At 47.4% G+C, this 286229-nt stretch overlaps 5 protein-coding genes and 1 non-coding gene across 18 annotated transcripts; 4 read left to right on the top strand and 2 right to left on the bottom strand.

Annotated features, from left to right (window-relative positions):
* Nucleotides 1-107480: 107480 nt before the first annotated feature.
* Nucleotides 107481-112672, bottom strand: DOK2 (docking protein 2). The gene is made up of 5 exons (XM_043870517.1): nt 111924-112672; nt 110672-110953; nt 110339-110426; nt 109073-109257; nt 107481-108612 (listed from the first exon to the last, which is right to left on the bottom strand). Exons 1-5 carry the CDS (start codon nt 111984-111986, stop codon nt 107989-107991), a joined length of 1242 nt encoding a protein of 413 aa, XP_043726452.1. The 5' UTR covers nt 111987-112672; the 3' UTR covers nt 107481-107988.
* A 9019-nt stretch (nt 112673-121691) lies between these two features.
* XPO7 (exportin 7) lies at nt 121692-215145 on the top strand. 2 transcript variants are annotated; one of them, XM_043927197.1, is made up of 28 exons: nt 121692-121841; nt 179565-179711; nt 182304-182397; nt 182932-183098; nt 184080-184145; nt 186540-186644; nt 188278-188443; nt 189037-189110; nt 190425-190544; nt 191933-192079; nt 192892-193064; nt 194986-195179; nt 195620-195725; nt 198012-198147; nt 198688-198761; nt 199918-199998; nt 201223-201286; nt 201680-201788; nt 202744-202850; nt 205121-205209; nt 205927-206034; nt 207871-207953; nt 208173-208387; nt 208580-208718; nt 210462-210622; nt 211762-211860; nt 212391-212518; nt 213527-215145. In XM_043927197.1, exons 1-28 carry the CDS (start codon nt 121824-121826, stop codon nt 213618-213620), a joined length of 3264 nt encoding a protein of 1087 aa, XP_043783132.1. In that variant the 5' UTR covers nt 121692-121823; the 3' UTR covers nt 213621-215145. The 2 variants fall into 2 exon arrangements, with proteins under 2 accessions (XP_043783132.1, XP_043783131.1); XM_043927196.1 differs by having other exon boundaries at nt 184080-184172.
* On the bottom strand, nt 129208-129279 carry TRNAC-GCA. Its single transcript has one exon. It is a non-coding gene; the product is annotated as a tRNA-Cys (tRNA).
* Nucleotides 215146-223066: 7921 nt separating the features above from the next.
* Nucleotides 223067-237916, top strand: NPM2 (nucleophosmin/nucleoplasmin 2). 4 transcript variants are annotated; one of them, XM_043927209.1, is made up of 9 exons: nt 223140-223280; nt 223476-223555; nt 223683-223768; nt 223934-224059; nt 234700-234790; nt 235880-236034; nt 236170-236204; nt 237564-237593; nt 237716-237916. In XM_043927209.1, exons 2-9 carry the CDS (start codon nt 223498-223500, stop codon nt 237735-237737), a joined length of 603 nt encoding a protein of 200 aa, XP_043783144.1. In that variant the 5' UTR covers nt 223140-223280; nt 223476-223497; the 3' UTR covers nt 237738-237916. The 4 variants fall into 4 exon arrangements, with proteins under 4 accessions (XP_043783142.1, XP_043783143.1, XP_043783145.1 ...); XM_043927207.1 differs by lacking the exon at nt 223476-223555 and having other exon boundaries at nt 223067-223280; XM_043927208.1 differs by lacking the exons at nt 223476-223555; nt 236170-236204 and having other exon boundaries at nt 223067-223280.
* A 5553-nt stretch (nt 237917-243469) lies between these two features.
* FGF17 (fibroblast growth factor 17) lies at nt 243470-249103 on the top strand. 2 transcript variants are annotated; one of them, XM_043927212.1, is made up of 5 exons: nt 243470-243556; nt 243732-243768; nt 246725-246869; nt 247039-247145; nt 248195-249103. In XM_043927212.1, exons 1-5 carry the CDS (start codon nt 243522-243524, stop codon nt 248486-248488), a joined length of 618 nt encoding a protein of 205 aa, XP_043783147.1. In that variant the 5' UTR covers nt 243470-243521; the 3' UTR covers nt 248489-249103. The 2 variants fall into 2 exon arrangements, with proteins under 2 accessions (XP_043783147.1, XP_043783146.1); XM_043927211.1 differs by having other exon boundaries at nt 246692-246869.
* A 17512-nt stretch (nt 249104-266615) lies between these two features.
* On the top strand, nt 266616-280250 carry DMTN (dematin actin binding protein). Of its 8 annotated transcripts, XM_043927198.1 has the most exons (15): nt 266616-266757; nt 267005-267079; nt 267817-267972; nt 268920-268964; nt 269303-269402; nt 269799-269855; nt 270096-270248; nt 270719-270843; nt 271742-271847; nt 277979-278043; nt 278201-278249; nt 278427-278434; nt 278619-278684; nt 278959-279039; nt 279165-280250. In XM_043927198.1, exons 1-15 carry the CDS (start codon nt 266740-266742, stop codon nt 279276-279278), a joined length of 1218 nt encoding a protein of 405 aa, XP_043783133.1. In that variant the 5' UTR covers nt 266616-266739; the 3' UTR covers nt 279279-280250. The 8 variants fall into 8 exon arrangements, with proteins under 8 accessions (XP_043783133.1, XP_043783134.1, XP_043783135.1 ...); XM_043927199.1 differs by lacking the exon at nt 268920-268964; XM_043927200.1 differs by lacking the exon at nt 278619-278684.
* Nucleotides 280251-286229: the final 5979 nt, after the last annotated feature.

Raw genomic sequence — 286229 nt, 5'->3', positions numbered from 1 at the left:
TAGAGGGCAGGCGTTGAAGCCTTCCCTCTTGCTTCCTTAGGAGTCACTGACGATTTCTGAGCAGGCCAGTGGCATAAGAACGGCGTTTAAGAAGATTGATCTGACAACTCCGTGAAGGATGGAGACAAGAGACCAGTTAGGAGGTGGTTTTAACAGTTTCGGCCTGAAATAATGGGGGTCCAAAGTAGGAAGTGGTGGTGAGCCTGGATGGAAGGAAGGGGTTGTCAGGGGCCCTAGAAAGATGAATCAGCAAGATGTGGCAGATCCAACAGAGGTGACAAGGAAGAAGGAAATTATCTTCTGGTCAGACAGTGACCAGCCACAGGACAGGCCTGGGAAAAGTGACTAGCCCTGACTTCTCAGACTTTGTCACTGGTTATAATAATTAAGGGAGCCAACTTGATGGCAAGATATGTGTTGATATCCCTTTAATTTTAATAAAACTCTATGGAGTAGTTACTCTTAATAGCCCCAATTTACAAATGAGACAACCAAAATGGAAAAAAAAAAAAGGTAATATAACTTGCTTAAGGTCATATTCTAAGTGGCAGAACCAGGATTTGAACTTCGGTAGTTGGGATCCAGGGCCCCACCGTGGTATCCTCTGTGCCCTGAATAAATAAGCAAAGGGGCAGCTCTCCAGGCTATGAATTTTTATGTCACATTTCAGAACATCTTAAATATTCCCTTTCTCCCTGCCCTGTCCAGCAGTAGAGTGAAGAAATTGTGAGAACTGCAATTTCTTTTTTATCTTTCTTGTGGTCTCTTCTGGTCTCATCCTTGGAGTTCAAGTCTAAAGCCTAGAAAGGATGCTGTCTTACCATGGCACGTGCTACAGTGTCTGGCTCAGTGTCCTGGGCCTGGGTCATGGACGTCCATGAGCTTTCTCAGCCCCATTCCAGACCCATCCGCCTCCTGATGGCAGGCTGACCCATTCACCAACCTTCCCTCTCCACAGGGCCACTCCAGGTCCCTGATGCCCAGCCTGACCAGACTGAAATGGTCTGGGGATGGAGACCAGCAGAGATTTAACTAAAGCTTCCAATTCCTGAAGAGTGAACAGAGCTGCGGGGGCAGGGTGGGTGGGAATGGGCTAGAAGGAGAGAAATACATAGTGCGCTCAGGGGCACTGATTTCTCTAGTTGATTTCAGTGTCCCCATGCTTCATCATTCTCTTTCGAGGTAAGCACCCAACAAGAGGTGAGAATCTGGCTTTACTTTGCCTCTCCCTAGGGTCTCGGAGACCTCTCTGCTGCCCGCCCCCACCCCTCCCTCCACACACACACACACACACACACACACACACACTGCCAGCCCCAGGGTAGCCCTTAGAAGGGGAGGAAGCTGCTGCCACAGCGGGGATGCAGGAATGCAGATGAGGAGTTACTCAGGCAAGAAGCTGGCAATACCAGCTTCTGTGGGTATAGCCTGCCTCACCATTTCACAACTTCTTTCTCCCTGATCCTGAAGTCCTTACACCATCCCCCTCCTCCCTTTGGGAAGAGGACATTGCTGACTCAGCTCCCCTTACACGTGAACAAACTCAGGCTTGAAGATGGCCCATGGAGTGGCCCAGGTTACAACGCAGTCAACAAGTGGAGGAGCCAGGACTGGAAGGAAAGTGGGGCTGTCCACACCCTGGGCTAGTGAGCTTTCACCTTCAAACAGAGAAACGCAGCAGCCAGCGAGCCAGGGCTCTGCTGCTTTCTCCCACCTTAGGAGATGGACTAAAGGGAGAAGGCACTCAGTAATTTTCAGCACTTCGCTTCATCCAGGACAGGCCTGAGGTTTGTTCCTCTAAACCCCTCTTTCCCCCAGAGTCACAGGCATCCTGAAAAATCTGAAACCCAGCACTTCCCCTGCCACCTTCGCAACTCCCCAGCGGCAGCAGGAGCTGAGCTGGTAGATGTCCCTTATGATATGCTTCTGTCAGCTCAGAATATCCAGTGACTGCGGAAGCCTCCCTGCTGCCCGGGCTTCCCTGCACCCAGCCTGTGCTGGCACCGTCCCGGCCACGCCCCAGCGTTGTCCTGGTGCCAGCTCTGCACTTGGCAGACCCCCCTGCCTGGAACAACCCCACAGCCTCTCTCCTGAGCATGCCCACGCCCCCAGCTCTCAGGCGCTGGCTGGCAATCTGCCAGGTTACCCAAGGTCAGAGGCGGAATGCAGGAAGGGGGCAGTGATTGCTTCTACCAAGCTGTGGGGAGCCGGCTCCTGCTGCCTGGAGCGGCCCAGGAGAGCTCTCAGCCCCAGCGGCCCCCCACAGGGACCATCTCTTTATTTAGCTAAGCCTGGCAAGGTGGGTGGAGCCTCAGCTGGGCCTGAGATGGCCTGTCACTTGGAGGGCCGCGGCTCTCAGGGGCTAGGGACAGAAAGTGGGGACCAGGATGTCCCTTTCTGAGCAGACAAGCTGTCTTTGGGCCCAGCCTAGAGTTTACCAGATGAGCACATTTGCCTGGGTGCCCACCTCCCTCACCCTGACCTCTCGTCCTGGGAACTTCTTTTCCCATTATCCAGAAGGTTCTCTCCTTATCCACATTGTCCTCATATATACTAGTGCTTTCTTGCTCTCTTCTCCTTCCTACTGCTCCCAGGGGGAGGGTTACTGTTTACCCAGAAAGAATGAATTCCAATCATTAGGCTTGGAAGGAAACTTCCATGACAATAATAAACAAGTGCCAACAAGTGCATTGTGATCAGCAACGCACAGAGCTTTTCCCTATGAACTCATCTCAGGCCTCCTGCACAGCCTCTGAAGTGGGCGTTTTTCAGATGACAAAACCTAAAGTCAAGGCACCCGGGGACTTGTCAGCGAGGAGCTGACCTACGACTTGAATCCAGTCCTGACGGATTTCAAAGTTTGGGAAGTGTCCCTCCTTGAGGGACAGGGAAGCCTGGCGTGCTGCAGCCCATGGGGTTCCAAAGAGTTAGACATGACTTATCGATGGGACAACAACTTGCTTAAAGCACTTCAGTAAAATAAAATCCGTTTTGATAATAGAAACTAAGACAGTGTCACAGAAACACTTGCCAGGACAGGGCACTCTCCGGGCCCCTGTTCCCTGATTCCAGACAGCTTGGATAGCTGAGTTGTTCCTTCGCCTCCCCATGACTTCACATCCACAAGGATGGGGAGCAGGAGGGAGTTTCCCAGAAGTGCCTCAGGCCACACACACTCCTGGACAGCCAGATGCCTACCATTCTCCCTGGCAGCTGGCCTGCCTGGATGCTGTCCGCCCTCAGCAGAGGAGGGCAGGGCCACTCCCATCAAAGCCATCAAGTGCAGTCCCCACCTCCTAATTCACAGGGAAGCCATCACACCGGCAAAGCTGGCTCCATCCAGAATGGGCCGTTTCCAGAGGTCCGGTTACCCACCGCCTCCCCTGCTCCAAGATGGGTGAGTCCCTGCCCCTTGGAGGGTGTGGAACTGGTTACACCAGAGGATCTGCACTGCCAATAGTGGAGACAGCTCCGGGATTCTGTCATTTCCCCAGCCCTGGCGCGGTCCCACTTCTTCCTGTTCTTGCCACCTGGCTCCTGAAGCAACACCCCAACTGGCACGTGTAGCATTTTGGAATGAAGGTCTGACTAGGGCTCAAGTTCCAGCTTTGACCTGGGTTTGCTGGCAGCCTCGGAAGAAGTTCAGTACTGTAGCACCGTGAGTTGGCACTCAGGAAGAGCTGGAAGAAAGAACAAAAGGAAGAGGAAGGAAAACTGGACTGCAGGCTATTGGAACCTCTGTCCTCGCCTCCATCTCCTTGCCAGCTCCCCAGTCTTCCACCAGGGCACCCCATGGAGTGAGAAAAGTGTCCTCGGGTTCCAGCCAACAGCTTTGTCCCCAGCTACACGAGTGACCTTAGGTCCTCTGGAGCGATGCTCCCCCACCCCACCAGCCTCACAAGGGAGAAAGAAGATCAAACCAGATGCTGAACAAGGCAATGCTTGGAAATGTATGAGGTGTTTTGCAGAGGCAGACACCAGTCTCTCTGTTTGGGGGCAGTCCACCACCCCCCGGGGCGGTATCTGGGGCTCCCCTCCCTTCTCCCCACCCCCACTTCGGGGAGGAGCAGCCCACACCTCCGGCACTGCTGGGGGCAGCTCTTGCTGCTCTAGTGGCTTGACGGCGAGAGAGAGAGGAACAGCCCCATTTTAACGATGGAAACACTGAGGCTTCCAGGGCTCAGTGCTCACCACATTCTGTCAAAAATGCCCATTTTCGATGGACAGGTCCATTTTAAATGGTACATTTTATTTTTTAATTTTTTAAATTATTAAAGTATGATAACACATTTAATAGCAAATTAGAAAATACAGAACAAAGTTACATATACTTCCACTATATATTAAAGTTATAAAACTGTACCTCTTTAAATGACATGTTTAAGATGGAAAACCAACAGGGACCTATTCCATAGTGCGGGGAGCTCCGGCCGATGCTATATGCAGAGGGATTCGGGAAGAATGGGCACGTGGATACGTATGGCTGAGTCTCCTCACTGTCCACCTGAAAATGTGAAAAGCTTGCTGCTTGGCTACACCCCAGTACAATGTAAAAAGGTTTTTTTAACGCCCATTTTCATTGTGTATACTCCTCATCGACTCCAAGCTCTCTGAACACAGGACCTATGTCTTCTTCACCACAGATCAGAGGCTGGAACAGTAAGTGCTTGTTGGATGAATGAATGAATGAGCCAACGATTCCTTTTACCTGACATAACCTTAGCACAAAGACGTGGGCCAGGATCGCTGACTTGTTCCAAACACTTATCTCCTGTCACTGGACTGATTGCGGTAAATGACTCATATATAAATGCTCCTCTTTCCTCCTATTCTGTTCTTACGAAAAATTGATAAATCTGACTGGAGGATTTTTTTTTTTTTTTTTTTTTGCCATTTAAGTTCTTTTCATCAAACTAGATTGGCTTATGCATGCTAAGTTGCTTCAGTAGTATCCAACTCTTCATGACCCTATGGATTATAACCTGCCAGATTCCTCTGTCCATGGGATTCTCCATGCAAGAATACAGCAGTGGATTCCAATGCCCTCCTCTTGGGGATCTTCCCAACCCAGGGATCAAACCTGCATCTCTTACACTCTTTGCTTTAAAGTCTAAATCTGCAAAGACTTAGTACATTGATGGAAGTCGGGCAGGTTAGAATTTCCAGTCTACACAGCAAACTGTCTAGTCTTCTTTGATAGTGTGTGGACTCCCCCCACCCACTCCCACTCCTGGCCCAGTTACCCTAGTAATTGTTCAGTCTTAAGACTAAACATTGTTTCTCCCCCAGCCCCATTCCCCTGAAGTGGGTGACAGAAGCACAGCCCACAGAGAATAGACCACAGTGCTGGGAACACAGGGCTTCCAGATAAAAGAGGTCCCCCACTGCCTTGGCCAAGCCACCACACAGCATGTGGGATCTTAGTTCCCCAGCCAGGGATCAAACCCACACCCCTTGCACTGGAAGCTCAGAGTCTTAACCACTGGACTGCCAGGAACATTTCTGAGCAAAATTCCTGCCCTCCCAAAGATGGTCAGCACCCCTGGTCAGCTCTGACCCCCTGATGTCCCTATTGCAAGGTGACCCCTGATGAGGGACCCCCATTGTCTGGGTTTGCCTTCCACCAAATCCAACTGGTTTCCCATTTCCTCTCAGCCGGCTGCCACGTTGCAAGGCAGTCTGATAACCCATCCTAAGCCAAGAGAAAACCTATGTATTTGAAGAGTTGCCACTGTGTCATTGCAGTTTCCAGCACTCGCAAAACTGATAATGATCTGTTTTTTGGTAATCAATCCCGAACAATCAGTCATTGAATTCTTCAATGCCTTCTTGGTTCTCCTCCCTGACACATATGCATTTTAAAGAAATAAGAACAGAGAGACAGGCCTTAATGCGAGGTAATGGCTCTCTAATAGTAGAAATAAGGCACCAGAAGAAAGGAGATTCAAATGAGAATCCGAGAAGGCAAATCTGCCTCTGCAGCTTCTCAGCCGCTCCCCTGTCCTCACCGGAGCACATGCTGTTAATTGATCGAAGCTAAGACTTTTCAATGCAGCACTCCAGGCAGCCACAACCACAACCAGTCATTTGAGTTGACTCATGAGTTCCTTTAATCCCCTTATAAGTGCGGCTCTGTGAATTCTGAATACCCTCTACTCTCAGATCCAGGGTTCCATGAGGTACCTGGGAAGCTGCTGTTCAAATCACACTCTGGGCTGCCCCCCATATACACCCAGACACACCAGCAGTGCCCCAAGGGGGTGTCCCAAAGGCTTTTCCAAAGACAGAAACCATCCCACTCCACTAAGGAGGACAGGGAAGGGGTGTGTTGGAGCAGATCTATTGTGCCAAGAAAAACAATCAGCTCCAGTTGGAACCTGATGACTGATTCAAACCAATCCCCATACAGAAGTGCTTCCAACTCCTATGAGTCCTGCAGGAGGGGCATTTCTCCTCGAGGTGCTGCTCACAGCCTCTGTGGGATCGATCGCGCTCCTTGCTCCTACGGTCCGACTCAGGTCGCCAGAGGATGAGAAAGGGCCTCCCTTCCGGCCTCTCCCACAGGAGGAGCCTCGTTGGGGAGGCCATGAAGCACAGCTGATGTTGTATCTGTTGATGAGCGATTGAGGGCGATAAAATGAGCTGCACAAACCATACCACCCCGGCCAGAGCAGCCACAGGGCAGGCAGCCAGCGGGCCCACGTTCCCCACCCCAGACCCCTGCCTCCAGGGTTACAGTGAGAGCTTCCATTGCTGCCTCCCTGCACCCTCTTCCTCCTTCCCGTTTGTCCAAGGAGACACGGAATTGAGACCTGCTAAGCTCCAGGGTCTTCCCTGGTGGCTCAGCGGGTAAAGAATCTGCCTGCAATACAAGAGACACAAGAGACGTGGGTTCGATTCCTGGGTTGGGAAGATCCCCTAAAGGAGGACATGGCAACCCACTCCAGTACGCTTGCCCGGAGAATCCCACGGACTGAGGCGCCGGGGCAGGCTACAGTCCAAAGGGTCACACAGAATAGGACACAACTGAGCGACTAAGCATGCGAGCAAGCAAGCTCCTGGTGCCATCCTACTGTTGAGGGCGCTTCAGACCAGGCCTTTCCAGGGAACCCTTCCCAGTCCTCTCCTGGACACACTCCTTGGTCCACCCTTTCCAGTTAGGAAACCACCACGTGGGCCTCCTGATTGGCCTTTGGAAATAGGAAATGTAGAAGTAGCAGAATGCCTTAAAGGCAGCATGGCCCATACCATCTCATCTGACCCTCAAAAAAAAGAAAAAAAAACAGCTTGTGCAAACAGGTAAGGCTCTGCCCTCAGAAGGAGGCTGCCTGGCTCCGCCTCTTACCATCTGCGTGTCCTTAGGAAAGCCCTTTAACTGTGCCTCCCAGTGGGGACAGCAGTCTCCCCTGGCTCCCTCACACAGTTCATCAGCCATCATGAAAGCACCTACTGTAATAGACACAGACACCAAATCGACAAGGCGCTGCCTCTGTCTTAGATAAGACGGTATCTAAAAGCGTCCAACCTGGTTGGGGGAAGCAGATGGACAAACAGATAAGTACAACAGTTTGGAAACTATGGTGTAGAATCAGGGTATAGTGGGGGGAGTGGTTGATTGAAAACTGGATATGTATAGAAATGGGGATATTAGAGCAGACATTGCTTAAAGAAATAACACTAAGGTCTTACCAGGGAGCATTCCCATAGATGTAATTGTGCCAAGGATCAAAAAAGGTAATAGGTGTGAGCCTGCTCTGTGAAAAACTGTAAAAAGATGTCCAATGCAAGGTGTTAGTTATGCTATTGATGTAAAATGTCAGACCTCAGCCAGACAAGGTTGTGTGTGTGTGTGTGTTAAGTCACTTCAGTTGTGTCTGACTCTTTGCGACTCCATGGACTGTAGCCCACCAGGCTTCTCTGTCCATGGGATTCTCTGGGCAACCATACAGAGTGGGTTGCCATGTCCTCCTCCAGGGCATCTTCCTGACCCAGGGATGGAACCCAAGTCACACAAGGCTATGCTATAGCAAAAAAAAAAAAAAAAATCTCCGTCTCCAACATTTACACCAACAAAGTTTATTTCGGCCTCACACAACATGCTCTGTGGGCAGGGGCTCTGCTCCACACAGTCACTCAAGGGTCCAGGCTGGCTGATGGGCTGTCATCTTCCATCTCCTAAAGTACAAGGCATCCTCAGTCACTAGAGCCGGAGCGCAGAGAGCCAGCCAGAGAGATAGGTGTTGCTTTCACCTACAACCCATAGGCCAGAACCAATTATGGGGCCCTGTCTAACAGCACGGGGACTGATCAATGTGGGGAAGTGACGGGATGTCTTGTGGGCATCAGTGTCTTTATCACATGAGCCACAGAAAACCTCTCTGCAACCTGCAAAACTTGGGTGTTTGGCTAATCAGAGAGTCCTTTAAGAAACTCTGTGTCTGATACCCTGCGGGCCAAACAGTCTCAGGAGGATGGAACTGAACCTAAATTCTTCCTAATTCCAGAGTGACTAGCCATGGCAGAGAACTAAGGGACACCACAAGATTTGAGTTATGTCTGTGACTCAAATAAACCCAAAGTTAAAAATAATCATAGCTAACTTGTAATGAGCACTTCCTAGGTGCTAAGTCCATAACATCTGTGTTGATTCATTTAAGCCTCACAATAACCCAGGGAGGTAAATAGTCCCCGTTGATATATGAAAATAACAGAGAAGTCCAAGTTCGTCACACTCTTCAATGAGTAAAATAGCAGAGTAGGAAGTTGAATGCAGAACTAGCCCATCTCCAAAAACCATTCACTTTACCACCAAGCTATTCCACTGCAGACCCAAGATCCAGATTTTCTCTGGGTATATGATCTTGGTTGGAAAAGGAAATGGCAGCCCACTCCAATATTCTTGCCTGGAGAATCCCGTGGACAGGGGAGCCTGGTGGGCTGCTGTCCGTGGGTTCGCACAGAGTCGGACACGACTGAAGCGACTTAGCAGCAGCAGCATGATCTTGGGTAAGTCAGTTCACCTCTCTGAACCTCAACTTTCTCACCTGTGAAATGGGATTAATAGCAATACCTGTCTCATAGAGGGTCTTCCCTCTATGGTGGTGTCAGTACCTAGCAGGCTACAGTCCAAATGGTCGCAAAGTCAGACATGACTGAGCGACTTAGCACGCACACACGCTTCTCAGGATTTTTAAGAGAATCCAAGGATCATCTCCAGGGCCTCCTTGGCGGTCCAGTGGTTAAGACTGTGTGTTCCAATGAAGGGGGTAGGAGTTTGATCCCTCGTCGGGGAGTTAAGATCCCACATGCCTCATGATAAAAAAAAAACAAAAACAAAAAAAAAAAACCCCATAAAAAAGAAGCAGTATTGTAACAAATTCAATAAAGGCTTTTTAAATGGTTCATTTTAAAAAATCTTTTTTAAAAAAGATTCTCTCTTAATTACCTTAGAGAAAAGAGTTTTTGTCAACTATACACTTCTCTACTGGTACATGACCAAAAAAATAACTGTGGGTTAGACATCCCCTAGGGACTAAGCAAGAGTCTGAAGAGAGATCACACCTGCTGGATGAGGGCAAAGCAGGACAGGTCCCTTATTCCCCCAAGGAGTCTTGCTGATATACTGGAAACAGCCCCAGCCAACTGGCCAACTACGACTAGGTGGAGTCCTTCCTTGGCTCTGCCACTGGCCCCAGGCTCCCTTTGGCAACTCGGCCACAGCTTCATATTTGTTTATTTTTCCTGCAGAAGTTTTTGCAGTATTTCTCCCAAGTGGGACAGCTACATCAATAAGCTCCATCGCATCGTGCATGTGATGAAGAACAGTGTCTGGCTTGTTGGCTGAGGCTTCCGGTCCAGTGCACAGGGCACTCTCTCACACACGTGCTCCCCACCCCTCAACAGTCTGGCCCCTTGTGCCCTCACCAGCCCTTTCCCTCCTCTGATTCCATTCTGGGCTTCCAAGATAGCTCAGTGGTAAAGAATCCAAGAAATGGGTTCTATCCCTGGGTTGGAAAGATCCCCTGGGGAAGGAAATGGCAACCCACTCCAGCCTTCTTGCCTGGAAAATCCCATGGACAGAGGAGCCTGGTAGGCTACAGTCCACGGGGTCACGAGAGTCAGACACGACTGAACAACAACCACCACATGTCCATTCTGCCCCGGGACCTCACTCTAGCCTGCTTGGTCCGCACTTCCATCTCCCAAAGCACCGACCACAGATCCTATTCTTCCCCATCCCAGAACTTTCAGTCCTCCACCACCTCAACACAATCCTTCCACCATCCCGCCTGTCAGATCCTTCCCAGATACAAAACTGTCAATAGCGGTTATCTCTGGCTGATGAGATTCCAAGTTATCTTTTTCTTTCCGAGATTTGGAGCAATGAGCCCATGCTATTCTTACGGTCAGAAAAGCACAATGAAGTCATGCTTCAAGACCCTGCCCTCCTGCAAGGCGCCCCTTTACCCTAACACCCGGTTACCTGTCTCCTCTGAAATTCTACAGCTCTCAGCCCTATCACAAATGTCTTTGTACTCGACTTAGTTGACTGTGTGTAAATGTCTGATCACGTCCTTGAGTGCTCAGTCATGTCCGACTCTGTGCAACCCCATGGACTATAGCCCACTAGGCTCCTCTGTCCATGGGATTTCCCAGGCAAGGAGACTGGAGTGGGTTGCCATTTCCTCCTTCAGGGGATCCTCCTGACCCAGGGATCAAACCCATGCCGCCTGTGTCCCCTGCATTGGCAGGGGGTTTTTTTACAACTAGCTCCACCTGGGAATGTCTGATACCCACAACCAAATCGTAAATGCCGTGAAAGCAGGGACCCTTCACACACATCTGCATAGCCCTTTGCATATAGCAGGGTTCCATGCACATACTGAATTGTGAATGGGACTTGGCGATTACAAGAATTTCAGGGATGGCCGCGATACTTTGGTTTGGGGGCTGGAAGGTGCAAGGGTGGTGGTATTGGAATCATTGCAAGTTAGAATGCAGGGGTCTTAGCGTTTGTATAAACCAAATGGCCTGAATTTATACAGACTCTCTGACATTGAATTTGCCCAGCAATAGATTTTCTTACTCCCACCACATGAGCATCCAAAAGAAGGCCTGGAGAGGTAAAGCAATTTGGCCCACAAGTCCAGAACCCACATCTGCTGTCACCCAGCCCACGCCTTAACCACTAAACCACAGCTGCCACCCCAAGACCTTATTAATAGCCATTTCTCCCCAAGTCAGCGGTTGGACATGGCTTGCCAGGTTAATAATTTGTTCATTAGGTGCCTAATGAATTACTTGCTAATTGCTAACTTGATGAACAGCCAGCAGTCCCCATCTGCCTGGAGAAATGGAAGCAAATAACCACAGAAGAGCTGGCCAAGCTCCGGTCTCTGGAGAGCAGGAATTTTCAGCCTGGGAGGGTGGTGGCCGTGGCTCCCCGGGAAGAAGACTGTGTTGGCCAGTCGCCTGGAAGGCTGACACGTTCCCAGGGAGTCGTACCTTCCAGGTAAGCCAGCACCGATGAGCAGCTCTTGCTGGACCTATAAGTTCCCTACAAAAGTTTGGGGCTGCCCAGATCATCTTCCAAGCCCTCTCTCCACAAAACTTCCCCTAATGACTTTCTTTTTTTTTTTTAATATTTATTTATTTGGCTGCACTGGGTCTTAGTTGCAGCATTTGCACTTTTAGTTGCAGCATATAGAATCTAGTTCCCTGACCAGGTGTTGAACCTGGGTCCCTTGCATGGGGAGCACAGAGTCTAATCACTGGACCACCAGAGAAGTCCCATTAATGATTTTCTTATATTTTCATTTTCTCTGAACTTCTGCCACTTGAAGTCGGTACCATTCAATTTAAATGTTATCTTGTGTTTTCTCTGAGTGTCGGTCTGGTCTCCCCATCTTGAAGGCAGACACAAGATCGCTGTTGAACTCCAAGCCTCCTGAGAACATAAGCCACATCTTTCTTGTTCATCCTTTCATCTCCCATACCAACAGTGCCCAAATTCATAAGTATTTATTAAAAGAATGAATAATTCATACTTTCCTGGATACATCTATACTGGCTTGCTAAGGCTGCCGTAACAAAATGCCACAGACTGGGTGGCTTCAACAACAGAAAGACATTCTCTCACAATTCTGGAGGCTGGACGTCCAGGATTAAGGTGTTAGCAGGTTGGGGTTCTCCTGGGACCTCTCTCCTTGGCTTGTACACGGCCGCCTTCTCGCTGTGTCCTTGTGTGGCCTTTCCTCTGTGTGTGAGCATCCCTGGTGTCTTCATGCTCCCAAATTTCTTCCTATAGGACACCCTTACAGGATTTGATTAAGGCCCATTCTAACCTCATTTTAACTTTATTACCTCTTTGGAGACCTTAACTCCAGACACAATCACATTCGGAGAGAGTGGAGGGTCAGGATTTCAACATAGAAATTGGGGATGGGCACAATTCTCCACATAACAATTTCCCACCCTGCAATGCATACCTCAGTACTCCACATGGATTAAAGCATGGGTCCCCACCCACCCCCCAATCCGGCCGCACAGCAGGAAGTGAGCGATGAGGGGCAGGTGAGCAACAAAGCCTTACCTGTATTTACAGCCACTCCCCATGGCTTGCCTTACTGCCTGAACCATGCCCCACATCCCCGCCGTTCATGGAAAAGTTGTCTTCCACGAAACCAGCCCCTGGTGCCCAAAAGGTTGGGGACCACCGTATTAAAGAGTCATGCATGCTAAGTCACTTCAGTCGTGTCTGATTCTTTGCGACCCTATGGACTGTATCCCACCAGGCTCCTCTGTCCATGGGGTTTCTCCAGGCAAGGACACTGGAGTGGGTTGCCATGCCCTCCTCCAGGGAATCTTCCCAACCCAGGGATAGAACCAAAGGCTCCGAAGCTGGAGAAGCTTTCCATTTTCTCTGGGGGAAGGGCTCGTCTTTGTGACCTGGTTCGCAGTCCTGCTCAGATCCCAGAAAAACTCCAGGGTGGAATATTTAAGGCAAACCTCTTGGTCATGTTGGTTCCCAAATCCTTATAGTCCTGTTATTTTTGAAATCACTTTCGAGCAGTACTGAATAGAGATGATGATTTTTCACATTTGCATAGCAATTTTTCTTATCAGAGCACGTTCTCGTTTTATCCCTCCAGCATGGCTGTGAGGGAGGAAGTAGAGGGTTACGATGTCCGTCTTACAAAGAATTGAAACAAGAAGGAATTAATCAGCTTTCCCAAGTCGTGACTTTCACTCCCAGGTCCCTTCCTAGGAACCCTGTAGGACAGACCTTGGTCATTTCCAGCTCTGTGTCTGAAGACCCAGCAAGGACCAGGCACAAAGGGGACACTCAGGGATGTCTGGCATTAATGACAATGAGCTGCCGTTAGAACCCTGACCCAGCGTGGAAAGAGGCTGACAAATCAGTGTTGACCACCACCACCCACCCCCTCCCAAACACCCTCGAGGGCCGAGTAGGCAGCCAACTTCAATGCCTGAGGCTCCCATGCCAGCCTGCTTTTCTGCCAAGACCCCAAAGCCCAAGGTTAAATTGAACATGATTCTGGGAGATAATATATCTATTATCTTCTTCACACTGCTCCCAGGGACAATAATGAAAATGTGTTTATGATACAATCATAAAAGCATTTCACATATTATTTATTTTTATCCTTTTATGTCACAAGTATTTTTAGAATCTCCCTCTGATATATTGTGGAGTGAAGCAGGGTATATATTTTCCCAAATGCATTATCTCATTTCATCCTCAGAACAAAGCTTAAATGTGGATGAGAAGGACATTATACCCATTTGGCAGAGAAGTAAAGCAAGACAGAGAGGTCAAGTATTTGCCCAAGTTGAACAAGAAGCAGCGGGCCTGACTCACACTGCCTGTCCTTTCCTCAGCATCTCTAGATTGGTGTGGGAGGAAGTCTGAGGGAGCTAACCAGAAGGGGCTCCTTCTTAGGACAGGTTTGTTGTTGTTTAGCTAAGTTGTGTCTGACTTTTCTGCAACTTCACAGACTGTAGCCTGCCAGGCTCCTCTGTCCATGAGATTTCCCAGGCTAGAATACCGGAGTGGGTTACCATTTCCTTCTCCGTGGGATGTTCCCAACCCAGGGACCAAACCCGAGTCTCTGGCCCTGCAGGTGGATTCTTCACTGCTGAGTCACCTAGGAAGCCCTCTTAGGGCAGCAGGAAAAGAGAAAACCCTGCACCAGCAGATGCCAGATTCTATCGCAGATGTATCATCTTTGGCACAGAGCTTTTGAACACTTTGTACCTGAATGATTTCAACTGAGGCGCAGACTCTCCAGCCCCACACTGGCCCCCTCACATCTTACTGCATCAGTCTCCACTGTGCACAGTTATGTTGCCATCCAGATGCTAATGGATTTTGGTCTGTGAACAGCAGCCTGGCAGTGACCTTCCTTGAAAGGAAAGAAAGTGAAAGTGAAAGTCTCTGAGTCATGTCCGACTCTTTGCAACCTCATGGACTATATAGTCCATGGAGTTCTCCAGGCCAGAATACTGGAGTGGGTAGCCATTCCCTTCTCCAGGGGATTTTCCCAACCCAGGGATTGAACCCAGGTCTCCCACATTGCAGGAGCATTCTTTGCCAGCTGAGCCACTTGGGCAGCCCAATGGATATTTGAGATGGAAGAAATCCCAAATGGGATGATACAAGACAGGGCTCAGGAAGGCGGCATGGGGTAACAGCCAATGCAAACTGCACTCCCCATCCCCCTCACCCAGCAACAGAATTCTGCCAAGGTCAGCAGACCCTGCACCAGGTGATGGAGTCTGGAGATTTAGGCCCCCAGAGGCTGCTCCCCCTACGTTACTGGGCATAACTGGACCACATTTTCTACCCTCTTTGATCATCCTCCAACACATGGTGTAAAATAGGCAGAATAAACCAGACGTGGTCTCTCATCAGCTTAGCCAACCAGAAGAAGGTGTGAGCCTCACAATCTCCATAAAAAACCCATACAAGAGGCACACAGTCGTTGACACAACAGTCCCACTGCTGGCTTCCTGCCGGCCTTCTTCTCTGATGAACACAGGCGGCCCAAACCCAAACAGGTCCCCTGCTGCCAAGTATAAGCCTGGACTCCTGGGTAAATGACCTGAAACATACAGTCCTTGTCCACCCCTCCTCACCAGGCATGTCTGTCTCTAGCCTGGGTGTGCTCAGCCTCTCTGCCTCTCTCCTCCTCCCCTCATTGGTCTGGAGCTTTAGAGTTGCTCTTTTGTCTCAAACTGATGTCCCCCAGCTCTTCAAGCCCTTGCCTTCCTCAAGCAGAGTCCATCCTGGGCCTTTGCTGCCAGCATAGATCAAAATCTGTGACCACGTGGTGCCAGCTTTTTGGCATGCTGAGGATGTAAAAGGAATGAGAGGTGGGAGCGTGGCAACTCCCAGGAGGATGGAGGGAGGAGGCATCAGAGGAGCTGTCACTCAGAGACCCGCTCACAGCGGGACTGCGGCAGTGCTGAGGATCCAGGAGTACGTTACTGCGAGAGTGGGTTACACACGCTCCATGGATCTGATGGTGTTGGTGGGAATGTCAGCTACAGAGGCTGAAATCTTGGGGATCTGTTGCACAAAGAGGAGGCAATGCAGGACGAAGGCCCTGGCTCCTGGGAAGGGGCCCCAGGAAGGAGTTGAGAGACGCACTTACACATGCCGAGTAGTTCTGTGCCCTGCGTATCAGTCTTGGTGAGACTGACAGGGTCTTCCAGCAACCAGGCGATCTCATGGGGGAGAAGGGAAGCCTGGGAAGCAACTTCACTCTCACAGGACATCAGGGGCAAGGGGCTGCCTCTTGATGGCTTTGCAGAAATATTTGACACCTCCACTGTTTCCAGAAAATCCATTTTCAAACCCTACTGTCCTGAGAACAGGATGGTGGCTGGGCTAGCCTCTCTGGGCCCCCAGGAGAGAGCGGGAGCCCTGTGCATGGAGCAGGACAGGCCCAAACCCCCACACTGGGCCAGGACCAAACATGTACTTGCAGTCACCTCTTTGGAAGCCACCAGGGCCCCTGTGGAGTGTCCTCCAGGTGGCACCTCTCTGCCTCTTGCCTGCAGCCCTGGAACAGAAGCCAGAGCTGGCCTCCCTTGAGGCAGGCTCACAAGTGGTCCACACCTCAGGCAGTGCTGCCAGAGGCCCCACCAGAGGCTGGGGGCTGGATCTCTGCAGCTCTGAAACTGAAAATGTTAGTCACTCAGTCGTATCCGACTCTTTTCGACCCCACGGACTGTAGCCCACCAGGTTCCTCTGTCCATGAGATTCTCCAGGCAAGAACACTGGAGTGGGTTGCCATTTCCTTCTCCAATGCATGAAAGTGAAAAGTGAAAGTGAAGTCGCTCAGTCGTGTCCGACTCTTAGCGACCCCATGGACCACAGCCTACCAGGCTCCTCCGTCCATGGAATTTTCCAGGCAAGCGTACTGGAGTGGGGTGCCATTGCCATCTCCGACTGCAGCTCTAACCCCTTCTAAATTCCCAAGCCACTTTTCCACAGCTCCTAGAGAATTTGGGGCTGGTCTCCTCAGGCTGGATCAGCCAGGCAGTTGAGTGCCCCTCCCAGGACTAAATCCCAAAGAATGTCTCCGCTAACCAAACTCTAACCAAGCTCATGGGCAGGGCCCAAGAATGTGGCATGGCCCTTGTCCTCCATCTGCCTGGGGTGCTTGGTGGGCTCGAGGAGCAGCCCTTTATATTCCCAATCCACAGCCCCTCTCCACAGGTTCTTCAAATGCCAGAGATCCTGGGGTCCCCCTGCATACAAAGCCCTCCCCTATGCACACCCCCAAAGGCTGTTCTAAAGAGCTCCGCTCCAGGAATGAAAAGGAGGTCTTCCCCTCCACGCCCAGCCCAGGACACTCACTGCAGAGTCTGCCTTAGCTTCCTTTGGTTTTTTTTTTTTAATTAAAAAATATTAATTATAGATTCACAGGAAGTTATAATTAAAAAAATAGTATGATGGGTCTCATAGACCCTTCATGCAGTTTCCCCTCACAGTTACAATGTACATAACCCTCCTACAGTATCAAAACCAGGAAACTGACAGAGCACAATGCGTGCCTACAGTCCCCCGCCGTCTTCTCACATGCAGCCACCACTGCACCCAGGATGCAGAACCATCTGCTGCCACCAAGGCCCCTCGTCCCCCTCCTCCCCCTCACACGCCCTGGCCCCCATCCTCACCTCCCCAGCCCCACCAAGGCCCCTCCTCCCCCTCACACGCCCCGGCCCCCATCCTCACCTCCCCAGCCCCACCAAGGCCCCTCGTCCCCCTCCTCCCCCTCACACGCCCTGGCCCCCACCCTCACCTCCCCAGCCCCACCAAGGCCCCTCCTCCCCCTCACACGCCCTGGCCCCCATCCTCACCTCCCCAGCCCCACCAAGGCCCCTCCTCCCCCTCACACGCCCCGGCCCCCATCCTCACCTCCCCAGCCCCACCAAGGCCCCTCCTCCCCCTCACACGCCCCGGCCCCCATCCTCTCCTCCCCAGCCCCACCTACGCCCCTCCTCCCCCTCACACGCCCCGGCCCCCATCCTCACCTCCCCAGCCCCACCAAGGCCCCTCCTCCCCCTCACACGCCCTGGCCCCCATCCTCACCTCCCCAGCCCCACCAAGGCCCCTCCTCCCCCTCACAGGCCCCTGCCCCCATCCTCACCTCCCCAGCCCCACCAAGGCCCCTCGTCCCCCTCCTCCCCCTCACACGCCCGGCCCCCATCCTCACCTCCCCAGCCCCAGGCTGTCACTAACGGTTCTCTATCCCTGTTAAGTGCGTCACTTCCGGTCTTTGCCCCACTGAGCTAGTGGCCACTGGACCCCACCTCAGAGACAGGGCAGACCCCGGATGAGAAGACTGGCCAGGGCCGGCGGGCCCAGGACACAAGGGGCCCCAGGAGTCCGGCCTCGCTTGGGTGCCTCCATGCCTCTGGCTGCCCTGGACGGGGGTCCCTCATCTGTCCGGCCCACTCCCCACGAATAAGCACAGGCCAGCAGCTGCTCTCTGCTGCCCTCATCAGGCGGTCTGCGGCTCCAAGTGTCTGGGCCCCAGGATTTTAATTTGAAATTCTCCCAAGTCATGCTTCCCCATACTGTACTGACATAATTCATTTTTATGACCTAAATATAGGGCTTAATATTTTTCCCTGTTAAATTTCATCTTGTTTGTTTCAGGCATCATTTCAGCTTATCAGGATGTGTTCAAAGCCTCAGCCTTCTCTCTCTCTGAACCTCCATTACCCCTTCTGACTGTTGTCTAAAAATTTAATAACCCCGCCGTCTGTGTCTTCACCCACGTCACAGATGGAAGGCTGGCTTGAAGCGAGCTCTGTGGCACATGACTAGGAGCCCCCCTTCTAAACTGAGATTTGAGATTTAATCAATCTCCTTTAGGGAACAGTTCTTCAGCAACTATAGGTCCCCCCAAGTGAATATCAGCTAGACTTCTTTTTTTTCCATTTATTCACAAAGTTGCCACGAATGATTTTACACTGGCCATTCAAGGGTTGGCCAGCCGAGGTAGCTAAGCCTCATCAGTCTCTCAGTATTAAACATGCTCACACTTCCCTCTGTACCCAAGTTATAGCACCTTTGAGTCCCCGCTCACTTCTTCAGGAGCCTGATTCCCAAATATTCCCAAGAATACTCAGGATTGTATATATTTATCTAAAACACAGCCCTTCAAAAGGCTACCTGGCTGTTTTACCTGCAAACAGACCAGAAACTCAGAGGCCAGTTTTGCTCCTCGGCCTTATTTGTGTAGGCAAAGATGGCTTCCTGAGGTCGGATAGAGGACATCAATTCTGCCCAAGACCCAAGTTTTGCACCTATAATTGGAAGCCTGCAGCTTTTCCCCCCTAAACTTTAAGCTTTTTATTTTGTACTGGAGTGTCCCAATTACCAATGCTGTGATAGTTTCCGGTGAGCAGCAAAGGGACTCAGCCACACATGTGCCGGTGTCCCTTCTCCCCAAGGCCCCCTCCCACCCAGGCTGCTGCATAACATTGAGCGGATCTCCCTGTGCTATACAGTAGGTCCTTGTTGGTTATCCATTTTAAATAGAGCAGTGTGCACATGACCATCCCAAACTCCCTGAGTGTCCCTTCCCTCCCCCACCCCACCCTGCAACCATAAATTCATTCTCTAAGTCTGTGAGTCTCTTCCGCTTTTGTAAGTAAGGTCATTTGTATCGTTTCTTTTTAGGTTCCACATATAAGGGATGTCATACAATATTTCTCATTCTTTGTCTGACTTACTTCACTCACTATGATAATCTCGAGGTCCATTCACGTTGCTGCAAATGGCATTATTTCATTCTTTTTAATGGCTGAGTATTATCCCATTGTATATATGTACCACATGGAAGTCTGCAGCTTTTCCCCAGACTCACCAGGGCCCCAGGGCACTAGGGCTCCAGAACTGTCCCCCCCATACCCTGACTGATGGTCCTACAGGCCTGACCCCAGGCCTGACTCCCCCTTTCCTACTGGTGAATTTCTACCCATGGAGCCTTGCAGCCATCCAATACATCCATGTGGGCAAGAGGTCCCATTCCCCATCTCTGTGAGGACCCCTCTGCTGCTGCGTACATTCAGGATAAAAACTGAGACTTAAGAGAGAGGTACCGTCAACAGGGTTGCCCTCCACCCAAATCCCATGTCACACGGACAGTATCCGGAGAAGAGTAACCCCTCACCCAGCACTCTGGGCTGAGCCGAAGCGCCCTGTGCCACCCTGATGCTCAACTTAACAGCTGTCAAAAAGAAGAAAGGAGGTGGGATGATCCGCTTTGTTCTAAGTGCACTCATGCTGGCTTCTAGCAATCACCTTTCTTTTCTAAGAACTCACAAATCATCGATTTCAGGCATCTGTTTCAGAATTTTGCCAAGAATCAACATTGAAATGACTGAATAATCATTTCCAGAATCAGGGAAGGTTTCGGGCTAACTGGGCCTAATGAGTGAGTAGGATCCTTAAGTGGAAACCAAGGCTTCTCCAAGCCCTGTCAGCTGTTCTTCCTGTCTCACTTGCCATCATGATCACATTCACACCCACATGTTCACACACGTACCCAGGAGGCGCCCTCCATTGAACTATACTCAGAGGACCCCACGGCCCCTCTAACAAGGACATGCCACCCAGCAAGAAGACACTCAAAGTCAGCATTCCTGATTCGTCCCCATCTTTTCATCTCATTCAGAATGGCTGTATCCTCTGTCCGTCCCCCCCACCCCGCCCCAGGAGGTAATAGACATCTTCAGACGTGTAATTGTAACTGTGGCTGAGGAGCTGCGTGATGGTGGGGGCAAGGGAGCAGGCACGTGGGAAGGTGCTCAGACGGGCTCTGACCCATGCCACACACACACCTCCGTCTGTCAGCAGCCGCCCTCCCTGTGTGGGGAGTTGATGGAGCGTTGACTGCCAGTTCACCAACGTCCTTGTCTGCAGATGCTGCAAAGACACAGTTTTCCAAAGAGGAATTCTGAGGCCCAGACTCCAGTCTTCTCAAAATGATAATAATTAAAGTGAAGGGCAGCACAGCTGGACCCCTCCTTAGCCTGTCATTTCTGGGCTGACGATGGGGATCCATCTTCAAGGTCACTCTGTTCTCCTCCTAGATGCTCCTAGATGGCCCCCTTCTTTTCTTCCTGCTCCTCTCACCTCTCCAAGCCAGGCCTCAGACAGCCAAGGGCCCAGCTTTCCCCAGTCATCAGTGAGGCCAACCAGGTCCCCTAGAATGAAAGTGTTAGTCACTCAGTCGTGTCTGACTCTTTGTGACCCCATGGACTGTAACCCTCTAGGTTTCTCTGTCCATTGGATTCTCCAGGAAAGAATACTGGAGTGGGTAGCCATGCCCCTGTCCAAGGGACCTTTACAACCCAGGGATCAAATCCGAGTCTCCTGTGTCTCCTGTATTGCAGGCAGATTCTTCACTGTCTCATCCACTAGGGAAGCCCTCCCCTAGAATAGCAGGTGCCTTCAAAACTCAGCTCTTGCGAGTCACTGAGTCTTCTTAGACTGGTCATCTAGGCCTCATGGAGTCTGGGGCTGGGGCAGAGACAGTGTCAGAGCTGGAAATGACCTCAGCACCATCCGGACCTTCTAATTTCACACAGGAGGAAACTGAGGTTCCAAAGAGAGAAGTAACTTGCTTAAGTTCAGTTGAATAGTCACAGAGTGAGAATGAGGGCTCAATTCTCCTGATTTCTGGTTTATTCCACTAACTCAGAGTCATTGACTGAAGGCAGACACTGTGCTGGGTGTTTTACATAAATTATTTCTAATTTTGAGAAAATGGAGTGATCTGTCCAAGGTTACATATGTCAAAAGTGGTAGATGAGGGATACAAGCTCATTATCCCATTCTTTCTCATAAATAGCCATCAAGGGCAGCCAGAAGCCAGTTTGTGTGGGTTTGTGAACATATAAGAGTGTGTCTCATGCTCCAGTAGGAGAAGTCCTGAAATCTATGACCCAGCTATGGGGTTCCACTGATAACATTCCATGTCCTTCACAGTAAGGACCACCTGTGGCCAAATGTCATCAAAGGTGGGGTCAGGAAGGACAGATGCACCTGAATACAAGAGACAAGAAAGGATTCAGAGGAGGAAGTATATCTGGAGGTTGACCAAGGAGTAGGATCTGGAACATAAGATAGAAACAGGAAGGACCTTGGAATTAGGGAAATTTCAAGGCTTAAAATTCAGCATTCAAAAAACCAGGATCATGGCATTTGGTCCCATCACTTCATGGCAAATAGGTAGGGAAAAAACAGAAACAGTAGCAGATTTTATTTTCTTGGGCTTCAAAATCACTGCAAATGGTGGCTGCAGCCATGAAATTAAAAAACGCTTGCTCCTTGGAAGAAAAGCTATGACAAACCTAGACAGCCTATTAAAAACCAGAGACATGACTTTGCCAACAAAGCTATGGTTTTTCCAGTAGTCATGTACAGATGTGAGAGTTGGACCATAAAGAAGGCTGAGTGCCAAAGAATTGATGCTTTTGAACTGTGGTGCTAGAGAAGACTCTTTAGAGTCCCTTGGACTGCAAGGAGAGCAAACCAGTCAATCCCAAAGGAAATCAACCCTGACTGTTCATTGGAAGGACTGATGCTGAAGCTGAAGCTCCAATACTTTGGCCACCTGATGCAAAAAGCCAATTCATTGGAAAACTCTGATGCTGGGAAAGATTGAGGGCAGGAGGAGACGGGGGCGAAAGAGGATGAGATGGTTGGATGGCGTCACCGACTGGATGGACATGAGTTTGAGCAAGCTCTGGGAGATAGCGAAGGACAGGGAAACCTGGTGTGCTGCAGTCCACGGGGTTACAAAGAGTCAGACACGGCTTAGGGACTGAACACAACAAGGCGGACCTAGGAAAACCTTCAGCCTCTCTTGGGTATTGCTTATTCATAGAAGAAACAAGGGATGCACATTCCCAATCTAGAGCCCCGATGACTGCCCACTCCCTCCCCATATTTCATCCCCCACCTCATGGATTTGACAGGAGGATTGATCAGATCTCAGAGGAAGTGATGGGATGATTTTGCTCCTGGGGCAATGGCTCCATACACCACTTGCCTGCCCAAGCTCTTGGGAAGTTAAGAGGTTTTGCAAAGAGAAGTTGGAGGAGAGGCAGTGGAGGGGAGGGAATGGAAAGAGACCAACCCCGTCATGGACTCGGGCACAGCCCCCTGAGGCTTTTGTGGGTGGTGGGCCCTGCTTTCTTAGCTCTCCCCATGAGTTGAAACAATTGCCGTGTCACTGTTAGTTGAGTTATAACAACTTTCATACCGTTTTTCTTTGCAAAATGAGGCTGATAATGGTATGCACCGCCCAGGTTGGTTGTGAGGGTTAAATAAGACGCAAAGTACCTGCTAGAGTGGCTGGCACATAATCAGCCCACAATAAATGTTAGATTTTTATTATTGTTTTTATTTCTAGCTTGATGAAAAATGCATTATTTTTACACTGTTATAAAACTAAGAAAACCATGAGTTAGGTCCCACAAATTTCATTGCCAAGATCATGTACTTTGGACAGTTCTATTACATTTGTGTTATTTAAACAAAAATTTGCCTTCTCGGGCAAGTTCAGAAGAAAGCATTCCCTCTACTGACCCAAGGCAGCGCTTATGCTCATAAAATACAACTTTTTCATTTCAAGGTGATTTCTAACTGCTCCTCATCACAGTATAATTCTGAGGTCAGTGGGGCAGGCATTGTTCCATTTCCTTTATTAGATGCTGAAATTCATGGTAAAGGAAGTTTGTTGCTGAACCTAAATCTTGGTCCCTGATGCCCTGCTTAGTCCGCAATCTGGAAACATTGAACACGATAACTCAGCAGAACGCCTGCCTGTCCTCCCCAGCAGTCACTGTTTGCGACCCTCTGCCCTTTTCTGAGTCCTGCAGCTGTCCCAGGCTTCTTTCTAACCCAACGGGACCCTCACCTGAGAACCAGGACCCTCACCTGAGAACCAGATGCTCGAAGTCTTGAGGAGTCTGGAATCATATGCAAAGATGCTACAACTGATCATTTTAAAGGCGCATAATACAGAGATGCTTTTCCAAACCACAGGGGGTTCCAGTACCCAACCCTGCCATCACCAGCTCCACCGCCACCCCTACCCCTGTTCACAACTAACCCCTTTCCTTGCCCAGCCTGCCTCCAAAAGGATGACAGGCCTCACCTTGGTATTACTGCTTCGACAGGGGTCACAGCTGATATGAGCTCTGACTGGTCAAAGCCCTTATTCCTCCAGGTATCAGAGTTCTTCCAAGTATTAGCTATCTTGAATATCAATGTTTCCCATTACCACTCCCCTGTAGGCTTACTCCCCAACAGCTTGGCTGACCACCATTCACCAAACATCTAGGGCCATCCTCCAAGGTTTGGCTCAGCCTTCTCTCCTAGAAAGGCTTTTCCTTATTGATCCAGCTTCTGCCCATCCTCATGGATCCTGGTCAAAAGTCTTTTCCTGTAGGAAGCCCTCTTAGACTATCCCAGTCCACAGTCTTTACCACTATTTTCTAGCTCCCTGAAGCCATTAAGGCTTCCCAGGTGGTGCCTGTGGTAAAGAATCCACCTGCCAATGCAGAAGACATAAGAGATGCAGGTTCAATCCCCGGGTCAAAAAGATCCTCTGGAGAAGGAAATGGCAACCCACTCCAAATTCTTGCCTGGAAAATTCCCATGAACAGAGGAGCCTAGCAGGGTACGTCTGTGGGGCCGCAAAGAGTCGGACATGAGTGAAATGACTTAGCACGAAGCCATTATTGTTAGGTTGGTCTTTTTTTTTTTTCAAACTGCAAGTTGTATATACTTAAGGGTCATGGAAATCAATTCCATAGGTCACAATGAGTAGTCTTTAATAAAAGTGAGTAGAATATAAAATATCAGAATATATTGCCAGTGATAGGTATTGATCCTGGCATGCCCATGCATGCATACATATATACGTGTTGCATACAGATGCAATGTAAGATCTATTTCTCAATGGAAGGTTCAGATAAGGACTCTGCACTCTGGATGGCCTGGATATCTGTCCCCTACCTGGGCTCACAGACTCCAGGAACCCTGCAGAGACAACAGCTAGGGAAAAAAAATTCCCCACTGTGAGTTGCAGTTAAAACTTTTTAACAAATATTGGGTATGAATGCTTTCCATCCTCAATAGAACCACGAACCTATAATCTGTCCAACTCCTCCACCAGAGATGCCAAGACTGGGGTGGTTAAGAGAGGAGGAGGAGCCCCCGGAAGCCCCTCCCACCTGGGAGAGAAAGCGTGAGCTGGCAAATTGTCCACCATCTGCCATGAGTGACCCCATGACCTGCTCACAAGAGCAGGTCCTTGTCCCCTCCACTTTCCTATCTCCCCAGCACCTAGAACCAAATAGCAGGAGTTCAAAAATGCGTGTTTGGACTTCCCTGGTGGTCCAGTGGTTAAGAATCCACCTGCCAACGCAGGGTAAATGGGTCCAATCTCTAGTCCAGGAACTAAGATCCCGCATGCCACAGAGCAGCAAAGCCCATGGACCACAGCTAGAGAGCCCACGCACCACAACTGCTGAGCGTGTGCTCTAGAGCCCACAAGTTACAACTGCGAAGCCCACGCACCCTGGAACCCCTGCTCGGCAACAAAGAAGCCACTGCGGTGAGAACCCCTCGCACCACAACTAGAGAGCAGCCCTCACTTGCCACAACCAGAGAAAAGCCCACTCACAGCAATGAAGAGCCCATGTGCTGCAACCAAGACCCTGAGTGGCCAAAACTAAACACACGCAATTTTTAAATAAAAAAGTAAGTGTTGGTGAATGGGTGTGCCGCTTAGGTTAGATTACTCTGATAACAAAAGATGAATCTCTGTGGCTTAATGTTGGTGGTCTCCCACTCATGCAAAGCCCCCTCTGAGTCACTGCCTCCAAGTAAGAGCTCAGAAATCTGAGCTGCTTACGTTACAGCACCCTGCCTGCCACATCGAGGCATGGGTTCCAGGTGACCGTGACAGGAAAGAGGGAGCTGGAGGGCTGCTCACCATGACACATCCCTTCCCCGCCCAGCCTTTGGCCAAACGTTGTCACATAGCTCCCACTGAATGGCCAGGAAGATGGGAAGTACAAAGAAGCACATGGATACCCGGTGAGCAGTAAACGTCTCTACCAGGACTCTGGGTGAGCCCTTCGCCTTGCTACTAACTACACTTCACTCTGTGTACAAACCTACCTTCTCCACCTGCCCAGTTATCCATTCCATGGGGCTCTGGGTGTCTGCTCTCAAGTAAACATTGTGCTAAATTCTAGAAACACAGACGACAAAGACAGTACCCCAGTTTGGGTCACCCCAGAAGCAGACCCTGAGCCAGGGATCAAAGTACATGTGACCAACTTGGGGGGTGCAGGAAACACCAACCAGGTAGAAGAAAGGGCCCCAAAAGATGTGTTTTGTTAAGCCACCTACTTCATTGAGTGTCTAAGCGCAATCCCATGGAGAAGCTCTGGAAAATAGTGGAAATCACACCTCAAAATTATCCCCATTGGAGGATTAGGGAGCTCAGCTGTTTCTCAACCTGTTCCCATAAGTGATGAAATTCTCATCCTCTTGCCGAATTCTTGGTTTTCCAGGCTCTCTTGAACCTAGCTATCACATAACTCCATGCTGGCCAGTGGGAAGAAAACAGATATCTGCTGGCAAGGGTTCTGGGGCAGCCTTTGCTCTCTTGAGCCCAAGAACAGACGGATTTACTGCTGGTCCTCCCTCTCCTCTTCCCCTGAATGCAAATGTGATGCCTTAAGTTACTATGTCATCTCTCGACCATCAGGTATTGAGCAGGAGGTCAAGTTAAGCATGGCAGCTTGAAAACGGAGGAGGGACTTGGAACTCTGGCAGCGTCACCGAGCAGCCAAACGATGTCTGGCCACAGGCTGATTTCTCCTCCTGTGAGAAGTGTGAGGTCCTCTAGACTCAAGCCCCATCTGCTCCAGCACCCTCTACTTGCAGCCCAGTGCAGTCCTAACCAGCCCAAGTGGATGACTTCAGGGAAAGGATCCTTCGTGCAAGTCTAAGTCACGCCACGGGCTGGTGAGAGGTTTGTTTTGGCTGGAGAATGGTGTGTGCATTATAGATGGGAGGGGAAGAAGCTGCAGAAGAAGGTTAAGCACAGAATATCAAATGTCTACTTTGCCATTTAAAGGATTTCAAAGGAGAGGTTTACAGAGCCCCACACAAAAACATGTGATAATCATTTGTGTTTCAGAAAGTAACTGCAATCAATCATACAAAGGGGGAAGGAATATTAATAGCTTGGAATTCACATACACACACTATTATAAATAAAACAGATATTCTAAGGACTTCCCTGGTGGTCTTATGGTTAAGAATCTGCCTTGCAATGCAGGGGACATGGGTTCAATCCCTGATCAGGGAACTAAGATCCCACATGCTGTGGAACAACTAAGCCTGCACACCACAATGAAAGATCCCACATGACAATGAAGATACTGAGTGCAGTAACTAAGGCCCAATGCAGACAAATAAATAAATACCTAAAAAATAAAATAGGTAATCTACAAGGGCCTGCTGTGTAGCACAGGGGACTCTACTCAATATTCTGTAGTGACCTATATGGGAAAAGGATCTGAAAAAGAATGAACACATGTATAACTGAATCACTTTGCTATACATCTGAAATGAACACAACATTGTAAACCAACAAAACTAAATTACAAAATGTTGAATCATACAAAGGAAGAAGGCTCGTCCCCTTAAAGATATAGATGATCTCCTGCGGGTAGCACTCTTCTGCATTCTCTGCAGCCTCTGTAAGCTGCCACTTAATACTGAATTGAATTGAAATAAAGTTACGTTAATCATTGTCCTGTGACATACACTGCTTGAGTCAACTGCTAAAGCTACTCAGGTAGGTTTCAGGTGTATTTCTGGCTCTGCCACTAACCCAGTTTATGACACTGGCGGTGTCCCTTCTCTCTCCAGGCCTCAGCATCCTTACCTACACAGGAAAGTAAGGAACTTAGTCACTTTCTCCAATAATCCTGGGTACCTTAACGGACTGCATCTGGCAACCAGGACAGGTATCCCAGGCTCACTCCACTTTATTTCCACAGAACGGGCTAGGGAGGTTGGCGGAACAGCTTTATTAAGACCCTTAGCCACCAAGTGCAGAACAGAGAATATAGGTCAATAGCTATGCCGTTCCAAAACCAGATTTGGGGGGGAAAAAAACTACAGATCAAATATATGTATTTCTATAGGTCTCGGATCCCATCTGGCTCTTTCTATATAACATATATGCAAGTTGGGGGTTGGGGCTTTGTTTTTATTCTTCCAACTATTATTTCAAAACCAAAGATGAGGGCAGCAGGGGAACCAAATGTTTTCTCATGTGGCATTCAAATAGCGATCAATGAATCCCTGATTTAGGCACGTGCCAGGGAGACCCACAAAGATGAGGCGTTAGACTTCATGCTCACATACCTCTCAGCCCTCTAGTCCTAAATTATATTTGACATTTAATTAAAAACCCCAAGGCATTGAAGTCAAGAGCTGAACTACTACATTTCTAGAAAAGGAGCCACTCTTTAGGATGGATTCATTTATCTCCTGTCACCAAAGGCATCAACACCTCCCCACCCCAGCCACCACCCCCAGCCCAGCTCCAACTCACCACAGGGAAGAAATACAATGTTGGGAGGAAGGGGACCACCCCTCTGCCCTCCTCTCCTCCCACAAATAACTCCATCAGACTCTGCACCTGTCAGGACAAAGCTGGTCCCACCCTGCTATCAGGTCACCCAGAGTCGACTTCCCTTCTGGCTGCCCACCCATGCCACGCCCCAAATTCCCCACTCATTGCTTGTCCTAGAGACAGCATTTTTGCCTGTCCAGGGACATGAAGATTTTCAGCATTGAGCACTTTTCCTCTTCCCCTTCCCCCTCTCTCTCTGTCTGTCCTCCTTTCCTGGCTGCAGAACTCACTGAGCACCTCTGCCTCGTAGGCTGTGCTGAATGTGATGGGGCACATAGACCCGTAGGACTCAACTCTTGCTCTTTCGGGGGAAGCAGCCCAGCGTCTGCACTGGACGGAATGAGACAATGTGTATTTTGTGCCGAGGGGGGCTCCAGACAACAGGGACTTTGTGGGGTGTTTGTTTGTTAACTGCTTCTTTTATATTGAGGTATCAATGTTGTGTTGGTTTCAGATGTACAATGGTGATTCAGTTGTATGCATATACATGTATCTATTCTTTTTCAAATTCATTTCCCAAATTCAAATTAGGTTGTTACAGAGTACTGAGCAGAGCTTCCTGTATTATGCAGTAGGTCCATTGCCGACAAAGGTCCATCTTTGACTAGATCTAGTCAAAGTCATGGTGTTTCCAGTAGTCATATACAGATGTGAGAGCTGGACCATAAAGAAGGCTGAGTGCCAAAGATGCCAAAGTGCAAATCAATGCTTTTGAATTGTGGTGCTGGAGAAGATTCTTCAGAGTCCCTTGGACTGCAAGAAGATCAAACCAGTCAATCCTAAAAGAAATCAACTTTGAATATTCACTGGAAGAACTGATGTTGAAGCTGAAGCTCCAATACTTTGGCCACCTGATACGAAGAGCCACGTCACTGGAAAAGACCCTGATGCTGGGAGGATTGAGGACAGGAGGAGAAGGGGACGACAGAGAATGAGATGGTTGGATGGCATCATCAACTGAATAGATCTGAGTTTGAGCAAACTCCAAGAGATAGCGAAGGACAAGGAAGACTGGCATGCTGCCGTCCATGGGGTTGCAAAGCGTCAGACACGACTTAGCGACTGAGCAAAAACAACAGTAGTCCTTGTTGGTTTTCCATTTTAAATATAGCAGTGTGTATGTGTCCACCCCAAACTCCCTGACTATCCCTTCTCCCCATCCTTCCTCCCTAACCACAAGTTCTCTAAGTCCAGACTACAAGGCGACTCAGGCTGGCAGGAAGGGCTTAATGAAGGAGCCAAGACTTGTTCTGCATCTCAAATATGGATACCATCTAGGAAGGCAGGAGGAAGAAGGGAAGCATTCCAAGCAGAGAGAAGAGCACATGCAAAGGTCTGGAAACAAGAAATAGTGAGAAGGCCTTTCTGCCTAAAGAAGTGGGTCAGTAAAGGCCAGCAGAGAAGCTGGGGTGGGAGAAGTCTGTTGATAAGAGGAAGTGCTGGCATGGGGTCCCTGCAGGGATTCGGCATTGGAAGCAGGCTGAGACTGTGCTGCTTTCCAACTTTGCTAGGGACTGGCTGTGTATCCTTGGGCAGGCTGCCTCCTGGGATTTTCTTCCCTCTGTGACATCACCCTCATCCCTGCTTTCTTCCAACCTGCCTTTGGGGACCAGATCAGCACCGCATGGTACCAGGTCCATGTCTCTAGACTCTTCTTCCACAGGTTTGAGGTATCAGACCAAATGATGCTTCCCTAAATCATATCCCAGCTTCCCAGGTAGCACAGTGGTAAAGAACCTGACTGCCAAAGCAGGAGATGCAAAAGATGCAGATTCGATCCCAGGGTCAGGAAGATCCCCTGGAGTAGGAAATGGCAACCCACTCCATGGACAGATGAGCCTGGCAGGCTACAATCCATGGGGTCGCAAAGCGTCAGATATGACTGAACATACACACACACACACAAATCAGCTCACAAACCCAGCAGAGGATCAGGACACATTAGCAATGATTCAAATGCACAGAAATCTCACACTGCTAAAAACAGAGCATTTCATAACCTCTTGAATCACCTCATTCACAATTTCATCCTCAGAAGGTTTAAGAGCTAACAGAGGCAGCAGCCCTCCCAGGCTTAATTCTGATCAACCCAGAAGAAATTACTGAGTAGTGGAAATGATAGAAACCATGGACAGAGACACAGGAGCTTAGAGGAAAGTAAATGTGTCTTCTCGCTGTTCAGAGCAGCCGAGAAAGAGAACAGTGGTGCAGAGAGAGAGACGTGTGTCAAAGACTTTTGGAAGTCTAATTTCCAATCATTCAGAGAAAAGGTGGCTACAATTCTGTGACCGGAAACTCTAAAGGGGGAGACAGCTTAAGTAAGATGGGTAGCAATTTCTGGAGACAAGATTCTCACTATGTGATTGCAAAATATTCCAGTGGGGAAGAAGGGAGAGAGAAATCTAAAGAACATAATAAGAATTTTAGTCGCACTAGCAGCTTTCTGGCTCCAGCAAGAAAGTAGAATTACTCAGCCCCTCCCTTCTTCTACATCAAGGAGGCTGATCTTTGCCCTGAAAATCCAGTTTTAGCCACATCACTCCCAGCCCTACAGAAGTCCATGGCTCCCTCTTTCACTGTGAATGGCTTGCCCAAAGTGGACCTGGCTCCCCCCCACCCCAGCCTCAGCTCTGCCCCCACTCCCACTGCTGCATCCGATGCCCTAGACAGGGGTCAACAAGATGCAGCCCATGAGCCAATCAAAGTTCTTTGTCTGTTTTTGTACAGCCCTCAAGCTAAGAATGCCTTTTCATACCTTTTTAATGATGGGGGAAAAAATCAAAAAATTTTACTTCATGTTGGTGGGAACGTAAATTGGTGCGGCCACTGTGGAGAACAGTATGGAGGTTCCTTAAAGAACTAAAAATAGAATTACCATATGATCCAGAAATCCCATTCCTGGGCACATATCCAGAGAAAACTCTAATTTGAAAAGACACATGCATCCCAATGTTCACATCAGCACTATTTACAATAGCCCATACACGGAAGCAACCTAGTGTCCGTCGTCAGATGAACGGATAAAGAAGACGTGGTACGTGGATACCATGGACTATCGCGTGCTCAGTCACTTCAGCAGTGTCGACTTTGTGACCCCATGGACTGTAGCCCACCAGGCTCCTATGTCCCTGGGATTCTTCACGCAAGAATACTGAGGTGGGCCGCCATGGCCTCCTCCAGGGGGTCTTCCTGACCCAGGGATCGAACCCACGTCTCCTGCATCTCCAAGTAGATTATTTACCCACTGAGTCACCTGGGAACCCCTACAATGGAATATTACTCAGCCATTAAAAAAGAGTGAAATAATGCCATCTGCAGCTACATGGATGGACCTAGAGATTATCATACTAAGTGAAGTCAGAGAAAAACAAATATCATGTGGATATCACTTATATGTTGAATCAAAAAGAATATACAAGTTAACTTATTTACAAAACAGAAATAGAAAATAAAACAGACATAGAAAACAAAGTAACCAGTTACTTACAGTAACCAGAGGGAAAGGGAGAAGGAGGGATAAATTAGGAGTGGAATTAACAGATATAGATACACTACTATATATAAAATAAACAAAAAGGACCTACTGTATAGCACAGGAGGCTATATTCAATATCCTGTAATAACCTATAATGGATAAGAATCTGAAAAAAAAATATTTTGTGGGTACATATAATATATAATTGAATCACTTTACTGCATACCTGAAACTAACACAACATTGTAAATCAATGATATTTCAATTTTTTAAGAAAAGTATTCTACTTTATGACATGTGAAAATAATACATAATTCAAATTTCAGTGTTCATGAATAAAGCTTATTGGCACATGGTCACACTCATGCGGGCACACACTTTCTCCTTTGCTAGGGCTGCCACAACCAAGTACCAGAGATTGGGGGCCTTAACAGAAGACGCTTACTGTCTCGGAGTTCTGGAGGCCGGAGGGCCAAAATCAAGGTGTCAGTGAGGACTGTTTCTCCCGAGGCCTCTCTTCTTGGCTTGTAGGTGTCTGTCTTCTCCCTGTGTCTTCATGGTGCCTCCCTCTGAACATGTCTGTGTCCTAATCTCTTCCTGTAAGGACACCAGTCACACTGGATCAAGGTCCACCTAGGGACCTCATTTTAACTGAATCACCTGTTTAAAGACCCCCATCTCCAAATATATTCACATTCTGAGATCCTGGGTGTTAGGACTTCAATATATAGATCTGGGGGGAACAACTCAGCACATAATTCTGCCTATGACTCTTTTGCACTACAATAGAATTGAATAACTGTGACAGACACCATGAGGTTCCCAGGTGGCGCTAGTAGTAAAGAACTCGGCTGCCAATGCAGGAGACCTAAGAGACGTGAGTTCAATCCCTGGGTCAGGGAGATCCCCTGGAGGAGGGCACAGCAACCCACTCCAATATTCTTGCCTGGAGAATCCCATGGACAGAGGAGCTTGATGGGCTACAGTCCATAGCGTCACATGGACCCGGACAGAACTGAAGCGATTTATCACTCATGTGTGCATCCGTAACAGAGACCTTGTGGTCCCCAAAGACCACTCCAGACAGACTTTTACTATCTGTGGACTATTTACGATTTGGCCTTTGCAAAAAAAGTTTGCCAACCTCCCCTAGACAATCTGTACTTTCTAAAGACCCCTCCAACACCATGCCTCCCTTTCTTACTGCAGATCTGAGCTCCCGGTGAAATGTACACGCCCTGTCATTTTCACTGATAAAGCCTTTCCTATTTTTCAAGACAGGAGCCCCGGCCAGAGCTTTATGTGTGACCACTCCCAGGCGCCTTTGCATTCAAGCCAAAGGAATGAGTTTCTCACGAGACACTCCAGGCAGTCAGACAGTGAACAGAAGAACAGCAGCCCCTCCCACTTTTCACACGTTCCACACAAGGGTAGGTGTGGGGCTGGAGGACGGGCACCAGAGTCTCTGGAAGGAATGGGAGACACAGCTGGGACTTAGATGTGATGGAGTTGTCATCACTCTGGAAATGAGTGGGTCTGAGGAACGAGCCTTAGAGACACAAGTGGAAAGAAAAAGTGGCAGAAGATTCTAGGTCAGAGTGCTCTAAAAGGTTAGGTATCAGAGGAGAGAAGAGGGGCAGCTGAAAGAGGAGTAAAGTCAGGTGACAGGGACTGGGAAGGGAGCTTGAATAGAGCAGGCGAGCATCACAGCATCTCCTGGAGACAGGGTCCCTGCAACACAGTGTCCCAGTGCCCTGAGCGAGATGCTGGCATTGAAGGAAAGTGGCACGGACTTTGAGACAGGGGTCTGGGCTTCTCATGTCACCAGGTTGCATGACAGGTTAGGTCACCTAAGCACCAGTCTATAAAGGAGACAAAAATATCAGTGGGGAGACTTCTCTTGTCGCCCAGTGGCTAAGACACTGCGCTCCCACTGCAGGGGACCCAGGTTCAATCCCTGGTCAGGGAACTAGATCCCACATGTTACAACGAAGATCTAGCACAGTCAAATAAATTTTTAAAAATGTTTTAAATCAGTGGGATAAAGAAGTAAATTAGTACCAAATTACTCAGGTCTCTATACATGGCTTCTTCAATAAGAAGGTCCCCACTCCCACCAAAATGGACAGGCTTGGGTAGGGACCACCGACACCCTTCTCAGGCACCAACTCCAACTCCACTGAAAAAGAGTAGGGTGGGTATTTTACAAAGCCTGTCTGTAGGGTACCATAATGTAAGCTGCTACCCGGATATGTACCAAAGTGGTCCAGACCCAGGCTCCAGTTCTGCTGAGCATCAGTTTGTGACCTAAGACAGCTGCATCCTTCCTTCAGCCTCAGCGTCCTCATCAGAAACACAAAGGGCTGGGTCAGGTCCTTCCAGACTCTTCTAGCAATAATATTCTGGGAGGGGATGCTGAGAGAGATTAGGCATAATGTGTGCCCTGTGGAGGCCTGCCAGGTGTGGGGAGAGTTGGGAGGGGGGCAGGCAAGAGAGAGTACCAGCTGGATGGAACCCAGACAGCTCCACTGTGGCTTATTTGCCTTGAAAGCTTGATAAGAGAATGAATGATGCAGGGGTAGGGGAGGACAGTGACCTTGCAAACAGGGCCACTGGCAGACAGAGGGTACGCTCAGCCTGCTGTGTGCACAGACACACACTCAGAGGGTACACACTTGTCTTGAATGCACCTTCGAGCTGAGGGGGAAGGAAGGGGCTAATCAAGGAGCTACAGAGAAGGAAATGACAGAGAGCAATCAAGAGACCCCGTTCTGTTTCAGTCCTGCCGAAGCCACGTCACTTACCCATTTTATAGAGAGGGAAACTGCAGCAGATGGAGGATGGAAGTCCCAGGCGCTGACAGTTGTCTGGGTGGGTCTCACTTAGACTGACCAGATAGCAGGGAAAGAGGGAGGAAGGGAGGAGACTGTGGTGAACGAAGATGGCTCAGATGGAGGGTGCGATGGAAAACACCTCACTCTTTCTAGAAGAAAAAGCCACAAGCAAACAGAGCTCCCATCAGCAGGGAGGAAAGAGGAACATGTTCTCGGCACTGAGGCCTGTGGTCAAATAAATGGATCTACAGCCTCATCTCCTCACTCCCTCGTATCTGTTTCCATGAGCCCAACCTCCAGAAGGATGCTCCTTCCAGGATAACTCAAGTCCTGATCTCTGTACTGCCACTCTTTGTTTGAGGACACTATTCCCTTGACTCCCGGCCATACCCTAGGCCTCACTCACCAACATCCCACTCCTAAAGACTTCTCAATCCCTGAGACTCATGCCCAACTTGCTAATTCTGCTCTTTCAGCACCACGGTATGGAGTCTAAGGGCCGCTGGGGGGTTTGAGGAGGAGAGACCAGCTTTCCTTCTTGTAGACATGCATGCTGTGTGTTAGTCGCCCAGTCATGTCCAACTCTCTGCAACCCCCTGGACTGTAGCTCACCGGGCTCCACTGTCCATAGGATTCTCCAGGCAAGAATACTGGAATGAGTTGCCATGCCCTCCTCCAGGGGATCTTTCCCACCTGGGGATCTAACTTGCATCCCTTATGTCTCCTGCATTGGCAGACAGGTTCTTTACCACTAGTGCCACCCGGAAAGCCCACCAGCCTCCCTGGGGCCCTCACGCGTGGATTCAGCCTGTCCTCCTGGCCAAAGGCAAGAAGAGAGAGACTGAATTCTCTGGCCAGCCCTGCTGCTGTGAGTTCAGTGTGAAGTCTCCCAGAGGGTGATGGGTCCAAACTGCCTTTGGGGAAGTATCTCCCACCAGCCTCCACTGCCTGTCCTGCTCCTTGCACTAAACAGATGGATTCTTGTCTGTATGAGCATCTTGCAACTGCTGTAATAAATTACCCCAAACTAGGTAGCAAAAACCCCAGAGTAGGAAATAGCAACCCACTCCAGAACTCTTGCCTGGAAAATTCCATGGACAGAGGAACCTGGCAGACTATAGTCCACGGAGTTGCAAAAGATCTGACATGAATGAGCACGCACACACAGGTAGCAGAAAACAAAAGACATTTTCTCAGAAGTCCAAAACTCGAGGTGGCAGCAGGGCTGTGCTCCCTCTGAAGGCTCCCGGAGAGAATCTTTCCTCACCTTGTCCAGTTTCTGGTGGCTCCTGGCATTCCTTGGCTTGTGGTAGCATCTCTGTCATCTATGCCTCTGTCTTCACACTCTCTGTGTCCCTGTCTCAAATCTCTCTGTCCTGTCCCTTATAAGGACACCATCATTGGATTTAGAGCCCATCCTAAATCCAGGTTAACTTTATCTCAAGATTCATAATTGCAGCTGCAAAGACTCTATTTCTAAATAAGGGCACATTCTTGGATATCGAGGGTTAGGACTTGGACCTATCTTTTTGCAAGACATACTTCAACCCACTATACTGATGAAATGGCAACCCACTCCAGTATTCTTGCCTGGGAAATACCATGGACAGAGGAGCCTGACAGTCTACAGTCCATGGGTTGCAAAGAGTCAGACACAGCTTAGCAAGTGAACAAGTACCAAAAAAAAAAAAAAGCATACTGGTTCACTAGTGCTTCTCTTGAAGGTAATCCCCTCTACCCAGCTTTGAGGTCCAGAGTCTTCTATGAGTTATCCGAGGCTTCCCATCAGACTTCCCTGGTGGCACAGTGGATGGGAATCTGCCTGCTAATGCATGAGACATGGGTTTCATTCCCTGGTCCAGGAAGATTCCACATGCTGCAGAGCGGCTAAGCCTGTGTACCCACAACTACTTGCTCACACTCTAGAGCCCATGAGCTGCACCTACCAAAGCCCATGCACCTAGAGACAGTAATCCACAACAACAGAAGCTACCGCAATGAGAGGCTCTGCTCACCGCGGTGAAGAGTAGCCCCCACTCCTCACAGCCAGAGAAAGCCCACACAGAGCAACGAAGACCCAGTGTGGCCAAAAAGAAAGAAAGGATGATCCGTCTTCTTTAAGAAAAAAACAGAAGGTTCCCCATCTAACTTACCCAGCTCCATTTCCTATGCTCCCCACAATATGTGCCCACAGCATCCTCTCCTTTTTCCTGCTCTTATTCATAAACCCCACTCAAGCTGTCCCCCTACCTGAACTGTTCCCCACCCCCTGCCCGCTGGATCCTGCCTCAGAGCCTCTCCCTGCCGCCCCAGCCCCGAGGGATGGTGGGGACGGAAGGACCTGACCCTGAGACCCTGAGCACCGGCTCTGTCAGCAGCTGCTTGAGCTCAGACCGGCCCCTCAGGGTCTCCGGACTTCAGCTTCCCCACTGAAAGTGGAGACGCTCCCTCCCTCATGGACATGCGAGAGATCCTGCCAGCCAGTGAATTCCCAGTAAATGTCTGTCCTCTAGTTATTTGATATTCCCTTCTCTGAGTCCAGCTCCATTTACGGTCAGCCCTGCGCTTAATGGTCTTGTTCTGTGGGCCTCATCTCCCCAGGTTAGACTTCTCGAGGAAAAGGACTGGAAACAGGCCTTTTCCAGGGTCTCTCACGACACCCGGATAGACTTTAGTCAGAAAGATCAGATGCCTGGGATAAACTCCAAGGAAATGCCCACACATTGGTATTTCAGGCTGGAGAGGCAGATCCCAGGCCCTCTGATCACCTCTCTGGTCTACTTACCCCCAGGCCTCTCGTCCCACGGGAGCCACAGGGCCGGCCTGGCTCCTGCAGGCAGCGGCCAGATGGGGGGCAGTAATGGAATGAAAGGCCCTGAGATCAAATTCCGCAGTGATTAAGGTGAGAGGGACAAACTCCAGAGGCCCATTGTTGGTGTAATTAGGGTGAAGAGTGAATCATGGCAGGCCGAGAACTCCGAGGCCAGACAGGCGGGGCCCATCCCGTTCCAGCAGGACCAGTGTGGTCAGCCAGGCCAAAGGAGACGGCTCTCCATTAGGTCCTGGCCGGGAGGGGCAAGCCGGCTGCTGCTCTGCATCATCCGGGGAGAGCAGCTGAGTGGATGTGACATAATTGAATGAGGGCTCCACGTCCTCCACTCGGAGCAGGGGAATTAGCAGTCCGACCCTCGCCTCTGGAGACCGCTACCAGCTTCATCTGCCTGCATTGCTCCACTTGGTGGCCACCTACCCAGGGCGGGTGCCAGGAAAAGGCCCCAACCGGGGCTGTGATGGGGAGGAGGGGTTGGGGAGACAGGCAGGGGGAGCGGGGCCAGTCAGGGGTGTCCCAGAAGAGGGGGCGGTGGGGAGTGGGGAGAGGGATGGGCAGGGGCGGGGAGGCACAGGGTGCTTGCCAGACTGCCAGAGACATGGCGGGATGCTAGCCAGAGCGAGGAGGGAGGAGGGGGATGGAGGGACGGGAGATGGGTGGAGACAGGCAGAGATGGGGAGATGAAAGCAAGATAGGCAGGGAAATAGCATGACAGCGGCAGAGACAGAGATGCTGAGCAATGGAGAGGAAGAAAGGGGTGAGATAAGGAGAAACAGTGAGAACGACCAACTGATGGGGAGCAGGAAGAATACGCAGACAGGAAGACAGGAGCTTTGTGGGACGCGGGGCTAGGCCCGCTCCTGCAGTAAGGACGGCCTTCCTTGTCCCCCTGTGCGCTCTCTGTGGGCCGAGCGCGATTCTAAATGCTCTGCATGAGACTTCCGGGGTGGTCCAGTGGCTTAGACTCGGCACTCATAATACAAGGACCCCCGGTTCAATGCCTGGGCAGGGAATGAGATCCAGCATGCCACAACGAAGATTGAAGGTCCCACGTGCCACGACGAAGATGAAGCATGCCCAAATGAATCAGGTTTAAATGCTCTGCACTACCTCACTTCTATCCTCACAACGCACTGTCTTCCAAAGAATCCAGGGTTGGAGACGACAGGGTAGCTGCCCAGGGAGACCCCGCTAGAAGCCAAGGAACCAGAGGTGAAGCTAGGTCGAGCCTGACATCATTTCCCCTGCCGCTCACCACTGCAGCAGTGGGGGCCCTCCGGGATTCAGCCCCGGGTAAATCTGTTCCAGGCTAGGGCTCCCCAGGCTGGCCCGATTCAGAGGACTTTCTGGGGGCCATGGTGTGGAGTGCAATCCAGGGGATTGCGTCTCTTTCACCTTTTGTGATCTCTGTCCCCTTATCCTGAGACCCCTGTGCTCCCCCGTGCCATCTGCGGATCCCTCGCCAACTCTCAACACTTTGGGGAGTAGGTCTCCCCAGAGTGATATCATTTTGAGGGATGGTCTCTGCCAAGAATGGTTAATTTTAGCAGGGGACTCGGGGAGTAATAGGAGAGACACCTGGGGGACCAGAAAGAGTCCCTGTAACGTCTGTAATCCAGCATGGACTGATTCCTCCTGTAGGGACTCATCAAGTGCATTCTGGCTCTGTGACCTCTGTCCGTGCGTGCATGCTAAGTCGCTTCAGTTGTCTCTGACTCTTTGTGACCCTACAGACAGTAGTCCACCAGGCCCCTCTGCCCATGGGATTCTCCAGGCAAGGAAACTGGAGTGGGTTGCCATGCCATCCTCCAGGAGATCTTCCCGACCCAAGGACTGAACCTGCATCTCTTATGTCTAAGCTGCACTGGCAGGTAAGTTCTTTACCACTAGTACCACCTGGGAAGCCCTGACCTCTGTCTAGGTAGGAAGAAAGGTGTCTGGAGGCCTGTTGTTACCTGTTGCCTTTGTGTTCCATCCCCATCTCCACCCCCATGAAAAACTCCCAGCCACAGGCACCAATTTGGAAATCTCTGCCAGGCAGACAGGCCCAACCTCTCCCCAGCAGCAGAGGCAGCCTTGCTTCTGTCAGGGAGCACAGCTCCCCCTCCCAGAAGGAGCTCAGCTGTCCTCCCTGGCTGCCCACTGTCAGAGTTGAGGCCTCCGTCTCAGGCAGCCCCCACTTGCCTAGATGCTGTGTGCTCTTTGACCCAGCCAGACGTCCCTGAGAGACTGGTGAGGGTGCCCTGCTGCACCCAGCACCTCCCTAGCCCCCTGTGGGGAAGACAAAGGGGGTGCCCATTTCAGCTCACAGACAGCTCTGCCAAGGAGCCCTGGAGGGAGGTGAGAGGCTCTCACCTTCATGGGCAGTAGGCCCCTAACAGCAAAGTTGGGATGCTAGGCTCCCAGGAAGGGGGTGCTGAGCCCTCCTCCCACCTGACTCTGGCCTGCAGGAAGTGGCTGGCAGAGGAGGCAGGGGGAGGGGCGTGGAGGGGAGGAGGGAAAGGGGAAGAGGTAGGCAAGAAAGAGACACTGATGATGGAATTCACAGCTGGAGGAAAGATTTCACCCAAGTCCCTACTTCTACCCAGAAGGACCCAATTAGGAGAAGGGACTCACCCAAGTTCACCCAGCTCAGGCCAACACTGGATGGGGTCACCCCATAGCACGCTCACTGTCATATCCTGACGTATGTATGGCTCCAAGAGGAAGTTTAGTTACTGCGGAGCTGGGAGCCTAACTCTGCCCCAGGAACCAAAGCAACGTCCCCTTTCCTGCTGGAAAAGCCTCCGTGGCCTCCCCAGCCGAGGCTGCCTCCCCATCTTGTCCAACCTACTCTGCATTTTGCTTCCCCCTAGCACTCGCCATGTATCCTTGATCATGCTTACCACTTGCTTTGGGTAACACCCTGTACTTTTCCAAGTAGGCTCACACTGGAATCCCCTTCACTTCACAGCTACCCTCAGGTGTCAGCCACTCTGGGACAAACCTAGACAGCGTATTAAAAAGCAGAGACATCACTTTACCAACAAAGGTCCATCTAGTCAAAGCTATGGATTTTCCAGTAGTCATGTATGGATGTGAGAACTGGACCATAAAGAAGGCTGAGCACTGAAGAATTGATGCTTCTAAATTGTGGTGCTGGGGAAGACTCTTAAGAGTCCCTTGGACTGAAAGGAGATGAAACCACTCAATCCTAAAGGAAACCAACTCTGTATATTCATTGGAAGCATTGATGCCGAAGTTGAAGCTCCAATACTTCTGCCACCTGATGTACAAATCCAACTCATTGGAAAAGACCCTGATGCTGGGAAAGATTGAGGGCAGGAGGAGAAGGGGACAACAGAGAATGAGATGGCTGGGTGGCATCACCAATTCAACGGACGTGAGTTTGAGCAATCTCTGGGAGATAATAAAGGATAGGAAAGCCTGGCGTGCTGCAGTCCATGGGGTTGCAAAGAGTCAGACATGACTGAGCTACTGAACAACTAGGAGGACTTCCCTGAGGCTTCTGGGACTCAGGAACCTCTCCCTGTCCTGTATTTCCATGACACATTCTGGTACCTCTCTTATGGAGAAAGGAAAGTAATATTTATTGAGATTTATCTCTACAAATAAAGAAACAGATTCAGAGAACTTAAATACCTCACCCAAGCTCACACAACTATTAAGTGAATGGTAGAGGCAGAAATAAAATCTAGGGCTAACTCTAAAACCCTGTTGGGCTTTGTATTATGCATGCATGCATGCTAAGTCACTTCAGTCATGTCTGACTCTGTGACCCCATGGACTGTAGCCTGCCAGGCTCCTCTGTTCATGGGATTTTCTAGGCAAGAATACTGGAGTGGGTTGCCATGCCCTCTTCCAGGGGATCTTCTTGACCCAGGGATCAAACCTATGTCTCCTATGTTTCCTGCATTGGCAGGCAGTTTCTTTACCGCTAACTCCACCTGGGAAGCTTGCTTTGTATTATAGTTGTATATTGCCCACTTGCAGCCTCTTGGGCAGTAAGTTCCTTCATGTTGGAGCTATGTCTTCTTATCTCTGTTTGTCTAACACCTAGTAGAGTGTTTGGTTTGTAATTGGCACTCCAAATAACCATTTTTAGTATGGATAGATGAATGGGTAGATAGATGGATGAGTGAATAGGTGGGTGTATGAATGGAAGGATGGATGAATGGATGAGGGATAGGTGGATGGATGGATGGATGGAGGGATGAGTGGATGAATGGATGGATGTCAGAGAAGTATACCATCTCCACCTGAGAAAGCAGAAGTGGCTTGGAAAGTCCATGCTGATCTGCAGAGTGGGGTTTGGGCACTGCCCCAGGGATCATAATCAGCCAGAAGCATTATCTCAAGAGTCTTAAGAAAGAAGTGGTGGTTGGGATTGCCTCGGAATCTAGAGGGTGGAGAGTTGCTACACCATCAGGGCAGGAAAGGACCACTTCAGGAGGTGGCAAGGATTCTTAGGCCTGAAAACACCAGCACTGAACTGGAATATTCTTACAGATAATGATATCCAATTTCCTATCCGCCCTCCTCTCGTGTTTTGCAGATGAATAAATTGAGACTCAAGGAGAGCAAACGACAAGCAATATCACATAACTCAGGTGATTCCAGACTCTCAGTTTCTATAGAAACAAAGAGACTTTATACAAGAGGACAGCATTTGGGTGAATTAAATGACATTCAGTGCCGTGTCCTGATCCCAGGAACCTCCGCTCACAGGCTGTGAAGGGACCGTGGAAAGGTGTGATGCTAGGGAAGTCCCTGGTGACCAGGACAGCTGACCACCAAGCCCCAGGGCACTGAAGGGGGCGCATCTCTCTCTGCTGGCATCCTGGCCCAGCCCAAAGGAGGGGGTGGCAGAGTAGCCCCCTTAGGCTACCGTGAAACCCCAAATCTTGCTCTGTCCCACCTGCTTCTCTTCTCAGAGGCTACTGCAACCCCAGGCTGTGGCTTCTTCAGGTGGCCCTCACTCCAGTCTCTGGGCAACTGCCCGGGGGGCCAAGGAACCCCCCCTCAGGTTGTGGTTATACTCTGCCCTTCGCTCCAGGGGGCACAGTCAGTGTCTAGACACATCTGTGGCACTTTGTTTGGGCCTCCATAACTTGAAACAAATATCCAGTCACCCTCCAATGCCCTGGCGAGCCACAAAGGAGGGTGAGCATGCCATTCTTACTCCAGGTGGGGAAGCAAGGCCCTGAGGGACACCGGGCCGTTTGTTCAGACTCACAAGGAAACAGACACGACCGTGACGTCCAGGCCCCTCAGTCCCAGCCCGCCCAACTCTGCCTACCCTCTGGTTCTCGGCAAACCTCAGAGGCACAGCCAAGCTGACAGAAAATTCTCCCGGAAAGACAATATCTATTCTTTTCCTCCTATATTCCTGATCCACACCCTCCTATCTTCTTGTTTTCATTTCTGGGTGCTCACGGGCTGCCCTGGTGGCACAGATGGTAAAGACTCTGCCTGCAATGCAGGACACACAGGTTCGATCTCTGGGCTGGGATGATCCCCCGAAGAAAGGAATGGCAGCCCACCCCAGTCTTCTTGCCTGGAGAATCCCACGGACAGAGGAGCCTGTGGTCTATAACCCATGAGGTTCCAAAGAGTCGGACACGACTGAGAGACTGACACACACAGGCCTCTTGAAGGAGCTTCAAGGAGCCCCCAAAATCTCAGGAAGATGCGGTGCCTCGGGGGAGGACGCAGGAGGCACAGGGCGGGAGGCAGCGGGGCTCCGCATAAACCATGGGGCTGCAAATGCTAAAGACAGGCCCACCCCACCTCCCGGTCATCCCCTCCAGCCCTGTCACCACCTTCACCCCCACACTCAAAGTGGCAATAGATTCTTCAGAGACACAGGGGCTGGGTTTTAAGCTCCGCACAAATCCTTGATCCCTCTCCCTCCCTCAGTGAGGTGAAGCAGTCGCCCTCTCCCCCACCCCCTCCCCTGGCTCTTCATCCTGAACCAAATGAGACCCAGAGGCTGAGCGCTGGTACCCAGGTCAAAGTCCACCTGGGACAGCTCTCTCTCTTCCTCCCTCCGCTTTACCCACTCTGCCCCTCTGCCTTCTAACCCCTCTGCCTCTCCCACTCCACTGAGGAAAATGTCAACGGAGTCGAGGTTGAAGCCCACATTTCTGAAAGGCCCTGGCTGTCAGGGGAGGGTGGATGGGAAGGGAGATCCACTTGCTTGGCTGACCCAGAACTGATCCAAGGGTCCCCTCAAGAACTCAGGGTCTCGAAGGCAGTGTCCCTCGGGAGAACGTGCGATGAGATTTCTTTCTCTTTTTTTTCTTTTTTTGGCTGTGCTGGGTCTTCACTGACTTGGGCTCCTCACTGTAGCACTCAGGTTTGATTGAGCCGAGGCTGTGAGATCTTAGTTTCCCACCCAGGGTTGAACCCGCCTCCCCTGCATTGGAAGGTGGATTCTTTACCACTGGACCACCAGGGAAGTCCCTGAGACTCAATTTCTAACTCTGCTTCTGCCACTAACTATGCGACTTCCATCGGATCCTGTCCCTCTCTGGGCCTGTTTCTTTATCTATGTAATGAAGGAGCTCAGGGATTGTTGCTAAGGAGATGAGGGGAGGAGTCAGCAAGGGGACGGTGGGCCCCTCTTCTCATCCTGCACCAGGAGCAGCCTGCTCTTGTCTTTTTTATTAGGAAGGCTTCGGGTAGGATTTCACTTGAGAAAAGGTCTGGTGGTTGAAAAAAAAATAAAGCTTCAATCCATTGCCCTAGAAATGACCTCTGTGATGCCTTTCTTCTGTCTCATTCTGTGATTCAATCCATTCTCGTATATTTTTTTACAGGCTACTCCAACCTAGACTTCACATATTCTTGCCTGTGGTCCCTACCAGACAGTCATAGTCATCAGACCACATGCCTTGATTTGAATTCAGAAGATAGGGATCCCCCCCCCCACTTCTGGCTGGATATATAATACATGAACCCCCCACTTAAGGTTCAGGAAACAGGAGCCCCTCCCCCCAAAAAGATAAACAGCTAAGATATCTATAACAAGTGTGGAGTGAGTGCTTTAGCTAAGAAGGTTTGCAGGGCGTCCAGGATACAGAGGTGGGGGTTCCAAGAGGGGTTGACGAGGGGCTCAGCGAATGGGCTAATCAGGCTTCAGGGGTGAGCTGGAAGGTAAAAATGCCAAAAGTCAGAAAATGTGTGCTCAGCCACTCAGTCGTGTCCCACTCTTTGCAACTCCATGGACTGTAGCTCACCAGGCTCTTCTGTCTGTAGGACTGTCCAAGGAAGAATACTGGAGTGGGTTGCCATTTCCTTCTCCAGGGGATCACCCACCGATCGAACCCACGTCTTCTAAACTGGCAGGTGGATTCTTTACCGCTGAGCCCTCTGGCAAGCCCCAGCAAGAGTTGAGATGCCTGGGCTTAACTCTGACTCTGTCACCTACTTGCCTTATGACTAGGACAAGCCCTTTGCATTCTTAGCCTCAACTTCGCCATCAGTTTAAACAGCACCTAGGAGTCTACCTAGCTCCCTGTGATTCCCCCCTGCACCTGCCCCAGGCCCTCCTTCCTAGAGGTAGCCTTAGTCATGGTTTTCATGGGAGAAGAGAAGGACAAGGAGGCATTCGAAGTCAGACTGAAACCTACAAATTGGGGACCAAACACAGAACCTAGGCCTGGCTGCCCTGGTTCTGCCTCTGCCCCACCTTGTAAGTCAGGAGGGGAAGAGGAGGATGGGAGAGAGGAAAGACAGAATGAAGAGGGATCACATGCCGCCCTCTGCCTCGCCAGGTTCATTAGCCAGCCTGGAGGAATCCCCACTGCTCAGAAGGAAGAGCGCCTCATGAATATTCATAGCCACAAGAGGCCTCATTTGCATTGTCCAAATCCCAGATGCCACGAGGATCAGCAGTTTCAGTCCTCCCTGGCTGCCCTCCTTGTGGAAGGGGATAGCCTGCCCATCTAACCACCATCACTCCTGCAGCCAGCCCCCTCCTTCACCTCCTCTGTCCTGGCATTCACTGTGTGACCTGACTCAGGCCCTCCCCAAGTTCCTGGGCATGTGTGAAGACCCTCCACTCCCAAAGGCCCTCCACCCCACAAGCTGAGTAAACAAGGAGATCTGAGCCAGGCAGGTGGGCCGCCAGATCCTGGGAAGGAGGACAAACAATCCCACAGGACAGGCTTAGGTTGTCAAAGCTATAAGATGAAGATATGTGGGTAGGGGCATACAAGGGACCTGTGATGTCACCAGCCCCGGGGGAGGTGCAGGGATGTGGATGGGGGGAGGGATAGGTGGTTTTTGCCATCACGTAAAGGCATCATCAGGAGAGAGGGATGGGAGAAAGAAGGAAACCATCACACCTAAAATCCTGAGAGCACTGTGCCCTGCATCAGCCCTCACCACTCAGGCCTCTATCAGAATGCAATTTCCATTTAGAACAATCCACAGGTCCATCAGTCAAGGATTGGTTAAATAAGCGGTGCCTCATGCATAGCACAGAATATTATATAACCCTTAAAAAGAATACTGTATAGATCTTTTTTTTTAAGAAACCCACAATGGCCATGATACATTCATAGGTGATATAAGGAAATTGCAGAACTACTCTTAGCAGGGTCCTATCTTTGTAACACAAGTAAATAAGTAAATAGATAAATAAATAAATAATCAAGGTTAGTGGATAAACCAGAAAAACATCTATAAGGACACACAAATGCTATTTCACAGGACTCAGGGAGGATTAGAAGGGATATTTTTTTACTTTTCATGTTAAATATGTTCAATAATTCCTTTCCGTTTGAAGCTTGTGTGTCTTACAACAATTGATTTTATAATCAGGACAAAAAAATTAAATTGGGGGAGGAACATAAATTTCCCATGAAAAGGTGATGATCTTGCTGCTACAGGCTGCCTTCTGCAGTGCTGGGGGAACCTGGGCCCTGGGCTGACAGAGGGGCTGCAGAGGAGAGGGCGTCGGTGGGTGTGGCCCCACCCCTCCCCCACCCCCAAAGTGTCCCGCAGTCCCCTGCTCCAATCTGGCCTTGACCTTGAAATCAGGCTCTGTTTACTTCATTGTGTGTTTGCCCAAGCCTTACTCTCTGGAGAAGCATATTAACTAATTCCTGTAAATTCTTGCCAATTTACAAAGCACGTACACATTTTCATTCATTCAGAAATGTTGCTGAGCCTCTCCTGGAAGGCAGGAGCTAGGGGCTAGGCCCTGGGGACACAGAGACCAAATAAGCCACACCCCTGGGAGACCTCAGTCAGTGTGGGTGCATCACCCTCCGGTCCATGTCACAGGTGTGCTCAAGTGGCTCAGAATGCAGAGGCCCCAGTCCTAGCTAAGCTTTATTGTCAAAGCTATGGTTTTTCCAGTAGTCATGTATGCATGTGAGAGCTGGACAGTAAGAAAGGCTGAGCGCTGAAGAATTGATGCTTTTGAACTGTGGTGTTGGAGAAGATGCTTGAGAGTCCCTTGGACTGCAAGGAGATCCAACCAGTCCATCCTAAAGAAAATCAATCCTGAATGTTCATTGGAAGGACTGATGCTGAAGCTGAAATTACAATACTTTGGCCACCCGATGTGAAGAGACAACTCAATGGAAAAGACCCTGATGCTGGCAAAGATTGAGGCAGGAGAAGGGGACGACAGAGGATGAGATAGTTGGATGGCATCACCGACTCAATGGACATGAAATTAAGCAAACTCCAGGAGATGGTGAAGGACAGGGAAGCCTGGCCTGCTGCAGCCCATGGGGTTGCAAAGAGTCGGACACGACTGAACAACAAAGCTTAAGGGATGCTAAGGCATTAGCCAGGTGAGGAACGGAGGCACCCCACAGACAAAAGAGCTCTGTCGCAGGACACCTCTGAGGGCCAGACCTCATCCTGAGAGGTTAGATGCCTCCTCAGTTAATACCCATGATGACCCTCATTACCCCTATTCCATGGAAAAGGAGACGAGCATAGGAAACAGGAGAGGGCCTGGGAAGAGGCACCTTGGGTTCACAGCAACCAGGGGAAACAGGCCCTGCTGGTCCCTCCAGGGCATCCACAGTGCCTGCCCATACCTGCTCCCTCCTCTGGGCTTGACTAGACAATTCAGAACCATCCTCTGGAGCCCAGACTAACCAAAGTGTGGTAGCATTTGAAACCCAGGGTCTCCCCGGCTTCCAATTCTGCCTCCCTTTCCCACCCGCTCTGGCCTCTCTGAGGCCACGCCAAGAGGACTACGGTCTGAGGCAGACAGTCTCCTGCAGGGTCCTCCGAGCAAACAAGGCTTGTTTGAGTCCCACCCCTTTGTTCATGGTGTTCCCTGCCTGAATGCTCTTCCTACTCATTCCCACACACAAAGATGCCAATGCTACTGCCTCTGAAAATCATTCTTCATTTGTTTCAATTGGGCTGGTTACTCCTCAGGAATCCTCAGTTACAACAGTAGAACTCGAGTGATTAATTGTTCTTTAATGACCTCCCTGTCTGTGGAAGAGTGCGGGCACACCTGTGTGTGCTTGTGCACATGTGTGTGTACAAGGAAGTCGCAACCCCCTGAGGGCAGGTACGTGGTCCTCTTCTTCCTGCGTGTGTGTGCTAAGTCGCCTCAGTCGTGTCTGACTTTTTGCAACCCTGTGGACCATAGCCCTCTGTCCATGGGGTTCTCTAGTGAAGAATACTGGAGCAGGCTGCATGCCCTCCTCCAGGGGATCATCCCAGCCCAGGGATGGAGCCCCCGTCTCAGGTCTCCTGCATCGGGAAGGCCGGTTCTTTTTCTACCAGCACCAGCACTGTTCTCCAGTTCATTCCAGTCTAGAAGCAGGAACTTTCCATCTTCTGCCTTAGGAATTACATCAGCTCCCACCCTGCCCCCAAGCCCCAGCTACCCCCGCAGCTGCACAAGCCCCTCATGTCCTCCAAGGCTGGATGGTGAGGGAGGAGTCAATATGGAGATGCTGAATGGGCTTTGGATGGTGCTTCCCTGGCAGGACCCATCACTTCCTTGTCTGTCGTGCCCCTCTCGCCCATGGTCATCTGCCAAACGCACCTTGCCAGTGATGGAGAACTCAGGAGCAGACGTTCCCATTAGCGTCTCAGGAACCCAGCCAGGGCTCCAGACGGAGGAAGTAAGTGGTGGCTCCAGGCGCCCTAAGCCCCTGGGCCCCCCACCCCCACCCCAGAAGATGCTGCGTGTCCCTGCCTCCCAACCACCGTGCGGAGAGTAAGGACAGGCTAGGGAGCCCGTGTTCAGGAAAGTGATTCAGAGGTGACTGCAGTGCCTTTGGGGCCTTAGCTACAAAAGTGGGTCACCGTGGGGAGAAAAAGTGGCTTAAAAAAAGAAGAAATCTGTTTCTGGAAGCTGGTCTCAGTGCTGGCTGGGAGCTGAGTGTCCCCGGAGGAAGTTCCAGAAATCCCCCGGTTTTCTCCCCTGGCATCTCCTAAGCTACCAGGTCTCCAGTCCTTGGGCCCCAGCAGCCAGCATGAGCTCTAGGTAGAAATGAGAGCCACCTCTCCCGACCCACTCACCATCACTGCCACCTCCCCGGGGCTCCTACCCCCAGCTGGAGGGCCAGAGCCAGCGGGGCACCTGGAGCGGGGGCTGTGGGGCTATGTGGGCGGCCGCGCTCTGCTTTCCGGGCTGTTCCTAAACTGTTACTTCCCATTAAGTAGGACACACCGGGGAGTGACGGCTCGGACCTCTAGAGGGCCCAGGAGGATGTTCAGACGTTCCCCAGGCAAAGGAAAGGCCTCTCGGAGTCAACTAGAGGCGAGGCCCCAGAGGGGAGGAGGGCCCGCCCAAGACCACCCCACTGATGAGTGGCAGAGAAGCATTAACAACAGCTGTTCACAGCATTCACTGCATAAGAGAGATGGGTTGGAAGCCAGAACTGCCAGAGCCAGTGCACAGCCATCACAGACAAGTGACCTTGCTGCTCTAGACCTCAGTCTTTCCATCTCTAAAATGGGAATAACAATATCTACTTCATGGGCTACTGTGAAAATTGAATGAAATACTTTATACAAAAGACTTTTGTGTATAGGACTTAATAATATTCTATATAAATGTCAGGCATTCTTCTTCTTCTTAACTATGGTCCCTTCTGTCAAAGCTCCCCCAGACTGGCCGGATGTTGAGAACTGCTGAACCTGGGGTCAGGAGGGCTCCTTATACTAGTCTCTCTCCTTGTGCAGAAGAAACAACGCTGTGTTTCTAAGTTTCCACCTGCACATCCTGCCCTGACCCTGAGATCGTTGTACTCAAAAGTGTGGTTCTGTAGGATTGTCAAGGCATAAGCAGCCTCTGGCCTCCAACTTTCGAGACTGCCTCTTATGAGAAAAGCAAGAAACAGGTCTCTATTGGGTGCCTGCTGTGGGTCAATCACTTTAGAACTTGCGACACCACTGTCCTAACCATTTTCTTATGGTTACTACTAATTAATATATTAATATTATTGCTACTATTATTGATAATACTATTAATATTACTATTAATATTATTATCTGTTATTATTACTCCCATTTTAGATATTTGAGTGACTAGTTTGAGTCAAACTCTGGCCACACACCACATTCTGGCTGCAGGCTCAGCCCCTGGCCCCCCCAATCGGCTTTTTTTCAGCTTTAAGTCATCGACAGGTGGCTTCATTTTCTTTTTTTGTTTTAGGGCAGAAGCACAGACAGTCAGGTTCATCACATTCATCCATCCCTAGCACATTATTAAGACAGCATCCAGATAAAGCAAGGTCCCCCCTGGTCTTCCTTCTGTCCCCTCATCCCCGTCCCCACTCTGAATCCATCTCCTCCACATAGGCACCTGCTCCGATATGTCTGCTGCATGTCCTTAACTATGTATACGTCCCTGTAAATTATGGAGCATTGTTAGCAGTATGTGCTTTGAATTTTCATAAATAGTGTTGTGTTAGGAATTTTTAGTCTGCATTATACATTTTTTGGCCAACACTTTTTTAAGACCTACCTTTGCTGTTGGTGACTTGTTAGAGGGTTGCAACACTGTGGAGGGCACACCCATCACAGTCCACCTGCCCATCCCACACTGATGGATGCAAGGGAGGCCGCCAGCTCCCCTCTGCCGCAAACAGAATATCTATCCTGCTATATCTTCATGACTTTTTTATGTCCCTTTATCCATCGATGGAGACCTTCTCCACAACCCGTTCCTACAAATAGGATCCTTGGGTAATAATTCATGTATATGTTAGTTGCTCAGTTGTGTCGGACTGTTTGCCACTCTATGGACTGTAGCCCTCCAGGCTCCTCTGTCCATGGAATTCTCCAGGCAAGAATACTGGAGTGGGTGGCCATTCCCTTCTCTGGGGGATCTTCCTGATCCAGGGGTTGAACCCAGGTCTCCTGCATTGGCAGGAGGATTCTTTACCCTCTGAGCCACCAGGAACACCCCTCAGGAAACATATGCATAGCCAATTAAGTAACTTAGTAATGACCGGAGTCAGAATTTGTCAACTGCCTAGAAAGTGAGGTGAAAGTGTTAGTCCTCAGTCATGTCTGACTCCTTGCAACCCCGTGAACTGTAGCCCACCAGGTTCCTCTGTCCGTGGGATTTCCCAGGCAAGAATACTGGAGTGGGTTGCTATTCCCTTCTCCAGCGGATCTTCCTGACCCAGGAATCAAGCCTGGGTTTCCTCCATTGCAGGCAGATTCTTTACTGACTAGCCACCAGGAAAGCCCTAAACATTGCCTAGAACAGTGGCTAAAGCACAGTAAATAACTGTGTGAGTTGTATTTAATAAAAATAATAACAGGGACTTCCCTGGTGATCCAGTGGCTAAGACCCTGTACTCCCAATACAGGGGGCCTGGGTTTGATCCCTGGTCAGGGAACAAGATCCCACATGTCACAACTAAGACTCAGTGCAGCCAAATAAATAAATATTTTTAAAATAATAATTACAAAAAATAAATAGCACTAAATTACCAGCTTGCCTTCCCAAAGAAGGGTACAGTCTACACTCCTACCTGCATTTCAGGAGAGAGCTTGCTTTTGCCCGTCCTTACCAACGCCTTTCTTGGTCCAGCTTTCTGACCTGTACCATTGTGGGGCTCAAGGTTACCCCTCAAACTGTTTCAATTTATGTTTCCCTGGTTCCTAGTATTTGAACCTCTCTTTAGATACTTCTGAATCATCTGGCCTCTTTTCAGGGTGGAAGCAGGGTTAGAGACAGGATCCAACATGAGCCAGGGAGTCGGAGAATCTTTAGGACCTCCCGTGGTTGAGGTTGATTTCATGTTTTTGAAAAAAAAAAGAAAAAGAGGGAAAAGAGATGAAGAAGGAAGGGGGAGGACTTCCCTGTTGGTGCAGTGGATAAGAATCCGCCTGCAAATGCAGGGGACACAGGTTTGATCCCTGGTCTGGGAAGATTCCACATTCCGCAAAGCGATTAAGCCCAGGAACCACAACTACTGGGCCCATGTGTGGCCGCTACCGGAGCCTGCAGGCCTAGAACCTATGCTCAGCAACAAGAGAAGCCACTGCAGTGAGAATCGCTCACACTGCAACCAGAGAGTAGCCCCCTCTGTCCGAAACTAGGGGAAAGCCCAAGAGCAGCAAAGAAGACCCAGTACAACCAAAAATAAAAAGAATTTAAAAATAAAATTTTTAAAAATTAAAATATTTTTGAAAGGGAAGATGAAGAAAGAGGGGGAGGTGGCTGAAGAGGAAGTAGAGAAAGAGCACACTGTTTTCTGTGCGGGTGAGTTGTCAGTGTTTCAACCAGGGTCCCTCTCGCCCCTGCCAATCACCCAAGGCAGAGTGGCACTTGCCATCAGCGGCTTCAGCATCCTCCAGAGGGCTTGTTAAAGTGCAGCTTTCTGGCCTCATTGCCAGTTTCTGAGTCAGGGGGCCCGGGGTGGGGCTGAGGATTTGCGTCTCTAGTGAGCTCCCAGGGGATGCTGCCACCGCAGGTCTGGCCCCGACTCTGAGAACCAGGACACTAGAGGAGCTCCCACCCCAGCGAGTGTGGCGTGGTCACCTTGGACAGGGCGCCCCCTGCAAAAACACCAGCAAGTCCGACTCGTCAGGACCCCGTGGACTGTACCCGCCAGGCTCCTCTGTCCATGGGATTTCCCACTTCCTTCTCCAGGGGATCTTCCCAACCCAGAGGTTGAACCCACATCTCCTGCACAGACAGGCAGATTCTCTCCCACTGAGCCACCTGGGGAACCCCAACCAAGCCTTTGAAAGAACCTAAAAATCCAGCGGGCCACCCAGAGTGGCCCCACCTCCTGCACGTACTAATGGCAGCTCTCATCTCCAGGGCCCAGACTGGGAGCAAGTGAGTGAGGCCCAGAGGAGTAAGAACCAAGGAGACACTTACTCTCAAGGCCAAAATCTGCTGGGCGACGGCAGAGGCGGCTGCAGGTGGGGTCACACCAGCTCCGCCCAGTCCAGGCCCAGCCCACTCACTGCTCCCCTGCCGCTGACATTAGAGTAATAACACACTGGATTCTGTCACATTACTCATTTTCATAGGAGCTCATCTGATTCTTGAGACAACTTCCATCCCCATTTGACAGATGGGAACACAGAGGCCGAAAGGGTCCCTGTGGCAAGTCAGAGAAGAAACTCCTTCTCTTGGCCCTCAGCCAGGCCGACCCTTTGCACCACTGCCCCACGTGTTCCAGGGCTAAAGGAAGTGACATCAAGCCCCCAGCGGGCACAGCCACCACCACACTGCTGGCAAGAGCCTCAAAGGGGCCCCACGACCCCCCGTCCCTCAGCTCCTCAACATCGACCATGTCGCCCACCTCCTGCATCTTATCCGCGTCTTCCCTGAAGCTTGCTGGGCGTGGGGCTGCACCCCTGTGCTCTGCTGTGCTGAGTTGCTCAGCAGACTCTTTGAGACCCCATGGACTAGCCCGCCAGGCTCCTCTGTCCATGGGATTGTCCAGGCAAGAATACTGGAGTGGGTTGCCATGCCCTCCTCCAGGGCATCTTCCCAGCCCAAGGATCGAACCCAGGTCTCCCACATTGCCAGCTAATTTACCATCTGAAGTCAGGCACTTGCCCAACCTCAAAGCCTAAGAAAGAGCCTGCGGTCAGCAACAGAGGCATCAATGATTTAATGGGCAGGGGAGCTTACACGTCCGGAGCAAGGTCCTGGAGCAACACGCCACGTGTGTGGCAGATGGTGGGCAGGACGTGGCAGCAGGGGAAGAGGGAGATGACTGGTTATAGGGGAATTGGCTCAGTGGTTGCCAGGGAAACCAGCAGAGGGGGACACCCTTCACCACCCCTTTGATAAACTATCAGAGTGGAGATAGTCCTGATTTAAAGATTAAAACAATCACCAGCTGGGGCCCGGGGCAAATACACAGATACTTACTGATTAAAAGGGAAGGTCATCCAGGTGAGTAGGATGTAGGTGACACAGGTCCTGGTCAAGCAGGGGAGCAACAGGACAGACATCTGTGTGACCTGATCAGACACTGGGACTATGTTCGAATTTCACGGTGGAGGACACTGATGTTCAAAGAAGTCAAGGGCCTTGTCTGAGACCACAGAGCTAGCTTGCAACTGCTCACACTGTAGACTGACCCACTTCCATTAACCCAGACGCAGCCCTCCCGCCCTCCTGGTGCCTGACCTCAGACACACTTCCCTCCTCCTCCTTAGCTGCAGGCCTGTCACAGCCCAGCCTGCCTCCTTCAGGAACCGTTCCATGCCCCCAGTACCTTCCTAGGCACTCCCAGAAGGCTCTGTATTAATCAGAATCCTCCAGAGAAAAAGGAATTGGCTCATGCAGTTGTGGAGGCTGGCAAGTCCAAAATCCAAATGGCTGGCCAGCTGACTGGAGACTCATGGGAGAGTTAGTTAATTGTACAGCTTGAATCTGAAGGCCATCTCCTGGCAGAATTCTCTCTTACTCAGGAAACCTCAGTTTGTTTTCTTATGTGGCCTTTAACTGATTAGATGTGGCCCACCACTCTACATGGGCTTCCCTTGTAGCTCAGCTGGTAAAAAAATCCACCTGCATTGCAGGAGACCCTGCTATGATTCCTGGGTCGGGAAGATCTGCTGGAGAAGGGATAGGCTACCCACTCCAGTATTCTTGGGCTTCCCTGGTGACTCAGCTGGTAAAGAATCTGCCTGCAATGAGGGAGACCTGGGTTTGACCCCTGGGTTGGGGAGACCCCTCCCGGTTCTGTTGCCCCAGGCACAGTGCTATTTAGTGACCACGTCCATGGCCTGCTTCCCCATCGGCAACTCCCCACTCCCTCCCCTCACTCTCCATGCTCCTGATGCTGCTGCTGCTAAGTCGCTTCAGTTGTGTCCGACTCTGTGCGACCCCATAGACGGCAGCCCACCAGGCTCCACCGTCCCTGGGATTCTCCAGGCAAGAACACTGGAGTGGGTTGCCATTTACTCCTCCAGGGGATCTTCTCGACCTAGAGCTCAAACCCGTATTTCCTGTGTCTCCTGCATTGCAGGCGGATTCTTCACCAACTGAGCCATCAGGGAAGCAGAGCCTGGTTCAGCTAATCTGGCAATGACATTGAGCAGAGGGAGTCCAGCCCCCCGTGTGGCCCTGGACGGATCCTGACCACTTTCCATGAAAGCTCTTCTCCTCCCTCCAGCCATCTCTCACACCCCTTTGTCTCTGGATGTGGCAGCCCCTACCACAACTTCCCAGGCTTTCATGGGTAGGACTGAAGGAGAGGCTACAGGGCTGGCTTCCTGGGGAGACTACTGTGCCAGAAAGGGCAGGACTACGCTGGGGGAGCCCAGGCTCCAGTCTGCCCCTGGGGAGCAGGGCTAGGCCATTCAACACAAGACCTGTCCTGACCCCCCGCCTTCCTCCCTGCAACCTTTTACCTGGGTGCCCTCACGTAAAACACATATCAAGCTCTGTTTCATAGCAAAAGAGACGTTGCATAAAGATGACCTAGCGTCGGGGCAAGGGAGCAGAGGGTTCAAGGTGAGTGTGTGTGCTTTTGTGTGTGCGTGTGCATGAGTGTGTATGCGAGTGTCTGTGGGTATGCACACAAATACACCCTGGGTCTTTTATGTTCACATGGGCAGTGAAGCCGTCCCTCCTCCCATGCGAGCCCTGTCCCACTAAATACACGCACACCGGCCCCTTGAGACTCTGCATCTCCCTGGCTGAGCCTTGGAGGCTGCTCTGCAGAAGGAAAGTTGAGAGCCTGGGAAACAGCCTGCAGCCAGGAGAGCAGAGGCAGGTTGGGGCTAAGATCCCCTCTGGGGCCAGGAGAGCAGAAGTAAGGCTCTTAGGGCCAAACAGGAGATAGTGCTGAACTCCTTACACCTGTCTAGGGGGGAGTCACCAAGGATGGACCTGGATAATGAGATGCAAATTTCCAGGGCAGTTTGGATCATCAAAAAAGCAAGAGAGTTCCAGGAAAACAACTACTTCTGCTTTATTGACTACACCAAAGCCTTTCGCTGTATAGATCACAACACACTGTAGAAAATTCTTAAATAGATGGGAATACTGGACCACCTTACCTGCCTCCTGAGGAATCGTATGCAGGTCAAGAAGCAACAGTTAGAATTGGACATGAAACAACAGACTGGTTCCAAATAGGGAAAGGAGTACATTGTCACAAGACGCTTACATGCAAATAAGCAGGCCAGGCCTCTATCTGCATTAAGCACAGTTACATTTTTAACCCCTTGTTTGGCAGAATTAGCTCCCAAATGGAAGGGGGCCAAGGAGCAGCCCACTCCATTCTGCAGAGGGAAAAACTGAGACTCAGCCATGGAGAGTGTCTGAGTGGGAACCAAGAAGGCAACCCAAACGCAAAGGAAGTCCCGAGCCCCATTCCAAAATCCCTCCCCTCCCGGCCCCCAGGAATCTGCTTGCAGCCTAAGCTCCAGGGTACAGATGCATGTGTTTAAACCACCCAGTCCCCACCTAGGGACCAAGCCTGCATCAGGTCACTATTGCCTTCTGAGATGGCCCACACTCTGTCTGTGTAGTGTGTTTAAGAAAAGGGCTTTCCTGGTGGTTCAGATAGTAAAGAATCTGCCTGCCATGCAGGAGACCCAGGTTCAGTCCCTGGGTTGGGAAGATCCCCTGGAGGAGGAAATGGCAACCCACTCCAGTATTCTTGCCTGGAGAATCCCGTGGACAAAACAGCCTGGAGGGCTACAGTCCATGGGGTCACAAACAGTCCGCCACGACTGAGCAAGTAACACTTTCTGAAGGATAAAGGGACCAGGAGAGGTTAGGGGAAGGACTAACATGTTCATGGATACGGAAGGGAAAGAAGCCAGGCACAAGGAGGAGAAGGGCCTAGGGCCGCATCTACCTGGTGTTCCTGGAGGCGGGCAGAGCAGAAGAGGAAAGAGGAGCAGCAGCCAGCCCACTCACTTGCAGGGCATGGCCTGCAGGAATTTTGAACAAGAAGACTGGGCCCTAATCCCCTTCTGCAATAGATGTGACCTTTGCAAATCATTTGGGTTGCACCTTGGTTTCAATCCCTATAAAGTGGGAACTAGTGGTTTCAGCTCTACCTCCTTCACAGGGGAAGCAAGGGTCAAGTAAGATCCTGGATGTGAATGCCGGGTGGATGGGTGCTGTCCGCATCATTCCTGGCCAGGGAGTCAGCCAGGGATCTGGGGTCAGAAGGTAAGTGTCCCTTCCACTGAAAAGCAGAAGGTGTGCTGGAACGCGCTAGGATTCATCCATAAGGCTTTCCACCTCTTGAGTTCCTGAACCCAGTGACTTGGAGTGGGATCGACCCTGAGCAGCTCGGCTTCTGGTCTGGGCTCCAGCACCAGTCACCCGGGAGGCTGTGGGCAAGTCACTCCCCTCACTGGGCCTCAGTTTCACCGTGAGCAGAATGAGGACTTTGAACTGAATGGTCTCTGAGGCACAGCAGGGAACCCTGCTTCTAATCCGGAACAGAGAATCCTGCTGAACCCTAGGTTGGGGCGGGGGTGGGGGGTGAGAACTCAATTGGAGTTTGATTTTAGCTTTTGCTTCTTTAGCAAGAAATTCTTCTCTGCTCCACGTGGAGCAAGGGAAAGCATGTTCACTTCCAGTTCAGAGGAGTGAGTGGCCTCTTTCTGTTCTAAGAATGGCGTCTTTCCTGGCCTGGAGAGCCATCAACAGGTCTCTTCCAGTGACTTAAGTGCAGGGGCCTTTCTGTCTGGCTCTCAAATCCTATCATGGAAGGAAACCTGGAGGATGCAGAATGGGTTTAAAAAGCAGCTAACAGTACAGTGAGGAGGACATGGCAGAAAGGGCCTCGGTCATGGGTTTGGACCATGGGTCCTGTGGGCTGAAAAAAAAAAGCACAGCCTAAAAACTGAGAATCTTGTTTTATTTGGCAGACTTGCTGAGGAGGTAAGCCTGGGAGGCAGCCTCTCAGATAGCTCTGAAGTACTGCTCTGAAGAGGCAAAGGAGAAGCCAGGATATATAGGACTTTGGGGTGGGGGGGGGAACAGGTAGTCAGAACATTCAAAGATTACTGTTAATTAAAGAAAAATGAGACATGTCAAGTTAATGAATTTAGCACTTTTCTATGTATGAATAAAGTGAAAGTCACTCCGTCATGTCCAACTCTTTTCTACCCTATGGACTGTAGCCCGCCAGGCTTCTCTGTCCTTGGGATTCTCCAGGCAAGAATACTGGAGTGGGTTGCCATTCCCTTCTCCAAGGGATCTTCCCAACCCAGGGATTGAACCCGGGTTTTCTGCATTGCTGGCAGACTTTTTACCGTCTAAGCCATCAGGGAAGACCTTTCTATGTATGAGGAGATGCAAGAGTCTGGGTTCAATGAAATCATTCCTTTGATTGATTGGTTGATTGATTTTATTTATTTTTGACTGCAATGGGTCTTTTTTTTTCTTTTTACTATTTATTATTTATTTGGTTGCATCAGGTCTTAGTTGCAGCATTCAGGATCTTTAGTTTCGACACATGGGATCTAGTTTTCTGACCAGGCATCAAACCCCCAGCATTGGGAGTGTAGTCTTAGACACTGGACCAGTAGGGAAGTTCCTGCAATGGGTCTTCATTGCTGCATGTGGGGGGGGCGGGGGGGGGGGCGGGGTTTCTCTAGTTGTGGTAAGCAGGGGGCACAGTCAATCCCTGGTTGGGGAACCAAGATCCTGACTACCACACAGTCAAAAAAATAATAATAATAATAAGTAAAATAAATTTTTTAAAAAAGGAATCAAAGTACCACAAACCGGAACAAAAGGAGATGCCTCTCCATGCAAGTGACTAGGATCCACACTGGCCCCTGGCCTCAAGCAGAGAGGCTCCACCATCACTTTAAGAAGCATTTTTCCACTTTGGCACCATCGGCATTTTGGACATTTGGTATAGGATAAGTCTCTGTCGTGGCAGCTGCCTCGTGCATTGCAGGGTATTTAGCAGCATCCCTGGCCTCTCCACCCACTAGAGGCCAATAAGAAGTCTCTAGCTGTGATACCAAAAATATCTCCAGACATTGCTAAATCTCCCCTAGGAGGCAACATCTCACCCCATTAAGAACCAATGCCTAAAAGGTTTAGAGAAGACAGTGTCCGGAAAAGATACAGGCTATACTTCTGACCACGAGAAAGGCCAGGTTTTCGCTCCCATCACCTCCCCAGCCTTACCTTAGCTAAGAGCAACAGATACAACGAATTTTTTTTCTTTTGACTGCACTGGGTCTTTGTCACGACGCATGTAGACTTCTCTACTTTTGGTGTGCAGGCTTAGTTTCCCCGTGGCATTTGGGATCTTAGTTCCTCGACCCAGGGACCAAATCTGAATCCCTTGCATTGCAAGGTGAATTCTTAACCATTGGATAACCAGGGACGTTCCTATAATGAATTTCAGAAGGTAAAGAATCTGCCTGCAAAGCAGGAGACCCAGGTTCAATCCCTGGGTCGGGAGGATCCCCTGGAGAAGGAAATGACTACCCACTCCAGTATTCTTGCTTAGAGAATCCCATGGACAGAGGAGCTTGGTGGGCTATAGACCAAGGGGTCACAAAGAGTCAGACACGACTCTGCAACTAACACTTCGAAGGATTAACCCCCAAATGATTCTTGGGGCTTCCCGGGTGGCCCCAGTAGTAAAGAACCCACCTGCCAATGCAGGAGATATAAGAGATGCAGGTTCAATCCCTGGGTCGGGAAGATCCCCTGGAGGAGGGCACAGCAACCCACTCCAGTATTCTAGCCTGGAGAATCCCCATGGACAGAGGAGCCTGGCAGGCTGCAGTCCATGGGATCGCAAGAAGTAGGACACAAGTGTGCAACTTGGCACGGTACAGCAAAGTCTGATTAAAAGCATGTTCATCCTTCGAACCAGCACTCACTGCACAGAAGTCTGGAGCTCGTGATGGGATCAACTGGTAGAATCCATGAGCTTCATATGCCAGGTGTGATAGCATCTTATCATTGGGCCAGAAAGGGCAGGAGGGCAATTGAAGGCTTGAGGGAAGGGACTCAGAGGTAGAGTGGGCCCCACCACCATCCCAGGCCCAAATCACAGAATGCAATTTGAGTCCAATCAAGCTCCTATTGATGTCCATGGATCCAGTGAATACACTCGCCCAGCAGGAGTCCTCGCTGATTGCAGAGGTCTGTCTGGGTTTAAGCAGAACCCTAGGCAGTGCTTGGAGGTGCAGAAAACAGTCTTGGCTTCTAGAAGAGGTGACAAAAGTTAGCCAGAGAGACAGTGCTCCAGTCAACAAGACTGGGATTCAGACAGGCTCCATCCCAGGGGCAGACTGCTTGACTAGTCATGATCAGCAGAGCTCGGAGCAAGCCAGAGCTCACGGGCACCTGGGGACACCAGGACTCCCCCAGGATGGTGGAGGAGCCCCCAAAGGCCCCCAAGGCCACTGACTCAGCTGTTAGACCCTGTTGGAAGGAAAGGAGCCTGGCTTAGGGGAGCTTCTCTTATACACCTCAGAGCCACACCATCTTCTCCACACTGCCGTCTTGGGGATCTCCTGGTTGATAAATTGGCCATCCCCCTCAAATGCAGAAATCACCGTAAAGTCCTCCATTGTCACGACATCAAGCTTGACATTTATGGGGTCCAAGGAAAGCCTCCAGCCGGGAAGATCGCAGGATGCTCATGACACAGGGCGGAGGGGGAGAAGGGGTGGCAGAAAGAGCTGGACTTTGGACTCTGCCTACCCTGCGACCCATCCCAGCTCAGCCGTGTACAGGCTGTTTTGCCGACAGTAAGGAACTTATTCTCTCTGAGACTCAAGGTTGTCCTGTCTAAAATGGAAGGAACAGGAGGTGCCGACATCAAAGGACTTTAGGATTAAATGAAATGACATACACAAAGCTTTGGCTCGGTGCCCAACTCACGAAAAGTCCTCCACAAATGTGCCTTCTTCTATGACAGCCCCATGGCGTTCCAGGAGTGGACCCCACTATACAGCCATCACCGTGACACAGGGCATGGGGCTTGGGCTGCAGGACTTAAGACAGGGCCCGCCCCAGGTGTCCGCATCAACGTCCAAAACAGCGCCCCCGGCACTCACCTTATAGCCTCAGGGACTCAGAGAGCAGAGGAAGGGCCACTGTCAGAGCATCCGCTGTTCGTTCGTTCACGTCACTGGCAGTGGAGGCCTGCAGTTTCACTTGTCAGGAGCCACGAGCTGTGCACGTGAGAAGCTTGTGCAACACGTCCAGTCAAACTTAGCAGCAGTGTGGCATCAGCTGGGCTCAGTGTTACACAAGGACCAGTGAACCGGCCCGCCCCAGTTCTGCCCACCACCATTGGGCACAACCATTGAGGGCCAGAGTGCTTAATCCAGACTACCAGGCTGGTGCCCCTGTTACCAGCAGCAAAGTCAGAGACCTGCAGTTAGCCCTCTGAAAGAAGCCACGGGGCACAGCTTGGAAAGGAAACAGGGTCTAGCTTTGCATTAGAACAACCCAACACCACCCTCATGGCAGAAAGTGAAGAGGAACTAAAGAGCCTCTTCATGAAAGTGAAAGAGGAGAGTGAAAAAGCTAGCTTAAAACTCAACACTCAGAAAACTAAGATCATGGCATCCAGTGCCATCACCTCATGGCAAATAGATGGGGAAACAGTGGAAACAGTGACAGACTTTGTTTTCTTGGGCTCCAAAATCACTGCGGATGGTGACTGCAGCCATGAAATTAAAAGACGCTTGCTCTTTGGAAGAAAAGCTATGACCAACCTAGACAGCATATTAAAAAGCAGAGACATTACTTTGCCAACAAAGGTCTGTCTACTCAAAGCTATGGTTTTTCCAGTAGTCCTGTATGGATGTGAGAGTTGGACTATAAAGAAAATTGAGTGCTGAAGAACTGATGCTTTTGAACTGTGGTGTTCAAAAGTGGTCAAAGAGTCCCTTGGACTGCAAGGAGGTCAAACCAGTCCATCCTAAAGGAAATCAGCCCTGAATATTCATTGGAAGGACTGATACTGAAGCTGAAGCTCCAATTCTTTGGCAACCTGATGGGAAGAACTGACTCATTGGAAAAGACTCTGATGCTGGGAAAGATTGAAGGAAGGAGGAGAAGGGGACGACGGAGGATGAGATGGTTGGATGGCATCACCGACTCAATGGACATGAGTTTGAGCAAGCTCTGGGAGTTGGTGATGGACAGGGAGGCCTGGCATGCTGCTTCTGCCATACATCAACATGAATCAGCCATAGGTATACACATGTCCCCTCCATCTTGAGCCTCCCTCCCACCTTCCACCCCATCCCACCCCTCTAGGTTGTCACAGAGCACCAGTTAACTCCCTGCGCCATACAGCGAATTCCCACTGTTTATCTGTTTTACATATGGTAATGTGTACGTTTCCATGTTACTCTCTCCATTCATCCCACCCGCTCCTCCCCCTCTGTGTCCACAAGTCTCTTCTCTCTGTCTGCATCCCCACTGCTGCCTTGCAAATAGGTTCATCTGTACCATCCTTCTAGAGCCCACATATATGTGTTAATATATAATAGTTGTTTTCCTCTGACTTACTTCACTCTGTATAATAGGCTCTAGATTCATCCACCTCATTAGAACTGACTCAAATGCATTTCTTTTTATGACTGAGTAATATTCCATTGTGTGTATGTGTCCATTCTTTATTCATTCATCTGCTGATGGACATCTAGGTTTCTTCCATGTCCTAGGTATTATAAATGGTGCTGCAGTGAATATTGGTTGAATATACATGTGTGTTTTTTGATTATGGTTTTCTCAGGGTATATGCCCAGGAGTGGGATTGTTGCATATGGTAGTTTTATTCCTAGATTTTTAAGGAAACTCCATACTGTGGCTGTATCAATTTACATTTACATGCATCTTTTTGAGGAAAATCAGCGCCAAGGTACTTTGCACTAGGCATCCATTGCTTTCTTTCCTCACCTCCTTCTAGCCAACATCACACTTTGTTGTTGAATATCTGTGTCCACCACTCTGCTCCATGAGAGCAGAGGCCACGGCCAGCTTGTTCTCTGCCATGTCCCTACAACCCACTCCTTGTCTGATGGATGAATAATTAAAAATCTTTAGAATACAGACTGTTAAAGGGTCTTTGAAAAGGCAAAGCTTGGGATCTCATTAAATTGGGTGATTTGGGACTTCCCTGGTGGTCCAGTGGTTAAGAATCTACCTACCAATGAAAGGGACACGGGTTCAAGCCTTGGTCAGGAGAGATCCCACGTGCCGTGTGCCACAAGTCCTGAAGCCCATGCACCTAGAGCCTGTACCCTGCAATGAGAAGCCCGCACCCCGCCGTTAGAGAGTGGCCCTCCACGCCGCAACCAGAGGACGCCATGGGCCACGAGAAAGACCCAGTGCAGCCAAGAATAAGTAAATAATTTTAAAAATCGGGTGATCTGGAAACATTTCATGAACTCACTGGTTATTATTGTCACTGCTAACAGCTAATGGTTTGGTGAGACTGTGAAGTCCGAGGTGCCTTACGACACAGCGGGACCTGCACGCTCCAGCGCAGCAGTGAGTCAGCTCCACCCTCTTGAGGACCTCGTCCGAACCCCTATGGAGAGGGAATCCATAGAAATACTGCCAGGGACCCACAAATTCCCTCATCACTAAGGAACATTTGAGTGGAGCTAAGGGCTTCCCTGGTGGCTCAGAGGTTAAAGCGTCTGCCTGCAATGAGGGAGACCCAGGTTCGATCCCTGGGTCAGGAAGATCCCCTGGAGAAGGAAATGGCAACCCACTCCAGTAGTCTTGCCTGGAGAATCCCATGGACGGAGGATCCTGGTAGGCTACCAGTCCACGAGGTCGCAAAGAGTCGGACACGACTGAGCGACTTCACTTCACTTCAAGGATCCTAAAATGCAAGGCATGCACTGCCCCTAGAACTCCCCAGGCATCAAGAACTCCAGGTGGAGAACCATATTCTGATACTGGCCTGATTTTGAAATCAATAAAAGATAAACCCCCAAAATGTGTTCACGAGATCCCACACCTTCTGTGCACATCAGGTGTCCTAGGCAAAGAGGGGAGGCATGTGACATTGGCCCTCAGAGCCACTTTCTTAGATGACGGCACAGTCTGCAGCAGCCACTGCTTGCCTCTCCCACCACCAGGCAGCAACCTTACTATCCACAGTCTGCTGGTTTTCAAAACTAAAGAATAGCTTCCAGCCTTCCTGAGGCAAACACATCTCTAGGATGTTTTCCTTCCTTAAATAGCAACAATCACAAAACCAGTGTAACTCCTATAACTAAGAAGATGTTCATGGCATTGGACTCACCATCTTGGGGACGCTTCCAGGAATGTCAATTAATTATGGAGCTCTAAGTCCACACGGGATATTATAATAAACAGAATTCACCATTTCTGACCAGCAATGCTCCACCTAACCCCACCCGGGGTTGTGCTCAGCCATGACATGCCAGCACGAACTGATAAGCCAATTGCTTTTGACTGGAGAGCAACATCATCTGGGCACAAATTGATAAAGAAGCCCTAGAGATTATCACAAAAGTCAAGAAGCCTTAAAACTAAATCTATGTCCTTGCAATTATAAACCTTTTCTGCAAATCTTTCCCAAGGACGCGCCTTCCTTCTTAATTATGCCACAATGTACGCGTCCCTGAAATGAGAGGCTCCGCTCAGCATTTATGACTATATGCTTATCTTTCAGCCTGAAGCTGCATTTTCACATGCTGATGTGCTGAACTGTCTACTCGGCCATGTTCCAGAAAACTGCCCCTGAAAACACCCCAGAAAGGGGAGAGACAACCACAGAAATGGAGGTGTAGATGAGACATGGTGAGGAGTGCAGGCAAGGCACAAGCGCTTCAGAGAGAAATGATGAAAAAGAACCCATTCCCCTAAAGGAGGAAAGACCCCTCCCCTAGTCTGATCAGTAGAACAGACTAGGGGGACATTTAGTACAGGAGCAGATTCGAAGAACTGAGACAGAGAAATGTAATACACGCTCGTGTTTTTATGATACTTACAAGCTGATGGGGGAAGGGCCATGCCCAAGGTGCCATGAGTGGTAAAGAACATGCTTGCCAGTGCCAGAGATGGAAGAGGAAGAAGATCCCCTGGAGAAGGAAATGACAACCCACTCCAGTACTCTTGCCAGGAGAATCCCATGGACAGAGGAGCCTGGCAGGCTACAGTCCATAGGGTCACAAAGAGTTAGATACAACTGAAATGTCTTAGCACGCGATGTCCAAGAAATTTACAAGTTAAATATCCAAATAAGCCATGCAGAGCATGTGCTATAGGAACTCAGAAGAGAGTTGACTAGGAGCTTTGGTAGCCAGCAGGGAACCTTACACAGAGTGGAGTTTGGACAGCAGACGACTGGTGTCTCTTAAAGGATTTTTCCAATGGGCTGTGAAGTGGGGTGATATTAAGGCTCAGAGGAGGCTGGAAAATGACCCCCAAAGCCCTCCAGGGCAATGGGGAAAGGACAGACACAGGGCTGGGCAGAGACTGGAAGAAACCAGCGAGGCATACTGAATGAAGGACGATGAATGCAAACTCCACCGGCAGGGTGACTTTACAACCTGGTTTGCCTGGTCAGTCCAAGTTTACTTCCACTGTCCCACTGTGACTATTAATGGTTCTCCCTTACACCCTCGAAAGTCTCCCAATTTAAATGAAAAATTATACGGTCACCCTAGGAGGAAGGATCTTTAGGCAGTAACCTACTACTGATGGCTCAGGCGGTAAAGAACCTGCTAGCGATGCGGGAGACACAAGTTCGGTTCATGGTAGGGAAGATTCCACATGGCGTGGGGCAACTAAGCCCGTGCACCAAGACTTCTGGGCCTGTCCTCTGGAGCCTGGGAGTAGCAACAAGAGAAGCCACCGCAAAGAGAAGCCCGCACATCGCAACTACAGAGGAGAGCCCGCTCGCTGCAACTAGAGAAGAGCCCTCCTAGCTTTGCTCCCATTCTCCCCTCCACTGGGCCTCTAACACACCCTCTAACGGGGACTTTGAGATCATGCAGCAACCACCCCACGCCGAGGGAGCTTTTCCGGCCCAGACACATGCGTCCTTATTCCCACCAGAAGCCTCCCCATCCCGCAGAACCCAGACCCTTTCTTTTGCCAATCGCCATCCCCCAGAAATCCTTGGCTTCCCCCAGCAAAGGAAAGGGTTAATTTAAATTGCAAAGATAAAAAGATGTGATCAGAACAAGAGACTCCAGAAGCAAATGAAAAGATAGCCCACAGACTGGGAGTAGATGTCGGCCACGTGTGCATTCAAGAATGAATTTGTAACCCATGGCTGATTCATGTTGATGTTTGGTAGAAGCCAATGCAATATTGTGCAGTAATTATCCTTTCATTAAAAATAAATAAATTTTTTAAAAAGAAAAAATAATAAGCAGAGTGACAATAATAATAAAGAATGAATTTGTAGTCACAAAATAGAAAAAAATCCCTGGGATTTTCCTGGTGGTCCAGTGTCTAAGATGCCATGCTCCCAACATGGGGAGCCCAAGTTCGGTCCCTAGAAGGGAAACTAGATCCCACATGCCACAACTAAACCCAAGGCAGCTGAATAAATTTTTTTTAATTTTATTTATTTATTTTTGGCTGTGTTGGGTCTTCATTGTTTGCAGGCTTTTCTCTGGTTGTGGTGTGGGGGCTTCTCTCTGTGGTGGCTCTCTTGTTGCAGTCCCCAGGCTCCAGAGGACAGACTCAGAAGTTCTGGCGCACAGGTTCAGTTACCACACGCCATGTGGAATCTTCCCTGACAAGAACTGAACCCATGCCTCCTGCGTTGCAAGCAGATTCCTTACCGCCTGAGCTACCAGGGAAGCCCTATTTGGACAAGTTTCCTCTCCCCTTGATGGTGGCAGAGGAGAAGACAGTTTTCATCCACCAGATTGACAAAGATTAAAAATGTTTGATACAACCCAATATAACAGGTATGACTTTGTTCTGCAACACTCTGGTACCAGAAATGTCACATTACTCATTTGTCTAAATCCAGCTAAACAAGCCCCCACTCTCCAGGATTGGCAAAAAAAAAAAAAAATTTCAATCTTAGTCATGATTTGGAGGCCCCTCTCCCTCGTGAAGATCATACTAACTAAAGGCCTGGGGGATGGGGGTTATACATTCAAACAAGAGGGGCCAGAGGTACTGGACTTCAGCCTGTCATGGGCACCACTAAGACACCCATTGTCCCAGCCAACATATTCCTTCAAAGGCACCAGCTCCACGCCCTTCATGCCAGACTTAGAGCTCCCAAGATCACATCACTTAGCTCTGTCTCCTGGAATCTAGAAGCTACCCTATCAGAGGTCCAGCAGCCTGCCAAGTCCTTGTGTAAGTCCAGCACAGGTCCCTGGGATGCATGGAGACTTGCCACCCCAACCCCACTCCAGGTCACCTCCCCAAACCCTATCAATTCCAAAACAGCTTGAGACTAGGGGTATAAGCACCTTTAGATGACTACCCTGACATACTGTTGAATTTTGAGGAAAACAGCTACCATTGACTGAATTTTCTTCCCCCACAATACATATATTGAAACCCTAAACCTCCAATGGGATTTTTGTGTAAAGAGGGCTTTTAAAGAGGTAATTAGGGTAAATGAGGATACCCAGGTGGTACAGTGGTAAAGAACCTGCCTACCAATGCAGGAGACACAGGAGATGTGGGTTCGATTCCTGGTCAGGAAGATCCCCTAGAGGAGGGCATGGGAACCCACTCCAGTATTCTTGCCTAGAGAATCTCATGGACAGAGGAGCCTCGTGGGCTAACATCCATAGGGTCACAAAGAGTCGGACACGACTTAGCAACTGAGGATACAAGGGTCAGGCCCTGATCCAAAGGGACTGCTGTCCTGACAAGGAGACGAAGAGCCGCCAGAAATGTGCACCACAGAGGAAAGGCCATGTGAGGACGCGGCGAGAAGGCGGCACCTACACGCCGAGGAGAGGGGCCTCGGAGAAGCCAACCTTGCCAGCACCTGGATCTGGGATTTCCAGCCTCCAGAATCATCAAAAATAGATTTCTGTTGTCTAAGCTACCCAGTTTGTGGTATTTATGGCAAATCTAGCAGACTAATACAACAGCTAAGCCCGTGCATGTGTGTGGTGTCTGTGTGTGAAATAAAAGCAGCAGTCCTAGAGTCCAGGCAGGGGACAGTCCTCAGCCTGGGTGGTGGCTTTCATGTCCCGTGGTAGCCTGGCTATCGATCAGGTCGACCCTCTAGTCTGAGTTAAATGCCCCAGGGACCAGATGAGGGTGTGGGGCAGGATGGAGGCACTGGGCTTTTTATCCATACTGCAGGAGGAAGGTTGGTGGGACCATATTTTTAGCCGATCATCTGGGAAATGTTCCCCAATGATTATTTCTGGGAAATGGGATTATAAAGGGATTGTATTTTCTTTGATGTATCCGTGTTTCCTCAATTTTTTTTTGAACACAAGTTGCTTCGGCAATAATTGAAAATAGTAAGTTATGAACTTTGAAAATGTCTACCGTTCTTCCGGGCCCACATCCAAAGCCAAAAGCTCCATGTGCCGCTCCCCCACAGCTGAACGCAGGAGCCTTTTCTGCCCTGAAAGCCCGTGGGAGTCGGACTTTGCTGCTTCCTCCGTCTGGGCTGCAGTTATTTCTGTGCGTGATTTTGCTGACTGCTAGCCACCCACCACCTGCAGCCCCCAAACAGCGCCCGGCCCGCCTCTGTGGTCACTGCAGAGCTTGGCCTGGTCTGGCCATACTAATACTAAGCACTTTTTCTTTTTTCAAAATTGGGACATAGCTGCTTTACAGGGCTTCCCAGGTGGTACTGGGGCAAAGAACCCACCTGCCAATGGTAGGTAAATGTAAGAGACTGGATTTGATTCCTGGGTCGAAAGGATCCCCTGGAGGAGAGCACACTCCAGTATTCTTGCCCTGGAGAATCCCATGGACAGAGGAGCCTGGTGGGCTACAGTCCATGGGGTCACAAAGAGTTGGACACAGCTGAGCAACTAAACAATAACAGCAACAGACTATAAAATACTGGCCTGTCCAATAAGCTGCCCGTTCCCCACCCCAGGCTCCTCCTCACCAAGTTGCCCCCTTGGAACCGGAAGCCTGGCTGTGACAGGAGTCAGCTGGGACCAGGTAGGCCCCAGAGTTCAGAGGGAACGTCAAGATCCAGTTGACTTTACTCCCACACGTAACTTCTGATTCCATTCCGAGCCAGCCGAGGCCGCGGAGTAATCGAATTAGGCAAATATTATGGGGAAGAAAATGGGCCTGTAAGTAGCTTAAAGTGATGGAAATGACCTGAAGGTGGCCATGCAAATGGTCTGTATAATATCCTGTAATAACCCTGTCCAGGCAGCCCGAGGAGGCAGGCTTCCAATAATGAGGTGTCTGATTAGAATAATGTTCAGTGGGAGAACGTGTGAGTGTCCGCATAAATCAGTCCTGGAGAGCCTCCCCAATTAGCCGGCAAGAAGACAGGCAAGGTGGGTGCCGACACCGCACTGGAAAGCAGGCTGCCGGGCAAGCTGCAGAGATGGGGGAGAAAATGAATCAGCCCCAAAACCATCATGACATTTTCTAGCACTCTACAGTTTATAAAGCCTTTTCCTGTGCGGTATTGCACCTGGGCCTCACACACCTGTTCTCAAGACTAAATGAGGTGATGGTGTCTTGTGAGATAATTAATGGCCCATTTGCATCATGGCCTTCACCATGCCATCACCCAGCATGATGCCTGGCACATAGCAGTTGTCCAATAAACAGAAGCTAGGGACTTCCCTGTTGGTCCAGTGGTGAGTACTCCACACTCCCAATGCAGGGGGCCCAGATTTGACCCCTAATCAGGGAACTAGTTCCCACACACCACAACTAAAGGTCTCACATGCCACAGGGAAGATTGAAGACCCCATGTGCTGCAACTAAGACCCGGCACAGCCAAACAAAGATAAATATTTATTTTAAAAAATAAATAAACGGAAGCTATTAAGGATCCCAGAGCACAGAGGTGACAGTTCTCCAATCTGCTTTTCTCCCTATTTGTTCAGGGAAGTCTAGGCTCGCATACACCCTCAGGGAGCTTTCTTTCCCTTTCTCTGCTCCCCAGACTTTGAGGGGTAGATTAGCATTGTCCTCAGCAGATATCCAATGGAGAGATGTTAGTTTTTGCCCTGGCGTTTCCCAGGTGGCGGAGTGGTAAAGACTACGCCAGCTAGCGCGGAAGACACAAGAGACGCGGGCTTGGCGGGTTCCACCCTTGGGTTGGGAAGATCCCCTGGAGGAGGAAATGGCTACCCACTCCAGTACTCTTGCCGGAGAATCCCATGGATAGAGGAGCTTGGCGGGCTAGTCTCTGCAGTCGCAAAGAGTCGGACACGACTGAGCAACGGATAATGCACACACAGCTCCGGTCTTAATCCTCCCATCTCCATCCTGGCTGACAAGAAACAAGGCAGGATGCTTCAACAGGCCCCATGAGACACCTCACTCCATTCAGTAACTGGCATAGTCTACAATGTGGCGTTCGTTCATTTATATATACTCATATATGATTACTGAGGATCCAGTACAGGCCAGGGCCAGGCACCAGGAGGAAGAGAAGGAAATGGAGCAAACCAGCGGCTGTGGGAGCCCAGGCCTGGCAGAGCACGTCCTGCCTGTGGCCACGCCCCATTTCAGGGACACCAGAGCCAAGTGACCACAGGAAGGGACAGTCAGGGAGCAGGACCAAGCCACGTAGACTCAGGGGAGAAGCGCTTCTAGGCCCTCAGACTTGTGGGCAGCTGTGGGCTTACCGGGGTTTCCACGCTCACTCCACTGTTGGCCCCAGCACTCTCTTCTGACAAACAGCTCCTTTCTCCCTGTCCCACAGAGGAAAAAACTGAGGCCCACAGAAAGGACGCCGCCTCCTGCAGATACAGCCGACAAGCAAAAACTTAGCTTTGACCCCAGGTTTCAGACTCTACATCTGATCTTTTCCGGGTGAACAACTGTATGCAGTCACTGAACACAGGGGTGCACCCAGAGCCTCACTTTGTAGGTCTGCATGTGCTCCCTCACACTTAAATGAGGGCTTGGTGTCCCAAACACAAACCCCAGGCGTGGACACAGCTCCACATGGAGGTGCACACCAAGCAACCCCCTAGCATGGACCTGACCTCTTGGGCTCTGACCTTTTGATGTCAAAGTGTAGAAATTTGGGAAAGGTGGTTAAGGGCCGAAACAGGGGTCCAGGAACTACATCCTCTGGGTCCTGAAGTGCTGGGCTGCATACGAGGCTTCTGGGGAAGTCTAGACCAAGATGGGAAAAAACCTGACCTTGTTGTAATCACTCAAAGCTCAAACAGATTTGAAGATTCCTTATAAATAATCCATCATGCGTGAATGTGCTACCTGCTTAAATGGGTGAATGGATGAATGAATGAATGAATGAATGAGTGAGTGTTGCCTCAAGCTTTAGTCAGCTTAGACTACTACAGCAGACCTCGGAGATATTGCAGGTTTAGTCCAGACAATGACGATAACGTGAGTATCACAATGAAGCAAGTTACATGAATTTTTTATTTCCCAATGCATAGAAAAGTTGTGTTTACACTACACTATAGTCTATTAAGTGTGGAATGGCATTTTCTCTAAATACACACACACACACACACACACACATCTTAATTTTTAAAATATTTTAAGGATTTCACTGGTGGTCCAGTGGTTATGACTCTGAGCTTCCACTGCATGGGGGCTGGGTTTGATGCCTGGTCAGGGAATTAAGATCCCACATGACACTGAGCCAAAAAAAATTTTTTTTATTGCTACAAAACACAAACCCATCACATGAGCCTTTAGTATGTCATAATCTTTTTGCTGGTGAAAGGTCTTGCCTTGATATTGATGACAGCTGACTGATCACAGCGGTGGTTGCTGAAGGCTGGGATGGTCATGGCAATTTCTTTAAATAAGACAAAAATAAAGTTTTGTAACATCGATTGACATTTCACTTGTACACTTAGAGGCCATTGTAGGGTTATTAATTGGCCTAATTTTTCAATATTTCTGTGTCCCAGGAAAAAGGGAGGCTTGAGGAAAAGGAGAGAAATGGGGAAGAGCCAGTCAGTGGAGCAGTCAGAACACACACAACATTCATTAGGTTCACAATCTTATATGCATGTGGTTTGATGCCCCAAAATGTTTACAATAGTAACAACAAAGATCACTGATCACAGATCACCATAAAAAATGTAATAATAATGAAAATATTTGAAATATTTTGAGAATTACCAAAATGTAACACAGACATGAAGTAAGCAAATGCTGTGAAAAAAATGGCACCAATGCGGAGTTGCCACAAACCTTCAACTTGTCAAAAAATGCAATATCTGTAATAAGTACAATTAAACAAGATATGCATATATAACAAAATACCTTAGGCGGCTTAAGCAATGGACACTCATTGTCCCATAGTTCTGGAGGCTAGAAGTTTAAGATTGAGGTGTCAGCAGAGCTGGTTTCTGTGAAGTCTTCTTCCCGGCTTGCAGACTGTGTCCTTGTTTGGCCTCTATGTTCTCATGCTGGAGAAGGCAGTGGCACCCCACTCCAGTACGCTTGCCTGGAAAATCCCACGGGAGGAGCCTGGTAGGCTGCAGTCCATGGGGTCGCTTAGAGTCGGACACGACTGAGCAGCTTCAATTTCATTTTTCACTTTCATGCATTGGAGAAGGAAATGGCAAGCCACTCCAGTGTTCTTGCCTACAGAATCCCAGAGACAGGGGAGCCTGGCGGGCTGCCGTCTATGGGATCACACAGAGTCAGACATGACTGAAGTGACTTAGCAGCAGCAGCAGCAGCATGTTCTCATGCGGTTCAGCAAGTAAAGAATCTGCCTACAATACAGGAGACGCAGGTTTAATTGTTGAGTCGGGAAGATCCCTTTGAAAAGGAAATGGCGATCCACTCCAGTATTCTTGCCTGAAAAATCCCAGGGACAGAGGAGCCTGGTGGGTTAAAATCCAAAGTGTGGCAAAGAGTTGGACATGACTGAGCATGCATGAAGAGAGAGAGAAAGAGAAATAGAAGGAGAGGTAGGCAGGGCAATCTGGTGTCTCTTCCTCTTCTTTTTTTATTTTTTAATTTTTCTTACTCTTCTTGTAAGGATACCAGTTATGTTGAATCGGGGCCCCACTCTTAAGATCTCTCTTAATAATTTCCAGGTGGTAAAGCGGTTAAGAATCCACCTGCCAATGCAGGGGATACAAGTTCAATCCCTGAGTCAGGAAGATCCCCTGGAGGAGGAAATGGAGGAACCTTCTCCAGTATTCTTGCCTGGATAATCCGACGCACAGAGGAGCCTGGCAGGCTACAATCATGGGGTTGCAAAAAGTTGGACACAACTGAGCACACACATGCACTCACGTACCTCCTTGAAAGCCTTACCTCTACATAAAATCACATTGATGGTTAGAGTTTCAGTATAAATTTGGGGGGGACACAGTTGGTCCAGAACACCTCCATACAATGAGCCAGAAGCAAGCTCTGGGGTAGAGCACAGAAACGTAGAAAGCGCGCCCCATCACATCCACCCCAGGAGCACCCCTGCAGGGCCTGGGGGTTGCTCTTCCTGGACACAGCTTCCTTCTGCAGGCCTGCGGCATGTGCTCCTGGGGCAGAAAAGCTGTCAGAAAGCAGGAAGGCTAACATGCAGACTCTCCCCTCATATTCAGGAGCCTTCCCCCTTAGCCCTTCCCCAGTTCTGTAGATGGGGCTGAGGGTACTCACAGTCCAGGAGCAGCAGCAAGCAACACAGCCTTCGGAGAAGTGGGTCTGAGAAGGAGGAGAAACGAATATCCACACCTGGGAATCACCTGAACCAAGGCTGAGCTATCAAAGTCTAGCTTGCATAGCTGGAAGGGAGCCTAGAGACTAGCCTACTCAAAGCCCTCATTTTACAGATGGGAAAACTAAGAAAAAGGATTTGCCCAAGCTATAACTGGGCTCCAGATCATGTGCTAATGGCTTTCATGAACCCAAACCCAAACTGTTTCAGAGTGATATTTCTCAAAGCACAGGGAAAGGACCCCCATGGCTGCTTGTTTTAAAGGTAGATTCCTAAACCCCACACTCTGAGAGTCTGTTTCAAAATGTCTGAGATGGACCCAGCGTGTTAATCAGCTCCCCAGGTGGAACTGGTCCCTTCCAAAACTTGAGAATGATGCTCCAGAGGTCTGTGGTAGTAATGCAGAAGCTCCCAGGTGATACAGAGACAGGGAGAGGCAAAATCTAACGGTGACATGGGAAGGGGAGGCAGACCCCACCTGCGACCAACACAGAGCTTACAGACAGTTTCACATGGGACAGTGAGGGTGGAGGTGGACCCCACCCATTCATTCATCAAGGTCAGCCAAGTGCACCCTAGTGTTCGAAAGAGTATGGGTACCACAGCCAAATTGCCCTTAAATCAGAAATACAGGCACATCCTTTTCTCTGGGGAATTTCAGGATTTGGCTCAGAGAATAGTAATAACCAGCCAAGCAGGGAAATCTTGATTCTTAACTTGGAAATTTCATGTATATGTACTTGAAGTATTTCCTGTCTGAACCTGAAGGGAGATGCCACAGCACAGACAAGGGAGGGGACAGAGTGGTGTGAGTGCACTTGTCAACCGTGTCCTGCACGTGGAAACTGCCCAAATTCTTATTAGAATCTGGACTGTTAGAATAGATTTATGTATTTGCATACTGCGTCTTTCAGCCAATCAGAAGTCCCTTCAAATAGCAACCAAGCGGTGCTGGGGTTGCGAGGCCACCTGGTGGTCACAGGAGGAACGGGCTGACTTTTCCTGATGATGCCTGACTCGCCTTCCTTTGCTTTTCTCTCTTTTATTACTTCTGTCGGCTGACCCCCTCTCAGATCATGTCTTTCATGCAAATACACACGCATTCTTTTCAATCCCCTTCCTCTTACTAAAGTACATCACTTGGGGGTTTTCAAACTCAAATGCCTACAGGGTCTAACCAGAAAATACCTTCATTAAGTGAAGACCTGGTGAGTAAGCACCAGCCTACTCTCCCCCTGTGGGAGCGTGACGTTACAAGCCCAGGTTGCTAGGGCTTCCCATTGCCAGAAATCTGGATATCTTTTAATGACATTTTAACATCCTGGCAGGTAATTCTTTGAAGCTCTGAAATGCTATGTGGATACTGTACTGTGTACCTGAAATTTGTTAAGAGGATTTATCTTCATTGTCCTCATCACATACACACACAAAAAAAGGGTGAACTATGCAAGGTAATGAGAATGTTAATTATCTTGATTGTGGTGATTATATTTGTATAATGTACACCATACAAAAACATCAAGCCATACATCTTAAATGTATACAATTTTTCTTTGTCAATTATGTCTCAACAAAGATGGAAAAATGAAATTTTTAAAAATAGAAAAACAATTGCTACGTTGGACAGCATGACACAGGCTCAGCAAAACACAGCTGAGCATCGGCGACTTGTGGCGCTGGGATGATCCTTCTCTCCTGTTTCCCTTGCTTCTCCCTCCCTCTCCACTTGCCAAATCCTACAGGTTGCAATGGCTGTTAGACACGAGAGGATTTAGGCCAATGCTATCTCAAGAAGGTAAAGTGTTGCAGGAGAAAGCCTTGAATTCTTCAATGAAATCAGATACTTAAAGAGCTTGAGTGGGCTTCCCTGGTGGCTCAATGGTAAAGAATCTGCCTGCCAATGCAGGAGACATGGGTTCAATCCCTGGTCCAGGAAGATTCCACATGCCATAGAGCAACTAAGCCTGTGCAACTATTGAGCCTGTGCTCTGTGACAAGAGAAGTCACTCCAGTGAGAAGCCCATGCACTGCAGTAAAGACTAGCCCCAACTTGTTGAAACTAGAGAAAAGCCCGTTCAGCAGTGAAGACCCAGCATGGCCAAAAACAATAAATAAGGAACTTGTGCCATCAGCCTCCGTCCCTCAAGAGAGCCCAGAAGAAGCGTTTGCAGGTTCTTCCCAATGCACGGCCATCGGTCTCCTCCTCTTCTAAATTAACTGGCTTCCCTCAAACACCAGGATTCTAGATAAATTAAAAATGAGCTCTTATTTAATGAAATTGTTTTTCTGTTTTGTTTAATTACTAGCATTGTGGCAGTATTGTTTTTTTACCATTTCCAATGCAAATGCAGTGTTTCTGCTTCACTGTGGATTAGGCTGGGTTTATGCACTAGCCCAGGAAGCCAACCATCACTTAAAAACTACTCCTATAGGAAAATACGTGCCAGTTCCAAAGATCCAACTTTTACACATCGGCTCTGGGAAGTACAGCCTGTTAATACGCTGAGGGCTGCCTGGAAAAATGTTATGTTTTGAGGGGTACATTTTGCTTTTCACACTATTCTTACTCGAATCACAGACTGTGAGGGTGAGAAGATCCTTAGAAATCACTTAGTCCACCCCCTCATCTCGAAGACTGGAAAAATGTTTACATGTGAGAGAACAGTAAGACAGAGTGACATGCCCCAATTCACACAGCTAGACACTGACCTGGGTCCCCAGGCTCCCGGTGCAGACCCTCCGGCCTTTTCAGATGATGGGAAACACCATGGCCACCAGGCAGCCAAGCAAGAAAGGAGAGGAAACAATAGCGGCCCACGTTTATTGAATACTTGGTACATGCCAGACACCATGATAGATGCTCAAGAGCACTTATCTTCCAAAAGCCCTACCGGAAGGTACCAAATATTATTTCCAGTACACAGACGGGACTTCAGAGGTTAAGCTGACACAGTGCATAAGTGTCCAAGTTGGCTGTCACAGTTAATAAGTAACCAGGAATTCAAGAAGCTATGCTCTTAATCAAGGTGCTCCTCCAAGTTGCTCAATTTAATCCACTGCTCCACCCTATCCTAGCCATCGGTGTATTTGCGTTGTTGTTTAGTCGCTCAGTCATATCCGACTCTTTGCAACTCTACAGACTATAGCCTGCTAGGCTCCTCTGTCCTTGGGATTTTCCAGGCAAGAACACTGGAGTGCGTTGCCATCTCCTTCTCCAGGGGATCTTCCCAAGCCAGGGATCGAACCTGCATCTCTCAGGTCTTCTGCATTGGCAAATGGATTTTTTACCACTGAGCTGCCTGGGAAGCCCCATCTGGTATATTTAAGGCTTCACAACCCCAGAACTCTATCCTCCTTTCCATTTGTAAGAAAGGTGTAGGATTTCTCTGTTGAGAAGCAATATTAGGACCTTTTATTTCAGGTAATAGTCTAGATGTCCAAAAAATTCTCTCAGTAAAGAGCACCAAAAATACAATAATGAAATATCAATTAATTTCATAAATCTATAGCTGAACTAAGAGAAAAGAAAAATCCCCAAAGATCAAAAATCATCACAAAGCCCTATCTCAAGAGGTAAGTGCCAATTAAAATCCAGGCTGGGGTGGGGGTGGGGGTTCAGATAATCCCTGTTGACCTGGAGCTTGGGTTTTAATGCATCAACATGAAAGGGAGTGGCTCAAGAGACAAAATGTGGGCTCAAGAAGGGTGGGAGGCAGATGAGAGATGCCCTCATAAGGCCAGCATACTTCTGAAGTGAAGTGAAAGTCGCTCAGTCGTGTCCAACTCTTTGTGACCCCATGGAATATGCAGTCCATGGACTTCTCCAGGCCAGAATACTGGAGTGGGTAGCCTTTCCCTTCTCCAGGGGATCTTCCCAACCCAGGGATTGAACCCAGGTCTCCCTCATTGCGGGCAGATTCTTTACCAGCTGAGCCACAAGGGAAGCCCAAGAATACTGGAGTGGGTAGCCTATCCCTTCTCCAGAGGATCTTCCTGACCCAGGAATCAAACTGGGCTCTCCTGCATTGCAGCCAGATTCTTTACCAACTGAGCTATGAGGGAAACACACCTTTTCATTCTAAATAAATCTACCCCACACCTGACAGTGGTCAGGATACCTGCCTGTCTCCACTCTGGGTGGTCTCCCGTTCTTGTTGTTCAGTTGCTCAGTCCTGTCTGACTCTTTGTGACCCCAGGGACTGCAGCTCACCAGGCTTCCCTGTCCTTCACCATCTCCCAGAGTTTGCTCAAACTCATGCCCATTGAGTTGGTGATGCCATCCAATCATCTCATCCTCTTTCATCCCCTTCTCCTCCTGTCTTCAATCTTTCCCAGCATCAGGGTCTTTTCCAATGAGTTGGCTCTTTGCATCAGGTGGCCAAAGAATTGGAGCTTCAGCTTCAGCATCAATCCTTCCAATGAATATACAGAGTTGATTTCCCTTAGGATTGACTGGTTTGATCTCCTTGCAGTCCAAGGGACTCTCAAGAGTCTTCTCCAGACCACAATTTGAAAGCATCAGTTCTTCAGTGCTCAACCTTCTTTATGGTCCAGTTCTCACATCCATATGTGACTACTGGAAAAACCATAGCTTTGACTATATGGACCTTTGTTGGCAAAGTGATGTGTCTGCTTTTTAATATGCTGTCTGGGTTTGTCATAGATTTTCTTCCAAGGAGCAAGCATCTTTTAATTTCATGACAGCACTCACTGTCTACAGTGATTTTGAAGCCCAAGAAAATAAAGTCTGTCACTATTTACCCTTGTAACTCCTGATCCAAAAATGGCCCTGGTGTGGATTATAAGTGTAAAACTTATAAGTTTATTTAAGTGTAAAACTTATAGCAGCTAGGAAGCATCACAACAAAAAGATTATTTTAAAGTGGTTTTGCTGGAAAAAAGCAATCACATAGACTATCTCTAGAGGAACACCATTCAAGCTGAGACATCAAAGAATTCCTGAAATAAGCACTAAAGAAATGATCTGCACTCTTAAATTCATTGCAGTATTATTTACAGTAGCCAAGATATAGATACAACCTTAGTCTCTACTGACAGATGAATGGATAAAGACACAGTGTGTGTGTATATACACATACATGTATATATGCACAATGGAATATTACTCAGCCTTAAAAAATAAGGTAATCCTGCCATTTTGCAATAATATAGATTAACATAGAGGGTTTTATCCCAAGCAAAATAGACAGAGAAAGACAAATGCTGTATGGTATCACTTACATGTGAGATACAAAAGAAGTGGTTAAAACCTCACCTTCCAGTGCATGAGGTACAAGCTTGATCCCTGGTTTGGGAACCTCATAGCTCAGTCAGCTGGTAAAGAAACCGCTTGGTTTGATTCCTGGGTTGGAAAGATCCACTGGAGAAGGGATAGGCTATCCACTCCAGTATTCTTGCACTTCCCTTGTGACTCAGCTGCTAAAGAATCCGCCTGCAATGTGGGAGACCTGGGTTCAATCCCTGGGTTGGGAAGATCCCCTGGAGAAGGGAAAGGCTACTCACTCCAGTATTCTGGCCTGGAAAATTCCATTGGCTAAGTCCATGGGGTGTCAAAGAGTTGGACACGACTGAGCGACTTTCACTTTCACGGGGAACTAAGATCACATATGCTTTGGGGCCAAGAAACCAAAACAGAAAATGGAAGCAATGTTGTAACAAATTCAATAAAGACTTTAAAAACGGTCCACATCAAAAAATCTTTAAGAAGAAAAAAAATGGAACTCACAGAAGCAAGTAGAAATGGTGGTTGCCAGGGGCAGGGGAGTCAGGAGTTGGGGAAAGGTTGGGGAAAGGGTGAAAGTTTTAAGCAACAAGATGAAGGAGTTCTGAGGAGCTGATGTACAGCTTGGTGGTTATAATTAATAATTCTGTGTTATGTGCTTGAAACTTGCTAAAAGAGTTGATCTTAAGCATTCTCACAAAAAAACAAACAAAAAAAAGGTAACTGTGAGACACTGGATGTGTCAATTCACTTGACTATGGGACTCATTTCACAATGGACACATACATCAGATCATCACATTGTACACTTTAAATATATTACAATTTTACTTGTAAATTACACCTCAGTAAAGCTTGGAGAAATGAATTATCTCAGAATCAAAAATTACACAATACAGGGAAATCCCTGGTGGCCCAATGGTCAAGAATACACCTTCTAAAGCAAGGGGGTGGGACCTAAGACCGCACCTGCCACAAGGCAGCAAAGCCTGCATACCTTCACCCCCGAGCCCGCAGGCGCTGGAGCCTGCCACAGCCAAGATCCCCCACGGCGCAACCAAGACTCGATGCAGCCAAATCAATAAATAAACTTTGTTTCTCAATTATAGGATACAGCAGAAACCAAGAAGTACCTACAGGGAAAAGCCAAAGAGGGAGAAGTGAGCTGGGTTTCAAGGTGCCGATGCCAATCCAGGTGATGAGAGCAACAGTCACAACTTACAGTCAAAAGCCACTTACCATGAGCTGTGCTCATATGTGCCACAAGGACATATCTGTGTAACCCACTGCTACACACTCACCCAGTCAACCAATGACTGGCTTAGAAATAACCTAAAATAGCAAAACCGGAAAGAGCATCATCAGTCACCTACTCTCATGTTTTGCAAACTGCAAGTCTTGCCATTTTTGTCCAGTTAGATAAATGATAGGTAGACAGAAACATAGACAGATAATAGAGAAAGGTGCACACATATATACACAAATGCATATATGTGTGTGGATGTGTGTGTGTGTATATATATATATAAGTCAAGGTTCTCCAGAGAAACAGAACAATAGGAACTATATAGAAATAGATGGACAGAGAGAGAGAAAGAGAGATGACAGATAGATAAATAGATAATAGATAAATCTCTATCCTCATACACACACACAATATGAATACATATACTTGGTCTCAGTGTAAAGCGTATTTTTTTTTTTACCACAGATCAAGGTTATAAAACAAAAAGGCTAGAAGGGAATTCCCTGGAGGTCCAGGGGTTAGGACTCAGCTCTTCCAATGCAGGAGGCGCAGGTTCAGTCCCTGGTCAGGGAACAAAGATCCCACAAGCCATGCTGCATGGCTGAAACAAAAACAAAGAAATAGCAAAAAAAAAAAAAAAAGCTAGGAAACAATGAAACAGCCCTAAGCCACCGTTTACTTTCATGGGAAACTGAAGTCCAGAGAGGGAGCAACCACAGTGGCCAGCCTGGCTAGAGCAGAGTCCACGCAGGGCTCAGACTTCCTGTGGCTCCCAGGGGCAGCAAGGCGACACTGGGGGCCCTCACCACGCCTGGCCCTGGGCTGGGAGGCTTGCTCCTGCACCCCTTGGAGCAGGAAGCACAGAGCAAATCTGGCTTTGCCCAAAACGGGGTATTAGGCAGTCACACTTCTGACCACTGGGTGATGCCTCCTCCCTCCCCACCCATTTTGCAAAAATACCTGTAGCCCTTCTGCTGCCTCTCCCACCATCAACACCTGGTCTCAGGAAGAGTTCGTATCTTCCCTCACTAAAGCTGTAAGTCACTCCCATGCTAACTTCTTCTGATTATTTGCTCTTGTCCTAAAGGATTGGAAGTTTAAGCCAAAGACAAGAATTTCTCATCCTGGAGTTTTTCCTTCTCTACTGGCATCAGCAAGCCAGTAGAGAAGCATTGAGGGCTCCAGTGGGGGAGGGGAGAACACACCCGACCCCTTTGGTACCTGATGACCCGCTCTGTGAGGGAAGGTCGGGCCTGAGAGCAAACTCCAGGAGATGGTGATGGACAGGGAAGCCTGGCTTGCTGCAGCCCATGGGGTCGCAAAGGGTCCGACATGACTGAGTGACTGAACAGGCGATGACCCGGGGGTCAGCATCATTCCTCTCCCCAAGATCTCCTCCAGCTTCTCTTCTCTCTGATACGTAGCCCTCTATCCTCCAACTTGCAAGGCTGATAAAGAAATTAACAGATGAGATTACAGAGTTATGAATCTGCTTTTCCAACAGCAAATTTTATCATTCTTGATAAAGTCTGTCCCTTCAAAGCCATAACATTGGGCATGAATTGCTTATTTCAACAATTCATTTCAGGATCTCTGTTTGGGGACTATTAATAATTACCAATTATGCAATGCCTGTTACAGATCAAAAACCACAGCAGGCGCTTTACACTGTAACTTATTAAATCCTGGGAAAGAAGTATTGTCCCCTTTTAAACAAGATGAAGCTAGTTTTATTCTGTTTCAAACCTCATCGATGGCCACAAAAATTCTAATCCCCAAGTTTAGTCATCACACTTGGTCTAAATGACTTTAAAGAAAGTGAAGTCGCTCAGTCGTGTCCATCTCTTTGCGACCCCATGGACTGTAGCCCACCAGGCTCTTCCATCCATGGGATTTTCCAGGCAAGAGCACTGGAGTGGGTTGCCATTTCCTTCTCCAGGGGATCTTCCTGACCCAGGGATTGAACCCAGATCTCCCACATTGCAGGCAGACGCTTTACCATCTGAGCCACCAGGGAAGTTCAAAACATGACTTTAGGCTGTTTCCAGAAATCCAGTCTACCCTTGAAATGCAAAGAGTGACCCCCACAGAGAACTGCGTGTCACAGGCTCAGTTGGGTTTCTCAAAAAGGAGTTCCAGGAATATGTTGTATCGTGGCAACATCTTTACAAGAAGGTCACAGCCCAAGATGATTACTCTCATGTCTGAACTTTGTGTGTGTGTTTAATTAGTCAAGGTACTTTTATTTTCTGTTGGGAGGCAGCTGATGAGCAATCTTGTGGTAGATTCAGGTGGACAGCAGAGGGTCTCAGCTATTCATACACACGCATGCATTCTCCCCGAAACTCCCCTCCCCGCCAGGCTGCCGCATAACAGTGAGCAGAGTTCGCTGTGCTGGACCCCAGGACCTTGTCGTCATCCGCTGTGAATACAGCTGTGCATACATGGCGATCCTGAACTCCCTAACTATCCCTTCCCCTGTTCTTCTTCTGGCCACCAAAAGTTCCTTCTCTAAGTCTGTGAATCTGCTTCTGTTTTGTAAATAAGTTCATTTGTGTCGTTTCTTTTTAGAGTCCACATATAAGTGATGTCAAATGATATTTCTCCTTCTCTGACTTACTTCCCTCAGGATGATCCTCTCTAGGTCCATCCATATTGCTGCAAATGGCATTATTTTATTCTTTTTATGGCTGAGTGATACTCCATTGTATATATGCCGCACATCTTCTATATCCATTCCTCTGTTGGTAGACATTTAGGTTAGCCAAGGTATTACTTTAGAGATGTAGATCCACAACATAGTAAATCAACTATACTTCAATAAGATACAATTAAAATTAAAAATAAAGATGCAAACTATGCTCTAAGAAGAACCTGCCTAAATGTCTGACCTGGCACTTTGAGAGGGGAGGGAGCAAGCAGAAGGGGTCTCAGGAGTTTCTTGTCCTGACAGATGAGGGGGCGTGGCCACACGTCACCTGGGGCTCACCTGGTGCCCTCTATGTAGTCCCACCCCTTCCTTCTCACCCCACAAGCCTCATTTCTGATGGCTACAAACAGCGAGTGATGAAAGGATGGCTGGTTCTCAGCTGTATGGTTTGGCTGGCCTAAAAGCCTCTTCCTCCCCGTCCCCTACTTATGTAAGACCTACCTGGGGGTTCTGAGAAGTTGGCCTTATTTTTCTCCCCCTCAGCTCCCCTTCCCTCTGACCTGGATGACTGAAGTTTCTCAGCTTTGTGTGGGTGCTTTGCAGGTTCACTGTTAAGCTCCTCTTCTGACCAACTCTTCATCCCCTACCTTCTTTAAAACAGACATTTCTCCAGAGAAGACAGACAGATGTCCTATAAACATGGGAAAAGATGCTCAACATCACTAATTTTTAGAGAAATGCAAATCAAAACTACAGTGCGGTATCACCTCACACCAGTCAGAATGGCCATCATGATAAAATCTACAAACAATAAATGCTGGAGAGGATGTGGAGAAGAGAGAACCCTCCTATGTTGTTGGCGGGAATGTAAACCAATACAGTCATTATGGAGAACAGTATGGAAATTCCTTAAAAAAAAAAACTGGGAATAAATCTGCCATACGATCCAGAAATCCCAGTATTGGGCATATACCCTAAGAAAACCACAGTTCTAAAAGATACATGTATCCCAATGTTCATTACACCACTGTTTACACTAGCCAGGACATGGAAGCAACCTAGATGTCCATCTACAGATGAATGGATAAAGAAGATGTGGTGCATATCCACAATGGAATATTACTCAGCCATATAAAAGAGCAAATTTGAATCAGATCTAGTGAGGTGGATGAACCTAGAGCCTGTTATACAGACTGAAGTAAGTCAGAAAGAGAAAAATAAATATTGTATTTTATCATATATATATATATATATGTATATATATATATATATGGAACCTAGGAAAATGGTATTGAGGAAACTATTTTTAGGGAAGGAATGGAGACACAGATGTAGAGAACGGACTTGTGGACACAGTGGGGGAAGGAGAGAGTGGGACAAATGCAGACTATGGCATCGACACATTCACAATACCAAGTGTAAAATAGACAGCTGGTGAGAAGCTGCTATACAACACAGGGAGTCAAGCCTGGTGTTCTGTGATGGTCTAGAGGGGTGGGATAGGGAGGGGGAGGGAGGCTGAAGGAGGAGGGGAGATATATATATATATATATATATACACACACACACACATATATAATTATGGCTAATTTGCATTGTTGTATGGCAGAAACCAACACAACATTATAAAGCAATTTTCCTCCAATTAAAAAATAAAAATTTTTTTTAAAAAAAGCTTAAAAAAAAAAGAAATTCTGGAGTTGCCACCTGTCAAGGTGACCTTGGCACAAACACTACGTCCCTTCCTGAGTCCACTTTCTTTCCTATCTTCAAACTTCCAACACCACCCCCTCCCACCTCCCCCCTCAACTGTGATTCTTATTTCTCTGAGAAAAGGGAAGTAACCAGGAGAGGGTTCCAGGGGCTCCCACCACTGGATCTGCTGTTCTGCCTCTCCTCCTAAGACCGTGTCCTACCCATCAGCAACACTGCAGTAACCAATGGACCACCCACTTCTCAAAACACTGGCTTCCCAAGGCTTCCAGGACAACCAGTCTCTCTCCTGGTGCTTCTCTCAGCTCCCCAGCTGCCCCCTCTCTGCTATCTTTGCTGATCTATCCTCATAGCCTTTCTGATTGCAGCGCCCCAGAGATCAATCCTTCTCCTTCTTGTCTCTTGTCTTCTTTTATAAACACCCACATTCTAAGTGATCTCGTTGTCTCATGGCTTTAAAATGCCATCTAAATGCTGCTAACATAAATTTCTATCTCCAGCCCAGACTCCTCCCTAAGTTTCCGGCTCATGTTTGCATCTGTCCACTCAGCATCTTCACTTGAAAGTCCCATCCTCACCTTAACCTACCCCAGATCTTCCCTCCAGGCCCACACAGGCTACAGCCTTGTCCATCTCCAAAAACCGCAATCCCATCCTCCCAGCAGCTCAGGCCTCAACACCTTGGAGCCCACCTGGACGCGTCTCTCTCATCACTCATCCAATCAGGATATCTCACTGGATCTACTTTCAAAGAGTATCCAGAATCCAGTCATTTCTCACCACTCACCATCACCTTCCTGCCATCACCATGGTTGACACCAGCATCACCTCATCGGGGTTACTTACTGCTCAAGCTTACTGCTCTGCTTGCCCGAGTCAATTCTCAACACAGCAGTGGAGTGATCTCTTTGAAATTTGTCAGATGACTGACTTCTCCACTCAGAATCCTGCCTTGACACTTAGGATACAATACAACATCTTCACCAGCATGGAATCACCAGCCCCCTCAAGACCTGGTGCAACCCCCCACCCCTGCCAACCTCTTACCTTCCTTTCCTGCTTCTTTCTTCCTGGTCGCTCTGCTCCAGCCCCACTGGCCTCTGCTGTTCCACCTCTATGCCTGTTGCTGTCTGCCACGAACCTTCTTCCCTGGCCTCTTAGCGTGCTATATTTTTCTCCTTAGCACTGTCACCGCCTGGCAGAACAGCTGTCTGTCTCCCCCTCCTCCACACAGTAGAGCTTCGGCTCTTCCTCCACTTCCGCTCATGGTGTGGTACCCAATACAGTTCTGCTACCCGTGTCTCTGGGAAAATCTCTGGGCCTGCAGCTTCCTCTCCATCCTAGAAGCCACAGCATCTAACACCCCTTCCCGCCCCACCCAACTCACCCGCCCATTTTGCCCTTCCCATTTGTCCTGCCCAGTGCTACCCTAGTGGCGGGTCCAGGAGACCAGACACTCCCAGGCCACTTCCGAAACCACGGGGCATTGCACTCAATAGGATTTCAGTAAACTTTGACTGCTTACAAGGAGGTTTCCGTGATGCTAATTTTATATCCCTGGGGCTGGGGGTAGGGGAACGGTTGAGTGTCCTCTATAAAACTCACCCACCCTGACCCTGGGGCAACTACTGGCCCCAGAGTTGACTTATCAAAGGCCATTTAGACCTCAAGAACACCACCTGCTCCTGAAATCTAAGCAGATCCCTTGTTCCTCCACCCAGAAGGAGAAGCAGGGGGCACCTCACAGCCTTCCCACCCACCTTAATGCATTATTTCCCTACTTGTGGGTGAAGTTCCACTGCTGACCCTTGAACAGGCACTCAATGGCATTGACCACATGATGTCAATGGTTGCTTGATGGTCAATCATGTGGTTCTCCTTTTTCGATTCTCTTTCAAAGACCCTGTAATGGAAAGAATTGTGTCTCCCAAAAAGACACATCGATGTCCTAACCCTCAGGACCTCAGAGTGTGGCCTGATTTGGAAGTGGGGTTATTGCTGATATAGTTAGTTAAGACTAGATCATACCGGGACTTCCCTGGTGGTCCAGTGATTAAGTCTCTGCCTTGCAATGTTGGAGACACACATTCAATCCCACTTGCCAGAGAGCAACTAAGTCCATGAGCCTCGAGGAGAAAGTCTGCACCAATGAAAGATCCCATGTGCCCAACTAACACCCGATGCAGCCAAATAAATAAAGAGATGAGCTCATACTGAAGTAGGATGGACCCCGATGCAGCATGCCTATTGTCCTTATAAGATGCCCGTGGAAGACAGAGATACTGAGAGGAGATCAGATGACCTCAAAGGCAGAGACGGCGGTGACGCAGTCACAGACCAAAGAACAGGGGTGGCCAGCCAGCCACCAGCAGCTCTAAGAGGCAAGGGAAGACTCTCCCCTACAATTTCAGAAGAGAACACAGCCCTGCTGATATCTTGATTTTAGACTTCTGGTCTCCAAAACTGTCAGATGACAAATTTCTGTTGCTTTAAGCCACCCACTTTGTGGCAACCTTAGGAAAGTAACACAGATCCTGGTTACCTCAAGAAGGTCTCATCTGGGGCCAGCAGGGTTGTAATGCCTCTCCAACACTTGCTAATTTTCCTCTTTACAAAGAAAAAACAGGCCTCAGGCTAAGGGCTTTTGGCAGGAAAGGCCGTTAACTAAATTTTAATAACCTTGTTTTGATCTCATTATATTTATTTTGATGATTACCATCTATTTCTGGCAAGTGATAACTGGTTTTCCTTGCACAATAGTAAAACAAAGCTTCATTTTTAAATAAATAAAGTTGAAAAGGAGTTCATTTAAAGAAAAATAGTATGGCATATTAATAAAAGTGGACTAAAATTATGGCAAAAATAGCAAAGGTAGTGATGGGGAATGAAGACAGTCTCAAAGAAAGCCAGGCCCAGCTCGCCACTATAGAGCTGCCTGTGGTGTCATGAATCATAAGTTCAAAATGAATAAAATGAAAATGACAACACATACAATTAGAAAGAATATGACATAGCAAAATGGTCATCACGTTGTTCTTGCTTTTCTATACCTTTTCTCCATCACACTCCATCCTGCCTGCCTCCTCGGTCTTCCCTCATTTGGGGGACAGGGCCTACATACAGCCAGCACCCCTCTAGTCACCAAAGAAAACTGATCTGATAAACTACATCCCACTGAGCTTGGGGGCTTCCCCGGTGGCTCAGGGGTAAAGAATCCATCTACCAACTTACGAGATATGGCTTCGATCCCTGGATCAGGAAGATCCCCTGGAGGAGAAAATGGCAACCCACTCCAGTATTCTTGCTGGGAAAATCCCATAGACAGAGAAGCCTGGTGGGCTACAGTCTATGGGGTTTGCAAAGACATGACTGAGCACACACACATACACTGAGCTTGGAGTCAGAGGATGTGGGTGACAAGTGATCTGGGGTAAATCCCTCAGCCTTCCCAGACTTCAGCTTTCTCTCTACAAGAGAAAAGTGTTGAAAGCAAGTGTTAGTCGCTCAGTCGTGTTGACTCTTTGTGACCCAATGGACTGTAGCCCACCAGGCTCCTCCGTCCATGGGATTCTCCAGGCAAGAATACTAGAGTGGGTTGCCATTCCCTTCTGCAGGTGATCTCCCAACCCAGGGGTCGAACCCAGGTCTCCCACACGGAAGGCAGATTCTTTACCATCTGACCACCAGGGAAGCCCCCTCTACAAGAGAAGATAAAACTACCTTCAGGCTCTGAATTCTGTGCTTCTGGGATGTTAGTTATTTAATGCATTTCCTTTGTAGGTACCCCTATTTCACTTTATATTCACAGGAGTAATTCCCCAGTGGAGGAATTCCAGGTTTGGGGGACACATGGAGGAGAAAAATTTTCAGGGCTGTAGGATGGAGCATGTCTAAAGTCCTTTGTCTCTACAGGAGGCTAGCATCACCCCCAAATGATGCCTCCTCCTCTATGGGGCCTGCCCCTCCCCACAGGCCCTCTGCCTTCCACTCTATTAGGAACCAAGAAGCCAAATGTCCAGTAGGTTTGAATGCCACAATTTTTTTTTTCCTAAATGAATGCGAGGCTCATCTGAAGCTTTTGTTCTAAACGTGTGTTTATTTATTCGGCTGTGCCGGGTCTTAGTTGCAGCACGTGGGAGTTTCACTGTGGCACGTGGGAGCTTCATTGTGACCTGCAGGATCTTTGAGTCCTAGGCACAGAGGTACTTTGTTGCAGCATGTGGAATTTTAGTTCCCTGACCAGGGATTGAATCCGTGGCCCCTGCATTGGGACCACAGAGTCCTAACCACTGAACCACCAGGGAAGTCCCTGAATACTACACCTTTAATTTTTAAAAATAGGTATTCAGTTGCATGCGTGTTTGTACAAACACACACACACAGTTGGGGGCAGGAAAGGGCCAAAGAGAAAAATCAGCTTTGACAACCTAATAAATGTCAATTTCTGAGAGGGGCTTGGTTAGAAGATGAATCCTCACAACTTTAATTGGAGACATGATGGTCGCACTTTGCGGGGCAGCCCCGCCTCCCTGCCAGATCCCGCCACAGATAGCAAGGCCCTTGCCTCATTCTAATTGACAAGAGGCCTCTGTCTGCTCAGATTTGTTTCTGGGATGTCAGCGATATTATAAAGGGGCGGGGGATGCTCAATGCCCCTCCGAGAGGAGAGACAGAAGCAACAGAATATGGGACAGAGCAGCCCTGGGACGATGCCCAAGCTGTGCTCCTGAAATGAGATCCAGCAGAAACAAAGAGCCCTCCTGCTGGTGATGTTTATCCCCACCTGGTGGCTAAGCGGTAAAGAATCCGCCTGTCAATGCAGGAGACACAGCAGGTTCGATCCCAATCCCTGGGAAGGAGATGGAAACCCACTCCAGTATTCTTCGCTGAGAAATTCCATGGACAGAGGAGCCTGGTGGGCTAGAGTCCACAGGGTCACAAAAGAGCTGAACATGACCGAGCAGCTGAGCGCAGCAGAACAGAAAGTCAGGGATGCCTTAGCAGATCCAGTGGTGGAGTTCCAATCCAGGGACAGAGGAAGGAGGGGCAAAGAGGGCTGAGGTTAGGGGCAGTACTAGGGAGAAAGCAAGGAAGCCAAGGGTCTTCTCCCAAGAGACCATTTCCCATAGGGGACCAGTCCCGCACCACCAGACTGGAGTCAGAGTCCAGCCCCACCACCACTGTGCCTTGGATACAGTGCTTGACCTTCTGGGGCCTCAGTCTTACCATTTGTAAAATGGAGATAATCACAGTACCCACCTCTGCTTCAAGATGTGAAAGAAGATTGGGGAGAGGATTTTTTTAATATTTATTTATTTGTTGTTAGTCACTTAGTCAAGTCCAGCTCTTTGCAACTCCATGGACTAGAGCCCTCCACGCTCCTTCTCCAGGGGATCTTCTCGAACCAGGAATTTGTTCGGGGTCTCCTGTTCTGCAGGCAGATTCTTTACCATCTGAGCCACAGGGAAGCTTGAAAAAGTGAACGTGTTAGTCACTCAGTCACATTGACTATTTATTTATTTGGCAGTGCTGGGTCTTAGTTGTGGCACCTGGAATCTTAGTTCCCTGACCAGGGATCGAACTCGAGCGCCCTGCATTTCGAACACAGAGTCTTGGCCACTGGACCACCAGGGAAGTCTCTGGGGAGAGGGTTTGAAGGGTTAATGCCGGGGGGCTAAGCAGGTGGTTGACTCAGACCCCTGCCCAGCACTTGGGAAGAGCTCAGCAAGGAAGCTCTTCTCCAGCCCCGCCTGCCCCTCTCAGCCAGAGCTTTGGAGCCCACACTCCTGGGCCGACTGTGGAGCCTTGCACCACCACCCAAGTGAGCTGCACGCAGTGTGCATGAGACAGCTCAGCTGTGACCAACAACCGCCGATCTGATCCATCTGGGTGGGAACCTCAGTCTCATCACCAACTTCCCAACCCACTATGCCACGCCCACCAATAGCTATCCTCTAAAACACAAAGGAACACTTATGACCTCAAGACCCCCCCACTCCAACTCCTTTTATACCACCACCCCACTGCACACTCCAGTCCTAGCTATGTGACTTAGGTCAGTTTTATATCAGTAAAACCCAAGTAATAGTCCAAGTAACTAGCATGAACACAGTGCTTTAAAGTTTACCAAACTATCTTTAATTTCCAGGCATGCACTGTTAACACACTCACATTGTTCAAAAAATTAAAATTATATGTTTAAGAGGCAAACAATGACTCTCCCTGTTATCCATCTCCTGCCCTACCAGAGGCCAGCCTCACCACACCTCCATACACACACACAGGTGACCACTATTCTTAGACCCTCAGAGATCCTTCCAGAGCTTCACAATATGCCTTCACAATACAAAGCATTTTCCTCTTTCCTTTTTACAGTTGTATAATACTCCACCATATAGAACAACCATAGTCTCTTACGGAGACATCTATGTTGTTTCAAATCTTTTCCCACTGCAAACAACACTACAACAAATACCGTAAATGTAGACCTGTTGTACTTACACAAGTATATTTGTAGGCCAAAATTCCCAAAAGTGGAATTGCTAGGTCAGAAGATATGCATATTTACAGTGTTGATAGCTACTGCCAGATTGACCTCCATGGAGATTACACACTTTACCTTCCCATGAGAAATATGAGAGGGCTTCCCATGGGGCACTTGTGGTAAAGAACCCACCTGCCGATGCAGGAGATGGAAGATGTAAGGAAATGGCAACTGACTTAGCACGCACGCACAAGAAATATGAGAGTAGTTTTTCCTTACAACTTCACCATTTAGGGACTTCTCTAGTGGCTCAGACAGTAAAGCATCTGTCTGCAATGCAGGAGACCCGGGTTCGATCCCTGGTCCGGGAAGATCCCCTGGAGAGGGATATGGCAGCCCAGTCCAATATTCTTGCCTGGAAAATGCCATGGACTTTGGAGCCTGGTAAGCTACCGTCCATGGGGTCACAAAGAGTCAGACACGACTGAGCGACTTCACTCACCATTTAGAGCATGTTATCAAATTTTTGGACCCTTGCCAATCTGATAGGAAAACATTATTTACCAGAGTAATTTTAATTTACATTTCTCTTATTTTGAGTGTGATTGAACATCATTATATACATTTAAGAGCCATTTGTATTTCCTTCCCTTAGATGTACTCTGCTACCCATTTATCTCCTTTGGTCTCCACACACCCTTGAAAGCTGCAGAGGGAGAGTATTAATAAGGTCCACATTTTTTAATGATAAAGGTCAGACTCAAAGTGTTTAAGATACTGGCGCAAAGCCACAGGCTGGTGTATGGCAAAGCCAGACTCCATCCTGCGTTCTTCTCTCATCTGCCTTGCATCACCTCTATGGAACCTGGAACAGTGCTGAGATATGTCACAAGGAAGAGTTGGGGAACAGGAGTCCTGAGACCTGGCTATTCTCCATGGCTGCGAGCTACCCGCTCTGAGCCTTCCCATCAGAACCTCCACTCCTGGGCGGACTTTCTGTATCCATAAAACCAAGATTTGAACTAAATCACCAAGGTCCCTTCCTGGAAATGATTATAGTGGGAAGCACTCCATGAATCTTTTATTATTATTTCTTTTAGAGTGGAGGAAATAAAACCGTTTTCAAACCTCCCAAGATGAGAACTTTCAAAGCATACCCGTTTATGTGAATCTAGTCTAATCAGACGCGCTGAGAGGTGGCAGGGGAAAGGAGATGGGGGTGTTGGAGGGGAGTGTGGCTTCAGGCAGTGTCGGGAAGAAGGAGGGCTATTGCACTGAAGAGCTGGAGGTGGCCTGTGTTGAGAGCTGATGGTGAGATTTTCAGGAGTTTTACAAGCCGATTGATGTCAGAGTGATAGCTGGAAGTGGCCAGAGTGGAAATACGCACACCGTGGAAATCAGCAAATGCTACAGATGATAGTATCCCCATATCCTGCCACCAGGGACGATTGTCTCTACCGCCTCACCTCTGCTGGAGGGTCTGCAATCACAGGCAAGGAGGAGACTGGGGACTTGAATAGAGAAGACTCGTCAGGAGGCGACATGGAGGCGAGCATGTGCAGTGCCTGCTCGCTGGCTGCTAGGCAGCAGGTTCACACCCGCCGCTGCACCTCCAGGGCTAAGAGCACGGACCCTAGGGCACACTGTGGGAGGATCAGATGCCTGCTCCCTCGAGCTAGCCGTGTGACCCTGAGTAACAGCTCGGCCTGGGTTTCCTGGTCTGCAATAACCATGGCTTCTACCTCAAGGGCCTCTGTGCAGATGCACGAGTTCATCCATAGGAGGCGCTTAGAACCGCTCCATCAGCGCTGGCTACTGTTGCTTTTCACGCTGGAGGAGCATGGGGGGTGGTGGGGGTGGGGGAAGCCTCCCCGTCTGCAGGTCTGTAGTCGAGGGGCCCTGGGCAGCCTTCTCATCCCTATGTGACATTCCCTCCCCTTCTCGAGAGCCTTCTCTGTCCCTTAGTCCTGTTGGGTCTGCCCGTGAGGAACACGGCTGTCAGAGAATGCCAGCTCTGCGTGCCCTCCTGCCGTGCCCTCCAAGCCCACGATGCCGTCTTCAGGCTTTCCTTAGCTAATCTCACTCTCTGTCTCTTGGCCTGGAGCACCATTTTCTCCTCCCCAGGACAAAGTACTGCTGCTGCATCACCTCTCCCAGGAAGCCTTCCCTGACATCTCCCTCTAGTTGGGTGCCCCGTTCTCCAGGGCTGTAACTGTAGCGAGCACCACCCCCCCCCACCTTCCCATTTCCCAGCACTTCGCCTTGAGTATATGCCCATCTGCCCCACCAAATTCCTTGAGGCAGGAATATGTCATTTTCTTTCCTCTTACCTGGTCATTTACCTAGAAAAGACCCTAGGGGGAGTGATGAAATGAGGGAGGGATACATCCTCCCCTCCCCCCACAACACCATCCCAAGCTTTGACTTTCTATTGCTGAATGACCCCCATTACTCCACAGGGCTACACGGCTCCCTCCAAATCTTGGTGCAAAAAAAAAAAAGAGAGAGAAATTACCCAGATTAGGGCTGGGTAATGAGCCATGCCAGGTGAGCAAGCACCGTATTCCTCACTAATCTTGGTTTGTCCAGAGCTTGCCAACTCCACAGGCTCCCTCCTCCTGCCAACTCAGGGAACACTTCCAGCTGGTGGTCTGCCAGGGGCCTAGCTCCCCAGAGTCTCCTTCAGTGAGACTCGGGAGCTCTGTGACTCTTGAGGCACTGGGTGGAGGAGGAGGCAGGCAAGCTCAGAGGGCAAGCCTCAGGGCACTTGCACGGCCCTGAGAGCAAGATTCTTTACCATCTGAATCACCAGGGAAGCCCATCATGTCTAAAGGCCTCCCTTATAAAATGCTAGGAGCTCTACAAAGTGGTCGTGCATTTAGTGAAAGCTTCAAGGATTATTCCAGCCGGAAATAGATAAGAGCCAGAAATTTGGTCTGGATAGAGGTATTCGTGTGTCTGTGTGTGTGTTTGCATTGAGGGTGGGAGACGTATTTTTCCATTCGCTCAGATATTGATCAAGCACCTGTGAAGAGTCAGTGTTCTTGGTCCTGGGGATACAAAGTGAACCAGAGATGAATATATTTGCCCTTGCAGAGTTTACTTTCTTCTGGGGGGAGGGGAACAATAAACAAAGAACAAAATGTATGGAATGTCAGATGGCAGTCTGTGCTATAGGGGAGAAAAAAGTGGAGGACGAGAAGGATCAAGGTTGGAGGGGGTGCAAGCCTCCTTGTGGGGGGCTTGTATGAGGGAAGAACTAGCCTCTTGGCCTCTGTGGGTGCTAGGGTAGAAGGATACCCTTGCAAATGAGCACATAGGAGAAAGTCAGGCCCCCAAATCACACAGCCTATAGCCACGCCCTCTCCGAAGCCCAGTTCAACGCCCTGATTACTGAGGAAGCGGTATCAGCCACCATGACCTCTCACGTCCCCCACTGAGGCTCATTTTGGCTTTGTCCTGACTGTCAGGGCAACCGAGCAGATGAGCATACACACACACTGCCACAGGGGACCCTTGAAGATGATAATGGCTTACGATTGAATACAAACACACAATTCCCACTCACTTCTCGTGATCTTATTTAAGCTGCCCAACAACCCCATGGAGTCGATGGGTATTACTAACCCTGTTTGGTTGTTTAGTCACTCAGTCATGTCCCACTCTTTTGCAACCCCATGGACTGTAACCCACCAGGCTCCTCCGTTCATGGGACTTTCCAGGCAATGGTCCTAGCGTGGGTTGTCATTTGCTTCTCTGGGAAGCAATTTGCCTAAGGTAGCAAGGTCATCAGGGGCAAGTCTGGGATCTAGTTCTCTTTCCACCCTGCCACACTGTCTCTTGGAAATCTTCAGGTCACAGAGAGATGACTTCCCTGCAGGATCTGCAGTGAGTAGCATTGGAAGGCAGCTGCCTGGCGCCGCCCCACCATGCAGGGAGCTCTGGCAGGCTGCGGAGGGCTTGACTGAGTCCAGCACAGACACGTGGGAGCTTGCTGACCTTGGGCAAGACTCAAATCTGAACTTCAGTTTCCTCATTTGTAGACTAGAAACAACACCCACTTCTTGGAGACCAACACAGAGCATATGGGATGCCCTGGGTTCAAGGACGCCCTGTGCCCCGAGAGGCACCCTGGCCCCAGCACCCACGTGCTTGACACAGTGTGGCCTCCGCAGCTGTGACTTCCTGAAACAAAAGCTGCCGTCTTCCTCCTGGGGACTTTCCTGGTGGTCCCGTGGTGAAGACTTTGCCTTCCAGTGCGGAGGGTGTGGGATCGATCCCAGCTCAGGGAACAAAGGTCCCACATGCCCCAGGGTACAGCCACAACTTTTTAAAACAAATAAACAATAAAATTTATAGTCTTCCTCTCATGATTCCTTTTGTGAAAAGAAATAAGTGGACCAGGCCTACAGCTGAGAGAAGCAGGGAAGACAGACATGCAGAACAGGGATGGTTTAGACTTGGAGAGAGAGGTTCCTAATATCTGAATGAGGTTGAGCCCAACTTGGGACCACGGGAGGGGGAAGAGGTGGCTCTGCCGTCAGCTTCCAAGTAAGGGGAAAGTGAAAGTGAAAGTCGCTCAGTTGTGTCTGACTCTTTGCGACCCCATGGACTATATATGTCCATGGAATTCTCCAGGCCAGAATGCTAGAGTGGGTAGCCTTTGCCTTCTTCAGGGAATCTTACCAACCCAGGAATAGAACTGGGGTCTCCTGCATTGCAGGCAGATTTTTTACCAACTGAGCTCTCAGGGAAACCCAAGTAAGGGGAAGCAGGATTTTACAGCCCCATGCAGGCATCTGCTAATGAAGGACCCCAGTCCATGAAAAGTGCCTTCCAGGTGTTGCTTACAGCCGTCTCAGGAGCTGGCTCTCTGTCTCCCGGCACTGACACCCCCCCTACTGAGACCACCATGCCCATGTCTTCTGCTCCTGCACTTTTTAAATACTGAAATGTAGTTGGTTTACAATATCATGTTAGTTTCAGGTGTGCAACATAGTGATTCAATATCTTTATAGATCACACTCCATTTAAAGTGATTTTAAAATATTGGCTCTATTCCTTGTGCTGTACAATATATCCTTGTAACTAATCTATTTTATCCGCAGCAGCTTGTATGTAACCTTTTAATCCCGTACCCCAATGGTGCCCCGCCCCACTTCCCTCTCCCGACTAATAACCACTCATCTCTTCTCTGCATCTGTAAGTCAGTTTCTGTTTTGTTATATTCACTCATTTGTCTCATTTCTTAGATTCCAAATATAAGTGATAACATAAAGTATTTATCTTTCTCTGTCTGACTTATTTCACTCAGATTAGTACACTCCAGGTCCATCCATAATGTTGTAAATGGCAAAAAAAAAAAAAAACAAAAAACCAACCTTAAGCCACTGAGCCCTTGGATCTGCTGACAGTGCTTGGCAACCTGTAGCAAAACAAGGACGCTCTCCCTCTCCCTTCCCTGTTTCAGCCTCCACTTTAGAAACGCCTAACCATGCAGCCAGTGCTCTAAGTGAAATCAGGGGTGCGGAGAAACAAGCCTTAAAGACAGATGGCCCCACTGTGGTCTCCGTGAATGGGGCTGCCTGACGTGTACAGTGCCCAGCCTGTGCCACTGTACATGATGGCCTGTGGACACTCTACAGTCCTCAGAGCACCCATCTATCTGACAGCCTGTGCTTTATTCCATGGTCAAGCATGTCAGGCTCACCTGAGCCCTCGTTATAAATGGTACCTCCTAAAATGGTTCATTGCCCAACCTACACAAGCATGCACAGAGATTCTGCAATGCCATCGCCTTCTATGAGTAAGTCCTCTCCTAGGAGGCTCCTCTGTCCCTCACAGATTGGGACCCGTTCTCAACCATTCTCACCAGTTCTCCAGACATTTTTGAATCCCAGCAGTAGGTCCCACTACGCATTAAATTTAAGACTCTGAAGCTATATTTTCCACACTCCATCTTGTCAAAGTCATTTCTGCTTCCTTGCTGTCCTGGAGATTTCCCCACAACAGAGGACTGTAGAATTAAGGGGGACACTGAAGTTCTTCTAATCGAGCTCTACCATCTTGCATGTGGAAGAATAAGCCCAGAGAGGGGAAGAGACTTGCCCAGCATCCCACAGCCCACAACCAGCTAGGGCAGAGTTGGGATCAGAGCTCCTGGCTCAGTGCTCAGCCTAGCATCCCTCCTTATAGACAGATGGAGGATAAGGACACAGAGATGCTGAACAAGAAAAGATGCCCCAGGCACCAAGCCCTCTACACCATGGCTAGCCTTGCTGCCTTCACCATCAACAAACCCAAAGGGCCTTTTTTTTTTTAAGGAGGCACCTCTGTCTTGTCTGCTGGAAGAAGGATCCTGTGCTGGGTCAGCCGAAACAGAAGGCGGGACCAGGAGAGCTCAGGTTGGCTGTCAGGGGTCTGACAAAGTCTGAAGGTCCAAACACCCCCCAGAAAGGTGGCCCAAGCTCTGTCTTAGGCTCAGGCTGGGCTGGGCTTGTCAGTTCTGTCTGCACTAGCCCTAGGGGACCCACACTGGATGCCTGGCTCTGAGTGACCTATCTGACGTCCTACAAGATCAACACAAGCCTCCCAGCCTTTGCCCACCAAAGCCTGCTGAATGCTCTATGCCCCTACTCTGCAACTGAGCCCACCCTGCCTGGCCATGCTCCCCTGACCCCCTTGACCCCTCCTCCAGCACCACCTCCCATCCCAGAGCCAGCCAGATTCCCACTCCTCTTCAGCCAACATTCCTGGAGAAAATCGGGGCTTTTCTCTCTGGTTCTCAGGCACAACCCCAGATTTGAAACAACCGACCTCCCAGGGCACTCAGCAGCACAGGAAACGGGCTTCACCAACCACGTTGCTTTTCAAAAGCTGCAGCTCCTTGATGCTTCTCCGTCCCCTGTGACCAGGCAGGGTGGTCTTATCCCAGCTGTTGTTCTGGAAGTCAACCTAAAAAACTCCTCCATCCACTCCTCCCACACCACTGGAACCTCCGCTTCCCCACCCACTCTCCAGCTCAGTTCATTCCTTCTCTTGTCCACATCTTCCCCCCACCCAATCCTACCTGCCTCTCCACCCTCCATCAGCCTCTCCCCTGCCCTAACCTTATCCTCACTCATGGATCAAGTCTTTTCTGTCTATAGATATAACAGGAGCCTGGGCACCAGAAGTTGGCAACTGCACCCCATTCTGGAGTTGTCCAGGCAGGAGAGCTGCCCATGAGGATGAGGGTCGGGATAACATGGGAGAAGGGCTAGCGGGGGGTGGGGTGTAGTTATTGGAGGAAACTGGAAAGGGAACAGGCTCAAAGAGTGGCCCTTTCTATATGGACCAGGGAGGTAACTAGCAGAAAACGAACAAGAACAGCCTCGGTCTAAGCGGTTTGCTGTTGTTGTTCAGTCCATGGACTGCAGCGGGCCAGGCTTCCCTGTCCTTCACTATCTCCCAGAGTTTGCTCAAACTCATGTCCATTGAGTTGGTGATGCCATCCAACCGTCTCATCCTCTGTCGTCCCCTTCTCCTCCTGCCCTCGATCTTTCCCAGCATCAGTCTTTTCCAATGAGTTGGCTCTTCGCATCACGTGGCCAAAGTATTGGAGCTTCAGCTTCAGCATCAATCCTTCCAGTGAATATTGAGTTGATTTCCTTTATGATTGACTGGTTTGATCTCCTTGCTGTCCAAGGGACTCTCAAGAGTCTTCTCCAAGCACCACATTTCAAAAGCAAGTCTAAGCTATACTGCCCTTGATTAACCTGGGCCTCTGGCTCATACCCCTGGGCATTTGCTTGAGGACTTGCCACAGTTGACATTGGAGAAGGAAAGAAAGCCTTGCTCAGAAATAATAGAGTAGGGGACTCAGGAGTCTCCTCCCCCTTGTCCCTTCCCCGTCCACCTAAAAGGCTGATCTCCCTGTGGGTGTCGCCAATGTCAACAGTAATTATTTGTTCCTGTGGCTTAAGCACAACCATAAACAAATTCTAGTAAAATGTAAATACATCTGAGAGGGACTTAAAAATTAACTTGGCCTCAGTTTCTTTAAGTGGAAGATAAGGACTCAGGCAAGAGGAGAGCTAAGGCCCTTTTCTGGCTCAGACATTCTGGTCCTAGCAGTGTCAGCAGACAGGGCTTTCTCAGCTCCACACTCCCCTCACCCCTCGCCCCGGCATCCCAGGGTCCTGGCTTTGGGGGAGCCGGGCTGTGGCGTGGGGAGGGGGCCCAGGAAGACAGAGGCAGAAAGAGGGAGAAACCCGCCAATTCAGGGTTCAAGTCAGAGTCTAGTCTGCCCAGAAGTGATACAGAGAGCAGACTGTAGACACAGTGAGGGGGGGAGAGGGCAGGACGGCTGAGAGTAGCCTGGAAACACACACCTTACCCTATGTAACTCAAGTATTCCGACCTGGAGGATTCCGGAGACAGAGGAGCCTGGTGGGCTACAGTCCACGGGGTCTCAAACACCACCATGTGTAAAACACACCATATGTAAAACAGATAGCCAGTGAGAATTTACCGTATGATGCAAGGAGCTCAAACCTGCTGCTCTGAGACAACCTAGAGGGGTGGCGAGGGGTGAGAGGTGGGAGGGAGGTTCCGGGGGTAGGTGACGTATGTACACCTATGACTGGTTCATGTTGATGGATGGCAGAAACCAACACAATATTGTAGAGCAATGGGCCTCCAATTAAAAACAAATATATTTAAGTAATTAAACAGAAGTGTGTCCCACGCCCAAGGCCTGCCTGTGCCCCCCGCACTCTAGGCCTGGCTGCCGCCTTGCACAGCACCGGCCAGCCCTCGGCTCCAGACTCAGGCCAGGCCGCTCCCCCTCAGCGCTCCTTCCTGCCACCACAGGGACCTCCTGCTCCCTTCCCAGGCCGGCTCCTTCCACGCTCTCTCTCCCAAGAACGGTTAGTGGGTCCTGCGAAGACCTGCCCCCGGGCATTTGCATTTTTTTTTTTTCATTTATTTTTATTAGTTGGAGGCTAATTACTTTACAATATTGTAGTGGGTTTTGTCATACATTGACATGAATCAGCCATGGTTTTACGTGTATTTCCCATCCCGATCCCCCCTCCCACCTCCCTCTCTACCCAAGCCCTCTGGGTCTTCCCAGTGCACCAGGCCCAAGCACTTGTCTCATGCATCCAGCCTGGGCTGGTGATCTGTTTCACCCTAGGTAATATACATGTTTCGATGCTGTTCTCTCAAAACATCCCACCCTCGCCTTCTCCCACAGAGTCCAAAATTCTGTTCTGTACATCTGTGTCTCTTTTTCTGTTTTGCATATAGGGTTATCGTTACCATCTTTCTAAATCCCATATATATGTGTTAGTATGCTGTAATGTTCTTTATCTTTCTGGCTTACTTCACTCTGTATAATGGGCTCCAGTTTCATCCATCTCATTAGAACTGATTCAAATGTATTCTTTTTAATGGCTGAGTAATATTCCATGGTGTATAGGCACCACAGCTTCCTTATCCATTCGTCTGCTGATGGGCATCTAGGTTGCTTCCATGTCCTGGCTATTATAAACAGTGCTGCGATGAACATTGGGGTGCACGTTTCTCTTTCAGATCTGGTTTCCTCAGTGTGTGTGCCCAGGAGTGGGATTGCTGGGTCATATGGCAGTTCTATTTCCAGTTTTTTAAGGAATCTCCACACTGTTCTCCATAGTAGCTGTACTAGTTTGCATTCCCACCAACAGTGTAAGAGGGTTCCCTTTTCTCCACACCCTCTCCAGCATTTATTGCTTTAGAATTTTGGTGCTCAACATCACTCATCATCAGAGAAATGCAAAAGTCTACGGGCATTTGCATTTTAAAAGAGGCCTGCGGAGTTCCCTGGGGGCCAGTTGGTTAGAAATTCGGGCTTTCAGGCTTTCACAGCTATGACCAGGGTTCAATCCTCTGTTCAGGGAACTAACTGAGATCCCGCCAGCCTCACAGCCAAAATAATAAACTAAAAAATAAAATGAAAAACTGAAACATAAAATTTCCATTGTTGCTGCTGTTGTTCAGTCGCTCAGTCATGTCCTACTCTTTGCAGCTCCCATGGACTGCAGCACATAAGGCTTTCCTGTCCTTCACTGTTTCCCAGAGTTTGCTCAAATTATGTCCATCGAGACGGTGACGCCATTCAACCGTCTCGTCCTCTGTTATCCACTTCTCCTCCTGCGTTCAATTGTTCCCAGCATCAGGGTCTCTTCCAATAAAAACAAACAAATAAAAGAGCCCTGCTGGGAGAGGTTTGGGGGAAGAGGAATTGGACCAAAATGCTGATGATAGGCTTCTTGGAGTTCGTGATGGAAACTTTCTGGAGGGGGAGTCCTCTCAGGGCTCCACAGACCGTTTGTGTCCACCCCCATCCCCCAAGTAAAGTGGGCTTCATTTATTCTTTCCATCCTGAAATAGTTAATCTGTGCCTACATCGTGCCCGGAAGTGTGTTAGGTAATGGGAGTACAAGGATGAATTAAGTTAAGAATCAATCCTGGAACTTCCCTGGTGGTCCAGTGACTAAGAATTTGTGTTCCCAATACAGGGGGCCCAGGTTCAACCCCTTGTCAGGGAACTAGATCCCACATGCCAAAACTAAAAGATCCAGCATGCTGCAACTAAGACCCAGAGCAGTCAAATAAACTTAAAAAAAAAAAAAAGAAAAGAAACGAATCCTGCCCTTAGCACATTTTCAGTCCAGTGAGAGAGAGCGCGGCCCTCCTTCCTGCCTCCCCCTGCCAGCCTCCTCCTGCTCCTGCAGGGCAGTGGCCCCGGGGTTGTTTGATCACAACATGCTCGCCCCATGGCACGCTGTGCTGACTGGCCCCCCAGGTGCTTCTACCCAGCTGAAGCCTGCCCCCACACCCAGGTGTGCCAGCTGCCAGCCCACAGCAGGGATGGAGCAACTCAGATGAGGGAAGGCCATCTCCCCTGTGGCTTCTGCCCTCCGCCTTGCCTCAAGCCACAGGCCTTCTAGTCTAGGAAGTAACTTCCTCCCAAGCGCTTCCATTTCTGGGCTTCACAGCGCAGGCCAGCCCCGGTCTGCCCAGGTGGATGGAGCCCGCCGACTAGGAACCACCTAGCCAGGGGCTGTAAGGCTTTTGATGTTGTTCCTTGCCCTCTTCTCGAATGCTCTTCTGGTTTTCTTCCTTCTCATCAGAATCCCAGCCAGGTCCTCCCACGTCCATAAAGCCTGAGTTCACCCCAAAGCTAAACGACTCAGCTTCTCTGGGCCTCCAGCCGCTGGCTTATGAAATGACATCTCTCCCTACGCACCTGTCAGAGCCCCTGGGAGGTAAAAGAAGGTCGTAGAGAACAGAGCTCTGTAGTCCTGGCACCAGTCTAGGAGCTCTGCATCCATCCATTCAGTCTTCACAAGAAGCTTCTGAGAAACATACTCTCTCCACTTTACAGATGTGGAAACAGGTGCACAGAGAAGTCGCCTGAAGACACACAGCCAGCAGGAGCAGAGTCAGAATTTGAATGCGGGTTATCTGCCTGCAATACCGGAGACCTGGGTTTGACCCCTGGGTCGGGAAGATCCCCTGAAGGAGGGCATAGCAACCCACTCCAGTATTCTTGCTGGACAATCCCATGGACAGAGGTGCCTGGTGGGCTACATTCCACGGGGTCACAAAGAGTCAGACACAACTGAGGGGCTAACACTTTCACTTTCACACACACTTTAGAGGCTACAGTATGTGCGCCTAACCAACTACACCTAACCGCCCCCAGAGCACTTTATAAATGAGGGAAAGCTGAACAAACTCAAGAACATTATTATTACCCAAAAGCTGTAGTCCCCTCAGGCACACCTCAGGCACCACCCAGGCCTCTCTGATCAGACACCGAAGCCCAAGGCTGAGCCAGTCCCAGGCTGCAGGTCTCAGAATTACTTACCAGCTATGGGCTCCAGCTCCCCCACAGATCCCTCAGACCCTGCTTCTGCCTCCCTAACCTGCTGGCCGCCTCTGGCCCAGAGATCCAGGGGCTGGTGTCAGGAAGAGGACTCTTTCCACCTGGTGCTCTGTGACAACCTACAGCGGAGACATGGGGTGGGAGATGGAGGGAGGTTCGAGGCAGAGGGGACCTATGTATACCCATGGCTGATTCATGTTGATGTACCCAGAAACCAACACAGCATTGTAAACCAATTATCCTCCAATTAAAAATAAACACATTGTAGAAGAAGAATAATAAATAGAAAAGAAGAGGGCTGGCAGGGAGCACAGAGGAAAAAGGCAGGCCTGGCTGGAGCCTGGAGATAGATGGTCTCGCTCTGCACTGGCTGGCGGAGGATGGGCCTGGGAGCTGAGGAGTGAGGCGGGCCAGCGACACACAGCCCCGCCCAGCAGGGGAGAAGCCAGCCTGACGCCCCTTCCCAGACCCCTCACACCTCTGTCTTCCCCTCCCAGCTCCCTGCTCTCCCTCCCCTCTCTTGCCAAGCCCTCCCTGCCTAAGATCTCCAGCTGCCCCTGCTGATTTTATAAATGGCCCTGGCAGGAGGTGGGCACCTTGGCTAATTGAATCAGCGCCCACGAGGCAGGAGGCTGGTTAGCATCACGGCTGAAAGGTGGTGGCAGCAGCAGCTTGAGCGCAGCCAGCAGGGAGGAGGCTGAGCGAGCAGAGAGGCCTCGACAATCTGGGTCTGAGTTTATTCTGAAGCCCGAAGGTGGGAATTCACCAGAGGACCTGGGAGCAGGCTTATGGGATGGACCAGAAGCCAACAAGTGCATGCGTATACACACACACACACACACACACGGACCTGGGAGCAGGCTTATGGGATGGACCAGAAGCCAACAAGTGCATGCGTACACACACACACACACACACACACACACTCCACATATTGGTCCTATGCTCTGGATAAAAAAAAGGGAGGCAAAGAGGAAAACAAAGAAACAGCAATGATATGGAATATGTGTGTGTGTGCACATAGTTACACCTCTCTATGTATACATCTCTATGTATGCTGGCTCTTTGTCTGACTCTTTGTGACCCCACGGACACGGACTGTAGCCCATCAGGTTCCTCTGTCTATGGGACTTCCAGGCAAGAATCCTGGAGTGGGCTGCCATTTTCTTCTCCAGGGGATCTCCCCAACCCCAGGGATTGAACCTAGGTCTCCTGCATCAAGGTCGGATTCTTTACAGACTGAGCCCCCAGGGAAGCCCACGCTGGGCACCAGTCATGATGCCATTCTTAGCCGCCCTGACGTCACCTCTGCACAGTAATTAGTAGCTAAGAACAGTCTCTAAGTGCCTTGGTCGTGGCAGAGCATCTCGTGGTACTGGCAGCTCTCACGGAGTTGCCTCTTGGTCCGCTTCGAGACCAGGCTGTTTCCTCATTTGCTCCTTGACAACAGGCTGCTAGAGAAATACTTTAAGCAGGGCTTCGCCTCTGTGTTTCTGTCTGCAGAGATTCATCCCTGAGGCTCACGCCTGCATGAAGCCATTCCTGCCACCTGTTCAGGAGCCACACAGGTGCAGAGCGGGGCTGGTCCACGGTGGCAGCTAGGGAACAAGGTCCAAGTCCAAGGTGACGGCGCCACTGGGGATGGGCTGACCCGGCTCTGCGGAGGACCTGCCCCATCTGGTCACATCTGAGAGAGACCCCGTGGGCTTAGTCAGCATTCTCAGGACTCTCCCACTTCCCCAAATGCTCTGCTCCCCTGCCCCCACCAGCTCTCACCCCATCTTTCCCCAGAGCTCCAATCTACCACTTCCCCTTTTGAGCAAAACTAAATTCAGAAGGAAAAACTCCGAAGTCCCAGGATCTCAGCAGACAGGAGAGAGGCCAGGAGAGAAGCAGTTTTCAGCTTGGGGCCCCACACCTCTCGGTGGCTGGGTCCACAGTCCTCCAAGAGGGACTCTTGAGGACCTGAAGGAACCAGCTCTGAAGTGCAGATCCTTCCAATTATCCCCCCATTCTTCTGGGCAGTAAATCTTGAAGTTCCCTTCTGCAGGACCAAACCCCCTCACGGGACTAGGGCTTAAGCCCCCAGTGGCCTTTTCCACAGGCTAACACTGCCCCCTGCTGGGCTGAGCTGGGGTGTCTGCCCCAAGTCCTCATGGAAATTGAAAAAGGAGGGACATCTCCCGTGGCTCAGTCAGTGAAGTATTCGCCTGCCAATGCAGGAGACACGGGTTTAACCGCTGGGTCGGAGAGGAGAAGGAAATGGCAACTCACTCCAGAATTCTTGCCTGGGAAATCCCATGGACAGAGGAGCATGGCGGCTACAGTCCATGGGATCATAAGAGTCAGACACAACTTAGCAACCAAACCCCACCACCATCCTTGCCTGAGAACACCCTAGCTCCCACTCCTCGCCTGGAGAGGGAACTACTGAAACCTTTAGAGCCATTAGGCCTCCTGCATCCTGTGTCTTCTGAGGCTGGGATGTGGTGATGACAGCCGGCTTAGTCCTTTGGTACAGGCAAGAGTCAAGGTTCCTGGGTGGCTTCCCCCTCTGTCTCCAGCCTGCTCACCCATTGCCTCAAATTCCTTTAAAAGGGGGCAAAAGCAGGAGCTGAGGTCAAAAGTGCCCACAACCCACATGGGAAGCTGGGCAGCCCATTGGTCTTTATCTTGCTTCCCTCCCAGCTCTGGAGCCCATTTCCAGCTGCTGCTAGGACCCCTCGAGCTGGATAGAGTAAAACCGTGCGTGGGTGCATGGGTGCTCAGCCACTTCAGTCGTATCCAACCCTTTGTGACCCCATGTTCCTCTGTCCCTGGGATTCTCCAGGCAAGAATACTGGAGTGGGTTGTCATGCCCTTCTCCAGAGAGTCAAGCCATCTTAGCCTAAAACTGTCAGAAACTAAGCTCACCTTCTTCCACAAACCCAAATCTCTCAGCAAAACCCCAATTCTCTGTGTTTCACATCCAATGTGACTCCAAGATCCTCAAGCCCTGGCTCTACCACAGCATGTGGACCCCCAGTCTCTCTGAATTTCCCTTTCCATTCAGCTCACTGTGGCCCCAGTCCATCTTCCAAGTAACCCGACAGCTTACTGACCTAACACAGAGCTCTAAAGGATTCTCTGCTTAAAAGCCTTGTCAATGTGATGGCCGTGTATTGATAATTCTCGAAGCTAATTAATGAATTCATGGGGATTTATTATGCTACTCCTCCCACTTTCGTGTCTGTTTGAAATTTTTTATAATAAAAGTTTTAAAAAATAAAGCCTCGTCATTCCTCCTTCCCCTTTAATTAGGTACAAATTCCTGCACAACAGGGTTAGGATCTGCCTTCTCAACTAGATTGCCCCATGTCCCCTCCATTCTTTTTTATTTATTTTTAATTGGAGGATAATTGCTTCACAATATTGTGTTGGTTACTGCCACACATCAACATGAATCAGCCATAAGTATATATACATCCAGGCTTCCCCGGTGGCTCAGTAGTAAAGAATCTGCCTACAATGCAGGAGACATGGGTTTGATCCCTAGGTTGGGAAGATCCCCTGGAGAAGGGAATGGCAACTCACTCTAGAATTCTTGTCTGGAAAATCTCATGGACAGAGGAACCCAGCAGACTATAGTCCATAGGGTCGAAAAGAGTTGGACACAACTGAGCGACTTAGCAGGCAGACAGGCATACATATGCCTCCACCCTCTTGAACCTCCCTCCTACCTTCCCCTCCATTCTCAATACAGAACTCTTTCCTGGGCACGTACATACCTCCCCCAACGCCTCCACTCACATTCTTCTACCAGGATCCTCTTTTCATACCCCTTCCCACACTTGAAGGGCCACCTTGAGTGCCATCTTTGATACAAAGCCTTTCTTGGTCCCCCAATGAACAGCTATCTCCCCTGACCTCCAGGCCTTGATTCTCCTCTTGTGAAACTTACATCCCCTTTTGTGATAGACATCTGTGTCCTCATCTCAGCCCACCTCTAGACGATAAGCATTATGAGGCGAAGGGAGGCTTTACAAACAGTGCCCCTTAATACTGGCTGGAACCAGTAGCAGAAACATTCTGACAGCCCTTTCCATGAAAGCAGATTTTGATGAAAGGAGAGATTTTGATTTTGATGCGCAGAGCCTTCAGGGAAATACTGGGTTGGAACTTTCGGGCCAACCCAAGAAAAACACAAGGGCCAATGCGGAACTTCAGAACAGGAAGGGCTCTCAGTGCCCAAATGGAGAAACTCCCTCAATTTACTGACAAAGAGAGTAAGTCTTAGAAAGGCAAGTGATGAGTCCCATTTCTACTCTTGCCTGTCTTCCACTCCAGGTTTACACACACGCACAGCTTCCTCACTATTTTTTGGGTGTTGACCCTACTCCAGCAAAGGGTTGAGCATCTTTCCTGGGGTGCCCTGACTTCTGCAGACCTCCACATCTGTGGCCAGACATGGGGACCCAGAGAGGATCCTGCTGCTGGGAGAGGCGGTGTCAGTGGTGACCAGTCGAAGCGTCCACCCCCAGCATGGCCGTGCCTGTCCCATCCCCGCCTCCCACACTCTCGTTACACAGAAATATTTCTGAAATGTTTAATGCCACAGAGAAGTCTAAAACTGGCAGACAGCAGCAGCCATCCTCCTGCATGCCTGGGGCCACGGCTGTCGCCTGAAAAGGTGGCCCACACAGACCGAGGAACCAGGGCGATTTGCTGACATCCTTTTGTCCTCTAAATGCCAGAGGTTCCATTTAGGCCGGGGTGGGGTGGGGGGCAAAAGAAGAGGAAGTGCAGAAGGAGCAGAAGGGCGGTCTCCGCAGGGCACTCTTCCTGCCCGCAGATGGTGACTCATGCCGCATGCCCTGAAGGGGACAATTCCTCGGACCAGACTAAAGCGGTCAAGCCGAGGGTTCAAGAAGGAGCAGAGAAGGGCTCCTGGGATGCGGTGGCCAGGAGTCACCAGCAGAAGCTGGAAGAGGAGGCCTGCCTGCCCCTCCAGCTCCTTCTCACCAGCCTCTAACTTTGGCCCCGCACACACAGGACTCCAGCACTGGCGTCCCATGGGGGTCGCATCTCCTCCGCGCTCCATCACTTTGGGCCTTTCTTAAGTATGACATTGTCATACTCGGTCCCCTGTGGCCAGCCAGAGGCGGTGATGTCCTGTCCCGCTATGTAGCCATGCTTGAGGCCACTGGAGTCTCTGTCGGCTGTGGCCTGCCTCCTCCAGGCATCGCCCCGGGGCTCCTGCGGGCTGTCATACAGGGCCAGGGTGGCCATCCCCTCGGGCTCATCGTATATGTGGTCGGGTCGTGGGTGCGGGTGGTCCTCTATGCTGTCGTACAGAGGGTCGGCCGGGGGCTGGGGAGGGACGGCCAGGATGCCCCTCAAGCTCTTCCCGAGGCTCCGGGCCACGGCATCGAAGGGCACGGCGTACTCCCCCTCTAGTCCGCGCTGCTGCCGGGGAGCGGGCACCGGGACGGTGGGCGACGGTGGTGGCAGCGAGTCGTGGGGTCGGGCGTAGGGGCTCTCCGGCCGGGGCAGCACCGCGGGGACAGGGACTGGCTGGGCCTGGGGCCCAGCAGGGGCGGCATTCTTCTGGGCAGAGATGGCCTCTTCCAGGGCCAGGAAGATCTCATTGCCTTGCCTGGTTTCGAGCTCAAAGTTGCCCTCTCCTGAGACGCAGCGCCGGCCAGCCTCAAAGGAGAAGGTTACCTGGGTGGGGAAGAAAGCCTATTACTGGGAGGCCAGCTGCTCACATACCCAGTTTCCAATCACAAACATGTCACCTCCAACTCCCCTCCGACCAGCGAGCTGCTTGGCCTTCTCCCCAAGCTGCTTCCTCTCCCTCCCTCCGAGTCTTTTCTTACAAACAAACCCCTCTCCTTTTCCCGTCTTCCTTCCATCCATCTGAGTATGACGATTGGCACAGAGTTCAACCTCCACACGGCCCACTACCCCCTACCCAGGTCTTCCTCTTTCCTTCTCCCCCACCTCCGCCTCCAAGTCTCCCTCCCCGGGTTCTCTCCTCCAGCCCCTGGCCAGCCTTTATCTCATCTTTTCTCCCTCCTCCATTCTCTCTTCCTTTGAGGGCCCCTTGGCCCTCTCCCCGACACTCTCTTTTCTCTCCTAGTTCATCCTTCCTCTGCCCTACCCCCCCGCAGCCCCTGCTCACCTTATCCCGCCCAAAGCGCCTCAGGAATCTGTAAGGCCATTCATAGAGCTGGGTGCCCGACTCGGGGCCGCCCCACAGCTCCAGGGCACTCTCCCCAACCCGGAGGGTGTAGGGTCCGCGGAGCCGGCACCTCTCACTGACTTCTGTGGGTCTTATGGTCACAGCAAACTCCTTTCGGGGGGTCCCTGGGGAGGAGACACAGTTCATGGGGAGAACAGCCAACCTCTTTCAATTCTGTGTGCGTGCATGTTCAGTCACTCAGTTGTGTCCGGATCTTTGTGATCCCATGGACTATAACCCGCCATGCTCCTCTGTCCGTGGGATTCTCCAGGCAAGAATACTGGAGTGGGTTGCCATTTCCTTGTCCATGGGATCTTCCTGACCCAGGGATCAAACTTGGGTCTCCGGCGTCTCTAGCGTTAGCAGGTGGATTATTCACCACCGCTCTAAATAAGCGGGCCAGGACTCCAGAAGAAAAGTATCATCAGTGGCCCCATGGCCTTGGTGCCTGCGTTCTGAAGGCTTAGCTGCCCTGTGCCAGGTCAGACTCCCCAAGATGCCAGGAGCCCCCACCCCCTCCCCCAGGAGGCATTGTGCCCTAGCCACGAGCACCCTGACTCCTCTGGCCACATCCTTCCTGCTCCCGTCGCCAGTCACAGCTCCGTCTCCTCCATCTCACTGCTCGCCCCAACCCAGCTGCCTCCGCATCCCTCCTGCCACACCTCCCCAGCTCTCCCTGCCTGCCCACCCTCTGCCGAGGCCACGGGGGTCAGGTGGGGAGGCCTTCCGAGGGGTGGAGCCTGGATGCACCCCTTGCCCTGTGTCTTCCTGCTCCCCACAGGCAGCCCCCAGAGGGCTAGACAAGAGGACAGGAGGGCGACTGCCTTGTCAGCAAAAAACTCCCTTGCTGCAGGACACCTTAGATCCACAGAAGGGAAACCATTCTTTTCACAGACGATTGCTCAGGTCCCATCAGGGGAGAATTCCAGACCAGCATTTTCACCTGGGTCCGTCAGGCAGGCCCTTTGCCACCAACGGGGCCTGGATCAGAGGGAGCGGGCCAAGGGCGAAGGGCTGACATTTAAGTCAGGCCGGCCTCCTCAACCTTGGGCCGGGCCGGAAGCGATGAGGAGCAGCTGATAAGGGGCTGGCTGGGGCCAGGGGCAACCACAAGGCAGGAAGACTGGGCCGGCTGCCGGCCGGCCCTCACCTCCTCCCCACCACGCCCTGGAGAGAGCAGCCTGGGGAGAAGCAGGGGCCCCTCACCTGCGGTCGCGCTGCTGTACAGTTCATTCTCCTCCATGCGGGGCCGGCCACCCTTCCCCTCCAGCCCTGACTGCTCCTTCCGCTGACCCTGGGGAGAAGGCCCAACGTTCACCACCATCGCCATCTCCAGCCCCACCTCTGGCCACCCTAAGCTTTCTTGCAAAATGCACTCAGTCTGCCGCCCCACCCCCCAACCCCCCCATCTTTATTCTGAAATGGGATCCACACCCCACCAAAGAACCACCCTCAGCCTCCTGACCTTGACTCCCACAACACCTGCCCTCGGCAGGCACCCAGTACCCCACATCCTCTCTGCAGCCCTGGCCGACTCACGGGGAAGGCCAGGAGGCAGATGGCCTGTATCCAGTCGCCACGCTCAGTGGTGGGGGCGGCCAGCAGGTACAGGCGTTCCGTGGTCTCCAGGAAGAAGGTGCTGGTGTCCCGGGGGCTGCTGGCCTCCCCGCTGGCTTCGGACACCCGCAGGCAGTCATTGAGGCGGATGACCCTCCGGGGGGCCTCTCCCCGGCGCGACTTCTCCGAGCCCTCCTGGAGCTCCAGCCGGGCCAGTGCACAGCCTGAACCTCCATACAGAGCAGCCCCGAACCGGCGCCATTTCTGCCCCCAGATGGAGAGATGATGACCAGCAGGGAGAGGAGGACCCCAGGGGGAGACAAAGGGGAAGATCACAGGAGACCCAAGGAGGCAGAGGGCCTAACACGGGCCTTAAGAGTTAGCATGCGTTGAAGATGCACCTCAAGTGACCCAGAAAGAGGCCTCCAGTGACAGCAGGGAGGAAGCCGGAGGCAAAAAAAAAAAAAAAAAAGAAAGGCTTGGGGTGAGCCCCATGAAGACAACTGCAGGGAGACTGGGCAAGCTCAATGCAGGGAATCCCAGATGAGAGGCAGAAAGCATGTGAGTCCTGAAGCCCAGAGGAGGCAAGGAGGGCAGCCTGAGAGCCCAGACTGGGGAGCTCCTCTTTCTGCATGAGGCCCCACAGAAGGCCCTCTCCCCAGGAACTTGCTGACTCTCCTGAACCTTCCTGACTCATGCCCCGAGGCCATGAGAGGGACAGAGAGAGAGAGGAACCCTGGGGTGGGTCCCCTGAGGGAAAGAGGACTTCCCTATTCAAAGAGGCCAAAAGAATGAAGAGGAGTTTAGACACAACGGGGCCCTGGCTCCCAGAGACCCCGGCTCAAGTTCAAAAGCAGCCAAACGCACCCCACTGGGCAGAAAAGGAGGAAGGAACCTCCACGGCCATCCCGAATTATCCCCTCTACTGTGCTGTCCAGTCCCTCCCAATGTGTCCCAGTGAGGAGAAGTCGCCACAGAACAAGAAAGAGTCAGGGTCCTCTGGTATCCCCTCCTCCTGGGGTCACGGCTTCAGCAAAGGCCACGATGTGGCGGCTGCTGAGGAAGGAGCCCTCCCAAGCTTGTGTTCTGCGCCCAGTGTGGTAGATGGCAGTCTCCATTAGCCCATAAGGGTTTTGGAACATTCCAGGGCGTCCTCTCCTCTCCGGGGAGTCTCTAGCACCCCCACCCTCCACCACCTCTCAGCCCAGCCCCAGACCAACGATGCTCTTCCTACCTTCCCGAAAGTCTGCTGCTGCTGGAGGTACAGGAAGCCCTGCTTCACCAGCACGTCCTCCATCCTCGCGGCATCCCGGGGCCCCTGAGCGCCCGCTCTCCCCTTCCACACCCACCCTCTCTCGCTCCTCTCTGCCCTATGTTCCCCCTTCTCTCAAGTTCATTTCCTCTCTGCCTAGAGTTTTCTGCACTATTCTCGTCTGCTCGATGACGACAGGCCGATAGGCCCTGTGGTTTCTTGCTCTGTGTGTGTGTGTTTTCTTTTTGACGAGTGGGTTTCACATTCAAGCTTCCTGCATTTTCAGTGAGTAAGAGAGAATTTCCAAAAAGCCCAACTCCAGTGTTTCACTGAACGCAGCTCAGGGACAGAGGCCAGCGGGGGGAAGTCAGCAACACAGGGAGGCTGACCCTCTGGAACAGAGGCCCAGAAACAAAAATTTGACAGTAAAACCAGGAGCTGAAGGCTCCACCATGCTCAGGCTGATGGTTAGCATGATGCAGCTCGGAGAGACCTGAGAAATCAGCCAGCCCAACATCCTCATTCAAAAATGAGGAGACTGAGGCTCAAGGAAGGGCTGAGGGATGGGTTCCAGGCCACCAAACCGGAAGCCAGGCCTCTCAACTCAGCAGGCGCTGAGCCACACAGGCATACTGGAACGCCAGCCTCGGTAGGTTCACACGCTCTGCTGAAATGGTTTCCCTCTGCGGGGACACTCCCTGTCCCCCACGACACACACACACACACACCACCTCCTGAGCTGCTAGAAACATGAATGTCTCCACACTGAAGCGAGCTACACTCCCCAAGCACATCTCAACTGTCGGAATCCACCTTCTTTCCAGCCTTTGTGAGCATTGTAAAGACACTTGAATTCTATCTGGAGGTTATCTTTTAAGTTACAATAGCAAACTCTCATGTTAAAAAAAAAAAGTTTCATAGTTATTAAATGTGCTTCACAGTTACCAAAGGTTCCAGGTCCACAGAGTCTCCAGACACACTTTCTACCCTTGGAAGAAGGAAAGGCAGGTGTGAACCCACCTGTTTGCAAGTCTCCTAAAGTCAAAAGGCCAGAGGAGGAAGTACCAGGGTACCTGATCTTTTAATTTAACAGTCTTTTTACTGCTGACCTCAAGGATGCTGCGAGGACAGGGAAGCCTGGTGGGCTGCAGTCCACGGGGTCAGAGTCAGACACGACTGAGTGACTGAACAACAGCAGATGGCGTTAGTGGTAAAGAACCCGCCTGCCAGTTCAGGAGAAAAAAGAGGCGTGAGTTGGATCCCTGGGTCTGGAAGATCCCCTGGAGGAGGGCATGGCAACCCACTCCAGTATTCTTGCCTAGAAAATTCCATGGACAGGAGAGCCTGGTGAGCTACAGTCCATGGGACCACAAGAGTCAGACACAACTGAAGCAGTTTAGCACGCAAACGAAGTCTAGACTCCATGCAAGAAGATACATGGCTTAGGGGAAATCTAAGTGCCTCAGAGAATATCTAACTGGGCCAGATGGTTTAGAGAGGCAGTCAGACAGAGGCATGGTGCGGAAACACTGGGAAAACCAGAGACTAGACGAGCACTCTTGGGGTAACCCCATAATGGGTGTTTACATAACTGAGCCATGTCCTCTTCCGCAGGGGTTCGGTCGTCTTGGGAAGAAGAGCAGAGCAGTGCGCTGCTCCAGACCTTCTGCTGCACATGCCACGTGCTTCACCAAAACAGCTCAAAACATGAGCATTATGGGCTCTGGGCAGAGAGGACTGAGACACATAAAGCTGGATTTGAACAGGTGGATCCAGAAACCAAAGGGGAACCAAGGATGCTGGTGAGGGGGGAAAACGCCTTGAGACGGGGTTAAGAGTATGGAAGTAGGTGGCTTATTCCATCTCTCTGGGCTTCCCTGGTGGCTCAGTGGTAAAGAATCCACCTACCAATGAAGGAGACATGAGCTGGATCCCTGGAATAGCAAATGGCAACCCGCTCCAGTATTCTTGCCTGGAGAATTCCATGGATAGAGGAGCCTGGAGAGCTACAGTCCATGGGGTTGCAAAAGAGCCGACTTGACTTAGTGACTGAACAACAGCAATTCCATTTCTCCAGCCCCTTAGGGGAAGCAATATTACACAGGGGCTGCATGGACTGTGGGTGACTCAGCATCTCCTTAGGGAGTGAGAAAAGAAGGGCTTCTAAGGCCATCCTGGAGGCTGTCAGAGCAGTGCCTTTCAAACACTAATGTGCAAACCTGGTTAAAACTGCAGATTCAGATACAGTAGGCCTGGCAAAAGACCTGAGATGCTGAAGTCGCTGGTGGGTGGACCGGACCTGACTGAGTAGCCAGACAACAAAGGATCCCCCCCTCCCCTTCTCTGATCACCTTCCCCGAAGGTCAACTGGACGCATTCCACTCAGAACCACAGGGGGGAGCCCGAGCTTGCCAGATTACTTGGAAACTATTTAATCCCTGGTGGTTCAGACCCTAAGGAATCGGTCTGCAATGCAGGAAACCTAGGTTCGATCCCTGGGCTGGGAAGATCCCCTGGAGGAAGGCATGGCAATCCACTCCAGTATTCTTGTCTGGAGAATCCCCATGGACCGAGGAGCCTGAAGGACTACAGGCCATGGGGTCGCAAGGAGTCCGACACGACTGAGCGACTAAACACAGCACACATTTAAACCTGGAGGCCTGAGCCCCAGGAACTTCAGATACCCCGCCCCTCCCCCCATGCCATCCCTTGCCTATGGGAGCAGGAAAAGTTATTTTCCTGTGGCTGTTTTCCGCAGGTGTGAACTCAGAGCAACCCCCACTTTTCCTGGCAGGACTTGTGGGGACCCTGCAGAGAAAGTACTAACCCCAGGATTTTCTGCCTGGCCACAGGCAAACCCTATGAGCAGGGACCCAAATGGACACAGCAAGGGCAAAGAGCCAGAGGCCCTTAGATGACCCAGGCACCAAAGATAGGGAGAGAAAGCAACAAAAAGGCAAGAGTGGAGGGCGGGGTGCCCCTAGGCTCCTCTTTGCTTTTATTGGCAGGAAAGGGACACACCCCCCACCCCACCCCACCCCACCCACCTCATTTGTGCCTCAGTATAAGCCACAGGATCCTTTCCTTTACAATGGTTTCTCTCAGCTGGAGTTAGGAACAGATCTGGAGATCAGGGCTCCAAGAATTTGGCAACTTTTTGTTACTATTGTGACCAGTGTTTAGCAACTAAATCTCTAATACAAAAGGGCTCTGGGCTTGTGGTTGGGAGCTAGAAAGGAAGGAGCAGAAGAGAAGGATTCCTTGGGCAGGTTTAGAGATTAGGCAACCCCCAGAGGATGAACGACTGCCCCAAGGGCAGCTCTGGACAGCAAAGAAGCAACAGCCAAGAAGGTATAGAACGGTGGGCCGGCCGGAGATGATGGAGGACTGAGCTCAGAAATAAGCTGTGGGGGGGGGGGGGGGGGGGTTCAGTCCAGTTCAGTCGCTCAGTTGTGTCCGACTCAGCGACCCCATGAACCACGAACCACAGCACGCCAGGCCTCCCTGTCCATCTCCCGGAGTAGGGGGGGAGGGAGTGTTTATAAAAGCAATCCTGCCTTCTCCCACCCCAGTTGTTCCTGTCAGTGGGGGAGGAAGGATCTGTCTCTTGGGTTTCATTCCTAGTCCTCACTCTCCATTAAGTATATCATTATTAACATAATAATATTACTTAACATTGGCATAACACTCCTTAATGTTCAAACTCCTTCATGTTCTCCTGAGAGCCCCAAATGCACACTAGGATGAGACTGAGATAGGAAGAATTTAGGTTAAAAGTTATTTTTTTGAGCATCTCCTCTGTGCAGAGGTAGGAGGGACAGAGCATAAATAAGACATTTGCTGATGTTCAGTTAGTCTTGTCCGACTCTTTGCAACCCCACGGACTGCAGCACGCCAGGCTTCCCTGGCCTTCACTATTTTCCGGAGCTTGCTCAATCTCATGTCCATCGAGTCGTTGATGCCATCCAACCATCTCGTCCTCTGTTGTCCCCTTCCCTGTTTTCATTGTGGTTCCCTTCTCTTTTTAAAAACATTTCTTTACTTGGCTGCGCCAGGTCTTGCTGCAGCAGGATCTTGGATCTTCATTACAACATACAAGATCTTTAGTTGCAGCATGCAAACTCTTAGCTGTGGCATGTGGGTTCTAGTTACCTGACCAGAGATCAAACGCAGGCCCCCTGGAGTGGGAGGATGGATCAGTCACTGGACTGCTGTTACCGAGTCCAAGCTCACTCTGCTCACCACACGACAGGCCAATGAATCCGAGAGACGAGGTGTTGAGGCAAGGAATACGACTTTATTCGGGGAGCCAGCTGACTGAGGAAAAGGTGCCTCAAAATAACCATCTTGTCCAGGTCTGGATGCCAGGGTCTTTTATAGATCAGAGAGAAAGCAATGAGGAACTAAAGTCAAAAGACAGATTAGAGGGAAAGGCAGAGGGGAAGTAAAGATGTTTGGGTCTTCCGTCTTGCAAAACAACTCCAAGGGAATTGGCCAGCCTTGGGAAGGGTTGCTGCGTGTGCTCATGCTCAGTCGTGTCCGACTCTTTGCAGTCCCATGGACTGGAGCCCGCCAGGCTCCTCTGTCCATGGGATTTTCCATGCAAGAATACTGGAGTGAGTTGCCATTTCCTTCTCCAGGGGATCTTCTTGTCCCAGGATAGAACTCCCAAGTCACCCTCATTGGAGGCTGATGCTTTACCAAAGCACCACCTCTTGAAGATGCTTTGCAAGCCTTGGGAAGGGGTGTGTTCGTCTCTTCTATTCACAGGTGGGCAGGGACAGATTAGCTCTCAAAGAGCTGAAAAAAGGCACTTTAGTTGACAGTCAAGCAGAGGGGCAGGGTCCTCTGAGGCAAGCTATTAAGTATGATTATAATAATAACAAAGTGATTCCCTGGTGGCTCAGATGGTAAAGCGTCTGCCTACAATGCGGGAGACCCCGGTTCGATCCATGGGTCGGGAAGATCCTCTGGAGAAGGAAATGGCAACCCGCTCCAGTACTCTTGCCTGGAAAATCCCATGGATGGAGGAGCGTGGTAGGCTATAGTCCTTGGGGGTCCCAAAAAGGGAGCGACTGAGCAACTTCACTTTCACTTTCCATAATAACAAAAGCAACGAAAAGCAAGTCAAAGAAAGTTTCCAACATGGACTCAGTTGGCTTCTCTGCAACACCACCAGGGAAGTTCTCGCACTTTCTTTCTAGCTAGAGACTCAGATGATGAAAAAATTAAATACATAAATAGTTTCAAAGAGACCATGATCAGTGCTGTAAGTATGACAGTGATGGGGGAGGGGACAATTATCTATAGAACTGGTGAGAAAAGCCTCTCTGAGGAGATAACAATTGAACTAAGAAACCAGTGATAAGAGGAAACCAGCCACTTAAAGATCTAAGGGGAAAACACTGCAGGCAGAAGTTCCTTCAAGGGCAAAGGCCCCTAGGCAGGAACAGCTGGATGTGAAGAACTACAAGAAGGGCAGAATGACCAGAGCATTGCAAGCCAGAGGGGACTGGGGACAGATGGTCCTATCACATGGCCTTTCAGGCTACAGGAAAGATTCCGAATGTATTCCAAATGTGATGGGAGGCCACTTGAGGATTTTAAAGCAGGGATGTGAATGATCTCATTTATGACATTAAAAGGATGTTCTGCAGCTATAGGGAAGATGGGTTGTCAAGGGGCAAGATAAGAAGCAAAGAAAGCAAGGATTCTATTTATCTGAGCCCAGCAGAAAACTGATGGTGGTCTGGATCAGGGTGTTAGTAATGATGAAGATGAGTGGCCAGATTTGGGCGTGTACTGGACTTGCACATGGACTGGCTATGAGGGACTGTTGAAACACTAGACTATCATTTACTGAAAAGGGGAAGATGGAGAGAAACAGGTGTGGGGAGGGTTGTTGGTGGGGCAGGATTTGGGTCTGTCACCACAGGGAGCTGTTATTTCTACTCCATCAGGCAAGTAGGGAATTGGAAGACTACCCCATTGCAATCATCACTCCAAGAAGACATCAAGGAAGCACCTGACCCACCACCCTTGCTCTGTACCCTCAGGGAGCTAAGAACTGGATACTGAAATGTTGGAAAACAAAACCAGAAAAATCCCACACCTCAAAGGCTAGATTTGTCAGAAGCAACAGTCAAAAGCTCTGTCTCCAAAGTTTTCTCTGAGGGAATCTAATCGGCAGTGAAGCTAAAGGCAAAGGAGAAAAGGAAAGATACCCACCTGAATGCAGAATTCCAAAGAATAGCAAGGAGAGATAAGAAAGCCTTCCTCAGTGATCAATGCAAAGAAATAGAGGAAAGCAATAGAACGGGAAAGTCTAGAGATCTCTTCAAGAAAATTAAAGATATCAAGAGAACATTTCATGCAAAGATGGGCACAATAAAGGACAGAAAAGGTATGGACCTAACAGAAGCAGAAGAAATTAAGAAGAGGTGGCAAGAATACACAGAAGAACTATACAATAAAGATCTTCATGACCCAGATAATCACAATGGTGTGATCACTCACCTAGAGTCAGACATCCTGGAATGTGAAGACAAGTGGGCCCTAGGAAGTATCACTATGAACAAAGCTAGTGGAGGTGATGGAATTCCAATTGAGCTACTTCAAATCCAAAAAGATGATGCTGTGAAAGTGCTGCATTTATTATGCCAGCAAAATTGGAAAACTCAGCAGTGGCCACAGGACTGGAAAAGGTCAGTTTTCATTACAATCCCAAAGAAAGGCAATGCCAAAGGAAGTTCAAACTACCATACAATTGCACTCATCTCACACGCTAGCAAAGTAATGCTCAAAATTCTCCAAGTCAGGCTCCAACAGTACATGAACCGTGAACTTCCAGATGTTCAATCTGGATTTAGAAAAGGGAGAGGAACCACAGATCAAATTGCCAACATCTGCTGGATCATTGAAAAAGCAAGAGAGTTCCAGAAAAACATCTACTTTTGCTTTATTGACTACGCCAAACCCTTTGACACTGTGGATCACAACAAACTATGGAAAATTCTTAAAGAGATGGAAATACCAGACCACCTTACCCGCCCCCTGAGAAATCTATATCCAGTTCAGGAAGCAACAGTTAGAACTGGACATGGAATCCATCAGTAGATGAATGGATAAGAAAGCTGTAATATATATACATAATGGAATATTACCCAGCCATTAAAAAGAATACATCTGAATCAGTTCTAATGAGGTGGATGAAACTGGAGCCTATTATACAGAGTGAAGTAAGCCAGAAAGAAAAACACCAATACAGTATACTAACACATATATATGGAATTTAGAAAGATGGTAACGATAACCCTGTATGCAAGACAGCAAAAGAGACACAGATGTATTGAACAGTCTTTTGGACTCTGTGGGAGAGGGCGAGGGCAGGATGATATGGGAGAATGGCACTGAAACATTTAAATTATCATACGAATCGCCAGTCCAGGTTTGATGCATGATACAGGATGCTCGGGGCTGGTGCACTGGGATGACCCAGAGGGATGGGATGAGGAGGGAGGTGGGAGGGCAGTTCAGGATGGGGAACACACGCACACCCATGGCGGATTCATGTCAATGTATGGCAAAACCACTACAATGTTGTAAATTAAAATAAATAAATAAATTATTAAAAATAAATAAAGTTAAATATGTAGAATTAAAAAAAAAGAACTGGACATGGAACACAGACGGGTTCCAAATCAGGAAAGGAGTACAACAAGGCTGTATATTGTCACTCTTCTTATTTAACTTATACGCAGAGTCCATCATGCAAAATGCTGGACTGGATGAAGCACAAACTGGAATCAAGATTGTCAGGAGAAATATCAATAACCTCAGATATGCAGATGACAGCCCCCTTATGGCAGAAAGTGAGGAAGAACTAAAGAGCCTCTTAATGAAAGTTAAAGAGGAGAGTGAAAAAGTTGGCTTAAAACTCGAGTCAAAAAACTAAGATCATGGCATCCAGTCCCATCACTTCATGGTAAATAGATATGGAAACAATGGAAACAGTAACACATTTTATTTTCTTGGGCTCCAAAATCACTGCAGATGGTGACTGAAGCCATGAAATTAAAAGATGCTTGCTCCTTGGAAGAAAAGCTATGACCAACTTAGACAGCATATTAAAAAGCAGAGACATTCCTTTCCTGACAAAGGTCTGTCTAGTCAGTCTGTTTTTCCAGTAGACAGGTATGGATGTGAGAGTTGGACTATAAAGAAAGCTGAGTGCTGAAGAACTGATGCTTCCCTGGTATTGGAGAAGACTCTTGAGAGTCCCTTGGACTGCAAGGAGGTCAAACCAGTCCATCCTAAAAGAAATCAGCCCTGAATATTCACTGGAAGGACTGATGCTGAAGCTGAAACTCCAATACTTTGGCCACCTGATGTGAAGAACTGATTCATTGGAAAAGACCCTGATGCTGGGAAAGATTGAAGGCAGGAGGAGAAGGGGACGACGGAGGATAAAATGGTTGGATGGCATCACTCACTCCATGGACCTGAGTTTGAAAGCAAGCTCCGGAAGTTGGTGATGGACAGGGAAGCCTGGGGTGCTGCAGTCCATGGGGTTGCAAAGAGTCGGACAGGACTGAGCGACTGAGCGACTGAACTTAACTGAACTGAACTTGCATACAGAACCCTGGCTGCAAGGAAGTCTGGGTAATGTAGTTTTTCGGTGTCCTACCTCTGCGAATCAGGAAGACACACTCGGAGGACGACGAAGGTTGAAATGAATGCTGAGCACCAGTCCTCTTGATTCTTAACAGAAAGTGTGTGTGTCATTCACTACTAACATACAACCTATGCTCTCAGAATTCAGATAAAATCTAATCCGGGGACCATGACTGGAAGCCAGAGTGGGATCTAATGGAAAACAGGATCTATCTTTCCTAGTGGGAAAGACTGGAATTGGTAGCAGCGGCAAGGCCTGACCTGACCTCACCCAGAGGGATGGCTTTTCCACTCAAGACTGAGCCCAGGGGTCCTAAAATCCCTTTATCTCTCCCCGCCACCACCTCCCCCAGCTTCTGACCACTCTTAGGAGGCAGCCTAGACAGCTGATTAAGATGACAATTTATTGGGGAAGATCGGAACCGTGCCTTCTGCGTGTATCCATCATTACCATTACTTGGCGGTTATTTCCATGAATGTTTAGCGTGGAGAAAAGGATAGAAATGAAAACAAGGAGATTTGGGTTGCTGGTAAAACCTAGGATCAGAGAGCAATGACCCCTGTCCACTGGAGCAGAAATCCAGAAGGACACAAATTCGTCGGCAGTGGAAAGTAAAGAATAATGCAGGTGACCTAAGTGGGCGGTGGGCGCACCGGAAGAACCCCCGGGGGTGTGGTGTGGTGTGGTGCGGTGTTACAGCGGTGGCGCGGCCGCAGCCGGGTGAGGGGCGTCGCGGGTTCACTTTTGAAGGGAGGAATCCGTCAGGTGCAGGGGTCTGGTAGGGGACAGGTCCTGGTCCCTCCGGGAGCCCTCGCCAAGCCGATGAGCTAAGGCAGCGCAACCTCCCGCTGCCGCTCTCGCCGGCCCGCCGGAGCGAGCGCGGCCCCTTTAAAAATCATGTAAACAAAGCTTTGTTCCCCCGGCCCCCTCCCCTCGCGCCCCCCGGCCTGCTCCCTCCTCCACCCGCCTCCCGCGTCTCCGGGCCGCTGACGTTGCCGCGCCTTTACGCCGTCCCAACGGCGCTGCGCATTCTCCAACCGCGGCCCCAGCCGCCCGGGCCTGCGCAGCCGGGCGGCGCTACGCCGCGAGCGCAGCGCGACGAGTCCCCAGCGCGCAGGCGCAGCGGCGACGGCGGCGGCGGCGGCGGCCCGGCCGAGGTGCGCGTTGGGGGGGAGGGGGGGGCCGCAGAGGAGCATGAATGGAGCAAAATGGCGGATCATGTGCAGGTGAGAGGAGCTGCGGGGGAGGGGGCGGCCGCGGAGAGTGGGGAGTGGGGGCGCGCGCGGCCCGAGGGGCTCGGGCAGGGTCGGGGCTCGCCGGGCCCGCGCCGCCGCCACTCGGGGCTCCGGAGACGCCGCCCCGTCCCGGAGCCCTGGGGCCTTTCCCGCCTCCCGGGCCGGGGGCCTCCTCCATCCCCTCCCACCCGGTCCCACGCCTCTCGCGCGGGGCTGGAGGTTCAGGGATCCGCGCCCCGGCGGGCACAGCCTACATCGCTTATCAGTGACTGTCCTCACGCCGGAGGGAGGCCTCCCGCAAGTCCTCAGTGCCCCCCAAGACGGGGGCGGTAGGGAGACCCCTTGCCGACTCTGTCCTGAGGGGCACTTCCCGGTCACACCCGCCGGCCGTAAACAGATAACAAAAAGAATACCTCGCACTGATCAATCTCGCTCTACCGAGTCTTTCCCGCCGCCTTCCTCTTCTCGCCCCCGAACATAAGAGACCCCCTCCCTCCTGCCTCCTTCCCCGCTCCCACGGGTTCGCCCATCACTCCCCCACTCCTGATCGCACTGCCTGCGGGGCCGAGCTCCCCGATCCTCCAAAATGGGTGCTCAGGCCTGGGCCCGCCCTCCCTCCAGTCCCCCTATCCCCAGTGAAGGAGTTGAGTGCCCACACCTCCTCTGAAACGTGGGGTGGAGGGGGTGTGTCTGAATCGAGAGCTGCAACATTGGGTGCAGACGTTTGCTCTGGAGGGTCCCCATGGGGCTGCAGAGCTGCCCCGGGCGTGCTTTGGGCCCAGGCCACTTTTCTTCAAAGACAGGGCACAGGCCCTGGGAAGGGACAGACCCTTAACCGCTCCTAAAAGTAGCTGGAGGAGTCAGGGTTATTTCTTGCAAACTCGATAAAGTTTTTCCTTTCTGTGCCTTAGATCCGATAATTTTATGACACAGTTATTGTTACAGTTATATTGTCAGAAACCTTTGGATTTTCTAGGTAACCGCACGGGTTTTGTGTTGTGGGAAGTAGAAAGTAGAGAGTATAGCAAGTGTGTCTCCTTATTTTGCATATTGTATAGTTATCATTCCTCAAGTAAAAAGGAGAATCTTCTCACGTTTTGTCTACAAGGAAGTGGGGTGGTGTGGCTTCTGTCAGTTTCTTTGGGAGAGAACGGACTAAATTAATTCTCAGGCCAGGGATCAGTAGAGTAAATCTTTGAAGGGGGAAGCACAAGTTATCAGGACAGAATTATATAGAAAATTGTAACCACAGATGGAAGACCACAGATTTGTATTTGAAACCCAGTATCAGTAGCATAATTCAGAAGTAGCAATAAAACTTGATACAAGGTGATAATAATAATACTGTAGTTCCTTGAGTTTTATAGCAACCATTTCTAAGAAGCATGTAGGATTTTTATGTGATTTTTTTTTTTTCCTTCCATCCTAAAAGAGTAGATAGGCAAGAACTACTTCTGTCATTTTGAGGAAACCGAAGCATAGAACTGATGTTAGATTTATTTAGGAAGTGGATTGGAGGCTTCTGACTTTGGGTCCCATGCTCTTATCTACTGGGGAAACAGAAAAATAGTGTCAGAGAGCATTCCAGAATATGGTTTGAATAGATAGCCTTTCCGATGATGCTTTGGAAGACAGGAAGTTCGTGTACTTTTATGAATATACATGTCTTATTTCTTGCAAAGAAGTCCCTCTTCGTGTGATCTCTCCCACATTTTGAGTCAAAAAGGTTGTCATTCCTCACGAGAGGAATGTCAGGATGAGTTCAAGTGGTCTTCATAGCACTTACGTCTCAAAGGAGGGTCTGCCTTAGTAAGGAGTTGTTTTTTTTTCCCACCCACCCCAACATAAAAATCTACCAAATAAGAACTTACAACTTTTCAAAACAAAGGGGACTAGGCCAGTTCAGTGCTTCATTTTATTTCAGAGAGTTATAGTATGTTACTCTCTAAATTAGTGGTCTTTTCAACAACCAGATAAGTCCATGAAGGAATTTTTTCTCTTTATGCTTTTGTTTGTTAGACCACTAGATTACTTTTAGTTTTGGATACTTGGAGACTTAAACATGTACTTTATTGTAGCAGAAAACCTTCTCAAGAAAAAGATAAATTCTCCCCTGTGTGGAATGAGTAAATAAATGAAAAGATTAAGGACAAATCTGAAGTGCTTTGAGGGGCAGTATTTTTCTGAAAACACTATTGGGATATGAAGTTTAAAAAAGCCTACCACTGATTCAAGACAGTGATAATTTGAAAGCTTCATGTGTAGTTCTAAATAGTTGAGTCATTATGTAGCTAGTGCTTTCCTGAACCACCAGGGTGAGCAGTTTTGTGTTGTTTTTTCTGTTGACACTAAGTAAGTGTCATATGATTCTTAGGCTGGAGTCCTGAGCATCTCTTCTGATAAGTATTTAATGGAAGTCACAAAGCGATAGTAATGGAAAATTACAATATTTTGATTTGTCTTTTAGCTCTGTTGATGTCAGTAGTCAAGTCTCTTCAGAAGAGAGACTTGTAAGAACCTTCTCGTTGTGATAAGTTTCTTACTCTTGGTTTTAGAGGACTTTATCTAACAGCCACCAAGGAGGCAGTGATTGTTAAAAAATCAAACTCATTTGTATTTATCTTCCTAAAATGAATGGTCCTCCTTCCATTTTTTAAAAAAACTTATTAAGTTAGATGAAGATAATGAGGATTTGTTATTTTCACTTGCTGGGTAGTTATTGTAAAGAAATGAAAGTTAGCTTAGTGTACAGTGGTAACAGAAAAACTAAGAAGGATCATCAGACGTTAGTTTTAATAATGCTAGCTGGTATCCAGGCTCTTGAGAGTAAAAGGAAAATGTATATGATATAATTGGTTATTAAGTATATTATTTAACATATAAGTCTATATACATATGGGACTTCCCTATAGCTCAGATGGTAAAGAATCCCTCTGCAATGCAGGAGACCCTGGTTCGAACCCTGGGTCAGGAAGATTCCCTGGAGAAGGAAATGGCAACCTACTCCAGTATTCTTGCCTGGAGAATCCCATGGACAGAGGAGCCTGGCAGGCTACAGTCCATGGGGGTGGCAAAGAGTCAGACACGACTAAGTGACTAACACACATGTAAATATATTAAATGAATGATAATTCTGGGGTTTTGTTGGATTTATTCTATTGTTATCCCAGGTCTTACTCAGACTCTTAGAGTATTATTTACTGGTCTCTGCATTATGACTGAGTAGTAACAGAAAATACAGTTTCCACATAGTCATATTTGTTTAAATATTGACCACCACCGTAACTCTAGGGGTCAAGAAGAATCATTAAAACTGGCAGGTTAAAATTTAACAGAGTGCGAAAGTTTAGCCGGTTTAGAGGAAAAGATAGTTGTCTTTTTAGCTTTTAAAAACATGCAAGGAAACATGAAGGACTATGGGAGATTTATTTTGAGAAGAGAATTCTGTACAACTTTGGAGAATTTTAAAGGGGGAAAAATAGTTACTTTTGTAATTTTCTTTCGGCTAAACTGATACCGTAAGGGCTTAATGTGCCCAAAGCCCTTTGCTGTGCTGGGAATTGCAGAGGACTGGGGGCTGAAAAAGATACTGGAGCCGGACTGCTGCAGTGTCAGATTCTGAGACTGTCTTGGGGAGGCTGCAGAGTGCAGATGGATAGAAGAGCTAATACATTGATTGCAAAACATGCTACACTTGTGTTGGATCATACGAAATAGCTACACATTCCCTCTCTCACCCCAGCTACCTCTCCTGTGGATTTGTACAAATAATATGTCTGTATTTTAGACAGACACCTTTATATGTACTTGATAATTCTGACAGTGTTACTACCTCGTGTGAGAAAAGCCTTCAGAAGAATTAAGGGTTGTCTACGTGCATGTGATACCATTCAAGCACGCAATAAAACAAAATATTTCTGTAATGGAATCTCTAATTTAGATGGAGGTAGGAAAAGGGAGCATTAATAAAATCCCTGTTCTGTATCTTACAGATAAATTAACTTCCATTTGATCCCAAAATTGATGTTCATAACCACCAGCTGTATTTTCTTTCTTCTTGGTTGGGTTTGGAACATGATATTGTACCACAGCCCTTCGTGAGGTGCAAGTTGCCAATTTAAACCGATAAGCTGATGTGTCTATAGGTACAACTTCCAAGGCTACTTTGCTCACTTTTGTATATGTAAGGAAGAGAGTATTTAGATATTGCATCATATATGTATATTTTTTTTTCTTCTTTTAAACATCAAACATATTATCTCACAGATATTCTCAGAGTCAGGAATCCGGGAGTGTCTTGACTAGATGGTTCTAGTTGAGGGTCTGGTTGTCAAGCTGTCAGCTGAGGCTGTGGTTCACCTCCAGGCTTGACTGAGGATGGAGGACCTGTTTGCACGCTCACCCACACGCTCATTGGTAGGGATTAGTTAGTTGCAGGAGGGTGGGTGGGGGCCACAGTGCCTCACTGGCTATTGTCTGGAGGCTTCAACTCTTCACCACGCTGACCCTTCCTAGGATGTAATTTTTAAGGACTTCTTTTTTTACATTATGTAATGATATCTGCTATGTATCAGTGACCCATCTTTGTTAGGTGTTGTGTTTTTTTTTTTAAACCTCTTATTGAAATATTCCTTCAGACAGATACAAAAATAATAATTTTTCAGCCTGATGAATTTTCACAGAGTGTGCACTCTTATAACCAACACCCAAATCCACGATGTTTTTACTGCCTCAGAAGTCCCTCTGATGGCCCCCTCTACAACTACCCACACATCCTTCCTCCTGAGGATAATTACTGTCCTGTCATTTGATTTTTAAGAATGCTTTTAGGAGTCCAGCTGTGGAAGGCCTATCCATGAGAACTTGAACTTCAAAGCCAGGGGAGAAGCAGCATAGAAGACTGGTTCTTCAGTTTGGGGGTGACTTTGTTTGTTTGTTTAAGAATGTAATAGAAGCTGTGTGCTCTAGGGAGGTAAAGTATATATGTAAAAATTTGCCTACAATTTCAAGCTATTTAAGTACTGTAGAATTTGAGTTTAAAGATACATTACTTTTTAGGTGAAACACCTATCATATTTTATTGAGAAACTGATTTATAAGTCTTTCATAAGCTAGTTTAGGGTCTCAGTATATATTCCTGGAGAGTTACATGCAGGTTGAATTTTTAAATTACTGAATTTTTGAGGATGATGAAAAACAGTGAATGGCTGTTAAGCATTTAATGTCCTGTCTTACACATGCAAGGAAGTACAAGATGTGATGTCCTATTTTCAGGGGCCTTGCATGGTAATTAGATACTGAATCTGGGTTGAGTTGTGAATTTGTAGTGAGACATTGTTTTTGTCAACATATCCCTGAATGAAGGAGCTGTTGCTTCCATCACCTTTACCCCATTCCAGTATATCTGAGTTTGCACCTCACACTGAAAGTGAGTGACTCATGGTGGCAGGAAATTTTCAGTGAAATGAGATTGGTACCCAGGAGTCCATATCAGAATCTTGCGGAAAGGAGGGGAAATGTCAAAAAGTGAGTCTTAAGTGTATCTGATATTTGCATCCATGGCTCCTTACCCCTTCATACCTGTTTGTGCACACACACACAAAGACACACATACACACTCGTACTGTCATGAGTGGAAAGGACACATTTGAGAGAGGGCAGCACTGGAAACTTCATGCTAGCATTGGTTGGACTTTTAGCTTCTAACCATTTTACATGATCTCGTTTAATGCTCACAGCAACTCTACACAGTAGGTATTATAGAGATCATAGTGATGTTCCTTGAAATAGGCTGATGAAAGGACCTGGTATCTCTGGAAGACGAGAGCGCTACTGGAAGATTTAGGTTACAGTGTGGTGGTGGTTCTTGCACACCTCGCTGGTTGGGGGTGAGCAAAAGGGTGATACAGCACCGTGCTGAGCCCCTTGATGTGTGTTATGCCATTTAATTGGGCAACTAATTTAGTCTCCTTGAACCTGAATTACAGGTTAAGTCCCTTACAGGCTTCCCTGGTGGCTCAGATGGAAAGAATTTCCCTGCAATGCAGGAGACCCGGGTTCGATCCCTGGGTCAGGAAGAGCCCCTGGAGAAGGGATTGGCAACCCACTCCAGTATTCTTGCCTGGAGAACTCCATGGACAGAGGCGCCTGTTGGGCTACAGTCCACAGGGTGACAGAGCCCGACACAACTGAGCAGCTAGCACTTAAGTCCCTCACAGGCTTCCCAGGTGGCACCAGTGGTAAAGAATTCACCTGCCAACGCAGGAGGGGCAAAAGATGCAGATTCATTCCATCCCTGGGTTTAGAGGATCCCTTGTAGGGGGAACTGGCAACCCACTCCAGTATTCTTACCTGGAAAATCCCATGGACAGAGAAGCCGGGGCGGGGTGGGGAGGGAGGATTGGGGGGCAGTCCGTGGGGTCACAGTCAGACACGGCTGAGCACACACACACTTAAGTCCCTTATACTTTCAGCCTTCTGCTAGGATTTCTAGTTGTCATCCTTACCACTCTCTCCCAAATAAAGCCCCATCTTCTCAATTCATATGTACACTGTCATAAATTTTCCTAAGATATTTATGCACATACTTATATTTCCATTGCATCTATTTTAAATATGACTTCGTCTCCTCCACCTACCAATTTTTGTTGTGGAATGTGAGGGCTAAATCTGTAGCATGTCTCACAAATTGAGCCCTGTTATACCCCAGATAATAAGTAAAGAGCTCTCTTAAGCAGTAAGCAGTGAAGGACATTTTCTGTGGTGCCAAGAAATTAACATTATTAGTCAGATGTTGATGCTTGTAGCCTAAAGAATGATTATCACTTAAAGTCCCTGGGTTTAAGCCTCTCTTAGAGAAAAATTTAAGATGAAAAGCAGTCAAATGCTTTCCTATAAATACTTGGGAAAACAATTAAATTAATGAATATTCCTGTACTACATCAGGAAGTTGTGATCCTGTAGCTGTGGTGGCCTTTTAATTTTTAAGTGCACGAACCTATGTTGGTCACAAAAGCTGATCTCATTTCTAGTTTGTATGATAAATTATGATACTTGAAGTGTGTAGTTTCAGAAAGAATTGAGCATTATGCTAGACATATTCCCTAACATCTGAGTCAAGTATATGGTTAAAAGGGGTGTATTTAAGGTCAGAAATGGGAAAGGCAGAGTTTTCTAAAGGATTTTTTTTAAGCCTATTTAGTAATATTTGCAGAATTTTGAAAAAGTGAAAGTGAAGTCTCTCAGTCGTGTCCAACTCTTTGTGACCCCATGGACTTAGCCTACCAGGCTTCTCCGTCCATGGGATTTTCCAGGCAAGAGTACTGGAGTGGGCTGCCATTCCCTTCTCCAGGGGATCTTCCCAACCCAGGGATTGAACCTGGGTCTCCTGCATTGCAGACAGACGCTTTACCGTCTGAGCCACCAGGGAAGCCTGGTGTTTTGAAAACATGTGTCTTAAGTTTAGCAAATAATTTCAAATCTCAGTTTTTTCAACCAACTCATCTTCATTAACTCCTGAATTTTGGTATTTTACTTCTCTGTTCCAAAGCACATTGTCTAAAGTCAAGTATGACATTTAATTTGACTCTAGAAACCTGTAGCAGTGTTTGCTCTGAGAAGAATCTGGGGAGCCATGTTTGTATCTCACATATCTATACTCAGTTAAAAAATAAAACTATCCTATCTTTGACCAATGTATAGCTATAGACTATTTAAAATATTTTTTATTTTTTGTTAGTAGGTGATGTTTTAATCATTATTTTGCCATTGCTTCATCTGACAAGTCCCTGTAAGTTCTTGTCAAAAACTAGCCTAAATTTAAAAGAATGAATAAAACTTAACCAGAAAATGGGACCTTGTTTTCTTTCCTCTTAATGTTTTGAATTGATAATGTTGTTCCAGAGTTGAGCATATTTCTTCTAGTCTTCATAGACATATATATTTGTCATATAACAAATATTTTCAAACAAATTGAATCTGAGTGACAGGGTTTTTTGTTTTTGTTTTGTGATTTTTCTTAAGTAAGGACAATATTTCAGACATGTTACAAATGAAAACTTGTTTTAACCTAAAGGATTATTTACTAATGCTTGGAATCCTACGTTTTAGTCTTACTTATGATACATGTTCCAAACAGAGAGATCAGAGTGTATGAATAGGAAAGGTTTTCAATTCACAGAATTCCTAAAACTTGTCTGTTTAAAGCCCTTTGATACAAGTAACTACTAATGTGCCTACAGGTCCCTTCTGCAATGATGGTGTGAGACGCCAGGCTAACTTAACCTGTCCCCTGCTTACCCATCTCCTCAAGTTAAACAGCACTTATAAAAGTGAATAGAACAGTTCACAGAGATTGCTGTATATAAATCTAATGCCAGTGGAATCAAAACTTGCTTTAAATCACCTTTATATACAGTAAACAGCATCCATTTAAAGTGTACAAGTTGGCATATACATACCTTTGACTGCTTTACCACAATTAAAATACAGAACATTTCCTCCTAACTGCAGTCTGCCCCTCTCTCAGCCTTTAGTTCTTGACAGCCCTCATCTGCTTTCTGTCACTGTAGATTAGTTTGTATTTCCCGGAATTTTATGTAATGCATGTACTATGTACTCTTTGGGTTTTGATTTGTTTTACTCAACACAATGATTTTGAGTTTCACTCCCGTTTGTCTCATAGTATCAGTAGCTGGTTACTTTTTATTGCTGAGTAGTATTTCATGGTATGAATGTGCCACTTTATGTATCCATTCGCCCCTTGGTGGTATTTGGGTGGTTTTCCAGTTTTCAGTCCCTCTGAATAAAGGGTGTATAAATAGTTATATGGGAGTCTCTGTATAGACATAAATTTTCTCTTACATACTTGGAATAGGGTTACTGAGTCCTGTGATATGTTTAAGCTTTTAAAGAAACTGCTGAAGTGATTGTGGCATTTTACTTTCTCACCAGCAGTGTGTAATAGTTCCCAGGACTCTCTATCTGCTCCAGCCTTTGGTTTTGCCATCTTGTGGGATCATCTTGTGGTTTTAGTTGGCATTTCCTTGATGACTAACGGTGTTGTGTATCTTTTCTTGTGTCACTGGCCTTTCTTGTGTCTCATAGGCGTACAAGCCAGGCTGGTGCTTTGGCTCCACAACCTGTTTTCGAACGGCCTGAAAACTTAAGAATAGTTTTTGCATCCTTAAATTGTTGAAAAAAATCTAAAAGAGAACAATAATAATGATGTTCCATGACACATGATAATTACATGAAATTCTGATTTCTGTGTTCATAAATAAAAGTTATATTGGAACACAGCCACAGGAACTCCTTTCCAAATTGTGTATGGCCTCTTCTGTGTTACAGTGTTAGAGATGGATAGTTGCAACAGAGACCATTTGGCCTCCTGACCCACAAAGTCTAAAATAGTTACTCTCTGGTCTTCTACAGAAGTTTGCAGATTCCTGAGGGTATGTCCCCTCAAATCTATTGCCTGACCCTTCAGTGGGGAGAGGGCTAGCCCAGTATGGGTCTAACCCAAGCCCAGCTTGACAGGAACCAGATCAAACTTGATACATTTTGTTGACACTGGCATTTATGCTGCACTGTCCAGAATGGTAACTACTAGCCACATTTTGCTATTTTAAAGTAAAAATTAAGTTCTTCATTCAGCTGATCACATTTCAAGTGCCCAGTAGTCAGATGGTGGCTGCCATACTCTACAATGCAGTTACAACATCTTTCCATTATCATGGACACTGCTGTTGGACAGCGCTGCTCTGGAATAAGAAAAATCTGCCACAGACCCAAAGAGATGGTCACAGAAGTGGAACATAGGTTATAGAATTGTTTTCCTGTATGCCTACAAATATAAACTAAATCCTCATTCTCCCAAGTGTGTGAATGCAAGTGGACACATTTAATAATTTAACATTATAGTTCATGCTCTGAGCCTGTGATATGTTTTTTCTCTTACTTAGCCAAGGGAATGAGAGGAAGCAGTCAAATCATTAAAGAAATTCAGAATTTTACTGATAGGAAGTAGTGTTTTAGAGACTTTTAAAAAGTACCCTAAATGTATTCTTTGCCAAAGCACTTTGCAGAAACAGACCTTCTAAAATCCCCCTGTATTTGTAACCATTTTACAGATAAAATGAAGGGAGACTATTGAGGAAGGTATTAATTATATCACTTATTCAAGATGCTAAGCCTTACAGAGAACAGACTTATGGACACAGTGGGCAGGAGAGGATGGGACGAGTTGGTAGAGTAGCATTGAAATAGATACATTTCCTTGTGTAAAACAGATAGCCAGGGGAAATCTGGTGTGTGACACAGGGAGGTTAACCCTGTGTCTAGAGGGGCGGGGCGGGGCGGGAGGTGGGAAGGCGGCTCTGGAGGGAAGGGATGTGTGTCCACGTGACTCATTCGCTTTGTTCTATCCTACATCAGAAGCTAACGCAGCACTGCAGAGCAGTTATCCTCAATTGAAAAGTTTTTAAAGATGCTAAGTCTTGATATGCTAGCAGTTCTGGTTCCCTTTGGTTACTAATTTTAAAATATTATTGACCTTAAAGTTTTTCATAATTACAGCATTAGCTTTGAAAATAACCCAGAAATATTAGAAATTAAAATGGTTGAAACAACCTGTTTCATTCCTTTTAAGATTTTCCTTCATATCAGTGATAACTTGTTTTGTGGTTCAGCTCTTGGGGACAGACATAATCAATTTTGAATAATGAAGTGGAGCTCAGTAAATCCATTTTCAAGTAGTCACCCTCTTCTTCAGGAAAAAACATGTAATTATTATAGGCTTGCCAGTGGCTCAGTGGGAAAGACTCCACCTAAGATGCAGGAGACATGGGTTTGACCCATGGATCAGAAGAAGGAGCCCCTGGAGAAGGAAATGGCAACCCTCTCCATTATTCTTGCTTGGGAAATCCAATGGACAGAGGAGGCTGGCGGGCTATGGGGTCCATGGGGTCACAAAAGAGTCCGACACAACTTAGTGACTAAGCAACAAACAGCAGCGATGTAGTTATTATAGTGGATGAATTATCTTGTTCTTAACATAAATAGAAGTATTTATAAATTTTTAGTGACTAGACATCCATGTCAGTGTAATCCACACCAGAAATAAATGCTTTGCTGCACCAGCCAGCAGTGAGAAAGTAGAAAGTGGGCATTCTAGTGATGTTCTTATATGTAGATGTAAGGAGGTGTATAGTGAGGGAGGTACGGCATCAGTGCTCAAGGACCTGAATAACTAGAAATGTGTACCAGTAGGGCTTCCCAGTGGCGCTAGTGGTAAAGAACCTGCCTGCCAATGCAGGAGACGTAAGAGATGTGAGTTTGATTCCTGGGTCGGGAAGGTCCCCTGGAGGAGGGCATGGCAACCCACTCCAGTGTTCTTGCCTGGAGAATCCCTTGGACAGAGGAGCCTGGTGGGATACAGTCCATGGGGTCGCAGAGAGTCGGACATGACTGAGTGACTGAGCGTGCGCAGACACACGGGCTGTAGAGTGAGACGGATGCCAGGCTTCCCTTGGAGGGCCAGGGGAGGCGTCTTAACGTGCTGAGTGCTTAAGCCAGATCCAAAAAGACATGGTCTCTCCCGGTTGGTAAGAGTATACCTGGCAGAGGGAATGCCATAAGAAAAGATATATTTGTACACACACACGCACACACATACATACATATGTATTTATGTGTATATGTGTATATATATATACATATATGTATACATGGAACATTCCAAGAAAGTGAAAGCAGTGAAATGTTGCTGCTGTATAGGGAATAGAGGAGCTAAGTGAGAAATGAGACACTGATGGTGGAAGAGACCAGAAGGTAAAGAGCCTGTTACATCTCGGTAAGGAATTTGTACAGTGGATGTGCAGTTGAAAGCTTTTAAATAGAAGTGACAGAATAGTCAAATCACTGTGGTGATGATATAGAAAACTGATTGGATGTAGACAGTGCAGGAGATCAAGCAGTAGACCATGTAAGAAATAATTGGGACTTGAACTGACGTAAGTTAGCTGTGAGGATGGAGAATAGAAAATTGATGTTAAGGAGGTCACACTGTGGGGTTTGGTTAACAGTTGAATGTGTAAACTGAGAAGGCAGGCTTCTACATTTCTGGGCAGCAAAGTTGATAGTGAATGAATGAACAAGATGTTGAAGAGATAGTAAGGTCAGTCTTAAATATGCAGATTTTGAAGTGCTGGTGGACATTTGAGTGGCGGTGTCCAGTAGGCATTTCTTTACTGTTATCAGCTTGTTTAGAACTCATATTTTCATAGTGAAGGTCATAGCCTTCAGATGTAAATATGTAAAGTGTTAGCTGCTCACGATACACCCCTATCATATTTCTTACCAAGTCTTAACAGCAACTGTAAAACTGGAGTGAAACTCTTGGTATTTTATTCGTTTGTTTCCTGAAACAGCCTCAGATTGTGTTACCAGAGGCAGGAATAAAATGCTTTTGACAATTGGCTGGGAAATTGATGTGTGCACATGCATGTGTACTCAGCTACTTAGTCATGTCTGACTCTCTGTGACCCCAGGGACGATAGCCCCCCAGGCTCCTCTGTCCATGAGATTTCCCAGGCAAGAGTGCTGGGGTGGGCTGCCTTGTCTGCCTCCAGGGGATCTTCCCAACCCAGGGATCGAACCCATGTCTCTTGCTTGTCCTGCATGGGCAGGTGGGTTCCTTACCATTGCCCCCGCCCCACCTAGGAAGCCTGAAATTGACGTGCATGCAGTGTAAACAAGAGGTCATATTTAAAAGTTTGAGTAAAACTTAGTGTTGACAGCTCTAGCCATCAGTATCTCTTAAAGATTCTTTATTGTTAAAGCAGTTAAAACTAAATCCGCTTGATCTTGAACTGAATTTATAACCCTTGGTCTGTTTTGTCTTCCCATCCTATTTATATTTTTTGGAAAACCAGATTAGTTTTTTTACCCTCAAACACTAGTTATCTCCCGTCATAACTAATGTTTGAGGGGTATCCAGAAAAAACTTCTTTTTTAAAAACTCATTATTTCTTCTATGAGAGGATTCTTCTAAATCTGTTTCCCAACTTGCCTGGTCTTCCTTGTTGGCTGACTTGATGAGTTCTTGGATTTTTTGGCAGATCATGTAATAGTGTAGACTTAAGGCAAATTGATATTTTACAAACCTGTTAAGGGAAAAATTATTTAGAATTCCAAAGAATCAGAAAACTGACATGTATGGGGCATGTATGCCAAAACTTAAGAGACATTTACTTAAAACACTTTTTTGCTTTTTCTGTCAGAGGGTAAATAGAGAACTCCAAATTGTAGCTTCTTTGAATCAAAGTTTAGGGTTCTAAAATTAAGTGTTTGTGATTACCTTTATCTTTTTTCCTTTAATAGTCTGTTTTGAGGGCTTCCCTGGTGGCTCAGCTGATAAAGAATCCACCTGCACTATGGGAGACCTAGATTCAATCCCTGGGTTGGGAGGATCCCCTGGAGAAGGGAAAGGCTACCCACTCCAGTATTCTGGCCTGGAGAATTCCATGGACTGTACTCACAAAGCGCTGGACACGAACTGAGCGACTTTCACTTTCACTTTGACCTCCTTACACTTTTTGGTGGAGTCTTCTGAAGGAGTACATACAGTATTTGGGCTTTTCTCATGGGAAAAGAGATAAGGAGAGTTGAGAGGCTTTCTTCTGAATTTTTAGATCAGTAAAAGCTCTGTTCTCTATGCCTTTCTTAAATCTTCTTTCTTTCTTACTTACAAACATTTAAACTTTTTTTAAACAATAGTTAGAATGCTACTCAGTAGGCCGGAGGAGATGCTATCTTAATATCTCAGAATGTTAAATCTCAGCAAGGCTTAGAAATTACAGGCTGTTCATTCTTGATATGGACAGGCTGTTCGTTCTCTATATCTCCAGTCGTGTCCAGCTTTTTGCCACCCCATGGGCCGTAGCCCGCCACGCTCCTCTGTCCATGGAATTCTCCAGGCAAGGATACTGGAGTGGGTTGCCGTTCCCTTCTCTAGGGGATCTTCCTGACCCAGGGATCAAACCTGAGTCTCCTGCATTGCCAGCAGATTTTTTAAAACATACAACTGGGGGAATACAAGGGAAGTTGGCCTATATACATGGTATATGGTTTATTTGATATATGCACTGACTTCTTTTAAAGATCAAAGATGCGTTTCTGTAGGACAAGAAAGTAGTAATTGGCATGTGCTATAGTATTTTACTTTACTGCCACAGTTACAGGGCTACGTGACGTTCCGAGGTTTTCTTACGATGTTACCATTATTGCTGTTGTTTAATAGATGATGTGCTGTTTTGAAAATTCCTATAATTGAAAGATTCAGGGTTATATAAATCATGAGTACCCCAATCACATGTACAGGTTTAAGACTAGAGTACCACCCTGATCCCTGTGTTTAAATAGACAATTATTTTAATGATATACAATAGTAGCTTGCTTCCTCTTTAATATTACATTTTATTTAAGAAAGCATTTTAAAGCCAGTTAAACATGTCTCCACCAAATACTGTTTTTGTTTAGCTACAACTGAGTATTTATGATGTTACATTTATGAATGCAATAATTGTGTTACATACCCATGGTAACGAGAATAATACTGTTACCAGTTCATGAAATGGGATTAGAATCACATAATTTTTAAGCTAAAAAGAATCTTAGAGTGTGATGATAAAATTTTTAAAAATTTACATGCCCTCTTTTTCAAGGATAGCTATATATGTGTATATATATATGTGTGTATATATGAGGATGATAATGCAAGAATTTTAACTATCCCGGCCATTAAAATCTTAATTTTGTTATACAACTAGCAGAATTAAAGAAAAAATACAAGTCAACATGCTTAAGGAAGTTTATTAGACAAGAATAAGTTTAGACAAGAAAATGGTTTTTCAGACTATGTATTTCCTTTCTATGGGTCAGACACAATGCTAAATACTAGAGAAAAAGCAGAAGGGGAAAAAAAAAAAAGGCATGATAACTTGCTCAGAGATAGCTACTTAAAAATTGTACCAGTAGAGCTATATTTACAATTTGTGATAAGTGATATGAAGGGAAAAAGCATGTATTGAAATCTTTGGAGAGTGATTTCTTATTTTTATTATTGGATGGGGATATCAAGGAAAGGAAGGGAACAGTGTACCAGTCAAAAAGAAACGGCGTGTTTAAAGGCCCTGAGGTCAGCAAAACCTCCTCTTGCAGAACTAGAAGAGACCATCCTGTCTGCAGCTTAGTGAACCAGGGGAGATGAAGCTACACAGATTAGCAAGTCCTAGCATATGATGAATCGCTTTGCAGGCATTCAAATCAGATTTTGAGAGATTTAAATGATTTATTAAAATGCTCATTCAAGACAGAAAACAGCAAAATTCTGTAAAGCAATTAACCTTCAATAAAAAAATTAATTTAAAAAATGCTCATTCTATAAATTGAAAGAGCATGGAATGAAACTTTGTGTAGTGTCCAAATTCTCATTTTCAGTTGCAAGGATGCAGGCTGTAATAGCAAGAAGAAGGAAGCACATCACAAAGGAGATGGTGATTATCTCTGATTTTTTTTTTCCTTTCTGTGTTTTCAGTCTGACTATTAGTAGTATGAGAAATGATACGACTAAAATAGGCATATTTGTATTAGTAAATGAGGACTGTCTTTTGACCAAAATACCATTTCCCCCAAGGTAATTTGTTATCTCTAAGGACTATAGTAGTTGTATATATAGTAAACGTTATGTTTTGGTATATTGTATGTGTGTGTGTGTATACCTTATGTGTTACATATATATTACATTTTACCTTTAGTTCCTGCTAGCTGGAACAGTTACTCTGGTATTCCTCGAATATCAACTGTTTCCCTCAAGAATAGTTACTGTCCTTTGGTAAAATGATTCTATTCTGAATATATTGCTATTTACCTAAAAAAGTAAATCTCAGATTTTTTACTCTACATTTTATCTGTTGAAATTCATTTGAGGATAAATATCTAATTTCACTTTTCCCGTGTGGATTTTCTTAACCTTGTTTGTTACATAGTGCACTCAGCTTTTCTCCACAATCTGTATTGCCCTGGCTCTGATTTCTTTTGGGTTTGTTTGTTTGTTTTCTCTGTTTGTTCCATTGGTCTGTTTCTCTGTCTCTCTACCTATACCATGCTGTCTTAATCCATGTAGCTTTATAGTAAATTTGGGTCTCTGGTAAGGTGAGTGCTCCCAAGCTTGTTCTTCAAAGTAGTCTCCATTATTCTTGGCCCTTTTTCTCTTTTGTATGAATTTTACTCTTTAGGAGGGGGAAGGAACTTTCCTATTTTTCTTTCCTCCCCTCTCCTCCCTCCTTTCTTGTCTCTGTTTTGTAGAACAATTTAAATAAGGTTGATATTAGTACTTAAATATTTGGTAGCATTTACCATGAATGTTTCTGGAGGTGAGACAGTAGATCTTTTCAAGTTTTCTTTTCCTTTTTGAGTCACTTTTGGTAAGGTGTAATTTTCGAAGATTTTCCACTTTATCAGAGTTTTCTAATAAATTGACATAATTCCATAGAATTGTTATTTTTTTTAATTTCTGTACTGTCTTTCCAAATGAGTTGCCTTTTTTTCTTACATGTGCATCTTTTAGTAATTGTTTCAGCAATTTGAAAAAAGAAACTCAGTCTGCTTTTGTCTGAAATGTTTTTATTTAGCCCTCACTTTTGAGAGACGCTGTAGCTGGGTATAGAAATACAGCACTGCCCCTCTTCTCACCCACTGAAGAGTCTGTCCCATTGTCTGCCGTCTCCTGTTGCCAGACATTCTGTCAGCCTCCTTATCATTTCTTTAGTAAAATTACTGGATGTTTCGCTGGGACATAACAGTCTGTAACAGTCCCAGTTTTTCACTCCTATTGTCTTGGGGTCCCATCTGGTTTAACATTTGTCTCAGGGAAAAAAGTGCCCCAGTTTGGAAAATAAATTACGTAGTCACTCTTAAGATCTTTTTGTTTTACTACAAAGTGCGGTGGGTTGATATTTATTGATTTGGTTTGGTGTATATTTCTTGAAATTAGAGATTTCTAGTTTTCATCAGTTTTGGAAAATTCTCTGAATATTGCCTTTTGCATTCTGTATCTTCCATTCTGGAAACCGTTTTAGACATATGTTGGATCATCTTGTTCTGTCTCCTGTATGTCTTAACCACTCATATCTCGTCTTTTTTTTTTTTCTAGTCCGTATAATTTCCACAGATTTCTCTTTTAGTTCACTAATTCATTCTTCAGCTGTGATTATTCAGCTGTTTAACTCACCTACTAAAGCTTTTGGTTTAATCAGCTTACATTTTCCAAAGTTTTATTTCCTCTTTATTCAAATCTGCCTCTTTTTTTCATAGTGTCTTATTCTCTTAAGGTTTTGATTATTTCAACATCTGTACTCATTTCTGTCATGTTATCTTATGTGAATTTCTTAGAGGTTTAATTCTGTTGTTTACTGATTCTTGCTCTCTTCATATTGACTTCTTTAGATTATGAGATAAACTAGAATAGAGATTTGTCTGTGGTCTGGATTGGAGGTGCCCTCTAGTGGAGAGGTTTTGCATTTAACTCTACCCAGTTGGAAGTGTCCTTGGCTCAAGGTCAATTTATATTTTAGTTTCTTGACCTGCAATTTCCTGAACCAGAGTTTGACACCTCTGTTTGGTTACAGATTCTCAGCAGATGTTTTTTGCCCCTTTACCCAGAGTCCAGATTAAGATAGACATGCTTCCTTATTGTCTCCCTCTGTGGTGGGCTGATTTTTAATTTACTTTTTTTTTAAGCCCACCTTTCTGAGACATTTTATATATTAGTATGAATCAAGACTCCTTGGGGGCTCATTTCCAGCTCCCACCCAGTGCAGGCCTTGAATGTCTCTTGTCCTGTACAGAAGTCACCGTGTAAACCCCTAGATTACCAAGACTACCTCCCCTATCTGCACTAGGACAGTCACAGGTTATCTTTTATGCTTACTTCTCTGGATTTTACTTTTCTCTTAGTTTTTGGCACACATTGATTCCCCCTACTCTTTAGTTACCACAGCCATGCATTTAAAGTTACTTTTGTCTTGAAATATTTAAATAGCAACTCTAGATGTTTGTGTCAGGAAGGTTTGGAGCTAACTAGCTGACCATATGGTTGCAGCCAGAAGTATGAACCTCATTTATAAAGTATTTTCAGATGAACCATTTCTTTTGATTTTTATGTCAAGGTACGTGCTTCCTCCAGGCAAGCAGAATAATTGGAAATTGTGCTTTTTGCCCAAAGTCAGAATCATTGAGAGCCAGGATTAAAACTCTAATGTTAAGCTTCAAGTATAGACTTCTTTTCCACTAAGTACAAATAGGATCAAGTCACGTATTTATTGGTATGTATATTTTTTACTAAATAACTTGGTCTTTTGCTTCGTTAGGATTTTAAAAGGAATTTATTTTTTTAGGCAGTGTGGTTTAGTGGAAAGAGCATTGGATTTGAAGCAGCACCTAAATTTTAATTCATTTAATGGCAGTGTAACTTTGGGCAGATAATTTTAATCATCGAAGCTTTAGTTTTCTTACTGTTGTCTGGGGTACTGGGAAAGTGAAAGTGTTAAGTTACTCAGTCATGTCTGACTCTTTGCGACCCCATGGCCCTCTGTCCTTGGAATTCTCCAAGCAAGAATACTGGAGTGGGTAGCCGTTTACTTCTCCAGGGGATCTTCCCAAGCCAGAGATCAAACCCAGTTCTCTTGCATCTACTGTCTGAGCCACCACTTCCTTCTGATTAAATCCGGGGCCCCTGCAGTACCCCTACAGTCCTTATGAGGAGTGTGTGTGGACAGGATCTTTCTTTCTCCAAGTTCTGCAAACCCCCAGGACTCAGTCTGCTTTCGTTTTTATTTCGTTTTCATGTCTGTTAGTGGCCCCCATCCTGCCCCATCTGACCCATCCTGACCCCATTCTGTCCATTAGAGCTTTCTTTTCCCAAACATCTTTATGGACTATATCCCCCTGAAACAGTGTCATAGGACCTTTTTTTCCCCCTAACAGCTTTACCCCTAATCACTACCGAAGGCTAACCAGCAATAACTGTTATAACATTATATGAAAGTGAAAATGTTAGTTGCTCGTTTGTATCTGATTCCTTTTGACCCCATGGACTATAGCCCATCAGGCTTCTCTGTCCATGGAATTCTCCAGGCAAGAATACTGGAGTGGGTAGCTGTGCCCTTCTCCAGAGGATCCTCCTGACCCAGGGATCCTATCAGCATCTCTTGTCTTTTATTCATGTAATTCTGTTAAATAGCCAAAGTGAAACACTCATTGCTCTTTAGGTAGAATTTTCAGTTTTTTCATTTGAAAAGAGGGAATAACGTCTGCTTCATATTGGGTGGTTTTGAGGATGAAAAGAGGGTTAAGGGGTCAATGTTGAGTGGTTAATTAGTCTACTTGCTACTGCATCCCAGCCTTAGCAAAATAGAAAACTGACTCTGTCATCAACCTTGATAGAGTCAAGGTCACTCGTGGTAGACTCAGTCTTTGACTGATGATTCTGTGAGTTTTTAGTTATAAAAAGGAATGATATACTGCCATTTGCAGCAACTTGGGTGGACCTAGAGAATATTGTACTTAGGGAAATAAGTAGATAAAGTGAAATGCTATTTGATATCATTCATATGTGGAAACTAAAATATAATACAAGTGAATGTATATGCAAAACAGAAACAGATTTACAGATCCAAAAAATAAACTTGGGTTTACCAGAGGGGAAGGACACTTAGGAGTATGGAATTATCAGATACAAACTATGGTATATAAAACAGATAAGTAACAAGGGTATATTGTATAGCAAGGGAATTATAGCCATTATCTTGTAATAAGCTATAATGAAGTATAACCCACAAAAATAGTGAATCACTGTGCACTACACCTGCAACTGTAACACAATATTGTAAATCAGTTGTACTTAAATTTTTAAAAATCATTAAAGAAGAAAAGGAATTTTTTTTAGGAATAATATTTTAAGAAAAAAAATAAAATTTCCTAATTTCAAGGTAATAAATGTGAAAAACCGGAAAAAATTTTTAGATCATTTGTAGTCCCACAGTCTAGATATAAATGCTTAACATTTTGTTGTATATCATCCAGTTGTAAATTTGTAAAATTGGAATCAATATAGCATTAAAAATGTATTTTCCTACTTTAAAAAAAACTAATCTTTGAGTTTCAAAATTTTACTCTTTTGGTTCAGATGGTAAAGAATCCTCCTGTCATGTGGGAGACCTGAGTTTGATCCCTGGGTTGGAAAGATCTGGAGAAAGGCATGGCAACCCACTCCAATATTCTTTCATGGAGAAGCCCCACGGACAGAGGAGCCTGGCAGGCTACAGTCCATGGGGTCGCAAAGAGAGGACATGACTGAACGACTAAGCACACAGTACAATTGAGCTCAAAAAATTGTAAACTCTCATATTTTCTGAATTTTTCAATATGATGGGAAAAATTTTAGAGTGGTATATATCTGTATATGTAAACTTGTTTGTAGATTATAAATTACCACGATAAAGCATAGACAGATTCGTTTTGGTTGAATAAGTGAATTTTATTTGGGTTTATTAAATGTATTTCCAAAGTACACTTGTTGTTAAACTATTTATTTGCTTTCTAAAACATCTTGATCTGTTGGCAGAAATACTTTTGATCTCTCTATTACCAGAATTAAAATTCTTAGTTCTTGTATAATAGGAAAGACTTGTGTCTGGTATTTTGCTGCCTACTCCACTGGACCTGAGCTTAGTGTACATTTCAAGCTGTGCTTGTCAAATTCCTTAACCTTCAGAAGTTCTTAGCTGTTTCCTTCATATTCCCACCGCTGTGCCTCTTACTGCAGGGTCCCTATGTAAAACAGCCTACTAGTTGTCAGAAAAGATATTCCTTTTGAATTTATTAATTACTAAAAGGCTTTAAAATCACTGAGAGTTTTTGACTAGTAACTCTGGTTAGTTGTAAAGAATCAAGCAGAAACTGAAGTGCCCTGGAGCAACGTGGAAACCTGCATTTCTGTTTCTCAGTGCCTGCTTTTCGGTGTCTCTGTTGCTCTTTCTTAAAGCAGTGTGTATTTGTTGAGCAGCTACTGTGTTCCAACTGGTATTCAGTTTTTGGAAGTAGAAATGTTATATGGATAAATGAGAATCTTATGGATAAATGAAAATCTGGAAAGGTCTTGGGTTAATTTATAAAGAAGATAGAAAATTTGTATTAAGTTCCCATATTTATTAAATGTTTTATTAGTAAGGTTTCAGAAAAATAAGCTATGTTTATGAGTCTTACATATAAGTTTTTCTAAAACTTTTTCCATATATAGCCCTTTTTAAAAGGACAAATGGGGTCTCACTGATCCCCCATATTGATTTAAAATAGGTCAATACATCTATTTTAACTTGTTTTAATGTAACAGATATGAATAAACATAAAACTAGACATAAACTTCACAGGGTTGTCCCTCTTGTGTTAGGTGCTCTGTTGTGTCCAACTCTTTGTGAGCCCAGGGACTGTAGCCTGCCAGACTCCTCTGTCTATGGAATAGAAAAATGCTGGGCAAGAATACTGGAGTGGGTCGCATTCCTTTCTCCAGGGGATACTCCCAAACTAGGGATCGAACCTAAGTCCCCAGCATTGCAGGCAGATTCTTTACTGTCTGAGCCACCAGGGAAACCCTTATGCAACTATAAACACGTTTTATCTTAGGAATTACATAAGATAAAATCCATCATTTTGAAAATAGTTAATTCAGTGGCTTCCAGTTTATCCACAGTGTTGTGTGAGCATCAGCCACTGTCTAACTCTGAAACATTCTCATCACCCCAAACAGAAACTCCAATCCATTAAGAAATTTCTAAGTTCTGAGTTGAGCTTGCCAGTCTGTTGTGTGCCGTGTGATGACCCAATTTGCCCTATATTTTTCTTCAGAGGAAAAATGTACTGTAACTTGGCCTTCAGTTGGTAGAATGCATCATTTACGTATTAAGTCTGCCTGCACCTTTTTTATTGGCCCTAAATTATTCAAGAATAACTGCTTGGCCCAAGTATATCCCTAAGCAGGTATGTGAGCACCAAAATTGTGAAGTCGTACTTGATAGTAAGGTGATCAGCCAGATGATCCAAATTAGGCTTGTATTATTTTAAGAACAATCACACAAGGGAAAACGGATCACTCAAATTCTCATCGAGAATGTATAGTCTCACTGAGACTATACCTGAGGATCCCAAATTGAGGAACACTGTTTATATAATTGTTGAGGTCTTGTGTGTACTTAATGAGAATGAGAAGCATGGGCATTTTAAATCTCTTATACTTGAGAAATTTTAAGATAATTACTCTGCAGTGTGGGAAAAAATGTCTTTTTGGGAAAGTCTTATTCCTATCTCATTTTGGTGAGAAGAAGCTATTTATTTACATAATTTTGTTCGCAGGGAGCATGAGAAGTCTTTCTTCCTTTTAGAGATCAAATTGTGGCATCCCTTATGAACCAAGCTAATGAGATTTAGTTTTATTCTGAAAACCAAGAAGTCATTGAAGAATTTTTAAAAATATAATTAGCAAAACATTTTCTAATCTCTTAAATTTTGTCTGAACTTGGCATTTCTGTTAAGAAAATAGTATTTTTAAATCTACCCTGAATTTTGTTATGTATTTGAGAACTAATTATAGTTATCAGCCTTTTCCACTGTTTTTGCTTATGGAGATGGAACTTTAGGTGTAAAGCTAGTCTTTCACTAAACTAAAATTTAGTCTTGGATGGCCAAGATGTGCTGTTTAGAAATTTGGCACAGAAGTTAACCAGTTCAGTTCAGTTCAGTTGCTCAGTCGTGTCCGACTCTTTGCGACCCCATGAACCACAGCACGCCAGGCCTCCCTGTCCATCACAAACTCCCGGAGTCCACCCAAACCCATGTCCATCGAGTCGGTGATGCCATCCAACCATCTCATCCTCTGTCATCCTCTTCTCCTCCTGCCCTCAATCTTTCCCAGCATCAGGGTCTTTTCCAGTGAGTCAGCTCTTCACATCAGGTGGCCAAAGTATTGGAGTTTCAGCTTCAACATCAGTCCTTCCAGTGAACACCCAGGGCTGATCTCCTTGAGGATGGACTAGTTGGATCTCCTTGCAGTCCAAGGGACTCTCAAGAGTCATCTTCAACACCACAGTTGAAAAGGATCAATTTTTTGGTGCTCAGCTTTCTTCACAGTCCAACTCTGACATCCATACAGGACTACTGGAAAAACCACAGCCTTGACTAGACGGACCTCTGTTGGCAAAGTAATGTCTCTGCTTTTTAATATGCTGTCTAGGATGGTCATAACTTTCCTTCCAAGGAGTAAGTGTCTTTTTATTTCATGGCTGCAGTTGCCATCTGCAGTGATTTGGAGCCCCCCAAAATAAAGTCTGCCACTGTTTCCACTGTTTCTCTATCTATTTGCCATGAAGTGATGGGACTGGATGCCATGATCTTTGTTTTCTGAATGTTGAGCTTTAAGTCGACTTTTTCACTCACCTCCTTCACCCTCATCAAGAGGCTCTTTCGTTCTTCACTTTCTGCCATAAGGATGGTGTCATCTGCATATCTGAGGTTATTGCTATTTCTCCCAGCATTCTTAATTCCAGCTTGTGCTTCTTCCAGCCCAGCGTTTCTTATGATGTACTCTGCATGTAAGTAAAATAAGCAGGGTGACAATATACAGCCTTGATGTACTGCTTTTCCTATTTGAGACCAGTCTGTTGTTCCATGTCCAGTTCTAACTGTTGTGTCCTGACCTGCATACAGATTTCTCAAGAGGCAGGTCAAGTGGTCTAGTATTCCTGTCTCTTTCAGAATTTTCCACAGTTTATTGTGAGCCACACAGTCAAAGACTTTGGTATAGTCAATAAAGCAGAAATAGATGTTTTTCTGAAACTCTCTTGCTTTTTCAGTGATCCAGCGGATGTTGGCAATTTGATCTCTGGTTCCTCTGCCTTTTCTAAAACCAGCTTGGACATCTAGAAGTTCACAGTTCACGTACTGTTGAAGCCTGGCTTAGAGAATTTTGAGTATTACTTTACTAGCGTGTGAGATGAGTGCAATTGTGTGGGAGTTTGAACACTCTTTGGCATTGCCTTTCTTTGGGATTGGAATGAAAACTGACCTTTTCCAGTCCTGTGGCCACTGCTGAGTTTTCCAAATTTGCTGGCATATTGAGTGCAGCACTTTCACAGGATCATCTTTCAGGGTTTGAAATAGCTCAATTGGAATTCCATCACCTCCACTAGCTTTGTTTGTAGTGATGCTTCCTAAGGCCCACTTGACTTCACATTCCAGGATGTCTAGCTCTAGGTGAGAGATCACACCATTGTGATTATCTGGGTCATAAGATCTTGTACGTCGAGTTATTTACAGGCCGAGATGATTGGTTTCCTGACGATCTTTTCATAAGCAGCATGAGCGGAAGAATAATATATTAAGACGAGGTGGCAAGAATACACAGAAGAACTATACAAAAAAGGTCTTCATGACCCAGATAATCATGATGGTGTGATCACTCACCTAGAGCCAGACATCCTGGAATGTGAAGTCAGGTGGGCCTTAGAAAGCATCACTACAAACAAAGCTAGTGGATGTGATGGCATTCCAGTTGAGCTATTTCAAATCCTAAAAGAGATGCTGTGAAAGTGCTGCACTCAATATGCCAGCAAATTTGGAAAACTCAGCAGTGGCCACAGGACTGGAAAAGGTCGGTTTTCATTCCAATCCCAAAGAATGCTCAAACTCCCACACAATTGCACTCATCTCACACGCTAGCAAAGTAATGCTCGAAATTCTCCAAGCCAGGTTTCACCAGTACCTGAACCATGAACTTCCAGATGTTCAAGCTGGTTTTAGAGGAGTCAGAGGAACCAGAGATCAAATTGCCAACATCCATTGGATCATTGAAAAAGCGAGAGAGTTCCAGAAAAACATCTATTTCTGCTTTATTGACTATACCAAAGCCTTTGACTATGTGGATCACAACAAACTGTCGAAAATTCTTCAAGAGATGGGAATACCAGACCACCTGACCTGCCTCCTGAGAAATCTGTATGCAGGTCAAGAAACAACAGTTAGAACTAGACATGGAACAAGAGACTGGTTCCAGATCGGGAAAGGAGTATGTCAAGGCTGTATATTGTCAGCCTGCTTATTTGACTTGTATGCAGAGTAAGTACATCATGCGAAGTGCAGGGCTGGATGAAGCATAAACTGGAATCATGATTGCAGGAAGAAATATCAGTAACCTCATATATGCATATGATACCACCCTTATTGCAGAAAGCGAAGAACTAAAGAGTTTCTTGATGAAAGTGAAACAGGAGAGTGAAAAAGTTGGCTTAAAACTCAACGTTCAGAAAACTAAGATCATGGCATCTGGTCCCATAGATTCATGGCAAAAAGATGGGGAAACAGTGGAAGCAGTGACAGACTTTATTTTTGGGGGCTCCAAAATCACTGCAGATGGTGACTGCAACCATGAAATTGAAAGATGCTTGCTCCTTGGAAGAAAAGTTATGACCAACCTAGACAGCATATTAAAAAGCAGAGACATTACTTTGCCAACAGAGGTCTGTCTAGTGAAGGCTATGGTTTTTCCAGTAGTCTTATGTGGATGTGAAAGTTAGACTATGAAGAAAGTTGAGCACTGAAGAATTGATGCTTTTGAACTGTGGTGTTGGAGAAGACTCTTGAGAGTTCCTTGGACAGCAAGGAGATCCAACCAGTCCATCCTAAAGGAAATCGGTCCTGAATATTCATTGGAAGGACTGATGCTGAAGCTGAAACTCCAATATTTTGGCCACCTGATGTGAAGTAACCGACTGGTTTGAAAAGCCCCTGATGCTGAAAGCCGGAGGAGAAGGGGATGACAGAGGATGAGATAGTTGGATAACATCACCGACTCGATGGACATGGGTTTGGGTGGACTCGGGGAGTTGGTGATGGACAGGGAGGCCTGGCGTGCTGCAGTCCATGAGGTCACAAAGAGTCGGACATGGCTGAGCAAGTGAACTGAAAATCACTTTATAAATGTATTGCAACTAATAAATAAAAGAGAAATTATAGAATTAAAAGTATCACCATTTTATAATCCCCACTGACAGTGGCAGTAAGCATCAGTGGCTCCTAACATCCCAAAAGAGAGAACGAGGCATTGTGTACTTCCTATAGTCTTGCCAAAGGGGGACAGAACCTGAGTCTAACCCAGTCCCAGGATCCATCTGTCAGTTTTTCGGAAATACCAAGGAACCGGAACATGCTGAACTGTACCCTGAATATGCAGTTGTCAAAACCCGGGAACTCTATACGTTCCTGATCTATAGTACAACTGGGTTCTTCAATAGATAACATTATATGTAAATGAAAGGGAAGCTGGAGAACCCTATCAATTACCAAAGACCTAAAAGACACTTGCTTTTTTTTCTAAATGGGCAAAATTAACCTTTAGTGTCTAGGGAAGCACATGGTGGAAGGCAAATGGCAAAGGAATGATTAATATAAAAGCAGGATAATGGTTACATACAGCAGGAGAAGGGAGGTGTGGTTGGGATGGGACTTCCGGGGTGGTTGACAAAGTTCTATTTCTGGACTTGACTGGTGTTCACCTTAGAATACTTTATGAGGTCATCGTTGCAGTGTTGGAGAAAATGGACAAGTAGCAAATAGTAGCCCTAAGTATTTCTTGATAAATAAGATAAATGAGGTAGTTTGTAAGTCCCACTGTATGTAACGTGGAGCAGGACTTCCCAAAGTGATGCTTCTATCACCTGCAGAAGCAGTTGTCAGATATTTTGGTCTGGGGACCCCTTTATCCTAAGATTGTTGGGGTCTACAAAGAGCTTTCATTTATGTGATTTGTATTTACCAGAAATTAAAGCAAGATTAGAAATTTTTAAAAAATTAGAAATTAAATTTTTTTTAAATTAGAAATTAAAGCAAAATTTTTAGATTTTGTATTTATTCATTTAATGTAATAATTATAACCATTATAAACATTTAGGATTGTAAGTATAATTGACATACATTCTATTGGTTTCAAGGGTACAGCATAGTAAAACGTGGTATATTCTGTGACATCATCGCCACGATGAAGCCCAGTGGCGTCTCCCACCGTTTGCAAACTAGAAGTCTGTGCCCTCTGACTCCCTTCACCATTTCACCCACACCAGCCTCTGGCAGCCACTGATGGGTTCTCTGTATCTGTGAGCTTGGCATTTTGTTTTGTTTTTTTTTTTAGATTCCACATAAAAGTGAGATGATACGGTACTTGTCTTTCTGTGACCTATTTCACACAACTTAATACCCTCGAGGCCTATTCATGTTGTCGAAAATCCATGCTTCCTTTTTTATAGCTGAGTAGTATTCCATTGTGTGTGTGTATCACATTTTGTAAATAATGCTGCAGAGAACATGAGGGTACATATATTCTTTCATGTTAGTGTTTTCATTTTCTTTGGGTAAATATCCAGAAGTGGAATTTCTAGATCATATGGTAGTTTATTTTTAATTTTTTAAAGAGCCTCTGTACTGTTTTCCATAGTGATTGTACCAGTTTACATTCTATCAACAGTGCAAAAGGTTTCCCCTTTCTTGTCATCCTCTCCACAACCCCAGTTACTATTTCTTGGGGGTTTTTTTTGATAATACCTATTCTAATAGGTGTGAGGTAATATGTCATTGTGGTTTTGATTTGCGTTTTCCTGCTGATTAGTGATGTTGAGCATCTTTTCACATGTTTGTTGGTTACCTGAATATCTTCTTTGGAAAAATGTGTGTTCAGATCTTCTGTGTATTTTTAAATCAGACTTTTTTTTTTTTTTTTTTTCTGTTGCATTGTAGGAGTTACAGACATTTTTATGAAAAAAATGTCCCGAAATGCAAAAATTTAGTAAAGTAGCATTGTTCTGTATTTCTAAGCCTGTTTGACACCTTGCTTAATAGAGTATAGCCAGATTTTCATATTTTGGCATTCAGTCTCTTACCATACATTTTTTTTTTTTTGGTTGAAAGTATTAAAAAAAAAAAAATCCAGCCTCACACAGATAAGTAGTTGGAAGAGGAATATTTTAATAACCTTTTCAGATAATTCTGGATATTCTTCTTGGATGGTTTTTTAACAAGTAGAAGTTTCATGAAGATGAGTTGTAGTGTGCAGTCTGAAACCACATCTGAACTTCCCTTGCTCTGTTCAATGAAAACCCATTGGTATGCAGCAGAAAGATTTTAGGCATACTCCCATTTGTCACCTGCGACATTTTTTAAAGTGCCCTCAAGGTTAAGATTTCATAAAAAATAATAATTTTTTCTGCTTCCCTCATCAAGGATGTTCTTAAGTGAAACTGTCTTTTTTTTCCCTCAATAAGTGTGTGGCAGTGAAGAGCACAATGACCGCTAGTACACTCTGATGCCACTGCCTTGTGGCATCTAACTTGTTTGCACTAAGTTAGAGCAATTTTATTCACCATTGCCTTTGTGCACCATTTGTGCAGATGTCAATACAGTGAAAAAGGTAAATGGTGGGTGTCTTAGTGTTCCTGTGAAAATAGCTTGGATTTTATAGACCTCCTGAAGGAGTCTCCAGTAACCACGGAAGAGTGAAAGTGAAGTTGCTCAGTCATATCCAACTCTTTGTGACCCCATGGACTGTAGCCTATCAGGCTCCTCCATCCATGGGATTTTCCAGGCAAGAATACTGGAGTGGATTGCCATTTCCTTCACCAAGTAACCACAGAGGTCCATGAATGATAATGTAAGGAACACTGAACTAGAAAACTTTGTGGATGCTCGCTGGCTATTATATTCAGCACTTGTGTTTCTTATTTTTTGAGAAAGACATGAAAATATAACTCCTTGTGTTTTCCAGAATTGGCACACAGTTGTGGCTTTCCCAGTCTTGTCAATAATTAAGTTCTTCATAATTTATGGAAGTTCCTTTTTGGGTGTCATCAATTGAGTAAAATATTTAGGATGTAAGTGTTAGTATGCTGGCTTTCCAGGTGGCACAGTGGTAAAAAAAAAACCCACCTGCCAGTGCAGGGGACCCAGGTTCAATCCCTGAGAAGGAAATAACAACCCCTTCCAGCATTCTTGCCTGGAGAATGCCATGGACAGACGAGCCTGGTAGGCTACAGTTCGTGGGGCCTCAAAGAGTCGGATATGACTGAGCACACCCCCATATACACATGCATGTTAATATGCTACAGTGATTAACTGAGTGTTTCAAAATATTCTATTCACATCTTCCTGCAAAATGTATAGGCCCTCTCATTCTTTGGGTTACTGTAACTGAATGCGTTTCTTTCACATGTGTTTATTGCTCTACTGTTTGAAGAAACAAGATTTTTAAGGATATAAAAGCAGATTTTAGGGAACTCCTGCTGGTCCAGTGGTCTTTATTTCCTTCCTTTGAGAGTAACTAAATACAAAAATCCGGTTTCTTTCCTCCTCTAATGAGGGTAGGACTAGAGATGAGAGTTCTCCTTTTCTTCCTAAATTTCACACATTTAAAAGGCATTCTTCTATAATAAAGCAGTTATTTATTTGCAATTTGCTGTATGTTCAACACTGTTAAATTTCATGGGAAGATGAGTTACAAATACATTAAACAATTAATAGGCAGTATGTAATTAAAGTGTAAAAATGTGTGTTGCTGAATTCAAAGTGATACTAACGAGATCCGTATGATCTGAATGTTCAGAATGACTTCATGAAGGATTTAAGATGCGTCAGGAAGGCTTAGTAGAAAAGGGAGATGCTGTGGACAGAATATATCTGGATTTCAGCTAAGCACTGGATAAAATCTTTGAGATATCCTCATAGACACAGATAACTGACTGAAATGTAAATTTAATGCAGTGCCAAATATTTGTCAAATAATTAAATAACTAGTTGAATGGTTGTACCCAGGCATGCTAATCAATACATCATTGACAGCTAGGAGGAAGAATCTCATGGCTCAGGGCTCTGATCGTGGGCTTATCCTGTTCAGTATTTTTATCAGCAACTTAGGTAAGGACATCCATTCAGTATGCATTTAATGACTGTCACCTGTGAGTTGTATAGTCCAACATGCTCTCAAAAATCAAAAAATAAATAACATATAGTGAGCTTCCATGTTGGTCCCCCATCCACTGCAGGGGCACAGGTTTGAACTTCCCCTGGTCAGGTAAATTCTGCATGCCACAAGGTTTGGCAAAAAAAAACCTGACATATGCCTTATCTTTTCCTCTCAATGGGGAGTGAAAGAAATGATCATATAAACAAAGAGCTGTGCTTAGTCACTCAGTCGTGTCTGACTCTTTTCGACCCCATGGACTGTAGCCCATCAGGCTTCTGGGTTCACACGGATTCTCCAGGCAAGAATACTGGAGTGAGCTGCCATGCCCTCTTCCAAGGGATCTTCCCAGCCTAGGGATCGAACCCAGGTCTCCCGCATTGCAGGCAGATTCGTTACCATCTGAGCCATCAGGGAAGTCCAAAGAGCAGCTTGAACAAAATTTTAATGGGCTGCTCATATAATAGAGTGAAGGGGTGGATTGTTTGATCATAAGCGCTCAAAAGATCTCAGCAGACTAGAAAAATTCTCCAAACCTGACAAAATAAGTTTATATAGATAAACCCATGATCCTACATGTAGGTATAGAAAAACTGCATAGTATAAAACAGGAGAGATCAAGTTTAAACACGTTTGAAAAAGACTCCTGAAATTTCTAGCAGTGTGGCAGAGTACATTACTTGAAAATTCTTCTGTATAACACTCAGAAATGCTTGGTAAAGTATTAAAGTAACTCCTATTAAGCACATAGTTGACCTTACCCCCCAAAAGTAAGGAAAAGCCCTTGGGAGCAAAAATAGGAAGATAAGAGTTTCAGAAGTGGATCCTGTTGAATTTGAATAAGCATTCACAAGTTTGCAAGAAAAAAAGGAACTCTCCCAAGTCCTCCACCCCATCAGTTAATTTAAATGAACCCATTCTAACTGGAGCCTGAGAAGCGAAGCAAGTGGCTCTAGGGTCAAATGCCAAAGCTGAAAACTTGTGCCTGCTGTGAAGTAAGGAATCTAAGGCTGAAACTTCCCCATTAATCCAGTTCCCTAGAAGGCAGTTGGAGTTGTTAGCACTCCCTGGCCACTAGCAGAAACAGGAAATCACAGGTATTCAGGATTTCCGCAGGTTCACATCAGCCAATTATGAATTTATATTATACTCCCACATGGGGAAGACCCCCATAAATGAGCATTTATTTATTTAGTTTTGGCTGTGCTGGATCTTCATTGCTGCATGGACTTTTCTCTGTGCGAGCGGGGCCTACTCTCTAGTTGCGATGGGTGGGCTCTAGGGTCTGCAGGCTTCAGTAGTTGCAATTCCCGGTCTTTAGAGCATAGCCTAAATAGCTGTGGCACACAGGCTTAGTTGCCTCACGGCATGTGGGATCTTCCCGGACCAGGGTCAAACCCGTGTCCCCTGCATTGGTACGTGAATTCTTTACTACAGAGTCACCAGCAAGCCCCAGTGATGATCTTTCTTTTTTTTAAGTGACTATCTAAAATGATGAGGCACATTTGAAAACTCCAGTTGAATATAAGCTAAAAATATAATTGTTGAAATTTTAAACCCAATGACTAGGTTAGCATGTTAGACAGTGAAGAGGAGAGATAAAGAACAAGGATATCTGAAAATGTGGTTCAGAGTACAGCACAGAGGACAGGAAATGTTTAAAATATGAAAGGTCAAAAGACATAAGGGGTAGAATATTTAACATACCTGGAAAGAGAATGGAGGAGAGACAAGTATTTGAAGGATGTTGACTGAGAAATTTATGGAACAGAAGTTATAGGTGCTCTGCATATAAAACAAGATACATTTTTAGAAAATCACACCTGAACATGTAGAAAAGCTACAAATTCCCAGAAAGAGAGCATGACCTACAAAGAAAACTCATGCCGACAGAGACATCTCAACAGGGATCTAGAAGCCAGAAGATAGTACAGAGAGAAATCAATGTCAACTTAGAATTGTGTACACTACAAAATAATTTCTTAAGAATAAAAACATTCTTAATCCTTTTTAGATAAAGAAAAACTATTTCTATCAGCAGATCTTTACTTAAGGAATGTCTGTAAAGGATACATTTAAAGAAGAAGGAAAATACCTTAGAATAAGGGTAGTGAAAAGTAAAAGGGAACCAAGAAATTGGCAAACATAAGTAAATCTAAACAAACTGTATGAAGTTAAGACTAAAAATACACAACCAGAAAATCAGTTGTGCTCCAATAAAATTAAAAACTAAGAAGAAGAAAAAGTAAAAATATAAAACCAAGTAGTAGACAATAACAGACTAATCAGGAGAGAACTGATCATGTTCTAAGGTCATTGTTTTTTCAGGATAGGGGATAAAATATTGCTAACTTTGGACTTATATTAAGAATGGTTACTAGTTTGGGGAGTGGAAGGTGATGGAAATCAAGCTAGCAAACAAAAAAAATTGATTAAATCCAAAAATATCAAGGAAAGGAAAAGAAGCAGAAGAGGAGGGCAAACACAGCAAAGGAAGAATCCATGATACATTAGTAATAACAGATATGAAGTAACTGTTAGTCTCTCAGTCGTGTCTGACTTTTTGTCATCCTTTGGACTGTAACCCCCCAGACTCCTCTGTCCGTGGGATTCTCCAGGCAAGAATACTGGAGCGGGTTGCCATGCCCTTCTCCAGGGGATCTTCCCGACCCAGGGATCGAACCTGGGTCCCTGGCACTACAGGCAAATTCTTCACTGTCTGAGCCACCAGGGACGCCCAGTATGAAGTAACCTCAAAAGCGAGTCTGCCCAAGCGTGTTAAAAATAATCATACAGAAGAGATAAAGCTTGACCAGCAAATACGTCATGTAAGATAAATACTTCAAGCTGGTTTTCAGATCTAAAGTTAAAAGAAACCAACATTTAAAAGATAACTAGAAGAAAATGTTTGTGAACTTAGGATAGGGAAAAAAATCTTTTTAAGGACAAGCAAAACACATAAAGGAAAATAGCAATAAATTGCACTGTATTAGAATTAAGAACTTTTCTTCATCAGAAGACAGCATTAAGAGTAAAACAAAAAAAAAGAGTGGGAAGAGCTATTTATACACATAACTGGCAAGTCTTCAGAGGTCAAAATAGTCACTAAATAACAAAAAACAGCTCTTAAACTTGTTTGCTTTTCATGAAATAGCTTCAGAATATATAAAGTAAAAACTGAAAAGCATAGGACTGATCCACTATTATAGTTAAAAATCACTCAGCATTGATTGGGCAAGGAGCCAAAAAGAATAAAACTACAGAAGATTTGAACACAAATAACAGGTTGGATTTGATGGACAGCACATTCTCTTAGCATGCACGAACACACACTCTCTTCTAGCACACATGGGACATCTACAGAAATGAAGAAGAGCTAAAGTGGTAAGAAGGTGCTGGAAGTGCAGAAGAAGAATGAGTGATAGATCGGAAAGTCAGAGCCTGGAAGGTTTGCATTGAGGGGTAATGAAAATGGGATGGGGTGGATCGGAAGTCAGATGGTTTACCAACTTTGTCTCACCCCACGTTGTTGATATAAAAGGAAAGTCTGACCCTTAGTTTGGAGAAGGCAGTGGCACCCCACTCCAGTACTCTTGCCTGGAGAATCCCATGGACAGAGGAGCCTGGTGGGCTGCAGTCCATGGGGTCACTAAGGGTCGGACATGACTGAGCGACTTCACTTTCACTTTTCACTTTCATGCATTGGAGAAGGAAATGGCAACCCACTCCAGTGTTCTTGCCTGGAGAATCCCAGGGACGGGGGAGACTGGTGGGCTGCCGTCTTCGGGGTCGCACAGAGTCAGACACGACTGAAGCAACTTAGCAGCAGCAGCAGCAGCAGACCCTTAGTTAGAAGCGGAACACAAACTTTCAAGTGTTTTGAAGGCATTTTTAAAGTGTTACTTCTATGTACTGGATTGAACCACATAAAACTGCCATTTTTTTGTAGAATGAGGATTGGCTATTGGCATTTTCATATGGCCCAACAAAACACAAAGTGAGAATTGAGCTTTTCTGTTTTGTTTTTTTGTTTTTTAATTCACCTTCTTCAAAAAGACAAGTGTTAGTAGACCAGAATTCAACATTCTATCAAAAACATCTGTGCCAAAGTCTTCCTACATTTATTTAATATCTTACATACTAGAGGTTGTCTCAGGCTTTGTTAATGACACATTCTCAGGCAAGAAGTAGATGTTGGATTATTTCAAAGACACCATTTGGCTCCTTGAAGCATCCTTTAAAAAGGCAGTTTAGTGTCCTAAAGCATGTGGGTACTGAACGTGTGGTCTCATCTGTAGTGAGAGTCATCACCAGGAAATACTTTCCTGGGTTTGGGTGCTTTCTATAGCAAATTAGGTGTCCTGAGATCAAAATAATTTTCTAAAGGTTTGTTCACCTCTCTGTTCAAAACTCTATAATGCCCTCTGTTTCTGGTTTCTGTTTCACTGTTGAATTACACTTTTTCAGGAAATCTCTTAAACTGACACAGTAGTTCCAGAAATTAACATTATAGAAAAAATTAGTTTATTCTCACTGCAAAGTTTAATTTCCACATTTATAATTGACTAGTTCCTTCTGTAACACAGATCCTCCTGGCTTAACCAACTTTACGCTTTGTGATTGGTTGTTGGTCCAGCAGCCAACAAAGGCTCACCCTGGTGTCATCTTTAGCCCCTTGCATGCCCAGAGACAATTGCTATGTAGCTACCTTCTCCCAAACCTGCGTTATTGACTAACGTGAAATTGACAAGTCACTTAGACTTGTTCTGTGTGGATACCTCTCCCACCACTCAGATGAGAGTTATTTTTATGCACTAAATGCAGTCAGTGTGCAGCAGATTTGGAAAACTCAGCAGTGGCCACAGGACTGGAAAAGGTCAGTTTTCATTCCAATCCCAAAGAAAGTCAATCCCAAAGAATGCTCAAACTACCACCCAATTGCACTCATCTCACACGCTAGTAAAGTAATGCTCAAAATTCTCCAAGCCAGGCTTCAGCAATACATGAACCATGAACTTCAGATGTTCAAGCTGGTTTTAGAACCAGAGAGAAAATTACCAACATCTGCTGGATCACTGAAAAAGTGAGAGAGTTCCAGAAAAGCATCTATTTCTCCTTCATTGACTATGCCAAAGCCTTTGACTGTGTGGATCACAATAAACTGTGGAAAATTCTGAAAGACATGGAAATACCAGATCACTTGACCTGCCTCTTGAGAAACCTGTATGCAGGGCAGGAAGCAACAGTTAGGACCGGACATGGAACAACAGACTGGTTCCAAATAGGAAAAGGGGTACATCAGGGCTGTATATTGTCACCCTGCTTATTTAACTTCTATGCAGAGTACATCATGAGAAACGCTGGGCTGGAAGAAGCACACGGTGGAATCAGGATTGCTGGGAGAAATATCAATAACCTCAGATAGGCAGATGGCACCACCCTTATGGCAGAAAGTGAAGAAGAACCAAAGAGACTCTTGATGAAAGGGAAAGAGGAGAGTGAAAAACTTGGCTTAAAGCTCAACATTCAGAAAACCAAGATCATGGCATCTGGTCCCATCACTTCATGGCAGATAGATAGGGAAACAGTGGAAACAGTGTCAGACTTTGTTTTTTGGGGGCTCCAAAATCACTGCAGATGGTGACTGCAGCCATGAAATTAAAAGACGCTTACTCCTTGGAAGGAAAGTTATGACCAACCTAGATAGCATATTAAAAAGCAGAGACATTACTTTGCCAACAAAGGTCCGTCTAGTCAAAGCTGTGGTTTTCCCAGTAGTCATGTGTGGATGTGAGAGTTGGACTGTAAAGAAAGCTGAGCGCCGAAAAATTGATGCTTTTGAACTGTGGTGTTGGCGAAGACTCTTGAGAGTCCCTTGGACTGCAAGGAGATCCAACCAGTCCATCCTCAAGGAGATCAGTCCTGGGTGTTCACTGGAAGGACTGATGCTGAAGCTGAAACTCCAATACTTTGGCCACCTGATGTGAAGAGCTGACCTATTGGAAAAGACCCTGATGCTGGGAAAGATTGAGGGCAGGAGGCAAAGGGAACGAAAGAGGATGAGATGGTTGGATGGCATCACCGACACAATGGACGTGAGTTTTAGTAAACTCCAGGAGTTTGTGATAGACAGGGAGGCCTGGCGTTCATGGGGTCGCAAGGAATAGGACATGACCGAGCACCTGAACTGAACTGAATTGTACCATAATTGGTTAAAAGCAATGTGATGGGGTGATGGGAACAAGGTAGCACAAAGGTAGTGTTCATGGAAGCTTTAAAGGCTAAAGGCTCCCTGACGTTCCTTTCAGTCTTGTGACAGCCAAGCCGTTGCAGCCGCTGCTGTGATGCCGTGGGTCAGGGAAGCTTCCTTTTGCCAGGGGTGGCCTTTTCCAATACCGTTCTACCTCAGTGTTTTCAAGTGTCACTCTGATTTGTTGTTCAGTTCTAAACTTTACTGAGCACTGTTGATTATTTTTGATAGGGAATACAGATAGCACTTGTAGTTTCTGGCAGTTTGGGAAGTCTTAGAGCTTCTCAGGAATAGAGGTATCAGTACTTTCTTTTTAACCTAATTACCAAAGTAGGAACAGATGTAAGTTCTGGAATAAATTTGTAAGATCATTTTTACTGGGATCTAGGTTTAGCTTGGAGTTTTCTTAAAAAAGCAGTCATATTAGGTAGGTAGGTTTGTTTTTTACTTAATTCACAGCCATACCCTGTAATATTTCAGAATCCAGGGCTGAGTGGGTCTAAATTTATTTCATTTCCTTAGAAGCGGTTTCTTTAATCTTATTTGTGCATAGGCTTTTAAAGGACATTTTCAAAGAAACACTTGCCAAAAAATTTAATTAGCATTAGTACCATTCATCGAGGACTTCCCAGGTGTCTCATGGTAAAGAATTCGCCTGCCAGTGCAGAATCAGACATAACTGAGCGACTGAGCACGCACACACACACACACACGCGCACACAGACACACGAATTAACACATAACCAGTCACACACACACACACACACACGAGTTAACACATAACCAGTCACACACACACACACACACAAATTAACACATAACCAGTCCCCAGAGAAATGGTAGTGTTTCCCTTTGAAGACTTCATGTGTATCCTCTTACTCATAGTGAATCCTTGATAGGAGTCATAAGTAGATGTGCTTACCTCTTCAGTCAAATGTCTCACTTTGTAAACATGTTATTTCATTTTTTTCTCCTCTCTGTGCATCCTCAGTTGCTCAGTCATGCCTGACTCTTTGCAACCCCATGGACTGTAGCCCACCAGCCTCCTCTGTCCATGAAATTTTGCAGGCAAAAATACTGGAGTGGGTTGCCATTTCCTCCTCCAGAAGATTTTCCCAACCCGGGGATCGAACCCAAGTCTCTTGTGTCTCCTGCATGGGCAGCCGGATTCTTTACCAATGAGCTACCTGGGCAGCCTTGGCAAATAACAGGCCCTCGGATACTTGTAAAACGAGTGCTGTTTCCTATATGATAGAATAGAGATGTTCAGGAGTTAGGGAAGTTCCAGAGTCACATAAATAGTCTAAAGCAAAGCTGTTAATGTAGATACAGTGACCAGTTAAATGTGGATACAGTTGCCAAAGTAGCGGTTACCAGAAAGGAGGTAGGGGTGGCGAGGGAAAATGAAAAAATTGAATCAACCGTGTAGTGACTGGTGGAGACTAAACTGGTAATGAGCACGCTGTAGGGTTTGCAGAGCGTAGAAATACAGTGGACACGCGAAACTTAAATTATGAACCAGTGTACCTCGGTAACAAATCTAAAAAAGAACGATTATGTGTGTCTTTGTATACTACATCACACACACGCATGCACACACATACCACCAGTTAAAACCTTCCTTTCATTAGCCTGCCGTCCTGTCCGTTTAGTTAAAATATTGATGCAGCCTGTATTTGGTCGCACTTGGAGAACCCCATAGCCGTATAGGTATGTTATCAGCTGTTTTGTTATTGGGGGTCTCCAGCTACTGCTAATGTTTTTTTTCCAGAGCTTCATGTTGTCAGCCCAGTATTTTTGGAAAATTACTTTAAAAGAGTATTATATTTATGGTACTAAAACTTACAGTAAGGTCATATGTTAACTCTGATTATATTTGAGTTTATTGAGTTTATTTGAGTATATTGAGTTTGACGCAGGTTTGATCCATGGGTTGGGAAGATCCCCTGGAGAAGGGCATGGCGATCCACTCCAGTATTCTTACCTGGAGAATCCCATGGACAGAGGAGGCTGGTGGGCTACGGTCCATAGGGTTGCAGGGAGTCGAACATGACTGAAGAGACTTGGCACACGTATCTCTGTTTATGTGTCTGTGATAGAGAGGATCCTGTGCTGTTTAAACAACGGGACTCCCTAGGAATGATGGAGAAATAACAGTTCCAGATAGGAGTGATTATTAATAACCTAACCCAAGTCTCAACAAATTTAAACGAAGCACATCAGTACCATCCCCACATTGTTAGAAGCTTCCTCCTTGGTGTTAGCAACCTGTGTAGCAAATGTCACTTCTCTTCTGGAATATCAAGGGCATTTGGCCTGTTTCTTTTGTAAGAATTTAGCTCAGAAACCACACCAGTTTCTGCTGTGAGAAATGGTGAGATACCTGTAGTCATTCCTACAGCAAGCTTGTGAATGAAGACTTTAGGGCTGTTCAAAAATAACTTTATTGGTATGTTGCACACACTAGTTTTTTGTTATTGTACACTTTGTTATTTTCATATATAGTAACAAATCTGCCAAAATTTACTGTAAACTTTATTCTTCAGATATTCTTGTGCTTTTTTTTTTTAAATTTTTAAATGACAAATGCATGGTGAAGCTGCAGAAACTTAGAGAAGACTTTTTCAATTGTCAACAGGTGCCAGAATTGTATTTGTGTTTTTGAAAGGAGGGCAGAACACCAGAGATATTATATAAAATAGAGGAGCCACAAGGCAAACCAAATTAGATTTTGCTGACCTTTTGCATATAGACATGTATTTGAGTGGTAAGAGATAATTTAGAAGAGTAACAACAAGTTATTTAAGCATGAACATTATTTTGAAATGACCTGATAAATCCAGCTCTTGAAAATTTTTCCTGTATTCATCCTCCAGCAAAAGAATGTTTTATACCAGGTGGATGCACTATGGGCTCCATTAATAATTCACATCTGCAGAGAACCACTGTCAGTTACATCATCTTTGAATGACAGTGTTACAATGCCTGTGTATTAAACTAGGGAATTTTAACCATTTTATTGCCCTCTCAAGTGGGCCAGCAGAGTGGAAGCTAGGATATGAAATGGTATATTTTATTATAAAACATTGATTAGTCAACTAGACAATATTAAGATAAAATTTGGAGAAGATTGGGACTTTTTTTTAATTGACATTAGATTTGTTTTTAATAGACATTTTCTAATATACTTAAGTTTGCAGAAAAATCAAGTAGAAGGTACAAAGTTTCCATATAACTCCTTATCCTCAACAATTTGCTGTTACTAACGTCTTCATTACTGTGCTATATTAAAGCTCATTAGCCAATACTGATACTTTAACTGAAATACACTCTCTGTTGTCTGTTCTCTGGGTTTTGACAGATGTATGAGGTCATGTATTGATCATTATGCTATCATACAGAATAGATTCACTGCCGTAAACATCCTCGGGCTCTGCCTGTTCTTCATCCCTTCCTCCTCTTCAAACTCTTGGCAACCACTGTTCTTTTTACTGTTTCTCTAGTTTTGTCTTTGAAATTTGGAATCACAGAGTATGTAGCCTTTTCACAGTGGCTTCTTTCACTTAATAATAATGTATTTCAGGTCCCTTCATGCCTTTTTGTGGCTTGATAGCTTATTTCTTTTTAGCAATGATTTAATATCCCATTTTCTGGATATACCACAGTTGGTTTTTCCATGCACTATTGAAGGGCATCACGATTGCTTCCCAGTGTTGGCAGTTTTGAATAAACTTGCTGTGAACAGTCAGGAGCAGGTTTTTGTGTAGAAACAAGTTTCCAACTCATTGGGTAAATACTAAGCAGCTCAGTTGCTGGATAGTGTGGTGAGACTATGTTTAGTTTTGTAAGAAACTGCCAAACCGTCATCCACAGTGGCTGTATCGTTTTGCATTCTCATCAGCAATGAATTGAGAGTTCTGTTGCTCCACATCCTCGCCAGCAATTAGTCTATGTTCAGTGTTTATTTTTTAGCCGTTCTGATAGGTGTGCAGTAGTATCTCACTGTCGTTTTAATTTGCATTTCCCTGATATCATACAGAGTTAAGCATCTTTTCATAGGCTTATTCGCCATCTGTGTATCTTCTTTGGTGAGGTGTCTGTTCAACTCTTTTGCCAGATTTTTAATTGGGTTGTTACTGTAGAGTTTTAAGAGTTCTTTGTATATTTTGGATACTAGCCTCTTCTCAGATACATGTTTTGCAAAGATTTGTCTCCCAGTCTGGCTGATCTTTTTCATTCTCTTGAGCAAATTATATTTTCTTTATGACTGCAGTTCCTATCAGCCATGGAAATGGAAAGAACTAGTAACATTAAAAGAAGGGGGAAACACTATTCCTAAGTTGCTTGAATAGTCTTCAAGCCAGTTGCAATTATTTAGCTGACCTATTAATAAAACAAATATAGTGCTTGAACCTGAAATTCTTTTTATTTAGTCATCATAAAACATAGTAGCGAAGCTTGGTGATTGGGGGTGTCAGATAACTGATGATTGTGTGTCTGATCACTTTCTTTGCTCTCTTATATGGATTTAGTGGACTTGTAATATTTTAATATGATGCTGCATAAAATATCCCCAGTACTCTGAAGTTTGGACCTTATACCGTATTGATATTGAGAACATAAAATTAAAACAATAAATGCACACTGGCCCAACAGTCTCTATCTGTAGTGTATTTTAAATAATAAAGAACTCAAAAACATACAGTTCTTGGAAACCAGGGCTAAATGAAATGTGAAAGGCTCTCCCATTTTGGCTCCTTTAACACTTAACCAATAAGCTATTACTTTCTGACCTTTAGAAATCATTTGATTGACCATAACTGCTATGTGGTATGTGTATATATATACGTAAACACACACACACACACACGCATGCACGCACGCGCGCGCTCAGTCACCTCAGTCCTGTCTGAGTCTTTGCGACCCCATGGACTGTAGCCTGCCAGCCTCCTCTATCCATGGGATTTTCCTGGCAAGAATACTGGAGTCGGTTGCCATGCCCTCCTCTAGGGGATCTTCCCCATCTAGGGATCAAACCTGTGTCTCCTGCATTGGAGGTAGATTCTTTACTACTGATCCACTGGGGAAGCCATATTTATACACACATACACATATTAAATTTATTTATTTATTTGTTTATTTATTTTTGATAGTGGAGTGCAGTTTATTACACCGGCGGGCCCAAGGCAGAGTCTCCTCTTAGCCAAGGGCCCCGACCAGCATTTGTGAAAATCTTTTATACCCCATGTGTACGTGTCCAAACCCACCACCCCAAATCCCTTGAGGCTTACAAAGGAAGGGTAAATACAATCACAGTAACCCCATCATTGACGTGTTATGTGTTCAAACAGTCAATAATCAATAAGCCCACAGTTACATTCCAAATAGTTAATAACTGATAAGCCTGTGCTTACATTCTGATAGATAGTGTCCGGAGGCAGGGGTGATTAGTGTCTGTTCTTCAAGATTCCCCTGCCCAGAGCGGGGTCTTATCCTTCCATTGTCATTCCCACAGGCGCTAAGCACAGAGTTCAGAGTCCACTGGAGAGGTGGCCACGCACGATCAGCACAGACAGGCCTGAGATGGAGTCCAGGCCCTATGAATTCCTTCTTCATTCCCCCCTCTTGATGCTCTTAGTTTCCATAACGAGCATCATTTATTGAGATATATTGTACCTTAGCCCTCCTGCCACCCACATGAGAGAATGCTATCAACCTCTGAGTTACAAAATTCACAAGGCATTGTAGGAAGCAGGGCCCACAAAGCAGTATGATCAAGATTACTATAACAACAGTTCATTAGACATGGCTTTCACTTGATTTTGCATATCCTCCAAGGCAGTAGATACATTTCCAGACAGGTCAGGGATGTACACACAACATTCAACTTTAATTATGGTGCAAGTCCCTCCTTGGGCTGCTGTGAGTATGTCTAATGCCATCCTATTTTGAATTATTGCCTTCCTCATCTGAATCTGTTCTTCGTTCAAAGCTTGAATGGCTTTACTACTGTCTAAGAGGGCCTGTTTAGTGAAATTAGTTAAGGCCTCTACCTTAACCATGATATCCGTTGTCCCTACAGAGGGTACAAACAAGGCAGCAAGATAGTCATACCATTGGAACACGGATCGTGTCCATTCTTGCATGCAGATAAGGCAGGTTTACTGGAGGCTGGTGTAGGCTAGGCTTAATTCTGCCATGGGCGAAAGCAAATCCTAATGTGCAACGCCCCACCCAGCCAACTGGTAACCATGGCCATAAGTTAAGCCCACAGAGCCACTGGGTCCCATTGGGGGCTACCCAGCGGATTCCAGGATTATATTTCCAGTCGGAACCGGGCCACTGAGCAGACTGATTGGGGTGATAGGTAACTTCCAAGATTTGTTTACATTGTTCAGGGCACAAATAACAATTCTTTTGGGTCTAGGGGACGGTCTCCAAATCCAACTTTCTGTTCTTTTTGTTCCCAGCAAATAGTAGCAGGGGCAATCAACTGTCCTTTCTCAGGAGTCATCCAGAAATATTCATCCCAGAACTGATATTATTGCTCAAGGTACCGGGAGGCCTGTCCCCCTTTTGTAAGGGAGCCCTTTTCCTCTTTAAGTTTCATATATGAGGTATAAGCCTTTGTTATCTCCATAAGGCTGGTGTTCATGTTAAATGTAACCCTATGTCCCTGGCCCATTGATGGCTTCTTCTTACACCAGGAGAGCAAAGAAAGGTTATGGTTGGTAAGAGAGAGGAAAGTTCCTTTCTGTTGTTAAAGTCCCCATAATGAAGTGGCGATAGCCACCGGGGAGTCTGTCCATTACTGACAGGGGCATAGCCCCAGATACCCAAGTTCAGAATTGCATTGGTGAGGCCGAGCAGCAGGAGTCATTTACCCAGTTCCATCCTGTAGAGGGCTCGTCCGGGACCTCGTTTTCTTCTTCCTCCTCAGAATGATCTTGGTTTCCTGTGGGTTGGTGGGGTCTTTCTGAGTGGTCCACTCGGCGTCCTCCGGGTCAGCGTGGTATGCCTTCTTCGCTCTGGTGTGATGGATCAAGGGACAATACTTGCAACTTTAACTGCAGTAGGGGTAGTTAGAATAACATAAAGGCCCTTTCACCAAAGGGCTAGCAAATCATGTTCCCAATCTTTGACCCATACTTGGTCACCAAGTGTAAACTCATGAATCTGTTCCCCAAGGGGGAACGGCACCCTTCCTTGTACAAACTTAGTTACCTGATTTATTACCTTACCAAATTCCATCTGCTGTGAAATCCTATCCCCCCTTAACCTGAGGCAAATTTGTTGACACCTGTTTTATTATGGGAGGAGGCCTCCCATACACAATTTCGTGTGGAGAATAGCCTTGGGACTGTGGGGTCATCCTGAGTCTGAGCAGAGCCAGTGGGAGCAAGTCCACTCAGGAGCAGTCAGTCTCTCTGATCCACTTGGAGAGTCTCTTTAATTGTCCGGTTGGTTCATTCCACCATCTCAGAACTCTGGGCCTATATGCAGTGTGCAGTTTAAAGTTTTGCTTACTTGTTATACTAAATCAGCTACAAAAGCTGGGCCATTGCCTGATCCAATGTTGGTAGGAAATCCAAATCTAGGAACCATTTCCCTAATCAGGCACCGGGATACTTCTGATTCTCTTTCAGTCCAGGTAGGAAAAGCTTTTACCCATCTCAAGAATGCACATACCATGACCAGCAGGTAACGGTAGTGTCGGTGAGGTTTCATTTCAGTGAAGTCCACTCCCAGGTGTTCAAGGGGCAGTGTGCCTTTCAGTTGAATACCCGGGGGTTTTTGTCTGAATACCCGAGAGGCAGCATTAACCTGAGAGCAGGCAGCATGGCCTAGGTGGGTCGCTTCAACCATCAGTTAGGGTTAGGGTTAGTCTGGCTTACCAGAGTGTGTGCCAGCTCCTCCGGTACCAATAATTTGCCACTTGGCAATTCCCACCCTCTCTTTTCAGTCTTGATGGCCCCTTCCGCTTTGGAATACCCCAGAGCTGTTGTCCCTGTTTTATCAGGTGAGTGCCATCAGTATATAGGACCCAATTAGGGTCTGGAACCTTGAGCCCTTCTTTAAAACAAACCCCAGATACCTTACCTCCTCTTTGTAGATCTGTGCCTTCTTCTTCGACACCCGGTAACCTGCTTCCATCAACAGCTGGAGCAGTGCATTTGTCCCTTTCCAGCATTTTTCCTTGGTCTCAGGCAGCCAGCAGCAGGTCATCCCCCTATTGTAGGAGCTGACATCCATACTCTTCCGGATGGAATGAGGAAAAATATAATATCAGTAGACAGTATCATTCCAATGTAAGAGATACGGTTTAACATTCTTAACATGAGTATTGAACTTACAGGATTTTTCCCCTACATAGACCTGCTTTTAAAAATGAAGTTTTAGGGAAATGATAATATAGTAGAAAACTATTTACATGTATGATTGTTTCAAACTGCAAACTTGGATTCCCACATGGCTGGGTGTTGGCTTCCTTTCCTAAGGTGATCAGCTAGGCCTTCATAATCTACTCTTGTTACTCAGCCATTTTCATAGCAGAATACTTTGTTTTGGTCTTTTAATAATGTCAGCGTGGTAGAATCAAGTTCCATAAAAGGCATTTGAGAAACAAACAACCTTTTTTGTAAAGGAAGTGAATGTCGCAAAAGCCAGGTGTATTCTCTTTTTTGCTTAGTAGAACTCCATTTATAAATCATAGGGTACAAAATTTTTATGCCTAGAGTCTATTACCATTTTTAAATGCTGTCAGTAAGCACACTGTGCCGATTCATTTCAGAGCTCTTTTATGTTGCACAACTGCTTTTTTTTTTTTCATTTATTTTTATTAGTTGGAGGCTAATTACTTTACAATATTGTAGTGGTTTTTGTCATACATTGACATGAATCAGCCATGGATTTACATGTATTCCCCATCCCAATCCCCCTTCCCACCTCCCTCTCCACCCGATTCCTCTGGGTCTTCCCAGTGCACCAGACCCGAGCACTTGTCTCATGCATCCAGCCTGGGCTGGTGATCTGTTTCCCCCTTGATAATATACATGTTTCAATGCTGTTCTCTCGAAACATCCCACCCTCGCCTTCTACCACAGAGTCCAAAATTCTGTTCTGTACATCTGTTTGGAACGTTAGTTTAAAATGATGTCACAGCTCTATAGAACAATTTTCCAGAGTTTAATGGAGAGTGGTTACTTTGTCAGTTAAGGTCATTTCTGTGAACTAAACTTCAACATGGATTTAGGTGAAATCTTAACATGAGAACTCTGTCCTTGATGGCAGCAGCCTTCTTGGTGATGACTTTGTCTGCATAACTTGTCCCCTGAGCCTCTTAGCTTGACTAAGGCCTCCTTGCTCTCCAAGGCCAACTCTCAGCTATCATCCCAGGACCTCCCTTCATCATCCTCCCAGAATTCCTTTGATATCACTCTTTGTGTTAAAAGAGTTCCCATCTGCTGCACTCCATGCTTAATGTTTTTTATGGTGTGGTGTGATGCACATTCTTTTAATAGTAAATAGCATAGGTCAAATAAACTGTGGAAAATTCTGAAAGAGATGGGAATACCAGACCACCTGACCTGCCTCTTGAGAAACCTGTATGCAGGGCAGGAAGCAACAGTTAGGACTGGACATGGACCAACAGACTGGTTCCAAATAGGAAAAGGAGTACGTCAAGGCTGTATATTGTCACCCTGCTTATTTAACTTCTATGCAGAGTACATCATGAGAAACACTGGGCTGGAAGAAGCACAAGCTGGAATCAAGATTGCCGGGAGAAATATAAATAACCTCAGATAGGCAGATGGCACCACCCTTATGGCAGAAAGTGAAGAGGAACTAAAAAGCCTCTTGATGAAAGTGAAAGAGGAGAGTGAAAAACTTGGCTTAAAGCTCAACATTCAGACAACTAAGATCATGGCATCTGGTCCCATCACTTCATGGAAAATAGGTGGGGAAACAGTGTCAGACTTTATTGTTTTGGGCTCCAGAGTCACTGCAGATGGTGATTGCAGCCATGACATTAAAAGACGCTTATTCCTTGGAAGGAATGTTATGACCAACCTAGACAGCATATTAAAAAGCAGAGACATTACTTTGCCAACAAAGGTCCGTCTAGTCAAGGCTAGGGTTTTTCCAGTAGTCATGTGTGCATGTGAGAGTTGGACTGTGAAGAAAGCTGAGTGCTAAAAAATTGATGCTTTTGAACTGTGGTGTTGGCGAAGACTCTTGAGAGTCCCTTGGACTGCAAGGAGATCCAACCAGTCCATCCTCAAGGAGATCAGTCCTGGGTGTTCATTGGAAGGACTGATGCTGAAGCTGAAACTCCAATACTTTGGCCACCTGATGTGAAGAGCTGACTCATTGGAAAAGACCCTGATGCTGGGAGGGATTGGGGGCAGGAGGAGAAGGGGACGACAGAGGATAAGATGGCTGGATGGCATCACCGACTCGATGGACATGAGTTTGAGTAAACTCTAGGAGTTGGTGATGGACAGGGAGGCCTGGCGTGCTGCGATTCATGGGGTCCCAAAGAGTCGGACACGACTGAGTGACGGAACTGAACTGAACTGATCGTAGGTGATAAATTCTTGTGGCCTTAGGTGCCAGAAATAGCTTTGTTCTGCCCTCCCAACTTGATTGCTTGTGTACCTGGGTAAACATTCTGTGTTGATCATTGTCCTTCAGAGTCTTGCAGGGACTGCTTGTCTTGTTGCCAAGTGTTGCTTCTGTGCTGCCCACAGCCATCTGATTCCTGATCATTTATGTGTTTACCTGACTTGTATTTTGTTTGTATTTTTGTTCCCATCGACCATCTCCTTGCCTCCTGGTCAGCTTACAGAATCTTCTTTTTGTCAGGCTTCTCAGGTTTCATAGCGGTATGCCTTGGGTATGGCCTGATCTTCACTTATGCTGGACTTTGGTAGAACTTTCCTTCTGACATCTGATGTTCTTCGGCTCTAGGAGGTTTTCTTGGATTATTTTGTTGATGTTTTCCTCTCCTTCTCTGTTCTCTGTGCCCTCTGGAACTCTTGTTAATTAGATGTTTGACCTCTGGAATCAGGCCTCTGATTTTATCTTTGCTCTCTTATTTTTCACCTTTTGCTCTACTTTCCAGGAGGCTTTAACTTGATTTTCCAACCCTCTGATGGAGTATTTTGTCTCTGCTATCATTTTTAATCTCTAAGATCTCTTTTTATGTTCTTTGAATGTTTCTTTTTTAGAGCACCCTGTTCTTACTCCCAGTTGCAAAATATTTTCTTATCTCTTTTTGGAGCTTAGTAATACTTTTATCTTTATGTTTTTTCTTTTTTCAAGTTTCCTTTTTCCTGCGCAGTTTCTGTTTGTTACAGGATTTTTTTTATATGTATTTGTTTTGTTTGTTGTTGTTACAAGAGAAACCAAGGCATGTTAAAAATTTTCAAGAGTATATTTGAGCAAAAATCAGTTTCAGTGGAGCAGCATCCAGTCTGGCATATAGAAAGGAGCTCCAAGGGGCTGTATAAAATAAAAAGACTTTAGGTGAGAAGGGAGCAGGAACAAGGGAGTCATACTAAGCAAAAAAAACAGATGAGTTGTTGCAAAGTTGCTTTCCTTGAGGGGATGGCAGGGGTCTATCCAGCAGGTTACCTAACTAGTAGTAACCAGGCAGGTCCTGACTGACTGGTTTAAGACTCCATTTTTGGGAGAACCGAAACTATAATTAAGTCTCTGTTTTTCATCCAACCAAAAGCAGCTTCACTTGAGGCCTGTTTTGTATTTTAACACTGTCTTCCATCTTAAAGTGCTTCCCTGGTGGCTCAGACTGGGAAGAATCTGCCTGCCATGCGGGAGACCCCGATTAGATCCCTGGGTTGGGAAGATCCCCTGGAGAAGGGAAAGGTTGCCCACTCCATGGACAGAGGAGCCTGGCAGGCTGCAGTTCATGGGGTTGCAGAGTCGGACACAACTGGACAACTATCACTATACATACTTCTTTAAAGGCTTTTATACACACACTGTTAAAGGCTTTCTTCAGATTTGCGGTAATCGTTATTTCCTCATAATCAAGATGGAAAGACTACCAAGCTGATTAGAAAGGCAAAGTGTGGGCATGAGGCTTGTCCGCTTGAGGCATCACAGTGGGGTAATCCAATTATGCCATTTGTTGGGTAACCCCTATATCAGTGTATCTTTAGGTATTTCCTTTGTGACTAATGGGATTCTCAGGGGAAGATTTTCCAAACTCCTGTCAAGGGAGTCCAGTCTGGACACTGGCATTTCTGGGTACAAGGAGCCCGGGAAGGGGGCATTTGATGTGTATGTGGCCACTTAATCGACTATCTGGTGCCCACGTCCTCAAAGGTGCTTTCGACTGGCTTGGTGTCCCTAGTCAGAGGCACTGAGTAAAGAAACCTGGAAATCTCACTTCTCAAAGATACTTTTACCCTGTTCTCTCTTGCCCTGGCCACTTCACCGTAACATCTGAGCAGGGAGTGTAAAACAGCTTGGTTTCCAGTTCTTTTCACCACTTGCAAGATATTTGGCCTTCTTGTGTCAGTTAAGTCAGTTACTGCTGATTTTTCTGTATTCCAAAATTTTGTCCTGTCTCCTGTCATATTTCTTGTGAGATTATGTTTGTGTTTGTTTTTTTTTAATCCCTTTAGTGTTGTTTTTGTTGGGTTTGGGAAAGGAACAAGATTAGATATGGGATCACTCTGCCATTTTAACCCAAACCCCCAGGAGGCTTTTTAAGAGTTAGACAGCCATTTATTTTTATTTAGTTGGCTGCATCTGGTCTTAATTGTGACATTCGAGATCTTTCATTGTTTCATGGAGGATCCTTCATTGAGGTGCTTGGACTTTCTAGTTGCGGTGTGCAAGCTTATTTGCTCTGTGACCTGTGGGATCATAGTTCCCTGACCAGGGATCAAACCCACACCCCCTGCGTTGCAAGGCCAATTCTTAACCACTGGGCCACCAGGGAAGTTCCGACATGCACTTACGGATGACATTTTTATGAAACTTCTGTGTGCTGGACACTGAGGTACGCTTTTGTCCTTTTCATGCACTGTGCACCTTAGTACTCATTTACTAAAATCACAATAAATAAATAATCAGTATAAATGGCCATGTAAACAAACATTTGAGTCAATTGTACTAGAATTTGAGTGTTACACAGTTATGTAAGTTAATAAATACCTCTCTTTGAACAAATGCTTATAACAATGGCAATATAATTCTGTATCTGTGGGGAAATATGTACTGAATACTACCCAGTCTGGAAATGGGTGGAAATACAGTTGGTCTTCATTATTTATCGTAGTTTGTTCTGTAAAGTCGCTGAGAACACTGAGTTAACAAATCGTGAACCATTTGTCTTGCAGGACATTTAGGGTTAAGTTCCTGCCAACCTCTGGTCACATTTTCCTCAACCAACCTTTATTTGTATTTCTCTTTACAGACACCTTTTAAAAACACCTTTATCTAACATTTTTTCACACAACCTTCTTGAGCTTAGGAATACTAAATAACACTTCAGCACTATGCATGGAGCTATTTTAAACAGCATAATTGGCAACAAAAAGCCCTAAATTGCAAAAAACATGGCATTAAGTAAACTATAAGAAGGACACCTTTTTAAGTTGTGAGAACTGAAGCAAAAACACAAAACATCACCTTGTTTGACTTCAGATGAGAAACATGTGTCGGACCACTCAACATTTTCACCATTCTGTTCATGTCCACAAATGACCCAGTTGCTGACAGTTTTGACTTGGGGATTACAAATAAATTTACCAAGTAGGTAAATTTGCAAGTAGGGGACCCATGAACAGTGAGGAGCAATTATACAGGACTGGCCAAAAAGTTCGTTCAGATTTGTCCATAGGAAAACCGGAACAAACTTTTTGGCCAGCCAGTATACCCTGTACCGTAACCCTGCAAGGCAAGGCATCTAGAACCCCTCTAGGGTTCTAGTGGTAAAGAATCTGCCTGCCAGTGCAGGAGACACAGGTTTGATCCCTGGTCCAGGGAGATTCCACATGCTGGGGAGTCACTCAGCCTGTGTGCCACGACCATTGAGCCTGTGTTCTAGAACCCAGGAGCCGCAACTGCTGAAGCCCACGTGCCCTAGAGCCCGTGCCCAGCAGCAAAAGAGGCCACCGCAGTGAGACCCACGTGCTGCAACTCGAGAAACCTGCGCGCCAGCGAAGACCCAGCACAGCCAAAATGGGCTAATGTGATCAAATCTATATACATCTATATGATAAGTTATATACACATACACACGAATGAGGAGGCCATGGCAGCCCACTCCAGTATTCTTGCCGGGAGAATCCCATGGACAAAGGAGCCTGATGGGCTACAGTCTGGGGTCACAAAGAGTCAGACACGAGTGAGCGACCAAGCTCACAGCACACATGTATATATACATGATACCTCTGTAGAGGAAACTGTAGATTTTAGTGCATGTGCTTTAAAAAGCTGCTGTTCTTCACTTTTTAGTAGACAATATATTCCGAAATAGCAAGTAATAAACTCAGTAATGAAGAATGTACATACATTACAACATTGACTTTTATAGCATTGTTAGATAAATATTATTTCTACTTAGATGAAAACTAGATTGAAAGATTTGAGTAACTTATTCACACTCCCACAGCTTGTAGACAGGGGAGTGGGGATTTACCTGATATCTGAGGTCTTAACTCAGGTTATACTGAACCTTCATTCTAAAAGGATCCTTGTTCTTGCTGCTGGGTCACCGGCGTTTGTGTTAGAGAGATGTATGGGAGTGTTAACCTGATTTATTTTTTGTTAAATTCCCTGTTTTAAAAAGTTTGGCCAGTTGTTTTCATGATCTTTTTAATTTTAATATTTGCTTCCTTTAAATCTGATTTACTTATATAATTAGAAGCATAGAATTTAGAACTGGCAATATCTTTGTCAAATAATATAATAAAATCCACCTATTTTACACATGAGGAAGCTGAAGCTCCAGGAAATAAACTTGCCCAAAGTCACGCTGTTACTAAGTGAAGTGAAAGTGAAAGTCACTTAGTCGTGTCTGACTCTTTGCAACCCCATGGACTATACAGTCCATGGAATTCTCCAGGCCAGAATACTGGAGTGGGTAGCCTTTCCCTTCTCCAGCAGATCTTCCCGACCCAGGATTTGAACCAGGGTCTCCTGCATTGCAGGTGGATTCTTTACCAACTGAGCTATCAGGGAAGCCCTCCAAACTGCAAGTTGGCAAGGAGTTAGTACCCCCAAATTAAGTCAGAATCTCTTGTAGTACCATATGCTCATTACTTTTTAACTTTGACGTCTGGAAGTGAACCACTGATGGGAGGCAGAGTTGCATTACGGCTGGTGGAAGAGACTCCAGTGTCTACCGGGGCCAGGGCCTGTGACCTGCAGTCAGCTAGCGAGAGCCTACCCTGAGGGAAGCACTGTGCCTTTACTGTCGTTTGATTAGTGACACTTGAAAATGCAGGTCCCGGGTAATCAGATCTGCTAATTCTTTATGGGAAACTAGAAGACCAAATGCTATCGTGAAACTTTGGCAACCATGCTGAACACTGTAAGGTGAACAACCAAAATGTGCATGGGCCAGTTTGAGGCTGCCAGTGTGAAACCCGCACTTCAGGGGCTTCGCTTACGCTGCAGCTTTCCTTCCTCTGCACTCCTAATGACCATGAGAAGGAGCCGAGACCCGTTTCTCGCGACATGTTAATGAAGCTCTTAGTTAGATGTGTGAGTCAGCAAGCCAGGCACAGTCAGTCTGGCTGTTTACCTCATGAAATGACTTGTTTGCCTGTGTTCATGTGTCACCCACAGTGCAAACATCATATGTGTTTGTTACAAGTGAGGACTGATTCATATTTTGAAGCTAAGTGTAGAATTTTGCAGTCTCATATGTTAGGAGACGTGCTATCCTTATCTAATGCACGCAAGGCCCTGGCACTGTGTTATCGCCTACTGAAAGTACGTATTTTATCTTGCTTTACGGCAGAAGACATTACACAGCAACTGCAACCAGAAAGCTTTACTTACCCTCTTAGTCCTCTCAGAAATAGAATGTCCCTCATGCATCCAGAAATCTTACTTTATTTATTTCCTGAACAAATAATGGGAGTTACACTTCTAAAAGCAGAAATTGGTATAAAACTAAAGTATTCTAAATCTAATGTGTGGTTGTCAGTTACAGATGGACTTCTTTTTCATTAGTATAAGAAAGAAAGATGAGAGTAAATATGTGAAGAATCTGGGGAGAACTGTATCGCTCTTCCATCTTACAACGTGTACAGAAAAATTCACAGATTATAAATGTACAATTCAATGGATTTTCTCAAAATGAGCATGCCTCTGTAATCAGGACCCACATTAAGGAATGAAACATTTATCCATACTACTATTGATGGACATTTGGCTTTCACATTTGGAAACTATTAGTGCTGGCATGAACATTCCTATTCAAGTGTTTTGGTGAACTTAGCATGTATCTCTGTTGGGTATATACGTAGTAGTGGAGTAGCTGGGTCATGCGATATTCAAACTATCAGCATTTATTATTGGTAAAAACAAAATAAAAGTATTGATAACAATAAGCACTGACATACTTTTTCAAATTTCAGCTTTTAGAATGTATTGCCTATTGCCTTCTTGATTTTCTAAATTTGTCTTATGAATTCTGATTGGAAGCAGGATCAGCTGTTAATTAATAGTAGTATGTTCCTATTGAGAGGAGTTAATTTAAAAAAGATTATCTGTACAATTGTTGGGGGGGTTTCCCTGCTTATAAGTAATATCTACTTGTGGTCAAAAATGTAAAACTTAGGGAAATACAGAAAAGAAATTACGAGTCTCCCATAATCTCGTCTCCCAAAGATAATTGTCAGTATGTTTTCATACAGATTTTCCTTTATGAATTTGCTAACATGTATCACAGATGATACACTCTGCATACAGTTATTCCACTTGCTTTTTTAAAATAAATTTTTATTGGAATGTAGTTGATTTGCTTTGCGTTAGCTTCTGCTGTATGGCAAAGTGAATAAGTTTCTTTATATACATGTATCTCCACTCTTTTTAGATTCTTTTTCCATTTAGGTCATTACAGTGTCTTGAGTAGCTTTCCCTGTGTTATATATAGTAGCTTCTGTTGTGTGTGTGTGTGCTCACACAGTGGTGTTTGACTCTTTGTAACCCCACGGACTGTAGCCCACCAGGTTCCTCTGTCCGTGGAATTTTCCAGGCAAGAATACTGGAATGGGTTGCCATTTCCTCCTTCAGGGAATCTTCTTGACCCAGGGATTGAAACCATGTCTCTTGCGTCTCCTGCATTGGCAGATGAATTTTTAGCACTGCACCACCTGGGAAGCCCAGGTTCTCATTAGTTATCCCAATCTTCCAGTTTATCCACCTTCCGCTTTCCAGTCTCATGACCAGAAGTTTTTTACATCTGTGACTCTATTTCTATTATGTAAATAAGTTCATTTGTATCATTTTTTTATGGATTCCACTTATAAGTCATATCAGACAAATTTTGTCTTTCTCTGCCGCTTGCTTTTTTAAGCTAAGAATAATTGTTATTACTGGATTTTTAGGAGTTTTTAAAAACATTATCTATGCTGATTGAATATTCATTATTGACAATAGGAATGCCTTATCGAATAGATAAAAAATAAAATGTAATTAGTATATCAAATCAATTTTATTAGCCTTACACTTTTTAAATCGTTTCTTTTCTGGCAGGTTAAGTATGCATGTTTTGATTTACCTAACAGAATTTTTTCCTAATACACAGAAAAATTCCAACTAAAGAAGATCTAAATTAATGGAGTTTATGAACAGGTTGAAAGTGGCTTGATTTTTTTCATATTTCAGACATCCTGATCATGGAAATTCAGCTACCAGATTGGTAATTCTGACTCTGTATCCTTCATGAGAACTCCTCTGGATCGAGGGTGTGCGTCACCCTTTGTGCTAGAGTGGTGCTTCTGACCATTTCAGGTGGTTTGGGCGGCAGTCAGACCAAGGGTGTACTTTGCAGAGAACCTAGTCATCCAAGGCTTGTGCCTGTTTTCTAGTCACTATTCAGACTATTGGGAGTGTCGTCAAATCCTTCCTAAAAACGAGTATCCTGGTCTCTGATTAGAAATCTCCAAGTGGATTTTTTTTTTTTTCCCAAACAGACTAATTTAAAAATATATACTGTCAGGCTTTTTTTTTTTAAAGCAGTATGTGACAAAATAAGTTTCAGGATATGCTTTTTGGAGTTAGTATAACATCTGATGCAGAAACAGAAATCTTCATTTTCCCAAAAGGTACAGGCAACTCCTCAGATAAATCATTAATTTCAGAGGCCTGAAGTCTCAACTGATTGCACCTTATATTGAAATGAGAAGAATTGAGCTGTGTTTTTCTCTATCCTAGTTTTAAAAACTGTGTAAAATAGCATTATTGCTAAATAATGGGATACATTCTTTTTAATACTTTTTAATACCTTCATTGTAACTGAATTGTTGGTGAAATCCAAGTGCTTTAGGTTTGGAGGTTTGATTGTCTTGAGTGTCTTGTACTAAAGTAGTGCTTTTCTAGTTGAAGATTGCTTTCCAGTTTTGTGAAGATTTCACCCAAACATGCTTTTATATTCCAGTGGGACCAGATGGAGGTTTCTCTGAGAATTATCAGTTTGGCAGCCTCAGGAATAGAAAATAGACTTGCTTCTCTGGAGTCTCTTCTGTGACTGAACCGGCATTGTGTAATAGATGTCCTTAATAAGAACTGGTTGAATGGGAGAAGGAACTGCGCCAGGGGGCAAGATGCAGTGATGCTAAATGTGAAATAACTAGTTTTAATGGCTCATCAAACAGTTGTAGGATAAATGGTTTTATTCTGGGTCCCCCAGAGAGGTGATTCAAAATGATCTAACTATTAGATTTGCTTGCAAAACATTAGGATCCCAGAGAACATAAATGTAAATGTTTGATTCCCCTTTCCTTCGATGGGCAACCCAAATAAAATGACTATTCACCCTGTGGTTTTTAGACGTTTCCACTAATTGTTTGGAAAAACAAGATTGTTTCCCATTTGTTCTTCTGGAAACAAAGAAATAAAGCTTTTGTTCTTCTAAATGTTTGTGTAAATGGTCAAATTACTCTTTTGGTGGTTTGTTTTTTTGTTTTTTAATGGTCTTGTTTCCTGAGCTGAGAACTTATTACCAGACTTACCCTGCAGTGTGTTTTTGTGTACTACATTAAAACAAATCAAAACAAAGCAACAACCAAAAAGCCCACCATAACCTGCATGTAGGTTTTTAGCAGTAAGGAACTTAACTACCAGTGAAGGTTGTTAGCCATCGTCATGTGAACAACTTTGTTGTAATAAATGTAAATAAGAGTAGCACGGGGGTGGGGGTTGCTCTTGGGACTGACTGATCAGACTTCAAGGAAAGTCATGATCCCTTAAGCAGCCTGACCGTTTAGGGAGTTCTGTTCAGGATATTGGGAAGCTTGTAGTGAGTGGAGGTTATGAGGCTGCTGCTGCTTACTGAAACCTCATACCACCCTTTTATGTCTTCTATGTTACTTATTTTTTAAATAATTTGTTCCCTGTTAGTTAATCATTTCACAGGCAGGGTAGGGGGTGGAGGTGGAACCCAGTCTGCTGGGTTGAAACAAAAACCTCCTGAAAAGGAGATTTAATCTCTTGCTTAGGAATGTGAGGATTTATAATTAAACTGATTCATTGGGAGTTTGGCCATTAGTAGGAGACAGAACACTGACTTGCACACATGTCTTGTGGAGTATATGTGATTAATTGGCCTTACCCTCTATTCCTTGTGTTTTGTTTATAAGCTATATGAAAAAATCAGATTTCGCTCAATAGGTCTTTCATCACTTGAGATCTGGCTTTGTGAGTACAGTTTTCTCTGTGCTTTCAAATTGCGGAAGATATTAAGTGGGACCCCTGCAAGTCAGAGAGGAACAGATTAAACATGAGCCTAATCAGAGTCCCAAGATGTTTTGAAGAGTGGTTTGTTTATTTTGTTCTGCAGTGGAGGTGGTTGTTTTTATTCTTCTGAGGGCTTTCTGAAGTGAGACTGATAATCCAAGTGTCAGCATGTGTCTTTCTTGTTTCCTTTAGGTTAATATTTGAAATTTATTAATCAGATTGAATAAAATAGGTATCCTGCCCCCAGGGCTTTCCTGCTTAGTAGAAAAGCTGTGATTTATAAAGTCCTAGCTTAATGAAATAAACTGATGATGAAAAGCCTTGGGCAACCTGGCTGTGTGATATATTTTAGGCTATTTACACAGGTTGGTTTGCCTAATTATTATTTTGGTTCTTGTCAGAATTGTCATTTCTAATAGTAGTAGGATCCCTCAAACTATTTAAATCAGATCTTGCTTGCTGCTGTAGAAGATAGGTTCAGAATTTCTTCTTAAAGTCCAAACTGGCCCTTTGAAAACTAACAGATGTTTGCCCTCCTCTCCAGTCAGCAAAAGGTGATAGTTACATGAACTCTTACTCACTCCTTTCCTCTTTGCTTTTAGACACCACACTAAGTGGAAGTGGATTTGTATCCCTTTGGGGTTTTGACCAAAGCACACACCCATCCCCTTCCTGTCTCCCTGGAACTGGTTCAAGATTTGGAAAGTAGGGTTTGTTTGGGGGCGTGTCCCGTGTCTTATCTCTGCCTGAGCACATGCTCAGGTTGAATTTATTTTGACCCTGCTCTTTAAATTTGGAACCAAAGCAAGAGTTTAAAGGGCAACAGAAGAGAGTCTGCTGAACTTTAGACATGAGGGACCCGGGGAGGAAGGTGCGTACTTGTATTCTGAAACTTAGAGGTTGGCCATCTTTGCATGTACACATAATTGTAAGCTGATAGCTACAGGCAAAAGGAGAATATTTCAACCTATGTAAAGATCTGTGTGATGCTTACATTGTGTGTTTATGTGCTTAATTTTACAGTGATGACTTTAGTAATCATAATCTTGAAATTGATGGCTAAGCAAGTAAATTCTGCATTTTTCTTTGAAAACATTTTGGAAAAGCTTAGGATAAGTAGTGAAAGGGAAAAATGTATCATTTGTGTCTGAACTTTAAGCAAATGACTGAAAAAGTGTATCAATTTTAGGCATTCTATCATTTTGTCTTTTAAAGCATCAAAGGAAGAGGGCTACAAGTGGTTATTTTTAGATAAAGGTCCCCCAGATTCTCCTCCACATTGAGAAGCAAGTCTCTCTTCATTGATTATCATTTATCTTCATCTAGTAATTTCAAGCACAGTATGTATGTAGTCGACTTATGTATGTAGTAGACTGGACTGATTTCTTTGTTGACTGATCTGTTCCAGAGCCTGGCCCAACTAGAGAATCTGTGCAAACAGCTGTATGAGACGACAGATACGGCCACTCGACTTCAGGCAGAGAAAGCCTTGGTTGAGTTTACCAACAGCCCTGACTGCCTGAGCAAGTGCCAGCTACTCCTTGAAAGAGGAAGTGTACGTAAGCTTTGAAAAACCCTAAAGGGGACAGGTTAGGAAGATACGTTCTGGTTTAGGGGTGGATTAGGGTCACCTCTGTCCCTTGATTCTTCTAGGTACCTCTGCCTTCTTAATTTTCACTTTTTTTTTTTTTTAACATTTATTTTTATTTATTTTGGCTGCATAGAGTCTTAGTTGTGGCATGTGGGATCTAGTTCCCTAACCAGGGATCGAACCCAGCCCCCCTGTATCAGGAACACAGAGTCTTAGCCACTGGACCACAAGGGAATTCGCAATTTTCACTTTTAAAACAAACCAGACCTGCCACACTAGCAAAAAAGGCCTTCAGAGTCATCAGGAAAATCTCACTGAGCGTATGTTTTTGTCCTATGATTTTTATTCTTGAATCAAATTTCTGGGCCTCCTTTTCTGTTTTTTACAGTTATGTATCACTTCACACGTTTTACAGAGAAGACAAGGCTATATATAAATGGCCTTTCTTATCCACAGAATTCATGTCACCTGCTAAGATCCCTCGTCTGCTCTTTTTCCTCTGCTGTACCACAACCGCTGCTTTTTGTCTTAGATGTGCAGGGGAAAAATTTTCCTTCACAATGGAAATGACAGGAAGTTAGAATGTTTAAAATGAAATTAGAACCTCTTCCGGCTTAAAAATGGCATACAGTGATCAAAATAATGCTTTCATGAGACTTGATTTGATTAAGTTAATATTTTTGGCAGGACGGAGGTCTTAGGAAGGACAAGCCTCCATCCAGGGTATCATGAAAGGGCATCAAGAGAGTTTAGAATCCCAGCTAGACCAGCAGCCAGCACTCTGCCAGAGACGGGAAGGAAGTGTGAAAAGGAGGAAAGCCATTAATTTGTTGAGAGTATAGAATTCTCGATGGCTTCATTTTTGAATTTGCATTAATAGTGTTAGAGAATTTATGCAGTAAATAGAACAGACTGCAGTTGGCTAAGTGATATCCTTAGTAGCTAAAGAAGTTGACTCTTTTCCCAAGTGTCTGGAGGTTAAAGCAGCATGGTCAAAGATTGGGTTGTGCTGTTCTGTTTTCGCATATAGTATTTTTGTATTTCTTTTCCATCACTTGGTTCTCGTATTGATCAGTTTAGATTCGTACTGTAGGAGATTCACAGCTAACTCTCCTCTGCCTGCCCCTGACGCCCCATGGTGTCATCTGTGACACTGTTCACTCCAGTTCTTCACACTTAGAGTCAGCAGGCTGGAATGAAGCAGGGCTGGTGCAATGCTGAAGGACTCAGTTATAGTGGATTCTCACTCTTAAGTCTCTATCGACTTCTTAATGGTTTAGCAGGTTTGTTGGAGTCATATTCAGAAGCCATTTTCACATTGCATCGTCTACAGCTATGCACTGTGTTCTGCAATTATAGTAGCCTCTTGCATTGTTGGTGATCTGACACACCTGCTTTAATCTGTTTAAGCAGTGTGTGAGTGTTGAATGAAAAATCACATGTCAGAGTCACTTTTTCTTTTTTTTGGTGTGGAAGCCATTAGCATGCATTTTATTTTTTTTCAGTGGAATCTAATTGCTTTACAGTGCTGTGTTAGTTTCTGCTATACAACATGAATCAGCTATATGTATACATATATCCCCTCCCTCTTGAACCTCCCTCCCATGCCCTCCAAAGTCACTCTTACAGATTTTTTTCATAAACTTATTTTAATAATTGATGGTATGGTGTAATGCCTGTGGATAGCCTCTGTGTATACCCTACTGCCCTAAGAACTTAACAGTTTCGTGGAAAATTATGTTCGACCCTTGATTAAATTATTTTGGTGATTCTGAGTCTGTCCCTGTTACGTGATGTTATATGTAACACAGCTGCCAGAGGAATTCGAATCTGCACATGGCGGCTGCTTCTACATTATGATCAGATTGAATACGCTGATTTTCCATAAAGTTAAAATTCATTAAAATCTACACTTGAGAATATGGTAATGCTATTCCTTTGCTTAGGGCATAGTTTTTTCTTTCTCATAAATAATTGTTATGAATTTACTACTAAAACTAGCATATACATTCCCCAAAGCAGTAGCTGATTGATAGTTGCACTGATGGAAAGATACAGTTTGGGGATTAACTACACAGAATAAGGTGGTGGTTCCTTCTAATACTACTTCTACTTTTTTTTTTTCTTTCTAATGCTATACTATAGGAATATTATGAGGTGAAACTTTTATGAACATTGTTATAGCAAGGCTATTGGAGGAGATTTCTTGATCTAAATGAAAGAAGAGATTTGTCTTCTAAAGAGCTTAATATCTTTCTGTAAAGATCTCCTCTAACTTCTGTCCCCTCAAAATGATACAGATGCTTGGATTAGATTCAGTTTGATCAGGCATTCACTTTATCCTGCCCTTTATTCATGGCTGAAGTGAGCTTAATGAGCACAGATGATGAATGGGCTCATTTTTCCACAGTATGAGACCCTTAAAAATCCAGAGGATCAAATGTAGCAAAGCTGATTAATTTTCTTAAATGTGAACTCAGATCTCCAAGTTAAAAACTTTGACTGACTAACTTAATAAAATTGAATCCTAAGCCCTTTCCCCCTCTCTTTTCACAGTCATCTTACTCCCAGTTACTGGCAGCTACATGCCTTACAAAGCTTGTATCGCGCACAAATAACCCTCTCCCATTGGAACAGCGGATAGATATTCGTGAGTAGAAAGTTGTCTTTTCTCTCTTAAATTAGTTTAGTGATGTTCTAGTAATAGTTACATTTATGTTGCTTGTTTGATACTGTTCTGAAATTGCTAGGCATACAGAATATCTAGAACATAGTTTCTTTCCAGAATTGGGCTTAAAAGTAAGGAGGGCCCAATATAATTGCTCCTAGATAAAGCCCAAGTTAACTGTTTTGTTTTCAGAAAGTTTCTTTTACCTGGTCTTCACCATCACTAGTAACTAAGAAAAACATTGCTGAAGATTTTGAATCCTGTGCCAACCATGCTATTTAATCATCAAGAGGTAGATGCAAGGCTCCCTTACTTCAGGTTCTTCATTGTGACTCGTACACAATTCTGAGTTGGAAAGTTTAGTGAATCTTAAATTTAAAGTCCTGTTTCTCAGTAGTGTGAATAATTAAGGAAGTTTAGGGTAAAGAGTCTAGATTTACCACTTCTTAGACATTTAACGACGCACACCCTTCCCTGGCGGAGCCATCTCTGATGTAGATTATTTCTGTTTTATAGGGAACTATGTGCTCAACTACCTTGCCACTCGGCCAAAGCTGGCCACTTTTGTGACGCAAGCACTTATCCAGTTATATGCCAGGATCACAAAGTTGGGCTGGTTTGACTGTCAGAAGGATGATTACGTCTTCAGAAATGCAATCACAGATGTCACAAGGTTTTTACAGGTATGATGTATGTATTCGATGAAATAGAAAGAAGTGAAGCGATATATGCTTACTTAGATATTGATCTGCAAATGGAATTGTTTGGTACATTTTCTTCCGTATCTTTTTAATTCTTAATGTGTTGGTTTTACATGTTTACATGTCAGCACAAACCCTACTTCATTCTTTCTATTGCTTACATACTATTCCAGTTTAAAACATTATAATTCATTTAACCCTTCTAGGTAAGTATTTAGTTAGTATCTATATCTAGACTGGTAGATAAATACTTTGGTGAATATTCCTTGTGTGTGTGTGTGTTTGTGTATTTGTGTGTGCTTATACTTTGAGCCAAGTGTGTTTATAGTGTGAATTCCTAGCCTTTGAATTATTCAGTGAGAAGACTGTGTGTATTTTGGGTTTACATGGATATTTCCAGATTACCCTCAAAAAAAGTTATTCCCTCCAACAGTTAATATGTCTGTTTCCCTGTACCTCCACCCTGTGAGCTCAGCTTTCTTACTTTTCCAGTTTCATAGGTAGAAAGAATTGGTAGCTCAGCATGTGAGTTATGAATGAGACAAACAAATTTTCATATGCTCATTTACTACTTATTTTTTGCTTTTTGTGAACTTCCTATTTATATCTTACGTACATTTTTTTTAATCAATTCTTTGCCCTTTTTTGTATACAGCCTTCCATATAAATTATCTTACACATTCATTTGTCTTTTATCTTCGATGTGATTTGCTAATTTCTCTTCCTACAATATGTATAGTATAAAGCTTGTAGATATTTTTAACGTACAAACGGTTTCAATTTTGATGCAGTCAGATTTAATCCTCTTGTATATCAGTTAGATTTTGTGTCCTGCAAAGCAGCAGTTTTAAAATACCAATTTCTCATACCTTGTCTAGGCAGTTTAAGTATGACTGCATTCCAGATGCTGAAATCAAGCTGCACAGGCCAACTCTTTCTGCCTTACCTTTTTTTTTAAACCAGGATAGTGTTGAATACTGCATCATTGGTGTCACGATTTTATCGCAGCTAACCAATGAAATTAATCAAGTAAGTGCTACAGCCTTCCTCATTGAAGTAAGTGCCATATTTTCACTTAGTATTGGTGTTTTCTGCCTGTGTGTGGGATGATCTTTTTTGGCAGTTGTGTGCTTTGGCGGTAAGTGATTAATGCCCTTTTGAAACAAAACAGTTCCATGGGGTTTTCCTCTGTGAGTGCAGTCCGGATCCCCTTCCATCTCCAGAATATCTTCTCTCTCATCTCAGCTCTCCTCAGTGGTGTTAATGTTCAATGTTAGAGAAGAGCGCAATGATCCTAAGTCAGAACTTAGGAAACCAGCATCGTTGGTGTGCTCTTTCTGCTGTATAAGTTAATGTGTTTATAATCATTCAGAAATCACTTCTCATGTGCCTTTATTACAGATTTTTCTGGTCATCTTTTCAGAATGCACAAAACATTCCGCTAAATACCAAATAATTTTTTTAAATAGTCATCGATGTCACAGATACTACAGAGGAAACACCAGTGGCTTTCTTTTGCTCTGGCTATAATATTTTTTAGTCATTTACTTTTGTATCCAGCTAAAATGTTATAATTATTGAACAGGCCTGAATTAATTGTAACAGCTCACCCTTCAGCTGTCAGCTATTAATTATATTGGCATCACTGTTGCTATTGCGCATACTTATGCAGACATTTTAATTAACCCTGAGAAATTTAACTGTGAGTTGGTATTTTAAATACACTAGCTTAGAGCCTATTAAAATCTGGAGTCCATATTGTGTTCTCTGTCACATGTAATCCCCACTATGATTGGTAATTATTAAAATAATAATTTATACTTTTGAGTGATTTCTATGTGGCAGGCACTGTTCTAAGCACTTATATTAATTTTATTACACAGTAATAAAATTACAGTGGTTATATGAGATAGAGACTCTGGTTATGCTATTTTCTAAATAAAAAACTAAGGCGCATAAAGATTAAATAATTTGCCTATGGTATCGCAGTTACCAGGCAACAAACAGTATATGAATTCAGACCCACATAGGCTTATTGCAGAGCCTATGCTCTTAACTTGCTTATTATTTAACCACTCCTATCCTTATAGTAACTGGAGTAGGAAATGGCAACCCACTACAGTATTCTTGCCTGGAAAACTCCACGGACAGAGGGGCCTGGCAGGCTCCAGTCCATGGAGTCACAAAGAGTCAGACACGATTGAACACACACACCCTTGTAATAAGAGAGCGTGCATTAATTATGTACAGATTGTGGAGTTAATGCTCTTCCTTTGGAAGCTTGGCTCCACAAAATCCATCAGTGTTGGTATTTTAGAATCTTTTCAAATTTTTGTATTTATCTTTCTCAGGAAAGCAATAGAAATGTGTGTGATGTACTTAAGACGTAATTATTCTCTGGATTATGATCTGTGTAACAGATTGTATACGGCATCTGATATATAATGTAGTGATACCTTTTTATCTAAGACATTTGTAACACAGTGACACTGAGGCTAAAATCAGAATATTTTGAACTCTGTGCAACTGAATTTTCTATTGGCTTTTTTTTTTTTTTTTTTTTTGCTTTAGATTTAAATTAGAAAACATATTTCTGTTATCATTCCAATCTGAACTTAGAAATAAAATTGGGGGGTGGGGGTTCCATAATGTGCCAAAAGGCAAATGAGCTCCCTCCTGCATGAGTTGATCAGGATATAGAAGTGATTTAAGCTTACAGTAAGTGGCTGGACTAAATATTGTTGGCAACCTTGAAATTCCTTTATCACTTTTATTGAGTATGTACTATGTGTCAGCTATAGAGGACTTACTAAAGAAGTAAGAGATGTAATCCCTGACCGCAAAAACCTTTAAAATATGACTGAAAAGACAAGGACAGAGGAGTGAGAGACCAGTACAGCCCCTTAATTGAAGTCCTCACTCCCGTGGAATAGACTGCATGTTGAAATAGGTGAGAAAAGAAAGAGAGTATTATAGGCTATTGCCATTTATCTTAAGTTCATGGCTGTAGTAACTCTTGACTGGATTATTTAGCAAAATCCAAGCCTTGCGACTGTCTGTTTTTGAGACTCAGCCTCAAAAGAGCATGATAATAATTATTAACAAAGTCTTCCAACAGTTTGTTAAATATTACCTCCCTAAGTGCAGAGGAAATGGAAACCTTGCAGTGGAGACACTGTACTTTCTTCCTATCTTCCCTCTGTAAACGGTAGAGACATGATATCCTGCATAGCTATTAGCCGCTTATCGTCATCCTCGTTCTCTCACTAAATAGAGTTTAACAGTAACTTGAATGTTTAAAATGTATTTTGTTATTTTTGTTGGTCTTATTGAAAAATCCTTCTACTTCATTTGAAGTCTACTTGAAAATTTTTTTCTTTGTAGTTAATTCTAAAACTTGCGTTGGTTTGTTTTTCTGCACAGGCAGACACCACCCATCCTTTAACCAAGCACAGAAAAATAGCCTCTTCTTTCCGAGATTCATCGTTATTCGATATCTTCACGCTTTCGTGCAATTTACTAAAACAGGTAAGATTGTATATTGGTACCTGCTTCCTGGTTCCTTCTGAAAGAATCAGAGTAGTTGGGGACTTGTGAGATGTCAGCGCTTCACTGGCCCGTGAGAGTTTATGCGTCTCTTTAATTATCATCTCTCACGTAATATACATGTCCAAGCTGTTGATGACCTTCCAGTCTGAGAGAAAGAATTATTTCCTGATTTCACATCTGTTCCCCTAGGTAAGGAGCCGTAAGTGAACACTTATCCCATGCTCCTATGTTAAAGAAACTGGTTTGCCACGAAGCTTGAGGTTTTTGTTGTTTGGTCTTTTTAATATTCATATAAGATCTTCCTGTATGGAGTTAAAGCATCTTCCTTTTAGGGTGTTTGATTCTCAGTGCTCTGAACACAGGCTCAGACTACATTGTTAGCACATTAAAACTAGGCTCGCTCCCCTGTCCCTTGCTGAGTTACAGGCAGCAAATAGACAAGCAACATCTGTAAGGAAAAGCATATTTTGAATTTTTAACGTCGATTTAGATTTCATAACCTGAAGGGGTAGACAGTATCACCGAAGGAAATTAACTGTTTTAAAATAGAAAGTTGGTATTTCTGGAGAAGGAAATGGCTACCCACTCCAGTATTCTTGCCTGGAAAAGTCCATGGACAGAGGAGCCTGGCAGGCTACAGTCCATGGGGTCACATGACTGAGCATGTGTGCACAAGGATGGAGGGAGATGGGTTGGTAGCAATAAAATGATAGAACTAAAAAAAAAAAAAGAAAGTTGGTATTTCAATTCATTTATTGATAGACTTGAACTAAGGAGGAAATGATAACCTATAAATTGTACATGTTCATTGCTGTGTTTTGATGTTTTGTCCATATAGAAAGCCAAATGGAATTAACCTCTGACTGTGTTCATCTGGGGTTTTTTTTTGTTTGTTTTATTGTTCTTGTTCTCATTTTCCAGTGTGTCTCAATTATAATATGAGAAGCAAGTTTGGATTTTTCTTTTGTCCCAATTAATGATGTCCATCTTTTCCTTTGGCTGCCTAGTTTTACTTCAGAATTCCCCAAAAGTCCTCATTTTGGGCAAGCTGCCTGTAAAAACTGTTGTACCCTCTAGAGGGGGAAAAAGCTTGTGAGAAAACAGGATTGAATCCTCTTCTGATACTGATGCTATCAGAAACGAATCAGCCAGTCCCTGGGGTCACAACTGGTAGAAACTTGAATCTCATAGTCACCATAGCTCTGGGCCATTATTGAGCTGTAGGCAGGTACACTGCTGATGAAAAAATAAAAAAGGATCTAACACGCAAATGAAATAACCATTCATCCCATATTGCTTCAGAATTATCTGCAGCCACAATGTCTGCAGCATGTAAAGAGTAAATGTCAAAGAGGGAGTTTCTATAAATACTAGCTTCATGTTTTTATGAACATGAAACATGTTTTAATAGTAAATAAGGAGCTAGGAGTTTCATGGTGATGGAAGGACTTTAAAGGTAATAGAAGTGCTGCATCTCCTGGCAGAGAACCGCCACACGACTGTGCTGAATCTCGCCCTCCTTTTCTGGCTCAGCAGCCTCCTTGTAAGTCTGGTAGCAAACTTGGAAGAGAGGAATGACTGTTCGGGGCTCATTACGTGGTCATCTTTACAGGCTTCTGGAAAGAATCTGAACTTGAATGATGAAAGTCAGCATGGCTTGCTGATGCAACTGCTCAAGCTCACTCATAACTGCCTGAACTTTGATTTCATCGGCACTTCCACCGACGAGTCTTCAGATGACCTGTGCACGGTACAGATCCCCACCAGCTGGAGATCAGGTAACACGGCCACACCCTCACACCGGGCTGCTGCTCCCCTCTGCCTGGAGCCAGCAGTGTGGGCTCAGGATCCCCTGGCAGGTCCCCTGCTTGCTCTCAGAGACAACTTGGGAGGTTGATGTGGGTCTTTATTAAGTGAGGGAGCTGCACTTGGGAGGATTCCCCAGCTGGGGCAAACTCTTGGTTACCCGGTTTCTGATGGATGTGAGTTTGACCTTACATTTCTCACCTAGAGACTTCTGCTCTCTTATTCATTTGAGAGAATTTCTAGCTTTAAAAACAAAGAACCTGTACATGTGCTTGGTATTGTGTTCCTAAAAGATAAAAATTCTTGCTATGAAGAGTCCTGCTTGTCTTAAGTTGTTTGAGAATCAGAAAAAATGAATCCATTTCTTAGAGAAACTAAAAACTAATGCTTTTTAAAAAAAAAAAAAAGGAAAACAAAAAGCCCCCATTAGTTTGTCACTTTCAAAGGAAGTAAACATTCTGGAAGATGATAAAGCAGGAAGATAAGGCCCCCTGTAACTGTGGAGCGCTGGGGAACGCAGCGCCAGCGTGCGGATGGCTCAGTGATGTGTTTTTCTCTCTTGCAGCGTTCTTGGATTCTTCAACTCTGCAGCTGTTCTTTGACCTCTATCATTCCATCCCTCCTTCATTTTCACCTCTGGTGAGTCAGGACTACAGTTTCTGTTTCTGGAATGGAGCAGTGGTGAATGAGCCTTATGTTCATTGTGTTGTACAAAATCATAGAAATAAAGTTTCTTCCTAGAAATACTAGGGTTAGTTATCTAGCCTGTTGAGATAAAGCTTGTCAGTTAAAGGTTCTCACCGTGAACTCTTGATTCCTTTTAAACTGTTCCTGTCTAATGACAAATTGCTGCAGGTATCAGGTTCTTTTGGTCCCCTTTGTGTCTGACTTTGTACTGTACCTCGAATTGCCACAGGCTAGAGTGTGGGGAATTCACCTTATATGGTCTAGTAGAAGATTGTCAAGACTGAGATTTCTGAAAATCTCTCAGGCCTATGTTACGTAAGTGATCAATGGAAGCTGTATTGGAAAGGCAGATTTGCATACTTGTCCTTAATAAAATTTGAAAGCTCTTGGGAATGCTGTATTTCTCCTTTAAAGCAATAATTAACCTCAAATCCCAAAATTCATTTGGGTCCTAAAAAGTCAGTGGTCTGATACTTCAGATTGTTGGTGTAAAATGTTGTTGTACAAAATGTACAAAGAAAGTAAAGTTAATAAATGTCAGTGGGTGTTTTGCACAGTGTCTCTGTGTAGACTGCTTTCCTGGTCACTATGTCACGTTTCCAAATTAATGCGGACTTTCGCTTTAGCAGAAACATGAATTTTTGTTGCTTGTATCATTAGTATCATTACATTTACTTCTGCTGTTAGTCAGCAGAGGTCTGCCTCCCGGAGTAGAAAGTAGGGAGGAAAAGGGCAGAAAGTAGATCAAGAGGGGCGAACAGAATGTAAATTTCTAGCGCAATGGGGAAAGGGAAAAATGTTTTCATTGTAAAACCTGTTTTCTTCCAAGCATAGATCTGACTTGGTTATTTCATGGTAGCACTATGTAGCAAAGCCTGATTAGCCAGAAGGCCTTGATAAGACAGGAAAAACCCTACATCTGAAGCACTGTTTACTGTCAGTTGCTTGCTATTTTCGAGTTTAAATATGTATCTTCAACATAAAGAGGCCGTAGGGGTGGTCGAAAAATAATACCTATATGAATTTCCAAACTGGATTTAACTAGTTGTTATGCTCACTGTGAGTCTAATGCCCTTTATTTTTCTTTTAGTAAAACTGTTTCAGATACCCTCGACTACACCCTCCTTGATCTTTTTTTCTATCATTATAATGATAGCAGAGAGTGACAGAAGAGGGAAGAAGAATATTTATAGCAAGGAAAAGAGTAATGAAAAGAGCTATACCGTCTGTTCTGCTCATTTGTGTTTTGGTTGTGCCCTCCTCTAGGTGTTATCCTGCTTAGTACAGATTGCCTCAGTTAGAAGGTCCCTATTCAACAATGCAGAGAGGGCCAAGTTTCTCTCTCACCTTGTTGATGGTGTTAAACGAATACTGGAAAACCCACAGGTACGATTTTTGAGAATTTACTTTTATTTTATGTGTATGCATGTATAAGCATGTATGATTAGTATATACCTCTCTGTTATAAGGCAAAAGCTCAATCTAGAGGTCACACGTAGCAAAAACCCTAGAAGACAGTTCAATCTGTTATCCTTCAGAAGATTTAAGTGAATGTCTGTACATAGATTTTTAACATTTACCCAGAAAAGGAGCTTGTAGCCCCTAGATTCAAGAATGTCAAAATTACTGGAAGGGATCACTTTGAAGGAAAATAAGGAGAGAGCTAGTCATTTTGTGTGTTTTTTGTTTTTGTTTTCATGATTTTGAATGTAAATTATTTACCTAAGTGAATAGAACTACTTTTAGTTAGGAAGGGAGATATTTCTCATTCAAATATTATTCATTCCATAACTCAGTTGTCCTTTTTATCTTTTTCAGTCCAAAAGATTCAGCTCACACCTCCTTTTTTTAAGTATCACTTCTCCGCACTAGGAAATATCATAAATAAGACCCGTTCACTTTTAAATATACTCAGTTCTGGGACTCCCGTGGTGGTCCAGTGGTTAAGACTGCATGCCTTCACTGCAGAGGGCATAAGTTCGATCCAGGGTCAGGGAACTAAGATCCCTCGTGCCACGTGGCATGGCCAAAGAAAAGAAAAAGAAATAACTGTACTCAATTCTTTCCTTTTTAAAAATTCATTTTTTTATCAGCAATTTGTATGGAGTCACCTACCACGGGCCAGAGATGTCGTGACAAGCAGAACAAAACCTGTGCCCTTTCTCTAATGTAGGAGAACATGTGTAAGGAAACAAGCATACTGGTGTAGTGTGCAGACAGAGGTGTCTGATATAAGTAGTTAACAAGATACATAAACATACTAATACAGTGCGTTTGTTGTCATGATAGCAGTATAATAAAATACATGAAATATTTGTGTAACTTTGCCGTTCTCGTTGTGCTTAATGATAAATTAGACAGCTGCGAAAATGAAAATGTCATTACTTTTCATTCGATCAGCGGGAAGCAAACAGGCCTGTTAAATCTGAGATTGTGCCCGTTTCTGCCATTAATCAGCATTACAACCCTGGCAAGTAGTCTGGTCCTTCTGGGCTTCTGTTTCAGACTCTGCCAATTGAGGCCAATAACCGTATCTCCCAACATGATTATTGTGAACAGATGAGATGATAGATGTAACAGTCCCCTTTAAAAGTGACTTTTTTAAAAATTGTTTTTAATCACACAAATGCGTTGTTCAGAATGGTGGCCAGCATCTCAGAAGTTAAAGCACATCTCGTGCCGCCTCCCCACCCCCTGTGCCATCCCAGATGCCTTTGGAAGCAGTTTAATGAGTCGTGTTTTACACTTTCTTTTCCCCTCTGTGCTGTCACCAGAGTTTGTCAGACCCAAACAATTACCATGAGTTTTGCAGACTACTGGCCCGCTTGAAGAGTAACTATCAACTGGGAGAATTAGTGAAGGTGGAAAACTACCCCGAGGTCATCCGATTGATAGCTAACTTCACGGTGACCAGCCTGCAGGTTTGTTGTGGATTGCTTGACTCTTTCTTCCTAAACAGTGGGAACCTCTTCTCTTGCTCGTTGGTTTTATTTGACCTTGTGGCATTACAAAGAGTGTGGTTAGGAGAACATGAGGGAATTGTAAGGATAATACTTAGATTCAAGGCTGGGAGAATTCCTTCATAGCCGCCCCTTAAAAAACAGGCAGAAGACTCAGCACCCTCTCTTTCTTAGCCATGTGTAGGCAGTGGTTCTCTAAAGTGATGGATTGCATCAGAATCATCCAGAGAGCTTGATGAGAAATGCAGGTGCTTGGGTCCTATTCCCATCATTTCTGGTTCACTCGGTCTAGGGAGGAGCCTTGGCACTTCTGTTTCTAACAAGCTTCCTACGAGACTATCTTGCCTACTAATGTCTGAGAGCCGCTTACTCAGCCAGCTCAGAACAGCTCTTCTCACTGGATGATTAGTCTCTGAAATACCAGTAAACACATTAGACCGGTTGCCGTACATAAAACAAAACCCATCAAAGTTTATCTTTTTTTTTTTTTTAAAGAAAAGCCTTTATCCTTTATGTCAAGTGGCTTGAGACTAACGTACTATGTACACAGCTGACAGCTAACATCTGATTCTACTGGATCCCTTTCATAGACCTTGCTGTGTCCATCCAGCCACGATTCTTTCTCCTCTTCCTTCCTTTTAGAGCATCTGTAGTTTGATGCTTCTGGGACCTCTAGGAGGTCACATCAGAGCATCTTAAGAGATACTAAATTTAAGATTGGACCTCTAGGAGATACGGTGGTAACAGAGGCCTACTCTCTTGGTGTTCTTCAGCATTGGGAATTTGCCCCAAATAGCGTGCACTATCTCCTGAGCCTATGGCAGCGGCTGGCAGCCTCCGTGCCGTATGTGAAAGCCACCGAGCCCCACATGCTGGAGACATATACTCCTGAGGTCACCAAAGCCTACATCACATCCCGTCTGGAATCTGTGCACATCATACTCAGGTAAGGAAATGGGCAGCCTCCCTTTTTCCCTACACAGGCCTGGTGTCAGACTTGCTAGGGACCTGACATCCAGTTGGTGGATGCATCCTTGATATGAATCTTATTGGAGCTAACACCGAAATGGGTATTTTTTCCTGTCAGCACAGCAGCTGATGAGAGCATAATGTCTGAAAGAGGAGTCTTTTTCTCTTTAATATCCTATTCATGTCCCTTCTTCACCCACCATAGCAGCATCTTGGAATACAAAGCATATCAGTATAACATTTGTCCTTGCCACTGATTTTCGTTAAACATGAGAGAAGCATTTCTAAGCTGTAGATGACAACAGTTACAACGTTTAACATATAGGTGCTTAATGTGAACTTATCAAGACATAAGTGGATAAATAAACCATGCTATCCAGAGCTTACTAGAAGATCTAAGAATCCCTGGCAGCTGGCCACCGATTGCATTACCCTGACACATGGGTTCTGTCTTCTTGACTGCCAGCTGGACCAGAACTCTATAGTAAAGAAATGTCAGACCCTTTCAGAAATGACCTATATAAAATACAGTTATTCTTGGTGTAGAGACCTTTCTTATATATTTTTTCATTGGCTGTTTCTCAGGAGAATTTACCTGAACTCTGCAGGTCTGGTTGGTTGTTTTTTCATTCTTAAGTTGCATTCATAATTTGCTCAAATCAAGTAAATTTGTCATAATAGTTATAGTCTCAATTGTGTATGGCTGGAATCATTTCAGAATCTTGGTATTGGTGAAGCCTACTGGAAAGCGTTGTTCTGTTAGTGATGTAAAGGACTCGGCAGGTTTCAGGCAGGCCATGTTGGGAAGTGGGGACATGTATGGGCTCTGGGCCCAGTTACTCAGCTAATAGCTATGTGCTTTTGGGCCAGATTATAATGGGAATTAAATTACTGTGTCCTGGCCTAGTGTATGGACCATGGTTAACACACAGCTCTGAGCTGCCCGTTGTAGTGGCAGTGATGCTGCTGGATTGTCATATAACCATGTAACAGTAGACAGCTTGTAAGATTTTTAAGTCTAGGAAACCAGTGGATATGACAAGACATGGTATAGATCCACAGTGCCTTGTCTGCAGTTCTGAAACTTAACATGTGAATGTTTAATTTTCTCATAAGTTTGACACAAAACTCATTTGGTGGCAAAACTTGACATGTGCTGATATGAGACCACTTAATCTCAGGTGGCGCTAGTGGTAAAGAATCCGCAGTTCAATCCCTGGGTCAGGAAGATCCCCTGGAAGAGAGTATAGCAACCTACTCTAGTGTTCTTGCTGGGAAAATCCCATGGAAAGAGGAGCCTGGCAGCCTACGGCCCATGGGGTTGCACAAGAGTCAGACACAATTGAAGCGACGTAGCACACACACATAGTAGTGTTTTTAAAAAATTTTACTTAGTGTGACTGTTCGTAATATTTATATATTTTGCTACAGGAATATTGTACGTGACATGCCACAGCCCATGGAGGGTTCATGTTACGTGTAGAAGCATACAGTACCTCCCTAAAATCTGAAGATTTCTGAATTCCAAAGCCCATCTGATCACAGAACGAGTGGCCTCACAGCAGGGATAGGCTACTTGTAGTCTCAGAGATTACTATCGTCAGGAACAAACGAGAGGCTGCGAGCTGGGAGCTTTCAGGGTTGAGAAGCATAGGACTGGGAAAATCCCTGCAGACAGATGTTACGGGACTAGGGATTGAAAGATACCTCAGGAGACTGATGCTTGGTGAGACCCCTGCCTTCAGCCCGTTCTTACCTTCCTTCCTTGGTAAAAGGCTGTGTTGGGATGTGGGCCTCTACGACGGCATGTGGTGGCAGAATGGAGGAGGAGAGCTGCTGTGACAGGGAAGTCAGCAACACATTTTAAGGGGGCTCCTTCCTTCTTCTGTTGGGAGTAGAGATGGACTGGAAGACCCCCTGGAGGACACAGGTCTGGTCCAGCAGCAGCTGGACCAGCTGTCTACCATCGGGCGCTGTGAATACGAGAAGACGTGTGCGCTGCTCGTGCAGTTGTTTGACCAGTCTGCCCAGTCCTACCAGGAGCTGCTCCAGAGTGCCAGCGCCAGCCCCATGGACATCGCAGTGCAGGAAGGTCAGTGGACAGCCGACTGCTCTCAGCACCGTTTCACTCACTATCACCTGCCTTTCACCTCCCCCGCTTCAGAAGACTTCTTCCATCCTCAGCTAGCTTCATATACACAAGAACATTTGATAATAAATGCCCTGGGGAACTAGGGAAGAGCAACTGAAGTCATATCTGTAGTGGATGTGTTCAAGGAAGTACTGAATTCTAAAACTAACGCCCCTGTCTGATAGGGGAGCCTTGGTCATCTGATGAGTTTCGCCCTTGGTATCAATCACCCTTACCAGAGCAGAGGAGTAGCTGTTCTCTGGAGGAGCAGTCTGACTGCAGGGCCTCTTCCGTCTCTCGAGGTTAAGGGAGTTCACAGTAGGAAGTGAACCTCACAGGGAGGGATCTCTCCTTGCAGTGACGACTGGAGGTGGCACTAATGGGTCTTCTTCCTGTCGCAGGAAGGCTGACCTGGCTGGTTTACATCATTGGCGCAGTGATTGGCGGCCGGGTCTCTTTTGCCAGCACTGATGAGCAGGACGCTATGGACGGCGAGCTTGTCTGTCGGTAAGTGCTCCCACAGAGGCCCCGTTTCACTGCTCTGACGCTCCCACCCCCTTTCGGGTCCTGAGGCCATGGGAATTTGACCTGCTTCTGTTAGTGCTTTCCTTCCCATTTACAAAGTATGATTTTATGAAGCTGATTGCCCATGAACATGAAAAACTGTTACAGGTCCAAATTCCAGAGTTTTTATAAATACAGCAACAGCCATGCCCACAGTCTTTCCTAAAAACCTGTCTGCAGTAATTCAGCAAGGAAATAAATTGTGGACCTAGAATTAAGAGTATAAGTAGGATACAGAGTGGAGAGTAGCTTTTAATTCTGTTTAAGTGCAATATCTCAGAGTTAATGAAATGTGGACTGCTTTTGCCTTGCCTAATAGTCAAATAGGAAGTCTAATAGGAAACTGGGGGTCTTCACATATCCCTAAAGATGAATTACAGAATTTCTATAGCCTTTCAGATGCCTTGACATACCCTTTTCTATCTACAGGATTTCAAGTTATTTTGTGTCTGTGATTCTCATCTTACTAAAAACCTGTAAATGAGCATTTAGTGATTTCTGAAAGTCTACTTACTATTGAAATAAAAAGGCAGGATTTTTTAAAAATCTTTTTAAACCACTGCAGCAGAGATTCTCAGACCTTTTTCTTCAAGACTCTTTACCATCTTAAAAAGTATAGAGGTCCTCAAAGAACTTGTTCATATGGGCTATATCTATCAATATTTATCATATTAGGAAGTAGAACTGAGACGTTTTACGTTTTTAAAATATTTACAAATTAATTTAAAAAATAATAAGCCAATTTCATGTTGATATATATAATATTGTTTTTAATAACTTTTTTTCAGAAGAAATGAATGAGAAGAGTAGCTTTGTTTTAATGTCTGGCACAGTAAAAGTCAGCTGGATTCTCCTCTCTGCTTCTGCATTCAGACTGTAGTGATATCACACAGCTTATAGCCTCTGGAAAAACCCCACTGCACCCTCCTGTGAGAATGCGGGTGAAAGGGCAAATAATGTTTTAGTGTTTTTATGAAGGGCTTTCCAGGTGACCGAGTAGTAGAGAATCCACCTCCCAAGCAGGAGACTTGGGTTTGATCCTTGGGTGGAAAGGATACCCTGGAGGAGAAAATGGCAAGCCACTCCAGTATTCTTTGGGAAATCCCATGGACAGGGGATCCTGGCAGGCCACAGTCCCTGGGGCTGATAAAGAGTTGGACACGACTGAGCAACTAAATAACAATTTTCATGAATGTGGTTTGTGACCTTGCAAGGAACTGCTACCTTGAAGGGTTCTAAAGTTTGAGGTGCTCTCCTTAGACATTTTAACATAACTCCTTAGAATTTGTCCCTAGACATTTCAGTACATTTTTATTCTTATTCTGAAAATCCCCATTTTTCTCTTTCCACCCCCACCTTATTTATCAGATGCTCATCTGCCCTAATTGAACAAAGATTTAATAAGGATGAAATCCAATACCTTTCTGATTCTGTAGCCTTGTGTAATACTGTGTGTGTGTGATAATATAAATTGAGTTTAGACAATTTCTTGTATATTAGCTCTCAACTTGAGTGTTCCAGAACAGTGACTGAGTCCAGTGCACTCATGATGTCACAAAATGTTCAATAGTTTGTTACCTGTTTTCACATTATCAAAATGTCAGATGACTCACTCGTAATAACATCATTCTTACTCATCCAGCATCCACTCACTTGCATTCCAATATGCTTTCTTTTGGGGGAATGGGTGCAGGTGAAAGGGATGATGTCACAGGTAGCATATCGGCTCTTGGTCCCTGGAAGTGTTTCCTGCCTGTGGGCATTGTCCTTCATGTGTCTCCTTTCCTTTTATGGCTTTATGAGAAAAAAGATTGAGAGCCACTGGCTTAGTCCTGTCTCCCTCATTTTATAGCTGTGGAACTGGGGCTAAGAAAATAAAATTGCTGTACTTGAGTTCTCACAGAAGTTTCAGGGATGACCATTACCCTAGTACTAGTATTTTTTCCCACTGTTTTTAAGCAGTTATGAGTTCTGCCTCCAGCTATAGAATCTCAGGGGACTGGAAGTTTTAAATATCTAATTGGGCATTCATATTCCTCGGCTGTGGTTCCTGAGGCATAGAAGGGGAGAATTTTGTTCCCTAGTGGAGCTTAGAGCCTGCAGAGAATGCCTTTCCAATAGGATGATGGGTGAGGGGAGGGGGTGTGTGCCTGTTTTCGGGGGAGGTTGGTTTTCTCTGGTGACCAGGATACCCTGCTGTTGAGAGAATCATTGCTTTTCCTCCTCCAGGGTGCTCCAGCTGATGAACCTAACAGACTCTCGCTTGGCTCAGGCGGGTAACGAGAAACTAGAATTGGCCATGCTGAGCTTTTTTGAACAGTTTCGTAAAATCTACATTGGGGACCAGGTGCAGAAATCCTCTAAGGTAACAGATTCTGAGTTGGCTACATTTAGTGCTCACTTCTGCTTGTGGAGTTTCTGAGTAAAAGAAATGGCTGTTAACAGTTTAGTTACAGTCTCCAGTATCAGAATAATCCAAATAGTTCCTCTTGGTCTGTAGAATTTCAGGAGACTCCTCAAAGAGTAGAAGTCAGCTAGATTCTCCTCTCTGCTTTGCATTCAGTCTTCATATACTTCATGTGCTTAATAAATGACTAGTCACAACATCCATTGGTCTCCCCTAAATTGGTAGTTCTTAGTCCCTATGTACATGAATGGATGTTCAAAACGACAGAAGGTTTTGACAGTTTTTTTTTTATCATTTTAGGGTTGAAGATAACATCTACCCAGTATTTAGTAGTGCTCAGAAACTAGCTCATCCCGTCAGTAAAGACTTCCCCAGCACTGTTGTTCATATTCTTCGTATAGTTTGTAACCTCCTTCATGAGGACAGAATCAGTACTGGGATATGGTTTTTCTTATCTGTATTTTCTGGTTGCTTTCTCTTCCCCAAACACACCACCAGTTGTACCGCCGGCTCTCGGAGGTGCTGGGCCTGAATGACGAGACCATGGTCCTCAGCGTCTTCATAGGGAAAATGTAAGTGTCCTGGCTCGCCCTCGGCAGGAGCCCCCGCAGTCCTGTTGCGGCTGTACAGTGTGGTCTTGGCGTTGCGCCGCCAGTGCCTTGGCATTCCAGCAGTGATCGTTTGCGTCAGAAACTTGTGCATTTGAGTGTGTGACAAGCTGTGCTTAGAGATACGGCCCGGCCCCAGAGCATTCCAGGCTTGAACAGGCAAGGATTTCATTTTGTCCATGCAGAATCTCATCGGCAGCCTCTGGAATCACGGGGAACCTGTCGGGGGGAGCCTGTTGTGACATTAGCAAAACAGACCTTCCTCCACAGCCTCTCACCAGGTCACCCTCCTGCCCAGAGGCCCCAGCCGGCTTCCGTTTTCCGAGGCTGATCGCCACTAGGTGTGCCCCCAGGAGGGGAGCCCCACTCTAACTCAAATGGGCTTGCTCCTCTCGAGAACCATCACACCCTTTCAGAGTCTTGAATCGCAAAAATCAAGCGCTGTTATTTGAATTGTCTTCAAAGTTGGAGCTCCTGATTGGCCCTTTTTGGTTCTTTTTTTTTTTTTTTTAAAGTTATGCCGCTTTGTTTACATTTCCCCCTTTTTTAGGAGCTCAATTTATCAACGCACACAGTAGTAGCCAAATAAATATATCACCCAGGGCTGTGTGCAGTGCGCCATTTTGCCTCCTTTCAACCATCCTGGACCTAAACATTCATACCCATGAGCTGGTTAATCACTTAAGATGAAAAAAGGCAAAGGGGGTCTAAAGGACTCTGCCAGCCAAGAATCCAGAAGCAAGGGCTACTAGAATTCTGCAGCTGACAGCGGATGGTGCAGGTGCAGAATTGCATACGTCTGCATGTTATCACTGCCGCAGAAATCTCTTGCCCTTGCTGCAGAAATCAGCCCTGGAGTGCCCCAGAATTCCAAGGGCCTGGGTATGGGCCAGTGTAGCTTTGGAACCAAGTAGTGAAGATTATCTGAAGGATAATTTTTCTAGTCAACCAAATGTAAGTACGGAGATTTTATACCCATTTTTTTGTGGTTGTGATGTCTGTGAACTGGTGATGCAGGTGTGTGGTGACTCGTGATGGATGCTTTTCTTCTTCTCCCAACTCTCCAGAACACCAGGCATATCAAAAGTCTCCTGCTTTTTCTTTTCTTTTTGTCCTCCAGCATCACCAACCTGAAGTACTGGGGCCGTTGTGAACCTATCACCTCCAAGACACTACAGCTTCTCAATGACCTCTCCATTGGATATCCTTTTCTAAGCTGGCTTCTGGGCAAAACAGGGACCGTGGTGTTACACAGTCTGAGACATCAGGGCCTCTTTCATTTCTTACCTTAATTTAGCTTTATGTATACCTAAGTATGGGCTTCCCAGGTGGTACTAGTGGTAAAGAACCCACCTACTGATAGAGGAGACGCAAGAGATGCAGGTTTGATCCCTGGGTTGGAAAGATCACCTGGAGGAGGGCATGGCAACCCACTCCAGTATTCTTGCCTGGAGAATCCCATGAACAGAGAAGCCTGGCAGACTACAGTCTATAGGGTTGAAAAGAGTAACTGAAGCAACTTAGCACACACACATACTTAAGTATTTTCCATTCTCCTCAGAACCAAAGGCAATACCCACATACAATCCAGGGCTAATTCCAGACCTTAAAAATGAGCCAGCTGACAAACTAATCGTCTGTTGTTGTTAAGTCGCTTGGTTGTGTCATACTCTTTCGTGACTTCATGGACTGTAGCCCACCAGGCTCTTCTGAAATAGTCTCCCAAAGATTTATTCTTGGCTATCTCTAAGATCCAGAAAGCCCCAACAGATCTTTCTGATAGGTACACACTCTTTGAAGCCAAGGTTTTAGCATAGGTGGCAGTAAAGTCCATCTGGATTTTTCTATCAGCTTATAGGTAGAAGTAGCCTGATCATAAACTTTGCAATAAAAGTAGTGGCTACACACCCTCTTGACTTGGATTCAGTGTGCTGTGAAGGTTGAATTGTTCCAAAACAGCTTATCACACGTCTACAAGAGAAGTAAACACTAAAAGAAATTATTTGGGTGTCTTTTTTTCATACAGAGCTAGTCTCATTCTAAATGCATAGGAGAGGTTTATTCACACCTACAGTGGGCGCCATACACAGGCTTTAGGGCTTAATTCTCTTTCAGAAGCCCCATTGAGAAAAGCTACTCTAGGATATCATGATTCTTGAAGGAAACTGCTGGGTTTTAGCTGTTTTCTTACACATAGACTTTGAGATGGGTATTTTTCTCATCTATCAGTTAAAATGCTGTTTAGAAGAGAATACCTTTTCCCCCCATTTGGCAGTGTCATATTCAAATGGTTAAGACAAACGGGCTGCCCAGGCGTGGGATTCATAGTCAAGGAAGAAACTGCTCTCACCCAGAAAGTGCCCATTCTGCAGCAGAGAGTCTTACCTTGCATCACCCTTCCTTGACCCTCTTCCTTTGTCCTTACGTACAGTAGTGTAAGGAAGCTAGTGAAGCTGAGCGCGGTACAGTTCATGCTGAACAATCACACGGTGAGTGGTCGAGCCCCTTCCCTGGTCCTGCCCTCCAGCCCCTTCCCCACCCAGGAGCTCTCAGCAGCGGACGTGTTCACACTGAGCTCCTTGGCGCTCAGTCCCCCACACACCTTCACACTGCCAGATGACGCTTACTGTCGTCAGAGCTGCTCTTTGGGATCCAGATAGTCTGAGTTATGGTGAAGTCACCGACTATTACTCTTATTAAAATAACTTAGTTGTAGATAACAATAACAGTTTAAATTTTTTTTTAATACTCCTCATTTACCATTAAGGAATGATAATATGGCCATTAGCTTGAAAGGGCTCAGTAATTCTAAAATGACTGGCTTGCATTCTGCCTCTAATCCTGTGTTTTTATCTTCGTAACTTGTTTTCTTTTTTCAATAGAGCGAGCACTTTTCATTTTTGGGTATTAACAATCAGTCCAACCTGACAGACATGCGGTGTCGAACTACCTTCTACACAGCACTTGGGCGTCTCCTCATGGTGGATTTAGGTACTGCAATAAATCCTAGTGGCTAGTGAAGTAATTTGGCATTGTTCTCAATTTTTACGTGAGGATAGAAAACTAAATGTTGGGAGAAGTCTTTTCTGTTGTTTCAAAAATATCTGAAGTTACAGTTTGATTTCACCAAGAACAGATCGTGCTATCATGATCCTTGTAACTGGAAGAGATTTACAGTATGTGTCTGAAGTTTTCATCTGATAGGTTTTAAAATTCTATTCATAATTCTCATCTGTACGATACGGGAATTGAGAGTTGAGATTCCTAAGTGCATCTCATTGGCCAGGTAACCCCTCCTGCCACATCGAGGTGCAGCCACCGGAGACGGCCAGCGTCCTCAGCACCCACTTCCCTGGCATGGACGAACCAGGCGAGCTTATGTGTCTTTCTCGCTCTGGTTGTGGTATTAGCAGTTTGGGCTTAACTTACAACCTGAAGCTTAATAGTATCATAATTTTTAGCTATTTAGGTTTAATCCTGCTAAACTTACAAGGTAAAACCTTCTCTGTTTATGAAGGATTACTTAAAAAGGGGAGGGGGGTAATAAGAAACTCCTCCACGTGCGCCTAATTCAGGTTCAGGTCTCATCTAGTTCTCATACACCAGACTCGGTCATTTCTCGACTGACTGTAGTTCTCATTTAAGGAAAAATAAGTAATGTAGTACCTTGTACACATCAGAATCTTTGATACTGAACCTCAGGATGGAAAAAATTGGGGCATTCCTGGGTTAGATGATTTCTGCTCTGATGATTTTTCTAGTTTAAAAAAGTATCTCTGTACATAATTTTATTCTGAAATTACTACTAGTACCTACTGGGATAATCAAGAGACTGCTCTAAATTATCCCTGGGTCTGTACTTCTTTTACACCAACTTACTTTTCACGTATACCACAGCCTTGCACGTTTTGTACTGGGGTCACAGCCCGGGTTATTTTCCTTGCAGGAGAGGATGAAGACCAATATGAGCAGTTCATGCTGCCGCTCACAGCAGCGTTTGAAGCTGTGGCCCAGATGTTTAGCACTAATAGTTTCAACGAACAAGAGGCAAAGGTGAGTCCTTCACCCATTGATCTGCTTCTGGCTGAGGGCTAGCCCCTGAGAGAGACTGGATTAGATAGCACTGCAGAAAATAATGTTTTATCTATAGATTTTCTACTGATACAGCTTTTTATTCAGTCTCTTGGATTCCTGAGATTTTTAAATAGAAGAACCAACATAAGTTTATAAACTGTTTATGTTAAAGTGTTTTATGTCTTAAGCAGTTCTTAGGATTTTTTATCTTTACGTTTTCACATGTATTGGCATAATGTAAACATGTTTTCTCATCGCCTTTTAATCTCTGAGGTATATTTGGTCATGTCTCCTTTTCATTTTCAATACTGCTTATTAGTGCTTTCTTTGGTTTTTCTAGATGTGTTACGAGAGGTTTGTCAGTTTATTAGTTTGCCTCACGGCACACAAAAGAATTCTTTTTTCTTTTTCTTTGTTTTATTTCTGTTTTATCTGTGTTTTCTATTTCCTTCATTTCTGCTTAATCTTTATCTTCATACCTTTTACTTGAATCTATGCAGTGGTTGCCACTTCACTTTTCAAGCTCTTCTTTCCTAATACAGTCATTTAAAACTATAAATGTCTCTCTAGGTGTATTATTTCATAAGTGTTGGGTTTTTTTTTTAATTAGTGTTAAAAAAAAACACATAAAACTTACCATCTCAGCCATTTTTAAGTGGTTTAGTAGCACTAAGTTTTCACATTGTTTTGAAACAGGTTTCTGGAATCTACAAGCTATGATATATAGCATCTTTCATTATCATTCAGCTTTTTGCATTTTATTTCCATTAAGATTTCGTCTTTGACCCATGAGTCATTTAGAAGGGTTTGTGAATTTCCATATAAATGGAATTTTAAAGTTACCTTCAGTTATTGATTTCTAGCTGTCAGAATAGCCTTTTTTTTTTTTTTTTTTTTGCTTTCCTCCTCTTTTTGTTTCTTGAACACCTGCTCTCTTTACCTATAGATCTCTGTACCAAAACCAGAAACAGTGGACTATTAATATTTGTAGGACTTTTCTGTAGTGTTCATGACACTAATACTGAATTTTAGAGCCACCAGATAGCCCAGAGGTATTGCCCCCTAAAATGCCATACTTCACCTGACATTATAAAATTCTCCTTTTTCATCTCTAGATAGCCTCTTGGTGTTCTCTCTCCAAATTAACAAGGAAGTCAGAGAGCAGCACCAGTTACCAGACTCCTCTTTACTCTGGTGTACTGGGGTCTGAGATGGGCACTGCTGTCAAGGATAACTGAGGGAGAGCAGCCCTTTCCCCATCACATTAGTTCTGTACGAAACAAGTGAAATTAATGAAAGAACCACCTTGGCCATGAACTACAACCATCACTATATCTTTGTCATGTCTCATATAACAAGCCCATGTCTTAGACTTAAAGTTGAGTTTATGGTATCAGTTTAGGAATAGAGCTGTAAGCAGACCATTAGCAAAAATGCAGACATTTTTTACAAATGAGTCAGGATACCCAGTGTGCCTACTGGTGGGTGTTAGCTTTTGGAAAGTGGTTTCATTGCTCTTCAGGGCCCACTAGTCAATGTTCTGTTGAGAAAGAGAGCTTTGAATTTGGAATCTTGGTGTCCTAACCCTGGCCCTCTTGCTGCCTACTAGCAGGACTGTGGACAAATTATTGACCTCATTGGGTCACAGGCTTTTATTCTTTAAAAGCATAGTATTAGTACTTTATAGGTCCAAGATCTGATACATCAGTCTTCTTTCTAGATAGCCCAACCAAAAGGCAAATAGTATTGCAGACTTCTGTCTTGCTCCTGGCGGGGCCTGCATTTGCATTCCTGTGGCACTGACGCCTTTGTAACTAGATGTGGTGCCAGACCTTTAGGGATGTGACTCTTCTCCATCTTTTTGTATGTGCCTTTTTGCCTTTTTCTCCCCCACCTCTGCTTGAATAAGCTTTCTTTTACATACAGTTTATCACATCAATGTCTTAAAATCTGCCAATTTTAGTATATGTGCTGCCGAAGCAAGCACATAATGTCTTAAAATCTTATCAGCCTCTGCGTTTGCTATGATGGGCCAGGAAACCATCCCTTTCTCTGGATATAAAAAGCATCCAAGACTAGTTTTCCAAGAGAAGAGATTGCACTTCTCTCTCTTGTACAGGAGGGATCGAGTCAGAATACTTGGGAAGGAGTATTTGTTGAATGATGGGAGGAGGAAGATGAAATTCCCATCGGGTGGTGATAGGTTTGGTGTTTCTTCTGTCTTAACATATTTTTGCTTTCTGCCACAGCGAACTCTAGTTGGCCTCGTAAGAGACCTGAGAGGGATAGCTTTCGCCTTCAATGCCAAGACCAGCTTCATGATGCTGTTCGAATGGATGTATCCTAACCCAAGCTAGGAGTGCACCTCCGCAAGCTTTACCTGGAGGGTGAAGGGGTGATGGAGTCATTGGGGAAGGTGGGAGGAAGGAATTGTGAGGCTGAGAAGGTAAAGAGTTACCCAAAAGGCAGCCATATCTTTCGAGTTCTCATTCCTCAGTGATCCAATGACGTGAAGCTGCCTGGTCATTGAGATTGAGAAGTGAGTGAGGTGGGGCTCCTCGGTTTCTATTTGGGGTCCCAGGTATAAATCCCTTTGGAATTATTGCATGTGAATTTTGGTACACTTAGAAAAGAGACTTTTCAATCTACTAATAAATAAGACAGCTGTCCTAGGAGTTAGAAAGGCAAACCTTACTAACTTCATAACCTGTAACAAATCATTCAACATCTAAGTCCCTCTGTTTCCTCAAACAGTTATGTACAGTTATGCTTCCCTGTCACCTCACAGAAGTGGTAAGAGGACAAATAACTAGATGAAATGCATTGTGCTTCTCAGAAGAAAGGCATTATGTAAGTTAAAGTGTGTCTTTAGATGCCCGTTACGAGGTAAAGGACACACAGTCACTCTAGAACCTTCTGTTTAGAAAGACTCTAAAATTAGCAAGCAGGAGACAGGAAATCAGAGAACTATAACTTGGCAGTTTGTGCCTGACCAGTGCTGAGCAATTCTGTACCTTTCTGAATTCAGAATTCTTCCTTAGCTTTTCGTTTACAGCTACCCCTCCTACATGCCCATCCTGCAGCGGGCCATTGAGCTGTGGTACCATGACCCAGCCTGTACTACACCTGTGCTCAAGCTGATGGCTGAACTGGTCCACAACAGGTAAGCAGGGCCCCACTGCCCTTCATCTCAGCGGACCCTACAATGATTTGTTTTATCTAGTGTTTTCAGCAGATTGTAGAGGGTACTAAGATTCACTGCTGTCAGACTTTGAAAACTTCTGAAAGACTGTGCTCTGATTTTGTTTGTTTGAAAGAAGGATGTCCCCACCCACACAAGGCCATAGCTGCTTGCAGGAAGTAAGTCACTTTTTAAAAAGTGTCTCAAATACCCACTCTTGAGTGAATCTGGCGACCAAGAGTCTCATTTATAAATTTCTTTTTTATTAATTTATTTTTAATCAAGGATAATTACAACAGGGATCAGCCATAAGTATACATATGTCCCATTATGTATTCATTGTTAGGCAGAAGACAGCTGAATTAGTAAAGGTTATCTTAAATTAAGAAAGATTTCCAAAATACTACATTTTAGATTTGCCCAGCAGTTTAAGGGCGTAAAGAAAAGACAACTTCAGCACCTTGACTTCACTAGAACTTCAGCTCTGTATCTGCCTTGCATCTGTACCAGCACAGCTGAGAGAATTGGTCATTTTTACAACTATCTTAGTGAAGAAGTAGGTGATAGTCACAGAGGCTGGAGCCATCTGTGAGGCTTATAGTTAAGACTTGTTTATAAAATAAACATTTAAGAACTTCTGCTCTTTGCCACTTAGGCACTTTGATACTGATTGTGCCAGACAAAACCTCTGCCCACATTCTGGAGGGACGATAGGCAGTAAAAGAAATGTGGAAGATCATTTGAAAAAAGTAAGATAATAAAACAAGGGAGTTGAAGAAGAGAAGGATTCTCAGAGACAGTAATACAGATGACCAGAAGCACTCTGGTGTTCCCTGCAAGGAGAGGGAAAGAGCAGTCAAAATGGGGAAAACAACTGCAGTGGTCCTAAGACAGAATGAGCTTGCTGGGACTTGAGACAGCAGAACACTGCTGGCTGAAGCCTCGGGAAGGAGAGGGGACCCTGGTGGGCGACCAGTCGGACACATCATGCGGCAGCTCAGTACAGCAGTGGTGAAGCGTGGTGTGTACTCTCAGTGTGTGGGAATCTGCTGGAGTATGTTAAGCGGGGATTAAAATGATCTCCTTGACATTATTTAAAGGTGTCCTTCTAGCTTCACGTGGAGAATGAGACCCTAGGGGCAGGAGTGGAAGCAGGACCTCCCAGCTGGCGGGCGGGTTCAGGACATGTGGGGCATCGGGGTGGATTCTCTGTGGGGAGGGGAGAGAAGAATCAAGAGGACTCGTGTTGGTCTGAGGCCCACCGGCCATCAGGTCACCGACCTCATTAAGCAGTAGAGGAGAACTCCAGCCCAGGGGACGGTCAGGAATGCAGAACTCCGGCTGTTGACGCTGTTTGCCCTCCCGGCTTGACTCCCCGGGTAGCGCTCTCAGTCCCGTCACAGCTTTTCTCCTTCAGAAGTAGGGGCGATGCTTGTAGCCCTCGCGCAGTTGCCACTGAAGCTAGAGAGGTAACATATAGTAGATTAAAGTCTGCAGGGCTGTGAGTGCAACCAAGCACTGGCTGTGCTGGAACCCATTCTTTAAACCAAATTGAGAATTTTTAAAAAATAATTTTATTTCTGGCTTCATTTTCTTTCTTTTAAATGTTTTCAGTTGAAGCAGCAAAACTTGAATGTATCATGTTTTTTTTCAAGATACAAGCTACATCACTGGTTATCTTGGATTAACTTGCTTATTTCACATTAGGAAAGGTGGTCTGTGTCCTCACGAAAAAAGTTTCACCTAAGGTACTCAGGCAAGAGTGAGTCTTCCAGCAACATACCTCTGACTTTTATCTCCTGTGTGTTATCCTCTCAGATCCCAGCGACTCCAGTTTGATGTCTCATCCCCCAATGGCATCTTACTCTTCAGAGAAACCAGCAAGATGATAACAATGTATGGTAAGCAGTTAGGAGGAGCAGAGCCCTGGAAGTGAGTTCTAGCCCAGTCACCACACTCCGCGGTGTAGGTCTCAGGCCAGCGCTGCCAAGGCATGCTGTGTTGCTCACACACTTGTTAGAGCGCTGCCCGGTGCCAAGGGGTTTTGGACGAAGAGGGTTGAGTTGGTGTGTGGCCTGTGAGCTACCACGTGATTGAGTAAATATATCTCGTCTACTCAGGCAATCGCATCCTGACACTAGGAGAGGTCCCAAAGGATCAGGTCTACGCACTGAAGCTCAAAGGCATCTCCATCTGTTTCTCCATGCTGAAGGCTGCTCTCAGCGGGAGCTACGTCAATTTTGGAGTCTTCCGTCTCTATGGGGATGACGCCCTGGACAATGCTCTGCAGACCTTCATCAAGCTGCTCCTGTCGATCCCCCACAGTGACCTCCTGGTGAGCCCTGGGCTTCATCGCTGACAGAATCTGAGGCCATGATTGAATGTTTCTCTAAAGAGCTAGAAGCTAGCTCTGCTGGGCCCTTCTGTCTCCCCATCTGAAGGGCACTAGGCTATTTATTTCTGACCGTGCTCACACGTGCTGAGGTACACATTGCCTCCGCTGACTCTAACCCTGCTTCTCCTACAGGATTACCCCAAGCTCAGCCAGTCTTACTACTCACTACTGGAAGTCCTCACCCAGGACCACATGAACTTTATTGCAAGCCTGGAGCCTCATGTCATCATGTATATTCTCTCTTCCATTTCTGAAGGACTTACTGCACTCGGTAAGCACCTGGGTGGGTGAGTGGGCTGGTCGATTAGCTTTTACCACCTCACTAAGCAAAAGGGAGAACCTTGCCCCAACTGGATTATTGCTTTGGGGAGTAGACCCTCACACCAGAATATATAACTCTTGGGAACATTCTCCTCCAGCACACACTTACTGATGCCCTCCTACAGACTAGGCACTAAGGACCTAGTAATTAGTCCCTGTCCCTCGGGAGCTTTTCATCTGGTAGATGAAACAGACACGTAAACAGATGGCTGCCTGTTCCCGCCCTTACCTGGGTACGCACAGCGGTGGGGTGAGTACAGAGCACTGTGGGAGCACCCCGGAAGAATACCCGAACTCCTGGCCTTGAGGAGGGCGTCCTGCAAGGCGCTGAGTGGGCGTCATCAGATGAATTGGGGAAGAAGCCTCCGGGCAGCAGGAACAGCAAGTACTAGCCCCCAGAGGCAAGGAAAAACCAGGAACTCCAGATGGCGAGAGAGGAGTGAGGCGAAGCTGGAGGAAGCGAGGAGGCAGGCAGCTCTGGAGGTCACGGAGGCCGCCCTTCAGCTGCCTCAGGGTGCTTGGATCCTAGCCTTAGGGCAGTGGAAGCAGTGGGGCGTTTTACCTAGCGTGCTCCGTAAGCCTTTTCATCCTGCTCCACCTGGCTCTGGTCAACCATTTTGTTACCACACTGCCTGCCAGCCAGCCGTCTTAGTCGGTGTGTATGCGTGCAGAGAATAAAATACGTTTTTATACTAAGCTGAGCAAAACATAAATAGGATGGATAAGTCAACTGAAAAATGATCATAATTTGTTGCAAATGCACAGAGAATGACTTTTGAATTGTCTGCCATGGTGAGTTAGCCACACCTCTGGGCCACTTCCTTGATACGCACTTACCTCCAGCAGGATGCATAACCGTAGCTAGAACCATCCAGCCAGGTATCAGATCCTGCCTTGGAAGGCTGTTTTTTAGCTTCTTGCAAACAGAGGGACCTTGGCATGTACAGAAGCAGCGTGGCTTACTCCTTCAGGCCTGTGGTCCAAGCCTCAAAAGTCAGTGCTGTCTGCAGGCCGCACTGCCGTGCAGTGTCCCGTTTATAAAATGCACAGAGACCTGCAGCTTTACACCACACACTTCCCCAGAGATGCCAGAGAGAAAAGAAAGTTTCAGCACCCCAGTCTTAACACTGTAGTGTTGATAGGCTGTATTAAGCTGGGTTCAGTGACATCACCCAGGTAACTTGGAGCACAGGCTCACGGCACGTGCTTGGATTCTAATCATTGCTTTTCCAATTACTTGCAGTTACTAGACCTTGAGGCAAGTCATAGAACCTCTACACACTTCTCTTTACTCATTGGTAAAATGGAACACCTACCTCCTGGCGTTCTCAAGAGGATAAAACATTAGCACAGCATCTGACACGATAAAAGCACTTGCTCTTTTGTAAGCTGTCTGTCACTTTTTATGAAGAAGACGTCAGTCCACATCCTATGAAGTCACTACTTTCAGTAGTGTTTGTTATTAGCTATTACGACGAGCCCATTTTCAGATTTGGCATTAAACCCTGCTGTAAGATGAGGGTGAGAGGTTAACAGACAGCATCCCACGCAGTAGTCTTGCCTTCGCTGGCCACGTCCCCAGTCCAGCTCGCTGCCTCTGAGGGGTCTCAGCGTGGCGTCTCACATTCACCTACATCGCCGGTGGCAGCTCAATTCCCCTGCTCTGTTCCGTCCCTGCCCTGGTTTCTTCCAGACACCATGGTATGCACAGGTTGCTGCTCCTGCCTGGACCACATCGTGACATACCTCTTCAAGCAGCTTTCACGTAGCACCAAGAAGAGGACGACGCCGCTGACCCAGGAGAGCGACCGCTTCCTGCATATCATGCAGCAGCATCCAGAGATGATCCAGCAGGTGAGGAGTGTGAGGGGCAGGAGGCGGCGTGGGGGAGAGAACCTCTCTGAGAGGGGCAGGCCCAGCAAGATAATGAACTTGACCAACCTTTCACCTTGTTAATGCTGCCAAGGAGAATTTTATGCGTTAAAATGGCAGCAGATCTTTGAGTTTGCTGAGGACTCACTGAATGTGGAGATAGAAAGTCTGAAACAGTCCGGTTTTGAGTTTTTCTTCTGAGTGTCACACCAGCCCTGATGCCTAGGGCCCGTCCCGTGAGCACGCTCCTCCTTCCATGGCAGTGGCTTTGCTCATCCATTGCTATAAATGGAGGGTGGGTTAGAGTATCCAGCTGTTAAACTTGTACTGCCACTTGCAAAATAGAAATAAGAGTGTAGGACAGGGAATTCCCTGGCAGTCCAGTGGTTAGAACCCCAAACATTCACTGCTGAGGACGTGGGTTTGATCCCTAGTTGGGGAACTAAGATCCCTGCAAGCCACACTGCAGCCAAAAAACTTGCATGTTGTTCTACCTTTCAAATAAAGCTCTCAGTTTAACAAAAAGAAAAAAGAGTGCATGACAAAAGGAGATAACTGACCACACATGAAGATCAAACCATATGCCTACCATTATTTAATTTGTATGCAAAATCTTTTTTTTTTTGCAAAATCTTTTAAAAAATAAGATTTGCAGAAATACACCAGATAAAAATAGATAACGAAAAAGAATCAATGGAATAATTTAGATTTTTAGCCAATAATATTTTAACCAACCTCATCTGTATCTACGTTTTTCTCTAAGTAGTAGTAAACATCCCAAAAATGTTATAAATCTCTCTCTTCTGAGAAAAGATCCTGAGAGCTTTAGTGCAGGGTGATTTTGCCTATTATAATCATTTACTTGACTGATCCCATTACCCACAAAAATCAGGGTTAACTGGAAAGGTCCATTTTTAAATGAATTATCAAACCAATTTAAAGACCAGGAAAGGGAATATCTTGTAACTCACCTTAGAATAGATTTAAATGAAGTTTCATGAACTATTTGGTTTACTCTCAACAGAAAAGGCTTTCAGCCTAGTAAGCTCCTCTGTCTGGGATCTGTAGCTCTGTTTGGGCAGCCACCCACCAGGTCACTGCCTCCGCTTCTCCATTTCCAGATGCTGTCAACGGTGCTGAATATCATCATCTTCGAAGACTGTAGGAACCAGTGGTCTATGTCCCGACCCCTACTCGGCTTGATACTACTTAATGAAAAGGTAGGAGGACCAGCTCCCCGGTGTCCAGGGCGCTGGGGGAAAGACAGGCACGCCCGCAGTGGTGAGAGAGAGAGCGCGGCCCATCTCTTGAGCATGTCCTACTCATGCTGTGAACAGAACACAGTCACTTAAACGTTACAAGCAGCACCTGGAGCAGTTCAGACAGAAGGGGAAGGATGAGGAAGCGTGACAAGGAGAGAAGCCGCTGGAGATCAGAGCGCCTGAGGCCTACATTCTAGTTCCAGTTCTGCTGTAAACAGACATAAATAAGTCTAGAGATTCTTATAAAAGAAGAATCTTAAAAAAAAAAAAAAAAGAATCTGTATCAGGTGACCCTCATAGCATTTATCGCTTTAAAATTATAGATTTTTAAGTAAGATAATGATATCCTACAAGTGCTTGCTTAAACTTAAAAAAAAAAAGTATCCAATTTTGTTTCTTCTAGAACACTCCTGTTCCTCAGGTGATGAGGGGCTGGTCAACCCTTCTGCCTCTTCTCTCCTTACCTTCTCTCTCTCTCTGCCCTGCAGTATTTTTCTGACCTAAGGAACAGTATCGTGAATAGCCAGCCACCAGAGAAGCAGCAGGCTATGCATCTGTGCTTTGAAAACTTGATGGAAGGCATCGAGCGAAACCTTCTAACGAAAAACAGAGACAGGTGAGTGTCGAAGGCTCTGCCAAGAAATCCTGGGCAACTGTTAGTTTTCAGATCATTGAAACGTAGGAGACTCCTTCAAAGTCTTCTAGATGCCGTCTAAAAAGAAGTGCTGCCCAATAGAAAAGCAAGCCATGAAATAATTTTAAATTTTCTAGTTGCTGTAAAAAGAAACAATGTTCATTTTAATATATTTTATTTATTTAACCCATGTGTCTAAAATAATATGTCAATGTGTAATCAGTATTTTTAAACTGAGAATTTTAACATTGTTTTTATTGTGCTAAGTCTTCAAGATCTTGCGTATTTTACAATCAACAGAAAATCTCAATTCAGATGCTAAATTTTCATCGGAAATACTAATTTGTATTTAGATTTCCTAAGAGTTACAGTTGACAAAGTAGACTCCCATACTTTAGTTCTTCCAGACATACTTAGTTGTTCAATAACTGAACTTATGTCAGGTTTTCCTAAATTGATTTTTAAAATTTTCTTTCATTTTTATTAATTAAAAATACAGCTTTTAACTTCAAGGTAATTGAGGCACAGTTGGGGAGCTGCATTTTAAATGTCTTTTCACTGCGCTCGGTTCCTCCATTGCTCTGAGCACTCAGGTGCTGTAAGCCGCCTGTACCGTACTGGCCAGCACCGGTCTCTAGGCGTTAAGACCTGAGACAGCCTCATTCTCGTCCAGCCCTCACCTCGGGAGGGTTACTTCCCATCTGACAAAGATGAGGCTGAGATTCCTTTTGTGCTGCCATGAGCCCGAAATGATCCTCAGAGCCCTGGATTTAACCAGATCTTGAGCCTGCCTTGAAGGTGTCAGGGAGAAAGGGGTGCAAAACTAGCCCAACTTCTCCTTCGTCTTAGGACTGAACCTAATTAACTGACCTTAGAACCCATTGCTTCAAACATTCTGCCTCTCAGTAGCCACTTGCTTGCTAGAAACTTTTTCGGCAAAGACCTTTCCCTTCCACTCTGCTCCCCCAACCTACATGCTCCTCTCTGTAGGTTCACCCAGAACCTGTCCGCATTCCGTCGAGAAGTCAACGACTCGATGAAGAATTCCACGTATGGAGTGAATAGCAATGATATGATGAGCTGACACCTCCTTGGACTCTACCTGTACAGAGCAGTGTCCCTTTGGTCTGACCCAGGGGGCGAACAATTACAGTGGAGAGGGCCTGGCTGATCCTGGCCCCCTCCTCCAGGGGTATGGGGAAAATGGCAAAGGTCAACTAGCTTCTTCCCCAGGGAATAGGGGTGTGAGTGCACTCACTCGGGGGCAGGGCGCTGCTGGTTCCTGGGGGCTTGGGTGGGAAGGGTGGTGGGAGGAGATACGGAGACAGAGGCACAAATGTGTGTCTCCAGCCCCCCTCCTCCTGGGACCACCCGCGGGGAAAGAACCCCCAGTGTCCTGCCACAACCTGCCTTGTATAAACATGTACATTTTTTCATAACATTTTGAACAAGGTTTATATTGACTCAAGTTTAAAAACAAAGTGTGACTGAAAAATTTTTACAGAGTCTAGTGCACCAATGCTGATGTGAGGGGTTGTGTATGCGAGTGAGGAAAAAATGTGTATTCTGGTGGCCTGAAGCTTTACTGGACAAGGATGTGTGAACGTGCAGAGATATATTTAGTGACACAGTGTAGAGAGGCAAAAAGAAAAAAAAAAAGTAAAAATTCCAAATGTATATTTTTTCTTATTGCCCTTCCCTTGCCCCCCCGAATTATCACTTCCTGTTACTGTATTACCCTTGTTATTAGGAACTCTAAGCCATGCGGAGCACCACCCCTCCTCCCCCGTCAGCCTAGATGCCGCCCTCGGTTCCTTGGCCTCTTGCAGTGACCGACAACTCCAGCTAAAAGTGTTTGGCGTTCTTAGCTTCATCCTCTTTCCCACTTTGCCGATCCCCCATCCTCAGACATATGCCTCTTGCTTTTAAAAGTCAGATGTAACTCTATAATTTAGGGTTCTTGGTCTCTGTTCAAAGTGGAGACCAGAGAAAAGGAGTTGAGCCAGTGGCTCTCCTGTCGAGCAATCTGGATGAGTCCACCAGAGGCCCAGTCATGTGTGGCCAATAACTTTTAGTCTTCCCCAGCCCTCGAGGCAGTGTGTGTGGCTGTGTGCGTGTGGATATTTATATATGTACCCTGCACTCGTGAATGTATGAACTGGAGGAAGTTACTACAGTGGAGGGGTTCTTAATAACAAGGTCTGCCTAGCATGAAGTATTTAACATTCTCCCACCCCTTTAAAAATATACATTTTTATAAAATGAAAACCATAATAAATGTTTTGAATATTAAAAAAAATTAACCTACAGAGGAAAATTAACGGAGAAAGCTATTTGCCTTGTACTTTTTCCACAACTGTTGCTGCTAGTTGTACGCATCTCTAGTTCAGCTCTCGCCCATGGGACACTCATCAATTAGGTTTTATTTTTATTTTTCTCCTCTACCCCCAGAAACAAGCCTGTTTTTTTTTTTTTTTTTTCCTTCTCCTCTGGCGACTGTGTGGTGAATCCTTTCTTGCGTGATCAGGTTGCGGATAGACTTGTAAGGGTGTTTGCTGCATACAGTGTAAGCATTGTGACCGCCAATAAACTTCAATGGTTTCTACTGACCTGGTTTCAGCAATCAAGTCTAGTGTGTTGGCAGGGACATGTCTCATTCTGAACACATGAAACATGCATTCCTGAAAGCCAGTGGTTGACAAGGGACCCCTCAACTCTGAAATTAGCTTGTTTCTCATTGGATGAAGTCTGATTCCATATCTTTTTAAAAGCAGGACTCCTTTAGTCCATATATTCTCTATATAAAAAATATGCTGGGTCCACAGCTGTAACAAGTGAGGCCTCTCTATCTCTTTATGAGCTTCCAGGTAACAACAGGGTAACCAGGAGAGAAGTAGTAGTTGCAAAAACCGGAGTTAATGTTCTGACATATGCTCGTGGGCTAGGTGTCACTCACAGACCCTGACAAGTTCAAGGACAAATATCCCCAGAATACTTGGCAGATTTCATGAGCCAGAATTGTCAAATGTAGAACAGAACTACCATAAAAGGGACTATTTCTCATCCCCTTTGCTATGTAGGACCCAGATGTAAAAGCATTTAGTTTCCAGGAACATTGAAAAGTATTAAGGTACTACGATATCTTCCTATACCTTAATGCAGAGTGACATTCAGTAATCACAGGCTCTAGAGAGCCACTCTTGTCCACTAGATATACCTTTGTCTGCTGTTTTGGTCTCTGGTCCAAAGTTATTTCACAGGCCAAAAAAATATACATTCTAATATCTAGAAGGCAAGTAGAATTGATTCATCTTAGTCAAGTCTGTCTCTAAGCCTAATAGAAAATGGTCAGCCTTCATTAATATGCAGAACACTCCAGTCACATGCTCCCTTGACCTGGACTTCTAATTCTGCAGTAAATAAGACAAAAATAACTTTCTCACAGATATTTGAAGAAACCCTTTCCCCCAACTATCCTGAAATGCTGACTGATCAGCAGAACCCCATACTCCTCCCTTTCCTTCCACAAAAACAATTTCAGAGGCAAGAACCTCACTAGAGATGGTGTCTCCCCAGTGCAGTCCTAAGCCCAGTCCAGTCATTACCAAGTGCCACAGTTAAAATCTTCCCCAACCACATCAGACTTTTTAAACAGTGAAGCTGCAAGAGGGATACCCCCACAAGAGCCTTTTTTCCTGATCAGTTATCAGCAGTTTCACATGAGTCAACCTAATAAATGCAAAAGCCAGTTAGTTATCTTTAAACTTTGATTTCCTCAAGAAATCTTGTGGAGCTTTTATTCAGTTGAAGAATGAATTTATTACTTTCCAGGCTATCCTAGGCATCAAGTCAAATGTCTCTGGACAGTGTTTCCTGACACAAACTTACCTTACATTGACAAAAACACCTAGAATCTTTATTGCAGATCATCGAACTGTATGTATGTATTTGTTTTTGTTGGCTCTGCCAACAAATAAGGTTATCCATCTTCACTAAGGTATAATTCGGACAAAGGAAGAAGGATCAAATTTTAAGTTTTCAGGTTTTAAGAAGTACTTTCAGCCAAGTACCAATTTTCTAATGACAAGTGACAGCCTACTAAGAAGTGAATAGTTTTATGTTCTGCAAATGCAAACTTATTAAATAACTTGCTTCTTTCCCTATCAAGTGGCAGAATGTTCTAGTAATTTACAAAGTTTTAACCAAGAGTGGGAAAAGACCACTTTTCAAAATACCCATGGTCATGGAGTAAGATGAATTAACTCCAGAGAGCCAAAACACTTCTCTGTATCTTAACTACCACCAGCCAACCCATCTTCCACCCAAGATTTTTAGCTAGATCTACAACAAACCTATTGCCACATGAAGTGTAACCCAAGTGCTAAAGCAGAAAGGGAAAGCAAAGATGATTACAGGGAGACTGCAAAAACCATAACCAATAACAAGGGCTGGAAAAAAATGTAAATGAGTATTACTTTAAAAGTCCTAGTTCTTTAAATCTTTCAAGTTTAAAATATACTCACCAGCCATAATTAATACAACAACCAATCAGGTGCTAGATAATGTCTAAGAGGCTTCTTGAATCAGCAGCATGTCTCTTGGGTCTATTACATTTATCTTGGGTTTCTTAGATAACCCTGGAATTCACTAGTCACTCAGTTTGGTTTATTTCAGGATCAATGGGTCACTAAACAAATGAGCTGCCAGATAGTGGGACATCAAATGATCAAAAGGGAGGATGAAATCAAGCCCTCGGATATTATCCTCTTCCTCAGAAAACCCTTACGGTTCTCAGGACGGCCTCACTGCTGCTGTCTGTTCATTCATCAGAATCTACTCTAAGCCATATATACCTTTTTGAGGGTCAGCAACAGAAAAGGAAACTAAAAAGGAAAAAACATCCTTTGCAAGGCAAATTGGTACAAGCTGACCCCAAAACAATGTAATAAACAATACTTAACACAAGCACAGCTATACTTTAAATTCTGCTTAACAATCACAAAGACAGACCACTCAATAAACAGGCATACCAGCACCACCTATATGGGCCAGAGCACCCCCTTATTGGGTTACAAATGAATGGAGAGTGTCAAGTGGGAAATCTAACCCCTGCTATTGGACAACAAATTAAAGGAGTTCTATGTATATCTGGATTGAAGGTCTGGAGAACAACCAAACCCAGAATACAAACTGGTCAACTGGACAATGGACTTGGCCTTTTGTAAAGGTCAAAGGGGCCACGCCAGTGTCTGATAGTGAAAGGGTGGGTGAATGTGAAAGCATGTCTCCCCTCAGCTCTGAAAGACTGATGACAGGGCAATGAAGATAAAGCTCTGCGAGGCTCCATTAGTTCAGCTGGAAAAGGAGTGGAAATGAAACCACTCTTTGATCTAAGAATATGACAGGACTTCATCATTTCTATTTAGCAAGAAATCACTTCCACCCCCTTTAGTCTGGTCACAAAACAAGCCAAGCCATAAACTACCAGCCAAGCTACAAACGCTGCAAGGAAACCCTTCTACTCAAGAGGACTGCCACTGCCATCTCCTCCTCCACATTGCACCTTGTGCCTTTTCCCGGTCTGCAGGGCCCTCTCTTCTCAATGTAAACTTTTTTGTTCTTTACCCACCTTTTCAAACTCGGAGTAGAGCCCCACTTCCTTTTTGAAGTTCCTCTACTGTCCCTAAGTCTCATGGGATTATCTGAGGCATTGCTAACCCCACTCCCGCCCTGTCTCAGCAACCAAAACGTGCTCCTTACGAGCCGGGCCTGACAGAAGAGACAATACAGAAGAGATCATAATGAACGAAGGGATGTGTATCGGGGGCGTGGGAGCGTCTGCAGAACGGGGGAGTGGAGGGTAGTTGGACCTCCTTTGGGTGAAGCCCCTGCGGAGAGATCCCCGGGCTGCCTGCGTTGTGCGATTAAGCTCACATCGGTACCAAAGGCTTCTACCAAAAGGAAAAGGGAAGGAGCCTCTAACACTAGCCCCGAGGCTCTGCGAAGGAAAGAGGGAAAAAATCACCCCTGACCCGGCACGACTTCCCAACAAGCCTCCGCGCCCCGGAGGCGGTTCGGTGCTGTCTTTCGGTCCCCGCCGCGCCTGCGCACAGAGGCCGGCTCCGCGGGAGCGTGCTCTCAGGGCCGCCGCTCACCCCACCTCCGCCTCTCTGCGCAGGCGCGAGTCATGATTCCCGGCGTCCGCTGGCCGCGGTGGCGGCTGGGAGCAGGGCTGGGCTGCCCTATGGTTACAGGGCGTCCCTCTTAGGGAAGGCCAGAGCTGGGCGGTGTACTGGGTAGAGGTATCCACGGTGACAATCACAGAGGCACTGTTCAAGGACTTGATCCCTGGCTGGGAAGAACTCAGTGGAATGGGCACACAGGCTGAAAAGGATGATCATTGCATGCTGTTTGCTCTGGAATACAAGGAGGAGCCTCCAAGAAGAGCAGTAACAGAAGCGAGCTCATCGAAAGAAGGCAAGGGAGAACATTCAAACAGCGTAAAAATCCTGAGGCACGAAACGCCTTGTACCTTTCTAGGGGCTGCAAAAACAGCATGACTGGAGGGAGAGTGGAATCCTAAACAAGTCTGGATGAAGGGTGGAGCACAAGAGGTTGGGATTTGATCCTAAAAACCATTAAGTTTGAAAGCAGCCTAGTGACCAATCTTTAACTCACCACTGGTGAGTAAAAGCCTTTGTTCACCAATAGTGAGGAGCCTGGCACGCTGCAGCCCATGGGGTCACCAAAAGTTGGACGTGACTTAGCGACTGAACAACAAATGAGTAATAAGGAGTTCGAGAGAGGTGGGAAATACTGGGGGTGAGGGGTGGACTCAACAGGACTTTGGGAGGATAGAGAAAAGTAGATTGCAGTATGATTCCCCCCAGGATCCAGAGTAGGACAGCAACTGAGTCAAGGCAGAGGAATGTTGGGACATTATGGGAAAGAGTGCTTGGTGAGCCTGAATGGAACTCTGATCTAAGGAGACTTCCCTGCTTTTGCAAGCAGAGCACTTGGAATTCAACAAGAAATTAGAAAATAGAAGAGGAGGGAACAGTACTCAATCATAATATATAAACAATCAAATCCAGGAATATGTCAAAAAGCACAATACATCATGACCAAATAGGATTGGTCCTAGAAACGCAAGGTTGGTTTAAAATATTCAAAAAATCAGTAAATGTAATTGACCATATAAACAAATGTGAATAAGGTGAACTTCCAATGAAGAAAAAGCGTATGACAAAAATTCTCACCAACTAGAATTAGAAACATTTTTAGTATGTAGAAATATGAAATATTGCATAAAATGTGAAAATCAACTTTCTATATACTAAAAGATAAACTATCACTAGATGAAATTTTGAAATATATACTATTTGCTATAGCATCCAAAAGTACGAAATACATCAGAATAAATTTAACAAGATATATGCTGGATCGGAACACTAAGATCTATAAAACATCACTGAGGAAATTAAAGATCTAAATAAATGAGATTAAAACATGTTCATGGACTGTTGACTCAAAACTGGGATGGCAATTCTCCCCAAATTGAGCTACATTCTACAGGATCCAAATAAAAATCCCAGAAGGCTTTTTTCTTTTAAGAAACTGGTAAGCTGATTCTAAAATTTATATGATAATGCAAAGAAACTGGAAGAGCCAAAATATCTGTGAGAAAGATCAGCATTGGAGGATTCAACTGCCTGATTTCAAGGTTTACTACCAGGCTACAGTAGTCAAGACAGTGTCATATTGGCACTAGGATAGACAGACCAGTGGGAAAGAATAAAATCCAGAAATAGACCAACATATATGGTTAGTTGACTTTTGACAAAAGTGCCAAGGTAATTCAACAGAGAAAGAATTGTCTTTTCCAGAACTGGTGCTAGAAGAATTACATATTCACTTGAGGCGGGAGGGGAATGAACCTCGACCCTTACCTAACACCATGCACAAAAATTAACTTCAGATGGATCACAGATGTAAAAGTAAAAGCTAAGACTACAAGATTTCCAGAAGGAAACTTAGGAGAAATTTTTCACAACCTTGAATTAAGCAAAGATTTCTTTTTTTTTTAATCAGTCCTGAATATCCAAAGATTTCTTAAAATATCAAAAGCATGATCCACAAGTGAAAGAAAACTACTTGACTTCATCAAGTTTTAAAATTTCTCCTCTTCAAAAGATACCATTTGTTTTTCAAATGAAAAGGCAAACCATAGACAGGAGTGGAAAATATGTATGCCTAATACAGTCATCCGAGTACAAAGAACTACAATAAGAACAATAACTCAATTTAAAAATGAACAAAATATCTGAACAGATACTTTTTCAAAAGAAAATACACAGATGACCCATAAACAATTGAAAAAATATTCAACATCTTTTTCTATTGAAGAAATATAAATAAAAACCAGAAGAGATGTCACTGTATAAATCCGCCAGAATGACTAAAATTAAGAAGACTGACAATGCCAAGTGTTGACAAAGATGTAGAGCAACTGGAATTTTCATACATTTCTGGTAGAAATGCAAAGTGGTACAGGAAATTTGGAAATAGTTTTACAGTTTCACATAAAATTTAATATATACATACCAAATAACCCAGCAATTACACTCCTATGTATTTATCCTAGAAAAACTAAAACATATTTTCATGCAAAGACTTGCCCTCAAATGGTACAGCATTTTTATTCATAGTAATCTAAAACTAGAAACTACCCAAATATTTATCAACAGGTTTATCAGTCAGGGATGTAGCACAGGGAATTGGCTACTGCAATCATGAGGGTTGGCTAGACAAGTCTGAAATTGGTAGGACAGGTTGTCAGGAAGAGCAGGCTGGAAGCTCTAGCAGGATTTGAAGCTGCAGTCCAGGCAAAACATCTTCAGAGAGACTTCAGTTCCACTCTTAAGGACTCTCAACTGATTGCACCAGGCCCACCCATGGTATTGAGGCTAATCTTTACCTAAAGGTAACTGGGATTGTGGATGTAAATCACATCTATAAAATACCCTCAGTAGAAACTGCCACATAGAAGGTGTCAGCCACACCCTCATTTTGATTGAAGAACTGGTTGCAATAACCTAGACAAGCTGACACCTAAAACTGACCAGCAGGTGTCTGGATATACAAATTTTTGAGTACTACTCAACAATAAACAGAAACAAACAGCAACAGTATGGAAAATAAATCTCAAACACATTTTGCTCAGCAAAAGAGGGCAAACAAAAAGACCCTGTATGAATCTGCTTATATGAAATTCTAGAACAGTCAGTACTAATGTACAGTGTCAGAAAGCAGAGAAGTGTCTAATGCCAATTAGTAAGGGGAGGATATTGACTGCAAAGGGAAACAAGGAAATTTGGAAGAGTAACAGGAATTGTAACTTGGCTGAGGTGATGGCTACCTGGTGTGTTGGTGGTAGTGTTGTTTAGGCACTCAGTCGTGACCAACTCTTTTGTGACTTCATGGACTGTAGCCCATCAGGCTCTTCTGTCTATGGGATTCTCCAGTCAAGAATACTGCAGTGGGTTTTCATTTCCTCCTCCAGGGGATCTTCCTGACCCAGGGATGGAACCTTTGTCTCCTGCATTGGCAGGTGGATTCTTTACCACTGAGCCTGGTGTATACATATGTGAAAATTCGAATTATATGCTTTAAATGAGTACATTTTTATATATGAACTATTTCTCAATAAAGTCAGTGTTTTAAAAAAAAAAATAAATAAGCTCTTTCCTGCACAGTAGAAGCTCCACTCCAATCCGGGTTCCAGAAGGATTCCTTCAGCACCATTTGTGGAAAAGACTATGCTCTTCCTTGACGCCTTTGTTGAAAATCAGTGAATTTTATATGTAGGTGAGAAGTTTCCAGGATAGAAGTGATGCATAAGAACGCAATGAGAGAGGTTCCTGGTTATTTCTGACTCCCAAACAGAGGTATCACTTGGAGGAGGAGTGGGGGTGGGGGTGGGGGGTCAACCGAAAACCTGCCTCCGGTTTGCTACCCCCACCCAAACAAACACTTCAGTGCTTCACTGTGTCCTGAGAACAGATGTTTGTTAAATGGGTGGCCCTCGTAGTCACTGCCCCACACCAGCTGCGTCTCCTGGCCCCTTCCTCATCCCCACTCCTTCCTGGCCTTGGGAGAAGCGAGCCTTTTGGAAACTGGGCTCTTCATCTTTGGGGACCACAGCCCTGGGGGTCCGGCCCTCTGGGCCTGGGGAGAGGCCCACACTTGGCATGCAGGGAAAGGAAACAAACAAAAAAGGCAAAGGCAGGAAAAAAAAAAAAAAAAAAAAGGCAAAGGCAGGGTGGACAAGGCTATGCTTCCTACCGGGGGGCAGAGCGTCTCCACGGAGGGCGCGGGTGGGCTCCCGAAGCAGGCCTTAGTCAGCCCCCTTAGTCAGGACCGCGGTTCTCACGGTGTGGTCCACAGCATCCATCTCACCTGGGCACCTAGAAATGCTAATTTTCTGGATCCCTCCGTGGGAAACGGTGGAGGTGGGGCCTAGCGCTTGTTGTTTTAACAAGCTCTCCAGGTGCTTCTGAGGCGCCAAGGGGAGGAAAGAGTGGAAGAATGGGATGGGGGCTGATTAGACCCCTCCCGGGGCCCCTTCCCAGGCTTCATAACGACCCGCTGTGGGCGGCCGGGCCCTCAGGTGAGGCCGGAGTAAGGAAGCCGGAGAGGGAAGCGATCCGAGGAGGAGCCGATGAAGTGAGCGGAGTCCGGGACGGTGAGGAGGAGAGGTTGCGAGAGGGCTGGGCCCGGGGGTAGGGTGGGCCTGAGGCCGCGCGCCGAGCCGCCTTCCCCGCGGGTGCCGGGCGCTGCACCTCGGGGTGCTGGGAGGGCCGGCGGGGCAACCCTTCCGCTCGGGGCGCTCCGCCGGGGCCCTCCAGCCAGGGGATCGTAATGGGCCTTTCCCCGGCAGCTGCTCGGCGCCCGCCCGCATCATGAATCGCAGTCCCATTAGCTGCACCTCCGAAAAGGAGACGCTAAGCCTGCTCTGGGGTGAGTGAGGCCCCAGGGTGTCCTCGGAGCAGCGGGGTCCTGGTGGCGGGGAACGTCTTGGCGGGAAGAGAGAGGGCTGGAGGGAGAGAGGGGACGCCTCTCCCGCTGTCTCCGTCTCCCTTCACAGGCTGTGAGCTAAACCAGGAGAGGCCGACGTGGACCTTCAAACCCCAAAAGGTGGGGAAGCAGGACTGTGTGCTGTTGCTCAGTACGGTGGGTACCGCCCCTCCGAGGAGGGGAGAAAGGATGGGGCAGCGGGGAACTTGGCCAGACACGCAGGAGCAGGTGGCATTGTCCCCACAGCGAGAGCCAGGCTTCCCTCCTCCGCCCTCGCCCTGGGGGTGAGGAGGCGCCCTGCGCCTTTTTCCACCCGCTCAGATTTCCCTGGGGGAGAAAGCCAAAGAGGAGGTGAACGTCGTGGAGATCGTGCCCTCGGCAAGCCAGGACGACAAGAAGAGGAAGCCCCTCACCCTGGCCTCGCTTCGGGCCTCGGTCCTCCCCATGGTGAGCTTCCCCGAGGGCCTAGGAAACCCTGGCTCCAGCCCCCGGAGGCCCTGCTCAGGCCTCACCCCTGTGTGCAGATGGACACAAAGGTGTGATACAGGGGCTCCTGCAGATGTACAGCCGGTGCCGGAGAGAAATAGTTTTTGTTGTTTAGTTGCTAAATCGTGTCCCACTCTGTGACCCCGTGGGCTGTATGTAGCCCACCAGGCTCCTCTGTCCAGGGGATTTCCCAGGCAAGAATACTGGAGTGGGTTGCCATTTCCTTCTCCAGGGCATCTTCTCAACCCAGGGATCAAACCTGTGTCTCCTCCATTGGCAGGTGAATTCTATACCAATGAGCCACCTGGAAAGCCCAGGGAGGCATATAGCCCAGCACTAAAAGCCTGGACTCAGGAGCAGGGAGCCAGCTTTCCATCCTGGTCCACTCCCTTTTTTTGTGGAGGGGAGAGGGGGGCTGTGCACATTGAGTCCTAACCACTGGACAGCCAGGGAACTCTAGTCCACTCTTCACTAGTTCTGTGACTTTGGGCAAGTTAAATAACTTTTCTTCAAATCCATTTTTCAACTGTTTACTGCTGGTGACCGTATACTGTTGGTGATTTACACGCTGCTTGTGTATCCAGACTGTGTACCCAGAAATCCTCACTTCTAGTGATTTGAGTTTTCTGTATAGATGTTTGTGAATAATGGCAATTTTTGTATTTGTTTTTTTTAATCTGGTACACTGGCTGGGACCTCCAGTATAATATTGGATAAAATGATAATGGTAGATATCCTTGTTTCATTCCTTTAAAGAGGAATGCTTCTAACATTTCTCATTCAGTATGAAGTATGTGGTAGATACTCTTTGTCAGGTTAAGGGAGTCTCTGACTAATCCTTTGAAAAATTGACTTTTCCTCTTTTTAATCATTATTGGTTATCAAAAGTGTTTCTATTCACATGATCAGGGGCACTCTCTCCTTTAATCTGTTAATGTGGTAAATTATAGTAATAGAATAATATTACACCAACTTTGCATTCCTGAGATAAACATTACTGATTGTATTATAAATGTCTAGATTTGCTGTGTTAATAAGACACTTTTTTTAAACTTACATACTCATAAATGAACTTAGAAAGTGAAGTTGCTCAGTCATGTCCAACTCTTTGCGACCCCCGTAGCCTACCAAGCTCCTCCGTCCATGGGATTCTCCAGGCAAGAGTACTGGAGTGGGTTGCCATTTCCTTTTCCAGGGGATCTTCCCAACCCAGGGATCAAACCTGAGTTTCCCGCATTGGAGGCAGACACTTTAACCTCACCTTATTTGGATGTCAAGGCATATTAGCCTTATGAACCGAGGCATGAAGTGTTCCCTTCGTCTCTGTGGACAACAGTGATTTGAAGACCAGGATTATCTGCCCTTAAAGATCTGGGAGGTTGATCTGTAAAACTGCCCTCAAACCTATTTTTTTCTCTTATCAACAAGATCTTCCTAGATCTATCCATTCCCATAGTTTTACAGACCACCTATACAAATGAAGACATGGAAATTTATTCTGTAAACCCAGCCTCTCTTGTGCTCCACATACTGTGTCCAACTCGGTACATTAACAGTTATCTAACAGTTATTCCTGGTGGCTCAGCTGGTAAAGAATCTGCCTGCAATGCAGGAGACCCGGGTTTGATTCCTGAGTCAGGAAGATCCCCTAGAGAAGGAAACAGCCACCCACTCCAGTATTCTTGCCTGGGAAAATCCCATGGATAGAGGAGCCTAGTGGGCTACAGTCCATGGGGTCACAAAGAATTGGGAACGACTGAGCAACAAACACTTCACTTCAATAGATATTACAAACTTAACCTATTAAATCCAAATTCTTAATTTTTATGTATGACCTTTTCCCCCATCCCCAAATCTGATCTTTTCCCAGTAAATAGCTATTTAGAAAACCTTCGAGTAGCCATAGCTAGGACTTCAGAAACTATATTGAATAAAAGTGGTGAGAGTGGACATCCTTGTCTTGTTCCTGATCTTAGAGGAAATGCTTCCAGCTTTTCACCATTGAGTATGATGTTAGCTGTAGGTTCAGAGATGGTATTTTACATTTTTATTTTATTATTGCTCAGTACTAGCATATAGTTATATAAGTGGCTTTTGTACTAACTGACCTTGCTAAATTTGCATATTAGTCCTAACAGCTTTTTATTGATGCCACTGAATTTGCTATGTGCTTATTCATGCCATCTGTGAATAAACGCAGTTTAACATCTTCATTTTCTGTCTCTGTACCCGGCATTTCTTTTTCTTGTCTTACTTCACTGACTAGGACATCAAGTACAATGATGAATGAAAGTGGTAAGAGCAGGACTATCCTTGCCTTTTTCCAGAGGGCAAATATTCAGTCTTTTACCATTCAGACGGATAAAAGATTTTTGTAGATGCCCTATGTTAGGTTAAGAGTTGTATCAGTCTTTTTCAAGAACCAGATTTTGGCTTCATCAATCTTTTTCTATTGTTTATCCATTTTTGTGTTTAATCTATCTGTTGTTAATTTCCTTCTTCTGCTTATTTTTGTTTTAATTTGATCTCTTTCTAGCTTCTCACAGCATAATCTTATCTTATCCCTTATTAATCTCATATTGTTTTTAGGCCCTTTTTGGACGTGATTTCATGCTATGATTTCCTTCTGAGCATGTTTCTGGCTTCATCCTACCAATTTTGCTAAGAATATTCATTTTAATTCAGTTCAAATAATTTTCTAGTTTTATTCTTCACTCCCTGGGGTACTTAGAAGTATGTTTGCTCTTTAGTTTCCAAATAATTAGAGATTTTCCATTATTCATTCTTTAATTGATTTCTATTTTGATTGTGGTACGAAAATATACATTATTCGATTTCAGTCTAAATAGTGTTGTGACTTATTTTATGGCCCCTAATATATTCTGTCTTGGTGAATATTTTATTTATACTTGAAGAACACGTGTTCTCCTGTGGTTGGGTATATTGCTGTGTAAATGTTGAGTATATCATGTTGGTTGATGATTTTGTGTGAGCCTTCTATATCCTTACTCGTTTTCTGTCCACTTGATCTCTTAGTTACTGAAAGAGAAATATTGAAGACTTCAACAATAATTGTGTCTTTTTTCTATTTCTCTTTTTGATTATCAGTTTTGCTCCATGTATTTTGAAACTCTTTTGTTAGGTGTATCCTAATAAATTCTGTGTTTCTAAGATTATTAAATCCATTTGGTTAATTGATCCATTTATCATTATGAAGTGTTCCCTTTTTCCCTGACGAATATTTTGAAGTCTACTTAGTCTGATTGATATAGTCAGTCTAGCCCTCTTTGTATTATTAGTGTTTGTGTATTTTTCCTATTCTTTTATTATTTTACTGAAACCTCTGTATCTTTATGTATAAATTGGATTTCTTTTCTATAACACATAATTGAGTTTTACTTTTTTTTTTTTAACACTTTGATCATCTGACTTTTAGTTAGAGCATTTGCAAACTTTTGAGCATTATTTCTTCAAACATTTTTTTTCTGTTCCATCTTTCTCATCTCTACTGAGGAATCCAATTATCAATACCTGTCCCACACTTCATTTTGCTCTGTCTTCTTAAAATATTTTTCCTGTGTATTTCATTTTGGATAGTCTTTACTCAATGTCATTTTTCTTTTCTTGCACAGTATCTAACTTGCTGTTAATCTCATTAGTGTATTTTCATCTAATTAGATGACAAATCCACAGATCTAAGAAATTCTATGAACCCCAGTGTGTCTTATAATCAAATTGCTCAAAACCAGTGATAAGGAGAAAATCTTAAAAGCAGCCAGAGTTAAAAAGGCATCTCACACAGGGGAACGAAGACAAGGATGTCAGTAGATTTCTCCAAATAATGCAAGCTAGAGGACAATGGGAAATTTTTTGAAGTGTTTCATCTTGACTATATCCATTATTTTATTCCTTTTTTTAAAATTCCTAGTAGTGCTTATCATCTTTCCTTTTTTCCCTTCGCTTCGATCACTGGGTATTAGACTTTTTTTTCTTTTCAAAGAACAAGCTTTTGATTTTGTTGATGTTTTCTATTGTTTCCTTATTTTCTGTTTTACTAATTTCTCTGGTTATCTGATTTTTGGCTTGCTTTGTTCCTTTTTCTTATTTCCTGAGTTAGCTATTTAGTCCATTCATGTTCTAGCTTATTTTTTCCAAGTACATTTTGTTTGTTTATTTTTAGTACTATAAATTTCCCTCTGAAGATTTTTTAACTGCATCGTTTAATTTGTGTTTTGTGATATTTTCACTATTTTATTTTAAATGTTTTCTGATTTCCATTATGATTCTTTTTTGTTTTGTTGGGGTTTTTTGTTTGTTTTGCCTATGCCTCAAAACTTTCGGGGGATCTTAGTTCCCTGACCAGAGATCAAACCCACGCCCCCTGCAATAGAGGCATGGAGTCTTAACCACTGCACTGCCAAGGAATTCCCCCCATTACGATTTCTTATTTGATGCATGAGTTACTTAGAATTTTTAAATCCCAAAGATATATATATATAAATTCTGTGCATTTGAGACTTGATTTGTGGCTTACTACATGGTAGTATTATAGGATTATATGTATGTCCATTAAATCAAGCTTATATAGTCAAACCTATATATTTTTTGTCTCTCTGATCTGTTGATTACCAAAAGAAATGTGTTAAAACTTCCTACTGTGATTGTGAAGTTTCAGTAGATTCTTCTCATAATTTTGTTACTTTGTATATGCTTATTTTTTAATTGAAAATTTTTTTAGATAATTACAGATTCACATGCATTTATAAGAAAAGATACTGAGAGACCCCTGTATGTTTTGCCTAGTTTTCTCCAGTGGAAACAGTTTACAAAACTGCAATATGGTATCAAAGCCAAGATGTTGACATTGATACAATGCATGGGTATTGTTCTATACTACTTTATCACCTAAGTTTCTTTTTAATTTTATCTGTTTATTTTGGCTGCACTGGGTCTTTGTTGCTGCACTGGCTTTTCTCCAGTTGCGATAAGTGGGGGTTACTCTCTAGTAGTGGTGCACTGGCTTCTCATTGCAGTGGCTTCTCTTGTTGCAGAGAAGCCTGGGGTGTACGGGCTTTACCTAGGTAGTTCGGTTCTTGGTCTGTAGAGCACCGGCTCAATAGTTATGACCCACAGGCTTCGTTGCTCTGCAGCATGTGGGATCTTCCTGGACCAGGGATCGAACCTGTGTCTCCTGCATTGTCAGGAAGGACTCTTTATCACTAAGCCACCAGGGAAGCCCTCACCTAAGTTTTATATCCACTATCATAGCCAAGGTACAGATATCATAGCCAAGTTTCAGCAGCCCAGAGATGCCTCATGTTTTCCTTTTATAACCACACTCACCTGTCTCCTGTTTCCTCACCCACCCGCAGTCCTGGCAACCACCAGTCTGTCCTTCGTTTCTAAAATATGATCATTGACATATAATCAGACATATGTAACTTCTTAGGAACTGGGTTGGGTTCTACCCCACCCCCCAGCATATTCCCTGGAGATTCATCCAAGTTGTGTGTGTGGTTTTTTTTATTGCTGACTGGTATTCCATGGTACAGAAGTACCACAGCTCAACCAGTCATCTGTGGAAAAACTAGTCTGATTCCAGTTTGGGGCTCTTAAAAATAAAGCTTCTATGAACATTTGTACATAGGTTCTTGTATAAGCCTAAGTTTCGATTTTTCCTGGGATAAATGTCCAGGAGTGCAATTGCTGGGTCACATGGGGTGGTTGCACATTTAGTTTCTTAAAACTGCCTAACTGTTTTTTAAAGTGACTGTACCATTTTGCATTTCTACCAGCAATGCATGAGTGACTGAGTTTCTCTGCATCCTTACTGACACTATCTCTTATTTTAACCATTCCAGTTTGTGGGCTTCCCAGGTGGCGCTAGTGGTAAAGAACCTGCCTGCCAGTGCAGGAGACATGAGAGACATGGGTTCAAATCCCTGGGTTGGGAAGATCCCCAGGAGGAGGGCATGGCAATCCACTTCAGTATTCTCGCCTGGAGAATCTCATGGTTGGAGGAGCTTTGTGGGCTATAGTCCATAAGTTTGCACAGAGTCAGATACAACTGAAGCGACTTAGCATGCAATATGTGTGTAGTTATGTCTCACTGTGCTTTTAATTTGCATTTCCCTGATGGCTAATGACGTTGAACATCTTTTCATGCGGTTCTTGCATCTGTATGTTCAATTAAATGTTCATGTCTTTTGTTCACTTTCTAATTGTTTTGTTACTGTTGAGTTTTGCTAATTCTTTACATATTATAGACCCTAATCATTTGTCAAATACATGGCTTGCAAATATTTTCTCCCCAAGTTATATCTTGCCTTTTCATCCTCTTCACGTGAACTTTTACAGAAGTTTTTAATTTTGATAGGGTCTATTGTATTAATTTTTCCTTTTATGACTTTTGATGTTAAGTCTAAGAATGCTTTACCTAGTTTGAGATCATGAAGGTTTTCTATGCTTTTTGTCCAAAAGTCTTACAGTTTTATGTTTTACACTTAAGTCCATGATCACTGTCACATATGCCATGAGGTTTAGGTGAAGGCTCATTTCTTTGCCTGTGGACATTCAATTGCTCCAACTCCATTTGTCGGAAAAGCTTCCTCCATTTCATTGACTTTGCACTTTTGTCAAAAAGGTTGCAAGTATTTGTGTGGATCTATTTCTAGGTCTTATGTTCTCTTGATCTCTGTGTCTATCCCTCTAATATCACACTGTCTTGATTACTATACTGTAGTTTTGTGTATGTCCAGACTATGTTGATGCATATAATTTATAGGTTATCTTTCTTGTAAAATTGTTATCTTCCATGTATAATTGTAAATATCTTCCTTATCTAATTCTTTTTTTTCACATCCATCTGGATCTAATTCTTTTCTTTACATGGTGATCTTCTTTATCCCTAAAATGCTTATTGAATTAAAAGCCTGTATTGTTGTTCAGTTGCTAAATCGTATCCGATTCTGCCACTCCATGGACTGCAGCATGTCAGGCTTCCCTGTCCTTCACTATCTCCCTGATTTTGCTCAAACTCACGTCCATTAAGACACTCATGTTGTCTAATCATCTCATCCTCTGCCACCCCTTCTCTTGTCCTGAATCTTTCCCAGCATCAAGGTCTTTTCCAAAGAGTCAGCTCTTTGCATCAGGTAGTCAAAATATTGGAGCTTCAGTATCAGTCCTTCCGATCAATATTCAGGGTTGGTTTCCTTTAGGATTGACTGGTTTAATCTCCATGCTGCGCAAGGGACTCTCAAGAGTCTTCTCCAACACCACAAAGTCTGTATTGTCTGATAATTATTTTGTTTCCCAGGTAGCTTTACAACATTGACAATGTTATTCTATTCTTCTGATTTCTGATGTTGAAATCCTCAGTCTGTCTGATTATTGTTTCTTTTTTGAAGATGTGTCCTCTCTAGTTGATGTTAAGATCATCTCTTTGTCCTTATCTGTCATTTCACCATGGTATGTTCGGGTGTGGATTTATTTTTATTTGCCTGTTCATGGCTGAGGATCTGTCTTGGATTGTTTCTGGAGAACTCTTGGTTGCTATTTCTTGGAACACTGACTCCATCCTCTCCCATCCCTAACTCTATTGGATGTACAATGGACCCTCTCATCTGCCGCCACGTTCGGTTCTTCATATTTTATGCGTGTCTCTCTGTTGCACACGGGGTAGTTTCTGCCCAGCACTTCTCCAGCTTGTCAATTCTTCTTTCAGCTGGTTTTACTCTGCTTCCTAACCATTTGTTCACTTGATTTCAATGCATATGCTTTTTTATTTAAATTTATTTTTAATTGGAGGATAATTATAGTATTGTGTTGGTTTCTGCCATACATTAACATGAGTCAGCCATAGGCATACTTCTGTTCCCTCTCTCTTGAACTTCCCTCCCACCTCCCTCTGGTTCTACCCCTCTAGGTGGTCACAGAGCACCAGATCTGAGCTCCCTGTCACACGGCAAATTCCCACCGGCTCTCTGTTTTGCATATGGTGATGTATATGTCAATACTACCCCCTCAGCTTGTCCCACCCGCTACTTCCCCACTGTGTCAAGTCTGCTCTCTCTGTCTGCATCTCCACAGCTCCCCTGCGGTATTTCAGCGCTTATGTTTTCCATGTCTAGAAGCTGCTTTTGGTTCTTTTTATTTTTGTTAATATCTTGTTCTTATGGTTCTGATTCCTGTTTTATATTTATATAAATATATTCCTATTTTATATTTATATTGGTTTTCATCAAACTCATTTCATGTTGCTTAGGTTGTTATTCTCTTTTCTCAGATCCATGGTTGTACTAGGCTGCGTCGTTTTGTTTCCGTCTGGTACCTCCAGCAGTGCTATTCCTCGTGTGTTTTGTAATTTTAGATGGTGAACTCATCTTCCGGTTGGGTTTGGTTCTGTTTTCTGAAAGAATTCTGCATGAAAAGAACTCAGTCTCCCAAGAGACTAGTTTCGTTTGCATCTGCCATTTGCCCCAGATATATCACAAGCCTGGGGTTTTTATACAGCTCTGTTAACTTGGCAGTCACCACCAAGTAAATTCAGACTTGGTGTAAGTGAGAAGTACACCCGCAGCTCTCAGCTTCTCACAAGAGGCTCTGTTCTCTCACCTGGGAGTTCTCCCTTCCCTCCTTTGACGGCGGGTCATCCCCTGGGTGGATGGGTTGGGCTCCATCAGTCCACCCTCCTCAATCCTTTACTGAGATGTAGCCATCTGAGGGTCCCAGCCCGCGTGAGGGGGCTCCATCACAGCCCCCCTCTTGAGCCCAGGCCCTTTGTCTCCTGTCCACGTGAGTGTCACAGCCCAAGGACATTTTCTTCTTTTGGGGGCTGTGCTGGGTCATCTTTGCTGAGCGCAGGCTTTCTCTAGTTGTGAGTGGAGGCGGGCTTCTCACTGCAGTGGCTTCTCTTGTTGCCACGCGTGGTCTCTGGAGCAGACTCAGCATGTGGCATGTGGTGTCCTCCTGGACCAGGCTCGGCGTGCGGCCTGTGGGGGTCCCCCTGGACCAGGCTCGGCGTGCGGCCTGTGGGGTCCCCCTGGACCAGGCTCGGCGTGCGGCCTGTGGGGTCCTCCTGGACCAGGGACTGAACCAGTGTCCCTTGCATTGCAAGGTGGATTCTTGACCACTTGACCACCAAGGAAGACATCTTCCCTTCTGCTGCGGCATCAGCCCCTACAAGGGCTGCTCGTCTTTCTGACCACGGGAGCCTCTTTCCTGTCTTACTGTTCAGGCAAGCAGTAAAAACATCAAAGTACATTTTGTCCAGCATTTCTAGGTGTTTGTGGCTGCAGAATTTGTTTTCACTTATCTGCTCCCCATCTGAAATAGGAACTCTAATTTCTCTAAGCCTCAACATCCATCTCTGTAAAGTAATAGCACCTCCTTTGTGGCCTCCTTGTGAAGATTTAAATAAGATAAATGAGGTAAAATACTTAGCATGTGGCCTGGCACATAGTAAAAACTCAAGGAATTTAAGTATCGTTATTGTTACTCTAGAAAACTTGCAAACTTTGGAAAAGTAGAAAGAAAATCAATACAGTACTGTGCTGTGCTTAGTCGCTCAGTCGTGTCCGACTCTTTGTGATCCCATGGACTATAACCTGCGAGGCTCCTCTCTCCAGACAAGAATACGGTGGGTAGCCATTCCCTTCTCCAGAGGCTTTTCCCAGCCCAGGGATCGAACCTGGTCTCCTGCAGGTGGATTCTTTACCGTATGAGCCGTCAGGGAAGCCCTTTAAGACAATAGTAAAACGATAACATAACTTTGCATCTGCTTTTCTCATTCGATCAGTGCTTTAGTCAGCTTGGCTACCATCACAAAATACCAGAGTAAGTGGTTTGAACAGCAGACGTTTCTTTCTCCCCTCTCTGGAGACTAGACATCTCAGACTGGGGGACCCACGTGGTTGATGTTTGATCAGGGACCTCCTCCTGGCTTGCAGACGGCTGCCTTCCTTCTGTGTCCTCACACAGCCGAGGGAGAAGGCACTCTCTCTGGTCTAGGCTTCTAAGAGCACTAATCTCATGATGAGGGCCCTGCCCGTATGACCTCATCCAACCCTGATTATGTGTCAAAGGCTTCATCCCCAGATACCATCACATTGAGGGTTAGGGGGCTTCAGTGGGAGAATTTGAGGGGATGCAGTACAGTCCATGGCTATAAGATTTCTCTATTCAACAGCTGCCCCCCAGCTTGGAAGCCCCCCTGTGATCTTGGCAGGAATGAAATGATCAGATCCATGTTCTTCTCTCCCAGAGTCCACCTCAGCAGGGAAGGCCAGGGGGTTAAGAGTGCAGAAGGGTTCAAGGAACCCCTGAAGTGTGTGGCGGAGGGGAGGGAATAAATTGAGCATTTCTGCCTGAGGCCAGGCCCCCCCACGCGTCCCAGGCATCAGGTCTCAGTGGCTTGTCCTGTCTCCCCCTCCTCCCCTGGCCCTGCCCCTTCTCCTCCTCCCCCTTCTCTGCCTCTCCTCCCCTCCCCCTGCCCCTCCTCGTCCTCCCCCTTCTCTGCCTCTCCTTCCCTCCCCCTGCCCCTCCATCTCCCCCTTCTCTCCCCCTCCTCCCCTCCCCCGCCCCTCCATCTCCCCCTGCAGGTCGTTCTGGGGTTGGAGTTTTCCCCTCCAGTCACGTTCCAGCTCCGGGCTGGCTCTGGACCCGTGTTCCTCTGTGGCCAGGAACATTACAGTAAGTCCAAGCTTGGACCTAGTAAGGTCTTCGAGTACAGTGCCCGGCACAGGGACAAGGACGTAAGAGGTCCTCAAACACTTGAGCAATTCTTCATGGGTAGAAAAGATCACCAAGGCAACAGAATCACCAGCAGCCTGGACCGAAGGCATGGACATGGGTCCTAGCCCCAGTCCTCCTTTACCCTCCACCACATCCTCGTGGACCGCGGACCCCTCAGCTGTAACACCAGGGAGCGGGGGGATACTTGGTTTCATCTTCCAAGACTAGCTGTAAGGAATACATGCCGTATTCAGGAAAAGCACTTAATATAATTCCTGGCAGCAGCACACATTTAAACATTACCTGCTATGAAGTATTATTGTTTAGTCCCTAAGTCGAGTCTGACTCTTGGTGACCCCATGGGCAAAACCCACCAGGCTCCTCTGTCCATGAGATTCTCCAGGCAAGAATACCCGAGTGGGTTGCCATTTTCTTCTCCAGGGGATCTTCCCAACCCAGGGAGCAAACTCACCTCTCCTGCATTGGCAGGCAGATTCTTTACCACTTAGCCACCTGGGAAGTTTTGGGTTGGCCAAAAGTTCCTTCAGGTTTTCTGTATGCTGTTATGGGAAAACCCAAACAAACTTTTTGGCCAACCCAGTATGGAGCTGTGGCAGTAACATGGTCCCCGGCAGACCGCTGTGCTTGTCATGTCCCTTTAACTGCCTTCTCCTCTGTCCAGTGGCGCCTCTCTCATCAGGGTTCTCTCCTGCTCCAAACCCCAGCCAGGTTCCACCTCCCTCAGGATGAGCTCCTGGGCTGCTGCGTCCCCAGCCTCCCCCTCCTCCTCTCACACGCTCCTTCCCGAGTGCATCCCCTTCCTGCCGCCAGAGCTATACCTCACCCTGTTCCCCCACCCTCCTGCCGCGGCCTCAGCCCTCACCCACTCGCGCTGCGCTTTGTCAGGGGGGCCAGAGAGTGTCTGTGGGAGGCAGGCAGGCAAAAGCTTCCCACTGCCACACTGGGAGATCTGGGAAGGGGAGCTGGGCAGAGGCCCCAGGGCCCCGAGGCCCTGCCCCATCTCCCACGCCATCGCTGACATTTCAGATCGATCCTGGGAGGAAGTGGAGGAGGAGGAGGAGGACCTGGAGGAGGAGGAAGATGATGACGACGACGATGAAGATATTGATATGTTCCTGGAGGAGACGCCCGTCAAACAAGTGAAGAGGCTGGTGCCCCAGAAGCAGACAGGTGCTGCCAAGGTGAGGGAGGGGTGCCTCAGGGCTCCCCAAAAACCTGGGCAGAGGCTCCAGGCAACCCCTGCCAGGTGCTCAGGCCAAGTCTTCTCTGGCCCTGGCCTCTCCCAAACTCCCCCTAATGCTCGTGTTGGTTTCCAGGAAAAAAAGATGGAAAAAAAAGAGGAGGCAGTAAGGTAACTCTTTCCATCTATTAAATTAGCCAATGATTAGCATCTCTTTAAACGAGATACATAGTGCTTGAAAGAGAATGCCTCACGTGTGTGCAGGTGTGTGGTGTGTGGGGACACGTGTGTGCAGGTGTTTGGTGTGCAGGCCTCATGCATGTGCAGGTGTGTGGTGGGTGGGGACACGCGTGTGCAGGTGTGTGGTGGGTGGGGACATGTGTGTGCGGGGACACACGTGTGTAGGTGTGTGGTGTGTGGGGGGACACGTGTGTGCAGGTACATGGTGGGCGGGGATACGCGTGTGCGGGGACACAGTGGGCTGCTGCTGTCGGCTGGCAGAGCCTTTCTGAAAAAGGTTAAGCAGTTCTTCCTGTCTTGATTTCATTCCACTTGCGGCAGTTCCTTCCAAAGAACCCCATCTGAAATATGGGGGAAATTATTCCCAGGTGGCTTTGCATGCCAATGCAGGAGATGTGAGTTTAATCCTTGGGTCGAGAAGATCCCCTGAAGAAGAAAATAGCAACCCACTCCAGTATTCTTGCCTGGGAAATCCCATGGACAGAGGAGTCTAGAAGTCTACAGTCTATGGGGTCACAAAGAGTCCAACACGACTTAGCAACTAAACATATGTACTAAGAAACTTATCACTTCATTATTCTAATAATAGTATAAAATGGAAGCATTCTAACATCCATCCATATAACAATTGCTTAAACTGTCACGTCTTCTCAATGGAATGCAACATAATGCCCATGAAGAATATAGCAACCTGAAAAGTGTTTATGAAATTCAAAGAACAGGATATTATTTTCATTTTATTTCACATGTTTTCAGGACAAGCAAAAAAGTTCTGAAGGGAAACAAAATGTTAATATTGATAGGAGGTAAAGAAAATTACAGGTAGTTTATTCTCGTCTCTGCTATATTTTGTGCAAGGTGGTTAACATCTTTTATGATGAGAAAGAAGTATTTGTGTCTTATACACAAATAAAGCAGATAGAAGTTTAAGAAAAAAAAAAAATCTTGTTTTGAAAAGAGTCAGGAACTTCCACCAGTGGTCCAGTGGTTAAGACTCCGTTCTTCCACTGCAGGGAGCACAGGTTTGATCCCTGGCTGGGGAGCTAAGATCCTGCATGCTTTCCGGCACAGCCGAGAAATAATTTTTTAATAAAAAAAAAAAAAATAGTTGGTCCCTGGCAGGTGACAGGCGGTGAAGTGAACCTCTCTAAATCACAGTCCCTGCTTCCTGGAAGTGTCCAGGGCTCAGCTCTGCAGCCTGGGATCTAGTACGAGGGCCTGGGGCTATTGGCGTGGAGCTGAGTCTCTAATCCCTTTTCCCACTCCTTGTCCAACCCCACCCCATTCCAGACACCACCTTAAAGGGAGCCCTGCTGGAAAGTGAGTACTGCTAAGAGGCTGTCCTCCTGGGAAAGTGGGGATGGTCTCTGGGAAGGCGCTAGGATGGGGAGGGGGTGGGACACTGGAGCCCCCCTTCTCTCATATGCCAAATCCACACCCAGACCTAAAAAGCCAGGACGTTAAAAAGAGATGAGGAGCCAGGAGCGCCTGGCTGCAGTGACCGAGGGAGAACCCGTGAGACCACCGTGCTGAGTCTGAATGTGACGGACATGATGGGGGGCCAACCCAAGAGCCTCTCACCCTAGCTCTTGGTTGCTGCAGGAAGAGCCCTGACTCAGTCACAATAAAGGTTGCTTTGCTAGGACCTTGTTTCTGCGTGTCTCCCTGTCCTAGCCGGCTGCAATGAGCCCACATGTCCAGCAGAGGGAGGCCGTGTGCCAGCACCCCCGGGCATGCCCACCCCAGCCGTGTTCTGCTCTCTACCTTCCTCTCTTTCCCTGGCATCACCCCCATCCCCAGCTTTCGGGGGAAGAACCAAGTGTCTCAGCCCCTTCCCTAGCTTTGGGAGAGGGAGCTGGAGCTGGGGTGGGTCTTCCTGCGTCCACACTCCCTTCTGGCAGGGCCTGTCTGTCCAAGATACACAACTGAGGGGTGATAGCTGCCCACCACCCCCACCAGGAAGGGCCCAGCCTAGACCTGCTCTCCTAGGTCTGCATCCTGTCTGGGGGGAGCTGCTCACAGGGTGAAGGTCTGTGTCAGTCTGTACCTTCAAGGGAACCTCCCAAGTGGGGAGACAGACAGGCTTGCTGAAGCCTATGGAAGGTCTCTCCCAGAAGGTGGGCAGTGAACACTTTCAACTCCCAGGCTAGAATTCTCTGAGGGCCGCAGCCAGAGCCACAAGAACAGGGCTCAGTAAATTGCTGGCTTGGGGCCAACAGGATTGGAAGGGGGAGGTGAATGACTCATCGCCTGGCGCTGGGCTTCTGCTCCCAGCAGCCTGCAGAGCCACTCTGAAGCCAGGTTCAACCATGGTGACATGCAGGTGGCTGTCCCATCGGGACCTCTCTGAGCTTCTCCCTGCCTCTAATCAGCACCCCATGGCCAGGCTGAAGTGGACCAATGGGGATCTGGCCCTGCCCTCCCTCCCTCCCTAGGACCCCCGAGTATGGGTCCCAGGAGGCTGGAGCTGTCTGAACACCTGCATCAGAAGGGCAGGCTTCAGTCTCCCTGTTCAGCGTCTCTCGATGCCAGAAAGAGGTAGAGGTGGGCAGGGCTGGCGTTCTTTTTTTTTTCTTTTGGCTGTGCCGGGTGGGTCTGCATTGCTGTATGGACTTTTCTCTGGTTGCAGCCAGTGGAGGCTCCTCTCTAGTTGCCCTGCTCGGGCTTCTCACTGAGGTGGCTTTCCTTGTTGCAGAGCACGGGCTCTGAGGCAGGTACGCTTCAGTAGTTGCGGGTCACCGGCCCGAGAGCACAGGCTCAGTCGTTGTGACATATGGGCTTAATTGCTCTGCAGCATGTGGGATCTTCCTGGACCAGGAATCAAACCCATGTCCCCTGCGTTGGCAGTTCACTGTACCACCAGTGAAGTCCAGGGCTGGCTTTCTTGCTTCTGCTTTCTACACTCCATGAGGCAGGTGAGTTTTGTCCTGCCTTCTAACAAGGGAGAACATGGTACTGACCTCAGTCACCCAGAGTGACAAGAGACATCAGGTCTGGCTTCAAGTAAGCAGCTGGCATTGACTGTGGCCTCATGCCACCAAGATATAGGGCGGGCAAGACAAATTCCTTCAAGTGGCCTAGAGTCTAGTGGAAACAAAGGCAACAACGTAATTTCAATGAGCATCAAGCGCTGTGGAGGAAGTAAAACACGCTAATTTTGATGGTGGGGGTGGGCTGTTTCGTTAGATCTGAGAAGGTGCCTCGGAGGAGACCATGGATAGGAAAGGGATGATGGCTGCGTGTGGAGCTGGCAGAAGGACATTCCCAGGAGCAGAGGGTGCAAAGGGCCTGAGGCGGAACAGGCACAGAGATACAGACAGAAAGAAGGCATGATTGTGGTCACGACACCGTTAGCCGGGCACTACTCTGAACGCCTTCCGTGGGCTCACGCCTTTAATCCTCACGACTCTTCCCAGAGGAGGGTATTATTAGCCCCATTTCCCAGATGTGGAAAGTGAGGTACAGAGAGGTTAAACAACATGCCCCAAAGTCACACAGCCAGGATTCTGGCTCAGGTAGTCTGACCCCAGGGCCCTGTTTTTAACCACCCTGTGGGTGAGAGGCAGACACGAAAGCCGGAGGGCACAGAGGTCTCAAACTGAGAGCAGGGGTGAGAGTTGAGTCCGTGTGTAACTGGCGCCCAGGACGGGCAGCTCCGGAGCCCAGCGACAGCAAAGCCCATGTTCCCCTGCTCCAGCCTCAGGCAAGCGCCCCTGATGTTCTTTCCTCTGACTCAGCCACAGACAGGCAACAGCTAGACTGCTGATGTTTGATTTCCACATGCTGGCTGGTGGGGGGGGTCAAACAGCAAAGACGGGGGGATCTGCGTTGCTGCAGAGGCCTTTGCCTGTCACCCTTCCCCAGCCCAGGCTCTTCTGTTCGTCAACAGGAAAGGGGTGGGCTGAGGTCGAGCAGGTGGTGACAAGTGGCAGGCCTGCAGGTGGCCGCCTGTCTGCACAAGCTGGGCTGCCAGAGGCAGGCGTGAGACGTCCCCGCTGGGGGGGTGTTGAACTTGGCACTAGGGAATGGGATTAACCACCAGGGCCCAGGCTACTCCTCACTCCCCTTAGCACCTCCTGCCACCCCCATAAATGTTAATGAACTCCACCCTTCTGCCCCCCTCCCAGCTCCCTCGCATCAGGGGAGAAAGTCAAAGTTTAGGTAAACTGAGGCTGGACTACATAAGAGGGTCTCTGCCTCTCTCTCCCTCATTGTTGTAGCACTTGACACTTTTCAGGAAGTGCCCTTCCTCTTAGCTGATGTGATGGATGGTAGTTTTGACATCATCGCTTGTGGCCATTCCCTTATGAAAACTTAGGAAGCTGACACCAGAGGGGTGAAGGAACTTGCCACAGGTCCACAGCCTGGAAGGACCTGGGCCAGGGAAGAGGGATAAAATTCAGAGGCCGGGCCTGGAACATTCCTCACTTGGGGTCCATCACTAGGGTTCCCACGGAGTAAAGCAGCAGAGTCAGAAGCCAGGCCTGCAGGTGCAGAACAGGAAGGGACGAAGAGCACAAACAGGCTGCCCAGCAGTGCCCCAGAGTCCCTGGCACCAGCCCCCTGGCTGAGCCCCAAGGCCAAGCTTGACAGCGGGCATTTGTTACCATGGAGACCCAGGCTGGGCTGGGGGCTGGCCAGTTAGAGCAGGCCCTTCCCCCACTGACAGGAACCAGGCTCTCTGGCTCAGAGACCTTGGACCTGGATGGAACTCCTCACACCTGCCTCTCCTCACTGCCTTCCATTCCCCAAGCTCACCCCACCACCCCAGACCCCAGGCTTAAGCCTCTCTGCTCTTACCTGTGAGTCCTGGGGATTGAGGTCAGAAGAAGGTAGCTCTTAATACTCTTCCAGGGAGTAAGAGCAGGTGAGGATGAGGGCATGGCTTCCGAAGAGGGAGCCGGCACCAATCAGTGGAGAGTTAGAATCAGGAGGTTGCCATGGAAGAGGCAGAGTTTCAGTGGGGCCCCTGGTGATGCTGCCAGTGTGGAAAATGGAAATAACCAGGGGGACCTTCGGTACCTTGGTCCCAACTGCACTGCTAACTAGCTGTGAGACCCTCTCTGGACCTCGCTGGTGAATGAGGAGGCGGGACCAGATGAAGAATCTCTTAAGGTCCCTTCCAGTTTTGACATTCTTTCTGATTGCTTCCGGGGCTTCCCAGGTGGCACAAGTGGTAAAGAGCCCGCCTCCCAATTGCAGGAGACACAAGAGACATGGATTCGGTCCCTGGGTCGGGGAAGCTCCCCTGGAGGAGGAAACGGCAACCCCCTCCAGTAACCCTCTCCAGCCTGGAAAATCTCACGGACCGAGGAGTTGGGTGGGCTACGGTCCATGTGGTCGGAAGGAGTTGGACCGAGCAGGCAAGCACGCATGCTGACTGCTTCCAACCCGGGCACATGTTACAAAGGTCAGGGCCGGGGGCAACGCTGCATCCCCCAGGCCGGCTTAGGCTCAGCTCTCCCTGGAGCCCCCAGCGGGGCGCCTGGGGTGGAGCCGGGAGTGAGCAGGGAGTTGGACCCGAGGTGTCCCTGCTTGTCAGTGGGTGGGGAGGGGTGGCAGACAACTTTGTGGATTGTTCCAGCTCAGGAAGGTGAGAAGGAGGCCTGAAGGTGAGAGTTTCTCCCTCTGCCTCATCTCTTTAGGTAAATAAATCCCCAGTCAGCACTTCCCCTTCTCTTCCCAACCTGGGGGTACTGTGACCTCCGGGGAGCCTACAGCTGAAGTGTGAGCTTCCCCCAGAGATGCCCCCTAAGCACTAGCCCCCTCCCACAGTCACCATCAGCCACCTTCTGCAGGGAAGGAACCATGGTGTAGAGTCCCTGCTCGTCAGCTCCCAGGACGGGGGATATTGGGGCATCTTGAATGGGAGCTGTGCTGGGCCGGGAGGGCGGGGACACCGTAGAAAGAATGCATGTGGAAGAGAAAGAGCAGGGACTTTGGAAACCTGACCACGTCATTTGCTAGATGGGTCTGTGGATGTGTGTTAGTTGCTCAGTCATGTCTGACTCTGAGACCCCGTGGACTGTAGCCCACTGAGCTCCTCTATCCATGGGATTTCCCAAGCAAAAATACTGGAGTGAGTTGCCATTTCCTTCTTCAGGGGATCTTCCCAACCCAGGGATTGAACATGGGTCTCCTGCAGCGCAGGCAGATTCTTCACCGTCTGAGCCACCAGGGACTAGCTGGGTGATCCTGAACAAACGACCTATCGATGTGCCTCAGTTTTCTCGCCTGCAGAATGGGGTGATACCGGGCATGGTACTGGGCAGCGTGGGGCCACTGGGAGGTTGCTGGGCACTTTATCCCAGACAGCTGCTGGGGGATGGGAGCAGGAGGCCCCAGGCTCCTCTCAGCTCCCAGAGGCGCTAGAGATGGCTGCCAGCCTGGGGGGGATGCCAAGTGGGGCCCAGAAGATGTATCTCTGGCTTCTGCTTAAGCATGACTATCTCATTGGGTCCTCCAACATCCCGAGGCATCACTCTGCCCATCTCTCAGAGGAAACCTCAGAGACCCAGAGGCAAGCGGCTGATGCCTGCTCTACTCCAGTGGATCCACCCAGAGCCCCAGCTGCGTGGTCTCCCTGCCCCTGGCTCCCAAGCTGGAGCACCCCCTATTTGCTGCTAGTCGGGAGGGAGAGCCTTAACCCCTCCTTCCCTGTGGCCAGACAGCAGATAGGGGGAGCAAGGGGTGACAGAGGCTGTGGAAGCGCCTAGCCAAGCCCACCTCCTGCCCCCTGGAGGGAGGTTCCTCCTTTTAAGGCTGCTCCTGGTAATTTCCACCCGGAGAGCCAGAATCAGCGACCCCAGGCCTGGACTGATTGATACCTGCGGCTCACCCTTGGGGAGGTGGGCCAGGAGGAGGAGAGAGGAGGAAGGACCCTGCCGTTGAGGTCCTTGAGGGTCTGGAACAACGCAGGAGCCTGTCTCCTGATCCAGGAGCCCCCAGCAGCTCCATCCTCTACGCTTGGGCAGCCCCGCCAGAGGCTGGCAGCGGCCCGCCAGTGGCTGCTTTGCAGTCTCACTGGCCGGGAAGGTGGACTCCTCACACCTCAGTCTCCCAATTATACCCTCCTCCCCCTCCCCCTCCGCCCCTCTCTCCTCCTCCCCTCTCTCTCCTCTTCTCCACTGAAAACCTGTGGCTCGAAGAGACCTTGGCTTCTCTGGGACTCTGCCCCTGGGGACTGCCCACATCTGCTCCTGACTTTGGGAGCAGGAGGGCAAACGGCCCCAAGAAACCTCTCCGGCAATGGGAGCCACCCGCTTGCTGCCCAACCTCACACTGTAAGTGCGCTGCTCTCGGACCCCGACGACCCCGCTGTCTTGCTGCCATTTCCAGCCTCCGGGGCAGACTTGATGGTCCTGGGACTGCCACAAGGACCATGGGGTGGGCACCTGGGGCACCCTTGGGCTGGCTGTTTTGGCACCCACAACCAGGTCCACCTTGTCTCCCACACAGGTGCCTGCAGCTGCTGATTCTCTGCTGTCAAACTCAGGTAGGTGGGCATCCCCCCCCCACCTAGCTTCTCCCTGTCTCTCTCACCCTACCAATGCGGGGGTTGGGGTGCAGTCTCCTTTTGGTGGACAGAGGCATATCCTGGCCTCTTCTCCGGTGCAGAAGACTCTGAGGTTTGGGGGGCTGGGATGGCACGGGGTAGGAGATTTGGGGATTGATAGACGTTTTCATTTCAACCCAGTTCCCCTGGGGTCACTCCCACTCCCTCCATCCCTCCACACTGGGTTCCCCCCAAGGCTAAACGCACAGGGGCAGCCGAGCCTGAGGGATGGAGCCCGGGAGTGGTCGGAAGAGGGCGGAGGGGATGGCTCAGGTGAGGCTTGTATCAATACTTGCAAGTTCTCGAGAAAGGACAGGTTTCCATGCAAAACCACCTGTGTGTGCCACACACCCCACCCCACCCCCACCAACACAGATGTCCTGCCGGTCATAGTCCTGGGGGGCATCTTGTTGGCACTCAGAATGCCCAGCCAGGGCGGGCGATTCCTTACCTATAGGGCAATGAGGTCAAGCCCAGAGGTTTGTATGGGACAAGACTCAAGGGTTTGCTTCTCCACACCCCCAACCCCAAGTCAGCCTCCCCCCAGCCACAGCCCCCCGTGCGAGGCTCGGTCCCTTTTTGTGATCCTCCATAAAAGTGCAGCTATTAAAATGCACTGGTCCAGAACCGCTCTGGGGAGACATCGCTTGGCTTTCCCAGGCCAGAGGCCGGCTTCTCTTCATAGCCAGTGGGGACTTTTTTTGAAGGTAAATGCCTTTTCTCTGAGCGAGGGAAAGGGGCTGCCTTTGAAGCGGTGGGGGGGTGGGAGAGAGAGAGACACCCCCCCTTTTCCTTCCCCCTTTTGCTCTAGCCCCCGTTCCAGGCCTTTTGCTTCACACATCCAGGGAGAGCAAGAAGAAAGCCCCCAGCTCGGCCAGGAGGGGGCTGGGGGTGGGCCCAACCTGTTCAGGAGGGGGAATTAGCACAATGGTGCGGCTGGCCAAGGCGTTTATGGCCTGGCTGAGGCCCCATTCAGGACTCCGGGAAGGTGGCAAAGCTGTCCTTTCCCCCTTGAAGTGCCCCCTCGCCCCCTTGGTGGGGGGGCCAGCAGGCCGGACCACAGCCATGCTTGAGGAGCCGTCTGACAAGCAGCTGTCTGCGACAGGGGAAGGGGAGGTCCCCCACACCCCCACCCCGCAGCGGAAACATGAAAGGGACAGGCCAGGTCCCGCGGGGAGAGCGACTTGTGGGCTGTGGGCTGTGGGGGGGCGTGGGGCTGCTTTTGTGCAGGGCTAGAGGGGGGATGGGGAGAGGCGGGGGTTTTGGGGAGGGGGCCCCCTCTCTGCTCCTGACCTGGAACAGACAGACAGGAGGAGGCTGCCCGCCAAGAGGGGCGGAGGGTCTGAACCTGGGCCAGGAGGCTGGGGCGGGGGACGGGCCGGACCTCCTCCCCCTGGCACAGAGGCAGGTCCCCCACCCCAAATGCTGGCCTCAGGTTTTCTCAGGGCCGTGGAGAAGTGGGATGGGCAGAACTGCTCCCACGGGCTGGGGTCGTGGCAACACTCCCGGGCTGCGGGGAGCTGGGGTCCGCCCTGGGCAGTGACAGACACATGAAGGGTTATCCCTGCACAGGTCCCGCTGTCAGCCTGGAGCTGCTCCCTCCCCGCCCCCTCCCTCCAAGCTGGTCCTTCCCACCCCGCCCTCAAGGAGACAGAGGCCCCTCACAGATGCTGGGGCTGGGGGGTCTAGCCCTGTCCAGATGGTTGCGATTGAGCTGGGATCAAGGTAGATTCAGGGATCTGGGGCATGGAAAGGCGGTCCCAGCACAGGCCAGCAGGATCCAGGTGGAGGAACATTTTAGAGCTAGAGCCGGAGCTGTCTCCAGCAGCTGGGAAATGTCATCCAGGGGTGCACCCTGCCGGAGAGTGAGCAGGCAGGAAGCGGTCTGCAGATGGATAAAGAGAGACCATGCTGGAGACGGCACTTGTCCTGGCTTTGTATGGACCACAATGCATGGTGGCAATGGCCCCTCTCCCCACTGGGGAAGCAGCGGGAGGCAGCCTCACCCCCAACTGGCCACGAGCCTCTGTTACATTGTGGCGTGGGCAGGCGGCCTCCCAGAACAGTCCCTGGGCCCCCACTGATAGTACCTCTCCACCTTCTTCCATGAAGGAGGCCTCTCCACCCTAGAGCAAGGAGGAATGCTGGATGGGGCAATGGCTTCTAGGGCCCTGAGCACCCAGGGGGAGTGGCAGGGGAGATGGGCGGGAGCTCAGGAGTTCTTGGTTAGCACTGTAAAGAGGTGTAAAGAAATGCTTCCAGGGGCCCTGCAGGAACTGCAAAGAAGAGTTTTAGTGCCCCCACAATGGTCCATAGACCAGCTGCTGTGTGTGCACGTACATTTGTGTGACTGTGCACACATTTATGTGTGTGCATGTACTGGGCATGGCCTGTGCGGAGGACTGGAGAGACATCTGGTCACCCTGGCTAACAGAACCAAGCCCTTGGCATTTTGGAGAAGGGACAAGCTCCCATCCTAGAGGCAGGGCAGGGGTCTGTCACTAACTATCTGTGTGGCCCCATGCACCTCCTCCCTAGATCATGGAGATCATATAACACCAGCTTGAAGCTTCCTTCCAGCTCCCAGGGTCATGATTCCAGACCTGAACTGTATCGAGCCTGAGCCTCGGCAGCCTCCAGTCCTCTGCTCCAGGGCAGACGAGGGGCCAAGAGGTCATGATGACTGACTCACACACTGGCCTGGGAAGGTCACAGCCAAGTGCCCCCTGCACCCCACACCTCTACTTCACAGGGCAAATGACCTGCCCCTACCACACTCACCTCCGCACCCCTCCCCCGGATGGACCTGCGGTGGTGTCTCCCAAAGCAAATTGACACTATTTTTCCCTTGGTAACCGCAAAGGGGGAGAATCACCCGTCTCCTAATTTTAACCAGTACGTGAGGGACCAGGGTGCCATGACTGACCAGCTGAGCCGGCGGCAGATCCGTGAGTACCAGCTCTACAGCCGGACCAGTGGCAAGCACGTGCAGGTCACCGGACGTCGCATCTCCGCCACCGCTGAGGACGGCAACAAGTTTGGTGAGACCCAGCCCTCATGGGAGGCCACCCACACCCCTGTCTGGCCTCGCCTGGTCCAAGGGCAACCCCCCCATGCCCCTCACCCCCTCCCAAATTCAGACGTCAGGCCCCCTGCTACAGCCCTGGGCCGGCAGCCCCAATGGACGGAGGTTTCTCTCCCTCCCCACAGCCAAGCTCATAGTGGAGACTGACACGTTCGGAAGCCGGGTGCGCATCAAGGGGGCTGAGAGTGAGAAATACATCTGTATGAATAAGCGGGGCAAGCTCATCGGAAAGGTGAGGCCTGGGGGACAGGGAGGAACAAATGAATCTGCCTTCTGGGGTGAGGGCAGGCGGGGTCCCGCAGCATCCCACCACCCTCTGCCGGGCCCCACCCAGGACTGTGACTTCTGCGCTCACCACACCATTCAGCCTCCCTCTGATCCCTCTAGGCCCTGTGGGTCTAGAAGCCCTCTGAGAACACTGGCTGACCCATAAGGATCCTTGGCTCTGGTTTATGGGGTAATTTCTCAGTATAGTGAGGAAGAATTTTAGCACTTACATCACGTGCCAGCCCTCGTGTTAAGGGCTAAGGCCTGATCAGTGTTGAGAAGGCCAGAAGTTCCCCTCTTAACCCCTGCCCAAGGTAAGTGGAGTCCACAGGCTCCAAGTGGCAAGATTCATACTAACCACCTACTTGTGTAACCGCTAGTCACACTCTCTGCAACGGTGGGTCCAGAGCTGTGCAGGGAGAATCCATTTCCTTTTGCATCAGCCCATCCTGCATGCTGACTCTGGCTGTTCTCAAATATTTGCTTATTTTTGTCAGTCTTAGTCTTCTCATCTGTAAAATGGGCATAGTGTCAAAATCATCTACAGAACCAGATGGGTGCGTGCCTGGTTCTTGACATAGCTGGTATTCTACATACGTTTACCCCTTCTTTCCATCACACTGTTGCCTACCCTCCCTCCACCCAGCAACACCATTCACCCAGATCAAGGACCGTTCTGCTTTATGAGTGCCCCCGGGTATGCACTGAACTGTGTAGTTACCGTGATCATTACACCCGATTGGATGAGCCAAGGCTCAGTCTGGCCGCAGCCCTTGCTCAAGATGTACAACTTAAAGGGCAGGGTTGTATTTAAGTTCAGATCCGACTTCAGCAATGTTTGTTCCTCTGTCCACCTTTGCCTCTCCATCAAGGGTGCCCACCTCACCAGGCAGACATTCTCGGGCACCCAGTCTCCCTGGTCCCTCCTTGGTCCTATAATATCAGCCCATTAGGCAAACACGCTGGCCAGGGTGGGCAGACAAACTCCCCTTCTCTCCTTCCTCCCCTCGGCAGCCCAGCGGGAAGAGCAAAGACTGCGTGTTCACCGAGATCGTGCTGGAGAACAATTACACGGCCTTCCAGAATGCCCGGCACGAGGGCTGGTTCATGGCCTTCACACGGCAGGGCCGGCCCCGTCAGGCCTCCCGCAGCCGCCAGAACCAGCGAGAAGCTCACTTCATCAAGCGCCTCTACCAGGGCCAGCTGCCTTTCCCCAACCACGCCGAGAGGCAGAAGCAGTTCGAGTTCGTGGGCTCGGCGCCCACCCGCCGGACCAAGCGCACGCGGAGGCCGCAGCCCCTGACGTAGTCGGGGACCCGGGGGCCGCCCCTTCCTCTCCGGCTTTCCCATCCCCTCCCTTCCTAATCCAAAGACTGGGCTGGGTGTGGGGGCCGGGGAGCCAGGGCCCCCAAGGGGGATGCGGAGGACCACGGAGCATCCCAGCCACACACCCCCACCCCACCCCCGCTGGAAAGGGGCAGGACTGCCGCTAACTAGGGCGGCTCCCCGGGGCCCCACGCTAGAGTCTCCCCTGAGGGTGGGCGGGCCCCCGGGAAGGAAGGTAGAAAAGTCAGGCTCCCTGAACCGAATGGGAAAGTCAGCGGATTCAAGGCTCCTCAAATTCTCCTCCCCGCGGCTCCCTCAGTCTGCCCCCAGCCTCCGAATTCCTCCTGGCCAGACGGTAGGAAGGGACTTTTGTTTTGGTTTCAGAAAAGAAAAAAAAAAGAGGGAGAGAAAAAAAAAAAAGAGGGCTGGCCATTCTTCACATTCCACTACCCAGGCCTGCACCCCCATCCCTCAACTCCCAGCCCCGGAATAAAACCATTTTCTTGCAAACAGGTTATCTGAAGGGGGGCGGGGGAACTGCAAAACTGAACTGGGGACAAACTGGGACAAACTCCTCTCCGAGAGGAGAGGAGGCAAGCGCACAGGCCCGGGAGTGGGGCGACAGGTGGAGGCCGGGCTGGGCCCCGCCACGTCCCCGCAGGGGCAGGGGACACGGACAGGGGCAGCCGGGAGGGAGGGATGGTCCGGCAGGCCCCGCACCTCCACCCCGCGGGAGGCTGGCGGCCCACGACGCGCCCCTCCTCCGCGGGCTCGGGTTTCCTGGCTGGCACCGCGCGTCCCGTGCGACCTGCTGGGGCGCAGAAACCCCAATCCTGGGGCCGGCCGGAGCCGCCGGGGCCGAGGCCGCTGCCTCCTCGCCGGGAGCCAGATTGCTTTTTTCCGGTGAGGAGGTCGGGTGGGGGAGGAGCGCGGAGGGGCAGAAGGGGAGGCCGGGCGAGCCCCCGGCCTGAGCGCCCGGGTCCCCGCGGGGGCGGGGCGGGGGCCACACCTGGGGGAAACGCGCTTAGAGGCTGCGGCGGGAGAAGGCGGCTGCGCCGGGCGGCAGGGGCGATCTTCCCCGCCTTCCTCCCGGCCCCGAGCTCCTCTGGTGGGCTTTCCAGGCGCCTCCAGGTGTGCGTTTGGGGAGTGGAACCAAGAGGTCATAAAACCCGCCCCTTTCCTCTTTTGCCACGGCTTTTAATCTTGTCAAGGGGGGAGGCCCTTCCTAGCAATGGCCCCTTCTCTGCTTTTCTCTCGGAACACTTCCCTGAGCCCTCTCTTCTGCGGATGGACCCCCCCAGCCTCAATTTCCCTTCCCTTTCTGCGCAAATGTTAAGGGGAGAGGGGGGTGTGGATTTTGGAGAGAGAAGAATGAAAGACATCCCTTTTTCCCCTCTTCTCCCAACAGTGGCCTAAAAATAAGGAAAGAATGGAAAGTGCGGAGGGTGGGGACTGGTTTAGTCAAAAGGGGAGGTGAGTGGAGTGTGGTCCAAGTGGACGGGGGTGGGGGGATCAGTCACCTCTCCTGGGTGAGGACTGGAGACCAGGCTGACACCCCCAACTCCTGGGGAATTTAGACGGCCATAGCCAAGAGGGAGGTCCCCAACCCATTCTCCCTCCAGCTTGCCATAATTGCTTTTCACTAGGTTGCTTTTTCCTCTTCCCCCCCCAATCACAAAGAGTCTTAATCCTGGCGGACACTGCGGGAAACGAGTAAAAGTCGTTTTCTTCGCGGGGGGGGGGGGGGGCGGTGAGGAGAGTAGGGAGGGTGGTCTGGACATAACAGGCGAGTTCAATGGGATTTTCAAGGAAGGGGCAACGCCCCGCAATTACCTGAGGACAAAGGGTTGGGGCCCCAGGTGTGGAAGACTGGACTTGGGGGGCTGAGGGAGGGGGCTGAGAAGGAGGTGTGCTGGGGAGGGGGAGTTCTTACAATCCCTCTGATTTCCGCAGGAATTTGAGACATTCTTTAAAACTCTGGACCATTTCCCCCCAGCCGGGCTCTCAGGCCCACCCCCACCCCTCCCTGGCTGGGGTTAGAGAGAGCTTCAAAGGTGCACGGGGCCCTTTGTCTTGCCTCCCCTTTCTTCTCTGCCTTTCTCCGGCCCCTCCCTCCCTCTCTGTGACCTCCCCAGCTCAGACAGGCCTCTGGGGGCCGGCTCCAGAAAGCCCTCACTGTTTCCTTTCTTGCTTTTTGAGGTGGTGAGACCTGGCGGGGAGGGACAGGGAACGGGGAAGGGTGAGAGAGGAAGGCAGCTGGGGAGGCCCGCGCCACCTCAGACAGTGCCCTGGTCCCACCCCCACCCCGAGCCTGGCAGGTCTCCCCCGACTCGTGGTCACGGGTCCCGGCGGGGCCCTCTGGCTGGGCCCCCGGGGCCATCTCAGCCCACCTTTCCGTGCCCCTGCGGAGTGCAGGCTCCGTACCTGGGGTGCCTCTTCATGCTCTGGGGAGATTTGTGTAAGGCGAGTGCAGAGAAAAAAAGAGTGTGTTCAGCTCATTCCCTCTCACCTGGGTGATTTCCAAGATGCTGAAAGGAAGAAAGCGAAGGAATGGGTCTCTAATACTGGGACCTGGTGTGGGGGCGTCGGGGGGTGCAGAGGTGGGATTGAAAGTATCTATGACTATGGCAGGAATTTGAAGGAGAATTCCCGCAGACCTGCGATGGCTGCAGCAGCTCTGGTTGCTTCTGGGCGCCCTAAGTCTCCAAGCCCGCGTGAGGGCTGGGAATGGACATGGTCGGGGAAGACACTCAGGGTAAGCTGAACACATTGCTTCAGGGAGGGTGTGGCAGGAGGGGGGCGGTGGCAGCTCGCCTCAAATCCTGTGCTCCGTTTAGGATGCCCAAGAACTCTGGCCAAGAATAGCCTACCTATTGATCTCACCCTTTCTGTCCTGTCCTCCAACAGCCAGCTGAGGCAAGAGGGCAGCTGAGGCAGGAAGCCAGGGCAGAGATCCTCTCAGGCTTCAGCCCTCCCAGCTGGCTTCTAACTAACGTCTCTCTGTTCAGTCCCTCTGACTCCCCTGGCTGTGACTTCCCAACCACCCAGCCCCAGTCTCACTGCCTTGGACACTTGGAAGGACCACCTGTCCTGGAAGCTCTTTCCTCCCCGGCCCGCCCTAGACCGTCCTTTCTTCCTTCCATCTCAGACTGTTTCTTTCCTGGCCCTGCTTCGTAGAAACGGGCCCCGAGATTTTTGCCTATCTCTTATTCCCCTGTCTCTTTCTGAGAAAACCAGCGTGTCACCTGCCACCGCCTCACACCCAACTGCTTTCTCCCCCAAACTCTGCACCTTGGCTGGACTTCCCAAGCTGCAGAGACACTGAGCTCTGTCTCAATGACTGCAATGGCTTTCCACGTGTCTCTCTCCTACTCACACACTCCTCAGGACATCACATAGTTTGTTCAAATCGCCTTACCTTCTCTTAAACTACAGCTCTGCCTCTATCACACCATCTTTAGTAGACTCAGCATGGCTTGCAAGCCCCTGCCCAGTCCTGCCCAGGCCCCCCTTCAGCCCTGTCCTTCCAGCTCCCCTTCAAGAATGCTGGCAAAACTACAACCTTTGCATCCATCAGGCACATTGGGCCCATTTTTTTTTTTTTTTTGGCCATGCCACGCAGCTTGTGGGATCTTAGTTCTCTGACCAGGGATCAAACCCTTTCCCTCTGAAGCAGAAGCGCAGAGTCCCAACCACTGAATTGCCCAGGAATTCCCGCTGGACCCATCTTTGCTCATGAGTTTCCCACTGCCCAGGATACCCTTCGCCAGCATGCTAGCATGTCCACACCACAGCCATCTCCTCAGCTCCACAGATGCCCTTCACTCCCCCAGGGGCAGTGGCCATCTCTGCTGTCCTTGGTTCCTCTGGCCATGAACTTGCCCTGGCTTTGGGGGCACATATCACAGCTTCTCCAGAACTGTACTTACCATGTTCGTGTCATGGTTCTGCAGGACAACAAGGGACTCCGATGTAGATTCAGTCAGTCTTTGGCTCCCCCGTAATACCCAGCACGGTATGTTACACAGAGTATTTATTGAAGAAATAAACCAACTGGAGACCCAGAAAGAAGTCAATGGCCATTGGCCCAGCACCTTGTGGTCCCTGAAGGTGGAGGTAGGATGAAAAGTCAGAATCCTGCCTTTAAGCTCCATCCTTCAGTGGACTTGAGCAGGAGGGGTCCTAAGCAGTTAATCCAAATATTCATGTATTTCCTACAACATACAACCGCTGTGCTAGTCCTTCAGTTACTAAAAAAAGAGGGACAGAATAGTGTGTCATCTGCTGTCAAACTCAAGATGCTTGAAGTTTAATTGAGGTGGGGGTGGATCAACCTATGGGGCTTCCCAGATGGCCGGAGTGGTAAAGAACCCACCTGCCAATGCAGGAGATGTAAGAGATACAGGTTCGATCCCCGGGTTGGGAAGATCCCCTAGAGGAGGATGGCAACCCTCTCCAGTATTCTTGCCTGAGAAATCCCGTGGACAGGGGAGCCTGGCGGGCTACAGTCTACAGGTCATAAAGTCGGACTCGTCTGAAACAACTTAGCACATAGGCTATACCTATAAAAAGGCAGTTCTTTTAAGGACTGTGGGAATCTCTCTTACCCCTAATGGATGTATCAAAGATTGCAAAGCAGCATTTGTACATTCATGGGACTTCCCTAATGGTTCAGTGATCAGGGATTTGGGCTTCCACTGCAGGAGCATGGGTTTGATCCCTCGTCAGGGTACTAAGATCTCACATGCCACAGTGTGGCAAAAAAAAAAAAAAAGGTGGTACATCCCCAAAGAGTGAAAGGGGAGGAAATAAAGACACTGATGTGTACTGAAGTCCAGAGATGTGCCAGGCAGCACACAAGGCAAGCTCACGTGGAACCCCTCATTTATCGGGTGAGATTATTCCCATGTCATGTGTGGGTGGGCTCAGACTCGGAGATGTTAACTCACCCACACCCGCAGCCAGGGAGGAGGACGGTCCAGATTGTCTCTTGTCTGTGACACCTAGAGTGTGATGTCCTCTACTCCTCGGCCAGGCACAGTGGGTCCAGGGATGTATACAGTGGGGTGGTGCTGGGAAGGGCTGGGGTTTGCATGATCTTGAAGAATGAACAGGATCTGTTAGCAAAGAAGACCCGCAAGGGGGAAATATTGAGAGTGAAAACAGCAGGGGAAGAAGGGCTTCGAGGCAGGGAAACATTGAGATTTGTTACAGGGCAAGGAGGAGCTGTGAGCCGTGAATGGGTTTAGCTGGCACTGAAAGTTTGCATTCAGGAAGTGGCAGGAAAGGATTGAGCCACACTATGGCGATTAGGTCTCTGCTGCGGCAGGAGGAGATGGTGAGTGGTTTCAAGAGAGGAGGTGACCAGAGGCAATTGTGGGGTAAGGGACTGGAGGACTTGGGCTGGTCTGGGGCAGCCACTGGGACTAAGGTTCTGGGGTCTGACAGTCAGAGAGTCCAGTGCTCAGAGATAGGGCATGTATGAGATAGGGCATGATGAGAAAGGCTCACTCGGAGGCGCTTGTCTTTCTTTTTGTTCCGCTGACTCAGTTCTCTGGCACTGTCCCTTCTTAGCCACCCAGGGGCCCAGCCAGCCTCTCCAGGAGTTAATGTTTAGACCTCCTCGGGCAGGCCATGCAGGGGGCGGGGCAAGGGGTACTGGAGTGAGACCAGAGGAGGGCTCAGGCCCCAGGGAGGGGGCAGGCCGCAGGGCCGGCATCCAATCAGGACAGCTGGCACCAGTGACCTTGCTGGGGAAAGAACCAAGAACTAGGTATCTTGGGCCTGGGACCACCCTCCCGAGAGGGGCAGGAGCCCCCGCCCCCTCCTGTGGACTCCAGCACCCATCCTCAAGGCCTTGAGGCACCGCCGAGCCTAAAGGTAAGCTCGCTCCTCTCATTAGCAGCCTGCTGGGTGCAGCCCAGCGGTGCCCAGGAAGCCTGCCCAGGCCCAGCTCACAGGTAACCTGGTGTTCAGGGGTGCTTGCTTCTGGGATTGAAGCTTTTGCCTCCAGTCTCCTCCCAGCCTGATGGGGTGACCGGCAAGCAAGGGGGAAGCCTGGACCATTCCACTGGCCTTGAGGAGTCTGGGGCCTCCCCAAGAGGAGAGGGCTAGAGGCAAAGCAAGTCTGCCCACAGGGCAAGACCAGAGAGGAGGCAGGAGAGGGAAGGGCCTTCTGGCCTGACTGTGCCCTCGCAACACACACACACACACACACACACACACACACCAGGATCCCTCAGCAAGCAGTGACCTTGACAGCTACCAAGCCTCAGGTCGACAGAGGGAGCCCTAACTCCGCAGTCCCCTCGGCTCCAGGGCTGGGTCTCGGGAGAGTTTCACCCAGGGTCCTGGCCTGCCCCTGGACGGACATTCCTACTGACCGAGGGACAGTGGGAATGGGCCCTTCGGGAATGAAAGAGCTCTCTTCCGAGCTCCGACCTTCCTCTCAGTCAGGGGAACGAGAGGGTCTGTGGCTGGGAGGAGGTGCTCAGAGACAGCAGAGGGCTGGCACTCAGACTTCTGAGCCCCAGCCCCAGCCACACCCAGGGCCTCTCCTTCCTCCCAGAAGCCATCCCTCCCTCGTTCCTTCCGTCCTTCCCAGCTCCACGCTGAGCCTCCTCCACTGGGGGATGCTGCCCAGTGCCTTCTCCCGCTCCCCAAGACGGGCCTGTTATCTGGCCCTGAATTAAGGTTCTCCTGAAGCCGCCCCAGAGCCAATCCCAGAGCCTTATGGAAGGAGAAGGAAGGGGAGAGTGGTGGGGCTCCTGAAGCTCCCCCACCCCCACCCCAGCACTGAGGCCCCCTCCCTCCATCACCGAAGAGGAGGCAATAGGAGTCACAGCCGCCTCCTCCCCCCTCCCTGCCGCTGCTGCCTCCTCGGCTGAGCTGGCAGGTTGTCTTGGCAACGGGAGGCGGAGAGGAGATGCACCGAGGGATGGAGGTGTATGTCACCGAGGAAGCCGCTGTGCTCCTGCCCCACGTCCCAGGCCCTTGAAGGTACCAGAGACCCCCGTCCCCTCCCCCTGCCCCTGCCCTTTCCCCTCGCGCTCCCCCCCCCCCCCCGATCCAGCGTGCTTGTTTTCCTGGGGGATGCTTCACTCCTGTCCATCCCTCCCGAGCCACTTCATTCCAGGCCCCTGCCCCCAGCTGTCTTTCCTGGCGACAGCTCATTCCAGCCCTACCTCTGGGGACCCTGGCACCGGAAGGAGACTCTCCCGGAATGGGGTCTGGGGGAGGGGGTGGCACACAAAAACAGAGAAGGAGCTGAAGTCGGGAAAAATGAGGAATTCTAAAGGACTCTCTGGCATCTGGTCTCCTGGAGTGGGAGACGGAGGCTGTGCAGGACGAGGGTGGGGTCAGGGCAATAAGGGTGGGGCTGCAGGGTCAGAAAGCTGAGAGGCCAGGCTGGCTGTCTAAAAAGGCCTGGTTCCCCTCTGCTGGATGTGTGGCCCACTCCTGCCACGTCACGGGTGCACCTCTTCCTGCAGCATCTCCTGGCCTTTTTCTCAGGTTCCATAGATCCTGTGTTTCTCCCTGTCTCCCCGTTCCGCGGTACATCCAACAGCTAAGCCCAGATTCTTTCCACTCTTCCTCAGTCACTCAGCAACCTGTCGTCTTCATTTCTCCTCTCTTTCTGGAGTCCATCCTTCAGGATTCTTTCTTCTCTGTCTCCCGCAGACACGCCTCTCCCCTCCTGTCCCTACCTGTCCTCTCCTGCCCTTCTCTCTTTGAGAAACAAGTCCTGGAGCGCACTCTCAGCTGTCCCCTCAAGAGCCTCCCCCTGTGATTGTTCCATTCTGTTACCCCAGAACCCCCTCCCCGGATTCTAGATGTCCCCAACGACAGCTGATAGCATCAGCTGAACGGCTGTGGGCAGTGGTTACCAGGGCAACAGTAAGGCCTGCCTAGGTAGGCAAGTGCACAGAGGTGGAGAGGGGGCAGGGCTGGGGCCAGGGTCAGCTGGTAGGGTTCCCTCACCTGCTCCCAGGGGTCATACATGAACCAGACTCTGCTCTGAGCCCAGAGGGAACCAAAAGGCCAATGACAGGGTCCCGGAGTGGGGGGTGGTTTTCCCAGTGTCTCTGCTCCCACAGTTCTAAGCAGGGGCCTGGGCATGCCCTGGCAAGAGCTTCTCTTTTGAAGACTCTGCCCTGGAGAGAGAATTGCGTCCTTCCCATTAACCACGCTGTGCTCTGTCCCCCGGAAATCTGGGTTATGGAGAGGCCAGCCTGGTCTCTTGTCCTGAGGACCTGGTCTCCTGAATCCTACCATTCTGTCCTCCCCAGGAGAGGGTTAATCCTTGGGTAACCAATTCTGGCATCCAGCCCACACACCCCTCCCCTTCGCCATCCATCTACGGGGCTTTCTCACCCTGGGGGGGAGCAGGGACCCCAGAGGCCTGGCTGGTGGTGGGTGATGAGTGGGAGAGGCAGGTGCTTGGAGAAGCCAAGTGTTGTCACCCCTTCTGTGATCAGTAGAGCCCCCCCCGCCCCGTCCACCACGCAAACGCTGGCTGTTTAGGCGGCTTGAGGGGCTGTGTGTATGAGCCTGAGTGCTGCCGGGCAGGGGGTGGGTGTGGGAAAGGGAAAAAGGCCAGCGGCTGGCCGAGTCTGCTTCCGATTCTGCTTCGTCATGAGGCCCGGTTAATGCTCCTCTGTTTGGAATGGATTGAGCTGCAGCGAGCAGGCGAGGTGAAGAGCCGACACACAGACACACACCCGCCGGCCAGCGGCCACACGCTATCAGCTGGAGGTGGGGAGGGTGCAGGAGCGGGGAGCTGCGGCCCGCCCTGCCGCCGTCTGCCTGGCCTGCCCACCCGTGCACACGCCCTCCTGCCTGGCCAGGCATCGAGATCCGGGATCAGCGGAGGAGTAGGGTGGGGGCGGGAGTGGGGGCCCAGAGAGTAGGTCCCCTCCTTCCCCAGCTCCCCACCCACTCGCCCACCCCAAGCCGGCTTTTATCTGGTTATTTATGCTCTGGGAAAGCACGCTGGGCTCCTGGAAGAGTCTCCTATTACCTGGACTGTGAGCAAAAGCTGCAACCCCGGATCTGCGTCTGCCCCTGACGGCTTGGGGCCTCAGAGCATCTGGGCCTCAGTGTCTGGGAAGAGGTAGGTGGCAGGACCCCCAGTACCCACGCCCCTTTCCCCTCCCTGCCTCTCTTCTCCTCTGTGGGCATTTTGGCCACAGCACCTGCCTTGAAGTGAGGTTCTGAGTGGGGGCAGGAGTCCCTGGGGAGGGGTCAGCTATGGCCCCTTGTTCAGTGGAAGAATGGGCTGGACCCTAAGGCTAGCCGGGTTTGGTCTGATCCACCTCCTTCTGATTTGGGGGGCTGGGGTGAGCCACGGTATCACCGAGTAGCCCCTTTCCCCTAGCTATGCTGGCCAGAAGTCTCAATGATGGTGGGTTGGGGGGGGGTGGGGTGAGTCGCCTGGGTGGGTTGGAGAGCTTCTGTCTTTGCTGAATGATGGGAGGGGAGTGGGGGTTGCCGGTCTGCCAGTCTCCTGCCACCTTGCCACAGATGCTCTTGAGAGGGGAGTAGTTCGCTCGGAAGCCTGAGTGCCATTGGTGTGGGGCCTGCTCCTTGGAGGAGGGGCCCAAGGAGCCCCCTTCCAGCCCTTAGCTGGCCAGGCTAGGTGGCAGGGCGTGGCCGCAGGCCTGACCGTGGTGCTCTCCTGGTGTGGGCTGTAGAAATGCTTGAAGGGGCGGTGGGTAGCGGGTGGGGAGCTGAGCAGACGCAAAGGCACCCAAGGAGGATCAGAAGTATCCCCTTGCTAGCTCGGCCCCTCCCTCTGCCTGGCAGGCCAGGCTCCCTGCTCTTTGGGGGGCAGAGTGTTTCCTTCTGGGGGGACTGGGTTGCCAGGATGCGAGAGTCAGGGGAGCAAGGATAGGTATGGGAAAAGTCTTGCTTTGGGAAGGAAGGCACACGGGGAGTGCCCACGGGATGGGTGAGGGGGGCTCTGTGTGCCTTGCCAGGCCCGTGCTTGGGGAGGGGGTGTCAGCCCATGGGGCAGGTGGCCATGGCGTGGAGAACAGGAGACAAGGTGGGGGTGTGAGCGGGTGTCAGAGGCGCTGCATGGCAGCGTGGGGGGCCTTGCTGGGAGAGTGGGGGGGCGTGATCTTGCAAGCAGGCGTTTGCTCTGCCACTGCGTTCCAGCAGGGGCTGCCTGTGCAGGTGAAGAGCCTGTGCCCCTAAGGGCGAGTCTGCCCTCCGCGCTGCCAGCCTTGCCACGGCCACGTGTCCAACACCTGAGCCAAACCGTCCACCTGGGGGGGCAGGCCTGAGGAATTCCTCCTTCAGAGCTTATGCCTGTATGTAAAGAGCAGAATAGGGATGCCCCGGGGATTCAGGAAACTGAATTTGGGAGGCCATCTTCCTTGCATCTCCCCCAGCCCTATCCATCCATCGGGTTAAAGTGACACCACCAGCTGCCAACAGGACCAGCTGTAAATAGAGGCCAGAGCAGGAACAAGCTGAGGACCCAGCAAACCTGAGGGGCTGGGGGACACAGAAAGAGGAGCCTCTTCAGAGCTGGGGGTGTAGATTGGGGATACAGAAACCCGAGACAGCAAGAAGAAACCAGAAGATGAGATGCATATTTAGGGGAACGGGGAGGAAGGGGGAGCCTAGGGCCGGGCCCTGCTGTCATCAGAAGTAAGGGGCAGCAGGACCTTGAGCAGCTGGGTTCCCAAGACAGGACCCAGATTTTGGGCCCTCCTGCCCCTGCGTGATGATGCTTCAGCAGAGTGTGAGAGAGTGCTGCTGAGGGTTGGCATTAGAGGAACCCCAACCCTACTCCTAGCAGATAGAGCAGGGCTTAAAAATGGGGGTGGGGAAGAAGGATAAAATGAGAGGAGGGGGTGGGTACTCCAACAGTCTTAAAAAGGTGCAGGCGCAGGCCTGGCACGGGATGTTCCCATGAACCACCAGCCCAGGGTAGGGGGATCTGAGGGGCGACTGTGGATGTCCCCCCCTACCCAAACACAGACACAGACCCCAGGCTCAGGGCCTCCCCTGTCGGGCCAGGCTGCTCTGGCCCACCCTTCCCCTCTCCACCCTGGGATGCTGTTTTGGAAACTGGTGACCTAGCTGGATCCTGCCTTTATTTCTGGCATTGAGTTGTTGCTACAGTAACTGCTGGGGTGGGGCCGGGAGAGGGAGAGGGTGAAAGGGAAACAGAGTGAGGGAAGAAAGATGAAGAAAGGAAGGAAAAAGGGGATGGAAAGCAGAAAGAGCGGTATGGGACTCAGAGACGGGGTGAAGCAGGCAGGGACTGTAAAGGAAACTGGTGAAAAAGGAGAGGCGTAGAATCGTGTCCACCTGACCCCCAGCCTACGGGGACAGCCTGCCCATTTCGTAACCCGTTTACTGTCTGCACAGCCAGCCTCCAGCCTGGCTCGTCCCTGCCCCAAGGCACAGAGCCCGATTGCCAACCCCCCCCCCCCCCCCCGCCCACCCCCAGCCTCTCTGCTCCTGGTCCACAGGCCAGTTCAGCGAGCAGGATTTTGGTGGTTCCGCAGTATAAGGTTAGCGCTCGGGACCCCAAATCCCAAGTCCATATTAAAGTGGGATCTTTGGGGACCCACGGAAAAGAACATTCATTGGCTTCGACCCGAGATAGACCTGGGTAGGAATTCCAGCTTGGCTTTTATGCGGAGGTGCGGGCGTAGAGGCGGGGGCAGTTGGCAAGTCAGTCTCTCAGCCTTATACTCATCGCCTAATGGGGAGACGTGAGCTTGTGTGAAGCAAGAGAGGATGGGTGCAAGTCCCTGGCCCAGATCAAGTGGTGGCTGGTTTAGAACCCGGGCGGGGGAAGGCTGACTAGAGGATCCAGAGGTCTGCCGGTCGAGCCTCCATTTCTCAAAGCCCAGGGAGCCCAGGCAGGTTCAGCTTCTACCTGGAACCGGCCCCCGCGGGGATGGATGGGCGGGCCTTATCACCCAGGCCAAGCGGCTCTAGTTGCTATGGAGACGGGGCGGGCGGTGTGAGGTGGGGCCGGGCTGGGGGCTCGGATAAGGCGCAGCTGCACAGCTGGGGGAGGGTGGGGCGGAGATGGAAACACTGGGAGCCGCGGCGCAGCTGAGATGGCCCTTCCGCCACCTGGGCTGGCCTTCCTCCGCGGCGCTTTCCCTTTCCTCCCCTGGCGCCCTCCCTTCCTGCTGCAGCCTGCCCTCTTGGTCCGTACACCCGAGGCAGCCGGGAGCTGGGAGTGCACGTGCAGAGACAGGGGCGTGCACGGGCTGGGAGCAGGTGCGGATCGAGCAGGGGCAGCTGGTGCGGACGCGCGAGGAAACTGGCTTTGGGAGGGGCTACGCGTGGGTGGAGTAAGCGGTTCGCGGGCGTAAGACGTGATTTGAGAGAAGCCAAGAAAACACTCCCTGCGCCCCTCCCTTCCCCCTCGCCCTTCCCTCCCCCCACGCCCTGCTCCACTCCAAAACGTTTTCTCTGCTGGCTTAATATTTCACTAGAAAGACCTTCACTCCTTAAGGTTAGTCCCGAATTAACGTGCCACGTCCCCGAAAGGGTAAGATATTAACAATCGCCGCAGAGTGCTGGCCAACTCACCAGGCCCTTGTGCAGGTTCCTGAAAGAAGGTGGCTCGGGGCAGAAGGCGAGGAGACCCAGCCCCGGAGATGAGTGGGGCGCTGTGCAGAAGGGGCCGGGGCCAGAGCGCGGACATCGTTATTCTGAATCATTTGAGTGGCTGCGCCTGTAGGGCCGTGTTTGTGCAGGGGAGAGTGGGGGTGGGGGGGGTCTCAGTTCAAGACCTTGTAACCTGTGAGCTGGTTCACGGTGGCCCCCTCCCCTCACTCTCTGGGCAGTGACCACGCTGATGGGCAGTCCCTGCCCCACGCTGTAGCCACCCACAAATGGTGTTCAAGGGAAGGTCGCCCGGGCCACCCCCAGGTTCAGCCTGAGGCTCCAGGACACGTAGAAGTTCTGTTCTCCCAGCTGCTCAGCTGTCCACAGGCCCCACCATCACCCTTACAGTCCTTTCTACTCTCTTCAGCCTCTGCCTGACCCACCTGGGCTTCCCTGTGGCTCAGATGGTAAAGAATTCTCCTGCAGTGCAGGAGACCAGGGTTGCATACCTGGGTGGGGAAGATCCCCTGGAGGAGGAATGACAATCTACTCCAGTATTCTTGCCTGGAGAATCCCACTGACAGAGAAGCCTGGCAGGCTACATACAGTCCATGGGGTCACAAAGAGTCTGACACAACTGACAGACTAACCCTTTCACTTTCAACCCACATATTGGGTCTGCATGTGCCCTTCTCTCTCAATTTTCCTGGGAAAATAGAAGCTTCCCATTTGGGATCAGCTCCCTCTAAATGCCCCTAGGTCGCAGTTACCAACTTCCCTTTCTTCTCCTTTCAGAGGAGCCCTATTTCTTTCTCTCTACCCTTCACTCCCCACTGAGAGCCTTTACTCCTCACTCCCCACTGCCTACAAACCTGTTCAAGTCTCCCTTTTCCTGAAAAACCTTCAGCCAGGCTCACTTCCTCCATAGTTACTCTCCTGCCTCCTGCCTGCCTATCACACTTCTCAGAACTGCCCCTCCCTGGCCTATGCATCCTGGTCACCTGCACCCCTCTGCCCTGCACCCCATTCCAACAAGGAGGCTTCACGCTTTGCAGATGCTCTCAGAGGCTGCCCGGCCTTGACAGCCAGACTGATGAGCTGTCTCTCCTGTCCACACATCTTCCCTTCTCTGGGCAATGGACTCTGGGCTTCTCGACATTCTCTCTCTCTCTTAAAAAAAAAAATTAAAAAATATATATATATATTTGGCTGTTCTAGGTTTCAGCTGCAGCATGCAGGATCTTTAGTTGTAGAATGTTCCCTGACCATTTGGGAATGTAGAGTCTTAGCCACCAGACCACTAGGGAAGTTCCTTCATGACATTCTTTCTCAACCACTCTTTCCCTCCCCAGATGCCTTTCTTTCCAGGTGGCACAGTGGTAAAGCATCAGCCTGCAATGCAGGCAACTTGGGAGTCAGGGCTTCCATCCCTGGGTCAGGAAGATCCCCTGGAGAAGGAAATGGCAACCCACTCCAGTATTCTTGCCTGGAAAATCCCATGGACAGAGAAGCCTGGTGGGCTACAGCCCGTGGGGTTGCACAGTCGGTATTTATTGCACCTTCACTGTTTATTAGGTCCTTTACTGAAAATTCAAAGAATCACTAGGTATAACCCCGCCCTCAGGGAGCTGGTTGTCCAGTCTTTGCCCTCATCTTCATCCTTCATCCCTTCAGGCCAACTCCGGCTCCTTTTTTCTTCTAGTCCATCCAGGTACTTCCCAGAGTGCTATTTTTGATCTTCTTTCTCCATTGGCAACCTCATGTGCGGACTACCACCTCTAGCTCAAATGGCTCCCAAATTTGTGTTTCCCGCAACTGCCCCCACCTCAATAGCAACCTGGCAAGAAGTGAACTCATTGCCTCCCCTTTTGTCACTACCTGCTCCTCGCTCTGGTGGTTTCCAGATCGAGTTCTGTTTTGCACATTCTGCCTCTTCGGCCCCAGGCCCCAGTCCAGCGCCTCACCATCCCCTGCCTGGACTACGGCCGTGACTTCCTGGCTGGTCTCTCTGTGGACCTTCTCTCTGTGGACCTTCTAATCCATCTCCCAGTCTGCAGCCAGACCCATTTCCCCAAAGCAATGCTTAGATCTATCACTTCTTCATTTTGAAAAAAAGTTCCTAAGCATTCCATGGCCCCAGTTGCCCACAGAATATATTCAGAATCCTCTAGTCTAAACTCAAGGCATCTACAATCTGGTCCCCAGCCTCCTGCCCTAAAACTGTCTCAACCTCTTGAGCTCCACCGTTCAGCCATGTTTGCCGTCCCCAGACAGACATAGTGCTTCCCTGTGTCTCCAGTTTCCATCATGCTGCTATCTCTTCCAAGGATCCCTTTTTAGTTTTTGCAGGATCTCCAATTAGGCACCTTCCAAGGCCTGCCTTAAATACCTCCTCTTCAAAGAAAGGATTTCCATTGCGGCTCAGTCAGCAAAGAATCTGCCTGCAATGCGTGAGATGCAGGTTTGATCCCTGGGGAGGGAAGATCCCCTGGAGAAGGAAATGGCAACCAACTCCAGTATTCTTGCTTAGAAAATCCCCTGGACAGAGGAGCCTGGTGGGCTACAGACCATGGGGTAGCAAGAGTCAGACATGACTTAGCGACTAAAGCCACCAATGCCTCTAAGAAATTTTTTTTATTCCCCCCTCTTGATACTTCATTAGGAGTGATTCCTCTCTCCTGTGACCTCTCACGGCCCCTTATACCATCTTTTTTTGTTTTGACTGCACCCCATAGTTTGTGGGATTCTAGTCCCTCAACCAGGGATTGAACCCTGGCCCTCAGCAGTGGGAATGCAGAGCTCTAACCACTGCATCACCCCTTATACTATCTGGCATATGTAACTGTTTGTTTGCATGGGTATTATTTACACACATGGCCTCATTTCTGGAGGGGCAGCTTAGCTTCTTTGATTCATCATTCTGTTCTCCATAAGACAACAATGGTCTGTGGCCATTGCAGAATAGGTGCTCAAAAAGTATATGGTGAATGGATGGATAAAACAATACACAACCGGGTGGGTAGGTGAATGGGTGGATGGATGGATGGGTAGGTGGGTGGATGGATGAGTGGTCGCCTCTAGGACTAAGTCAAGTGTATGGCTATTTTGATACTGTCTGTTAACAAGGTAAAGATGAAAGAGGAGTGAGAGGGAGGAGCTAATAGCTCTTTGAATATATACTAGAGTTTATTCTGGTCCTCAAACACCTAGTTAAAAGCATTACAAAGTAAGTGTTAAGAAAGCAAGAGAAAGATGAAGCTCTGGAATGGAGTCTTTCCACAGGCACCAAACACCTGGTAAAACCCTGATGGTCAGAGTCTCGTCTTAGAAATGCTTGACTCTAAAATTCCAAGAAGACTTAAGAAATGTGCAAATGCTAGTCTGTCCACACCATGAACCTGACTGTCCTGGGAAGGCACTGTGAATCATGTCAGTGCTGAAGACACAGTCATTTTCACCTCCACGACACTGGACGAGTTTTTAACCTCTCTGAACCTCTGTTTTCTCACCTGTAAAACAGACCTACCTTATAGGGTTATTAGGGGGATGAAACAAAATAATCCTTGTAAAGCGCTTGTCAAAGTACCCAGCTTGAATATTCAAAAAAAATAATAGCTATTATTATTGTAGAAATTAGCAGTCATTCTAGTTAGCAAAAATACATGTCAGGCAACATGTAATCAAGGACTGAGTTACATGGTCTCTTTTTTCCACTGGAATTCAGACTAGAGTTTATCAGTGAGGACTAGAATAACTGGGAAGGTCTCCTAGAGGAGAAGTGTTAAGGATGATGCTTGAAGGATGGGTGGGATCTGAGAGAGGAGAATAGTTCAAGGGCATGCACAAAAGCAGGGGAGTGGGAGTGAGCTGCCTCTGCTCAAGTAGGCAGTTTGGTAGTGGAGAGACAGTGAGAAATAGAATGGCCTGATATAAGAGTAATAGATAAGACTGGGAGCACTGATGACCTATCTTTCATGATCTTCTGTGGCAAAGAGTGGCCATGAAAAAGCCATCTAAATGCATCAGTCCTCAGGGCGATAGACATCATAATAGTTAACATTTTACATAGAATTTATATTTCAAACACTTCACATGTTATAACTTGCCTAATAATCAGAACAACCCTATAACACAGATATTGTGACCATCTTCCAGTTTACAGACGAGAATGTGAGTCACAGAGAGGGTAAGGAACTTGCCCAAGGTCACACAGCTTCTGAGCAGCCGAGTCTCCTCTCCCCAGGCACTCCAGGCCAGAGCCCACACTCTTAACCACCACGTGATTGCTGCCTGTTCCCTGTACCTCTGGTCGCCATCAGCTTTCTTCATTCTGTGGCTTACCGCCAGCAGCTGGAAGACAGTCCCACTGTCACCGTCACATTGGAAACTCAGCCAGGCATTAAATGAATGGTTATTATGTGTTCGGTCCAGGGGTGTGTGGGGAGGATGGGAGGATTGCTAATGAGTTACTGAGGAAGGAGACCTGGGCTGTGTCCCCAGGGGAGCTCCTAATCTTTACAGCAGACAGGACCCAGCTCCCCAGGATCCAGCCCGGAGGCCTTCCTGCTGAACAGGGGGCTCTGGCTTGCAGCAAAGTAGTAGCTCAGAGGGCAGCCTCAGCTCAGGCGTTCGAAGATGGTAGGGAACGAGGATGTGGCCTTGGTCCCCAGGGCGCTTTACTAAATGCCTGCTCGTGAGCGTGCCCGCTGGACAGGACAGGCACAGGGCACTGTGGCTCCCCTCCCTCCTCTGGGCATGGACCCTCCCCAGGGCAGAGAGGCCCCAGTCCTGACCCGCCTGCTTCCCACCAAGCTGCCTTTGCTCCGTCCTTCCCTCCTGCTGTAGCCACCTCACAGTATTACTAAGACCTTCTGTGTTAAAGCTTTCTGAGGAGGCAGGGGACTTCCCTGTCAGTCCAGGGAAAGTTAAGCCTCTGCGCTTCCACCGCCCCAGGGCATGGGTTCCATCCCCTGGTGGGGGAACTAAGATACTATATGCCATAATGTGGGGCAAAAAAATAAAAACAAAAAAACCACCACACCTTTCTGGGCTATGAGAGGGTGTGGTGCCTTGGACAGTAGGTTAAGCGGGAGAGGGGCAACGGCCCAAGAACAGAGCCAGGGAAAGGCCACGGCAAGGGAGTGAGAACCGGGGCCTGAACCTGACCACAGGCCGGCCGGGCAGGTGGGAGGAAGCAGGGATGTGGAGTCTGCGTTGGGAACGGCTGACCCCTGCCGTCATTTCCTTTCCAACCAGAGAACAATGGCTAAAAAACAAGTGCAGCCCGTCCGTTTTCCCGTCTCGCCGAGGGCCACAGGCAAGCTCGCTGTCCCCGCGGGCTGAGCAAATGAGAAAGCCGGAGCCCTGCTCCCCGGAGACACGCGGGGCCAGAGGGGCTGTCCTCGCCCGCGCCCTCGGAGATTGCCGGGTCAGCTGGCACGTTCTCCCTCCCCTTCCAGGCCCTGCACTAGGCCAGCAGCCTGGACAGTCACCGAGGGATGAGGGCGCCACAGCCTGGGGGAGCGCCCTCTCTGCTCTCGCGGCCCCGAGCGCGCAGCGCCCAGGAGCCGGACAGAGCCTGACGCCCGCGTCGTCTCCCCTCGCGCACGGGATCCCGAGAGTGATCCGACCGTCCACATCCTTGCTGCATGGAACGGCTGCAGAAGGTGCGCGGGGCTGCACCCACGCCGGGGCAGTGGGATGCTGGAGACAGAGGGGCACGCGGTTGGGGGCCCGGCTCCCTGCAGAGGGTCAGGTCCGGGAGTCGAGGGGGCCACCTGGTGGCTGCCCGTGGCACCGCACCCCGGGGCCCCGGAAGCCTAGGGAAGCCCTCCCCGACCCCTGCCCGCTTGCTCCAGCCCGGCCCTGGCACCCACGCACATTCCCACCCGCCTGCCTTCTCGCTCTCCCCAGCAACCACTTACCTCCCCTGGGAGCGTCAGCTCCTCCCGAGACTCCAGTGTTCCCGGCTCTCCCTCCGGCATCGTGGTGAGTACCCGTCGGCCACCAGAGTCCTCAGGCTGGGAGGAGGGAGGAGTCGGGGACAGGCAGCGTGCTGGGCAGCCTCACTCAGACGACGGTCCCGCCAGGGCTGGCAAGCAGAGAAAGCCCCAGATCCAGAGAAGATTCCGCGTCCCCATCCCGCTGGTCTGGTCCTGTCTCGGATCCAAAGTGCCAGCTGAAGGACTATCATTGTTTTAAGATCACTCTAGCACCACCGACTAAATGGACATGAGCTTGAGTAAACTCCGGGAGTTGGTGATGGACAGGGAGGCCTGTCGGGCTGCAGTCCATGGAGTCACAAACAGTCAGACGCGACTGAGTGACTGAACGGACTGAAAACCCCTCAGGGGCTGCCCTGGTGGCCCAGTCTGTAAAGAATTCGCCTGCAGTGCAGGACACCCAGGGTCGATTCCTGGGTTAGGAAGATCCCCTGGAGAAGGGAATGGCATCTCACTCCAGTATTCTTGCCTGGAGAATCCCACGGACAGAGGAGCCTGGCGGGCTTCAATCCATGGGGTCACAGAGAGTCAGACACAATTGAGTGACTAACACTTTCACTTTAAATCCTTAGAATGAAAACAATAGAAATGTTGACTTATAGGAGCTGATCTCTATCATGGCTGCCCATCTTCTTCCTAATAAATTGCAAATCGGGCTTGTAAGGTCAGTATTCTAGATGAGGCTTTTGGCTCCTCTGTTCCATGGGTACCATTTCCCTTCAGGCCAAGATGGACAATCAAGTGCTGGGCTATAAGGACTTGGCTGCCATCCCCAAGGACAAGGCCATCTTGGACATCGAGAGGCCTGACCTCATGATCTATGAGCCCCACTTTACCTATTCTCTGCTGGAACACGTGGAGCTGCCCAGAAGCCGGGAGGTAAAGGGTGGGAGGGTCCTCTTGGATGGGACTCGGGGCAAAGGCTCCCCCAGCCGCACTGGGTGGGGAACAGAATCCCTCTCACACTTTCCTTCCTGGAGGCCAGATGCCAAAACAAGAAAGAGAACCTGTGCACGGGAATCACCAGTCAGCTGGTGACTTGAGTGTTTGTACTGCAGAGCAGGCAGAGATGGATTGGCCTCCAGCTGGTTCCAGGTAGAGAGCAGGAGAGGCCTTGTTTGAGTGATAGCAGCAGAGTGGGGTCATGTAGGAATGGGGCATGAGTGGGCAGAAAGTGAGCAAATTTGTGGAAAGCATACAGAAGCCAGCAGATCAGAGGCTGACTTCAGCAACCTGAGCTCGGAGGCCGGAAGCCCTAGCTGAGTGTGACCTGTGTGATGGTGTGGTCTCAGTTTCCCCTCCTCCAAAATAGAAGTGATATCTTTGCCGGTCCACCTCACCAGGTAGTCAAATGCATGAGATAGCTTGGGACAGGTATTTTGTAAACTGTATCGGGGAAGGGGGTCGTGTCATGGCTGAGCGGAGAGAGAGGGCCAGGCTATGGGGAGACTTAAATGCCTGGTGAGGGGCCCCGACTCCATCCTGGTTACTGTGGGTCTTGTCCCTTCCCTTCGTTGCTCGGCTCTGGGATCAGGGCCAGAGCCACCTTCAGCTGGCCCTCAGAGCACACGGACACTGCTCCAGAATCCTCAGCTTCTTCCACTTCTTCGTGGGTCCCCTGGAAAGTTTCAGGACCCTCTTCAGGAAAGAGAGGGTGGAGGGCCAGCCCTGAGAGCTGGCAAGGACTGAGAGAGAAGAGATGGCCCAGAAATCAGCTGAGCAATTGCAGGATTGGGCACGGGGGAAGAAGTGGCCCACCTGGGGTCCTAGGGACGAGGGTTTAATCCCACCCCTGTGGCTCTGACCAGCCTCCTCTCCATTCACAGCGCTCGCTGTCACCCAAATCCACATCCCCCCCACCATCCCCAGAGGTGAGTCTGCCCCGAACCTGACACTGGTCTAGCCCTGCTCTGATGGGGCTAACCCCTGCCCCACACACATCCAGACTGGGCTCGGCAGAACCTAGGGGGTGATGGAATCAGTGGACCTTGTCCTGTCACTGGCCAGCTCTGGGTCCATCTGTGTCTGACCCAAGATCTCATTTAATTCTTTCTCCTGGATCAGGCACCATTAGTAGATCAAGTCCTTGGATAGCCCTCCTCTGCCCTGGGGTTGGGGGCGTGTGGGCTGCTGGGTGGGAGCACCAAGATAGTAGAAGGGGTTGGGTGGGGGACCTGGAGCTGCAGTGAACCAAACTTCTGCTCTGCAGGTATGGGCCGAGAGCCGGTCTCCTGGAACCCTCTCTCAGGCTTCAGCCCCCAGAACTGCTGGGACCCCCCGGACCAGCCTGCCCCATTTCCACCATCCTGGTAGGTCTACTGTCAGTGTGGCTACACCCTTGCCCTAAGACCTCTTTTTTCCTTCAGGAACCCAATTGCCTTACTCTCAGTCCCCTATGCTCTGGAGTATACGCACACCACCAGAACTAACGCTGGAACCCAGGCAGAGCTCCCAGACAGAGTGGACCTGTTGCATTTTCCCTCCCACCCAGACAGAAAAGTGTAAAACATCCCAATCCCTGAGGGAGGGACAGTTCTAGGATCTCCAGTTCTGTCTTGGCTCTTGGCAGGCCCCCGAGAACTTTCTACCTCCTCCCAATCCATGTCTCCATTCCCTTCTCTGATCCAGCCTTCCCGTCATCATCACTGTCATCCCTCCCCATCATCACCACCTCCTTCTCATCCACTGTTGCTCCCTCTCCACAGAGACCACTCGCCCAGATTCCAATATCTACAAGAAGCCCCCCATCTACAAGCAGAGAGGTGAGGGTTCCCCTGAGGGACCAGCACCCACTTTCCCGCCACCTGCTGGGAGGCTGCACTGTGGGTGGGAGGGCCATAGGAGCAGAGATGTTCTTGTGCTCTTCCTCATGTATTCCTGTTGTATCCACGATCTTACAGGTGTGAAGAGGGAGACGTGAGCGAGTGGGGAGCTGGGGTGGGGGGTGGCCTGCTGAGCGGGGTATGCCCGGGCTGACCTTGACCTTCCCCCGACCCCTGCAGAGCCCACGGGAGGCAGCCCTCAGAGCAAGCACCCCATTGAGGACCTCATCATCGAATCCTCCAAGTTCCCTGCAGCCCAGCCTCCCGACCCTAACCAGCCAGCCAAGATCGAAACGGACTACTGGCCGTGTCCCCCATCACTGGCTGTTGTGGGTAGGAGAGACTGCTGGAGAGGGGAGAGGGAGGCCCAGACACTGCCTGGTAGGCCAGGCTGAAGCCCCAGGAACCCACCCCCACCCCCTGCATGAACCCTCCAGGCTCCTGCTCCCCCATCCCCAGCATTCCCATCCCTCTTGGTGTAAATGACCCTGCTTGTTAGTCATTCATTCACTTTCTGTTTATTTCTTTCACTGCTTAATAGACATCTGTCAAATTTCTACTGTGTCCCAGGCTCTGTGATGAGAGCTCTGAAAAGAGAAAGAGAAATGAGATGAGGTCTTGGTCCCCAGTGACTTTTAAGTCTTGTGAGCATGTGTGGCCTACCCAGCTTCACTGCAAGACTAGAAAACATTGCTTTTATTTTAACGATTTGTAGTGTTCCCTTCAAGGTGCAGCCCTAGAGAGACGCGAGTTGAGTGCGTGGTTGATTGACTGATGTGCCTGCTTTTGCCTGTGTCCCCCAGAGACAGAATGGCGGAAGCGGAAGGCATCGAGGAGGGGGGCCGAGGAGGAGGAGGAGGACGACGACGACGACTCTGGGGAGGAGATGAAGGCACTCAGGGAGCGGCAGAGAGAGGAACTCAGTAAGGTAGCGTCTGGGGGCCCCCGGGGGCCCCCGCCCCCGCCCCCGCCCGCCTCCCTGTGTCGTCCTGGGCTTCCTTCCAACATGGCGGCTGGAGAGGAGCGAGGCGATCTCAGAACCCAAACCGGAAGCTCCCAGCCCTCTCAGAGCCTCGGAAGCCACAGGGCATCCTTCCGGTGTTTTCCATTCTGATCTGAGTGACTTCCTGTCTGAAGAGCATACTGGTCAGAACATGTGAGGAATTCCCCTTCTTTGCCAGGATGTCAGGCTATGCTTTGGAAGGGACATGGGGACTGCATGTCACCGTGGGGGCCGCCACCTATGATTCGGACCAAAAGCACAGGAAAGGGCGGCGTGGACAGTGCCAGGCTTCCGCAGCCACAGTAGTTCCTGGGGCGAGGAGAGAGCAGTGAGCGGACTGCTGGCCGCCAAGCAGAGAGAAGGGGTCCAGGGAGCCACAGAAAGGCCGCTGTTGGTGACATGGGCTTGTGCTCTGGGCACTGTGGCCTGGGGTGCAGAGGCCCCTGGGGCAGAGCTAACACCAAGCAGCTCTGCCTCCTTGCTCTCAAGCGTGACCAGACCCAATGTGGCAGAGCTTCCCACAAGAAGGACAAGCTCCACGGGCTCTGGGCTACCAGCCAGCCCTTCGGGAACTCTGTCCCCGCTCCTGCCTGTGCCACACCCAACTCCATACCTTTTGGAGATGAGAAACCAGTATCAGGACTTCCCTGGCAGTCCAGTGGTTAAGACTCCATGCTGCCAATGCAAGGAGCGCGGGTTTGATCCTTAGTCAGTGAACTAAGATCCCAGTTGCCATGCGATGCAGTCAAAAAATTAAAAACAAAAAAAGAAAGAAACAAGTACCGATGCTGCCTTGGATCCATCTTCCTTTCTCCTTCCCCAGGTTACTTCCAACTTGGGAAAGATGATCTTGAAAGAAGAGATGGAAAAGTCATTGCCTATCCGGAGGAAAACCCGCTCTCTGCCCGACCGGACACCCTTCCATACCTGTGAGTGTCACCGAGGGGGCTCAGAATCGCCTGGCTAGACCCTGAATCAAATACTCTGCTGAGTTTGTCACACGCCCAGCCCTGTGCCACTGTGGGTGTACAAGATGGAGAAGATTCTGGTGCTGGCTCAGGGTGCTCACACTCTCCTTAGGGCAAGAGCACCAGCGATGGAACAAAGTGAGATGACAAAAAGTGGCATCAGTTACAACAGAATTAGCTCATTTCATTTAATTCAACGAGCATTTATTGGGTGACTACCACATTGTTAGGGCTTCCCTGGTGGCTCAGAATGTAAAGAATCTGCTTGTAATACAGGAGACACAGGATATGCAGGTTCTATCCCGGGGTTGGGAAGATCCCCTGGAGAAAGGAATGGCAACCCACTCTAGTATTCTTGCCTGGGAAGTCCCATAGACAGAGGAACCTTATGGACTACAGTTCACGGGGTCACAAAGCATCGGACACGACTGAGTGAGCAACTCACACTTCACCATGTTCTTGATCCCCGGGGATATAAAGAGTAAAACACTACAGTGCTGCCTTCTGGTAGCTTCAGGGTATGGGGAGAAGTAACATGGAACTTGGGGTTTGAGCATAGCGTAGCAGGTGCTGGCAGATGAGAGCTACATTTGGAGTGCTTTGAGAGGATGCTGACAGGGCCTGGGTTCCAGAGTTGGAGTCTTGCAGAACGAGACACAGTGAGTGGGGGAGAATGGCAGTGACGATCCCAGGGATGGTGTGGGAGCAAAGGCCAGGAGCAGCAGACATCCAGCCAGCGGAAAGGGCCTCTGGAAGTCTGGAATTCCAGAGCACACAGCCTGTGGTAGAGTGGCCAGGGCTTTGGTGCCATAGTGCTCATCACCAGGGCTAGCCTGGTCTTCCTTCCAACATGGCGGCTGGAGGGGAGGGGGACAGATCTGAGAACCCCAAACTGGAAGCTTGAGGCCTCTCACTGCCTGGTCTTGGAAGCCATAGGGCGTCCTTCCAGTGCCTTCTTCTGGTCAGAGCAGCTCATCAGGCCCCCCAGACACAAGGGAGAGGAAAGAGATTCTGCTTCTTGATGACAGGAACCACCCAAGGGCACACAGGCTCAGAGATGATGTTGCAAACCATCTTTGGAGACAATCTGCCACCCTTTCCAGTTGTCTGGGTAAAGACTAAAGATATTCATAGGTCAGGGAAGAGGGAATGAGTTTGAGAATTATACAGACGCAGTCTGTATAGTAATAACCTCGAACTTGAAATTTTTCAGTTTTACGATGGTGCGAAAGCAATGTACCTTCAGGAGAAGCTAACTGTTCGTCCAGTTTCGAGTGTTGACCTTTCCCAGGCTAGTGATGTGCAGTGTGATGCTCTCTTGACTTTTTTTTTTTTGGCCACATTGTGCGGCAAAGGAGATCAAACCTGCACCCGCGTGCTCAGGAAGCCTGGAATCTCAGCCACTGGACCACCAGGGTAGTCCCACGGTGCTTTCCTGAGATGCTCCCAGTCAGCCACACCATCAGGACAGGAAACACCCCACACACGTAACAACCACTCTGTACCCAGACAGCTGTTCTGTTTCTCACTTTGAGTACAATATGCAGTAGACTGCATGAGAGGTTCAACACTTTATTGTCAAACAGACTTTGTGTTAGAGGATTTTGCACAGCAGTAGGCTCCTCTAAGGGGTCTGAGCACGTTTAAGGTTGACTGGGCTAAGCTCTGATGTTTGGTGGGTTCAGTGTATTAAATGTATTTTTTTAATGTTATTTATTTATTTATTTATTTTTTCAATTATTTTTATTAGTTGGAGGCTAATTACTTCATAACATTGCAGTGGGTTTTGTCATACATTGACATGAATCAGCTATGGAGTTACATGTATTCCCCATCCCGATCCCCCCTCCCACCTCCCTCCCCACCCGATTCCTCTGGGTCTTCCCAGTGCACCAGGCCCGAGCACTTGTCTCATGCATCCCACCTGGGCTGGTGATCTGTTTCACTATAGATAATATACATGCTGTTCTCTTGAAACATCCCACCCTCGCCTTCTCCCACAGAGTCCAAAAGTCTGTTCTGTATAATGTTATTTATTTTATTTTTGACTGTGATGGGTCTTCATTGCCATGCAGGCTTTCTCTAGTTGCAGTGAGCTTGGGCTAATAATCTACTTGTGGTGGAAGGGCCTCTCATTGCAGTGGCTTTTCTTATTGTGGAGCACAGGCTCTAGGGTGCATGGGCTTCAGTAGTTGTGGCACATGGGCTCAGTAGTTGAGGCTCACAGTCTCATGAGTTGTGGCCCATGAGCTCAGTTGCCCCGTAGCATGTGGGAATCTTCCCAGACCAGGGATTGAACCAGAGTACCTCTCATTGCAAAGTGTATTCCTAACCACTGGACCACCAGTGACCCCTGTTAAATGCATTTTGACTTACGATGGTTTATGGGCTCGTGACTCCATCATAAGCCAAGGAAGATCTGTAGAGGAGTTGGAATCAACAGGACTGAGTGGCTGATTGGATTTGGGCAGTGAGGCAGAGATGAGTGGGGGTTTGCCTTGGGTTCCGGGTAATGACAAACCTGGGGCAGGTGTCAGGGGAAGACACTGGTTTGGCATATGTTGGGTCTTAAGTTCTTGTAGATGGGATACTGAGTTTGACTGAGTTGGAAGCTTGAGGGGTGAGTCAGAGCTCAGGTAGAATCTTCAGCTTATATGTTGTAGTGGGACCATGAGAAAAAATCCTATTGTGCAGAGAGAGAGGAGAGAAGGACAAGATACCGAGGGCTTAACAAGGTTCACCAAGGACTTAAGGGCTTGAGGAGCACTTAACTATGGTCCCCTGGGAGCACTGGCTGGGAAGAAGTGGGGAAAAAGACCCAGTCTTAGGATGCAGGAGGCTGACCTTGAAAGGGTCTGGGGACTTGGACCTGGGAACAGGCCACATGAGAAATTGGGCAAAGAATCTGCCTGCAGTGTGGAAGACCCCGGTTTGATCCCTAGGTTGGGAAGATCCCCTGGAGAAGGAATGGCAGACCACTCCAGTATTCCTGCCTGGAGAATCCCCATGGACTGAGGAGCCTGGTGTGCTACAGTCCATGGGGTCGCAAAGAGCCAGACACGACTGAGTGACTTAGCCCACACTCACGCTGAGCTCAGGGTGAGGCTCGGTGAGAGTGGCGAAGGTTCAGAACAGTTCCTGCTGGGAATGGGGGCTGGGTCGAGGGTTAGGGTCTGTAGTGATGCTCATCCCCATGGGGTGGGCTTCCCTGATGGCTCAGAGCGCCACACAGGGTGGTGCTTCCCATAGCCTGTGGGCTGAAGGGGAGCGCAAGGTTGATACAGATTAAAGTTTTTTTGTTTGTTTGTGTTTTAAAAAGAGGAGTTTTTCCTTCATATTAAATGTTTAAAATATTTAATTTATTTATTTGGCTGTGCTGGGTTTTAGCAGCATCAGGCAGGAGCTTCGATTTTCATTGTGGCATGCAGGATCTTTAGTTGCAGCATGTGGGATCTAGTTCCCTGACCAGGGATCGAACTCGGATCATTTGGAGCATGAAGTCTTAGCCCCTGGGCCACCAGGGAAGTCCCAGGGTTAGAGTTTTGTAAGGCAGGTGCTGAGGAACTAAGTGACCAGATGAGCTGCTAAATGTGGATGGAAGTCTGAAAGTAAAAGTGTTAGTCGCTAAATTGTATCCGACTCTTTGGGACCCCATGCACTGTAGCCCACCAGGTTCCTCTATCCATGGGATTATCTAGGCAAGAATACTGGAGTGGGTTGCCATTCCCTTCTATAGGGGATCTTCCCAACCCAGGGATCAAACCTGGGTCTCCTGCATTGCAGGCAGAGTCTTTACCATCTGAGCCACCAGGGAAATTCAAAATACTCAAGGTTATATGCCCAGTCACAGGTTGAAGGTCAGGGGAAAGTGGGGGATACAGATGCTGGAGGCCCCATGAGACTGACCCGCAGATGTGCCAGGAATGTGGCTGATGGAAAACTTCAAACAAAGAAGGGCACTGTGACCCCAAAGTGGGATACCCAGGCTTCAGTGTCAGGGTGAAGCCTCTGTGGGCAACAGGACCCAGGAACTGACCATTGGAAGGGGTTGCCTGCTGTGGAGCAGAGGTGAAGGTCAGTGGGCTGGGGGACTCAAGGAACTGTGAAGGCTCATATATGGCTGGGCCATCCACCTGGTCATCGAAGCGATGTTTCAGCCGGATGATATTTCAGTGTGGGTGGGAAGAGTTATGGTAGCCCTTTTTAGAGAATATAGAATAAATAGTTAAGGCCTGAAGAATGAGGCAGAAAGAGAGAGATGCCCCGGAGGTTGGATTCAGCCCTCATGCTCCACCAGGATTAACTAGTCAGGCAAAATTAGCTCTTTAATGTGCATTTGGCCTTGCAGAGCTGAGTAGCGAAACGCCTGCCTCAGCATCATTGTTGGCATCTCTGAACTTGTATGGGACCAATGGTCATATGATAATAGTAGGTTACTAGCATAGCTGATCAGCCTTGACAATTGCAGAATTATGAACAAGCTTGTCATTCTGATTTAATGGTGACATTGAAAGTAATGGTCTCTTTCAAACATAAATAATCTATCTGGACGTAATTAGGAGTGAAAATCTTATAGTTGAAATTCTGCTAGTCCATTGAGGGAGAAGTGCATACTTATTATCACAAAAGTGAAGTACTTCAGTAATGAATGAAAGACTTCTCTGGTGGTCCCGTGACTAGGACTCCACACTCCCAATGTAGGGGCCCCAGGTTCAATTCCTGGTCAGGGAACTAGATCCTACAGGCCATAACTAAAGCCTGGCACAGCTAAATAAATAAATATTATTTAAAAATAATTAATGAGGATTGTGAAAACAGACAATTCTCTATATAAAAGTAAGAAGTATCAAGAGGAAAAAAACGAGGTTCCCCTAAATGCATTTTATTCTCACAAATTTCCAAATAACATATCTTATAAGAATGTTTGATGAAAACAATTATTCCTCACAATTTTGAGTCTATCCAGGCTAAACTTTCACGCACAAAGAAAATGCTGGTCAAAACAATTGCTATAGAATGCCAGCAAGGTCTAGTCTCTGGAGATGAAGGAATTTTGAGATTAGCCCAAACAAAGAAGCTTTCTAGCAAACCTGTTACTGAAAATCAATTTTCTTGAATTATAAGCTGTAGTTCTTGAAAGCTTAGTGGTATTGAAAGTGAAAGTGAAAGTTGCTCAGTCATGTCTGACTCTTTGCGACCCCATGGGCTGTAGCCTGCCAGGCTCCTCTGTCCATAGCATTTTCCAGGCAAGAATACTGGGGTGGGTAGCCATTCCCTTCTTTAGGGCATCTTCCCAACCCAGGGATCAAACCCAGGTCTCCCGCATTGCAGGTGGCTTCTTTACCATTTAAGCCACCAGGGAAGCCCTTAGTGATATTATTAGATGTCTAATTGCAAGTGACGTCTGCTCTGGGAATGTCAATTCTAAGCAACTGCAGTGCCATCTAGCAGCTGACAGTGCTGGGAAAATGACTGCTTCTGTTTTATGACATCAGGCATTTGAAATTTGATTACTAGCATTGCTAAACATAAAACTGTAATAATTCAATTCTTTTGACTTATTTTAGACTTACTTTTGTATCCGAGAGGTTCATTGTATGATGGTGAGCCTGATCACCTGGGGCTTCCCGGGTGGCGCTAGTGGTAAAGAACCTGTCTGCCAATGCAGGAGACGAGAGATGTGGGTTGATCCCTGAATTGGGAAGATCCCCTGGAGAAGGGAGTGGGAATCCATTCCAGTATTCTTGCCTGGAGAATCCCATGGACAGAGGAGCCTGGTGGGCTACAGTTCACACGGTCGCATAGAGTCAGACATGACTTAGCTCATCATCTGACTCTGAATTTGAACACTTGAGCCTTTGGCCTAAATGTCTATTTTGCGCACATCCGTTAAAGAGAGGGGAGGCATTAGGGACAGTTCAGAACTGCAGCATGATGTCACCTGCTGCAGGTAAGAGGCAAGAGCTGGAAACCGAAAGAGGCCCACTGGGTTCCCCCAAGTCCCCTCTCCATGGCCCTGCACCTGGTAGGGGAGGCCAAGGAATGACTCTCAGGCCAAAGGGACTGAATCAGGGCTTCCTGCTCTCTTCCAGCCTTGCACGCAGGAACGTCTAAATCTTCTTCCCTCCCCGCCTATGGCAGGACCACCCTGAGCCGGGTAAGGTCCCAGCACCGAATGCACAGATTGCTGGGGTAGAGTGGGCATGTGGGGCCCGTGAGGGACGGGGTACTCGGGCACGCGGGCAGCGGGCAGGGGTGAAGGGGAACGATGCAGTACACTCCCATCTCCTCTGATCCCTTTGTGTCCTGTCCAGCTCCAGTCTACAGACTTCACCCCATCTGGGAGCGAGGCTGAAAGCCCAGGTGAGAGACAGGGCTGACTTGATGCTGGGCAAGGGGCTTGATCCAGCCCCAGGGGCAGCCGGTGCGTGCGATGTGGGCAGGGTTCTGTGGCCGGAGGTGGGGAGGCTGAACTGGCTGGTTGGAGGCCTGCTGACCTCAGAGCCACCTCTGAACAATAATGACTCTTCTCTCCCGCAGGCCTGCAGGTGAGTGCCCTCCGGAGGGGAACATGTGGACCACGGAAGCCACGGATGGATGGGGAGACTGGCAGTGCTGGGGGAGGGGGTTGTGGGGCCACAGAGTCACCTGGTGAGGCCGCAAGAAGCACATAGAAAGGCTGGGGAGGTCTCCTTGCCGCACTGTGGCTCACTGCGGCTTTGGTCTCCCCAGAATGGAGAGGGCCAGAGGGGGAGGATGGACCGGGGGAACTCCCTGCCCTGTGTGCTGGAGCAGAAGGTGAGGGGCAGGGGCAGAGGCAGGGGGTGGCGGGCAGGGGACAGAACCGGCTCTAGCGGGGGAGGGCCAGCTGGGGGAGAAGCCAGAGGAGTGAATGCACTGACGGGTCCTCCGGGCTGACGTTGGGAGGGGCAGCACGGAAATTGAATGGCAAGGTGGCATGAGCCCCCAGAGCCCCTGCAGGCTGATAAGGGGGCCTGGGGAATGGCAGGGGTAAGGCCCACAGGCACCTCTAGGAGCCTAATACTGGCCCCCTCTCCTCCCCCACCCCCAGATCTATCCTTATGAAATGCTGGTGGTGACCAATAGGGGGCGAACCAAGTTGCCTCCAGGTGTGGATCGGATGAGGCTGGAGGTATGCAGGGACCATGGGCAGGGTGGGAGAGGGGCTTCCTGCAGGGGAGGACCACGTCCTGGTCACTCGGCCCAGGCCCACCTGTGCCCCCTCCCCCTAAACTGCCACCGTGTGTCCCCTCACAGAGGCACCTGTCAGCAGAAGATTTCTCTAGGGTCTTCTCCATGTCTCCTGAAGAGTTTGGCAAGCTGGCTCTGTGGAAGCGGAACGAACTCAAGAAAAAGGCCTCTCTCTTCTGATGGATGGCCCCCACCCGCTCCATGACTGACCCTCACCCCTGCTGCTTCAGGACCCTGGAGCTGGGGTCCCAAGACCCCAGAGCATCATCTCTTGGTGGGGGGAGGAGGGAGGTGGTGCAGGGTTGGGGTTGGCTCCATCACCCAAGTTGAGGGGGAGCAAGACCTCTGCTGTATTGGGGTTGTGGGGTGTGGACTTTCTTTCCCATGATGAGCTGGGACGGGGGAGGGGGGCCTCCTTCCCTCATCCCTGGTCCTCACAGTACAGGGCAAGCCCAGTGTGGACCCCAGCACACACAGAGTTAATGTTTGCATCCTCTTCCTGCCCCACCCCCACATGAATGTCCCCAGAAGAGAGTAATGAGAAATGAACACGGCACTTAGTGGTCAGGCCTGTCTGCTGGGTGGTGAGATCTCTTGGGCCTGGTAGGAGGTCCCATGAGGGTGGGGAGCAGCCAGGTAGGCAGAGAGCACCCCAGGACCCCGTGTGTACCCAAGCACTCCTCTGCAGCTCACCTGGGACAGGTTCCCCTGCACCTGGGCCTCCCGCCTCTCAGCTTTCAGCAGGGAGGCCACCTGGTCCTCCAGCTCGCGCCCTGCCCTGCCCTTGCGACCCCCAAGCTTCAAAGCCTCTTGCTCTAGTCCCATGGCTTCCCCAGAAGCCTGGGGCGTAGAGTGGAGATGTCGCCTATACAGACCCCCAGCCCACCATCAGCCTGCAGGCAGGGTTGGCTAGAATGCTGCCTTCTAGCATCCAGGTCTTGGGCGGAACCCATCTCCTTGGATGGGATCAGGAGCCAGGCTGAGTCCTGGCCACCGGTTCCGCCCATGCCCGTGTACCCCCCACCACGCTCTCTAAAGAATGTAATTTATTGGGGCACCCCCAGCTGCTTTCCTCACCTTATTCTCCACCCTACCCTAATCACGCTCCCAGCTTTTCTTCTCTCCAAATACACATGTGTATATAATTATATATATATTTTTGCCCGGGTCTGGGTTTTGTTCCTGCCCAGACCCTGAGATCCCTTTCTGCCGTGTGTGTGTGTGTGTGTGTGTGTGTGTGTGTGTATGTATGTATGTATGTGATCATGCTGGGGGAGGGGGACTCTGCTTGAAATTAAAAGGTTGCATTGGGGCCCCAAATCTCTTTGTTCTTTATGAGCTTCCAGATCGGGGTAGGAGAGACAAGTGATGCCAGGCTGAGAAAAGCCATGGAGCAAGGGTTCAAATGGGGGGAGGGGGGAGGCAGAGTTGGAGGAGGGAGAGAGATGGTGCACATACTACCCGCCCCCTCCTGCCCCAGGAAAGCCGGGGCAGGCTGGCAGTTCCTGTCTGCCTCCTCTCCTTCAGGGGCCGAGCGATGGTGGCATGGACAAGGGGACAGAAAGCCACACTCTGGAGGGTGATGTAGAACCAGCTGGGGAAAGAGGCTCTGTCCTCTACTGAAGCCTTAAGTGTAGCCTTTGGCAGTCAAGTTCATCAACAGTCAACATGGTTGTACCCTTCCGGGCCTGTGATACCCACAGTTTAATGGGGAGGCCAAACACCCAGGAAAGGTCAACAGTGTGTGAGTGGGCAGTGAGCTGATTGTCAAGGGTCAGGAGGGAAAAACTGGGGGGTGTTGTGTTTAGTTGTGTCCAACTCTTTACAGCCCCATGGACTGTAGCCCGCTAGGCTCTTCTGTCCATGGGATTCTGCAGGCAAGAATACTTGAGTGGGTTGCCATTTCCTCCTCCAGGGGATCTTCTTGGCCCAGGAACTGAACCCACAACTCCTTGCATCTCCTGCATTGGCAGGCGGATTCTTTACCACTAGCACCAGCTGGAAAGCTGGGTGAAGAAGTGATGGGTGAAATCTAGCAGGAACAAGGGTCAAGCCGAGGCTGAAGGAGCAGGGGTCACTTGGTTGACTTGGCAGGACTGCCCACAGCAACTGGGCAGGGAACAGGTCTGCTTGAGTGGGTGGAGGGGGTGAAGACTGCACTGGAAGATCAGAAAAAGGACTTTGGCTGTGGGTGCTGGTGGGGGTGGGCCCGGATCACCCAGCAGGATCAGAACCTGGGTTTGGGCACCTGAAGAGGTATGCAGTCTAGAGGACCAAGTGAGTTGGAGGAGGGCCCGTGTGTGAACCCAAGACTACCTGATACCTGATATCAACTCTCCTGCCCCCCTGAGTTTCTAGGCCCTTCAGCTGAAAAAAATCAAAGAGGATAACAGTCGCTCAAATGGGAATGATTACTTCTTTGTTTTAACTTTTATTTTGTAGAGTATTTATTTATATTTATTTCTTTTTAGCTGCACCATGTGGCATCAAGATCTTGGTTCCCAGACCAGGATGGCCAGGGATCAAACCCCAGCCCCCTGCATTGGGGATGTGGAGTTTTAATCACTAGACCACCAGGGAAGTCCCTGAGCGATTCCTTTAAATGGTAGGAGTTCTGTGACATCCAAAACGTTGTTTGATCCTCTTAACAAACTCGTGAGGTCAACAACACACACAGGTGGTTTTCATCCTTTTCCAGAATGAGAAAACTGTGGAACAGAGACATTTCACATGAAGTTTTAGCTAGAGACTACAAGCAACTAATGAATGCAGACTGGAGACACACATCCCAGTTTCTTCACCACTAAGCTGGGACTTTCCCAGTACAGACAGTTGTCTCTCCAGGGTCAGCAGGGAGAGGAATGGGTATTTAGTGAATGTCTGGAAGGCTTACCATGTGCTAGCATAATGGACAGGAGCTCCCAGGATGCTTTGCACCAAGGGGTGGGAGGAATGTTTGTTTGATCCCAGGGCACTCTGGGAAATGTTTACAGTAGGGGCTCAACTGGATTTGAGGTCCTAAAGGATTTGAAGTTCCCGAGGAATTTAGAGCAGCTCAAAGTGGAGCGTATGAGCTCAGACCCTCAGTCATGTCCAACTCTTTGCAACCCCATGGACTGTAGCCCGCCAGGCTCTTCTGTCCATGGGATTCTCCAGGCAAGAATACCGGAGTGTGGTGCCATGCCCTCCTCCAAGGGATCTTCCCAACCCAGGGATTGAACCCAAGTCTCTTACACCTCTGCTTTGGCAGGCTGATTCTTTACCACCAGCACCACCTGGGAAGCCCTCAAAATAGGGATCTATCCTAAAATAAAACCTTGGTGATTATATAGTCCAGTGGTTTCCAAACCTTTTTAGTAGCTAGTCTTTTTTTTTCTTTAATTAGATCTTACTATTAGTAATTAGGATACATTTATAAGTGAATTTTATAGTCAATTATTATGAAATCAATCAATGAGAAAAAGGAAGCTATTTGATGGGTGTAAAATTTTTAAGCCAGGGATTATACATGACCAATGCCCTTTCGACCTAAATTACTCTTGTTTTTGGTTGCAAAGTATCAACAAAATCCTGATTCTCATAGATTCAGATAAGGAGCTCAGTCATGTCCAATTCGTTTGTGACCCTGTGGACTATAGCCTGCCAGCTTCCTCTGTCCATGGGATTTCCCAGGCAAGAATACTGGAGTGGGTTGCCATTTCCTTCTCCAGTTTACATAGATAAGTAGTTACAAAATTTCGGTGGTTTAAAAATGCATACAAGAGACTTCCCTGGTGGTCCAGTGGTTAAGAACCTGCCTTGCAATACAGGGGACTCCTAGTTGGGGAACTAAGATCACACATGCCCCGGGTGACTAAGCCTGTGTACCCCAGTGAAAGATCCTGCGTGACACAAGGAATATCCATCATGCTACAACCAAGACCCAACGCAGTGAAATAAATACCTATTTTAAAATAATGAGCACACACAAATGTGAACAGCCACATTCCTAGTGTTGAGAGATAGCCGCTAAGTCCCGTCTCTTTGAATCTGGGCTTAGTGACTTGCTCTTTCAAGCTGTTTCTTCTGCAACAGCCTTCTACCTTCATTTACATCTACAGGAGGGGAGGTTTATTCAAACCTCTTCTCAGTGAGGTAAACTGGCAGCAGAATTTAGCTGCATCAGTAGGCTCTAGCACATACACAAGTGTGTCCACTGACTTTTATTAGGGCTTTTAAAATAAAATTTTTAAAGTTAAGCCAATTAAAATATTATGAAGTTCTTATACACTTCCCCTGTATCCTACATTTCCTTGAAATATCTTGAAGGAAAAAAAAGTGGATTTAATCTATCCAGCCTGCTTCCTTTACCTACGAGGAAGGAGACCCAGAGAACAGTGTTGGTCTACACTCTAGATTGCTTCTGTTTTAATTTTTTTTTTAATTCACTTATTTTGGTGGGATCCAAATACTAGCTCAGCCCAGGCTTGGCCAAACTCTAGCCTCTGCCTTGCAGTGCAGGCTTTTCTCTAGTTGTGACGAGGGGAGGCTATTCTAGTTACAATGTGCGGGCTTCTCGCTCCGGTGGCTTCTCTGGTAGCTGCAGAGCTCAGGTTCTGGGGTGCACGGGCTGCAGCAGTATCATTCCCGGGCTCTGGAGCTCAGGTTCTGGGGTGCACGGCTGTGGCAGGATCGTTCCCGGGCTCCAGAGCACAGGCTCGGTAGTCATGGTGCACAGTCTTAGTTACTCTGACATACGTGGTATCTTCCTGGACCAGGGATCGAACCCTGGCCCGAAAATGCTAAAGATGATCTTATTTGCAAAGCAGAAATAGAGACACAGAGAACAAATGTATGGATACCAAGGGGGGAAAATGGGGGTGGATGAATTGGGAGGTTGTGACGACATCTATACAATACTATGTATGGAACAGATGACTAGTGAGAACCTACTGTATTTAGCACATAGAACTCTACTCAGTGCTCGCTGGGGACCTAAATGGGAAGGAATTCCAAAAAAGGACACTCCAAAAATGTCTCATGTGTTGTTGTGTTCTTCAGTCGCCAAGTTGTGTCCAACTCTTCCGTGACCCCAAGGACTGCAACACGCCAGGCTTCCCTGTCCCTCACCATCTCCCAGAGTTTGCCCAAGTTCATGTCCATTGAATTGGTGATGCCATTCAACCATCTCATTCTCTCATGCATTGGGAGGCGGATTCTTTACCAATGAGCCACTAGGGAAGCCCTAGATTGCTTCTTAATACACAATACAGGCTTGTTTCTTGTCTTTGTTCTTATATTTTATACTTTTTAGCTTAAAAAGCCTCCTCTCATTTCCCATAGGCTTCTCACCAGGGACCAATTGTAGGTGAACTGTTTGAAACATCTATTTTCCCCAAGCAGCTGCCGGAGAACTGAGACCCAAATACTAGTGCATCCTGGGCTCAGCAGAACCTCAGCCTCCCCCTGACTTAGTCTGGACTTCAGGCTCCACTCCACAGCACACAGCCACCTCTGGGCAGGTGCCGCCTCTGGGGCCTCAGTCCCACTGGTGAATGGGGCCCCCAGGGCAGGGCTGGAACAGTGAAGCCCCAGAACCCCACAGCTCCAGGTCCTCAGATCTGTGATGCGGGCTACCCAATTCCTTCACAGAACCCCTGGTGCCTTACCCTCTCATCAGATGGTGTCAGGGGTCAGCAGGAATACATTTTGAACAGACATCAGCCCTGTAGTCGTGAAGAATATCTTTCCATTCTGGGGAGGTGGAGGGGTGAGGTGGGGAATGGGCTTTGACCTGGCAGAGCTGGCTGCTAGAAAGCTTCCTTCTTAAGGGCCCAGCTTTGGACATTATGGGAAAGTCTGCTCCTGTTGAAGGTTCTGCCTGTGTGACTCTGGGGTGTACTCTTCCAGTGTGGCCCCGACACGGGAGACCCACCATCTGTATCTTCCCTTGCTGTGTCTACAAGGGCAAAATGGGGCCAGTGTGACTTCCTTGGCAGGAACTATGGATCAGCACTGTAGCCACTTAAAGTAACAAGCAACAATGAAATTAATTTTTATAATATACTTTGGTTAACTCAATTTACCTAACTGATTGCATTTGAACTTGCAATCAACCTAAAACATCATTGTGTGTGTATGTACCAAGTCACTTCAGTTGTGTCCGAATTTTTGCGACCCTATGAACTAACTGTAGCCCTCCAGGCTCCTCTGTCCATGGGATTCTCCAGGCAAGAATACTGGAGTTGGGTTGCCATGCCCTCCTCCAGGGGATCTTCCCCACTCAGGGATAGAACCTGTGCCTCGTATGTCTCCTATATTGGCAAGCAGGTTCTTTACCACTAGTACCACCCGGGACGCCCAAGATATCCCGTGACAATTTATTTTTTAATTTTTAAAAATATTTATTTATTTATTTATGGCTGCACGAAATCTTCAATGCGGAGAGCGCTTTTCTCCAGTTGCAGCAAGCACGGGCAACTCTGTAGTTGCAGTGTGAGGGCTTCTCATTGCAGCGGCTTCGGTGTTGCAGAGCGCCAGCTCCAGGACATGCAGCCTTCAGTAGTTGCGGCAGGTGGCCTCAGTAGCTGTGGCTCCCGGGCTCTGGAGCACAGGCTCAGTAGCCGTGGCACATGGGCTTAGTTGCTCTGCGGCATGTGGGATCTTCCCAGACCAGGCATCAAAGCCATGTCTCCCGCATTGGCAGGCGGATTCTTTGCCCTGAGCCACCAGGGAAGCCCCATTAGTGACTATTTTACAGTCTTTCCTTTGTCTGCCATGTCTTCAGCATGTGTGAGTTAGGAGTGACATTTTTCAGCTCCATAGCCACAAGTGGCCAGCAGCTACTATGCTGGCCGGGGATGGGGGAAGGAGTCACACCAGCCTGGTTCTGCCCTTCTGGACGCACCAGGAGAAGAAGCAGAGTGTCTAACCTGGGGAAGGGGATAACACACTGAGAAAATCAAGGCCGAAGCCTCAACCAAGCAGGGCTTCCTGGAATGTCCAAAGTTGGGCCCTTTGGCAGGGTGCTTTCTAGCAGCCAGTTCTGCCAGTTCAAAGCCCATTCCCCATCTCCCCCACCCCCAGGAATGGAAAGAGATTCTTCGTGATCACAAGGCAGTCAGCCGTTCAAAATGTATGTCTGCTGATCCC

This window comes from Cervus elaphus, chromosome 16 (genome assembly GCF_910594005.1).
Source record: "Cervus elaphus chromosome 16, mCerEla1.1, whole genome shotgun sequence".
NCBI lineage: Eukaryota > Metazoa > Chordata > Mammalia > Artiodactyla > Cervidae > Cervus > Cervus elaphus.
This window is presented reverse-complemented; position numbering and strand designations above follow the sequence as displayed.

What these genes read in the sequence shown, in the direction of transcription:
- DMTN (XM_043927198.1), top strand. An exon ending in CCCCATCTACAAGCAGAGAG is followed by an intron (nt 269,856 to 270,095) that starts GTGAGGGTTCCC and finishes CGACCCCTGCAG; the next exon opens with AGCCCACGGGAGGCAGCCCT. An exon ending in GCAGGACCACCCTGAGCCGG is followed by an intron (nt 278,044 to 278,200) that starts GTAAGGTCCCAG and finishes TGTCCTGTCCAG; the next exon opens with CTCCAGTCTACAGACTTCAC.
- NPM2 (XM_043927207.1), top strand. Translation starts at nt 223,124, where the DNA reads ATGGGATGGGGGCTGATTAGACCCCTCCCGGGGCCCCTTCCCAGGCTT. An exon ending in GTGTGCTGTTGCTCAGTACG is followed by an intron (nt 223,769 to 223,933) that starts GTGGGTACCGCC and finishes CCACCCGCTCAG; the next exon opens with ATTTCCCTGGGGGAGAAAGC. An exon ending in CTGTGGCCAGGAACATTACA is followed by an intron (nt 234,791 to 235,879) that starts GTAAGTCCAAGC and finishes CTGACATTTCAG; the next exon opens with ATCGATCCTGGGAGGAAGTG.
- FGF17 (XM_043927211.1), top strand. Translation starts at nt 243,522, where the DNA reads ATGGGAGCCACCCGCTTGCTGCCCAACCTCACACT. An exon ending in TGAGGACGGCAACAAGTTTG is followed by an intron (nt 246,870 to 247,038) that starts GTGAGACCCAGC and finishes CCCTCCCCACAG; the next exon opens with CCAAGCTCATAGTGGAGACT. An exon ending in GGGGCAAGCTCATCGGAAAG is followed by an intron (nt 247,146 to 248,194) that starts GTGAGGCCTGGG and finishes TCCCCTCGGCAG; the next exon opens with CCCAGCGGGAAGAGCAAAGA.
- DOK2 (XM_043870517.1), bottom strand. Translation starts at nt 111,986, where the DNA reads ATGGAGGACGTGCTGGTGAAGCAGGGCTTCCTGTACCTCCAGCAGCAG. An exon ending in AGCAGCAGACTTTCGGGAAG is followed by an intron (nt 110,954 to 111,923) that starts GTAGGAAGAGCA and finishes ATCTGGGGGCAG; the next exon opens with AAATGGCGCCGGTTCGGGGC. An exon ending in GGCGCTTTGGGCGGGATAAG is followed by an intron (nt 108,613 to 109,072) that starts GTGAGCAGGGGC and finishes TTCCCCACCCAG; the next exon opens with GTAACCTTCTCCTTTGAGGC.
- XPO7 (XM_043927196.1), top strand. An exon ending in TACTCCTTGAAAGAGGAAGT is followed by an intron (nt 179,712 to 182,303) that starts GTACGTAAGCTT and finishes CTCTTTTCACAG; the next exon opens with TCATCTTACTCCCAGTTACT. An exon ending in ATCCAGAGATGATCCAGCAG is followed by an intron (nt 210,623 to 211,761) that starts GTGAGGAGTGTG and finishes CTCCATTTCCAG; the next exon opens with ATGCTGTCAACGGTGCTGAA.